This window comes from Chrysemys picta, chromosome 10 (assembly GCF_011386835.1).
Source record: "Chrysemys picta bellii isolate R12L10 chromosome 10, ASM1138683v2, whole genome shotgun sequence".
Taxonomy (NCBI): domain Eukaryota; kingdom Metazoa; phylum Chordata; order Testudines; family Emydidae; genus Chrysemys; species Chrysemys picta.
Window position 1 is genome coordinate 73752313 of NC_088800.1, and position 252830 is coordinate 74005142.

Genomic DNA, 252830 nt, shown 5'->3' on the forward strand with positions numbered 1-252830 from the left:
ATTGTATTTATTTGTTCCCTGTCTAATGACGCACCATAGACAAGGAGCTCATGGGCAGGAATGTGTACTGTGTGTACCATAGTCAAGGTAATGTCGTCAAAGTGACCCTTGAGTTTGTATTCCTCACGCTTTGTGTCCCATAAATATGTGAGCCTGACAGTTATGCAGATTTCTCCTTTTGTTTCAATTGCTTCAACAAATCAACAGAAATGAATAAACTTTATCAGGAAGGCACAGTAAAGAGAAAAGCCAGATGGAGCGAGATAAACTCTTTACCTCCTCTATATCAACTCCTCAATGTGAAGCATTGTCGTCTTCCATTAAAGCGCAGGCTGCCAGAGTGCCTTGTTGTTCCCAAACTCTGTTGCCAAGGATACAGAATCAGATCCTCTGGCTCTGAATGAAAGAGCATGATTTGCAGTTTTCTCATAATTTAGAATGGGTTTGGTTCTCATTCCAGACATCTCAGTGGAATCCTAATCTTATTGCTGTCTTCTCTGTATTTGGCCGATCCTTTCTTGCCCGAAATTGCCAACCTGCAGACACAGTAAACAGGCAGGTTTGTTCTTCATCTCCAGGTTCACTCGGGACTGGGCTGGGGTCAGTTTTTCTCAGTTGAGAGTCCTTGGCCAAGGAACTTCCTCCTAAGGGAGGTGTAATGGCATCTCTTGACAGTTATTATTGGTTATGCTGAAATTTTGATTTTCGGTTGGCCTGCTCTTGGCCATTCATAGGCTCCCTCTTACTCATTTGATTTTGTATCTGTTACAGAGTTCACTTTCTTGATTCTTCCAGCTAGTTGAATACTGATCCTTTTTGGTGAAGTGCTAGCCTACACACAGACATTTAACTCATTTTAATTCATACCTTTTGTTATTTCTGTATAAGTCCCTGTGTGGACACTTATGTTGGAAGTGAAGTGTCCTATATTAATTTAGCTTAAGTAATTTTTTGACCACCTTAAGCTAAGGCCAAGTCTAGACGACAAAGTTTTGCCAGCATAGCTGTGTCTGTCAAAGGTGTGAAAAATTCCATACCCCTGACTGATTTAGTTATGTCTTCAAGAAGTGCCCCCCTTTTTCCCCCCCCCCCCCCACCCGTGGATGCAACTATAACAGCAGGAGACTTCTTTTGCTGGTATAACTTCTGTCGTTTGGCGCAGTGGTTTAACTATACCAGTACAAGATTCCCTTTCCCTGTGTAAGTGTCATCTCCTTTCTAGCGTAGACTAGCCATAAACAATTTTTCTCTATTTTAAGCTAAACCAAAAAAGACACTTATTTCAAAATAAATGTCCACACACAAACTTGCGGTAAAATAATAAAAGGTGTGAATTAAACCAATGGAGTTATTTCAGCTAAAGTTGTGTGTAAGCCAGCTTTAACTGTGTTGTATCTGGCTGGTTATATTGTCTTTAAATTTTCAATATTACGTATTTGGGGACAGATCTTCAGCTGGTGTTAATTGTGAGAGTTCCATTGATCCATTTAGATTCAACTCTATGAGGCTCAATGAAAATTCTGTAATTGCAACACTTGTTGTGTCGTCTTTTCTGTCCAGGAAACCCTTCTTACATGAGGGGTCCATTTTGCAATTGCTGTTTGCGGGCGAAATAGAATCAACGAAACAGTCCAAGTGTACAGTGCCTGAGGTGTTGCTACCTAATGCAAATCAAAACTTGAAAAATGTAGGCAATGTATGTCTGCCGTTTGCATATGCTTCCATTTTAAACTTCTTAGACAAAGCCCTCAAGAACAGCAAGTCAGGTCACAGTTGCAATGTATACTGCTGAAGCCTATTATTGTCCCCCGATTGGGGTTCATGTGGGGTCCAGCTTTCTATGCCTTCATAGTCCTCACCATGCCGATATTTAAAAAAAAAAAACTTTTAATTTTACTTCTAAACTTCATAGGACTGTTCTCCAGATCGGACTCTAAACCAGGGTTCCTAAGTACCAGTTGCACAAGTATAGCTAGCAGCGATATCTCAGCTCAAATGTACCAACTGAATTTTGAAAGGAAGAATAAAGATGGCAGGGGGTGGTATAACATGATCATTCCTCCTCTTTCTCAGGTTACGTAATGAACTCTTATGTTCTGTTCCCAGCACTGCCACTGGCCAGCCTTGGGAAAGTCACTTAATCTCTCTGTCTCAGTTTCCTCTTCTATAAACTAGGACAATGAAGAAAAAGACACACATTTTAATATGTTCCTCAGACAGTGAGTATGTCAGCCCAGGGGCCTATAGTTACTAGTGGTGTAAGGCACTTTTAAATGAGAAACCCATAATCAGATGTTGAAACCGGTATTTCCCCTATTGGGCAAAGAGATGATTGGGTCAAATTAACTGAGGGATAAGAAGTTATCTGTACAAAAAGTTTCCTCAATAAAATATGTGAATGAGTTATGGTACAACTGAAATGAAAATACATTTTTGCAGCTCACGACTGAGAGACAGTCGTTTCTCTTGAGGTTTGGTAATTCTTTTGCTGTGGCTTGTTGGGGAGTGGATTTTTTATGGACGTATTATGAAGTTAATAAGTCTATTACTCTTCAAAGATTTAATTTGCCATGATGATCCCATCTATAATCATATTTCAGATTTGTGTGTATGTAATTACTTCTCAAAATAAACGAAGTTCCTAAGCAGCTTGAGTCTGAACAACTTGTGTCTCAACTGGCAGCTTTCAAGACATTGACTTGCTGATGTGAGGAAATGTTTACCTACAACAGAAGCACTTTTTTTTCCTCTCTCTTAATAATTTAAAATTTTGGGGGGTTATCAAGTGGGATTTCATGGGATCTATTCCTTGTAAGATAAGAATCGGATGTAGTGTCCCTTCCATGGAAACTTATTAGAAATTATCTATATAAATAAGAGAAACGCCAATTGTTTTTCAACATTTATTTGTTCTGAAGATAAAACTCTTTGCTCAAATTACCCTTTCAATGGATCTTATGTTATTACAGCTATCATTTTCTACATAGGGGAAACAGGCAGTTTTAGGTTCTGATACTGCAAACACTTACACGCATATGAGAAGCCTCATGACTTCTTATGTGCATAAAATTACTCAGCAATGTGTTGGCAGGACTGGGGTCTTAAGATACATTTGGTGTTTCTATTAGAAAGCTAACCCCAATATAACCATGCTAAGCCACTCCTTGATAACCCATTAACTCAATAAGAGATCCAATTGTTTTCCTTTCACCTCTGAGCCATGACTTCATAGCAGACACTCCCACAAAATCCTACCTCAGCATGAGTGTGGGGGTGAAGGGGTTTGACAGTGAAGTATGGCAGAGCGTGTGCTCTGGCAGGTCTGACCAAGCCGAGAAGGTGTCGAGCTAGCGTCCAGGGTAGTAGGGAGTCTGACTGTACCTCTATTACTCTAGGGCAACCTGGCCAAAGTGGAGGGGGTACCGCAGCTGCAGGGCACACGGGTCGGCACCTCGAATGCCCTGCTACAAAATTCTTCTGCCAAAAAAGCCACACAAAGCAGAATAAACTGGGAAACTGAGCATAGACTCTTGCGTCAGCCTGACCAATACTCACAACCCAGGGTAGCACAGGATGAAAAACCAAAAATGGCTAAAAGAACAGTTCAACTATTTGTTGCAAGTCACAACACAAGAACACTATCATCTGATCTGTACATTGATACTTACATTCAAGTCACAAAATCAATAAAAGCCGATGTCATCAGGATATGCAAAACAAGAAGAACAAAAGACCTCGCGGCACAATAGAAAAGTGGAGAGCAAGTATTCCTAGGAAGGCACTCTAGTGAAGTGTCCTATATTAAGATTTAATACAAAATATAATACGATATATATTGACTAGTATAATAGGAAGTATTATCATATTGTAAATAATTAAAGAAACCATAAACTGCAGTTGACAACTTAAACGAACAAAATGTTTTCTGATGGGGTTTTTTAATTGTGATTGTTTACTTATTAAACTTTGAATATTGGCAGGTAATTAGCAGTGGCTCTCCCAAGCATTAGGTGAGTTAGTGAGGATCTATTGTAATCAAGTTGTTTGTTTAAAATCAGTTACAAAGTAGTAAGTGGGAAGGAGCACAAGCCAGAATAGAGAATGAACAATTAAATAATATTTAGACAAGTTAGATGTATTGAAGTCAGCAGGGCCTCATGGAATTCATCCTAGGGTACTTAAGGCACTAACTGAAACAGTCTTGAAACCATTAGCAATTATCTTTGAGAGCTCATGAAGGATGGGTGAGGTCCCAGATGACTGGAGAAAGGCAAACATATTACCTGTCTTTTAAAAGGGGAACAATGAGGACCCAGGGAATTATAGATCAGTCAGCCTAACTTTGATACCTGGAAAGATACTGTAACAAATTATTAAACAATCAAATTGGAAGCACCTAGAGGATAATAGGGTGATTAATAGACAACATAGATTTGTCAAGAATAAATAGATAACATAGATTTGCCAAATCAACATAATTTCCTTCTTTGATAGTGGATAGGAGGAAGCAGTAGATGTGCTATATCTTGATTTTACTAAGGCTTTTGTCACAGTCCCACACAACAGTCTCATAAGCAAACAAGGGAAACGTGGCCTAGATGAAATTGCTGTAAGGTACATGTGTAACTGGATGAAAAACCATACTCAAAGAGTAGTTATCAATGGTTCGGTGTCAAACAGGGAAGGCCTATCTAGTGGAGTCCCCCCAGGGCTCTGTCCTGGATCCAATACTAGTCAATGTTTTCATTAAGATTTGGATAATGAAGTGGAGAGTATGCTTCTAAAATTTGTGGATGACTCCAAGCTGGGAGGCGTTGCAAGAACGTTGGCAGACAGGATTAGAATTAAAAATAATCTTGATAATTGGAGAATTTGGTCTAATATCAAGATGAAATTCAATAAAGACAAATGTAAAGTACTTCACTTAGGAAAGAAAAATCAAATGCACAACTACAAAATGGGGAAGAATTGGCTAGGCAGTAGTACTGCAGAAAAGGATCTGGGGATTACAAAGGCTCACAAATTGATACGAGCCAACAATGTGATGCAGTTGAGAAAAAGGCTAATATCATTGTGGGTGTATTAACAGGAATGTCATATGTAAGACACGGGAGGTAATTGTTCTTTTTTAATTGCATCTTCAACTGGAGTGTCCAGTTTTAGGTGCTACACTTCAAGAAAGATGTGGACAAATTGGAGAGAGTCCAGCAGAGAGCAACAAAAATGATAAAAAGTTTACAAAAGTTGACCAATGACGAAAAGTTAAGATAACTGGGTATGTTTAGACTTCAGAAAAGAAGACTGAGTGGGGAATCTGATAAGTCTTCAAATATGTTAAGGGCTGTTATAAAGAGGATAGTGATCAATTGTTCTCCATGTCCACTGAAGGTAGGACAACAGAAACTTCATCTGCAACAGGGGAGATTTAGGTTAGATATTAGGAAAAACTCTAAATTTTGGAATAGATTACAAGAGAGATTGTGGAATCCCCATCATTGGAAGTTTTTAAGAACAGGTTAGACAAGCACCTATCAGGGATGGTTTAGGTATACTTGGTCCTACTTGGTCAGAAGGATGGGCTAGATGACCTCTCAAGGTCCCTTCTAGCCCTATATGTCTAGGATTATACAGTTTACTTCTAATTATTCAGGAATAAAGCACACATTATTTTATTTCCACTATTTTATATATTTGATGCTTTCTTCTCGTAAACTAAAGGACTTGCACCAGGGTAAGAAAAAGATGTATTAGGAGAGCAAATGCACTTTTCCCAGTTATTTACACAGATTCCCATTGACTTTAGTGGTCTTTGGATCATGCCTTAAGTCATCTGACCAAGGTCTCACAGGAAGTCTATGGCAGAACCAGGAAATGAACTCTGATTTCTTGAGTCCCAGCTGTAGCTTTGGCCCTTCTGTAATGTCAACAGTGTGGTCATAAGAATGAAACAGTCTTTCCCCCCACTACTTTCTCACAGTGTTGAAAGGAAGAGAGATGTGATGTATGCATATTCATGGAGAACTACTGAATTGCTATAGGAGACCAGATGAACAACTTCGAAGAGATTCATATAATAGCTGTGGTGTTGACTTCTTGGCTAGGATAAGACTAACATGGACACTATGTCAGTCTGCACAGTAGATCTACAGTCATCAGTGCTGAGGGAGTATTTTATATCACTTTAAAAAGGTGGAGTCAGTTGTTTCCTTCTTTCATATTGCTATATACTGGAATGCTAAGTGATAATTAGAAATTCTTGACTCTGACGGTTTTGTGATACTTCATGTGAAGGACATGACCTAAGTGTGAGGTACATTATGTTGAAGCTTTATCAGTAGCATGCATCCATTCACATGGGAAAGCAAATGCCAGCTGATAGCTCCATTATTCATGTGCATAGATTCTCTGCAGGTTGCGAAGCTCTGGTGCATTGTAGCTCAAAGACTGTTTTTTCCCCCCCTTCTGAGTTGCAGAGATCCATAACGAGAGGAAATCCCAGTGACTTTATTTGTGGGGACAAGCTAAAGAAATGCTCGCCTCTAAATGATTTGTTTCCTGGCTGTATACGTTCCAATACTTCACAGTCAGGGAATGTATTTCTTCCTTTTCTGTTTTTCCATGTTTTACATTAGGCCTTTGCAAAATATGATACGATACCCATATGCAATTTAACTTAGTCCATGTCACCAGGTTTTTTGTGTGGCTTCCCTTCTTTGGTCTGTAGCTGCCTTCATTTAAGAACATAAGAACGGCCGTACAGGGTCAGACCAAAGGTCCATCTAGCCCAGTATCCTGTCTACCGACAGTGGCCAATGCCAGGTGCCCCAGAGGGAGTGAACCTAACAGGTAATGATCAAGTGATCTCTCTCCTGCTATCCATCTCCATCCTCTGACAAACAGAGGTTAGGGACACTATTCCTTACCCATCCTGGCTAATAGCCATTAATGGACTTAACCTCCATGAATTTATCCAGTTCTCTTTTAAACGCTGTTATAGTCCTAGTCTTCACAACCTCCTCAGGCAAGGAGTTCCACAGTTGACTGTGCGCTGTGTGAAGAAGAACTTCCTTTTATTTGTTTTAAAACTGCTGCCCATTAATTTCATTTGGTGGCCACTAGTTCTTGTATTATGGGAATAAGTAAATAAGGAAAAGCTATCTACTTTCTCCACATCACTCATGATTGTATAGACCTCTATCATATCCCCCTTTAGTCTCCTCTTTTCCAAGCTGAAAAGTCCTAGCCTCTTTAATCTCTCCTCATATGGGACCCGTTCCAAAACCCTAATCATTTTAGTTGCCCTTCTCTAAACCTTTTCTAGTGCCAGTATATCTTTTTTGAGATGAGGAGACCATCCTCATTTGGCTCCCTCCTCTAAGATGTCCTCTGAATTTTGTAAACAAATTGCTGGAAGAGAGCCTACCAGTGACTTACTATAATTCTGAACAGTTTAAACGAGAGATGGGCCTGTTTCATGAGCAAAGAATGAAACCGAATGCAGGTTAAGTTGAACAAGTGGAATTTTATTAAACCCTGTGCACTGCTCTCTCCCTGTGGCTGCTGCATTGCTTCCAGCTCAATTGCTCACATTCCCTGTTTTCCTAGTGTCCCTTCAATAACATTCCCTCCAGGGAACGTGGGCCCTCTCAGTCCAGTTGCACTGATCATGATACAGCTTCCTGATTTGTACAAATATTTTAATATAAAAATTAAAAATAAATAATTGATACCCAGATTCCCACCCTGCATCCCTTTGGCAGAGGTTGCCAGCACATAGCAGAGTATGCAGTCTTTTCTTTACCACAAACTCTGCTGGTTACATAGTCTTTGAGATAGTTTGATCTCCTCAATGGGTGACCACCCTGGTAGTGACCTATCTCTGTCTCCCAGTCACCTGCCTCTGATTCTAGCAAACTGTCTCTCTGTGGTGTCTTCTCCCCCACTTTAGGGGTTGGCTGCTGGATGGTTCTCTGCCCCTGTGTTCTTTGATGGTCTCTGTATCACTGTAGGCTTTCTCTGGTTGTTGTGCCTGCTGGCTTGTAAGTGTTTCCTGTTTCTTCAGATCACTTGTTCCTTTTGTGTTGTCACCTTGTATGATCTTGGTGTCACTGCACCCCCTCATGACTCGTTTAGTCCATTCTTTCTGGGGTCTCTCTTATGGCTGGTCCTCACAGGAGTGCCTGTCTCCATGGCTGGTGGATCCTTGGCTGATCTACTGTGCTCTAGTGCCTGCTTTCTCTGATTATTGGCCATCTCCTCTAGGCCAAGGGTTCTCAATCTTTTTCTTTCTGCCCCCCTCTGCCCCCCCAGCGTGCTATAAAAAGTCCACGGCCCACCTGTGCCACAACAACTGTTTTTCTCCATATAAAAGCCATGGCCGGTGTTAGGGGGTAGCAAGCAGGACAATTGCCTGGGGCCTCGTGCCACAGGGGTCCCCGTGAAGCTAAGTTGCTCAGACTTTGGCTTCAGCCCCAGGCAGCAAGGTTCGGGGCCCTGGGCTTCAGCCCTGCACAGTGGAGCTTCGGCTTTTTTCCCTGGGCCCCAACAAGACTACCACAGGCCCTGCTTGGTGGACCCCCTGAAACCTGCACGTGGCCCCCCCAGGACCCCTGGTTGAGAACCACTGCTCTAGGCCGTATCCTTCTGGCTGCAACAGGTCTCTCCTCGCTGGTAGCAGGATTTTGGTCCTTTATCCCATCAATGCCTGCACTGGACTATTTTGGCACCCCTGCGATGGGGTACGCTTGTGTGCCAAAAATGCTAAGAAGGGGTCTGAACCAGAAGAAACAGCCTTGTGTAGCAGTCTCTTAGCTTTTTTCACAGCTGATTCCACCCTACTATTACTCTGTGGATATTCCGGGGAGGAACTGTGGTGGCCAAACTCCCATTTGCGTGCAAATTTCTTATAGTCTTCTGAGGCAAATTGGGGTCCATTGTCGATTTAATACAGTGTCTGGAAAGCCATAGCTCACAAAGTAGGCCTTCAGTTTGCCACTCACTGACTTGCTCTTTGTATCAGGCAATGACCTCTCAAAAATTTGAATAATAGTCCACTGTAATCAAATATTGCTTTTCATTGAAGGTAAATAAATCGGCTCCCATTTTTTTCTTGGTCACTTGGGAGCTCATGTGGTCACAGAGTTTCTTTCTGCTGATGGTTATCACGTGACTGGCAGCTGTCACACCCTTCTATCAAGAAATGGAGTTATGTATTTATTGCTGGCCAACAAACACACACTCAAGCCTGGCTAAGACAGCTGTCCATGCCCAGGTGTGAGGTGTGGTGTTTTTTGCATGACATCCCTGTGTAATAAGGTGGGGTCAACCACTCTGTCTTTGAAATATAATTCCATTCTGCACACTCAGCTTGTTTTTAGTTTGAAAATATGGTTCTTCTCCTACCGCTGCTTGGCTTTTATCTTCTGGCCACCCTGCTACTATCCTTCTCTTGGCTGTCTGTAATCGGATGTCTTTTTCTGTATTGTCTCTGTTTTCTATCAGCTTCGCTGTTGAAACTGGGAGATGGTGCAGCATCTTAATGGATTCAATGTCATGATCCCCTGCCCGCAACTCTCTGGGTAGATATGCCCTGCTCTGCAAGACAGCTTGCACCAGTAACCATTCCCGACAATATCTGAGCTGTACCTGGTAGTGCTGGATTTGCATCAACCTGCCCTGCAATCTCTTTGGAGCACTGGGAAGGGGCTTTGCATGATTGTTTCTAGAGGGTTGTGGTCTGATTGCACTAAACAGCCAGCTCCATACGATTAGCCCTGCCTGCTGCCCCTGGGATGATGTGTGGGGTTTAATTATTAGAACTAGCTGGGGATGGAGGAGCTGATTATCCTGTAAAGAGCAGCAGAACAAGAGAAGACAGAGTACATAGTCTGCTGGGAAGGAGTACGCTCCAGCAAAGAACCCTGAGGTTTCAGGGAAAAGGGCTCCAGGCAGTGAAGGCCTGGGCAAGCCTCAACAGGAAGATTGGGAGCATGGACTCGATGGGGATTTGAGCACTTATTAACATAACAAAATATTCAAAATAAATCCAGCCTCAGTGCAGGTTGTTGCAAGGCACAGTTTAATAGACCTTGCACTCAGCTACACTCTTTGCAAATGAAACTAGGTGGCAGCATCTAAGCAGAGAGCTCTCTGAAGTTCTCTGAGTTGGCAGCATGGGCCATGGAACTTGGTCTGATGCTCCCCAGAGCTTTGGATTTTGCAGACACACCCCTAGCCCAGTGAAGGAGCAGGTGGAAGAAGGAATTCAAGCTGTACAGATCTGGCCCTGCAGGAGGATGACAACAGCAGGAAAGTAAAACTATTATTTTGCCTTATTGGTAAAGATCTGATTCTGTCATGGAGGTCAGGGATTTTGTGACTTTTACGGACCTCCATGACTTCTTCGGCTGACTCAGCCTGCTGCAGCAGCAAGGCTGGAGCAGCTGTCAGCCCCCGCCCAGGAGCAGTGGTGAGGCCGGAGTAGTTGCCCAGGGCGTGAGCAGTTGGAAGCGGTCAGCCCCCACTGCTGGAACAACTGCTGGGCCGGGTCAGCCCGTTGGGCAGAGCGGCAGCCGCTACCACAGGAACAGTGGCCCCAGGGGCCGGAGCATGAGCAACGGCCCCTGGTGCTGGTGGTCAGCCCCTGCCACAGGAGCAGCGACTGGGACTAAGTCAGCCTCCAAGGGCCGGAGTGGGGACCATTGGAGCAGGAGCTGTGGCCACCAGGACCAGAACAGCCCCCCCCCCAATAGGGATACCACCTAGCTGGTATCTGATTGGCCTGTCTGGTTTTTAAATGGATTTGGCCAGTTGCCAGAAAAAAATTAATCTGCCAGGTTTTTTTTTAATGTGGCATTTGCATTATCATCACAATACACTGGGATATCTAATGCTAAACCTTTTTGTGTCCCACTAAAGATTCTGCAGTTTTCCCACTTCTGCAGTTTAAGCGATAACAGATCAAAACAGTTGAAAATACAGCAGCTGTGAGCCCACCAACACGCAAGTGCACCGCACATGTGTGAGGGAGGGTTTGAGTCACGTGAGAGTGAGGAGACGTGCGAGGCATATTAAAGAATGGAAGATCAGGGCGGTGGTGTAAGTGATCCTACTACACCCCCCCTAAAAACTTGCATCACAAACTGCACATTCAATGATAACTGGCTAAAGGAAACAGATTACAAAGACTGGCTGGCAAAATGTGCTGATAAAACAAATGCTCATGTGTTATAAATGATGCTCTCAAACTTATCTGTATGCGTTATCTCTCTAGATACTGTAAGTGGCTGTTGAAGGGGAGGTTGCGGAGTTGTCTTGTGCTTGGGGGTTGAGGTTGCAGTGGGCTTGCCTCATGGGGGAGGGATGGGAGGCTTTTTTTTTTTTTTTTGCATTTCAGAGGTGGTAACCCTAGCTCCCGGGGCTGGAGCAGGAGCTGTGGCCACTGGGGCTGGTGGTCAGCCCCTGGGGCTTCTTGAGCAGTAGCTCTGGCCCCCAGGGCCGTAGATGGAGTCATGGCCTCCCCGGGGTTGGAGCAGCAGCTGGGCTGAGTCGGCCCTTGACAGGGCTCTGACTGTTAGCCCCCATCACACTCCTCCTCCCCCCGCCCCCCCCCGCTCCAGGGGATTTTTAGTAACAGTCAAGGACAGGTCATGAGCTTCTGTGAATTTTTGTTTATTGCCCGCAACGTGTCGGTGACTTTTATTAAAAATATCTGTGACAAAAACTTAACCGTACTCATTGGAGAACAAGGCCGAGATGTTACCTGCAAAAATCTAGGGCATCCCGCCTATACCCTACCAAGGACTCAAGGCATGACCCAATCAGTTTAGGCACCCCTTCCTTTCCTTTCCTTTCTGAGTCTCAGGGTGTAAGGCACCTACTTTTACCCATGGTTCAATGTTTTAAAAAATGTAAAATAAATTTGACAATTTCAAAATGAAAAGTTGATTTTGAATAAAAAAAAATTCAGAATTTTTTTTTACCCAAATTGGTAAACCAAGATGAGTTTGCTGTATGTGTCAATGCAGCCTACTCTGCAATTTTTTTGCCCAAACAAACACAACTAAAAACCAACTTTGGCCAAAATATTTCACCCAGCTGTACCCTGGGTTATACCTCCTTGGTTGCCAGCTATGTCAGTGAGCAGGTCCCAGGGGATTGGCTCCTGCAAATCTCTCTCTTTGGGAGCCAGTGAACATAATAGTTTGCAGTGATATAGAAGCAGCTTCTTCAAAAGAAAATATAGTTGATCTTTCTCGAAAGGTGCACAGCATTCGAGGAAATGGATTTAAAGTAACAGAAATCTATGTGTGTACTCTTACCTACACTTGACCCTCCCCTCCAATCCCTAGGTAGATATGACCTAGCCTTGGTGCCCCCTGTTTTCTTGGGGTCCAAGTTACAACCTGCTTGATGAAAAGTGCTGGTGGTGGTGGTGGTGGTGGTGGTATAGCAGTAACAATCTCACTATATTACCACAGTAGCAGCTCAATGCAATAGCCTTGCATGTACTGGGTGAGGAGTTGGGGTGGGACGACAGGGAGAGCAGAGTTTTCTTTACGCAGCTGGTCGAAGGACTTGTGAATAATATTGGTGGTGAATTATAGCATTCCCATAAGCATTTGTGAATAGAATGAATGTTTCCGTTAACTGGCCATCTCTATTCTTTTTCTTGCACCATATATCTGCCAAACAAATACAAGTGAAGAGTTAGCAGTCAAGTTAGCAAAAGAGCAACTACAAAGGAGATTATATTTGTTTTCACTCCTTTTTTCTGAAGGGAGAGCACCATAGCTTAGAAAGAACTATGTTCAAGTAGAACGATCCGTATTTAAAACATTTCTGTCCAAGTTCTGAGTTTGCTGAACTCTTAGGCCTTGGCTACACTTACCCGCTAGTTCGGCGGCTGGCAATCAAACTTCTGGGTTCAACTTATCGCGTCTAGTCTGGACGCGATAAGTCGAACCCGGAAGTGCTCGCCGTCGACTGCGGTACTCCAGCTCGGCGAGAGGAGTACCGTGGAGTCGACGGGGGAGCCTGCCTGCCGAGTGTGGACCAAGGTAAGTTCGAACTAAGGTACTTCGACTTCAGCTACGTTATTCACGTAGCTGAAGTTGCGTACCTTAGTTCGAATTAGGGGGGTAGTGTAGACCAAGCCTCTGTTTAATCAATGGGAGAAATATTGAAAGGGGTGGGGGAGTGCTTAAATTTTGATTCTGAGCTCACCATCTCTCATTCTGATTGCTGTGATTCTCAGAGAAAACAAAACACCCAATGGCTTAACTACAGCCAGGTTAAGCCTTTTGTGTCCAGGTACCAATAGATAAACTAAGAACTTTTGGTATTACTTTTTTTTTTTAATGGCTTGGATTGCAAGGTTGATCAGAGTTCCCATTTCTGGTCACTGGTTCACTGCAGGCCCCTTTAATGCTAAAGATATTACTGCAGAACGTACATTAAATTAATTCCTTATCTCTTTGTAAAGAGAAGAAATGTATTGACATAGTATGGACCAGATCCGAACTTTGACTAGAGACATCTGAGGGGAGAGGGGTTATTTTTGTAAGTGCCAGAATTCCCCAAATAGTGTAGTGCTTTTAACTGGAGACTTCCACGGTTTACCTCATGTTGTTAATACTGGCAATGTCTCCTTTTCCTTTTTGCCCAGCAGGATTCTCCATCAAAGATGAAAGCGTCTTTGTAGGTTGGCATGAAGTGTTTTCCTTAGCTCTGTAGATGCTAATATTTTAATTAGGCAATTCATCGTGGTGTTAACTAGCTTTCCAATCAGCCATTTTTATACGTTTGCTCACTTTTGCTAATTATATTACTTTAATTCCTTATCGAAGAAATAAATCTCAACAGACAAGAATCCTTAAAAAAAAAAAAAAAAAGTCATATGAGCTTTCGTGACATAATGGTGATTTCTTCCCCCTCAATTTTAGGCCTCTTACCACTCTACAGAGAATCTGACCAGAAAGACAGCAAGACACTGAGGTGAAACATTAAGGATCAAGTTGCCCCTGAGCAGGGAACAGGAAACTGCCTAGATTTTGACTTGAGAGTTTCTAGCTGATTATTCTATTAAGGGGAGTGGAACAGGAAAGACGGTGCAGCTGCACTGAGTTCAATCTACTTTTCATGACAGATCATCATAAAATAAAGAGAAGCACAGAACTGAGCCCAAACAGCCAAATTCATTCCTGATAATCGGAGTCAACATAAGGTAAAACTGGCCAAAAGGGTTCCCCTGAAGATTATTTTCAGTTACACTTTATATTAAGGTTCCATATAACCTTATGGAAGGTATAATACTGAATACATAATGATTACAACATGGGCAGTATGTGTTATTGATAGTTATAAGTACAGCAGTAGATGTAGGAGGATATAAGAAACCTGTTGGACACTCTAACCGATTTAACCATTTATTAAAATGTCTACTAATGTTGTACAAACAAAACTTATAGAAATCATATAATTTGTAACTTTTTCTTTTCCAGTTATGTCAAAGTAAACCTTTCTGGCTACATTGGTTCACTATAAATGTAAGAGTGTTAACTATATTTTTTATGAAGCTGAGGAACTTTTGTGTGGTTTCCTTTGATTCTGACCATTAAAGATATCCACGGAAATCTCAATGGAAATTCAATTAAAATCAGTTTTTTCCCTCCAGTTGTTGAATCTTTTAGTATTTAAGAAATTGCCCATCGATGAGAAAAATCTCGTCAAACAGACTGATGAATGATTGACTATATTTCAATCAGTGTTTCAGATAGATAGAAGTGTAGAGATAATTTGAATAATTTTAATTTTAGGACCAGATATATCCCTAGATCCATGGCTCTAACTCCCATTGATGGTAATTGAAGTCCAATTAATTCACTCCTCTCTCATTTTAATCTTGGGTTTCAAATACCTTTTTAAAATGATGGAAAAATATAGCTCATGCATTAGATTAGTCTTCATAGGAAGACTGAGTGGCCCAGGGAGTTGATAATTGGATACAGAGAACTAGAGCTTGTTGAAATTTTTTTTTTATTAAACTGTTTTCTATAAGAAAATGCAGTTTAATCAAAACCGAAACATTTTGCAGACATGTATTGATTTGGACAAATTTTTTGACACGAAAAAGTCAAAAGGAATAGTTATGACTTTCTTGGTTCAATTAATTTCATTTAAATTTTTGTTCTGTATATTTAATATAGCATACTTAGTATTTTATATTGTTTTGACATTGTGGAAACAGTTTGTTTCAATGCTTTGGATTTAAAAAATTTCAAATTTTTGTTCACTGAAAATTTGAAATTACCGCTTCTTTGTTCTGATTTCAGAACAAAAGGAAATTTTGAAATGTCATTGTGATAGATGTACAGACCACACGTTAGCATTCTCAAACTGGTTAATAGATGGAGTAATCACCTCTCAGCTGTGACTAAGTGGCTGGTTGGTGACAGCTGGGATAAAAGGCTTACAGCCCAGGCAGAGCGGGAGGCTTGGAGAAACTCGAGAGAGAGAGAGAGATAATAAATACAGCTTGTGAAAGATGCCTGCAAGCAGGCAAGAGGTAGGAAGCAGCCTGGGGAAATAGAAGGGATCTTAAGAAGCAATTTTTAGTATGCAGGGTGCCTGGATTGGAACCAGAGGAGATGGTAGACCTGCATTCCCCTATGAGCCAGCACAGCAGGGGAGGTACACACTCCTGAGTGCACAGTAGAAAGGACATTTGGTTCCATTTGAACTTCTTTGGTACCCTGGAGGGGGCAAGACTATGAGCAACCTGGCTAGCAGGATGAATCTTAAGAAGGGATAGATTGTTGTGTAGGGTTACCATTCGTCCGGATTTACCCGGACATGTCCTCCTTTTTGTGCTAAAAATAGCGTCCGGGGGGAATTTGTAAAGCACTCACAATGTCCGGGATTTCCCCCCTCCCCCGGCAGAGCAGAGCGAGCGGCTGGGAGGGCTGCAGGAAAGTCCCGGGCTGGACTCCGGAGCAGCTGTAGAGGAGCCGGAGCCGCCCTGCATTCTGAGCAAGTGTCTCAGCACAAAGTGCAGCCCTCCCCTTTTGCAACTGGGAGCGGTTTCTGCCATGCAGCGTAGCAAAACGGGAGCGAGAGCACTTTGTGCTGATACAAGGGCAGCTCTCCCCTGCAGCCCGGTCCGGCAGCACTGTGCAGGGCCAGGGACCGGGTTTTGTTGTGCTGGGGAGCTTAGCCACGTGTCCGGCTCGCACAGAGCCCAACACCCTGTTCTGAGCAGCAGGGTAAGGGGGCCAGGGGGCAGGAGAAGGGGCAGGGAGGTTCTGGAGGGGGCAGTCAAGAAACGGGGGGGGCTTTTTGGGGGGAGTGGAGAAAGTTTTGGGCAGTCAGGGTACAGGTAGGGGGTAGGGTCCTGGGGGGCAGTTGGGGGGGGTCTTAGGAGGGGGCAGTTAGGGGACAAGGAACAGGGAGTCTTAGGTAGGGGGTGGGGTTCTGGAGGGCAGTTAGGAGCAGGGGTCCCAGGAGGGGGCAGTCAGGGGACAAGGAACAGGGAGTCTTAGGTAGGGGGTGGGGTTCTGGAGGGCAGTTAGGAGCAGGGGTCCCAGGAGGGGGCAGTCAGGGGACAAGGAGCAGGGGGGTGGGGGGCTGGGAGTTCTGGGGGGGAGCTGTCAGGGGGCAGGAGTGGGGAGAGGGATCGGAGCAGTCAGGGGACAGGGAGCAGAGGGGTTTAGATGGGTTGGGAGTTCTGGGGGGGGCTGTCAGGGGGCAGGAGTGCGGAGAGGGATCGGAGCAGTCAGGGGACAGGGAGCAGAGGGGTTTAGATGGGTTGGGAGTTCTGGGGGGGCTGTCAGGGGGTGGGGAGTGGTTGGATGGGGCGTGGGAGTCCCAGGGGTCTGTCTGGGGGTGGGGGTGTGGATAAGGGTTGGGGCAGTCAGGGGACAAGAGGCAGGGAGGCTTAGATAGGGAGTGGAGTCCTGGGGGGCAGTTAGGGGCAGGGGTCCCAGGAGGGGGCAGTCAGGGGACAAGGAACGGGGGGAGGGTTGGGGGTTCTGGGGGGGCGGGAAGTGGGAGGGGCAGGGGCGGGGCTAGGGCAGGGCTCCTCCCGTCCTCTTTTTTGCTTGCTGAAATATGGTAACCCTATTGTTGTGGGGCCTGGAGTGAGTGTTGGCAGGAGGTGCCTGATGCAGAGGGAATGTCATGCTGTGCTCAGTCACAAGGGGGCACACTCACCAGTGAGTGGCTCTGCAAAAGGCAAAATTTCCTGTGGAGCAGAAATTCTAGCTCTACATGAAACTTTCCACTTCTCATTGTTCAAATTAAATAATGACTGATAAGGTGTATGACATATCAGTCACTATGTGATATGTATTAGCAGTGTTAGTATAGTCCCTAAGGGACAGGTCTCTATATCACAAAAAAATCTCTATTGCAATTGTCACTAAACGGGGGTGCGGGTGGAGAATCTCTGCATGAGATGGTCAAATGTATTTTATGTGAAACAATAAAGAGCAGGTAATATGATGCTAACTTACAGGATGGGGGATTCTCTCTCTCCCTCCAGTATATGTTTAATGGCCTCTCAGCGTTGGTAAGACAACTCCCACCTGTTCATGCTCTCTGTATGTGTGTGTGTATATATATCTCCTCAATATATGTTCCATTCTATGTATCTGAAGAAGTGGGCTGTAGCCCACGAAAGCTTATGCTCTAATAAATTTGTTAGTCTCTAAGGTGCCACAAGTACTCCTGTTCTTTTTGCGGATACAGACTAACACGGCTGCTACTCTGAAACCTGTCCTAAAGCAAGTCTATAACCACATCCCAATGTCGGAGACAGAATACAAACACTCCACCAAAGGAAACTCAGACTATGGCTGTAAAACTAGAAAAAGAGGGCTCTGCCGTATCACCTATTATGGACAAGCCCTTTAGCCTAGACGTGACTGGACCTCATTCTCTTTCCGGAAGGAAAGTCTTTTTCTAATGCTACAATAAAATCAAAGTTCTAGGCTAAAACAAATTCAGCCAACCAGCCATCATTTCAGAAATTCTCCGTAGATTTTCAAAGAAACAAGCTCACGTGCTCAGTGATGGAGAAAGCAATGTTGCATACCTTCCACTAGGTAATAGGCTGCCCAAAGGTAGGAGCAAATTTAGCATACAAGACACAAAGGCAAGAGGATATCTGAAATGGTGTCTGTGTACAGTACTTTCAGAACAGAAGACTTCCTCCTGATAACTCCTAGGCAGTGGGAGAATATACTTAAGAAGGTGACTAGATTAATGCCATGGATTTTTCAAGATCCATTAACTGCCCTTGGGGTGCATAAAAGCTGACCCAGGCTGGCAAGGTAAGCTGATGGGTTGACTCAGCAGAAACAAAATAGATCCTTACCAGAAATCAAGACCTGCTAATATTTGGAACTCACTACTCACAAAAAAGGAGTAATGGAAACTCCCCCATCCCAGTGCAAACACACAAGCATTCCCAATCCTTAAAAGCCTTCCAGAACAGGTTAGAAAAACACCTGTCAGGGATGGTCTAGGTATACTTAATCCTGCCTCAGCACAGGGGATAGACTAGATGACCTATTTAGGTCCCTTCCAGACCTATATTTCTATGATTCTCAGGGGCAATCCCTGCCCCAAAGAACTTACATTATAATTAGACAAGATGGAGAGGTGAAGTGACCAAGGTCACACAGCAGGTCAGAATCAGGAATAGAATCCATCTCCCTTTAATCCCAGTGTAGTGCGCTATCCACTAGACTGGGCTGCCATCTGGATCTGGAGCCTACCCTTCTTCAGGCAGTCTTTCCTTCCTTTATTTCAAACGACCAGTGTCTTTCCTTTGAGTGCTTGTACAAAGGGAAATTCTGATAAAATTAATCCCTGTCCCTTGTCCTGCATAGAATTATGTCTATAGCCCTTTATCATGTGATCACAGGGGCAAAGTGAAATGAGGCATCTAGATATCAGGAAACGTTTTTTCCACCTTGTGCACAGCACTGTTTTGGTCGAGCTGTGTTGTATCAGACTATAGCAGGTTGCCTCCTAGTGATGAGGGGATTTTACTCAAAAGTACTATGGTATATGAGAATTTCGGGGTTTGGATATAATGTTAAAATACATTTGAGGCCATCTGATAGCTGTGAAAAGAGAAGATGCACATCTGTGCAAAATACATGAAGGGTAAATATCTCTAAAGGATGGGTGCTTGTCCCCAAACTGGTTCTTCAGGCTTTTGTAATCAATTCTAGGCTTCTCCCTACTTTAATGATGATAGCTCATGGGATATTGACGGACCCAGTACAGCTGAGGTTTGTAGCAACAGGAACCCAGAACTCATGGCCAAAAGCAAGGTAACATACTCCCTGAGCCTTTTGCAAGTATGAAAATGGCCTCGCTGAACCATGGGCCGGACTCCGATCTTGCTGTATGTAACTCTGGAGTAACTGTACTAGATTCAGTACAATCTTCATACCTGATTCTTCTCTCAGTCAATGGAGTTGCCCTTGGGTAGAGATAGTGCTTATTAACATGGGGGAGTTGACTGGTGTGGCTAAAGAACAATAAACTATTCCTTTGTAGCTATTCCATAATAATATATGATGCTGTCTCTATGCCGGTCAATTCCCTGTGTAGACACATCAGATCACAGAATCAGCTCTTTAGTTTTTAAATTAACTTTCTTAGAAAAAGATTAGCTCTTCTGTGACCCAGAGCTGTGTTGTGGGCAGCATGGAGAGGTACCACAGGCATATGACCTCTCTGCACTGTAAGAATACACAAGCTGCTCAGCTCCTTTAAGTGATGCTGCATTCTCTACCTTGGGTGGCCAGCTATGGGGGTGAGATTGAGCCATGGTTAGGCTCCATCCCGCCTCCCATGGGGCACTGTGAGGTGGCAGCCCTGTATGCCTCTGAATGCCGTGCCTGGAGTTCTGCACAGCCCTTATTCCATCTGAAGAGAGGGTGGGGAAAAAGAGGAGAGAGGAAACTCTGTTTTCCCTCAGAAACCACTGTCATAAAGAGGTGGGTGCTCTATTGTATTTTAATCAGTCCTGTTGGTACCTGGTAGATTTCTGTAGCTCTGTTCTGACATGGAATTGGGGAGAGGAGAAGGACAGCAGCTTGGTGCATGCATAAAAATGTAACGGCTATAAGAGAGTTATCATATATCACCACCGTATATAACGGGCAGCATTGAAACATGGTGGTAGTGGTGATTTCCCTCTTATACAGTGATAACATTCCTATAATAGTTCTTTTTTATATACCGTAAATGAGAGGTTGATAGGAAAAGAGAGTCATGCACCAAGCTTTCCAAAGCAGAACTGACATACTGCAGTTTCCTCCAGGGGTATGTCTCCCGGCAGCAGGTTTCTATTGCATATGGAAGAGATGATGATCTGTCAGTGACTCACGGAATTCTTTTCACTTTATCATGGCAAATGATCAAAAAAATGTCTACAGCTTAATGTCATAGGAGCTTCTGATTAAAAAATAAGGAGCTTAATATGTGCAGGGTCAGTGCACAGCAGCGAGAGCAGTAGGTTAGATACTCTTTCTATTATTGAAAGGGAGCGCTGGGTGACCACACTTTAGGAGGGCTTTATTATAGTAAAAGAACATCACCATTCCCTTCTACACCTCTTCTTTTTTTCCAAAAAGACTGATTGGAAACAAAGATGACACAAAGCTCCAACATGAAAAGAAGCCTTAGACGTCAGTGCTGTGTACAAATGGATGATTCACCTGAATCCTTCTCTGTGGTTTTTAAGCTTGATTTCTGTTTGAACTATAAAGACGTCAGACTTTGTACGGATTCCAGGTTCGGGGTCTATGCTAATCACTGCTTTTATCAGGTAAAATGTCATGTGATGGCATGGAAAGGGCTGCTGGGATAAATGCTCCTGTCTGTGAGTAATAGAGAAATAACTGCTGAATTCTCTCTCTTGCCGCCCCCATAGATTACATTATCCAGATGGTTAAACTGGGCTCTCTAGCTGAATCCATCCAGGCATTTAACTGGGCACTCTGACCCAGAGCTGTGGTGGGGTGTGACCTATGTGCTCTGCTGATCCTGAACACACCCTGGGCTGATCTGGTCTTCTACCCTAGCCTAAAGCAGAGGTTCTCAAACTCGTCCATGGACTACCAGTGGTCCATGAGCTCCAGTCAGGTGGTCTGTGGATAGTTCCCTCTAAAGTGGCTGCACATGAGAGAATGAAGGGCCACCCATCTAATTAGTGGAGCCACGCCTGCGTGGCTCCACTAATTAGGTGCCTGGACCCTGGAGAAGACGCACATGCAAGGTGAGGTGGTGGCCTTGGGGGGAATAGGGTGTAGGTGGGGGGGGCAGTGGGGTGAAAAGAGAGGGTGGGGGGGATTTGGGATGTGCAGGGCTGTGGTGGCCAGAGAAAGAGGTGACTTTCCCCAGCTCCAGGTCTGCAACTGCCGGGGAGAGACAGCCCTCCTTCCTAGCTCCAGCTCTGTGGCTGCTGTGGCGGGGGAGAGATCCCCCCTCCATCCCAAACCCAGATCAGGGGCTGCTGCGGTGGAGGAGAGAGGGAGAAACCCCCTCCTTCCCACCCCCAGCTTGGAGACTGCCACGACAGGGGAGAGAGGGCACATCCATCGTATTAGAAAGGTAAGACTAGTGATATTAAAATGTGAGTTGTGTGCTTTTATTTGTAGAACAAAAAACGTTAATTATTATTGTTTTTTTATATAGCGCTTTTATCTAAAGCACTTTTCAATAGTTAGCTAACGGTACAAACAACATTTGGAAAGATCATTAAGTGGTCCACCGAGACCCTCACCAATTTTCAAGTAGTCTGTGGGGAAAAAAAAGTTTGAGAACCACTGGCCTAGAGCAGTAGTTCCCAAATTTGTTCCGCTGCTTGTGCAGGGAAAGCCCCTGGCGGGCCGGGCCAGTTTGTTTACCTGCCGTGTCTGCAGGTTCGGCCAATTGCGGCTCCCAGTGGCCAGGCCAATGGGAGCTGCTGGAAGTGGCGCAGGCCGAGGGACGTACTGGCCACCGCATCCAGCAGCTCCCATTGGCCTGGAGCAGCGAACCGCGGCCACTGGGAGCAGCGATTGGCCGAACCTGCGGACGCGGCAGGTAAACAAATTGGCCGAGCCCGCCAGGGTCTTTCCCTGCACAAGCGGCGGAGCAAGTTTGGGAACCACTGACCTAGAGCATCCTTTAGGTGGCTGTAGTATCTGTCCCTTGGCATTGCTGGCAGCTGCTCCCAACAATGCTAAGGGACTGATAACTCAGCAGGAAACATTGGGACATAAGGAAACCCCAGTCACCCCACCTTTCCCTTGGCTATGCCATCAGCATGGGAGAATAGAGTAGCAAGGAGCCTATATACAGGCCTTACACCAGAAGATCTCCCTACTATAGCTGTAGGTGGCTATGCCAGTGTTCGGGATGGAGCTTTCCTGATTATCTGGCCCTAGATGGGCACGCACTGAGTAAGCCACATTCAATCACTATGTATTATATGGGCCAAATTCATCCCTGGTGGATCTCCATTGATATTGCTGAAGTCACATCAGGGAAGAAATAGGGATGTACCCAGAGCTGGACACCAGCCTACAAACTGCGAATACAAATACAAGTTTTGGGACCTGTAAAGAGTGTGTGTTGCAAGTAAAACGGGAAGTCTTAAAAGCTGAGATAGAAGTGTTGCAAGTTCCCGCTACTAAGCAGTGTTATCTACAACATCAATACTGTGCATTTGCTGCCAAAGGGAAAATATTAATTAAGCCTCACAACAGAGGGCTAAACTCAGGCACAGAGGGTCTAATTCTCCGGTGGGGTTACATCACTAGTGTAAAACTGATGTGAGAATAGAGACAGGGCTACAGATGGAGAGTGTGTCGCTTGGCCCACTGAATAATGTACTGGCTCAGAGCTTGGGAGACCTGTTGTAGCCTTGGCTCTGCCTTTGAACCGGGTGACCATGGTCAAGTCACACCTTGCCTCAATTTCCTAAACCACCTTTTCCCCTGTCTTTTCTATTTTGACTGTAAGCTTTATGGGGCAGGAACCATCTCTCCCTATATGTATGTAGAGTGCCTAGCACAATGGGGACCCAGTCATAGTTGGGGCCTCCAGGTACTACTGTAATAAAAATAAATTGTCCATAAATCTGGAATAGCTTGATTCCTCTGCCATGGAGTTACTCTGGATTTCCCCCAGCGTGAGCGAGAGCAGAATCTGGCTCTTCATATGCATGGCTCCTCCTCTTGTTCCCATTTAGCCCTAACCTTGTGCTCATTTCAAAAGCATGACCTTGTATCTCTACTGAAGCAGCAACAAAGTCACGTAGGCTTGCTTTCTGCCAAGTTTGCTAAGCAGCATCAGTGGGAAGTGTGCAGTAGTGAAGTAGGAGGGTAAATGGAGAGTACCCACTTCTCATTTGGGGAATATGGAATTTTGGTTAGGTTAGTTTACTTTCTTCTCCTCCCCTCCCCCGAAAGCGTGCCCTGTGGCATTGAGTCTTCATTTCATTCACACGTTTCTGAGTTGTTTGCATGCTGTATATAGCCTGTCATTCTTTTGTACCGTGTTTCCCTTTCAGCACTTTGTTTTTGTGTTGTTTTTTTTATTACTGGCAAATAGAAAAAATGCTACCGGCTCCTCAGCTAAAATCCATTGCGGTCAGATGCCCTTGTACAAAGTTGCCCTATCCTGGTGACTGAATAGTCCAAGTCCTGCAGCATCTGTCTCCAACTTGCAAAGTGTTATGTCTGATGTTGTTTGGACTCTTTCATCTTTAACACCAAAAATGCAGCATGTCTTTGTTTAAAGGGATTGAGAGTAAAAAAGAAAAACACCAGGCACCAAAACCCCATACATAGTGCATGCTCTGCCTTGTGCCTTCTGAACTTAAAAACAAAAATAAAAAATAAAAACAAACAGCGACAAGGCAGGTGACGTAATATCTCTCATTGGAGCAACTTCTATTGGTGAAAGAGGCAAGCTTTTGAGCTTACACACAGCTACAACTACACTGCAAAAAACAAACAAGCAAGCAAGCAAACAAAAAACAGTGAGTCAGATTCTCATCCCTTGACATTGATTCCAAGAACAGGATCCGGCCCCTTACATTGATCTGCAGGGCAATGTATGCTTCAAAAATAACTAAATAAAATATAAATGACACATTCTAGGAAGCATACATCACCCAAAATCGCACAGCAGAATCTTGTCCTAGCATAAACACTTTCAGACTGACGGGATTTTAGCTCAACCAAAAATTGCCAGAAGCATTTTAATATTTTTCCCTTTCTGCCAAAGCAAAAATGGCCAACTATAGACACATTACGGTCTCCTTGGGACTCATTAGCATGGCACAGCTGTAGCTTCAGCAAGAGATAGAGTCAGCCACAGGGGAAAGTGTCACACGTGCAGTTAATGGTAACCTCCATGCAGGAACAAAGCTATGAAGCAAAACTGGGGAGGGAGGGAGAGGAGGAGAGAATCATGGTTAATAATATTCAAATCGATGTAGCAGTTCACAAAGATTTGATTTGGGTTTCGAGGCAGCTGCTAAAAATGTTGTTTTAACCCCTCTTGGGAGCATAAATGTATCCTGTAGACATGGAGTAGGTAGCGGGTTGATTACGTTTTTTAATAATGTTAATTTTACAAGGCAGAGCATTCCAAAGCGGTCATGTCTTTAATCCTTAGACACAATTTGCCAGGAAGATGTCTCTGTATAGGATACACGCATCAGTGTTAATATGATAGAACCATACCAGTCTGCCCCAAAAAATGGCACTCTCTTAGAAATACATGGCAGCAGTTTTATTTATTTAGTAATTACCCAGCTCTTATATAATGCTTTTTATCAATTGATCTTAATGCGCTTTACAATGGAGGTCAGTATCATTTAGTATTCCATGAAGTATTGCCGTGAATAATTAAACCTGAAATATAATCCACAGATGTGATGCCTTCTCTTTGCTTTTATTATCGTTTCAACACTGATGGTCCAATACTGTGTGTCGCTGAATGGGCTCAATGCCAGGAGTGTTGCATACTGCTTATTGCCTTGCTGGATCAAGCCCTTGCTCGCTAAACTGCAAAATTCAGTTACACAATGGCTCTCCCATTCCCTCGTGGAAACAACTAGCGAGGGGTTACTGCATCCGTTAATGAGATCCCACACTTTCAGACCTCAGGAATGGAAAGTCACTAGAGTTACATATGACAGAGGGCAGAATCTGGTTTAATGGAGTTGTTTCAGAGTGACACAGATATAAGAAAGAGCAATATTGTGGCCCAGTGCCTGTGGGGAGGAGAGAGCTGCTTTGTGACTAGCTGGGTGCTAGGCAGGGCTAAGGGAGATCTATGCTCAGAGACCTGAGCTCCAACTGCTGTGAAATTAATAAATGATCAGGGCTCTCCATCTGTAGGAGTAGTTAGGAAGGATGTCGTTTCTGTGGAGTCTCCTACTATGCTAAGTAATTGTTCAGAAACTAGAATGTTTGTTGGGCATTATCATGCCATGTTTATTTTGTTCTCTGGTATTCAAACAAACTGCTTATAGTCTCCTTCAGGAGATCACGTAGATAGCTGCACAAAGTTATAATTCCTGTTCATCGCCTTTTTAATGTTGTTGTTATTTATTATGTTATTTTCTTTGTATTGTGGCAGCGCCTAGAAGCCCCAGGAATGAACCAGGACCCCACAGTGCAAGGTCCTGCATAAACACAAAATAACCTTCCCCCCTCCCCCCGCAACAAGCCCACTTCAAATCTCTAGTTTGGTTGGAAGGACAGCTGTGGTCTCAACTAGAATGATGACACAAGAAGTAATTCTGCTCTACAACCATGCTGATTAGGCCTCAACTAGAGCATTGTGTCCAGTTCTGGCTACCACATTTCAGGAAAGATGTGGACAAATTGGAGAAAGTCCAGAGGAGAGCAACCAAAATGATTCAAGGTCTAGAAAACGTGACCTATGAGGGAAGATTGAAAAAAAAAAGGGTTTGTTTAGTTTGGAGAAGAGAAGTCTGAAAGGGGCTATGATAATAGTTTTCAAGTACATAAAAGGTTGTTTCAATGAGGAGGGAGAAAAATTGTTCTCATTAACTTCTGAGGATAGGACAAGAAGCAATGGGCTTAAACTGCAGCAAGGGAGGTTTAGTTTGGACATGAGGAAAAACTTCCCAACTGCCAGGGTGGTTAAGCACTGGAATAAATTGCCTAGGGAGGTTGTGGAATCTCTGTTATTGGAGGTTTTTAAGAGCAGGTTAGACAAGCACCTGTCAGGGATATACTTAGTTCTGCCATGAGTGCAGGGGACTGGACTCGAAGACCTCTCATGGTCCCTTCCAGTCCTACAATTCAATGATGTTGGGGGGACTTTATCACACCACGATAATCTCCTTGATGATAAACCTCTGACAGTGTGGGACTGGTCCCAGGCTTCAGCATAATTCAGGGACTCAGTTAACACACAGTGGATGTTAGGCAGGTCATGCAATGAAAATTCATAAAGTTAAGGCCAGACGGGACCATTAAATCATCTAGACTGACCTCATGTATATCACAGGCCTTTAAATTTCACCTATAAACCTCTGCATTCAGACCAACAGCTTGAGTTTGGTTAAAGTATGTGTTTCAGAAAGACATCCAGTCTTGATTTGAAGACACAATGAGACAAAGAATCTACTACTGCCCTTAGTAATTTATTCCAGTGGTTAATCAACCTCACTGGTAAATATGTGTGCCTTTTTTCTCATTTGAATTTGTTTGGCTTCAGCTTCCAGCCATTCTTGTTATGCCTTTCTCTGCTAGACTTAAGAGCCTTTTAGCACCAAGTATTTTCTCCCTGTGAAGGTACTAAGACACTGTAATCAAGTCACCTTCCAGTCTTTTTGGTAAAATACACAGATTGAGCTCTTTAAGTCTCTCACTGTAAGGGATTTTCTCTAGCCCTCAAATAATTTTTGAAGATCTTTTTTGCACCCTATCCAATTTTTCAATATACTTTTAAAATACAGGACACCAGAACTGGATGCAGTATTCCAGTCTCACCAATGCCATATACACAGGTAAAATCACCTCCCTGCTCCTCCTCATTCCTCCCCTGCCTATACATCCAAGGATCACATTAGCTCCTTTTTGCCACAGCATCACACTGGGAATTCTGTTGTTGCTTGTCCATTCTGACCCCTAAATCCTTTTCAGAGTCACTTCTTTCTAGGATACAGTCCCCAATTTGTAGGTATGGGCCCACATTTCTAGTTCCTAGATGTAGAACTTTGCATATGGCTGTATTAAACTCGATGAAAATGAATGAAAGAATTTCCATGGTATACCAAGATCTATTAAAAATTAACATCGACAGGCCTGTGACCCTCTTAGTTAGCTCTTTCAGGTGCAAGTTATGTGTACCTTCTAAATTAAAAATGTGTATCCTTATTAGATGATGTTTAATATCCTCCGTCATCTTCGTGATACAAGCACATCATCCTGTTTCTTTCTAAATACAGAACAAAAATATTAACTGAACGCTTCTGCCTGTTCCGCATCATTAATAATTGTATCATCTCCATTTAATAGTGGATCGCTAGGATTATTCTTGTTCCTAATATACTTAAATTCCTTCTCACTGTCCTGAGCCCTGCCAGACATGGATTTTTCCCTGATGTCATTAGCTTTTTTTCTGCACTTCATAACTTCTAATTGATAGAAGTTACTGTCTATTTCTCCCTTTTCCCATTTGTCACATATTGCTTTTTTTGCTTTCACTTCACCACAGAACCAGGATGGGCTTTTTGCCAAAGTTGTCCTCTTTCTTGTTTGTGGAATTGTGGTTTTTTGGGCATCAATAAACTCTTCTTAAAGAACTCCCAATTTTCATTCACATTTTTCTGTCTAAATTTTTCCTCCCAGTCCATTTTGCTCATTATTTTCCTCAGCTTTGGGAAATTAGCCATTTTGAAGCACCAAGTATATACTACTATAGGACTACTGCTTTATTTATATGTTCATCTTGCTTTCCCCTTGTTCTCCCCATTCTGTTCTTATTTGTGGGGGGGGAGGAGGGTTGTTCAACTTGTTGCATCTTATACTACTAGACTGTGAACTGTTGTGCAGGGTCAGTCTTATTTTTATGTGTGACAGTATGTAGAACAACAGGGCCCTCATCCTTCATTGTGGGCTTTAGGTGCTACTGTGATCCAAATAATCATTAACGTTCTGTCCCGGGGCACCCTCAGAAATTTTCCCCATGGTACATACAACTAAACCATTCCCACTTTAACTTAGGATAGCAGCCAGTCATGTCTGCCTCACCCCCTCCCCCTCCAGGGCTCCCCATTGTCCCTCTCCCAGACAGCTCCCCCATGCAGGTACTCACTGCATCTCACTGTACTTGTAGCAGGTCTTGAGGCTGTCACTGAGTGAGTTCTGTGGGCAGAGCAGAAGGGACATGGCTGTTGGAATTGGGGCAAGGCTGGGCAGGGCCCTGATGGAGGGGAGCTCTGGTACAGTAGTCAGCCCCATAGCAATGATGAGGAGCGGCTCTGGCCACCCTCACTGCCAGGGCCGGCTCCAGCTTTTTTGCTGCCCCAAGTGTGGGGGGGTGGAGATGGAAGGAAAAAAGATAAAGCCGCAATCGGTGGCCGTTCGGCGGCCGCTCTACTGCACCGCTTCATTCTTTGGCGGCAATTCGGCAGCGTTTCCTTCGCTCTGAGAGGGACTGAGGGACTTGCCGCCGAAGACCCGGATGTGCCACCCCTTTCCATTGGCCGCCCCAAGCACTTGCTTCCTTTGCTGCTGCCTGGAGCCGGCCCTGATCACTGCCCACTCAGGTTTGGCCCTGCAAGCCAAAATTGAGTGAGTGGCATTGCGACCTGGTTTTGCCCTATGGACCCTCCATCATAATGTCAGGTCACAACACCACTTACTCAATTTTAGCCCCATCCTCCTGTCATGGCAGAGGGCTTGTGTGGCCAAACCTGAGTGTTACTGTGATCCCCGTGTGCCAGGTCGCAATGCCATTCACTCAGTTTTGGCCCCACCACTTCTGTCATGATGCAGGGCTGCGGGGCCAAACCTGAATGGCTGGGTGGGGGAAGCCAGTGCTGCTGCGCCGTGCTACTGCTGTTGTGTCGGCACCTGTACCAGTACCTAAAGCAGACCAGCTGGAGCTCAGGTTGGGTCCTCCCACTAAATCGTCTCTAGACAAGTGCCTGGGCTACCTACCCCTTAATCCAGCCTGCCAATGTATATGGAACACACGCAGGCGCCGCTGTTGTAGCCCATCTACTCTGCATGACAGCACCCTGCTATAACCACCATGTCAGGAGGTGACAACGCTGAGCAGGGTCCTCCCACACCAGGAATATGTTCTTGCAACGTATCAGAGGGGTAGCGTGTTAGTCTGTATCCACAAAAACAATGAGGAGTCCGGTAGCACCTTAAAGACTAACAGATTTATTTGGGCATAAGCTTTCGTGGGTAAAAAACCCACTTCTGCATCTGAAGAAGTGGGTTTTTTACCAACAAAGCTTATGCTCAAATAAATTTGTTAATCTTTAAGGTGCGACCGGACTCCTCATTGTTCTTGCAGTGGTGACTCGGTAGGGTTAACAAGGACTCAAATAAATAGCTCCAAAACTGGAGGCTGCTGGTTTGGAATGGTGGCTTAAGAGACCCGCTGCTGTGAGAGGCTAATAGAGCTGACAGAAAAGCCGCACATGGTGCAATGCCCGTTTCCAGAGACACAGCTGTACCAATTGTTATGAAATAACCTCCTCCTGCTGTGACAGAAATTTTGGTTTGGATGTCTGAAGGTTGGTGCAATTATATTACTGTGTGTGTGTGTCCAGTGAGCTATGCAAGGCTAAAGATTCAGTGTTTCGCAGGAACAGAACTGTGGTGCACTTTGCCCTCCTCATCAATCATTCTTTGAACCACCTCTCTGGCATGTCTAGATGATGGCTCTGAATCCTTGACACTTAATTGATAATAGAAACATTGTTTTATACAAACGTGTCAGGCAGTGTTCAGAAGGTCTGCTGAGTGATACCTAACCCCAGGTGGCAGACAGAGAACAAGCCTAATTTCAAATGGTTCAAGAGACATACAAACCTACTTTATTAAGTCCCACTGAGCTGAAGATACTGTGTGGGAGCTAGGTTGAGACAAGCCAAGCGCATGTGTGCAAGTGGGAGAAAAGGATGCATCAGGGTTGAGCAAAATATGAATGGGCAGCACTGGCACTAGCCCCCTGAATGGGGCCCATGGCTCTGCCTACCCTTCAGGCCTGACAGCGGGCCAGCCTGGGCATTCAGGGGATTGCATACTGCACACACAAGTGGTTGTAGAGTTTCTGCTTCTTCGTGGCCTCGATTCGAGCCTCAAGAGGGATCCTGACTGCACAAGGGAACGTTCCTGCTGGGTTGTGCTATGCTAAGGCCACTCCTCTCCTCCCTTCCTACCCCAGATGATGATGGCCAGGGTTTAAAGGGCAGTATCTGGCCCTCAGTGTCTTGCTGGTGCTGTCTTCTAATTGGCACTTGTGCAATGCCTTCTCTCCCTTCCTCCCTCTCTGATGTGTGTCCCCAGATACCTAAACACATCCTACCGAGACTGTCTAGTGAGCACAGAGAACACTGACTGCGAGCTGCTGAATTCAGCTGACAATCAGCTCCTAATGCCAGCAGCTATTTCTGGTTTTTATACTCTTCTTCCTTCAATCTGATGTCAACAGGGCCAAGTCCAGAAACTTTTAACAAAAGTTATTTTCTGGTTAACAGGCAACAAGATGGGCAACAGCTCCTGTTTTTATGTTCACCAGTTACCGCTGTCAATACTTTTCTCCATTGTAAGCTTTGTCTTCGAATGGCCTGGTAGTTCTGGAATGGTGAACACTGTCGCTCCCTGCAAGTCTATCTGCAAATGTTTCTTATTTCTGTGTATTTGTCCTAGTTATGTTGCTATTTCAGTTGCACTCTGGGCCATATTCTATAATTAGATCCGGCTCCTCTGAGCTGCCTGAGGGCAGGGGGTGGAGGGAAATGGGCTCAAAGGGGTCTAGGTACCAACTGTAACTGGCCTGTGGAAAGCTCCCTTGTTGGAGTGGAATTCTCTGGTGGTGAAGGTGTGTTGGTTTCAGGCCCTGCATCTCAGACCCCATACCTAGGGTTGCCAATTTTGGTTGGACGTTTCTCTGGAGGTTTCATGACATGACATAATCTTTAATTAAAGATTAATCTTTAATTCCTGACAACTCCAGGGCAATCCTGGAGGGTTGGCAACAGACATGCCAAACCCACGGGGAAAAACGCAGAAATTGGGTTTGTTTTTTGGCTTAATTGGCTTGTGAGTTGCCTGTTGGTTCATTTTTAGCTTGTTTGGCTTGTAACTTGTTGCTTCTTTTTTTTTTTGATCAATTCCTGGCAAGCAGCGGCAAGGGGAGGCAAGGGGGGGAGAGAGTCAGGGATGCACAGCAGGCCCACCACAGTCCCAGACTGCACACTGGGGGGGGGATCTAGGCATCTAGGCATCTAGAGTGTTGGGGTTCTTAGGGATTGGCTTGTTTTGGCCTTGTTTTGAAATGGGATTAGTCGGGGTGCTTATTTACTGTGTGAAAGTTGGTAACTGTGGTTGGCAACCTTACCCATATCCCTTATTTAGGAGTGTTTTGGGGGAATCCTCCAGCAGTCCTGCACTGCCTCACGAGCCATTGAAGTCCATTAAGGACCCAAAGCCTGTTGCACATCTTAAAGATGTCTGCATTAGTAGCTGTACATTATGCAGGTGTATACTGAAAATGTGCACCATCCGGTACTTAAGATACGTGTGTATGAAATCCTAACCAGTACTAAGTATGATGCTTCATTACCATGCTGACTTTGTATGTTTTCATTTAATTAACACTATTGCCTCTAATTTTAATGATATGTGCCTCGGGGTAGGGAGGAGAGACAGAGAGTGTGTGTGTGTGTGTATGTGTGTGTGTGTGTGTGTGTAAATACTCTGATATATAGTAATGACAATTGTATCTTGTGTCTTGATGCATGTGGAATCTGACAACCTGATCCCAATCCCATCAAAGTCAACAGGAGTTTTTCCCCTGATCTCAGTGGGCTTTGGATCAGGCCCTCAATGAAGAGTGGGTCTGGCTACTGGGATCTATAATGTTCGTCTCTTTCTGTGAACTGTGCATGCCTGTAAAGAAGGCCTTGGTTGGCACCATCATTTCATGATTGTACTGAAAGATGAGGCATTCTAGTTTCTGCTGTCATTGATGTGATGAAACTGTTTGTTATGGATAGATAAGGAAGCAACCAAACTTGTGGTTCTTTCTGAGGCATTGCTAAGAGTGCAGAGTTAAGACTTCTTAATGGAAAACAATTCTAGTCTCATCCTTACTTTTAAAAAGTCTCTTCATTATAGCAGCATTTTGTATGCATTGGAATGAATAAGCACCATCAGCTGCAGCAGAATGTCCCATTAATACTGGCCGCTTATTATTACTTATGATATTTAGCTCTTAATATATAATTATTATCAGATACTGAACACAGTCTTACACTAGAAAATCTGTCCTTTCTGTTTCTGCTGATGGTACAGAATTATTGTGATTTATACTCTTCATATTAGAAGCAATATGATTATTCAGTTAATCTATTATTCATTTCACTCATGATCTATTCTTTTCACATCCTTGCTCTGAGTCAATTTTCCCCTCCCTGCTATTTTAATAGAGTAGCATTTTAAATTGTGAGAACGCCACATTAAACATGTATAAGATTTTATCTAATTTAAAATGCTTTCTTCTAGCAGGATATGCCTAATAAGCATAAAAACAATAATGCTCACAATGCTATGGCATATTAACATGACATATTGTGAAGGACGCATTTTTCAAATAAAGCTAAGCACTAATTAATGAATATGTTAAAACTTTCTTGTATTTCCCCGAAGCTGCAGCATGATTGACACAGAAAAATTCTTTTGACAGAGTAGGACTGCATATAAGCTGCTTTGAAGTTTACAAACACTGTTACTTGCTGTCTAATATGACAACTCTTAAAATAACTTGGATGTTCAGAGACGATCTGTCCCATTATTAATGTTATGTTGACGCTGATGTATTTGTCAACAATTAATTTTGTATTTCAGCTGGCACTGGGTGAGTATATGTAACCCACTGGTGAGGGTACGTTATAAGTCCCTCTCCACCTACACAGCCTGGCTTTTTATCTCAAGTTAATGGAGATTTCCATTACTTGCATCTGAAGAAGTGAGGTTCTTACCCACGAAAGCTTATGCTCCCAATACTTCTGTTAGTCTTAAAGGTGTCACAGGACCCTCTGTTGCTTTTTATAGATTCAGACTAACACGGCTACCCCTCTGATACTATCTCAAGTTGTAGCAGCTCTTGCCTCCAGTTCTGGAGATCCCCAGTTCAGTCCCTGATGCGTTGGCCAAGATGGTGCCATCACATATGCAATGAGGTAGTAAAAAGTTAAAGCCTGCAAAGACTTACATACATATTTAAAGTTAAGCCTGTGAGTTGTCTTACTGAGCTCAATGAGAGTACTCATGTGCTTAAAGTTAAATATTTAAATCTTTGCAGAACTTGGACCTAATTCTCCACCTTCTGTTAATTAGCACCATTGCTAATTAGCATACATCGCTGTCCACTTAGTTTTAAGATTTTCAGGAAATTCAGACCAGCAATGGGAGTTCAATTTGTATATGCAATTTCTTTGATTGCTCATATATCGCAGGCAATTCCATGCACAAATGGTCAAAATTAGCCATTCCCTGCCATACTTAGCTGGTTTTGTGTGCATAATCGCAATTACTGCACATCATTGTACATCCACACTGTCTGAAAATCTGGGCTGAAATGGTGTACAAAGAAATTCAGATGTCAGATAAAGAGCTCAGAAACTGCCACGTGTTTCCATTCTAGACCCTGTAGAAAAGTGACAGAGTACAGACGCGGCAGCAAGCCTCAGACCCTGGGTCAATTGACTTGCACTTGTGCTCCACAGCTATAAATAGCTTCCCCCCCTCACTGGGTTTCAGAGTCCAGGCACCACCCTGAGCAGGAACGTCTACACTGCTATTTTCAGCCCTGGAGTGTGAGTCCTGCAAGCCCGAGTCAGTTCACCCAGGCTCTGAAACTCATTGCCGCACCGTATTTTTAGCTGTGTAGACCTACCCAGAAGTTCCAAATTACAAAATAAAATCTCTCACGAGGTCAGAGCGTGTATTTTAAATGTGTCATTCCTTATGCAGGAATGACAAGGATTTGTGTCAGAGTAAGGAATTATGGTTAAGATTTGGCAAAGGACTTAAGTATATGCTTGGCCCCATAAAAGTCAATGCTTTTGGTTAGTAGTAATAGTGTTTTTATTCTCATTTTGGCAGTGCTTAGGAGCCCCAGTCTTGGACCAGGACGCCATTGTGCTAGGTGCTGTACAAACTCAGGGGAAAAGACTGTCCCTCCACCAAACAGCTTAATAAGGATGGAGTTAAGCATTTGTTTTGCTTCACTGGAGATCATATGAGGTAAACAGTAACAGGAAAACAGATGGGCTCTTGAACTTTTTTTTAAAAAAAGTTTGACTAGAGTAAACGTATGTACAAAGTATTTTTTTTCCCTGGGGGTCATCTCTCTTTGAAATTCTCTGTCCCAGAAGAAATTTGCAGAATCCATGTTGTAGGGATTCAAGAAACTCAGCACTCAGTTTCTGGAGTGCTGATGGTCTCTAAGGGTATCGAAAAGATGAAATTGGCACTGAGATGATTCTTGCTGACATGTAAAGACAGAGTTGAAATGATAACCAGATTCAGACGTGAGAAGGAATTTTCTCCCAGGGAATATTGTCAGGGACTGGGGCTTACTCTTCCTTCCCCGGTACTCCCATCATTGCTGCACATGGACAGTTTCCTGTGGATACAGGAGAGTGCCATGGCTGCAGGGCTGGCTTAGGGGCAGGCGATCAAGGTGGCTGCCCAAGGTGCCAAATCCCCATGGTTTCTTTGCTTGTGCCTTTTGGGTGAGAGGTGGCAACAAAAACATTTTCCACCCGGGCAACAAACACCTAAGGCTGGTCCTGCGTAGCTGGACCTCAGTCCTTCTGCTGCTATATTTCGATGCTATTTTGTGATTACATCCCAGCCTTTGTGATGATGTGGATTATGGCAAGGTGCTCTGCCTGGTACTACACCTGAAAACCATTCGAAGACTTCAGCTGGAGCAGCATGCCATTGCCTGGCTGCGCAGAGAAACTTGTTACACAGAACACATCACACCTGTGTAGCACTTACCTAAGATGCAACTCAAGGGGGTAGTTCTGGTCTAGAAATTTCTAACTGTTTTGGGTCCTCAGCCCCAGATGTCTCAAGTTGGACAACCAAAATCACTAGCTACTTTTTGCCCGCGGTCACACAAACAAGACATAACTTCCTGCGCCGATCCACATGGTGATATTGTTTTTGTGAAGTTATTTTGGTTTCAGCAAATAACAGAGGAAAAAATGTCTTTGACAAATTTTGGAAGCTTTACTGAAAAAAGTTCTACTTGGCTGCTACTTTTTCTGTGGGTATTTGGAAAAATTCTTGGAATGATTTTCAGTTGCCTGGTGAGATGAATATTACTATGGTAACAGATGCAGAAATGTAACATAAAAGTTTCTCAATAGTTTTTTTTTAATTCTGCCATAAAATCATATGGCCACGTTACTGAGAAACTGGGTCAGACATGTCAGAATTCTATCTTATGGGGTGGTTAGCAAAAAGGGAAACAAACATGTTGAAATCTTAGTGTTCTGGATCCCAGTGTAACAGCAGAAAGAAAAACTGAAGTAAGTTAAGAAATAGGAAAAAGAATCCCAGCAAATAAAACACAAGAATCTTTTTTTATTTCAGTCATTTTTTTATAACTGATGCTCCATCAATTGCTGTGTCTGAGAGCTCTAGAGAATGCAATCCACTATTTAATCACTGCTTAGTCACTATTTGATCAGTTTGGCTCTCTGAAATTCTAGTATTTCTCCATAAGCACTGGCTACTGCAGTACAAGCTTCCCTGCACTACCAGCATCCCTCAGCCCTGCTTGAGAAAGGACCACAGGCTCCCTCTGCTGCTGAGAACAAAACTGCATTGGGAGGATAGAGACCTAGAAAGTCTTCTAGTCCACTTTCTTTTCTACTATTATCAATGAGTAAAATCCTGCAGTCCTTAGTCAGACAATACTTCCATCACTGGGAGCCTTGCCAGAATAAAGACTTGTGGCTTGATTTCTTCCACATCTGAAATGGGGTGGTGAGGGGAACCCTCCTGAAGTTCATTTGAACTTGACAAGAACAAAACTATTCCAGAATATTGTCTAAAGGCACATTGGTCCATGCAAAATCCAGACCCACACAGGGATGGAGGCAGTACAAGTCATGGATGGAAGGTCTGGAGGAAATGCTGGGCGTAGATGGGAAGGCCTGGAGACTGTGAAGACCATGTTCAGGTTCTGCATTTTTATTTCCCTAAGTGGGTTAAGGAAAGATTCCACATGGACTCAGTTATCAGAACAGTTTAAGAAATATGTGGGTGGTTTTTCCACACAAGGTCTTTCTTACTGGCTTGGTGATAGCAGAAGAATTTGGCGGATAAAAGAGCATTACATTGCGTGTGTCACCAGGACTCTCTAGCTGTTTACATCTGTAATTACACAGAACTCTAAAGTAAAGGTCAAATCTAAATCAAGGCCAGGAGTTCTCTCCAGTGCTGCATTCATTGCTACAAATACTCATGACAAAACAGAGTCCTGTTCATATTCCCTCCCCCCTCCAGGTCGCTTGCAATAATTGTACATCAATGCTGTTGCTGGTACTTAGGCCCATACCTAAGCCCTTCATCTAAAAAGGTCTAGTGTGGGGATTCAGAAGCCAAATCTGGATGCAGATCCATGTGTTGCAGTTGCCCCTGTCTTTGTAATGGACCCATCCAACTCCCCAGATTCAAGCACCCCCAGAGTTTAAAGGGTCCAAAATCTGGATAGAAGTTTTGCAGTTCAAGCCTACCTCTAGGCTATATGTTGTTCCTACTAAGGCTGAATGTGCCTTGAAGGCAATTTGCCCTTCTGATGTTCTAGCATTTCTCCATAATAATTATATATAGTTCAGCAGTTTTTTCTTGCTTTATGTTTTTATGTTAATTATTTCCTTTTGTGCCTGAATGCCTGGAGGCAATATTGAATCCGAGAAATGAAAGGGTCAGAAGAGGGAGAGGAAGGTAATCAAAGGCCTAATAGTCTGAGAAAAGATGGAGTGCAGCTATTACTCCTGTGTTAACGTCGGCAGGATCCTAGCGATTACACAGGCGGCTGGGAGAGAGAATTCAGGAAAAATGGTGTGGTTGAGCAGTCCACACTTCAGGTCCGAAATACCTATTGCTCCCATTTTGGCAGGGTTGATGCAGCCCTTCATATTTCCAACATGGACGCAGTGAGTTCCTTGCAATATACCCTGGAGGTAAGGGCCTGATCCTGAAGGCATTGGAGAAGTTGTGTCATTTGACTGCCCTGTGGATCGGGGACCATCATTTTTATTCAACTTGTTGGGCCAAATTGTCCATTCAGTTTCACTGGTCCAATTCTATTGAAGTCATTTAAGGCTGCACTAGAGCAGTGGTTCTCAACCAGGGGTACATGTACCTCTGGGGGTACTCAGAGGGCTTCCAGGGGTACTCAACTCATCTAGATCAGTGATTCTCAACTTGGGGGTTGCAGCTCCCAGAGGGGTCACGAGATGGGGTGGGGGGTCGCAAATGCAGGGCCAGCATTAATGGGGGGCAAGCAGGGCAACTGCCCAGGGTTCCACGCCACAGAAGACCCGGTGAAGCTAAGTTATACGCTTCAGGCCCGCTGCTCGGGTCAGACAAGGCTCACAAGTGAAAAACAGACTCAAGTAAAATATTTTATATTCCAATTGATTTATTTTATCATTCTATGGTAAAAATGAGACAGTAAGCAATTTTTCAGTAGTAGTGTGCTGTGACACCTCTGTATTTTTGTCTGATTGTGTAAGCAAGTAGTTTTTGAGTGAGGTGAAACTTGAGGTACACAAGACAAATCAGACTCCTGAAAGTGGTACAGGAGTCTGGAAAGGTTGAGAACCACTGCAGAGGTGTAACTGGGAAGAGAATTTGGCCCAGTACTTTCACACATGAGTTCTCAATCTGGGGATTGGACCCCCCTCAGGCGGATTGTGGCAGGTCCAGGGGAGATCACTCCCACCCACCCTTCAGATTCCTGAAACTACGAGAGTGTGGACTGCTAAACCACGCCATTTTTGCTGAATTCTCTCTCCCAGCCTCCTGTGTAATCGCTAGGATCCTGTCGACATTAACACAGGAGTAATAGCTTCACTCCATCTTTTTCTGCTCTAACACAGTAAGGAAAAAGCTTAGAACAGCTGATAGTTCTACATGCAGGGTCAGAGCCTGATCCCCAGCAACCATTTGTATGTCTTTCCAAAGCTATAAAATCTCCTTAATATGCTTTTGGAAACTAGCCTCTAAGTGGAGAGCCCATCATAGGAGCTACATGACACTTAACTTTATTCCGAAATGTGTCATTTTTGATGTATTTTATTCAAAGGACCCAGCAAGCACATAGCAAACTATTTGATGCTGTAGTAGTAGTAATAATCATCATGATCATCATCATTAATAATATAATGGAATTATATATTGGGTTCCTGGTCTTCCTGCAGTAACAGGATGTTGGTATGGAGATGGTTGGTCGGGGAGCAGAAGAGACAGTGATTCTGGCCCCTGTTAATTTAGGGAAGGATTGAGGAGTTGTGCACATAGAAAATGAAAACCCGTGTAGAATGGTAAACACGTAGGCAAATGGGGACGGGAGCAGGGGTTGTAGTTGACTTAGGTGAGTTACGCATCATGTGGCTTGGGTGTCAACCTACTCCACAGCTACAACTCAGCAAGTGCAACTGAAGAGCATGTTGTGGCTATAACTGTGTTTCTAGATGGAGTTTTATGTTTGTTCTGCAGTTATTAGTAAGTAGGTGCTCAGCTCCTGCGGTGCTGAGCATGGTGTAAGAACCGACATAGGACAGAATAGAAGTAGATGTGCAAGCTTGGGAAATGGATAGGAGGACGATGAGCCTGGATTGAACAGTAAGGCTCCACTCCTGCATGGTGCTGAGTACGCTCCCACTGTTTCTGGTGGGAGATGAGTATGCTCGCTGGGGCAGAGTGACAGCTGTCGTAAATTGGCGTACATTCCACTGAAGCCAATGGAGCTCTGTTGATTTACACCAGCTGAGCATCTGGCCCACTTCCCAACAAGAACGAATGCTCGGCACCTTGCACAATAGACCCTTAAAAGAGCTTATTACAATTTCAGCTCTCCTGGAGCAGCAGAGACTGATCTAGATGCCAGGACACGTACTGACTATAAAGCGTTGTTTGAAGTGCTGCTTTTTCCCTTGTACCTGAGAGAGACCATCAAATCAACCCCAAAGAAGTGGCACTGGAGATCTAATTTTACATGTTGGGCCGGATTCTGGTCTCGCTTACACCACTGAATATCAGTATTAATTCCACTGACGTCAGTGCTGCTATCCCTTAGGTAAAACAGATGGGGAGGTCAGAAACAAGCACTGTACTTTATGTATTTATGTGACCAACCCGAGCAGGAAGCAACTCAAGAGGAAAAGCTGGAAAAGATCAGCTTTAACTGCATTTTTATACGTATTATTGTTATTATTTTACTATACTTCATACCAATCCTGGACCTTAAAACCAATGTAAAAGATCCCATGAAGGGCTTTCATACATAATTTACTTTACATCTGACACCAGTCAAGCAACCATAAAGCTCCAAGAGCGCCGTGTGCCTGTTCTGTTTCTAAAAGCACTGCAGGAGCTAAAGCTGAATTTAAAACAGAAATACTGCAGCACTTTTTTCTCTGAGGTTGGATGAGGCTCAGGAGTTCTGAAAGATCTGGCTCAGGCCCCAGCCCATCAAATACCATTGGTGGTGCCTGGAAATGTATTGTCTGTTCATCCTCACCCTCCCACAGGAATAGATAGGCTGAGGGAAAGAATGATCTTGTGGTTAAGGCATTGGAGTTTGACTCCTGAGATCTGGGTTTGATACCCTGCTTTAACAGAGACTTCCTGAGTGATCTTGGCAAGTCACTTACTCTCCCTGCGATAGATTTTTCAAGAGTTCATTTCCCAGTTAGGCACCTAAATAAAGGCCAGATTTTCAAAACTGCTCGGCATCCCGGAGCTCCCATTGTGACAATTCTGCCCACATTTTCCAAAGAGCACCCAATGTGCTCGCCTTTTTTTTTGAAAATGTGGCCCTTACTCAGGAGCCTAAATGTGTGCTGAGTGCTTCTGAAAACCTGGCCCCCATTATGGGTGGTGAAGGCTTTTTGAATATTTGGCCGTCTTTATTCATCTCCCCATATGAAAAATGCCCTTTGTCTTGTCTATTTAGGTTGTAAGCTTTCTGGTGGAGCTGGCCAAAATTTTCCACATGAAAAACTTTCCTTTTGAAAATGGGCTTTTATGGAAAAAAATTTATTCATGAGAAAGTGTCACTTTGGATAATTATTTTCTATGTAAAGAATAAGAAATTATTTAATTTTAAATTAATATTTTTGTTCTGGTTTATTTTTCCCAAGCAAGCAAATAAATACATTTTCCATTTTTCTCTTTTTGTGACTGAATGCAGCAGAATGAATGCCAAAGTATTTTTCTCTGACTTCCTCCCAATTTTTTTTTTGCCAACCGTAACTGTTTAAAGCTTATCCAACTTTTGAGAAAATAAGAGTAAGAAAAGGACAAATGAAACTCAGTAACTCTGCTGCTATGTTGCTTCTCCAGACTTTTAGAAGGCTTGAAAAGTTATATAGTAGCAGAAGGAAACATGGGGGAAACTGAAAAAGTGAGGGGGGAGGAAAGAAAGAAAGAAAAGCCTGCACATTAGCCATCTGTTTTATTGCACGTGGGGGTAAAAAAGAAAAAGGAGAAAGGGGAAAACTTAAATTCTGAACATTCAAAATTTAGAAATCTTGAGAATTTAAAATAAAAAGCATGAACAACTTGTATTTTTTTTTATTTCATACCATGGGAAAAGGAAACAACTTCACATTTTCTAAATTTCTCACAAAGCCATTTTTCCATTTTTTGCCGAGTTCTACTCTTCGAGGTAGGAACGGTCTCTTGGTATGTGTTTGCACAGCACTTTGCATAGTGGGTCTTGGTTGAGGCCTCTAGATGCTACTGTAGTACAAAGAATTAATAATAGGCAAAGCCTGAAAGTTTGATTCTAAAGTTATCAGGTTCATCTTCTACCTAAGTAGCGGAGGTTGGGAGCAAATGTTGCAGAGAAAGGATGGGGAGAGAGAGGAAAACGCCAAAGAAAACAAGGTGAAAAATGGAAGAGTGAGTAGGCAGAATGGAATAGAATTAAGAAGACACTGTGCAGAAGGAATTTAATGTTTAATGGAGAAAATTAAATGTCCTATACCGGAGGGGGCCAAATTTCAGCATTTGGATCTTGTGCTGAACTACCTCACTGACTTGGCAATGCTTTGTGCAGGCCAATCTAGAGAGTGAAGCTTCAAAGTCTGGGTCTGAACTTGCCCAAAGCTTGAGACTATTTGAGTCTAACTCTTAGGGCACCTTACAAACCTCTCATTTGGGGAGAGTCCGGCTCTTTGTAGGGTATAGCCAAGACTTTCCCTTCACTAGCCATACATGTGGCTGGGTGGTTTGGGTTTTGTTTATGGGTTGGTTTTTAATTGGCATGCCTTGTTTTAAAACATGGATTTGAAGACCAGGAACAAACATTCATACGTTTGAGTTAGTTATTTGAGTCCAAAAATTAATGCACAATGTTCTCCAAACCTTGGACTCCACAATGAGGAGAATGGTTAGGGCACAAGCCTGGCACTTGGGAGTTGTGGGTGCCCTCCGCTGTTCCTTCACAGACTTCCTGTGTGATCTTGGGCAAATCAGCCAGACGGGCAATCTGGACCTCAGTTCCCCATCTGTAAAACAGGCATAACAGCACTGCCCTGCCTCACACGGGTGCGGTGAGGCGCTGAGATACTATCGTACTGGGGCGGTGTACGTGCAATAGACAGAATGATAAGCATCCCCCAAAAGTTCAGAGCAAATATTTTGAATGAGTGTTTTGCAAGTGTTTTCAATCAGTAGACCCCGCTACTGCTCCATCTTGCACAAAGTTAGTTCTGGATCATACAGCAAATTTCTTAAAAATTCCCTTCACTTAAAAGAGAAAAAAATAGTTCTGCCTATGGCCTGGCATCCGTACGTGCTTAGCACGCAGCCCAAGCTCTTTATAATTCATCAAAAAGGCCACACAGATAATGAGAGAAGGTTTCTTGCTGTAGCTGGATGTTCTTTCTGATGCCTCTTAAACATTAAAAGCAATGAAAAGACTTGTTATGCTGGCAATTCACAATGAGTCACAGCAAGTTAGTAGTATGGAGAGGCATGCCTGTGCCTGTGGGCATTCATCATCCTACTTCAATGAGGTTCCAAACCAAACCATGAGCCTTCCCTTAGTGAATTTGCTGGCACTGAACATGGGTTGAAATGGCCAGCTTTATGCTAAACTAGCTTCAAAGGCTCTCAGATGTGCCTTTGTAGCTATAGAGGTTCCGCTGCTGCCCCCTGCTGTCATTTTGCTCTCATTCTACGCAGGGACACCTTGGAGTGTAGTCAGACTTTGCGCACTCAACCAGAGAACATGGCCGTAAGAGAGAGAACATTATGGCCTTGAGCTTTTTTTGTTTAGTTTAGATCACTCAGCAAACTGAGACTTCTTGAGGCCCTAGAGAAAGAAGGCCACCCCCAGGAAACCACTCCACCTTTCGGCACCAGCTCCAGGAGGAGTCAGTAAAGATTTCACCGAGCTTCCTTCCTGATGATATACAGTTTAGCCTTAAAAATGTAAAAAGGCTCTTTCCTCCAGAGCTCTGTGAAGCATGGCAGGAAGGGCCGCTCCTACAATGAGCTGTAACGAGCGCTATAAGGCTGCCCACAAGCACCAAACATACAAGACTGGCCAAGTACACAGAGGTGTTCACTGATCTATCTTTTTGCATATACAGTGGGTTCAATTCTGCTCTCAGATATGCAATTCCCTTTGACTTTAATGGGAATTCCACGGGTCTCTGTAAAGTTGGAGTTGTTTCGCCATATCTATGCAGTAAAATTCTCTGCATGCAGGCTAACTCCCTTTGCTCACTATTAGTTATCCCTTCATCTCCCTTGAAATTCAAACCACAAACGCTTTGATAAATGAACTGAAAAGGGAAGTAGGTTTACAGTACTCTATTGAAAAGCTGTTTGGTAACTTCCTAGTCCTACAGTAATCCTCTACAGTGAATCACAGCCAGTGATAATCATGGCATTGCAGAGAGAGGGGATTTTGCACGATGCTGCCTGAATGTGGGTGATGTTGTGAGCTGTGCTTCTATGCCAAGGGCCGGCTTGCTCCAGTGTGTATTTGGGCTCTGCTAAGGAGATGGGATTTTGTGTGCTCCTATTTGTATATTTACAAGTTTAAGGTTTACATGTTTATTTTATTTCCTTCCTAGTTCTAGAAGCAGCATGAAAAATATTTCAAAGGAAAAAATGATTTTGTTTCACTCTGAATCTGTCAGAAATAAGCAAGGGAAACTTGGAAAATGTGAAATCCTTGCTATCCTCGCAGGATGTGAATCCAAAACTAAGAGTACATGTAAAGCCAAAACACAACATACAAACATATCCAACCCCCATCTCTGTTACTAGTAGGTCCTGCATTTTGTATTGCAGATCAAGTATGAGAGGGGACATTAGGAATTTCCGTGGAAATGGGCCAGGAGGGTTCATTAATAAATATAGTCAGAGCTCTCACTTCCTCCTCCCCCGATATGAAGTTTGAGTCACGGCCTAGATAAACTGTGCATGATTGCCCTGACTACTCGACATAAATTTCTATGTCCTTTAAGATCAACAGATCATGGTAATTCAACCAGGATCAACAGAGGTGACTAGTCATGACCATACCTGCATGTGATTCCAAAATGAAGTAGACAACTAAGTTTAACTATCTATTCTCTAGGAATAGGAATTATTGTGGCAATAACCTGTTGAATTGCTGGATTTTACTGTACAATTATTTGCGTTCAGATCTGATGGTGAAATAAAGTACAATGCTGAAGCACTGCAGAAAAAGACATTTTAATGCACAGAATACAACTCCACTAAGCAGAAAATCCCTGCTGACTAAAATCTGTAGCTATTTCCCTACAGCTCTAGTTCAGACATTTCTAAAAATGATGGGCGAACCCCTATGGGTTCAGAGTTTGCCTTCAATTCAGAAGAGTTTCCCAAAAGTTCAGATACTTATCCAAAGCTTATGTCATCTATCAGAATGTCATGAGTCTGCAAAGCTGGGCTGGAAATCCTACGAGGATAGGCTTCTTTGTAATATTTCAGCATTTCTAGCTCCCACTGGAGCACAGAAGTGCAAAGGCATGCAAAACTGAACCAATTCTGAACCTAAAAAAAGAGTCAGTTGACTACTAGAAATAGGCAAAGGCTCAGGGCTGGAGGAGAGTCTGCCAGCATTGGCTTTAAACAATAGAAAATTCATGTACTTCTGAATGTGGAGGTGTCTGCTTAATTGGGCCAGTATCTTGCAACTTGTAAACACACAATACTGTGTCATATTGCCATGCCCTTATTAAACTAATATCCTGGGTAACATGCTAATATAGTGTGGCTCTTTGTCCCCCTCTAGTGGCTAGACTACATATAAAGGTTTAAACCTGCTCCTGCCTCAGAGCTGATGAATCCCATCCATTCGTTTAAGCAGTCCAGTTGATGCTTTTTGACCTACGAGCTCCAGATTCAGTCCCCCCAAAGGTCTTAGCCAGCAATATAATTACACTGAGAAGAGGCAGTAGACTTGAGCAGTGGATATAATTTCAGCTGAAACTTTCTGTTCTTTAAAAACAAAACAACAAAACATCCCCCAGACCAACCAAAACCCTTGTTTTTTCCCAGACAGTACAGCTAAGAAGACTATCCCCTATTCATCTTTGAGATATATTTTCTAGTGGTCGGCTCAATGGGAGTTTTACAAATGACATCCGTGGGAACGCTGTGTAGCTCTAAAGCTTGTCTCTCTCACCAAGAGAAGTTGGTCCAATAAAAGATATTGCCTCATCCACCTTATATCTCTAATATCCTGGGACCAACATGGCTACAGCAACACTGCATACATCAGTGGGGAGAGCTGTCCGGGGCTGCTGGGGGGGGGGGGGGGAGGGTTTAGCGGCCACAGCCTGACCCACTCTGCTCCGCCCCCTGGTTCCTGGCATCGCTCGGGGGAGGGGGCGGAAGCTGGAAAGAGGCGGGGCAGCCTGGGGGTTTGCGGGGGTCCTGGTGCTTGCAGCAACAAGCGACCTGGCCACAGCCTGACCCGCTCCGCTCCGCCCCGCCCCGCCCCCTGGTTCCCAGCGTCACTCAGGGGAGCGGGCAGAAGCTGGAAAGAGGTAGGACGGGAGATTGGGGGAAGGGGTGGAGTGGGGCGGGGCCTGGACCAGAGTGGGAGGCGTTGTCCCGGGCCCCGCACCCTCCTAGGCTTGGCCCTGTCAGTGGGACTCTTATTTGGCCTCAGATATACAGATCATTTATAGATAATGACCAGAATGGTCCTTGAGAGCAGAGTGCCTGTTCAGGGCCTAGAATCAATGTAAATTTTTTGGAGAAGGGTGAAAATTCTTGACTTGGGAGAAAGAAGGAAAAATGTTTTGTGTTTGGTGTTTTTAAAATGATGGTGATTGATTGAGGCTACTCAATGGTTTTGGGATGTTAGAATCCGACCTGGAGAAGGAGTAGAGCATGGTGGACAGAGGTGTGAGATAAATGCAGTTCATCACATGGTTCCACAATTTGTCATATAGGTATCACCACCAGGGATGTGTGTTTATAAAACCTATCAAACTAGTGGCTGTGGAGTTTATTCTGCTTGCCTCTGAGCTTGTGGTATACCCGGAGTACAATCAATATCTGAAAAGATTTGGTGTACTAGAGTACTCTAGTGACCCCATTGGGTAGGGCTAATTACAACAGAATTAATATTAAAGCCCCAACCAATCCCAGAGTTTATAAACTTCACAGGTGCTGACATAGCTGAGGGCCTGGGTTATGTTCTGTATAAAAGTCATATTGGTAAGGCCAGAAATCACAGGGGAGATTGTCAAAGGCAAAAACAGGGGTGAGGCACCCAACTTTGAGATTCAAACATATCAGTGCCCTTTTTGCCTTTGAAAACTCCCCTGTGTGGACTATTGGCACACATTAGTGAGTAAAGGATATGTGCTTTCCTGCAACGTGTAAGTGTACTTTCTTGCCGGCTCACTAAAATAAAACCACCTACTTATTTTCCAATCAAATCACTGGCATGATGGCCTTGTACAAGTGCTGCTGACAATGAAAGGCACGTGGCATTAAGCTCTGTACTGAGAAATTCAATCAAGGCAGAGATGGGAAAATTTAGCTCTGGAAGCTTTAGCTTTAGAGGATGTTTTTGTTATTTTGTTTTGAAGTCACATTGTGAAAATGTTTACAGGCAACTGTGCATTCGTTTAGCTGTTTAAACAGCAGGCTATTGATTTTCTCTCCCCCTCCCCCCCCTTTCTCTCCAGAGTCCAGGGAACAAAGTTCCTCCTTTTTGAACATAAAGCAAGAAAACCAAGTAGCTGCAAGTAAACCTGAGCAGCTCTTTAATGCTGAATCCTTGCTATACTTTTTGAAGGTTTTTGGATTGTAGTGTTTCCTCTCAGATGTAACCTGATCCACTCTGTGGCATACTAAAACCACTCAATAGTTTATTCTCTCTGTCTCTGAAAGTAGGAAGCAGTTTAGAAACAAACCCTATCATACCACATATATTTGGGGCATGTGTAGAGTAGGAAAATAAGTCATGGTTTAAAATGTTTTGGCTAATATGGCTCTCCCCACACACACTAAAATGTGGAATTTCATTCCCCAAAGTACTCAGGCCCAATGTCCATGACTTGCAAGATTCAGTCCTGGCCCAGTAAAATATCTCCTGTGGATAAAAATGTTGTAGCACTGAATGCTACTGGAGAAAAGATTCCTAGCTGCCCCCTCAGACTGAGCAACTCATTGTAGCCATGGAAAGGCCAGAGTTAGCAGACTTAAACTGTGGCATTTGTAGGCAAAGAAAAGATTGTTGGTCATTTGTAGAGGTTTTTATGTTTCCATCTGAGCCCTGCATAATTAGATGGGTGGTAACTATTTGGCTGTACTGGTGGAGGGATATGCAAAACAGTCCCAATTAAGAGAAAAAAAATAAAGGAAATCCTCTAAACATTCCTAGAACAGTTTCTCAAACCTATGTAGCATGTACAGAATAGGATAACCTGTATGACCTCCTTATGCTATCCACCCGCTCCATGTAATACAGCCATTCCAAACTTACCCTGATAAAAATGTGTGTTGCACCCCATCATATATTCCCCATTGATAGAAAGAGCGAGAGAGAGAGCGATCCAGCCGCTGTGAATTTCCGCTACCTTTAAGGCATAAATTAGGTGGAAGTTTTCCAGGTTTTTATTTTAAAAATTGAGGTGCTCAAGAGCGTTGGCACTAAACAGGCTCCATCTGTCTTAAAAATGTACCCAGTACTGGCAACAAGCCCCAAGGACTCACTGCAAGTTGGAAATCTTGGATAGGACACAGCAGTGCACCAGGTGACTTCTAATATAATGGGAGGATTTCCAAAAACAGTTCTTGTACCTCTCTTCTCAATGCAGCTGGGTGGATGCACTCAGCAGAACCAAGGGCTGCATGTCCGTGTGTAATGAACTAGCCCTGAATGTTATTTTTCTAATGGAACGGTTTCATTACAAACTTGAATCTGGCCCAAGTGAGCTGAAAGGTTCACAAACTCTTCCTCTTTACTAAAAAAAAAAAAGGGGGGGGGCACAATCTTGACCTAAATATAGCCCCAGTCCCCAATCTATTGAATAATACCCAGGTCTGGAACCAAGATGCTCCATCTTGAAGTACTAGTACATATGAGGAGGTTGTTGCTCAGTGCTGTGCAGATGAGTTTGGTGCTGTCCAAATTGGGTCCTTGGTATCTTCCATACTGTAAAGGGCAGAAGAAGGACACCTCTTCCTGTAGGGTGATAGTACTGCCTTGCATTTGCTGACTGGCTCTGAACTGGTCACTTGTCTTTTTCCTCCTCAAGTTTTCCTCCTGTCTCAGACCCTACATCATGATATTGTAAAAAAAATTACCAAACAATCAGGGCAGGAGGCCACACATCTCCAGGGTTTGCAGATGGCTGATGTATGCTCGGGCATGCACTGAAATGGTTCCATTTTGCCACACTGAGATCTGGATTTCTGCCAGTTTCAAGTTAGTGCTGCTCTAGGGAAAGAAGGAAGAATGGAGGGAACTTAACTTGTCTCAATGCAGTGATTAGTCTACTGCTTGTCACTGCCAATGAATTACTAAACCCTCTGTCTCCGATAGCTCCCTGTGATCTTGTGTATGTGCTTTGATTCCCATTGTCTTTTTCCTTGGCTCTCAAGAATGCATCTGAAGGAAGCAGCAGATGTTGCCCAGAGAATTCCAAAACCAAATGATCTCCCCCCTAATCATGCATTCATGCTTCATTTTTCGATTGTTCCCTGAAGAGAGAACTCTTTCCACTCTGTTTTTTGTACACAGTGCTTGTCTTTACAATATCCTTATATTGGTACTATTTGTTTATTTTCATGTTTATTGCTGAGTAGTTTCTCCTTCTGGTAGTCCCTCTTAAAATGGTCTTGTTTATTTTTAATGCTTTCCATGTATGTATTCTTTCTGTCGTGTAAAAATCAGCTGGACCACAACTGTTAACAATAACAATGCATTTCTGTAATCATCTCAACCTCTCAGAATATAGAGGAGATGAAGAATTCATGACCTCATGGGAAGTCATATTCTTAAGCGCATGATGGGCAAACTACTACTATTTTAATTTGATTGCTGTCACGAGGTTGATTTGGGCCTTTAAGAGGGAACTGCCCCAGCCTACCTCTGCATGTTAACAGCGTTGACGGGGCCTGATGGAGGTCAGGTGTTTCCCTATCAAGACCAGAGAGGAACAGGAAACAGGGAAAGATGCGTAGGAAACTGCAGGGCATGGGAGGGAACGGGCTGAGAGAGAGTTCTAAATACTGTGGTCTGTGACCTTCTCAAGGCGCTCTGAAGAGGTGATAACAGAAGCAGGGTGCTGCAGAATGACCTCTGTCCATGAGGGGCTCTCAAGAGATAGTCAACCCTGTTTAAGTCATTTATTGTGCCTTTAATAAGCATTTTACAGGCTGGCAAATTCTGGGCATTGAGGACAGTTTCTTGTCGCCTATCACTGAAGTGCAACCACCTCTGAGATGGAGCGTGGGAACTCTTAAATAACACACAATGGTTCTGAAAGAGGATCTTGAAAGTATGGCAGGGTTAGTTCCTGGACGCAATATGGAGGAGATTTACTTGTCCTTGAACAAAGAGGTTCATAATATGGGGATGGTCTTGGGCTGTGAACTATTGGTTAAATCACAGGTGATGTCAATGGCTCAGATCATTTTCTGGTGAGGGATTTGTAATCTTCCTTTTTGGATAAGGATCTCACTACTGCATTCCATACCATTTGTGACATCGGAGCTCGATTACGGCAATGCACTCTACAGGAGCTACAGTTAAATCCACCTTCCATTTTGAGAGAGATCACCAGTCCCAATGGCATTTCCTATTTTAAGCATAGGCAATATATCAGACATCTTTAAAAAAGGAAAGGAACCTTAGCGGGACAAGTGGGAACACTTCTAAAGACCAGTGGGAAGCTACAGCTGGTGTTGAATTGAGCTGTCTACTCTTAAAGTGATACTACAAACAAAGGGGGATATAATGCCATGAAACTGGATACATCAAACATCGGCGTTCTGCAGGTGGATCCAGGATAATATACCTAACTCTAGATGGAATCATTACCTTTCAAAGCACTCATTGTTTTGGAACTTGGGACTTGCCATACTGGATAGAAGAGCTGGTTGAAACTTAGCAAATTTTGAGATCTGAGAGAAAAAAATAAAATTTGTAATTTAATTTTAAAATAGGGAATATTTTCCACAAAATCTCTGTAGTTTTTCCTCTGTTTTTCAATCAGTCATAGAGCTGGTTGAAATTCTTGCAATGATTTTTCTTTTTTTACTTTGGACCTCTATCTGCCCATTACTTCATCTTCTGTAGTCTTGCCTCTCCTAGAGGCACATTTATTACAGCAATGAATCAGGTGGAAATTCTATCAGTATTTCAATGTAAACCCTGATTTTCATGGTTAAATTAAATCAGATCATATTGAGACTTGGGGAGTTGCAGTTATCAGCTCCAGACTTTTTATATAATTTTAAAAAGTTCAAAGCTATTTTAGAGTTCCCGAATGAATATCTTTCAGCTATTTTAGAGTTCCCGAATGAATATCTTTCTAGCTAATTCTTCACCAAAATAGTTTTAATTATATTTTTTTAGGAAACTAGAAGCTAATGCCGACTCATTCTCTGGTGAGTTGAAAACATTTTATATTGGCCATACATGATAGTTAATTTTTTTAAAATACAAACAAGCTTTTTACAATAAGAGCTGCAGAAACCTTGTGGTGAAATAGGACACATTTAGGGCCCCAATCATGAAAAACTTACACACTTAATAGTTCCATTAAGTCCAATGGGACTACTCACATGTGCAAAGTTACTTTTGTGCCTAAGAGTTTGCTGGATCAAGGTCTTAACAAGTAGTATTTTAATTATATTAAAAGTAATATAGCCACTAGTTTGTGGGAAAATTAAGGCAACCTCTATTGCAAAGATCACAAAACAGAATGTACAGAGCACAGATCTTTACGTATAGGCATCCTGCTGGTAACAATTGAGGTGTAGTAGCCTGTTGTTATCTCTCAGGTGTATGTGTCATTTGATCCCTAGGGCAACATGTAATGGATGAGTTTTCCTTCTGAGATTCCTGTCCTTTCCTTCTGTACTTTATTAGTAACAGCTGAGGGTCCTCCTGCTCATAAAAAATGTATGCACTACTCACCTGATTTTTCTCATATTTTTCTTATGAAAAAGGACATGGCTCCAGAAGAATTTAAATGAGGGCTCTCATGTTTCATTACAAGGGGCTCCTCTTGTGAATAGATTTCCCCCCTTGCTTCTCACCTGATTGCAACCCAAAGGAGTAGAGACCTAGCTGTAGAAAAGGGAATGCAAAGAGAAACTGTATGATCTAAGCCCCCTTCCCTTTAAATATCCCTCCCCATTTTTCATATGCCTGGTGTACTTTAAGAACATAAGAACAGCCATACTGGGTCAGACCAAAGGCCCATCCAGCCCAGCATCCTGTCCTCTGACAGTGGCCAATGCCAGGTGCCCCAGGGGAATGAACAGAACCGGCCACCATCAAGTGATCCATCCCCTGTTGCTCATTTCCAGCTTCTAGCAAACAGACGCTAGGGACACCAGCCCTGCCCATCATGGCTGATAGCCATTGATGAACCTATCCTCCATGAACTTATCTAGTTCTTTTTTGAACCCTGTTATAGTCTTGGCCTTCACAACATCCTCTGGCAAGGAGTTCCACAGGTTAACTGTGAGTTGTGTGAAAAAATACTTCCTTTTGTTTGTTTTAAACCTGCTGCCTATTAATTTCATTTGGTGACCCATAGTTCTTATGTTATGAGAAGGAGTAAATAACACTTCCTTATTTACTTTTCCCCCACACCAGTCATGATTTTACAGACCTCTATCAGATCCCCCCTTAGTTGTCTCTTTTCCAAGCTGAAAAGTTCCAGTTTTATCACTCTCTCTTCATATGGAAGCTGTTCCATAACCCTAATCATTTTGTTGCCCTTTTCTGAACCTTTTCCAGTTCCAATATATCTTTTTTGAGATGGGGCGACCGCATCTGCACGCAGTATTCAAGATGTGGGCATACCATGGATTTATATAGAGCAGGGGTGGGCAAACTTTTTGGCCCGAGGGCCACATTGGGGTTACAAAACTGTCTGGAGGGCTGGGTAGGGAAGGCTGTGCCTCCCCAAACAGCCTGGCCCTTGCCCCCCTATCTGCCCCCTCCCACTTCCCGCCCCCTGACTGCCCCCCTCAGAACTCTTGACCCATCCAACCCCCCCTTCTCCTTGTCCCCTAACCGCCCCCTCCCAGGACCCCCCACCCATAATCCAACAGCCCCGTTTCCTGTCCCCTGACTGTCCCCCTGACCCCTATCTACACACCTGCCCCCTGGCAGGCCCCCCCAGGATCCCAAGCCTATCCAACCCCCCCTGTTTCCCATCCCTTGACCCCTATCCACACCCCTGCCCCCTGACAACCCCCTGGGACTCCCACGCTTATCCAACCCCCCCCCCATTTCCTGTCCCCTGACCGCCCCCCCTCCAAACTTCCCCCCTTATCCAACCCCCTAACCCCTTACCATGCCGCGTGACTGGGGGGGGGGGAGGGACAAATAGCGGGGGAGGGGCCGGGGGCTAGTTTCCCTGGCCGGGAGCTCAGGGGCCAGGCAGGACGGTCCCGCGGGCTGGATGTGGCCTGCGGGCTGCAGTTTGACCACCTCTGTATAGAGGCAATATGATATTTTGTGTCTTATTATCTATCCCTTTCTTAATGATTCCCAACATTCTGTTTGCTTTTTTGACTGCTGCTGCACATTAGGTGAATGTTTTCAGAGAACTATCCACAGTGACTCCAAGATCTCTTTCTTGAGTGGTAACAGCTAATTTAGACCCCATCATTTTATAAGTATAGTTGGGATTATGTTTTCCAGTGTGCATTACTTTGCATTTATCAACATTGAATTTCATCTGCCATTTTGTTGCCCAGTCACCCAGTTTTAAGAGATCCTTTTGTAGCTCTTTGCAGTCTGCTTGGACTTAACTATTTTGAGTAGTTTTGTATCATCTGCAAATTTCGCCACATCACTGTTTACCCCTTTTCCCCAATAATTTATGAATATATTGAATAAGACTGGTCCCAGTACAGACCCCTGGGGGACACCACTATTTACCTCTCTCCATTCTGAAAACTGACCGTTTATTCCTACCCCTTTTTCCCTATCTTTTAACCAGTTACCAATCCATGAGAGGACCTTCCCTCTTCTCACATGACAGCATACTTTGCTTAAGAGCCTTTGGTGAGGGACCTTGTCAAAGGCTTTCTGAAAATCTAAGTACACTATATCCACTGGATCCCCCTTGTTCAAATGCTTGTTGACCCCCTCAAATAATTATAATAGATTGGTGAGGCATGATTTCTCTTTACAAAAACCATGTTGACTCTTCCCCAACAAATTATGTTCATCTATGTGTCTGACAATTTTGTCCTTTACTATAGTTTTAATCAGTTTCCCCGGTACTGAAGTCAGGCTTACCGGCCTGTAATTGCTGGGATCACCTCTGGAGCTCTTTTTAAAAATTGGTGTCATATTAGCTATACTCCAGTCATTTTGCACAGAAGCTGATTTAAATGATAGGTTACAGATGATAGTTGTTAGTCCTGCAATTTCACATTTAAGTTCCTTCAGAACTCTTGGGTGAACACCATCTGGTCCTGGTGACTTATTACTGTTTAGTTTATCCATTTGTTCCAAAAGCTCCTCTACCTCTGCCAAAACCTTCTTTGTTTCATTTTCAGTTCTAGATGCTCAGTCTTGGGAGCACGTACAACTCCCACTTAAGTCAATGGAGCAGATCTTCATTTAGGACAATTTACATGCAGTGAGGCTTGGCCTCAGTGGGACTACTCTTATGCTTATGCCCATGCTTAAGTGCTTTTCTGGATTAGGGCCAAAATGTCTAGTTTTAGTGCTAGACTATTTTTATTGAATTAAGTGTGTTGTTTTCGTGGCATAGATCCCCATTCCCTGGGCACTGGGGTAAATCCTTTAGATTCAATACAGTTAACGTAGTGCTGGAAAATTGTCATAAATCAGAAATGTATAGGTGATTGCTCAGGGACTGAAGTCAGGCATCTCATGTTATTTTGGAGACTATTTGTTATATAATTTAAGATTAAAGAGTGCAAAAAGTATATTACGCAGTTAGTAAGGTTGCCAATTTTGTTAAATTTTAGTAAAAGAAATATCTGTGCAATGTACATTTTATTGGCTTTCACAAAAAAAAAAAATTAAAAGGATTCACATGTAATGAAAGACAAATAGGTTAAGAAGAGTATACAGGAATAAGAATAATTTTTAAAACCCACAGCATAATTTTTACAGCACCACAAAATCTGTGCTATGGCTTTGCTATAGAGGACATTGTGAGTCATTCACATTCTGTACCTAACTTCTAGATTAAAAAAAAAAGAAAAGAAAATCCCTAGAAGACCAAATGTAATAGATTTATATAACCAGGAAAAACAGAGATGGTGCATCTGTGAAACTGTGATATGCAGTCAATAGTGCAGAAGTCAATAGTGGTTTTTCGGCTGAGTCCAGCCATTTTGTTCTTAGAGTGCTGCAGGATGTTAGAGGGGCCACATGATATGTGCTGTCTCATGAGACTTCACTTGGGTTCTTTCTTGTTTTCCTTATTTTAAATTAAGTCATTTTAGACTGAAAGTAGACAGTTGCTCTCGTGTATGGAAAAACATAACACCTTAATTCAAAATAACAGGCCTATCCATGCAAATTTTTCCTTGCATAGCTGTCTCACTGAAGTCAGGATTGTATGCATGAGTAAGGGATTACAGGCCTGAACCCCATGGTTGTGTTTAAATATATTGTGTAAACCTAGCACTCGAAAGCTTAGAGGGATGGAATTCTCTGGTCCCTCCAAAGGGAAAAGCCAACCCTGGCCACTCTCATTTACACAAATTGTAACGTTGATTACCTACGGTTCCCCATACTATGTTTTGTTTTATTTGGAATCTATGTTTTAATTGTACAAATGATAATAGATTGTTACTGTAACTGTACTTAAGAAAGGGAATAGGGATTGTGCAAGATATGCCCTGGAGTAAATGTGTAACCACTTGAGGTTACCGGTAGTGGACTCTGGTTTGGGAACTGATTCGAGGTCAATAAGAGAAGGTGGCGGGTTCTGCCCTAGAGCTCTTTTCAAAGGAACAAGAATTCTGTCTTGCTCTGGGTTTCCCACCTGGATATTCTGAACCAGGTGTGGAGTGATTCTATGGGACTAGACAGGAGCAGGCTGAACCAGTGGTGGTGCAGAGCTGACCTCGCAGCAAGGCCCAACTGGACTGGCTGTGTAGAGATGACTTAATAGGTAGGCCCAAGAGCAGGTGGCTTCAGCAGCCGCATAGAGCTGATGGCCCAGAACTGGACCAGGTAGCTTTACACTGCAGTGGGACCTCATGGTGTGCACATCTTGAGACTTGAGCAGACAGGTGGACCAGCTTATGTCCCCTCACTACAACTGAAGCTAACTGGACCTGTGGTGGGTATTGTTTTGTGACTAATTCTGGACCAGATCATTAATACCTGGAACCATAGTGTTGGCTATAATCCTGATACACTGACTGGGTTTTATGCATTGATTGTATTTAATTATGTAAGTGGCATTAGTGTTCCTTTTGTTTGCCTTCCTTGGGCCCACATACTCCTGTTCTGCTGCTGAGTAAGGAAGTCTAAAAAGATGCAGTTCACATGCCAAAGAGCTGGAACAAGGTGTAAATTAAAGTAGCCTCCATTCTATTTTAACGTGCACCTTCCGAAAACCTTTCTTTAGTGCCTCGGCATGTAGGTTACACCAACTTAAACTTCCGTACGCACCACTAGATTAATGGTAAGTAGTTCCACAGGGATCTAACTGGGTGTCAGAGTGTCGACATACATCACCTTATACATCAGCTCTGAATGTGGTCACCTCCCTCTGCCTGTCATGGAGTCACCCGGGGTGCTTCTGCTGAGAGCCCTTGGATGTGCAGGCTGGAGGTGGGGTGTTTCCTATGGAGCGTTTTTAGCTGTGAAGCTTGCTCTGCCTGCTCATTCCCCATAGTCTGGGTTTACTACCTTTCAGAATGACGCACAAGGCATGCCTCTTTTGAGTCAAGCACTTGTTTGGCTAGTGACTATCAGAGTTACTTATCATAATTGGTTGAGATGGTGCAGAAGCCAGGGTTGTTTGTACTGCGTATGGTGAGCATTTAAAATGGAATCTGGTGTTACATTTAGATGCCACAGTGATGCATGCATAAAAATAAATAGATCAGCCACTGGTCTGATAGCAACTCATGTCTTCTACCAGCTCAACCTGCTGGGGTAGATTCCGTGCAAACATTCTTGTGCGTAGGGAGACATCTGCTGTGCAAACTGCTAACTGCGAGCAGGATTTTCTTACAGCACACCGCCCACCCCCTCTAGGGACTGCTCACAAACTGGTGGATCCCCCAAAATCCATGTGGATCTTATGCTGCTGCCAGGGGTGCAGAAGCATCTCTATGGAACCCCTGTGTTGCTGCAGCATCTCTGGGTTCCCTGCAGCTCTGCCCCTATTCTCTGTCAGCACAGCTTCATGCAGACATATTCTAAGGAAAGTATAATATAGCAAGAAGCTGCATTAACCATTCCACTTCCACCAAGGTTATACACATCCCCCTTGGCTCTGCTGCCTAGTCCATGTGCTCTTTGTTGCTTATAAGCGGGTGCAAACAACTCTCTGTTGGTTCATGAGACTGTGATATTGGAAAGGTCTTGGCCAATTTCCAGCTAACATGGACTTCACTTCATTTTCATGCTGCAACCTTATTGACTCTGAAAGCTGCAGAAATTATTTGGGGTTTGTTTTTGCTCTCTTGGACTTCAAAAAAGTCTTATAAAATAGGCTTTAGATCAGGGCCGCCCAGAGGATTCAGGGGGCAGAAGGACCCCCCGCCGCCGAAGACCCGGAGCGGAAGAAGCTCTGGGGGCCTGGGCCCCGCGAGAGTTTTCCGGGGCCCCTAGAGCGAGTGAAGGACCCCCCTCCAAGGGCCCCAAAAAACTCTCGTGGGGGCCCCTGTGGGGCTCGGGGCCTGGGGCAAATTGCCCCACTTGCCCCCCCTCCCTCCCGGGTGGCCCTGCTTTAGATCACTTCCTGGCTAGCACTAATACCAGCTGGGTGGGTTTCCTTTTATAGTCACAGAGGTTAGGACTCAGCTGCCAATAGAAACTCCCTTAAATGGTTACACTTCTACATGGGGAAACGTGGTAGGGAAAGATGCTTAAGATGTTATCCCCACTGTATTTATTCACATGTCAAACACTATGGCCTAGATATCGTTCAGATTTGTATTCAAAGAAGGTTGGCCCAGTGGTTAGGACCCTGGCCTAGGACTTGGGAAACTCAGGTTCAGGCTCTATCATACATTTCCTTCTCTCTGTGCTCAGTTCATCATCTGTAAATTAGGGAGGATACCACTGCACTACCTCACTGGAGTATGGTGAGGCTAAATACATTAAAGGGAGGTGCTCAGAGACTATGGTAAGCTCCTTGGATGGAGCTGTGTGAGCATAATTTTCTCACCTGAAGAAGAGCTCTGTGTACTCTCAAAAGCTTGTCTCTTTCACCAACAGAAGTTGGTCCAGTAAAAGCTATTACCTCATCCACCTTGTCTCTGTAATATCCTGGGACCAACAGGGCTACAATAACACTACAAACATCATTTTCTTACACAGTTCTGTCAGTTGTTTGTATATGCAATTATCGTGGTTGCACATACACTCATTATGTGCATGATCTCAGTATTTCCGCTATCAGGTATCGTAATTATATGTACCCGCGATGTGCATATACCGTTATGAAAATGGGGCCCTAGAAGATTCTGAAGCCCATGGAATGGCCCAGTCTGTAGGTGCAGTTTAAAAATCGGACCTTGTAGCGCTCAGTTAGTTGTCGCAACTGAAATGTGCAGAATTTTAGCAATTCAGCTGAATGGTGGAGGGCCCACTTCAGTTTCCATGGAAACTGACATCAGCTCACCAAACTCAAGGCAAAGTGTTGGCTGATTATCTGATGATAATGCTGAGAATTTAAATACACAGTGATTATTCTGAAGCCCTTCACCTTCCTCTTGCTGAACCAATTTCCATTCCTAGCGCATTCAGCAGAGTAGATAGAACTCTGGAAGTTTTGAGTCGGGGTCGCAGTCCACTATGCAGTCATGTCGCCAGAGGTGAAAGACTGATTAGTGTCTTGGCCCTTACATTGTGCTAAGAAAATGGGGTAACTGTCCCAAAATCTAACAAGTAGTAACTGGGTTAATTGAATATGGTACAAACTAGAGGATAATGGTTTATTTGCTTTTTAAAATTCAAAAATTTTGCATCTGAACATCTTTGTTTGTAACCCATCCTTATAAATTCTAGGGCCAGATTCTGCTCTTGGTACATTGGTGTAGTTTTGGAGTAACTCCACTTTCACCTAGATTTATAGTGATGTAACTGAGAGAAAAGTTTGGTCCATAGAGTGCTCTGGGGAAAAAAAATCTAAAAAGTTAGGGAGGGAGGTTTAGAACATGGCTTTAACCCAGTTTGATATCAGAGGCTTGGTCAACACTGCAGAGTTGGGGGGCAGTAGCCAGTGTTGCAGTAGGACTGGTGCAGCTCCATGGGTGTCGGACCAGCTGATCAATGGATACTCACTGTCTCTGAAAATCCAGCTGTTATCTTTCAGTTAACATATAGGATGGAGAATTTAACCCCCCATTATTTAATTTGTATCGAAAGCAGCTTATTGACGTAAGCTGTGGATGTGGAAGAAAAATGCAAAAAATATTTAGTTTTAGCTGCTCCTTTTTCCTATCAGTTTTAACCAGCTTTGCCCCTGAATTTCATTTGAAGTGTGTTTAAACATAGCTCTCAAACTGAGATGAATGGCCAGTGGTTAGAGACATGTCTTGAGAATGGACTCTACTCTTTCCAAAGCAGGTACCGAGTGTTCCTTGATAACTGAATGAATACAGGTGACAATATTGAGTTGAATTGTGGGTGTTCTATACCAGCACTTAAACTCTAATAAAATGCATGAACCATCTCAATCCCTCCTGGATGCTGGGGTAGCGTGGGGAGGTGTATCGGAAATTAAAATGGCTACTACTGTATGAAGTACCAGGTATAACCAACATGACAATCCACTAGATCAGCGGTTCTCTAACTCTTCGATAATGTGAGCCCATGTTACAACAGAAAAAGCATGTTGAGACCCTCTCCCCTTTACCCATAAAGGAAGGGAAGTGGTTGTCACCCGCCTGGACCTGACCGTGGTCCCTAGGTTGAGAACTCATGCAGTAGACTAGAGGAAGTTACACACTAAGGAAATAAAAGAAGAAAATCTTAATGTATAACTGAAGCAGTTACATTTTTACACCTGGGTTTATTCAGTGTATTAGCTGTGTTCCAGTTTCTGATGCTGTTTGCTTGATATCCAGGATGCTGTGGCATGCAATTTGATATAATGTCCTATCAATGTGTTTCTTCCCTTACTCTTGTTTTATTAAAAAAAATTAAATTAAAAAAATAACCACCCAGAACACCTTCCCTCAGTTGCATAAACTCCTTATCTGCGTATACTCTTGCTTATCTGACCTTAATTGCTCTCCTGCTTTCCACGCTCTGCTCTCGGTTTTGGATCAGTGAATTTCGTCGTTTTGCTGAACGCTTTTTTTTTCCAGGTCACTGATTTATAAGGTTAACAAAATGAGCCCTGCTGATTCTTGCTATGTTGCACCACTCGCCTCACTCTGTCCTGAACTGCTCAATTGCCCTTTGTCTTCAATTTCCAGGGCATTTACTGAACCCATAGATTAGCTTTTCTGTGCAGGAAGCAGTCTTGTACTGTCCAAAAATGTATTCATGGGTGTATTCTTTTTACTTATAGCCCATTTTGTTAGGGTTATTCAAACATTCTATTACTGATTTGCCTTTTGACAAGCCCTTTTCGATTTCTGCAAACAATCATCCTGGTGCTACAAAAGCACACTCAGTATATTTCCTGCCACCAACTTACTCCCTTAATTATCTGTACTTTCAAGTAATAATGATAGTTCCCTACCCAAACTTCCTGCAAGAGCTATCTCTGTTACTCCCAAACCTTCTATTCTCTTCAATTTGTCCTGAGCGATTAGCATTTCCCAATATTTTTCAGCATTGACTTTCACTTTCCTACCCTTTGTGTTTAAGCTTTGAAATTATTTGACTTCTTTGTCACCCTTCTTGCATTGTTTTAAAGAAGATAACAGATTATTTCCTGGGGTTTGCCTTCTTTTTTGCAATTCTTTTTTCTTGATACCATTTTTTATTTTTCTCAGTAATTGATCTCTTTCATGCATAGGCCAGTCCTTCACCCTATCCATTTACTTATTCCTTTTCAACTCAGATTAGCCCAGTTCCCACTTTCCTTTACATGATGGATTCCACACCCCAACCAGTGCTTGGTCTGATCACTTTTGTGTGGGCTCAGTCATACCACTGTAGAGGCTGTGGTGTACTGGGGAGAGTGAGGAGGTGCACAGCTGAAGCAGTGGTGCTACCAGGCATATATCCCCACAGTTGTTTGGGGGTGAATGGAGGCTGGAGTATATCACAGGTGTAAGTACTTCTACCTTAGCAAAGTCCTGCCTGTACCTTCACCCTACCCCCATGTCCCTTTCTCTGGGGCATCTAGTGCTGCCAGTCCTTGCTCCCCTATTACCTGCAGGCAAATTCTGGCCAACTCCAGTGGAAGTGTGATGGAGTATGGGGGGAGAGAGAGGCTCCCTATATCCACTCCCCTCACTCACTGCACCTGGGTTAGCATGTTCCACAATGTATTATGTACAAAAGGGACACAAATGAATATCAAACATCATCAGCTATCTTCATGATCTGAACTTCCCTCTTCACATAGCAATTGCAGAGGGCAGCACAGTTCTCTGACGCCACCATGGGGCAGAGACCTGTCTTGTAGCTCAGTGATGCAAATCAAATGCCTCCTTTCCAAGGAACTGTGCAACCTTTTGTGGGGTATGTTAACAGCCAGGAACTAGTCCTGTACCTTCTGGCAATTTTTCAAATTGATATTATCTCAGGAATAAGCAGTAAAACTGCAGTACTTGAGAACAATAGCTGCCTCACAAACTAAGTAGAGCCACCTTGTTAAGACTGACTGAAGATAAGATTTTGGCATTAGCACACTTAGCAGGAACACAAAGGACACCTTTTCTAATTCAAAGGTTCCACAGTTCACTTGTAAATACACCATCAAAGCCTTTCTTTAAAAAAAAACGGGGGAGGGCACTACCTGGGAAGGTACTTGCTAATAGAACTTGGATTGACTAGATCACTTTTAAGGGTCCTTGTCCTCACCTTAGAGGATCCCAACTCCTTTTATAAATATTAATTCAGTTAGCATCACAGCCCACCTGCTCTGAGTTAGATATGAGCCCATGTACCGGTGGAGACACTGAAGATCAGAGAGGTGAGCTGACTTGCCTAAGGCAACGCGGCAAATTGGTGTCAGAAACAAGAAGAGAACCCAGGCATCCTAATTCTGGATCCCCTCCCCTTTAGCCATTACACAAGTATTTCCCATACTCAGGGTATAACGAAGTGCTTATAAAAACAGTGAGCAAATCCGCAGGTGAGAAGATGGAGAACAGAGGGAAAGAAATGGAACAGAATTTGATTTTATGTAAACTCTTTCAAAATACTTCAGGGCTCTAGTATAGTAGTAAGTTAAATGCTAGTAGTGCAGTGAATCGGAAGGTGGGAAAGGTAGTAGCCAGTATGCACTAAGCAGTGAGTTCACACAGCTTTGAATGGCAGAACCTGCTCTGAGGGGCACTGACAGCCAGCGGTAGTTTTAGCCTATTGTTTGCGTTGTCGCTGAAGAATGCCAGTGGGAACTTCGGTGACTATCTAGGTAGAGATTAAAAATGGGCAAAAAGGACCTTATTTTAATGCCTTGTCTGAAAGATGGCACCTCTCCTGAGCTAGAAGACCTTAGTACTGCACTGCGCCATCAACAATGTATTGGGAACATAGCACCTTTTAAGTCATGTAATGTCCTCCCTCACACAGTACCTTGTATCTGTTGTTAGTATCTGCAGGTTTCCACCAGTGCAACATCAGCTATTATGTTCCTGGTGAATACTGTTTGCTAAAATTGACGTCCTTTTAATAGTAGTAATAATTATGGAGTCTGGTTCATTGAGAAGGGTATTGGAGTAAGAATGTTTCCAATCTGGAGAACAAATAGGTTTCCTTTTAAGTACTAATATGCATTAGAGCAGGGGTCTCAAACTCAAATGACCATGAGGGCCACATGAGGACTAGTACATTGGCCGAGGGCCATATTACTGACACCTCCCCCCGCCACCCTTGGCCCCGCCCCCACTCCACCCCTTCCATGAGGCCCTGCCCCCATTCCACCCCCTTCCCTGAAATCCCCACCCCAACTCTGCCCCCTTCCTGCCCCCAGGGAGGGCAGGAGGGGTGTGGGGTGTGGTGCTCAGAGCAGGGAGTTGGGGTGTGGGGTGCAGGAGGGGGTTGGGCTGCAGGAGGGGTGCAGGGGACAGCAGGGGGTTGGGCTGCAGGAGGGGCTCGGGGGGTGGGCTCCGGCCTGACATGCACCGGGGGCAGGGCAGGCCACCTGCCTGCCTGTCCCCACACCGCTCCGGGAAGTGTCTGGAACCTGGGGGAGGAGGGGCACAGGGGTCTGTGTCTTGCTGTTGCTTCAGGCACTGCCCCCAGCAGCTCCCATTGGCCAGGAACGGGGAACTGTGGCCAATGGGAGCTGCTGGGGGCGCTGTCTGAAGCAAGAACAACACACAGAGCCCAGTGCCCCCGCTTCCCCACGTTCCGGCCGCTTCCTGGAGCGCGTCGGGCTGGAGCCGCTCTAGGTAAACGCTGGGGGGGGGGGCCACGAGGAGCTCGCGGGCCACAGAAAACAACCCCCCGGGCCGCGTGTTTGAGACCCTGGCATTACAGTAACAGCATTTCACTTGGTTCAGTCTCCTGGTAAACTGAATGCTGTATGGCTGTGAAAAAAGAGAAAAGCACTTTTTTGTCTTGAGCATTTCCATCTTTGAAACAAACAGCATTGAGATGGGAGTGATGGGGGAAGGTCAGACAGATTACAAAGGGGAGTGGATTTGGCAAACATCTGCACATAAAATAATCCTTCATAAGAATAACATACTGCATTTAAATGATTCGGCAATGCTCTCTACTGTAAGATATACACTTGTGTAATTCAAATATGCGAAGCCACTTTTATTGTAATTCAGGCTCTTTCCTTTTAAATTACACGATGAAGTACTCTTTAGTATTGGGCCTAATAAGTAGTTAATCTCTCAATGTACCAGCAAAAATAAACCATCCATGCAGCACTTGGCTTTTAACTCATCATAAGAGAAAAGTTAAGGCCAGCAGTTAACGTAACCAAATGAAGCTGTGTTCTTCACACTGTGTACATTTTGACTGGCTTGTACAAAGGATGGAGGAGTCCGTGGCTCTCCCTGACAGTCTCCCAATATTCTTGAGGTGGCTGAAGGAAACAGGACCTGCAGCATATTCGACCACAGCTTGACTCGGAATCGGAAGGAGAGGGATTTTTGTCAGACAGAGGAGAAAAATCAAAGTCAGCTACCTGAAAAGCAACATCAAAGAGGAGGAGGTCACTTCCAAATTTAGGGCTACTCTAGCAAGTGAAAAATCAGAAATGGAACCAGAGTCAGTTTCTCTCTTAACAGGCCTATTATTTGTATTGTGGTACTGTCCAAAATGTTAGTTGCTTTCTAAATATCTAGGAAGATCTGGTCTCTGACCCTAGTAGCGTGCATATTAATTATAGACATGACACAAGGGAAAACTCCACTAGGTGAAGAAAATAGGAGGGTGGGTGGATGAAGGTTACAAAATACGCTCATATGATTACTTAGTACCATTCTACCTAATACCCTGTCCTATCTCACTATCCAACCTCCTTTCCCACTACCACACCTTCCTTCTTTCCATACACACATGGTTACCCAGGATATGTCCTTCTGTGAACACTCCCCTCGCACCTCCCCCGGGCAATCAGTCCCCTCCGCCAGAACAAGAAAATATTGGAGAATATTAATGGAAATTCAATTTTAAATTGATTTCCCACTAGAATTTGCACTACAGCCTGAATCAATGAGTTACCTTCATCCAATAAGGACACAGAGCCATGCCACATGATTTAAATGACCGCTTACACAGCTCAAATTTCTAATAGTGAATTCATGCAACAAACTGCTGTGGAATGAACTACAGACCGAGAATAATTTGGTGAAACTATTCAGTGAATAATTTCAAATATTTCTGAGAAAATCACCCTCTGTTTGTGGGCAATCTGCAAACAGGAAAAAAAGAAACACAACAAAAAAAGGGGTTGGGGTAGAAATTCATCCAGTGACTTATTCTGAATTATTTGCCCCGTGCAAAGCAACGCTACCCCTGTACCTCCACAAGATCCTTCTGCTGTGAGCTGCTTCGGAAGGTCGTGTATATAACAAATCCCAGCATCACTGAAATCAGAGCAATACATGGCAAGGCAAAGAAAGCCGGGTGAATACCTGGGGAAAGAAGGAATGTGTCCAGTATAATATAATGCACTGAGATCGGGCCATTCTAGGTGAAGAAACTTTAAGACTGGGTAGAATGAAAGAGTAACATGCACTTGGGACACAGGTTATTCTCCCCAAAACACTATTTTAAAAGAAAGCAAATTGCCCAGCTGTATTTGAATAATTGTGGTGTATGCTAGATTGTTTTCAATTCTTTTAAACCAGCCTTCACTTTGCCAAATATACTTCCTCTTCCTCGCTCCTCAATCATGTAGCATTTTAAGCATACTTTGTGACTACACCGGGGATACAAAGGATCCTTGAAGCTGCTCTAAAGTAGGTACCTGAGGATTTCCCAGGCTACTCCCTGAACCTGCCCTAAGTTATGCCAAGAGTTGAATCAGTCCTCTGCCGACCCTAAGAGTGCAGAAGCAGGAGACAGAAAAGTTGAAATAAAGTCCCCTGGGTCTCTCCTCACCTCCAGGTGTGCAAAGCATTGGGCCCAGAGAAATGGAGGAAAAGAGAATACACAGGATAATCAGAAAAGCCAAATGCTAAGGCAGGGAGAGATTCCACCCAGCAAGCCTGCTTTGTAAATCTATTCTACCTATTCTGTCTCCTAGTGAAGTAAAGCAGATGACATCAGAACAAACTTCACACATGGCAGGTAAATCTTAACGCAGTTGCCTGGATTCTGAACTGGCCATGGCATTCAACACCTTTAACCTCTAGGCCACTGGTTCAAATCCAGCCTAAATTTTGTAGCAACCAAAAGTAATTCCCATCTGCTGGCTGTCCAGCAGGTTCAGTGAAATGAGGTATCGGTCTCAGTCACAGGTCTATTCGACAGGTGCTCGCATCGTTACAGCTGGCACTTTTGCTGGCTAGCTCAGGCCAATGACTGAGGACCAGAATGGGGCCAGCCCTTATGAGAGAACAGGGTGGTGGTGTGGGAGGTTGTAAAGGTCCTTTCCTTTTCCCCTAGTATGGACTGCACAAAGGCCAGGTGCATAGACAGCTCCTGAGTGTTTGTGTGCATGCTCTTGAAGTGGGCAGGAAAGGGGTGTGGCCAGGGCCCCCTTCATAAGCTTGGGGGCTGGGGGGGATGGGTTGGCGTTGCAGCCCCCAGTGTAAGCCAGTGTCTTAAAGGCCATGGAAATTGAACTGCCCTCTTACCCCTTCTCCTGAGAATTTTTAGGCATTCTCTCACCATTGCTCCAGCAAGCTGCCCTGGCCATGTTCTCTTCCCCACCTGGCACTGACCATTTGCTCAGTGCTGGCCCCTTACAGATCTCTGAAAACTGGTTTCAGTTCTGGTTGCCTTGTCTCAAAAAGTGTATACCAGAGATTGATGGGATGGGGGGTTGGAGGGGCAGAAATTGGCAACTAGAATAATTACAGACCTGGAAAGACTTCCCTATAAAGAGAGAGACTGAAAAGACTGGGACTGCTTATTTTAAGGAAGAGGTTAATACGAGGGGACGTGAGAATTTGTATGTCCTGTTTAGCCTCTCACAATGCATGAGCTGGAGGCCACTTGTGAAATTTAAAGGCAGCAAATTTAAAACTGATAAAAATACATTTTGTACACAAGTCAGTCATCCTATGGAACTCTCCAGGTACCACTGAGACTTAGTAGGATTTTAAAAAGGAGTAGAACATCAGTTATATGAGAGAGGAAATTTAAACAAAACAAAACAAAAAAGAGAGCATATAACCTTCATGCTTCAGGACATAAGCCAACTTCTAGCTGATCAGGGTTAGGAAGAAACCATCTCTGGGCTGGTTATTCCATAACTGTCCACTAAAAAACTTTTTGCACTGTCCTCTGAAGCTTTTTGTAGTGGCTACTGTCAAAGGCACATCTAGTCATCTGAGCCAACATGGCAGTTCCTCTGTATCTCGAGTCTCACCTGTTGGCCACACTTTAATCTCATGGTACGTCTGCAACATGTTCACACCATTCTCCACTCTCACGCTGAGACAGTATTGTCCTGCATTACGAAAGGTATGGCTCAAATTGTAGGAGGAGCCATTAATCACCACTAGATGGCACATTTCCCCTTCCAGTGGAATACATTCAGCCTTTATGAGCCAGCATAAGGTGAGTGGAGGGCTGAAATGAAAAGGAAAAAATTCAGCAGAGGCTTGTAAAAAATTATTTGAAATAGGAATGCATGAATCACATAGATTAAATAGCACAGGAACTTTGAAAACATTGACGGTTGGTGTAAGTATATACATATTTATATAAATATAAACAAGGTGAACAAATATAAATATAATATAAAATATAATATAAATATAAGTAGTAATACTGCACCGAACTAATGCTAGAACTATAACTGTACACACATTTATCTATTGAACACTTCTTCATAACACTTACATAGCCATGGATATTTGATATAGACCTGACAGCCAAATGCCTGAGAGGCTAGTGGAGCAGACAGCTTTGTGTACAGAATGTGAATGACAGTTTCTGATTGCCTAGGCAAGAACAGCAGTACACAGATGGATTGTGTCACAATTTAGGACTTACAATTATAATGGCTCAGCCTACCTTTTGTTGGGAATAGTGGACCAAAGTCTCAGCGGGCATAAATCAGTGTTGTTCCCTTGGCTTCAGTGGAACTATACTGATTTACATCATTTGAAAATGTCCTAATACTTGCTATGATTTTTCCCCAGTTCTGTTAGTACATTGACGACTCCTCATTTCTGCAATAGCATGGATTATTTCTTATGCCAAAACATTGCTGCAGCAGGGGGTGGGGGTGGTCAGGGGTTGATGGAATAATTTTCAGTGTATGGGTTTTTGGCAAACATTGACTGTTTGTCTTTTGTGTTGTGGCACTGATCACCTAAATCATGTGGGATTGTTTTTGTGATGCTGGTAGACCAGGTGCCAGCTTTTGCCAAGTCTGTAGGCGTCAGCTGAGCACTGACAGATTCAGAGCTGCAGACCAGATGTAGCTCACCTGGATGTTAGTGTTGTTTAAGTTAGGTGTTAGACTTGTAAGGATGGGTTTAGTGTTTAAACGCTATAAAATGCTTGTAAATTGCTGCATGCATTAATGCTACTTGTAGTGTCTGCATCCCGTGCTATAAAGGTAAATTATAAGTTTTGCTTTATAATTGTAAAAATGCCTACTCTGAACTTGTAAACTCAGGCAGGAGGAGCGATTACCCCCGCTCATGAAGGAGAACTATCAAGACTAAGGCTGTGTCTACACTGCCACTTTCAGCGCTAAAACTTTAGTCGTTCAGGGCTGTGAAAAAACACCCCCTTGAGCGACAAAAGTTTTAGCGCTGAAAAGCGCCAGTGTAGATAGCGCTTTATTGCTGGGAGTTGCACTCCTGGCGACTAAACTTAACCACTGATTGTTTTGAGTGGTAAAAAGCAGAGATCGCCAAGGTCAACCTGGTTTAGCCCTAAAAGACATTCAATGGACAGATTACTACATCTCTGTCACCTTTGGAAACCACAGACTGTAACTCATTTGTGCCTATATGTTGCCTGCTTTAACCTGTAAATAACTCTCTCATTTCTTTTCCTTACTTAATAAATCCTTAGTTAGTTTACTATAGGATTGGCTACAAATGTTGTCTTTGGTGTGAGATCTGAGGTAGAAATTGACCTGCGGTAAGTGGTCTCTTGCGACTGGAAGCAACCTGAATATTTTGTGATCTTTGGTGTAAGTGATCATTTATCACTAAGTCCAGCTTGCCTGGGTGGCAAGATAGACTGAAGTGTCCCAGGGGCCTGCCTGTGTCTTCATGGTAAGACTGGTATGGTGCTTCAGGAGTTCACATTTGTTACTAGATTGGTGAAATCTAATTATAGAACATACCACAAGTTTGGGGTGTCTGCCCTGCTTTTTGACAGTCTGCCCTGGGGTTGGCACTCATGATTGTGAATCATTCCACAGAGTGACAGTTTTTGCTTGGTTGACTGTAAATTTTGAGACAGGATAATAAGTAAACTTCTGTTACTATTTTTTTGGATGAATAATTATTTGGGCTAAAATTTGTGAATTCACAAATGTTTCCCTGAATACCGGGCAGCTGTCTGAATGGACATGAATAATATGATACCATTATTAATAGAAAACTAAACTTTGATTCCTTTATTTCTTTATGAAAATTTGTTATAATCAGGTTGCTTTGTTTGTTTGTGTTTGTTTGTAAGTCAGTTCCATTTACCATTATGAAATGCTGTAAACATCTAAGAAATATATTTAAAAAATTGAAAACCACCAGGACTCCTAAAGTATTTGGTGTTGGCCACATTCAGAGATGGGATACTGGACTAGAGTGACCTTGGGTGTGATCCCATCTGGAAATTCCTATGTTCCTAACTTTTAGTCATAATTCAACCCTAGCACTGACGTCAGAGAATGGAATTCATATGTAAACATTCTGCACACAAACAGAAGTGGATGTCTATTATCATTTTCATCAGTTTCACGGTATGCTACATTACCAGCCTTTCCTTGATCATCTTCATCATCACATTCCACAGCCAAGACTGAAAAGGAATCCCCTCTAGATACTGGAGGGGAAAAACTTGTTCCACAGCCTGAAGATATACCTCAGGGTTCAATCCTGCATTCCTTCTTATCCAAAACACCCATTCATTTTGGAAGCTTTGGGTCTTTTGGCCTGTATGGTTTTATCAGAGTTTACAAACTAAGCAGGACCCAGGAAGCACTCTGATAGGAAACCTTCAAAGGAAACCCAAGATGCTGCAAGAAGTGGTGTTGGCAATGCATAATAGGTACATGTCTCCTTGAACAATCTCCAGGGGTACTGCCTTTTGAATTAAATGTGAAACTCAGGTCCTAACCGCCTGTGGTGATTAACAATCTCATGTGGTTTTTAACAAAAGTAGGGGTATTAATCGTAGAGCCCTGGCCAAATTGCATCTTGCTGGATTACATTCTGCATACCTAGATGCTCCTGAAGTTTTATCTAGACAGAAACTGTCTTCATGTTATATAGGAAGTGAAAACTGTTACTGTCTCCAGATAAAACTACAGGAGCAGCTAGGAATATAGAATGTAATCAGGTTCCAATCCTTTGTGCGCCAGTCCTTTGAGGTGCTGAGTGCCCTCAACCACCACTGACTTGCACGGGATGCTTAGCATCTCATGGGATTAGGTCCTTAAATACCTGCTTTATTCCACCCCACATGTAGCTGGATTTCAGTGGCAAGTGAAAGAATCCTCACAAGGGTCTATATGGTTTATAAAGTGCTTTAGGAACAGTTGGCATGAAAGGTGCTGAAAAGGTAAAATGATATTATAAAAACGTGTCTCTCTATTTTTCATCCCTTCCTCAACTAGGGCGAGCAGAAATGGACTTCATTCCCAGAGGTCAGAAAATGTTATTTTTCTTGTTCCTTTGACAATGAGAGAGGTCAATGTCTGTGATTCTGTGACACACCCAGGATTTTCATGTATGTTCTCTGCTCATAAAAAGCCTATAAAAGAGCATCAGATGAGCTTAACACAACTGTTTGGATTAAAGACTTGGCAAAAGGTAAATAAAGCGTGTAAATCACAGCATCATCTTAAAGCAATGTCAGAAAGCTCTTTATTTGCTAGAAATACATCAAGGTACACCACCATTTCCACAATGTTTTGGCCATATAGCTTTTTGCTGTTTTGCTTGTGCTCTGTATTTACATTTTTCAGACCTTTGCTCTACATGTTTCTGCAGAGGCTCATCTGCTGCTCTCTGGACTTTGATTCTGGTGATAAACTTATCCTTTCTTGATCCTTTTATCAGCATCCCATTCCTCCAACCCTGCAGCACATTCATTGCTGAGCGAAGAAGTCAGTTTGTGCTTGGGTCACTTTGAGTTCTGCTTCTGTCATAAAAATCCCATCCCTCAGGCCAGATTTTAATTAGACCAGTTTATTTATCATTCAGTGCTGCTTTGTATCACCAATATTCTTTTTAATATGTTGGTGCTATTTCTTCCGCTAGAGTTTAGGGTGTGGTTGGGTTGTTCATTCTAAAACTGAACTGTTTCAGGGGTCTAAAATTCACCTGCCAAACATTTTTTACAATTTATGTTAATTTGCATGCAATCTAGGCCCTGCGCCTGCAAATGTGTAAGCTCATGAGAAGTCTTGCTTGGTTCAACAGAGGATGACTTCTGTGCAGGCAAATTACTAGCAATGTCCTGGTATCACAAAGTTTGGGCACCTGGCAGGAGCCTTATGTACACCTGTACAGATATTATTGTCCTCCAGGGATAGCTTAGTGGTTTGAGCATTGGCCTGCTAAACTTAGGGTTGTGAGTTCAATCCTTCAGGGGATGATTTAGGGCAAAAATCTGTCTGGGGATTGATCCTGCTTTCAGTAAGGGGGCTGGACTAGATGACCTCCTGAGGTCCCTTCCAACCCTGATATTCTATGATTTGCAATGCACACAGCAAGACTGTATCAACCCAGCCAGCTCTCACAGGCAGGCCTGGCAAGCCTCACTCACTTGGAGGAAGACTCATTGCTGTGGGATAAATTTTAAGCCAGAGTTTGTTCAGTCTCTCTCTCTGCTGATGAAGGATTCTGTTAAGTTTTCCAACAAGACATTGCAAAACTCCTTCCCTATCTGAAAAGATTTCCTTCACTCAGACTGTCACACAGCTTGACAGAGCGTCTGCAAAGCTAAACTTGGGTGTGCCGCTCTCATGTTCTTACATTTGAACCTTTAGTTCCAATGCACCACTAAATGCACCAAAGTGGTGCATTGGGAAGAGGGCCGAGACCAACCTCTGCACTGTAAGCTTTCTCTCCTCCCCAGAACCAGCTGTCTTTGGCTAAATTCTTCACTATTATCCAGTTCTTTCACTTCATTCCTCCCTTTCTGGGTCTACTGCCGCTCAGACTCTTCTTGCCTGGTTCACCTTTGTGGCTGCTGTTACCTGGCTGAAACAGCACCCTAAACTTACTACTCCCTAGTGTCAGCCCTGGTGTGCCTACTGGTTAGTGTGCCCTACATGCGGCGTGCAGGTTTCTTTAGTGATAGGGATCAACGAGGAAGAAAAGTTCAGAGCACAGTTTAAAAAGCCCCTTATTTTCCTTCCTTTTTACTGCTCTCTGTTTCTCTTCTCACTGTCCTCTTTGATTTTCATTAACATTTGTGTTGTGTTTAAAGTACTTGGGGATCCTTGGAGAGAAGTGCAGTTTATTAATAGTCTACATTTCTGCAACCTATTGCAGTACAAGAGATTTTTAGAGTCATGAACAAGTAATGTGCAGTAATATCTTGTTCACAGAAAATAAATCTTTCTAGGGATCAGTTCTGTAGCATGCAATGGGTTACACACTGGGGAAATCAGGAGAAAAAACCAATTTCTTTATAGCAAAGGATATTTGTGTGTTACTTACCTGCCATTGATATGTAGAGATAAACTTAAGTTTTCCATTACACGAGTCTCTCTGGAGCCTATGACATTTATACTTTTAACAGCATCTGGAAAGAACAGTGTGACACAGTCATAAAACTGTGGCTTTAAAAACAAAAACAATTTCTTGTTTTACAGTGAAAGTTTAATTTTTATGCACTTTTCTATCCTGGCTTATTTTAGTCACATCAGTGATATTTATTTATTATTATTTGTTTTTGCTAATAAATAGAATAGCTTCAGATCAACTAGTATGTTTTGTCAGTTATCTTTAAACATTACAACTGATTATTTTTAGGCTTGGAAAGATTAGATTTTTATCGGTAAATGTTGATTTCACCATATACACACAAACCGACAAAAGAAAATTTCCATCAATGATAATTAAAATTCACAGATAGGCAAAGTAAGAAAAGTGCTGCCTGAGAAATTATTAGAGTTTGATTTAGGATATTTACTTAGTATATTTTGACAACGTGATGTTGACAATTTGTGTTTTAACCATTACAAGCATTAGCTTTTTGAATCTCAACATCTACTGTCATTAAATAATTATGGTCTGACCCCACCATTGTCTGTACCTCCTCCCAGTAACTTCCTGCATCTGTAAAAATGTAAATCTTTGAAAATCTAAAAAAATGCTTAACAATAAACGTTAATATTATCTGCTGAAATTATCAAAAAATAAAAATTGAATTCTGCCAAGCCTAATTTCATGCATTTAGGAATTGCCCTTTGCTATGGCCTCTGGGTGCCAAAGCAAACATGAATTAGCCTTATGCAGAGCTAAACAATATAATTAATGTAAATAGAGCCATTACACAATTTTTAAAATAATGATTGTAGGGTTTAAATTTTGCATTTTGATTTTTTTTTTTAAACAAAGAATGCATTTGACAATTTTCATTTACTAAAAACAAGGTTTTTGATACATGGAAATATTAGGTTTTTGATACATGGAAAGTTTTTTTTACTGAATGTTTGTTTTTGAAAACAAATTTTGATGATAATAAAACTGGAAAAGCTCTGTTGTTAAACCATAGGTCTGATACAATACTTTATTAAAGATCTCCCTATTCTGTTTAATTATCATGCTCAACTTATGGTCTAGAAATTACATTATACTACAGCTTGTGCAACAATGCAGGAAGTTCTGTTTTGTGCATCCAACGCCATTTATAATTACCCAGCAACTCCAATTCGGTGGTGAAATCTCCTGTTTTCTGCACAATCTTTCTTTCATGGGTGGCACTCTCAATTTGCTCCCATTCAGCTACAACTTTGAGATGTACCTTGCAATTCCCCACCGTAGAATAATTATAGTAGACGAAGGGTTCTTCAGTTACCAGCTGAGTTCTATGGGTAGCATGAAAAGATTTAGAATCAGTATCACCTCTGGTCGGAAACTGCTTGCACTGAATGTTTTAGATACATGAAGGTCTGAGTCTTCTTTGTTACACCAATGTAAATCAGGACTAATTCCCCAGAAGTTCATGGTGTTATACTGATGTCAAACTGGTGAAAGTGAGATCAGAATTAGGCCCACCAGGATGCTTTTCTTACTTTGTTTAAGTTTTTCAAGGAAAACAATGACACAATCATCCCTAAATATCATTCATGGGTCAGAATTAGAACGGGTGGTAATGATCTAATATTTCTTTTATTACAGTCAGTAAAGCAGGGGTGCCACAGGCAAACTAAATTCTTTAGTAAAATAATATGGACCACTATTTAAAAAAATCAAACCTGAAATGTACACACACAAACATTCATGCCAGAAGTGCTTATGCACTCATCCAATCAGAGAATAGAAACAGTACTCTGTGACTATCTAAGGTATTTATAGATGGCCACTCATTGTAATATCTAGACACTGTTCAATAAAAACCAAGGAAAAGAATACAATCAATTCTTCAAATTTATTTAAAAATACACTTGAGAAAATTGCAATCTGCTCATGGAGATTCTGTAAGCAGAAAAACATGCTCATAATCATTAAATATATTATTTACTATGAATTATTTGTTCAGCTCTATGTATTTGCATTAGCAAACCTTCTCTAATTAAACATGGACTTTAACCTAAAAACCTGGATCTCAACACCCCTGCATTTTTGGGAAGCTCAGCACACATCAGCATCTAAGTAGCATAATGAAACTTGGAGACAGACCCTAGGCCAAAGCTTACATTTTTAACTGTTTGTGAGCTCCTAGACTATCTGAACATTGTGAGTGTAGGAGTGTGTTACACATCCTTACCAGAAGCATCCGGAGCCTTTCCATAAATAAACAAACAACTGGACATACCCATCTCCAAAATCCCAGTTGTAGATGAATGATGCCGACTTGAAATAATTACTCGGATCATGACGAAAGAAAGAAATCAGGGTCAGAGAGTCGGTGGCAGAACTAGAACCTTGTTCGACAAATGTTCTGTTGTCTTCTATTTGTGCAATGGTAAGATTCCCTACTATAAACTCTGCAGAAGAAGATGATAAAGGAAGAATAATGAGACTATATTTCACTTTCATAGCATTACCTACAAATCTCAAAGCCCCATTTAAACATTAATTCTTTTAATCTCTCAACATCCCTGTGAGGGTGGGTAAGCATTTTTATATCTATTTCACAGATTGGTAAATTTAGGTAGAGAGATTAAATAATTTACGCAAGGTCACACAGCCTGCAATAGAATCCAAGGGGGGAAATCTTGGCCCTATATAAGTCCAGAAAAGTTTTGCCATTGACTTCAATGGGGTAATGATTCCACTCCAGGAGTCCTGACTCCCTGTCCCTTGATCTAACCAATACACACTCTCTCTAAAACAAAGTACACCTCTACTTTGATATAACATTGTCCTCTGGAGCCAAAAAAATCTTACCGCATTATAAGTGAAACCGCGTTATATCGAACTTGCTTTGATCTGCTGGAGTGCGCAGCCCAGCCCCCTCCGGAGCATTGCTTTACCGCGTTATATCAGAATTCGTGTTATATCGGGTCGCGTTATATCGGGGTAGAGGTGTATAGGACAAGAATTTTTTTACTATTGTGAATGACTGACATGCTATACACAATCCTATAATGATTTAAAATACAGTTATACAATGTAAAGCGATTCCATGCAAACAGCATAGTGAAGTTCGAAATTTCATGTCTTTCAGTGATGATATCCTCATATTTGCTTGGTTTATAGCAGGGGTTGGCAACCTGCGGCACGCGTGCCAAAGGCAGCACACGGGCTGATTTTTAGTGGCACGCTGCTGCCAGCCGGGGTCCTGGCCACCGGCCCCGCTCAGCCCGCTGCCGGCCAGGGTTCCGTCCATCCAGGCCAGCAGCGGGCTGAGCGGGGTCGGCGTCCGGGACCCCAGACCGGCAGCAGGATGACCCGCTCAGCCTGCTGCCAGTCTGGTGTCTTGGCCGCCGGCCCCTGGCCAGCCGGGGTCCCGGCCGCCGGCCCCGTTCAGCCTGCTGCCGGCCTGGCACGCAAAACCTTTTATTGGCATGCAAAACCTTAAATTAATGAAGACTTGGCATACCACTTCTCAAAGGTTGCCGACCCCTGGTTTATAGGCTGAAAGATAGTCTAGGGATGTGTATATTGCATTAAAAAACCTGCAGCTGGCTTGTGCAAGCTGACTCAGGCTGATGGGTCTCGGGTTTGCGAAGCTGTTTAATTTCAGTGTAGACATTTGGGCTTGGACTGCAGCCCGAGCTCTGGGACCCTCCTAGGGTTGCCAATTTTGGTTGGATGTATTCCTGGAGATTTCATCACATGGCATAATCTTTAATTAAAGATTAATCTTTAATACCTGGAGACTCCAGGCCAATCCTGGAGGGTTGGCAACCATACTCCCACCTCATAGGGTCCTAGAGTTTGGGCTCCAGCCCGAGCCCACATGTCTACACTGCCATTAAGCAGCCCTGTGACCCTGAGTCAGGTGGCACGGGCCAGCCCTGGGTTTTTAACTGCAGTGTAGACGTATCCATAATGGCCAGCATTGTGAGTGCAACCTGTGATATAAGAAATTGGGCTGGGATCTCTCTAGATCGTCCATGATCATGATGATCAGATTCCAAGGGATAAGCTCATTATAGATAACTAGACAGGTTAGACAGATCACCTGTAACATAGATTCTGCTATCCAGTGGCAGATTAGCCATTGGGCCAATTGGGTCGTGTCCAGGGGCCCTGGCCAATTGGGGCGCTCCTAGGCTCCACATGCCTGGTGCTCTGAGTGGGGTTGGGGTGTGGGGGCTTGCCCCACTCACTCCACCCAGCCAGCACTCCTGCCGGGGAACAGGGTTGGGGCCCCCACTTGCTCTGACCCAGGGCCCCACAACCCCTAATCCGCCTCTGCTGCTATCTTGTTAACAAATCTCTCGCTCGGCAAACAAAGCTAGAATGAAACTCGCGCTTTCAGACTGGGACTGACTCTGCAGAACTAACTGGAGACAAAACTAAACAGACTTATTTTTTATATTGAAGCTTTTCCTTGGGCCCTGCAAAGCCAGTGCTTGGGGGCCTGCTTGCTTGGGGAAACTAGGAAGGTAAAGGCGAATCTTAGCTTTCATAGGTTAAAAAGTTTCTCTTCCTTTTCCTTGTGAAGATAGCCTTGAAAACATAAGCCAATGGAAACTGAGCACCGAGATTGAAAGGAATAGAATAAGCAGATAGGCTCTGCTTTGGCAGTAAGAGGCAGGAGAGGATTGAAAGATCCTGTGCGCACACTCAAACTCATTGGGTAAGATGGCTTGGTTAAGTTTGAGGTGTTTCTCAAAGAATGATCTCACTAACCCTCCCCCAAATTTGCAGCTGTTCCCCGTGGCTAGTACTCTGATCCTGATGGACAAGAATCGGTTAAGTTTAGGGATGATGGAGAAAATCCTTTCACAGGCCCACCCAACAATCCTGAGGATGGGTCCACTGGACAGTAAAATCAGATCATGTGACTCTAAATAGCCACATGATCAGATCTGTTGAATGTGTAAGCTCTTTGGGGCAGGGACTGTCGTCTGTTCTCTGTACAATGCCTCGCATAATGGTCCATGACTGGCTCTTAGATGCTACGATAATACAAATAATAATAACAGAGGTGCTATTTTACATAGTCCCACTTGTGACAGTAGCCACGCCTTGAACTGTGCTCCAGCTACAGTTATTCAAAATACTTTTACACAAAGTATAATAGCTCTACCATGCCGATGGCCTCATGGTATTCCTACTTCAGTCATGTCTTGTGCACAATTCGGATGTGACTGATATAAGGGGAAACTTGTAGATTGCGGCTGCTGGAGGTCAACTCAAGTTTGGAACTAGATATGCTGAGCTAGTGTGACAGCAACAATCTGCATCTTCAGGAATCTAGATTTCACAGAACAAAAAGGGCCTGATCCATACCAGGCTCGCTCTAGCTTTTGTGAGGTACAACTAGCAGAAACATGAAGTAAAACTGCTCAAACATCAGGTTTCTAGCATGGTTTCCTTGAGCAGTGGGCACAGGGATATTTTTTGCAAGTGAGCATGTTATTGATTTTCTGTCTTAGGTAGTCTACAGCATGGTCTGGTGACCACTGTTCATGGCAAAAAATATCTCTGTCCACCTGTCAAAGAAACTGTTCTAGAACCCTGCTAGTAGAAGCCATGTTAAACATGGTTGTAGCTAGCACCGTTCTGAATCCCAGAATACGCAGCGCCTATCTCAGTGGAGTGTGTGAAGACTTGAACGAGCTGTTCAAAGATATTTTACCTGTAACATGAAGCATTGTGAAGCTTTTGGCGATGGGCTGACATAACCAACAGTGTGTCTCAGTTGCCCAGACAGAAATGGGAAAGTCTCCAGAAAATTCACCAGTCACGGTAATCATAGAGTTAAATCGCTGCTCTGATTTCTCAATCAAAGTCAGAGGGGTGAAAATCCAGTTAAAATTATAGGACTTTAGGTCACTAATGAATGCAACATCATCATTCTTCATACTCAAGCTGGCATGAATTGTAGCTTGAGCTCCCGTTGTGATGGGACCATTGTTGTTGATTTGCAGAACATATTGCACTGTAAAATCAGAAAACAAAAATCATTGTGTTTATATATATTCTCCCTGTGATCAAACATGTGAAAAAAGTATTAACATGCTGTAATTATGTGGGTTTAGCGCCCGATGGCGCTAAACGCAGTCAAGCCTCTGAACAGGCACTGCACCTTGGTATTTAAAAATATATGTATAAACATTACTCTCCTCTCTAGCTCCATGACTAGTTATATGTTATTTAGAATTAAAATAATTCACAATGAAAAACACACATTTCCATAGGAATGGGTCCTGGAAATGTTAAAAAATAGAGAGGGGCCCAAACCAAATTGCTAGATCAGAATACTCACAAAACTTTGGGGAAGTTTAGATCCAGATTTGGACCTTGCAGTTGCTTAAATAAAAGTGTATATGCAGAGAAGGAGCAAAACATATCTGTGAAGTAATAAACCCTCCCCAGCTTTGTTTGACTTCTGAAATGTTACAAGCTAAAACAAATCCTTCCTGATAAGGGTCTGTTCCAAGATGTGCAAACTCCTTCCATTTTAGCATTATTTTTCTCTTTCTATGTCACCATGTACAAGCCTGAACACACTTTTTTCACCAACTTTGTATGGTGGGGGGGGAAAAAAACCTTTGTGTAGTTAAGAGAAAGATTCTGTGCAGAGGAAAATGCAGGCTTCAGAGATCACCTGGGCCAAGCTCCCTTAAAGTAGTTTATAATTTTAAAGTATAGGGGCAAATTCAGTGCTGGTGGAAGCAGGCACAAACTTGGGCCAGATTTTTAAAGGTACTTGGGCACCTAAAAATGCAGTTAGGTGCCTAGCAGGAGTAAGTGCCTAGTGGCTGACTCCCATTGAAATCAATTGGAATTAGGCATCTAGGTGATTAGGAAAATTCCACTAGTTCCACAAGTACCTCTGTACGTGCATTAAAATTGTTGGTGTTTCAGCCTCTTATCGCCAGGGCAGAATTTGTCTTATGAAAATAGGTGTGATGATTTGGTCTTGGGAAGACATTACAGAGCCAGTCTCTGCATTTGAAACAAGACCAGTTTTACTTTAAGCCTACAAAAATAACAGGCATTATTCCATTGTGGCTTTTTCAATGCAAGCCAGAAACAGAAGCACGCACGTTATATGGACATGCCAACTCTTGCGAGTTTATTGTGAGAGATGCGATCGCTAAGTAAAATGAAGCCTCGCTCATGATCTTGTGATAGAACTCTCAAATCTCAGGATTGTTTTTCTACCCTGGCTGGGTGGGGCTCCCGCTGTCAGCCCTGGGCGGCTGGGGTGCCCGTTGACAGCCCTGGGCAGCTGTTCCCCTGGCAGCCTGGAAAGTGGGAGAGGGGACCCTACTGCAGCCCCCCGAGGCCTGGGACGGGTGAAGAGGAGCAGAGGTGAGACTAGGAAGGCTGAACTATGGCCAGAGGGCAGCAGGAGGGCTGACATGAGGAGGTGAGGGCTGATAGGGTGGAGGTCTGTATTGACGGTGGGTTCTGAGCAGATGGGGTGAGTGCTGGGAGGCTGAACTGAGGGTGTTGGGAGTCAATGGGGCAGGGGGGCTGAACTGATGGGGTGGTGATAATGGGGACTGGGGAAGTGAACTGAGGGGGACTGAAATTGGTGGGGTTGGGTGGGGAGAGAACTGATGGAGGACTGGGGGGCAGGATTAAGTGCTGGGCAGGTGATGGGGGTGAGAGCTCTTGCAATTGGGGCCAAAATCAACTTATCTGGCACAGGTGGGAGAGTGGGAAATTGTCAAATGCACATGCCCTGGGGATGGGCAGGGGGAGTTCAAAAATCAAGAGACTGACCAAAACAACACAATAAAATCTTCTTTAAAATGTCACAATTTTGGGGGCCAATCTCATCATTTTTGAGGGTCCAACTCATGATTTTTGATCTCTTGATGTTGGCAATACTGTACAAGTTAAAATCATAGAACTTCACCCAGGGAATCCCTTTCCCCAACTGTATTCACTCTTCCTGCTAGTGTTGGATCAGGCTTTTGTAGCCACAACTCCATTTCCTCCACTCACCTGCTTCATTAAAAAAAAAATAATAATGAAATAAAAAGACCACAACTTCAATGCAAAGAATAAATTTTGTGTGAGCAGATCTGATGCTGTTCTGCAGAACTCATCTTTATAAATAGAGTCATTGCTAGCTACACCCTTCACTTAATCAATGTTCCACAAGCACGGTTTTGGCCTGAAGAGGTGTCCCCAAAACCAGGTACGTGTTACAGGTTTAATCCCCTTATTTCCTTATTAAACCCAAGAAAAATATAGGTTTTTCCTTTAGCCTCCATTACAAACCTTTCCTTTCTCTACTTCTCTCAGCCTGGGAAAGAACCAGTCTAGGGCCCTAATTTAAAGGAAACATCCACAGCCTAAATTGCATATGCTAGTGAAGGTTGGCCCTGTATTCAAGGGCAATGAGAAAGGGGGGCAAAAAACTCCAAGCCCTTGTGAAATGGCTGGGAGTAGAAAGAAACATGGTGGTGCAAAACTGGAAAAACTCAACTCCTTCCTGATGCAGGTGACCTTTTAAAAACCTAGACGGAGAGAGATGTCTCCTATTTCTCTATGCAAATTAGACTTAGCTCACTGTCCATTTTGCTGAAGCACAGCTGGAGGAAAATAGCAGAAATCAGTGGAGGATATCAAAAAGAAACTGGGGAGGGGTCTTATTGAAGTATGATAACTGAGAGAGGGGGGGTCAAGTGACTAGCTCAAGGTCACACAATGCCTAAGTGGCAGAGTGGAGTATTTAACCCAGCTCTCCTGACTCACTTCTCCTCATACCATTTGATGTAAGATGCAACACAGCTATGCTATGAAGGAGCAAAGGGAGAGGCGGGCTGTCTTAGTCATTTGTGACTCACTGGGTGCAACAGCAGTGAGGGAGCAGAGATGTTTTACTGCATCCCAATTAGGAAGGAAATCTAGAAGGGGGCTGATAGACTCATTCTTGTCCTCCCAGATTTGCCAAGCCTCACCATGAAGAGCTGAATGAGGTGTATGGACTAAAAAAGGGGCAGAAGTAGCTGCCCCTCCATTTTATTCTGTAAGAGAACTTGCTCATTATTGCCAGCTCCCTACTGGGAAGGTGTCCCTTGGGGGTGCAACTCCCTTCACACCTGCTCCAGCTATTCAAGCAGGATGAATGAATACACAATCCACTGCAGAACAGGAAAACAAAAAGTCATCCTTATAAATAACCAGTGTTTAACCACATCTCCTTCAGTTTCAGAGTAGGGTTTTATCACTCTTCAGGGAAACAGAAACCTAGCACTGCAGAAATTAGCAATGGGAAAAAGATCTCTCATCTAATCTGTTCCCCTGCAAATGCAGGACTGTTTCCATATGTAGGATAAATATGATACTGCAAACCTTGCTGCAAATGCAGAATAGAGCATTTATTTTCATGCAAACGCTAGAAATGCTCAGTCGCTTCTGAGCTTGCCTGGAAATAAATGCTCATTCTGTGTTTACAGCAGCATAAGATTGCTTTTCAGGACTGCTTCTAATGACCCCTGGCTCATTAGCCCTGTATTGAGAAAGGAGCAGATCTACCTTACCTGCTGCTGACTTGAAATGGAAAAGGAACAGCACCATGCAAGGCACTTGGAGGATGCTCGGGGTGAAAAATACCAGGGCCATTTGTAGTCGGTGTGCCAAGAGAAAGCTGCTGCTGTCTGTTCAGCTCCGATAGCCAGACTTCATCTTCCAAATGGGCTCGAATTTGTCTTTATGCTGGGGAGGAGATGGGGAGCAAGCAGCCACTGCTGCTGTCACCTAGAGGCAATGTGGGGTACTGCGCTGTCTGGTTTTTTGTTTTGTTTTTTATTTTCTCTGTACACTGTTTAGCCGGCAAATCCTGGCTACCTAACCAATTTAGAAAAGTTATTAGGTTTTGTTACAGGCATATTAGACACCTGTATAAACCAATGGATTAGAAAAATGAGGCAGAGAAAATCCCTATCTGGGGTGCTAATGAAAAGCTCCTAGAATGGTAAGAATTTTGAAAATAAAAATCAGTTTTCTGGTAATAGAATAAATGTATTTTGGTATATTTGGCGATGTGCATCTTGCAGAATTTTGCATAAAACACTATAAAAATCTACAATAGACTGACCTGTGCAGAGCTTAAAATCCCATTAGAAAACAGGTGAAGTACTCTGCCTATCTCCTGTATCATATTCCTGATGGTAGAGGAAAAAAATGCCACCTTAAAAAAATCTTCCCAAAACAGATGAGTGATGAATTTTTATGTGTCATACAGCTAATAATACAATACAAAGCAATAACATTTTAGGCCCCAATCCTGCAAGCCCATAACTCCTTGCGTGTAAGTAGATTCATTGAATTGACTGGGACTACTCCCATGCATAGTTACAAACACATAAGTAACAGGTTTCAGAGTAGCAGCCGTGTTAGTCTGTATCCGCTAAAAGAACAGGAGTACTTCTGGCGCCTTAGAGACTAAGAAGTGGGCAGTAGCCCACGAAAGCTTATGCTCTAATAAATTTGTTAGTCTCTAAGGTGCCACAAGTACTCCTGTTCTTTTTGCAAACACATAAGTGTTTGCAGGATAGGACCTTATTTTGTATTAGCTCTTTCATACAAACTGGATGACACTAGGGTTTTGGAGAATCGTGGCAGCCTGGGTAAGATGAGTTACTTTTAATAAAAAATATTTTATTGTAAAATAGTCCAAAGCATAGAATGAGAGAGATGAGCTCAGTACAAAATATATCCCGTTTATTATTAACTGATTGTTTCTTGCAGTACAGCTTGGTAACTTTGGATGACACTTCTATAGTTTGTCATGCAAATAAAGTTTCTGAATGTGACTACTATCTGGGGAATCGTCTCCCGCAACCCACTTTCCAACATTTATACTCTATTCCCTTCTATTTTCTATTCTATACTTTGCTCATCACCATTGTAATCAAGTGCCACTGAATCAGTATAGCTGACTTTTCAAAAGAAACCATTGAGCAGAAACAAGTTTTGCCTCCTTAGCTAGGGTAGTTGCTGAAGTTTTTGCTTTCATTCAAATCCAGTTATTTGGTCCAGCCCAGTTCTATGGAAGAATATATACCTCAGCACTTCACACAAAGAGTGGGGTGGGATAAAAATCATTATACCCATTATAGACCAACAGGGTTTCACAGTAGTTGAGTTTCTGCACGCCCTGTGTCCATGCTTAATTCAGCAGCGGGCTGTCAGCTTATCTTCCCTCTCCTTTCGGCTCACGTTTTTAGTGGGGAAAGCATATTGGTTTCCGATCCTTTGAAGCATCTTTCTTCTACATCTAGGTATTTAGAGCAGGGGCGAACAAAGCGCCTTTCGTTTTTAACCTCGCCTCTGTCTCGTTTCTGTCCCGCAGTCTTGAGTGCCTGTGTTTTCCAGCTGAAGCTGTCGCTTTAACAGCAGGGCGGATCCTCTGCGGGAGGGGCGGCTCTGGCCAGGAGGTCATGGTGGGCCTGCTGCTGGGAACTGACAAGCGCCGCAGCTTCCGAGGGTAAATACCGGGGCATGCTGACTAGACAAGCCCAGGGGGGAGTTGGGGGGTGCCGCTGATGCTTTAACCCGCAGCGTGCCTGGGGCCTGGTGGGCACCGCGCCTGCATGGGGGGCAAGCGGCTGCTCCGCGCCACCGCCAGCGGGTGGCCGGAGGGATTTGGCTGGGCTGGAAGCCCTGCGCCTGGTTCTCGCCTGTCGCGCGGGGGTTAGGAGGCCGGTGTAGCGGCTCTATGTGCCTGGCCGGGGGCACCGACGCTGCGGGGATGGGGAGCCCCGCGCCCCCCAGTGTCGGCCGGACCAGGGCCCGGGGGGGCTGGAGAGATGCGGGGCAGCGATGCGCAGGAGGAGGCGGGGAGCGAAGCCGTTTGCAAGCGGCGGCGGCCGGAACTGAACTTCGGCAGCTTCCGTCGTGCGCTGGGTGCCCATGCGCCGCGCCCGGCTGCGGGCTCAGGCTGGAGGCGACAAAGGAGGGACTCGCGCGAGCTGGGGGCCGGGGCGGGCCGCGGCGGCAGCCCGGGGACAGAGCAGACGCGGGGGAGGTATTGCCCGGCCGGGGACTAGGCCCGGGGGGAGCCTGGGGCCGGGGTAGAGCCTGGGGCCGAGCAGTCGCGTCCCGCAGAGGCCCTGTCGTGGGGGTGCGGGGGGAGAGGCCCGGCAGTGTGTGAGGGGGAAGGGATCTGGCGCTTGGGGGAGGGGGAGAAGAGACCCTGCTCTAATGAGGGGGGCAGGGATCTGGCGCGGGGGGGGGGAGTGCCTGCCTTGCTGGGGGGCAGGCATCTGTCAGTGGGGGGTTTGAAGGCCCTACCGGGATGGGGGGCAGGGATCTGAGGAGTGGGGGGGGGCAGTCCTAGCTCTGGTGGGGCTGAGGGATCTGAGGATGGAGGGAGGGTCAGGAACTCTGGCCTGAAGGGTTGGTAAGATGGCACAGATGTCAAGGTCTTTGACCTGAGAGGAAATGCGGGCTGGTAGAAGGAGCTGGATGCAATATCGCTTTTGTGCATGTTTTTAAAATCCATAACTGGATTCACACAATTACAGGGTCAGAACATTGGCTGGAATGGGGTCAGCATAGATGGAGTCCAATCAAAGAGAAGGTGCCCCCCTCAGTCAGGAGAGAGCCACCGAGACAGAGAAGGTAAGGGTAGAGAGGAGCTGAGACTTCTAGGTTGTATTTCCAGTGCTGTCATGAGCTGCCTTCCCCTTTGGGCAAATCACAGAACCTCTCTGTTCCTGGGGGCTTCCTTAACTTTAAAATGGGTAGACCAATTCTCAAAACTTTACAGGTGTTTTGTGACATTTAAACAATATTTGCAAAGAGATTAAGATGAAAGGCGATGTAAAAGTGCAGTGTGTTTTTATTGAAACATAGATTGATCTAAAAGCTAAACCAAATTAAGAGGTCAGATGTGACAGAAAGTTAGCATGGATTGTGAAATGAGGTCAGCAGTAAAACTCTGTGACAGACAATGAAAACTAAAACCAACTGAAACTCTACTGCTTTCAAGTTTTATTACATATTGGAAACTCAGATCTTGTTTGTGGAAAAGCTTGATTCAGGTACCCTGAAACTTTGTTGAGAGGTACTTAAAAGGACATTATCAACTTGAAATCCAGTCAAGTTAAAGAATGCTGTTAAAAGAAGTTTATGTTGTGCTCCCACCTATGTTCCACTGTATTTTCCTAATCTTTTAAAACCTTTCTCTCCCCTATTGCCATTTGATAGACCCACAGAAACAAGAGAGAAAACTGACTATATGCAATTCTGTAAAAGACCCAGTAACAATTTTCTCTGATTTTTTTTCCAGTTAAATGTTATGAGTTGCAGTTGTAGGCTTAAATACATATAACAAATATGATTTTTAAATTGATGGTGCCCCTTTAAAATAATATCATAGGAATAAATCTAGATGATGGTGTATCCACCAGTAAGTTGTCCTACTTACAATGTTGTTTTTTGTAGGTGGACTGATTTTTTTTTCTTTTCTTTTCTTTCCAGTTTTTTAATAAACTCTAATCTAGTCCAAAAGAAAAATGGCCTTTGTTTCGACACAAGGGCCCACTGTGGTTGACCAAACCACTTTGATGAAGAAATACCTCCAGTTTGTGGCTGCTCTAACAGATGTTAATACACGTAAGTTTATTTTCTATTTATTAGAAATAAATTTTTCGTTACTCATTTGCTTCAAGGAGTTCTGTAATATTGTCTATTGAGTTGGTTGGTAAACTTACATGGGGTTCGATTTGCATTTCCTTTGATCCTTGATGTTTGAAGAAGCAAAATGATGAACATTATTTACTTGAGCCTTAGAGAAGTGTGTGAGTATGAAGTGTGAGTATGAAGTTGTGTGATTGTGAGAAATGTGTCCCTTTCAACTGGGCAGTGATGGCTAAACTGATAAGATCTGATTGCTTCTTTCACCTGTGAATGTTTGATGGTATTTGTCAGGCTTTTTTCACATATTTAATTATTCACTTGACTTTGCGATTTTTTTTTTTTTCCAGCCGATGAAACAAAATTGAAAATGATGCAAGAAGTCAGTGAGAATTTTGAGGTAATTACAAAATAAACATACTTCTTGAATGATTTAAATGCAATATTTCTTGTTCTTGGTGTGTATGCAATCTGGATTTCTGCTCTTGTTTTGTTTGTTGTTAAATTCAAACATATACTAATTATTAAGAAAACAGCCATTGGTTCTGTTTTTAAGTAAGAAAAGACTTACTTCATTTTTAGAATGCATTACATGTCTCACTTCAGAGTTATTGGAGAACTGTAGGCTGTGTCCTTACAGGATTTCTCTTTCTCAAATAATTGTTTTAAGAGAAAATCTTTGTTCAGTAAGTAAGTTTTGAATAAAGAAACTAATCAAAATATATTTGAATTTTACCTCTCCAGTATTTACTGCATAACCTGGTAAATTTGTCTGGGGAATTGTTTCTCTAACTGAGTTCAGGTGTACATTTAGCTCTCTTGAAGTAGCGGGCTGCGTTTTTTTGTATTGAGATATGCAGCAGTTTTAGAGGTGAGGGTGAGTTGTCAAGTGGGGATTCCTTCCTTGAGGACTGCAATGAAGTGGAGGTGACAGCACTGACCCTTTTCAATTCTCGGGGCCGGTTCAGCTGAGCAGGAGAAAATAATTTATATATAGTATGTTCATCTGGGATGCATAAGAGGTACCATGTAGAAATATTAGCTGCTAGGTTTGCATTTCTTGCTCAAGAAATGACAGCATGGTATTATATTACACTAAAATCTGAATTATTTAGAAGTACTGAATTCTAGGTACATTAGCCAAATATAATTTAATCTGGGACATTTGGGCAAGAATATCCACATTAATGAAAAATGCCACATGATGTTTAATGACCAGTGCTGAGGACCTCTGTTCTATGTCTTGCCCAAAGGTACATCCTGCAGGATGTACATCTCTGACCTTGCTATTGAATGAATTGCTGCTCCACTTCCTCTTGCCCCTGGGTTATCCATGGAAATTTCTCATCCAAGTACTGATGTGACCTAACGCTGCTTAACCTAGGGGCATGCAACTCAAGCTAATATAGCTCCACCATAGAGAAGCTAGTTTAATTACAAAAAAGCCAAATATTGAAAGCATTTAGGCCAGGGGTCGTCAACCTTTCAGAAGTGGTGTGCCAAATCTTCTTTTATTCACTCTAATTTCAAAAACCTGAAAAGCTCTGTTAATAAACCATAGGACTGATACAATACTTTATTAAAGATCTCCATATTCTGTTTAATTATCATGCTCAACTTATGGTCTAGAACAGGGGTCGGCAACCTTTCAGAAGTGGTGTGCCGCGTCTTCATTTAGTCACTCTGATTTAAGGTTTCGCGTGCCAGTAATAAATTTTAATGTTTTTAGGAGGTCTCTTTCTATAAGTCTATAATATATAACTAAACTATTGTTGTATGTAAAGTAAATAAGGTTTTTAAAATGTTTAAGAAGCTTCATTTAAAATTAAATTAAAATGCAGAGCTCCCCGGATCAGTGGCCATGACCCGGGTAGTGTGAGTGTCATTGAAAATCAGTTTGTGTGCTGCCTTTGGCACATGTGCCATAGGTTGCCTACCCCTGATTTAGGGAATACTTCTTTACCTGAATACATGTATTTGTTGCCTATGCAACTCTGACATCCGTGGCAATCTTTCCTCTCGGTCTCTTGCAAGTATGTGTCGGATGAATTTGGAGTGTCGTTCTTCAAAAATTGCTACAGGAAGGGAGAATGTTTGTTTTTCTCTTCTCCCTGTTCCAGAACTTCCTGGCTGCTGCAAAGTTGGGAGAGAGCTAAGAGATCTTGAGTATATTCCCATCCTGTTTTTGAGCCTCTCTCTCCTGAGTTGCTCCAGTGTCTGCTTCTGCTGCTGCTCATATCTTTTGTGAATTAGTGGGAGTCTGACAATGACTAGATTCTTGAGAGTTTTGCCCTAAAAGGCCCTGAAGAGCAATTCTGAAATTGACCAGAGTCCTGTTAATTTCACTTTTATGCTTCTTAGCGAAGATACATGGGAAGAAGTCTTCATAAAGCAGGAGTGAGACCTGTGGATGTGTGGTAGCTTTTGCTTCTTGCACTGGTTGGTGAGGTCAGTGAGCATCATGGATTTCATGCCTTTTCAGAAGTGTTGAAGGGTGTCTTCTCTTCTCTGATCCCCTCAGCATGTGGGGGGAGCAGGGTTAGCCTGCACTCTCCCAGTTCTTCTATAGGGCTGGGGAGTCAGAAACATCACCAGAAGGAGAGTTTGGTCAAAAAGGGAGAGACCATAGGACTGAGAAGAAGAGGCGGCACCGGATGGGCAGCTTCTTTCTTGGTTTTGGAAGGTAGCAGGGACAGGCCTGCAGTTCCTGCTTTTGCTGCTGAGTCTTAGCTGATAAGCGCCCTTTTAATTTTAACAAGTTTTAAACTGTTTCTCTGTGGTCCTCCTATTGTATCTACCTGCTGTCTTACTTGCATTGTAAGCAGTTTGGGGCAGAGACTGTCTTTACACAATGCCTAGTATATTGGGATCTTCCTGGTTTATGACTAGGGTCTCTAAACTGTACCGCAGATCAAATAATAAAATTGGCTGTATAACTTGTGTATGTAAAGGAGGAATGTGAATAAACAGCTGAAATATTTAACTATAATTCATAAAATACTGCATTCTTATTTATGTCTAACCTAAATATTTGTGTTAGACATTCTGGTGTACTTTTGAAGTTTACCTAATATTATTTTGTTGAATATAGCTGAGAGTTTCTAAGGAAGGATTAGGATGGCTAAACTAGGCTTCTGAATTAAGTGCAGAACTTACAAATGGAGGAAGCTTGCTCCTCGGATATTGTCCCCAACTTCATAGAAAACAAAACAGCAGCATGAGATCAGTCTTCACAATAAAAAGAAGTAGAAATGTATGTACCACAAAATTTAGAATTAAACATCTGCAGAAATAACTAATCTGCACTTAGTTGTGGATGAGAAGGCTTGCATGTCATTGAACAAGTGAGTTCACTGCATCCAGGAATTTCCATTAGCCCTTTCATTTGAAATGGTAACATTTACAGTATTTGAGCAGTTTTTCTAAATGTGAGCAAGGTGTTAGCCTTCCCCTTCTGGGGTATTTTTTCCTATGTTCAATTTTATTCATTTGAATGTCAGTTTTAATGTCCTTCCTATCAGAAGGTGGTTGATCGCTAGTACTTTAAAGATTTATTTAAAAAAAAAAAAAAAAAACATTTTTCAGTGGTTAGCGGCATATAACTTCTATATTTTGATGACCGCCTGTGTAGCATGTATATTACAAGTAACTTGGTTAAATCACACTTGAAATGAAAATATTCCTCCTCTGCTCAAAGAAAGTATTTTTTTTCTTTTAATAACTAGAATGTAACATCATCCCCTCAGTATTCTACATTCCTGGAACACATCATCCCTCGATTTCTCACCTTTCTGCAGGATGGAGAGGTGCAGTTTCTGCAGGAGAAACCAGCACAGGTACTCTACAAAGCAAGAGTTATCTTTTTTTGTGCAGTTTGAATTTACTAATTCAGAAATGTGAGAGATTAGAGAGTGCTGAGTGAGCAAATCTATTTTTGAATATCGGTTTTATATATACACAGAGGCAGAATTGAAAAAGTCTGTGCTGCTCTCAGTAAGATATTTTGTTAAATAAAGTTGGCCATTCTGTTTTGCAAATATATACTTTAATACCTATCTTCTATCACTTAAAGTAGTGTACATGTTACAGTTGGCTCTATTACTGAGATGATCACAACTGACTAAGTTTGCATTTCAGAGTTAAAGGCAAAAGTTGAAGCTTTACTGTCAAGTAGTTATCCGAATATTTTATCATTCTTTTAATTTAAATTGCAACTTAAGAATGCAAATTAAACTTGTGCCGTGCTTTATAGCCAAATATTTGAACATTAGAAGAAACTATTATGTTTAATTATATAGGCATTTAATCTATTTGAAGAAAAAGGTTTAAAAAAAAAAACATGTAGTTTGTCATTTTAGTGAATTAACATATTAAGGCAATATTGAATTGAACAAGAATTTTTTTTTTTTAGTGATTAAGGATTGTCCTTACAAAGCTTTGATTATTTAAGTTCTAATAGATGTCTTTGTTCGTTTTGTTTTCCAGCAATTGCGAAAGCTAGTTCTTGAAATAATTCACAGAATACCAACAAATGAACATCTTCGTCCCCATACCAAAAATGTCTTGTCTGTGATGTTTAGATTTCTAGAGGTATTTTTATTTATTTCACTTTGTTAAAACTATGCTTCAGATTTTGAGAAAGATTCCTCTTTCTTCTTCTCCCGAAAAATATTAGGGTAGAATTCTGACCACACTGATGCTTGGGGTTAGATAATCTTTAGAGTCACTTTGGAATGGATTTGTTCCATTTGTTAATAATTGCACTGTTTGAGCTTCTGGGGACAGGAGGGGAGGGGGTAGTTGATTAGTCTTCACTGTATGATGATGTTTTGATATATAACATCTCTGGGTTCTATTTTACCCTTATGTAGACTCTTGAAATGTTTACTAGGATTTTACTGAGACACAGAACTGTTCTTGTTAGCTTACTCTAGGTAAGATGTCAAGAAAGAACATTTTTTTCTAGACTAGTTTATTACATAAGTAAAGAGGAGAGGATCAGTGGCCCATTTTAATTCCTTCCTTCAGATTCTTGGTTGCATAGAATTTAAATGATTGATTACTGAGGCCCAGTGTAACCTGCTCTGTGTGAAAGGATCGCCCTCCCTGTGAGGAGCCCTATTGACTTTGGTTAATCAATGCGGCTTCGCAAAGGGGTCTGCTGAAGTAGAGCAGGTTGCAGGTTTGAGGCCTAATCCTGCCAAGGATACAGACTCCATATTTCCATTGACATTTTAATGGGATAACCGTACACACAGATTGCAAGACTGGGCTCTGATAAGAAACATGTCAAAAATGAGATGTTTTCCTTGTGGCAGTTTATATTGGGCAGAAACTTTCTAGGTTGCTGAGATTAAATTAGAGCTATATAAAATATATTTTTAATGAAGTTGTTTAAGAATACAACAATGGGCTAATTAAACACATGTTTTCCAGACAGAGAATGAAGAAAATGTACTTATTTGTTTGAGAATAATTATTGAACTACACAAACAGTTCCGGCCACCAATCACCCAAGAAGTGAGTTGTATTTTATTATGTGATGTAGAAGAGTTACTCTACATTCTCTCTATCTGAATTTATATATTTCTGGCATATTTAATTGACGAATATGCCAGAAATATTCGTGCATGGCACTCAGTGTTTTATAGGAGTTAATATGCTGTGAGTATTCTGCATTTAAAAAATTCTCCTGAGAGTTAATGCTGTAGACAAAGATTGTGCCAGGGTTTACACTCTCAATGGTTTTACTCTGGAGCAGCATCGGTTTTGCTCTCAATCCTTATGAGCCATCTGACTAGATTTATTGCAGTGAAGTAACAATCTGCTGTTCTAACCAAATGTGCAACTGACTAGCTTTCAGTCAGTTTCACTCTGATGATATTATTTCTGCCAGATTCTGTGTGCAGAAACTGTGGTACCAGCATGACCTTGGGGGAAAAGCCAGAAGGGGAATAAATACTTATAAGGGAGGTGGCAGCCCAAAACATCCCAAATGAAAGATAAAGATTGAAAGGCAGAACAACATGGGATGGGGGACCAGAATATTCTGGATGAGTTGGGGAAGGTGGAAGACCAAAATCTCAGGGTATGGAGGTGGACCACCAAAGAGAGAGAATCCATGAGAGGAGAAGAAAAATTGGGGGTATTTTGTTCTGAGAGAAGGGAAGAAAACCAGAATAGGAACAAGAAGGAAGTCAGCAATCTATGTAAGTTCTTATACTGTACTCATAACCCTAGTAACAGAGTATCTTACAAGAACACGAAAACCAAAACTGTAGTATCTCTTCTTCCCCTATCCCACCATTGAGAGGATTTAATGGTTTTGGAATAATGTAATGATTGTGTATCTGTGTTTGAATTATTATTGTGAGGGTCTTTCTACTGCTATTCAAGTTTAATGTTGACAGTAAACTGGCTTAGTAGTCAAAAGAAACTCTCTCCAAAAGTATCTCCCCATTCCATTTTAAATTTGAGGATTCACCCCCATACTTAAGTGAAATTAATCTGCTGACAGTAATTTAACAAAAGATTCTTAGAGTACATTTTTTCCCAGTATTGATACAAGGATCCTAAAGTAATGAAATTGATTCCCTGTTCTTCCCCCTCACCCTCCAGTAAGTTTAATATTCTTTTCTTCCTAGATTCATCATTTTTTGGACTTTGTGAAACAGATTTACAAGGAACTTCCAAAAGTAGTGGTAAGTCTTATTCCCTGTGATCACACTGTCTGTGTCCGAAAGTGGTACTACTTACTTTATAATTAGCACAAATTAAAATGACTTTTTTGAAGTTAGTGACATGTAACTAATGCTGTTTGAAGAAAATAAAAAGGTAACTATATAACAAATGTTACATTTTAAAAAGGGAGAAACTAGCAGACTTCTGTTCATACATTTCGATAACCTCCATTTTAGAACACAATCTAACTAGTGTTAGCAAGTGAAGTCATTATTAGTTTTTAGTCAGGGGTTCTTAATTTTTTTTGACTTGGAGCCTAATTCTAGAATCAAACACGCACAGTATATGATTTTTTTTAAAATCATCTGCTATGCCTCAGATAACATCTAGTGTTTGGAGGCATGTGTCTGTAAGTGTGCTCTGACTCAAAGATCTGATTTGAGCCTTTTCTTAACTGCTTAATAACTAGAGTTGAACTTGAAGAGAGACTACTATTTCAATCAATAGTGATTAAAATGAGAGTATTAGTTTAGTACTCTGTAGTTTAGTCTTATGTTCAAGATTTAGTGTGATAAACACTTCGCTAGTAATAGGAAGTGTGAAACTTGTTTTTGCCATGTTCAATCACACAGTATTTTGATATTTGCTATCATGAAATAGAGATTTTTTTTTTTTGTCGTTTTCACTGCGTTGTAAGTCAGCCTTTACTCTATTCTAACATAGGAAGAGAGCAGCATCCATGATGTGAGGTCTTAGAGACATTGCAGCTCAGTCATTGGCTCTGTAGTTGCAGTATTGCTAGGCCCTATAACCTCATTAGTGGCCCAGTATTTTAATAATATTGTTTTTTAATCTATAGAATTTCAGCTTCAAGTCTATGTCCGCAAAGATCCCACTGTAGGTGTGAGTGCTTCGAGTGTGTGAGACTGGAATCGTCTAGCCATCTGTTTCCTTCGGAGCTGTCCTTTACGCTCTCATGCCATGTACAATGAGGGTATAAAAATGGAGCAGCCCCAACCATCACTTACTTTCTTCTTACTGCCCGAGGCACTGAGTTGATGCACAATGTCTTTCTGCTTCCTTATAGCTCTAGGGGATAGGGTTAGGGTTTTATAGTTAGTCTCCTCCTCTCTCTCCCCGGTAACTTTTTTTTCTTGTTTCATTTAAGCTGGTTGACTTTAACTCTTCTACCTCTTCCGAAAGACTCCTTGTTTTCATTCCGAGTCTCAGGTCTAATGGCGGAGATCTGCCCTGCCTGTGAGACAGCTATGCCTATGAATGATACACATATAAAGTGCCTTTTTTTGTTTAGGGGAATCTCCTATCTCAAACAACTATATTATATAAAACTCTCTTTTTGAACACACACAAGGCATGTGATGACCACTTGATGTTTTTGCTGGAAAAGATAAGATTTTTGACTGTGAGATTCCTGCTCCTGCTTATGAACTTGTAGCCAAAGCACAAGCTGAAACAAGAGATGCAACTTAGGGGGCTAAGAGGTCTTTTGATTCTGTGAGTCCCTGAAACATTAAGCCTTCTGTTTTCTCTTAGGAAAAAGAGAACTGATGTGAACAGGATTTGTCTTTTTGAAGAATCACAGTACCAATGTGACTTTGAAAAAGCAGAGCTCTCTGGATGCAGCTTTGCACCAATCTGCATCACTGGTAGTGGCTAAGAGGAAGGGTGAAAGTCATTATGCGTCTGAGTTGCCTAAGGCTCTTCCTTCAAACTCACATTGGGGTTTCACAGAATCATGGCACCATTCTTTTGATGCAGGGGTGCAGCTTCTGTCTTTATTGATCAATACTGTTTCTTAAGTACAGTTGGCATTGGTGTACTGTATGCCACCAAATCATTGTATTGTGATAAGATTTCTGCCAAGGCCGCTGCATTGGAACCATTGTCATCTGTACCACCTCCTTTTTCTGCACAGGCTATTTTTCCATCTTCTGCAGATCTAGCTATCACCCTGGAACTGGAATCCCCTTTTACTGAATCTCTCTCCTTTATCTGTGGTATTCAAACCTCTGCTTGGAGTCCAGAGTACCAAAGATGAACCTGTCTGCGTTGATCCTCTATGGTAGCAGTGTCTACCTTTCATACCAAGGGGTTCTGAGTTTCTGTGTTTCTACACTTCAAGGATGTGCATCTCCTTTAGAAGAATTCCGCTCATCTTCATGTGGCAGCAGATGTTGTTCTCCTAGGAGATCTTCTCATTTGCCTAGAGTGGTTCCTGAGAGAAACCTTAAAAGGAGTCACGGATCTCATGCTTCAGTCATGTTCCTTGGTTCCCATCTCTTTGGCACCATATGCCTTTATCTTCTGGGACACGGTGGCCTTAATGTTCTGTGTGGAGTCCTCAGCCATTCCCTGCTCTGTGCCATATACAGCGGCATCAAGATCTAGAATAAGGTTGTCGTCTTCCTTAAAAAAAACACCCACAAAACAAAACCAAACAAACCCACACCCCATCTCAGGAGGTTCAGTCATTGCTCCAAGAGCTCCTTCATGGTTCTAAACAGAAACTGTATAGTGATGAGGAAGACCTCCTCAAGGAATATGAGGACCAACCTGGTCATATTGGCTTTGCCTGATGAAGGTATGACACCATCTACTGCGTCAAAATAAGCAACAGAGGGTCCTGTGGCACCTTTAAGACTAACAGAAGTATTGGGAACATAAGCCCACAGGACCCTCTGTTGCTTTTTACAGATTCAGACTAACACGGCTACCCCTCTGATACTTGTGTCAAAATAGACTATTTTAAGGCCACGAAAGATAGAGATGTAAATATCTGTTTAAAAAGTTAACTGTTTAAATGATTAAAATTGTTTAATCAGTTAACTGATTAAAGGGAGAGAAACCTGGGGCTGAGGGTCAGCTGGCTGGCCTGGGGCTGGGGGTTAATGATTAAGGTTGACTAACTGGTAAGACTAATGCTTACTGGCTAACTCGCTCCGGGCGGGGAACGGGGAGCAGCAGGGGAGGCAGCCAGCCAGGAGGCCGGGATCCTATGGGCCCAGTTCCCCACACTACCCCTCCTAGATCGGTGCAAGCATTCCTAGTGAGGGTGCGCACTATCGACCCAAAGAGCCTAGTATGGATATGCACTGCAATGGCTGTAAGTCGATCTAATATAGGTCAACTTAGTTTCTAGTGTAGACATACCCTTAGATAGTCTTAGGGCTATGCCCCTTTATCTTTCCAGAACAAAGCCATTTCTGAAATCATCCAGACTTTTTGTGGCTTTTGGTGATAAGTCTACAGTGCCGGTTGTTTTCTCTGAAAGACTCTTTAAGTGGGTTACAGACTGTATTTAGATTTCCTATACATTAAACAAACAACCTCTTCTCAAGGTAGAAATGCTCTACTAGTTCTCAGTCAACTTCTGTTTCTTGTTTCAGGGGAGACTATTTCTGAGATTTATAAGATTGCTAAATGTATGCACAGAACTCCAATTAGCTATCATTGCTCCATTGTGCCAGCTTCGAGATCAGATGCCCAGTTTGGTAGGGCTCTCCTAGAGTCACTTTTAGGTAGGACTCCTGTCACCTTTCAAGGAGGTTGGTAACTGCTACTTAATCACCTGCAGTGGGATCTGTATGGACAAATGCATGAAGAAGAAAGAGAGGTGGCTACTTGCCTCACAGTAACTGGAGTCCTTGAAGATGGTTTTTGTCCACATGGATCTCATGATCTGCTCTCCTTCCCACTCATGTGGAGGCTTTACCTGCTTATTCTGTATTCATGAAAGAACTTAGTGGAGCTGCTCCATTAGTTATATTCTTTGGGGAATGCAAAGGTGTATCCAGCAAATATTCAGTCCCAGTGGACACTGGTGGTTCAAAGTTTGTGGGCTCACAGCTACAATGGGATCCATATGCACAAAAGCACCCTGAAGAACTCTAGAAAGGAAAGTAAGCCCTTTCCGAAGAATTTAGTAGCAGTAAAAAATACTTTCCTCATGGATTGTATTTTCTAAATGGACAATCTACCCAATTCTCAATAACTGAGGGACAATCTCCACTCATTGTTATATTTTGCTTTCCACAACCACATCACTGTACAACTTTGCATGAGTGATGTACCCGAGTATTCGGTTTCTAATATCTAAACTGTATTGTTAAATCTATTCACCTAAATTTGGCTTATTGCTGATTATGTACTCTATGTATCATATGACTTTAGAAACAAACTTTGTATTTCTGGATAATCTAAGCACTATACCCAGATGTACAGATACTTTTCTCAACCTATGTATTATATAATTTTTTTTTTAACATTAGGTTTAATAAAATTTAAATCTGTTTCTCCTCTTTAAAACTTCTGTTTTGTGTGTCTGTAGAATCGATACTTTGAGAATCCTCAGGTGATCCCAGAGAATACTGTTCCTTCCCCAGAAATGGTTGGTATGATTACAACAATTGTGGTGAAAGTAAATCCTGAACGGGATGACAGTGAAACAAGAACAGTGAGTATTTTGACTAGGTGACCTCAAATACTGAGTACCTGTAAAATTGGCTGTATGTTAAAGATAAAATCTTATGGAAAATAACTAAAATGGCATGTCCACCCTTTCAAACTTATTAGCCATAGAGATAGGAACAGAAGATACTCCTTTTGCAATGGGCACATTGCATACAGGTTTGTTGCATCTTAGGCGCATTTAACATGTGCAATTTCAGCTTTATGTAGTTGGCAAAAACAAACAAAAAAGAAAAATAACAACTTTAATACTGTACCTGTAGTGCGGGCGATTCTGCCCGCCATTACACTTAATGTAATTTTGACTATACGCGATTTTCGCTTTATGCGCCGACTGCGGAATGTAACCCCAGCGTAAGATGCGACAGACCTGTAATTTAGACTGCAGCCAACTCCCAATGAAATTAACAGAAAAACTCCATTGACTTGATGTGGATTTGGATCAGGCCCTGAGTAAGTTGTGACCTCACATGATGGAGGGGTGTTTTTTCTAAAAAAAAAAAAAAAAAAAGCCTATTAGCTCATAGTCTCTCTGTGGTAGGGTTTACGTGGTCTGGCTTTGGACCCTGCTGCTACCCTCACTTTCCCTTTCCTCCCTAGTCAATCATACTTCACACTGTTAGTGTTTTCTCAAAAATTCTCCCCTTGTGGGAGTGTGATTTATTACTACAAAGTTCAAAACAGCCCACACCGTTCACCCAGCCTACCTAGCCGGCTCTTGCTCCTAGCAGGCTTTTTTCCGGGGCCTTGTATCTAGGAGTTCTGGAGAGTTACTCAGCCTTGGACACCTCACTGACCCTTTCCAGGTAGTGCTCCTTGTTTTTTTTTGATGGAGTGGTTCCTCCAGAGTCTGTTCTCCCTGAATGATCACAGGCTGCTCTTATCTTTCTCAGCAGGCCTGATTCTTAGGGCATGGCTACACTTGCAGATGTAGAGTGCTTAGAGTTAAACCAGCCTTCGTAGAGCACAGTAGGGAAAGCGCTGCAATCTGTCCACACTGACAGCTGCAAGTGCACGGGCATGGCCACGTTAGCAACTCTTGCAATGGCCACAGAGAGCAGTGCATTGTGGTAGCTATTCCAGCATGCAAGTGGCTGCAATGGGCTTTTCAAATGTGGGGGGAGAGGTGGAGTGTGACAGGGAGTGTGTTGTAGTATGTGAGGGGGGAGAGAGTGGGTTTTTGGGGGGCTGAGAGCATGTCAGCATGCTGTCTTGTAAGTTCAGACAGCAGCAGGACCCCCTCTACCCTGCGCGCCTCTCTCTCTCACACAGCATTCCACAGTAATGGTTGCTTTGTCTCAGAGCAGATAAGCATGCTGGCTGTCAGAAACAGAGCTTTCAAAGGGCTTTCAGAGGCTGTTCAGAGCACACTAATGCAACACCTTGTTCACACTGATGTCCGGGCGTTTCAGCCAATGTGCACCAAGCGTTAATCTTTTCGCCGAGGTGGAGTACCAGGAGCGCTCTAGCCTTGGAGTCAGAGCACTCTACGTGCCTTGCCAGTGTGGACGGGTAGTGAGCTTCGGCGCCCAGGGCTGCTTTAATGCATTCTAACTCACAAGTGTAGCCAAGCCCTTAGTCACATGCTCTCTGTCACATGACTATTGTATTCATTCCCTCCACCCCGGAGATTGGAGCAGTTGAGCCCCAACCCCCTTAAAGGGATAGTTCACAGGTGGCACCATCTCTAATGTCTGAGTCTGTATTGAATTACCCAAAAGTAGTAGGTATATTGAAAAATATTCTGTTAAAAATGTGTGTGACTCACTCCTCTTGCTGTTGGAGTTGCACTTATCAAAGCTGCATTTGAAATGTAAATATAGTTACAGATCAAGAAATGTCTGCATAGAATTTTTATTTAGCCAAAGAATAAAACTTCCATATCATATCATGTGCTCTATTGTTTACCCTGAATGTTTAATTATTAAAAGGAATGATAAATGTACATATTTTTATGAAGGGATTAATTATCAGGTTTTTTTAGTACTTTTCTTTTGAAAAAGAATGAAAATTTTAAAATACTTTTACCTTTTCAGCATTCTATAATTCCCAGAGGGTCTCTCTCCTTGAAAGTGTTGGCTGAGCTTCCCATTATTGTTGTTTTAATGTATCAGGTTAGTACAGTATCTCGCATGTGAATATTTTATTATTGCCTATTCAGATAGTCTGTGTACTGTGCCTAGGCCGTTAGTTAAAAGGGATGTAAAATCTTGTGGCAAAATCCACCATGATGATGCATTCAGAATAGTTTTTTTCCTGATGAGCTCTCTAATAATTTTCTGAGCACAAATGTGAAATGTGGGTATTGGATTTTGTTTTCAAGTTGTTATTTCTTTTTAGCTCTACAAACTGAACATTCATAATGTGGTGGCTGAATTTGTGCCCTTGATCATGAACACGATAATAATACAGGTATCCTCGCAAGCCAGGTAAGACTATCTTAACAAAACATTTCAGTTGAATCTGTGTCATATTGGTAATAGATCTAAGTATGACTCCTGCTCTGTAGGTCCCTCCATCCCCCCCCCCGAAATAATACAAGAACTGGGGCAACCCAATGAAATAAATAAGTAGCAGGTTTAAAGCAAACATAAGAGAGTACTTTTTTCGCACCATGCACAATCAACCTGTGGAATTCATTGCCAGAGGTTGCTGAGAAGGCCAAAAGTTTAACTGGGTTGAAAAAAGAATTAGAAAAGTTCTGAAGGATAGGTCCATCAGTGGCTATTGGCCATGATGGTCAGGGATGTAACCCCTATCCTCTGCTTTCCTAAGCCTGACTGCCAGAAACTGGGACTAAACGATAGGGGATGGATCACTTGATAAATTGCCCTGTGCTGTTCATTCTCTCTGAAGCATCTGGACGAGCCACTGTCAGAAGACAGGATACTGGGCTAGCTGGACCATTGGTCTGACCCACTATGGCTGTTCTTATGTTTGTAGTTAACTAATAACTAAATTTGCCATTTAAAAATGATCCAAAATCTTAAAAGATAAATTTATCTTAAAGCACATCTGTTTGCCTTTGGTTGCTTGCAACTACAATAAAACTTGGCTACTTTTGACTTAAAACTGTTCTATAATAAAATTATCCTAACAGCATCACAATTGCTATTGTAGTGGGCAGTGTTTGCCAGGCCCCATATTTACTAGGATACTACACTCATGGAATCTCCGTCCTGCCACAAAAGTAGTGTTCTTGCTCTTCTTGGACCCGTGAGAGCCTCCTGTCTAGGCAGAGCATTGATATTCTGCCTATTGGTTACTATTCTGTCTGCTTCAGAGAGACCGAGTGCCTGATAAGCAGCCAATGGTTCTGGAAGGGGAAGCAGGAAGAGGCAGTCTTCCCAATTCCTTGAAGTGAGCGATTGCTTGAAGGGCAGAAAGGTAGGGAGAGTGTTCTTGACCTGAGGGAAAGTGGAGGTGACCCCTGGAGGAGGAGGTACAGAGTCATGTATCCTCTGTCAGCGTACCATCTTGGAATTCTGTAGAAAGCCAGAAACTGCATGGTGGTCTGAAACGCAGTAGAAAGCGCTCACATTCTGAGGCTTTCAAGATCAATTGCTCATTTTAATAAGTTAAAACCTTCAAATGCTTATCAAGCTATTACAGAATTTCCAGTGTGCCACAGCGTATGTAGGGCCCTGATTATGTAACACCTTTCTGCCTGAGAGGGTAAGCATCGAATGGGCAAGGAACCGGAAATGTTAATGGTGGGTCCTTCCCTACTAGGTTTAGGCCCCTTCAGGGCAAAGGAGGGAAGGTTTGAGAGCCCAAGTATGCTCTACTTTGGGTAAATTACTATCCTGCAAACTGAAGCCCTTTCTGACACTATTCATGAGCTCTAAACTCATTTCAAAAAGAGAGAGGAGGAACAAAATAAGCATAACACTTGTTCAATTTAATTTCAGGCAACACAAACTTTATAATAAGGAGCTGTACGCTGACTTTATTGCTGCCCAGATTAAAACATTATCATTTTTGGCCTACATTATAAGAATATACCAGGTAGGTTATGCTAAAGATTGTCGCTGTTGTAAGTATTGTGAGTTCTGTTGCAGGGAAGCAGCATGCATCAGGGATTAGGGAGGGAGGAGACTTGTGTAGCAAATTTAGAGTTACAGGTTTGTTCTATTAGTGAAAGGTTGTGTTTTTAAAATAAATCAAGTTCAAGTCTGCAGACAAACCTTCCAGCTAAGGAAAAGGTGTATAGAACAGTTGTCTACTGAACTTCATTTTTTTTACAGGCAGAATTTTTAAAGAGAAAAAGTCTGAATTTCTGCCAGATGGGACTATAGATAACTACGAATACAGAAAACTGAAAACAAAACAATTGTTTAAAAATAATCTGCATTGCAAATATGACTTGAGCATATTTACTTTACAGGATTTGGTGGCTAAGTATTCTCAGCAAATGGTAAAAGGAATGTTGCAGTTACTGTCCAATTGTCCAGCGGAAACTGCACATCTCCGAAAGGAGCTTCTAATAGCTGCTAAGCACATTCTTACCACAGACTTGAGGAGCCGTATGTATTATTTTTTTTAACATGGGTAGAAACTGTAAATGTCTCAAATCCACTCTGTTTGCTTGATGCTTTTTATTATTTTTTTATTATACCCTTGGTAGTGATTATAAAATTGCTTAAATTGGGCTGTATTGGATTTTTTAGTTCTTTGGGTCAGGGGTTATTGGGGAAATTGTCAACCAAGTTGTTCCTTAACATCTTTCTTTGCTCCCAAGCAAGGGAGCTTGTCATATGTCCTAGAGTGGGATGGAGAACTGAGCAAGGTGCCCTGACAACTCGTTTGCTTTTTTTTTTAAAAAACCTGTGCATTGCCAAGTTGCTACTATACACTGATACACACCAGACCCTAATCCTACAACCACTAACGCGCATGCTTGAAATAAAGCACGTGAGTAATCCATTGACATCAGTGGGAATAGTCACCCAGCTAAAAAGTGATCTTGCTTGGCTAATTGGGCTCAGTTCTTGTCTCCAGACAGAAGACCTCTTTCAGTCTGAACTAATGTAGGTTCTTCGGTAGATTTGTTCTTCATTCTTTTCTTTTGGCAGGATTGTCAAGTTTTAGAGTAGCCTGGTTCTCAGGTTTCAACTTTTATTTTTCCATCTCCTTCCCCCCCATCCCCCAACAGTCTGTGGGGATGGGTGGAGTAACTCACTATGTGTGCTAACAAAGGTCCACTGCTTCAGGTGCTAGAGCTGGGCTAGGGAGGTATAGAGAAATTAGTACACAATGTTTTCCTTAGGTTTTCCAAGCTTTTGAGTTTAGTATTGTAGTCACACTTTAGACTTTTTATTTTGGATGCCACATGTTTGCGAGGGATTCCTTATGTTTAAAATGGGACCTAACGTGGGAACCAGTAATATATCTGAGTGAGTGGAAGAAATTTTCAAAGTACAACCCCCATGCTGATTGACAGATCATATACACCTCTACCTCGATATAACGCTGTCCTCGGGAGCCAAAAAAATCTTACCGCATTATAGGTGAAACCGTGTTATATCGAACTTGCTTTGATCCACCGGAGTGCGCAGCCCCGCCCCCCCAGAGCACTGCTTTACCGCGTTCTATCCAAATTTGTGTTATATCGGGTCGCGTTATATCGAGGTAGAGGTGTAGTACTTGCCATTATGATTTCCCCTCCACCCCCCCCCCCCCTTTTTTTTTTTTTTTTGGAGCTTAATCTTCTGAGGGGTGGGTAGGGAGAGAAAAGAGGTCCTTTTTCTTCACTGCTGCCACAGTAAATGCAATATTCATCAATTTAAAAGAAAAGGGCAAAACTTTTGTGTGCATGCAAATCCCAGGCAAAGGTTTTAAAACTGACTTCAAAATGTAATGTTATTAATGTTGCTTAAAATTAAAACGCAAATTAGAGTCCATGTACATTTTAAAGGTTTACATCCCTGTTGATGCTACTTGTTTTGAATTGCAAGTGGCATTTTTCTTTCAAAAGACTAAAATGATATAAATTAGATTGAAAATTCAAAGTTCCTGGAACTTCATATCATTTGGTACTTGTTGAATCTTTGACATGTCATATTAACTAGCCATTAGCAGAATCCCCTTAATGATATGTTGTGCGTAATCTAATTTACCTAATTGTTTTTATGCAAATTAAAAGAAATTTTAATTTGGGTAGTGACACAACCAAAGATTTACGTTAAGAATGGGGCTTCCCTACTGGATATTTTAATTGCGGATGATCAAAATTTCTTTGCTTGTGTTGACTAATAAGACTTGTCGTTTCCTCTCTTTGTTCAGCTAAATGTCTTGACAAATTGATCTCTTGAGCAAGAGGGCCATCATCAAGCACAATTCCTTCTCCATCTCCTTCCTTGACTCAGATCTTCAGTTTTCTCCACTATTACGCTGCGAGCAGTCTTGAACTTAATTCTTTTTTTCCCCACATGTGTCTTCTACTGCCTCTGTGGTATTCCCTGTGTATACTAATTTCAGCTCCACATTTGAAATTCTTATTCATGGCTTCATCTCTTCTCAGAATAGTAGATAATTGATTGTAAAGACCTGGTATGGTGGAAAAAACTCTAAATTTGCTAATATTGTTTTCTTCCTTTTCTGGCCCCCTCCTAAATCTGAGTTCTCCAGCAACAGTGCTGATGCTTGCCTTTCCTCCTAGTCATCCTCCATGCACTTGCAAGCACATCACCAAACAAACTCTACTGGCTCCCTGTTCATTTTGAGAATCCGTGTAAAATTGCCCTTAGTTTTAAATATGTTTCATGCATTCCAACCTAATGGAGATTGCATCTCTTTCTATTTCACTCTCTAGTCCCTCTTCTTGTCTAGCAGTCGACTCCTCTGTCTCGTCGCATAATGTAGATGCTGTGCATGAGCAAGTCTTCTCCACAATTCCCACTATCAGCAGTATCCAGATAGTGCTCCTGGGAGAATTCTGCACATGCGCAGAATTTATGTCCCTCGAGATTTTTGCTTCCCCGCAGAAAAGTGACCTTCTGACAGGGAAGCCACGGGCGGTCATGTGACCCTCCCCAGCAGTATGTTTCGGGTGCCTGGGGCAGCCGGCAGAGAGGTAAATCACTGTGGGGCAGGAGGCAGGACTGGGGAAGACCCGACTGGTGGCTCCTACCCTGCGCTTGGCTCATCTGCTAGTCTCTGCTAGGATGGGGAGGACAGAACTTTTCCTTCCCCTGCATGGCATCTGGGGCTGGGTCAGACTCACCCCTAGTTTTCTCCCCCAGCTGCAGGAATCTCTGCAAACTCCCCTCCCCCCCACTTCCTGTACCCATCACCCTTCAGCTGCAGAGGGAGCGATCCCTGTACAGGGAGCTGCTCCCTTGTCTTCCCAAGCCCTGTGCATCCAGACCCCCTCATACCCAGTCTCTCTCACCAAGCCTGACCCTTCCTGGCACCCAGTCTTTGGCAGCGTTTCCGGGGCTGGTTCAGTTCTGCCTCCAGGGAGCTCTCCATGGTCCTGCTGCTCAGCCAGCCTGGCACCTGGTCCTTCTTCTTCAAGCTCCTGACAGGAACTGAACTTCTCTGCTCTGCTGCTTGTCTTATATAGGTCCCTTTTGGCCCCAGATTGGCTGCTCCATCAGCTTCCCGATTGGCTGCTCCTCTGCAGCCACTCTAGGGTGCTTGGAGGACCTCGTTCTGCTCTATTCTGAGGCAGGGTGATTCAGAGCCATGAGGCCTCCTGCAGGGGGCCTCCAGACCTAGTCCACCCTGCCACAAATAGATTTTAGGAAAACTTACTAAGAGCTTTTGGCCTTAATATAAATTGATAACATCTCGTATATATTATGAAATTACTTTTTGGGGATTCACCCCTCACCCTTAATGTTACTTTTATTTTTTTGTTATGTAGAACTGGAATTGTTTTTTATTATACCAATTTTGTGGCTTTGAGTACATGCTAAAGTATACCATTTAGGGAGAAAATTAGTGCAAAGTTCCTAAAGTTAAGTAAACATACTTTCTATCATTATGATATTGCTTTTTGTGTGCTTGAAAAATGACTTGCATAATAAATTCACTGTAGTCTGGCTGTGGTTAAGTACATTAGTTACTTGATGCAATGCTTAATTACTTTTTGTTTTGTTCTTTTCTTGGTGATATATATGTAGTGGTTTTTTGTATTATAGAATTTATTCCATGCATGGACAAGCTATTTGACGAATCTATACTAATTGGCTCTGGATACACAGCTCGAGAGACACTGAGGTAGGAGATTAAATTTGTGGTGTCTGTCTGATTGCTTGTCAGTGGTGCATTTTAATGGTATTTGTATATTCAGTAAACACTAAATATAAAGTTCTAAATCATTCACTTAGTTATACTTAGGTATTGCGTGTGCTTAAGAAAAGACTTGTAATTTGTATTTAACGCTGTGCAGTATTTAAACATAATTCTAATTAATAAAGAGCAACAAACTGCATAAACTCCACATCGTGGCCTTGGTACAAAGTTTAAGATTTTAAATCACTAGCTGAACGTGTGAGCTTAAAATTCTCAATAAATAATTGTAAAAATAAATGGGATATGTGTATCTACTAGGATCTCAATTGAGAGATGCGTGGTTTTTTTAGGACTTCTTACTGGACAATCACAGAAACCTGGATTTTAGGTCCTGTTAAGTAAGCAAGAGGAATTAATTTTAAAATACTGTTTTAAATTCAGTTAAGATGGACATATGTTTCCTCAATGACTTAAGCTCATAAACAGTTTTTAAATTACTTAAAAAGCATTTCATTTTTCTAAAATTTATCAGATTTTTAGTCATCCAAGCTTTTAATTTTTTATAAGTTTAGATTAAAGTACTAATACCAATGCACTGAGTAAATATTTCTGCATATACACAGCAGGATACACATACAGTCCAATTGCCAGATGACAAGCACAATTTCAAATAAGGCTGCAACCCCTGCTTTTATTAAAATATAAGCTTACATTTGCATACTTAATGGCATTTTGCATGTAGAAATGGAGATTTTATTGCCACAACAGATATGTGGTAAATTTTTCCTAGCATGGTCATTGTGTGCTGCCTTAAATGTGTCCCCACATGCTAATGGCATATGGAATAAAAATTTGCATTTTCTTAAAATTTTTGAGCCCAGGAATTACAAAAGTTTCTGAAACAGCTAACCAGTAACACTTTAAAAGTTAGCTTGTTTTAAGAAAACAGAATATAACATTAAACCAAGTTATTTGTTGTGGAAGAGAGCATGTGCTGGGGACATACTGGGAGGGGAGGAAGAAAAACTGGGGAGGGAATATTAGGGAAAAAACTGGGGAGGGAATATTTAAACAAGTTTTGTTGGACGATTAGTGCTCCTATAGTAAAGTACAAAGGAAATGTATAATTTGTATACAGGAAAGAATCAAATACATTATCGAGAGTTAAATGTGAATGTACAAATAAATCTATTACAATTTGAATTTTAATATTTAAAAATAGTTTTTAATGTAGTAACAATTAACGATAGCTGAGTAGCAGCATACTATAACTGTATAATCAATGTGATGTCTTTTAATTCCTTTTTTATCCATAGGCCACTTGCATATAGTACACTGGCAGATCTGGTACATCACGTCCGTCAGCATTTACCACTCAATGATCTCTCCCTTGCTGTCCAGTTATTTGCCAAAAACATTGATGATGAGTCATTACCTAGTAGTATCCAGACTATGTCTTGCAAGCTTCTTCTAAACTTGGTAGACTGTATCCGTTCCAAAAGTGAACAAGAAAATGGAAATGGCAGAGATATTCTTATGAGGATGTTAGAGGTATTGATTTGGTTGAGAAATTTTAATATTGGAATGATCTATAAATTTATCATCCACTCTCTTAATCTTTATTAATATATTGCCAAATGCTTCTTAATACTTTCTCCCATCCACCCCCATGGGAAGGAGAACATATAGGAGTAGTTGGACTGAAATACACCATCTAGTCTTGTCTGTTGCCTTGAGCAGTGTCCATGTCCAGATAATTCAAAGGGAGGATTTTAAAACTTTTGCAGTATCTTAACCTGAAGGGAAGTTCCTCTCCGTCCTCAGCTGGTGTTCAGCTTATGTTCGACAGCTGGAAAATTTGAATTGCAATTTAGTTGGAGTTCCTCAGCATCCCTTTTTAGAGTATTGGGTGTCCCCATTCCTTTCTGTTTAATAAACTCCGTCTTTAGGTTCCCTTGTTATAACGCCCCTCTTTCCAGCTGAATATTGGATGGGAGTTCCTAAAGAACCTGTCATCACAAGTCCTTTACATTCTGGGAGTTTTGCTGTGCTAAATTGAGCACCCATTACCTTTCAAGTGTGAAGCATACTTCCTCTAGGACCTTGTTTACACTGAGGTTTGTGTGACTATCTGCCACTGCTGTGCTAGTGTCAGTGAAGCTCTAACTACTTTAACACTCTGACTGCAACTAGCAGACAGGCCTCCAGTGCTTTTACCACCATGGGATCTGGATGTTCTCTGAGCAGTATTTATACAACATGGTTAGTTTAACAGCTTGGGACTTTCACAAAGACCTCAGGGTGAACATGGCCTTGGTAGTGCAGTCTTGAGGTATGAGAGCCGCCCTGAGAATCAAAGCCAGGTCAGTCTCATAGCAGTTCAAGGCTGTGGCATCATATTCTTTGTCTCCTGGGCGGGCAGGCCCAAAGATTTCAGATCCCTGAAGATTTTGGTTTTTCTCCCTTCCCCATCTTCTCTCTAAACTGTTTATAATGACAGTTTATATCATGGCGCTAGCTGCCTGGGGAGGGGGCTGGGTTGGATATGGCTGCTTTGAAATTTTGTCATCACTACTCCTGAACTGTATCCTAGCAGAGTAACATGAATTACTGCTTAGGCTAGGTTTTTAGTCTAAAGTTGGCAGTTTTTCATGGATAGTAAGGCGTGTTTTTGCTCAAAACACAAAGTAGATCTGACCCTATATATGAAGATTCTTTAATATCAGATGGTATTGTGGTGCAGTGTAATGGACTGGCAGTGTCTGTGTTCCAGGTATCCTATGATTTTGCCCATTTATCAAACTGGAAGTTAAAATTTAGAAAAATAATCAGTAAAATTAAATGAAAGAAGGTGAGAAATATGAAGCAAGGGAGAAAAGCATAGAATTGTATGTATTCATGGAAGCAGTTAAACCGTGGAAACTAGGAGATCTGCAAGTATTACTCTAGGATTGCTTATGACTGTTCTAATTTTTGTTTGAAAAATCTAGTTCTCTGATGTCAGACAGATCAGGAATGTAATCATAATGAGATGAGATCTCAGTTGGGGGGTTTAATTAGTCTTCATCAAGTATTTTTTTACTTTTTGGAATGTGTTAAGGTAAATCAAATATTGTCAGTCCATTTAGGAGAGAATTTTAACAGGGATTACTTGAATTATTTTGGGGCTATTTGGTATTTCTGAGATCTTGAGTATAATTTTTATTAACCCAGCTGTCTTGGTCTGAAGCAGTTTGTTTCTAGTATATTAACTTTAGGGTCAATCTTCAAAATTAATTCAATCTCCCTTTTTGTTTTTTCTCTCCTGCCTCAGGTTTTTGTTTTGAAATTTCATACCATAGCACGGTACCAGCTTTCTGTCATTTTTAAAAAGTGTAAGCCACAGTCTGAACTTGGCGCAGCTGAAGCGGCTTTACCTGGAGTACCGACAGGAGCAAATGCAGCTCCTGTTCCATCCCTTGCCCCTGCCACTCCTGTGACCCCAGCACCAGCACCTGTGTTTGAAAAACAAGGGGAAAAAGAGAAAGAAGACAAGCAGACGTTCCAGGTCACAGATTGCCGAAGCTTGGTAAAAACTTTGGTCTGTGGTGTCAAGACAATTACATGGGGCATAACATCGTGCAAAGCACCTGGTGGTAATACTACACAATATTTAATTACATCCACTTTTAATTTTGCACTTTATAACATAAAATCAAATGATATTTGTAATAGAGACAAACTTTGCTTATTCTTTCCTTCTTCCAGAAGCACAGTTCATTCCTAACAAACAGTTGCAGCCAAAGGAGACACAGATCTATATAAAGTTGGTGAAATATGCAATGCAAGCTTTGGATATTTATCAGGTATGTAGTCTGGCCGGGGCATAATTCTGTGTCACTTTTATACACAAAAGCTCTGTATACTATGTGTTTTTAATACAGAATATTTTTGATCCATGTATGAAAATGAAGTCCATGGGGCTATATTTATATACCTAGGTTTTGGGTGTTTTTGTTTTTATATGTGTGGAATTTATGATGTTGGAAATGCTTCTCTATAGAATTTCATTAATTTAAAGACTGACAAAGTGCTTGGTGGTCTGTGAGTAAAAATGTGTATTTTGTAAACAAATAGTCTATGGTCCGTGTTATGTTGGAGGTCAGACTCTAGAATCTATTAAATAAATACAATCCTGCCTTCAAAAATTCACGAAGGGATTCACTTACCCTATGTCTAACTGAAATCTGTAGTTTAACGGGAGACTTGGTCTGAAATTATATAATTGCCCAAATATAATGTGATGTTATCTTTGTCTCCTCCCCCTCCCACTCTTGACTTGGCAACTTTTAATTTTGTAATTGTGCTTAAAATGTCGAATTTTGATGTATTTTCTGAAAACTTCCCAGGGCTGGGGCATTGTTGTCTTGCATGTAAGGCACTGTGTACCAACTGGCATTCTATACAGATATTTTGAGAATAGGGAAATTGTTCATGTTGTGACAGCATTACTTAACTGTATATGAACTTTGCTGCATTAGGTCCAAATAGCAGGGAATGGCCAGACATATATTCGAGTTGCGAACTGTCAGACAGTCAGGATGAAAGAGGAAAAGGAGGTCCTGGAGCATTTTGCTGGTGTCTTCACAATGATGAATCCTTTGACTTTTAAAGAAATCTTTCAAACTACTGTTCCTTATTTGGTGGAAAGAATCTCAAAAAACTATGCCCTTCAGGTAAATGGCTTTACTTTATACAGCAGTGAGGCATAGCTGTTTTTTGCTCTAAATCAGACTTCATATTTGTTTTTAATTCAGAACATGGAAATTAACTTTTAAGGTATTTCTACAGCCAGTCTAGATTGAAACAATATAAATATTCTGCAAAGATGGATTTTATTTTCTACAGTTATTGCTGTGTAGATAAAATTTAAACCATGTAACTTAAATGTAAACATTTCAAGTTAACAGTGAAGGTATTGGTGGACTGTATTGTTCACGTGCTGAATGGAGGGGGTTTTTGAGTTGTGCAGAAAGTAGTAACCTAGAGCAGTGGTTCTCAACCAGGGGTCCGGGAGTAGGTTTCAGGGGTCCGCTAAGCAGGGCCAGCATTAGACTCACTTGGGCCCAGGGCAGAAAGCCGAAGCCCCACCGTATGGGTCTGAAGCCCAGGGCCCTGAGCCCTGCCACCTGAGGCTGAAGCTGAAGCCTGAGCAAGGGAGCTTTCCAGGGGGTCCTGTGGCATGTGGCCCCCAAGAATTGTCCTGTTTGCTACTTCCTAATGCTGGCCCTGGCTTTTATATGCAGAAAAGCAGTTGTGGCATAGGTAGACCGTGGAGTTTTTATAGCATGGGGCGGGCCTCAGAAAGAACAAGGTCGAGAACCCCTAACCTAGAGGTCTCATCTACTGTCCTTCAGTATTAATACCCTTAGACTGCAATGTGATTTTAATACTTGTGCAATAACTATAGGAGTTGGGCCAGTTAAGTGAAAAGTTTGATATGTTGCACAGGGAACACGATAATTTATCCTTTGCGGATAATTTAAACCGAGTCACTGATGGTGGAACAGCAACAGCAGTGACTACTTTACTTCCATTAAAAAAAAAAAAATGACTTTTCCGGTGTTCCTTTCATAATGGAATTAGTATTGCCCTATCTGCTTCTTTTGACAGATTGTTGCTAATTCCTTTTTGGCAAACCTGACCACCTCTGCCCTTTTTGCTACAATTCTGGTGGAGTATCTTCTAGATCGGCTGCCAGAAATGGGCTCGAATGTGGAGCTGTCCAATCTGTATCTCAAGCTGTTCAAACTAGTCTTTGGTTCTGTTTCACTATTTGCAGCTGAAAATGAGCAAATGCTGAAGGTAAAGTTCATTTTGACCAAGGGAAGGAAAATATTCCAATTTGTGTTTGCATTTTTCTTCACTGTTTTTAGCAATAAAATGCCTTTCCTGAAATGACCACTTTAACATTTGAATAATGTTCTCTATGTTTTCAAACAAACACCCCACCAAAAAACCCAACAACAACAAAAAACCTTCCATTAATGATAGGGATCCAGCATGCAGAGAGCAGAAGATAGACTACTTATAAGAAATATTTTTCATGAATGACTGTCTCATATTGGGAACTGTGAAGTGATGTGGAAAATTCTAAGTCTTTATGATTGAGTATATGAGTTGTCTGCTTGGGAGTTCCATAAAGTTTTCCCTGCTTGAATAACTTTCTTGCCAGGCTATGTATCTTACTGTATTTTTATCCTTTATTGCTGTAGCCACAATAAAAAGTTCAAATCACTTTTCTCTTTAATAATCCTTCTACAGTATATTAATGCTTAATTGTAGCCTTTATTATGACACAGCTTCAATGAGAGGAGTATGTTTGTGCAAGTAATGCCATTGAAGTCTGGATTGGAAAACAAAATGGTTTTTAAAATTGATCCTGTGACAAGTATTGTCTAAGCTGCCTCATTAAAATGAGCTTAGAAATGTGATGGTTTCTGTACTTAAAAGCACAAAAGTAAAGAGTTTCCTTAGAACCACTTACTGTGTATATAGGCAAAAAAGGTATAAAATCTTAAGTAACCCTGTTTGTCTGCTCCTCCTCCCATTCCCTCTCCCCCAAAAAGAGTGAAGTATCCAACATAAACAACTTTATATTGGTAGATATTTAGTTTGGGGGTTCACTATAAAAGGACTGGTTGAGTGCTGTCTAGATAGAGCAGTTTAGTCTTACTTATCGATTACTAATGTAACTTGCTTCTTTGTAAGGCAACAGTAATCTGAAACTACACCTCTACCCCTATATAACGCTGTCCTCAGGAGCCAAAAAATCTTACCACATTATAGGTGAAATCGCATTATATCAAACTTGGTTTGATCCGCTGGAGTGCGCAGGCCCACCCCCTGGAGCATTGCTTTATCGCGTTATATCCGAATTCGTGTTATATCGGGTCACGTTATATCTGGGTAGAGGTGTATATGCATGTAATGTAGTTTCCCCTCACCTGTCATCAAAATCAAGGTCACTTACATTTTATAAACTGCAAATCCAATTTAAATGGTATGATTTACTGCCTTCACAGTTCCATGCTTGTGTTATATTTTTGTTTCAACAAAATTGATGATGTGGCCTTGAGTAGACAATTTAATTGAATGATGAAAGCTATTCACAGCAGTTGTGTAGCAGAGTACATGGCTTTCAGATGTTAATAAAAGCTAGAATTATTTCACGATTCATACCTGGGATGAGACAGTCCTGATATCTCCTTGCAATTTTTAATAGTTTCCACAAGCTGTTAATGCCCTACATTCTAAGACGACCTTAACCAGAATTGTAAATTTCTAATTGCAGAGAGATTTAAAAAAAAAAAAAATGGAGTGCTTTTAAAAAATTTGTGAATTTAGTGCTAATGAAAATGAAGGCATTAATGATAGACCTAGAGCAAGAGAGTGCTGTACAAATTCTCTGCTCGTTTACCTCTGATATTTCTACTAGTCCATCCTTAAGGTTCTTTGGAGCACGGGTTGCCAATTATGTCGGATTCAGTGTTTTTTGTTTTGTACTTAGTACTTTGCTCACTTATCCTGCAGTACAAAACAAACTCTTTCATTTGTGACTAATGTAAACCCATGGCTCCAGTGGTTGAGAATGATACATTTCTTAGCTCTAATTCAGATAATCTTTTTCTATATTTTTAATGTTTAACCTTTAGCAGCCTCTTTGTTAAGCTTGTGTTTCTGCTGCTCACCTATATCAAGGAAGGTTATTTCATTTAGAACAGTGGTTCTCAAACTTTTGTACTGGTGACCCCTTTCATACAGCAAGCCTCTGAGCATGACCCCTTTTATAAATTAAAAACACCTTTTTTATTTTTAACACTGCTATAAATGCAGGAGGCAAAGCAGGGTTTGGAGTGGAGGTTGACACCTTGCGACCCCTCTCCTCCCCCTCCCCCCCCCCCCCGTAATAACCTCATGACCCCCTGGGGGTCACGAACCCCTGATCTAGAAGATTGACAGCAAATAACTTTGTATCCTGTTGAACTTTTAAACAGTGATGATGAAATGGATGCTTTAATCTTGAAGCTTTTCTTTTTATAGCCACATTTGCACAAGATAGTGAACAGCTCTATGGAACTTGCACAGACTGCCAAGGAGCCATACAACTATTTCCTTCTACTTCGAGCACTGTTCAGATCTATTGGAGGAGGCAGTCATGATCTCCTGTATCAAGAGTTCTTGCCACTGTTACCAAACTTACTGCAAGGTCAGAACAAATATCTTTCCCTATTTCCGATTAAGTGTTGAAAATGCAGTTCTATTACTGGGTAAAAGTGTTTTATAGATATCACACATGGTGACTCTTGGCAATTGACATGTATTTTAAATATCTGACTCTAGGCTATTTCCTCTTGCTATTCACTGCCTCCGTGTCCAGGGTTCTGGCTATCTCAGCTGCTGCTGTTCACTCTTTTTGCCTCTGGTTGTGAGTTCTGCTCTGCTTGTTCTTGTTAGCATGGAGTACTGAGGAGTAAGAGTGGGATAGGAGAAGCAATGTGGCCAGAACCATGGCAATTTGGGGAGACTGCTACAAAGAAAAACTCCCTCTTCTCAGATTTAAAAAAATAATGGTGACGGTGTCTAAAGACAAACTAATTTAACAAAATTAGATTGGCTATAAGGGTATGCATGACTGAAAAGATAGCAGCCAGAAGTATTAATGCTGAGCAGGGGAGCAAGCCAAACCATTGAGATTTGGAGAGAGGTAATCAATATCAGGAAAGTGAAATCCTGAGGGCCACATCTGGGTATGGAAATTATATGGCGAGCCATGAATGCTCACAAAATTGGGGATTGGGGTGCAGGAGGGGGTGAGGGCTCCAGCTGGGGTGTGGGCTCTGGGGTGGGGCTGGGGATGAGGGTTTGGGGGTGCAGGAGGGTGCTCTGGGCTGGGACTGAAGGGTTCGGAGGGTGAGAGGGGGATCAGGTCTGGGGCAGGGGGTTGGGGCATGAGAGGGGGTTAGGGGTGTGCAGGGTCTGGGTGGTGCTTGCCTCAAGCAGCTCCCAGAAGCAGCGGCATGTCCCCATGCAGGCTCCTATGCAGGTGCGGCCAGGCAGCTCTGCGTGCTGCCCTGTCAGCAGGCGCTGCCCCTGCAACTCCCATTGGCTGCGGTTCCCAACCAATGGGAGCTGCCGGGGCAGCATGTAGAGCCCCTAGCTGCCCCTATGCGTAGGAGCCAGAGGGGGGACATGCTGCTGCTTCCAGGAGCCGCGCAGAGTGGGCCAAGCTCCTGACCCTATTCCCCGGCTGGAGCGCCAGAGCAGGACAAGCTCCGGACCCCACTTCCTGGCGGGAGCTTGAGAACCAGATTAAAACTTCTGGAAGGCCAGATGCGTCCCCGGGCCATAGTTTGCCCACTCCTGTTTTAGACCATATTATTATAGTGTCTGTTTTTAAAAATATGTAACCGCCTACTATTTTTCAGGACTTAATATGTTGCAAAGTGGCCTGCACAAGCAGCATATGAAGGATCTGTTTGTAGAACTTTGTCTCACTGTACCAGTTCGATTGAGCTCCCTCCTTCCTTATCTGCCAATGTTGATGGATCCTTTGGTGTCAGCTCTAAATGGATCTCAGACCCTGGTTAGCCAAGGTTTGAGAACTCTTGAATTGTGTGTGGATAATTTACAGCCAGATTTCCTGTATGATCATATTCAGCCAGTTCGAGCGGAGCTTATGCAGGTAAATATGTAGTTTTTACTAAAACCACTAGGGGTCATTGATCACTTAAATATCCCTAAACCTTTGCTTTGAAATTTAGGATTGCTGAATCTCAGGGTGGTCTGTGTTCTGAGAACCATTCCCATTAGGTCTGTACAAAGTAGACACAGAACTTTCAAGCTGGATGATGCACATATGAAGAGCTTTAAATTAAACTTGCCCATTTCCTCTAAAATGGGATGTTCTTCATCACATGCAGAAAAAGCTGAATATACCTTGCACTCCAAACATAGCATTTACTTTTCAAGCCCTATGTATATGGAGCTTCCTTATTAAGTAGCACACTAACCTAAATTTACTTCAGCCTCAGTGAGTCCTTGTGTTTTGTATATAATGCTTCCCTTCCAGTGTTAGCCATGAAATCTAAATTGTAATTGAGAACTGTGCTGTTTCTCTGTTATATTGAGAAAAGCTAATACTACTTTTTAGAACCAGAAGTAAAAGACCAGTTGCTTAAATACAACATAATGGAAACATTTGATTTTCAAAAAGAGGAAATTCTTGTAATGTCTGGTAAGCTATTGGAGAGAGAGATTTTATTCACTGAGAGAGAAATAAATTTCTCTTGTATAGAAATGTGCAGGTTTAGTTAATAATAATATTTTGAAGCAACACTTTTCTCTAAATATAGCACGCTTAAACATTTAAATTATCTGTAGGCTTTATGGCGTACATTACGCAATCCTGCTGACAGCATTTCTCATGTGGCTTATCGTGTCCTTGGTAAATTTGGTGGAAGTAACAGGAAGATGTTAAAGGAATCCCAGAAACTACAATACATAGTTACGGAAATTCAAGGACCCAGTATTACAGTAGAGTTTTCAGACTGTAAAGCCTCTATTCAGCTTCCAATGGAAAAGGTAAGCTTACCCTTTTTTTCCCTAGTCAGTTTCCTTCACTGTTTCTGCACTGTTAAAATTTGCTTATGGAATATCCTCATTAAAACTCCTAGTACATATGCCATCAGCTTCAGTGATGAATTGCTGATGTCCTTAAACACATTTTTATTGAATTGATTATATAAGTGGCATAATGGATTCTTGATGCATTTAGCAGGGTTGATATTTTTTTTTTCAAACACATGGAAAACAATGAAAGGATTATTTTATTTTATACCATTGTATCTGGCTAAAGAGTTCATACTTAGCTTATTATTTCTTGGTCCATAAATCAGCTCTTCATTAGCAAATAAAATCAATTCATGTGCAAGTCTGTATTAGATTTTGTGGACAGGAAAATGCCCAAAGCTTGGTTGGCACAAATGGCATGCCCTCTCTATGTGTATTTTGTGTGTGTGTGTTTTTTATTATTATTTATTTCTCTCCCAATTCTCACAGTTTCATATGGTCAGCTCAGGAGCGGAGTACTGAAACTTTCTAGTTTCTTTTCCTGCTGTTTTTTTTAAATAGTAGAACCACACTAATATTAATGTAATTGTTTAAGATTTGAATGTGTACCAACCTCACTAATGCTGACTTCTGTCTAGCCTTCTAGAAAGCTGAATTTGCATGGTATCTAAAGGCTTTTATGTTTCACAGCTGTCTCTTCAATTACATGGAGCACTGGTCAACTTCTTAGAGTTGCCCAGGAAACAAAACTATTTACAGTACGCTTAACCGGTGCTGAAAGTAAATGCTGAATTTTAGAAAATTTGGAATGAGCTGAAAACGTAAGAAATCCATCTTTCCTTTTAGTGCTCTGATGAGAAAAGTTCCACTTCAGTGGTCTGTGAGAACTCATTGTTCTTTTCATTGAGACCTTGATAAGATTGCTTAAAAGATGATAGAGCAGCTAGTTAATTCAGTAGATGAAAAGATGATTTTTCCTTACGGCTTGTCTTCACTACCCGCCTGGATCGGTGGGTAGAAATCGATCTCTCGGGGATCGAATTATTGTGTCTCGTCGGGACGCGACAATCGATCCCCTAATCGACGCGCGTACTCCACCAGTGCAGGTAGGAGTAAGCGCCGTCGAAGGGGGAGCCGCGGCGGTCGATTTGCCGCCGTCCTCACAGTGGGGTAAGTCTGCTCGGATACGTCGAATTCAGCTACGCTATTTGCATAGCTGAATTTGCGTATCTTAAATCGATCCCTCCCCCTAGTGTAGACCTAGCTTTAGAAAGAAACAAAATATCCCTTTGTCTGTAGCAAAAGGGTCTTCAAAGGTCATTTTTTTTATCTACCTAATCTCATATTAACTGTTTAAGCATGGATGATTGGATTTCATTTTACAATCAGTTAAGCAATGACATTTCTTATTTCATGCCCCCCAAATGAATTTTCTACATGGGTCACATTTGATGCATGTCTGTCTTCTATTTGGGTGTGCTTTTCCATTTCAGGGAAGGATGTAATATAAAGTATGTGCACTTATAAAGATTTAAGTATAAAATATATAAGACCTGCTCTTAAGAGACAACTTCAAGTATCCTCAAATGTCTTGAGTACAGTTCTTCTTAGGAGTTGCTTAACACAGGTTTTAGAATGTATGATGTAAAAACTTTTTGTATTGTGTGGAAAAAGGAACAAATCATCTACGAAGAGAGAATCTGCGCGCGCAAACACTCGCAGCGCAGTGTTCCCCCTAATTTTGCCCACTCATATGCAGAATGAATTTTGTGTGTCACATCACCTCCATCACCTTCGTATTAGTGTACATAACAAAATTCATGTGGTGGGGTTGGGGCCAAGGGGTTTGGAGTGTGGGAGGGGGCTCAGGGCCGGGGCAGAGGGTTGGGGTGTGTGGGCTCTGGGGTGGGGATAAGGGGTTTGGGGTGCAGGAGGGTGCTCTGGGGCTATGGCGGGAAGAGAGGACTCCCCCCAGCCCTCTCTCCCTGCAGCAGCACCTGGGCTCGGGGGGAGAGGCACCTCTCTCTGCTGTGGGAGTTCTGGGGCTGCAGGCTAGCTGCCTCTGCCCCAGCAGGTGGGGAGATCTGCCCTGGCTGATTTGGCTGTGCCTGGGACTGGGTCAGAGTTGGGTCGGGCTGTGCCGCCCCGGTGGGATCCAGACTGATCCGGCTGCAGCTGGGTCCAGGTCGCTTGGGCTGTGCTACCCCGGCAGGTCTGGGACACAGGCTGAGTTGGGGCTGGGGGAAGGGTACCCGGACTGCGGCAGGTTGGGGGTCTGGGGAGGGGCTCCACGGCAGGTCCCTGGGCGGGTTCCCTGAGAGCCTGTGCGGCGCTAAATAGGCTGGTTCCCAGCCATGCAGCTTACAGGGAATTTTTACTTACACACACCCACACCATTTTATAGCCAGCATAGGTGGGAATTATGTGCAGTAAGTACTGCTGGAGGGAAGAGACAAAGTGTTTACATGGCGAGTGGGGGAAGGAAGGAATAAATTTTCCATGATTTTGGCCATGATGTAGAGCCCTGAAAATCTGTGCATATCTGCATCTGTGGATGTGGTTGTATTAATAGAATCATAGAAGATTAGGGTTGAAAGAGACCTCAGGAGGTCATCTAGTCCAACCCCCTGCTCAAAGCAGGACTAACCCCAACTAAATCATCCTAGCCAGGGCTTTTCCACCACCTCCCTAGGTAACCATCTTTTTACCATCTTTGCGTATCTGATGCAGATCCAAATTTTTACGTCTGCACAGCGCTGTAACAGTAAGGCTGTTGGTGCGGGCGCACATGCGGATATATACAATGGGTGGAATGCAGATCGCAGGAAATTGTTGTGGATGCGGATGAAATTTTTGTATCCATGATGTATTCAGAGCTTTCCATTCACATGAAACCAGAATAAACGTAACAATTTCAAGTTCGCTCAAGTCTATGTATATTATGCAGAAATTTGACATTTTTAACTTGAGAGGTTTGAAGAGTAGCAGAAGTAGTATTTAAGTGACTTAGGTACCCTTACAAGCCTATTTATTATAAGGCAACATGATTAACCAGTGCTCAGTTGATGATGAGGTCTTATTTTTCATTTCAGGCAATTGAGACTGCTCTGGACTGCTTGAAGAGTGCTAACACAGAGCCATATTATCGGAGGCAGGCTTGGGAAGTGATCAAGTGTTTCTTGGTAGCCATGATGAGCCTGGATGATAATAAACATGCTTTATATCAGCTCCTTGCACATCCCAAGTATGATAATCCTTGAAAGCATTTATATTTATGTAAAATGTGAACTGTCCATAGAATACTATAATTTTGAGGCAGAAATTAATCATTGAGTCTATACAATGCGCATCCATTGTGGGATTGTTATCTGCAGTTTGCTTTCTGGTACTTAATCCTGTTTTTGTTTTAAATGTCCAAAGCCTGGGGCCTCCCTTCTCTTGAGGGACGTTCTAGAATTTTGTTTTATTTACCATAGATGATGGATGGTAGTTTCTTGACACTTCTTCCTTACCCCTAGCCAAAAAAAAAAAGTGTGGGGAGAGACTGGGGGGGTCAGTTTGGTAAGTTAGGAGATGATTTAAGACAATTGTGTGTCCTATTGGTGAATTGTTGGTTGGAATATTCCAGAATTTTGAGGTTCAGAATTCCAGATAATGGTCAAAGCACTATAGTAGGATATCAGAAGGAACAGATAGAATTTATCTTAGTGATTAAGTATTTTAAAGTGATTTTGGCACAATAATATCATTTTAAACTGTCAACACTTTGGCACATGGAACAGTTATTTTTTTCAGAAAGCTGGGTAAATTTTTGCTATGTAAATTCTTTAATATAGAAACAGATTTTTGTTCTGGTTTCAATATAACAGGTCTTCCTGGCAGACCAGTAACCTCTCTTCTTGCATTGTGCCTAATCTCTGCCTCCATGTGGGAGCTTGCATGCTTATACCCTTCTCCCTTCCCTCTCTTCCTTCCCCGGCCCCCCTTTCCTCCCCCACCCAATTTTTGTCAAAGAAAGCCATGTACTTGGGATGGCTGAATCTGGGTTCATGTTTAAGGTAGAGGAGGATACTAGAGGCTGACATAGACCTGTCTACACTTGTAGTAGTAGGTAGAATATCTGTAACTACACACTGCTGTGAAGGGCAGGCTACATCCACACTAACTGTGGTGTGTAGATACACATGGCAGTAAAAGTCTGTGGCAGGTGGGAGAGGCTGGGGGGAAAGGCTCCGGCAGCAGGGAGCTGCCAAAGCCTTTCCCTGCTGCCTCCCTTCTCCCAGAGACTTTCACTATGGCGAGGAAAGGCTCTGCTGGTGGGGAGCTGCAGGAGCCTTTTCTCTGTGAAGTAAAAAGCTCCAACAGCTCCCCTCTAGCAAAGCCTTTGCTCACCTAGTGAAAGGCTCTAGGAGGAGGGAGGCAGCAGGACGCTACGCTGCTATTTTTAGCAGTGTAGGCATGGGAGTTACCTTACACTGCTTGGGCATGTAGAGGGCTGTATGTTCTCTAACATTCCGGTGTGAAGGTCACTCTGCTTTACTCTGCGTCCCTAAGTTGTGCCTCAGCATCTACACTGCTGTTTATACCTGTACTAGCTGGTGTGCTGTATCTGTACTCCACATGTCGCTGCAAGTGTAGACATACCAACAGGGGTAGATGATGGAAGGTGAATCAGATGATGGATAGGAATGGGGCCAGAGTCATCAAACAATCTCCTACCTAGTAATCTGTATACTAACACAATCCCTTCCCCATTATGCATACCCACTTTCTGCACCTCCTGGGAAAAGTCTCCTCCTTCCAGCTGTGTGTCAATTGCCCTTCTTACTTCTCCACAGTTGCCAAACAAAACCCTTATGTTTGCTTTCTTTTCTCCTCCCTTAACAGCCCTAATGGAAGGCTTCTTATTAGGGGCTGATTAACTCTTAATATTTTTCTATGCAATTTAAAAATAAAATGAAGTGTTTTGTTCTGGACAAAAGCATGAGTGGAAAAAGCAGTGTAGTTAGACATTCAATCAGTGTGTTCTGTGGAAATATAAAACCTTTTTAATAAAGTTGATCTTGGAAAATACCAGGTATTTTCCTGAGCTGGGGTTTGTTAAATTAAGCAGTTGCTTTTCTAGGTAGTTTGGTTAAAGTAGTTTAAGTTTAAATCACTGATAATAAAATCATTGCATTTAAGTTACTTTTGCCATCTGTATGCATAATCTATATGTTACATTGATTCCCTCAGTGGAAATAATATGTAGCTAAAAAGCACGATTGTTTTTATAATGATGTAATGTATTTTAGATTTGACATAAATGTAACTTTTAAAAAGTCTATCTGGACTTTGAAGCAAATAGGTTTTATTGGGCAGTGAATTAATAGATAAATAACATTTCAGACCTGAAAGATCAAAATCAAATGTCATCTAACTTAATAAAATAAAAGTGTGGAAATATCAAAAATGCCATTCTATAATTGAATTCCACTGTGATGCCTGTATACATATTATTTGGAATATGTGTGGCCTCTTCTGAACCACTGGCTTTAAATGTTTGTGATGAAATTGAGCCATCCATCATGTTGCCAGTGGTTGCCAAAATTAAAATGGATTAAATGAACTGATCTAGCTTTATCAGAATGAGGGGGTGGGGGTTAGAAGTCAGGAACAAACTGTAAATTAAGTCCTTGATGGTCATGGTTGAACTGTTGGCATGGTAGTTTAGGATTATAATATAGATATAATTTTTGTCTTTTCAGCTTTACTGAGAAGTCCATACCCAGTGTAATTATTTCACATCGGTACAAAGCACAGGATACTCCTGCCCGTAAAACATTTGAACAGGCATTGACAGGTGCCTTCATGTCAGCAGTCATCAAAGATCTGCGACCTAGTGCTCTGCCTTTTGTAGCCAGCCTAATCCGCCATTACACAATGGTGGCAGTAGCTCAGCAATGTGGTGAGTAAATGCAGAATAGAAATGTCATGAACTGTTGGGGGATCGGAGAAGAAAGTTTTAGTCTTTTGCAATAAATTATTGCCTAAAAAAGGGCAAAAAATTGAAGTTGGTTACATTAAGTTCTTAGTTATGTTTCTTAATTATATTATTGTTACAACACCTATTTGAATATGCTTACTCTTTCTCTTCTGTTACTTAACTGTTTCGACTTTTAAAAAATAGTTTTGTAAGCGATACTTACAAAACTATTTTTTAAAGTTGAAACAAAGTTATAACTTAATGATATTTTTAAAATAGACAATTAAACACAATGAAATGTGCACAAGTTATAACTAAACAGACCATTTTTGAAAACTCTGAGCTATGTATATTTTTGATATCAACCGATGTAGAAAGCATTTGTAACCTTAAATGCAAAATTTTTGTTATAGACTTTCCACCCACTCCCTCCCCACATGTTGGGATTTGGGTACATTTTCTTTTGTTTTCTTTTAATTTTTGAAGGACCAGAAAAGGAATTGTGTAAATAATGAAGAGTAATGCAGTATCTTTCACTTATAAAACGTAACTTAATAAACCGTGGTTTGTACCTTTTTATATAGTTCAAGTGATGGGGAAAAAAAGAGATGCTGTAAGCTAATGCTTCAAGATACTTAAATGTAATTTTACTTTAATATTCTTAGTTTTAATTTCATAGTGACGTACATAGTCACCGAATTAAAGGCAAGAAAATATTTCAAATAAGTTTTCATTTAAAAACTAAAAAAATTATGACAATTCATTTACATGCAAATAGTCATAATTTTCATTAGTTTTGCAATGGGTTGATCAGAGAAGATTGTTAATGCTGAAGTATCCATTATCTGTTCTTTTTTCCCCCCTCCAATACAAATGGTAGGCCCTTTTTTGCTGCAGTGCTATCAGGTTGGAAGCCAGTCCAGCACAGCCATGTTTCACAGTGAAGAAAATGGATCAAAAGGAATGGATCCTTTGGTACTTATTGATGCCATAGCCATCTGTATGGCATATGAGGAGAAGGAGCTCTGCAAGATAGGGGAAGTGGCTCTCGCTGTGATATTCGATGTTGCAAGCATTATTCTGGGTTCGAAGGAAAGGGTAATATAATCTTTAATTGTTTAGTTTTAGCCTGTTCAATAGTGCACTTGAATGCTTTAAAACTGGGAATGGGATGTGCTGATTGAATTAAATAATTAACAGTTTTTTATTTTTTATTTTATTTTTAGGCTTGTCAGCTTCCTTTGTTTTCATACATTGTGGAGCGTTTATGTGCTTGCTGTTATGAACAAGCTTGGTATGCTAAACTAGGAGGTGTGGTGTCCATTAAATTCCTCATGGAACGACTGCCTTTAATTTGGGTCCTCCAGAACCAGCAGACTTTCCTCAAGGCACTGCTATTTGTCATGATGGACCTAACTGGAGAGGTATTTAATGTATGGATGATTTCAGTGAGTGTTTGGGAAATTATGGAACTTCATATGTTAAATTTATACAAACTAAACTCTTGCTAATCTGACTTTTATTACTTAAAAGTAAAGTTTAGTATACCCGTAACAGTTGTTGTGAATGTGTTCGTCTTTTTATTTGAACCTAGTGAAGATCTCAAGCACATTGGGTCAAATTTTAGCTCTGGTTTTATTGGTTACAACTCCACTGAAGTTGTTGGAATTGCTTACCTCTGAGTTAAATTTGACCTACAGACTTTTAATCAACAAAATAAATTAAATATGCTGTGATTTGAGTGGACAAACATTATTTTTCTTCATTTTAAACTCTACTTCTGGAAAAATGTGTATCTTGCTACCGATCAGCTTTAATGTAGTTCTTGTTTAGTAGTAGATGCTTAGAGAATAGAGTTCTTGACCTTTTCTGAAACCTGAATTGTTCACTGGCCAAGCAATCAGGGTGTTCTCGCTTTAGGATTTCATTTATGAAATTGCATAGCACTCTACTTTGCTATCTTTGGATGAAAGGTGGAAAAGGTTAAAAAGGTGTGTTAACTTTAAATTTCTGGCAGAACAGTCATTCATAACTGAACATAGTGTTTGTAAAGGTCGCTAATCTGCATAACAGCAGCACTAACAAATCCGTGTCTTCTTAGGTTTCCAATGGAGCTGTTGCTATGGCAAAGACCACACTAGAACAGCTTTTGATTAGATGTGCCACTCCTTTAAAAGATGAAGAAAAAACAGAAGAAATCCTAGCAGCACAGGAAAAGTCTTTCCATCATGTGACACATGACCTGGTTCGAGAAGTAACCTCTCCAAACTCCACTGTAAGAAAGCAAGCCATGCATTCATTGCAAGTGCTTGCACAGGTCACTGGGAAAAGTGTTACTGTGATTATGGAGCCACATAAAGAGGTGAGGTTATCACAAAGGGGATTCATTGAGACACTGAAGTATGTTAAAATAGCTTAAGGTTTTTGTTTTGTAAAATGCTTTTTGAAAGGGTTTTCACACTATTGAAACAAGCTCTAAAGTGCTATTAATTTGGGATATTTTTCATATGGCTTTCATGATAGCAGTCCAGGATAATAGCTTTCCCTATACTAATGTTCCGCTGGTGCAATAAGTCACTGCAGCTAACTTTCTCTGAAGCCTACTTTTCAGGCTTTTTTTTTTTCCAACTTCTCCTCGGACATCTTATGCAAGGAGGTGAGTTTGTAAGGGGTTGTCACTCCCCATAGGAAGGTGATAGTTGGTTTGCACAGTCTTTTGTGGTCTAGTTTACAGTTCTAAAACTTCATTGTTAAACTGAATATTTTAGTACATTTTAAAAGCCTTTAATGTGGTAAAGAGGCAACCAAGCTGTGTAGGCTCACCACTTGCACCTACTTGGGGGCTTGGCATGGCGTGGCAGCTCACTCTCTGCGGGGGTTACTGCTGCTGGCTGTCCCACCTCTGTTGCAGTCTGCCTCTTTCTGTGACTTGGTTTGTCGGCCAGGGTCACTTCAAAGTCTCTCCCCTTTCAGGGTAGTCCACAAACAAAAAGCAAGGGGAATTAACACAAATAAACGGAGTTAGCAAGAGAGGGGGGGAATGACTCCATCTTAGAGTGTATCGGGATCAGGCAGTCCCTTCCCTCAGGAGCTGAGGGTTGATCTGTTTTCTTTCCTGCTCTGCTGGTCTGCCCACAAGTGAGCTGTTTTGCTTCTCTTTTAACTTCTCCTCCAGCCTGTGCATGTCTTGCAGGTGTGGCACGATGGAACTGGCTGAGCCCAGAGCAGCTCCTTAACCCCTTGTTGTCCAGTGTGGTTTGTATAGTCCATCGCACAAGCCAATCTAGCTTTGTTAGGTTTTATTGGTCTAAGCACATTTCAAAGTTGGACTGTTATTTGATTTGTATATATACATATATAGTGTCTGGCTGTTAGGTCAGAATCAGTTAAATATATATTTTACTCCGGTTAATTTAGTTCCTGAAATTGTAGAGTAGGCCTTGTCCCATTCTTTGGGTAGAAGCTGAAGACTGGATCTCATGTTACCCTCCACACAGGGTCCATACAGACTTTGCTGTGCCTCTCCCCACCCACCCCCTCAATGTTAAATTCCCCAAAGTTTGCATGCAGGCACAAATCACCTTTTTTGTCCACTTAGAAGATAATGACATGGGATCCCTCAAAAACCTTGTCAAGTGGGCTTTCAATAGGCCAAAAGGATCTGCACAGGATCTCCTCTTACAACAAGAGACCTTCGTATTGTAATTCAGACATGTAACAGGGATGACATCTAATAATGGCAATTAGTCAGAATCTCACAGGTAGATAAGGGGTAGATAAGTGAGACTAAGAGGCTGATGTAATAACCCACCAGTAAATGAGTATTTCCATACATTCTGACATTTTAGGATCTGACCGTATTCTAATTGCGTGACCTAAAACATGTTTTATCCTTAAATCTCTGAATTTTCTGTGACTTTAGACATCTTTTTTTTTTTTTTAGATCTACAGGGTTCTAATAATGTTTTAAAAGAATATAGATCCATTTACTATCTTGACAAAGTTCTTTTGTCTAGGGGTGCGTTTTTAATGTTTTCAGTTTTGTGCAGATCTTCATCTTTTCATATGAAACATGTAACTGTTACTCAGTTGGTCAGAAATAGTCATGATGACAAAAAGCTAATCATTCCATAAAAAATAAGAAAATATTAGTTAAAAATAGGAATATGTAATGGCCTGTTAAGCAAATTAATGTGAATGACATTGGCTCAAGGAAATCTTTTTCAGCTCAGTGATTTCTAAACAGATATTGTGAGAGAGCCATAATGAGAGGGATAGAAACATGAGCAAAGCTGATATCCTCTTAATAGACTATTTATATAATCATGTAGGCCCTGTAATCAAGACGCTATTCTAAATGATATTTTGTAGGTTCTCCAAGACATGGTTCCTCCAAAAAAGCACTTACTTAGGCATCAGCCTGCAAATGCCCAGATTGGGCTCATGGAGGGGAACACATTTTGCACAACTCTGCAGCCCCGACTATTTACAATGGATCTAAATGTTGTGGAACACAAGGTTTTCTACACCGAGGTACTTTCCTTTTTGTACATTCTGACATTTCAAACTGAAGGTATTTATATTATATCCTATAGCAATGGTCTAAGCACTGACAATATTAATAGGGACAATGGAAATGAACATGCAGCATTTCTGTGCATGCTGTATGTTGAGGCTCACCCTGCCATTTGTGGGTATCAATATTTTCTGCTGAATTTAAGCTTTCATTTAAAAAAAAACAAAAAACTTTTTGGTTCTCAATGAGAATATAATCTTTGAAATGTGAACTGATGAAGGGCTGTCTGCCTGCATCTGCAAATTAAAACAATAGCTTTGAGAAGTGTGGAGTGTTCTTAATGTCAGTGAGGTAGGTGTTAAACTGATACTGAAAGTTCACAGTTTTAACTGTTGCAGGCCTTGTTTATACACAATGTTCACATTGATTAACAAAATTGGTGCAACCCCCTAGCATATATGCAGTTATACTAATTTTAAAGTGTTTATTGGTTTAATTTATATTGGTGACTGCTTTAACTGAATTTGGTTATAAATTTGTGTGTAGATCAGCCGTCGGTACTGATTTCTGCTTTAGAAACATCCAGCTAATTTTCTTAGAGTGTAGTTGCATATTTTTTAAAAGTAAGTTCCACTGAAATAAATCTGCAAGTTTAAAAATAAAGATAACTGAATATTCTCTCGGAACTGTGAGACAGTCCCCAGTTTTCTGGACTTTCTCAATGTATCAGGACTGACCTTAGTTTCAATATAATTGTCTAGCTGCTTGGTGGTCCATTCCTTACTCTGCAATGCCCCAACACACTTCTTGCTTGTGAAGGGTCCCCAACACCAAACTTGCACAATAGAGAGGCACATTGGTGGCGCATCTAGACAGATGCGGCCCATATTTCCTCTTTACGATAGGGAGAAGGGTGCAGGGTGTCTGCAGTGGAAGAGAAGAGGCTAAAAAGCCAAGTATAGTAAGTGGCATTCTTTTCCTCCTCTAGGTATTAAGTACTATCCTCTCACCTCCTTAGACCCTCCTGCACTCAAGGACAAAATCCCTCCGCCACCAAAAAAATATTTTCTGTTTCCTGTGTTTAACCTCCTTCCTCGGTCTTCAAAAACTCACTTGCATCCCCATAGTGGATTTTTTGGGGGGGGCTCGAAGGACTTTTTGGAGACCATTAGCCTACTTTGCTCTCTAGAGGATGCTTCAGGTCATTGTCTACAGGTCCTGGTTATGAAGGTAGATAATCACAAACTCAGCAGTATCTCTACATCCTCCTGGCCTTGAGCATGAGACTCAGTCTAGGGAATGGAACATGATCTATTGATAAAGGTAGTCTCCTGGGAAAGAGCTAGCTAATGACCTAGTTCTTGTTCCTAGTTGAAAAAAATGATGCAGAGAGCAGATCATATAAACCAGGTAGAGGAGTCCTAATAATAATACCTAGCTCTTGTATAGTGTTTTTCATCAGTAGATCTCAAAACATTTATAAAGGTTGTTAGTATCATTTATCGCCATTTTACAGATAGGAAAACTGAGGCACAGAGAGACGAAGCAACTTGCTCACGATCACTTCAACAGGCTAGTGGCAGAGCCAGGAATAAAGCCCAGGTCTTCTGAATCTGAGTCCAGTAAACTAGTAAATTAAAGCACTGAACCTAACTAGGGTTCTTAGAAATTGTGCAGGCTGACACTTTCAAGTATGGAATTGTGTACATCTTGTATTTTCAGCCTCTTGAATGAAACTAATTGTTTGTTTGAAAATAACTTAAGGCAGCTAATTGCAAGAGCAGAGCTGTGTAGAGAGAATTATTGCCATGCTGAAAACGTGACTGGAAAGATTATTTCGCAATAATCACTGGGCTAACCTCCTTTTTTTTTTTTTTTTTTAAACTTTCAGCTGTTGAATTTGTGTGAGGCTGAAGATGCTGCTTTAATGAAATTACCATGTTACAAAAGTCTTCCATCACTAGTACCTCTTCGAATTGCAGCCTTAAGTAAGTTAAAGCATGCAAATATAGCTTGTGGTAGACAGACACTCTCCTTATAATAGCAGCAGACTGTGCTTTTGTAGATAATCTCAGCAGACTGAAGTCCTTGGAAGTTGTTCTTTTCAGATCATAGTTTGGGAGATAATGATGGGGACAGCACATGGGAGCCTGCACTTCCATTGCCAATGCTGTACCTGCTCTGTGGATGAACAGGGTTTAGTTTTCAAAGCTGTGAATCAGATAATTGGCAACCCTACTTGTGACAATTATTTAATCACACAAACGCAAAGACCCTTCCGTGCCCCTTCCCCAAGGTTCCGCCCCTTCTCCAAGGCCCTGCCCCACCCACTCTCTCCCCACTCCCCCATCTCCATTGCCTGCTCTCTCCAACCCTCACTCAGTTTCACCAAACTGGGGAAGAGGTTTGGAGTATGGGAGGGGATGTGGGCTCTGGGGGTGCAGGTGCAAGCTCTTGGAGGGAGTTAGGGTGCAGGAGAGGGCTTAGAGCTGGGGATTGGGGGGATTGAGGGATGCAGACTCTGGGAGGGAGTTTTGGTGCAGGAGGGGGCGCAGGGGGTGGGGGCACGGGAGGGGGTTTGGGATGCTGACCCTAGCCGGGCGGTGCTTATCTCAGGCGGCTCCCAGTCGGCGGGGCTAAGGCAGGCTCCCTACCTGCCCTGGCTCTGTGCTGCTCTTGAAAGTGGCTGGTACGTCCCTGTGGCCTCGGGTGGGGGTGGGGGGGGGCGAGGGCAGGGGGCTCCATGTGCAACCCCTGCCTGCAGGCAACGACCCCACGGGTCCCATTGGCTGCAGTTCCTGGCCAATGGGAGCTTCAAAGTTGGTGCTCAGAGCGGAGGCAGTGTGCGGAAACCCTCCCCCCACCCCAGGGGCTACAGGGATGTCCTGGCCGCTTTTGAGAACGGCATGGAGCCAAGGCAGGTAGGGAGCCTGCTTTAGCTCAGTTGCACCGCCGGATTTTTAGTGGCTTAAAGTCTCCTGTTTTGGCTTCAGTAGCCTCCTGGAGATGGAGCCCGATTCCAGGAGACTCCCGGCTAAACCAGGAGGGTTGGTAATCCTAGTCACACGCAATAAATGCACATAAGTTCCAGTTATAGAGAGAACATGAAAATGTGAAGCAAGCCAGGAGCTTCTATAGGCAGTAATGATCTTGAAACTTCTTGAATTCAAGTGTGGCTTTATTGCCAGATTTAAAAGAGAGTGAGAGAAAATATACAAATGATCTGAAAATGAGGAACTTCATAAATATTTACTCTGGGAAAAGTAACTACCGGTAATTATGTTATATCCAGCAATGTTAATATATTCTCACTGGATTAAAAATAAATTATTAACAAGGAAGGAAAATACTGCTCTCTGTTAGCATACTTCTAACCTTATTGAAGTCAGTGTGATTGCATGTGTTGGAGAGCAAAAGTTGGCTGACCGTTTATTCCAGTGACAATATTCCTCAGTTCAGTTATTTACAGTAATGCTTTTAGTTCCTAAGGATTAGAACTCTAAATATTTTTGGAATGACTTCCTTGAATAACACTCAGAAAATTTAAAATACTATTAATATTAATAGTAACACCAGTCTTTCATTTTTCTTGTGATATCTGTTGCTTGTGGCAAAAATGTTAAAGCTGTTGCTGTCAGTAATTTCAGAAGAAATAAAACAAACATAAAGAGAATTTTTTAAAAAATGGCCTTTCCCTTCTGTATTTCAAGTTAACAAGGAACACACAAATATTTTGATTTTTGCAGATGCTTTAGCTGCCTGTAATTACTTACCTCAGTCTAGAGAGAAAATCATTGCTGCACTTTTCAAGGCACTTAACTCAACAAATAATGAACTGCAGGAGGCGGGCGAGGCATGTATGAGAAAGGTTAGTGATATTAAAATAATGCTGCTTTGTGTTGGTCTTTCTTTATGCTTTTCCCAAGAAGCAGTGTAACAAGGAAGTAGAATTTCTACTGGGATTAATGGCTGCTCTGTTTGTGTTAGGGTGGCACCAGTATAATTAAGTTGCTTTCATTGTTTCTATGAAGTGTTTTGAGGGAGGATTTGATCTTGCCCATAAAAATTTCCTCTGGTGGAAACCAGGCATAGAGGCTCTTAGCCAGGAAGCATATTTTTCTTTTGGACTAAATATATTCAGCTTTGTTTCAAAGTTTTATGGATGTGTCAACTGCTCCCAATCAAAAAAATTAGCATTATGCTTACCTTGTGCTGATCGATCTCTAACATAGCTTTAATTAATACTAAATATTAATAATTACACTAAATATCTTTTTAAGTGTTTACTATTCATAGTCAGTATCTACTTTATTATGAGGGGCAGGTATTCATAGCATATTACACAGGATAAGTTTCACACCAATAATGTCAATGATCCACAGATTTGTAGGTCATGTGTATACTATGGATCAGATTCCTTTCTGTGGTGATGCCAGAGCTGGTTATAGCTCCCTGATTATGAGGACTGGCCCTGGCAAGAGTTAGAGCAGCTAAGAGGCTTAAATAACTTTTGCCACTGGTAGAGGATCATCTCCTGACCTCTTCTAAAGCCCCTTCTCTCTTCTCCTCTGGCAGGAGTGTGGGAGTAGTTGGTGCAGGAGCTGCCTTCACCAGCTTCATGCTAGCAAGGGGTTCAGTTACACCAGAGGAAATCCCTACTATCCAACTGTGGCCAGATTCCAACCCCTTTGCTCTACTGGGGCAGTGCAAAATGACCTCGGGATTTCAGCAGAGAATCTGGCCCTACAGCTTTAACTGAGTTTGTAACCAGTTACTGATATGGCTGGCCCTAAATATAGATTCTCCACAGTCCTTTCTTCAGTGGAGTATGGCAGCTTGCAGTATTTTGCCCTTGTCTGTGGCATAAGATAGCACATAGCTGTCCTCCTGTAAACTGTTGTGCATACTGTTTTTTTTTTTTTTTTTAATATAGGCAAAACCTCCAACTGTGCTTGTGGATCTGATTTGGGTGATTTTTATCCATTCTCAAGTTCCCTTTGCAGTAGGATATCCTAAAGAGTACTTCTGGTGCCCCTCTGTAACTTTCCTCTTGTTGCTGTCACCTGCTAAGGCCTTATAGATTGCAGCCCAGATTCTCCTGTAATGCTCCTTTGAAATGTAGTTAGGCAACATGGATAGGTGGAGACACACACTGATGTTTGGTTTGTTGTGAAAAAAGCTAATATGTGAACAAAACTTAGCTGTGTTTATTATGACCAGGGTCCCAAACATGTGGTTTTGCTTGTAACATAAAGCCTGAGTGTCTTTTACCTCTCAGTTAAGATCTTTTTCTGTTGCATTTTTAAAACTGCTGGTTAAATGAGAAGGAAATTAAATAATTATATACTTCTTCCCCAGTCAGAATTTTATAACTCCACAGTTAACAATATTATAGGAATAAAATCCTGTTAACTGAATCTCTTGTTTGCAGCACATTCTGTAAACTGAGCAATGTATCAGGATTAAACATGTTCTTCATAAGCCTCCATCCTACCACCAAAAGCATTTTTTAAAACCAAACATTTGTTGAACCATTTTTTTATTGTATAGCCATTTTATTGTGAACTTTAAAAATATGAAACCAGTTCTGCAGAGTTACTTTTTGTAAGTGTGTGTTTGTACAGAAGTAACTGAATTTTCTTTTATTTCTGTTGTGATTCCATGCTTTACTTCCTTGCAGTTTTTGGAAGGAGCTACAATAGAAGTAGATCAAATTCACACACACATGAGACCATTGCTCATGATGTTGGGAGATTATCGAAGCTTGACACTGAATGTTGTGAACCGTCTGACTTCTGTCACTAGACTTTTTCCAAACTCCTTTAATGACAAGTTCTGTGATCAGATGATGGTAAGTCCAATCCCCCTTTTTTTTTAATGTTCCTAGAAGAACTCTCCTTTTTAACTGACATCCACAAAATTGAAGATTAAAAGAGCAGTTTATTAGTGATTTAATTAATAGATTGTACAAAAGGTGTCCATGCTTTACAATTCATGTATATTAATTTGTGTTTGGAAATGTTTGCATGATTAGAATTTGATGAAAACCATCATTTCTAAGGAGGCTTAGTTAAGTGAAAAGGAAAACAACAAACAATCCTTTTTCTTCTTCTAATGAAGTCAAACTTAATTATACTGAAATCTCTTTGGACAGATTTCTCTCTAAACGTGGTGTTGCCAGGATACTGTGGTAAACATTATCTTGGAAACTTGCTTTTCCCTTTTCAGCAGGATAACATTTCGTGGGCAGGCTGGCATCTCTTTGAATGCTAAAATGATGGTGGTCTTGCCTTTATCTTTTGTATTTGGATTCCTAAAACATTTGCCTGTATCTTTTTGTCAGGGGCTCTAATACCTAGGAGATGAATGATCATACGTGGTCGTTGATTTATGAGAGTTGTACATTAAACCATGTACAAAACAATTACCAAATATGAACACCCATTCCCTTTTGCCTATCAGACTAAATAAATATCTTCCCGTTCAACCCACATGCGCACTTTCGTATCCATCCCTTTTTTTGAAAATTGGGGAACACATACCTTGCAGCAGGTCTTAAAGGTCAGTGGATTTGGGCTCCGTTGGATGAAGTGGTGAAGGTAGTTCTAGAGTTGAGGGCTTTTAACACCCTCAGGTGACCTCAGCTGCTGTGATACCACATGAGGAATGAATTGGCAGCCATTAGATTTTGCTATGCCTGTGTAATCCACTCCCTGTGGAAAGAACCTCTAAGAAAGGAGACCTGCTGCATTTTTCACTAGCTAAAGTTCCCTAATGGACTTCAGATGTAGCCCCAGGTAGGAGTATTAGTACTCCAATCTAGAAGTGACAAAGGTATGGATAATTGTAGTAAGGTCAAACGAAAAGCTTGCAACCTTCCAATCAAGCACAGGTTTAAAAGCTCTTTTGGCCTCTGCAGGTACCTGGTCAGTTTAGAAGCAGTTGAATGTCTTACAAGACCTGTAGGTTGCAAACCGGTGCGTCGCAAACAGCAAGCTAACCTCTCCAATCAAGGGAGCTGAACTAACTACTGACAGCTGTTTAGTTTGCTTCCCTCAAAAATCAGGCTGTACATCCACTTTATCTAGTATAAAATCTTGCTGTGGCTTTCATAACTGGAACTGTAAAATTAGAGTAATCATACTGATGTTGGATTTCCCCACAGCAACACCTGCGTAAATGGATGGAAGTGGTAGTAATTACACACAAAGGAGGACAGAGGAGTGATGGAAATGTAAGTTAATGGTTCCTTTTATGGGGGAGGGAGAAGCAGAAGTAAGCAATATAAACTTTTATCAAATACAGAAATCCTACAACCGTAAATGTTACCATAACTGGGTATCCACTGAGGTTTTTGTTACAAGGCTGCATAAAATTACTTTTTTGAAATATTTGTGACAGATCCTAATACAGGAAGCTTTTGACTCGCATTTTAAATTGGTATTTACAGTGACTAAAATTCACCTGGCAAAGATAGTGCATGTACAAGTGTCTCAGCACTTTTGCTCTGAAGTTGAAATGGTGTGGAGAATCTTTGGTGGGATCCTGTATAGTGGGGTGAATTTCATCCAGTGTGCGCAGTTTCGTAGGCCCTAATCCTGCAGTGAGGGCTGGATGGACAGACACCCATTGACTTCTGAGGGATCTGCCTATATGGACCAGATTACATGATCAGTGCCAAAATTTCTCAATAGTCCATTTTTTTTAATAGTTCAGCTTCGTTTTATAGTTTCGTTTTCAGTTAATATGCTGGATGTTCATGTCATATTTTGTCAGCAAATTTATACTACATATAACATTCCCCCTTCCATCTTAAATATGATTTTTGAAATCTACATTTTAAAATTTTGTTTAATTAAGGTCAGTTTGTTGTGGGAAGTGATAGTTTGAAATGTGGGAATTAAGTTTCCTTCAAACTGAAAATTGCATAGTTTAAAGGCAAAGTGTGTTCTATAATACTATACTTGTAGAAATAATTATCACATTCAGTGCTATAGTTTGTATTGTGTCTGCAGTTCTATTAGGAACTATACCAGTAATTTCTACTAGGGGTAAAGATTTATCACTTTCTCTAAACTTCCAAACTAGGAAGGAATCTGTTTTGTTTTGTTTCAGATTAGAACTAAATTGGGCTGGCTGTTTGCGTTTCAAGAAATCAGTAGATTGAAATGATTTTTTTTAACTACTTTTTCTCTGTCCCATCAAAAAGCTAACTTCAAATCTAAATTGGTCATCACTTCTGAAGTGAAGTTAGATATTTTGTAATCAGATTGGGTTAATTTCTTGTTTGCATTAAGACTTAAAAGTAGGCTACTGTGCATGCATGTTTGCCAAAATACTAATATTTATTTATTCCAGTGCACTGCTATGGGTTTCTATAGACTTCTATTGGGATCCATTTTTTCCCACTCCCGATGATTATAGATATAGTTGAGTCTTTTATAGTAGTTGTCTTTCAGTCCACAGTGGGGCACCACTGGAACAGTTCTTTGTCTAATTCTCTCTACATATTAGACCAGGGGTAGGCAACCTGCGGCACGTGAGCTGATTTTCAGTGGCACTCACACTGCCCGGGTCCTGGCCATCGGGCCGGGGGGCTCTGCATTTTAATTTAATTTTAAATGAAGCTTCTTAAATGTTTTAAAAACCTTATTTACTTTACATAAAACAATAGTTTAGTTATATATTATAGACTTATAGAAAGAGACCTTCTAAAAACATTAAAATGTATTACTGGCACGTGAAACCTTAAATCAGAGTGAATAAATGAAGACTCGGCACACCACTTCTGAAAGGTTGCCGATCTCTGTATTAGACATATTTCACTCAGCTGTGAATTCTTTTGCTTTTAATGTTTTCTGTCACAATCTTTTGTCTCTATGTATTTTTTGTGTTTTAAACAACCCCCTCCCCCCAAGAACAAAAAAATTGTGGTGGAGAAAAAGCTATTTCAAACAAAGTTGTGAATGTTTGACACATGTTCAACATTTTCAAATAGCGTTTTTCTGACGACACTTAAGTTAAAAAAGATTTGATTGATTAAAAAAAGATAATTGTCTTAAATTTTACTTTTTTATTAGATGTTCATCTCAAAAGAGTCCTTAATACTACAAATATTAGTAAATTGAAGAAAATACACTTTGACACTGATCTTCACACAGTTTACACAGCAGATGTTCTTCATGCATCCATATATGAGATGTTTTTGTAACTTCATCTCCTAAGAGAGAAACGGGGTGAGGTTAATTAGTCAAGAGGATCAATTGTAGCATTAATACTTGTTTCTTCTTGGGGTTAGTGGACTCCAAAATTTCACCGGTTCACATTAAAAGCAAATTTCTATTAGTGTGAAGTGGTTCTTGAAGGGCCTTGTATTATACAAACTGATTGTGAATGCTAGCTTCAGGAGGCAATGATAACTTCAGTGGAGATTTACAGGCTGAGAAAAAGAAGCACATCAGCTTGCTAGGTGAGAGGATTCAAGGGTGGTTTGCGGCACTATTCCTTTAAAAAAAATTTTTTTTTAAATGACCTTAAGCAATTTTTATCCTTTTCTCTTCATCTATAAATTGGGATGAGGTGGTAAATAGGACTCCATGCTCTTTTTGAGCACTCTTGTTTTGATATCTCGGTTGTCATGCAGTTCTCAGAATTCTGAACACTTTGATTAGCTGACAAGATATTAATCATTTTGCCTTCTAGTAAAATACTTTACTGCAAAATTCCACAAGGCCTGCATTTTTCAAGGAAAAGAAATGGCACTTGTATACTTAAAAAGGCTAAAAATATCAGTTAAAAACTGATTTATAATGATGTAAATTCTGCCAAGGTAAACCTCAGGTATAAAGTAAGGGAGCCAGAATTATTTAGCTTTTTTGATCCTTCATCCTTGCCACTTAAAACAGCCCATTTGTAGCCTAATGTAGCCCTGATTATGTGTGACTAGCAGTAAAAAAAAATAAAAAAAAATAAAATTGCCTTCCAAGTGGAAATGAATTTTTAATTAATGGATCTGCTGCTTAAAAGCTTCATTTAAAAAAGCTAGTCTTTCCTTACTGCATATGAAATAGATAAAGTAACTTTTTTGATTAAGCAGGTTGCAACAATTCCCCCGCCCACCAATCAACAATGCTGCTTAAGTGAAAATATGAATTTTTGTTTTGGGGGAGGGCTGAAGTCCATTAAAAGAACTTGTGTAGTCTGATATTTTAAGCATTGAAGGTTTTTGTTGTCTGCGTGGGCAATACTTGTCTCTGAAGATATCTGAATATTGTTTCCACTGTCTTGTTCATCCCTAATATTTTAATTGTGCACGAGTATATGGGAAATTATATGTAAACAATGTACAAATAGAAAAAAAAAAAAGATGCTTTTCCTCCCCATCCTCAGGAGAGCATTTCAGAGTGCGGGAGATGTTCGTTGTCTCCATTCTGTCAGTTTGAGGTGAGAACATAACCCTATTAAAGTCAGTTTCTGACTGCAATCTGAAGAATAGCATAAACTTTTTTTACATTTTTGTGTTTTTTTTTCTTCTTTTTTTTTTTTTTTTTTTTTCATGCTGTAATTTTTGTTTTGGTTCAGCCTGCCGTGGAAGGGGTAGAGGTGAGAAATTCAGTGGAGGCCCCAGGAGGTTCTTTGTTGTTGTGTTTGGTTTTTGCTGTGATATGTTAGCTGTATTGTTATGTAATGGGCAGAGTGCATTGTGCCTTTGAGTGCAGTGCTGTGACTTGTCCTATGTTTGTCTGTGGCAGAGTTGTTTTAGTAACATTGCTGTGAAGGATGTTCAGCATGTTTTGTACTAGGAAGTTTGGAGCAGAACTTTTAAGTGCTTTCCAAGGGATCTAATAATTTGAATGGATTTTATAAATTTAAGCCCCAGTCCGGCAGTGTGCCCTGTGTAGGCGGCCCCAAGGACCTGCTTGTGCAGATCAGATTACAAGTTTGGGGGCCTTAATGCTTTGTATTTAAATTTAGTTTAAAAAACACCAATAATATCCCACTACAAACATGGTGCATAGTGTCTGTTAGAAATGGATTTTTTTTTTTCCCTCTTCGTTTGGTTCCTTGAATACTATTCGTTAAGTAATACTCCCACTCTGAATAGAAAATACAGTTCATTGCCCTAGGAAAATATAAAACACATTTAAACTACACAATTTTAAAAAGAAATCCTGAAATTTGCTCAGACATTTAGGAGAATAAATATTTGATGGGAGAGCAAAGCTGTTTTTAAAAATAGCCAGCCATATGCAACGTGCATTGAACAGTGATGGGAGAGTTCTTTTCCTTCATTCCTATTCTGCTGTTGTGGAATGCGTATGGGAAATTGTTTTGAGCTGCTAGTTTGGATTTTTGAAGTGTGAAGCATTCAATATAGTCCCGCAATGAGTCCTCATAACTCCCCTCATCACCATTCTCATTACACACAGTCTAGCTTTAATATTAAAATATCACTAAAGAAACAAAGTAAATAAATAAAATATGCCTACAAAAACATGATACCAAAATGGGGGGGGAAATATATTTCCTCAGGACAGATTCCTTCCATGTACTGGGGTAAGTAGTTGCTGCTTATATGTTAACTCCTTGCTTTTGTTTGCCAGCTGTGCTAATATATAGATAGAAAAATGTAGTCATGGTAAGATCTGTGGTAATATGTTTGTACGTTTAGTTAGGAATTGTTAGTTTATTTTGATAATGTTTATTTTTATCTGTAGGAAATGAAGATTTGTTCAGCAATCATAAACCTATTTCATCTGATCCCAGCTGCTCCTCAGACTCTGGTTAAACCTTTGCTGGAAGTTGTGATGAAAACAGAACGGGCTATGTTGATAGAGGTAAAAGTGGAGTTTAATTTCGCTAATTGCTCCTTTTATTGCTTTTATAATACTCCCATTTTAAGTGGGGTTTTTTAATTGTTCCAGCCACCTGTGTAGGATTATTTGGTATAAAAATTGATTTGTGACAAATTCTCATCTTTTAAGACTGATAATACTTGGTTGTTTTAAGACTTTGGGGTGGTTGTGGTTGCTAACAAATTCATTTTACACCTGTACACATGCTAACTTCAGTGCTCTATTCTTTGCCAGATAATATGAGAGGAATGGATAAATTGAATAAAGGGAAATAATTTTAATTAAAACATTATGAATGTTTCAGGCGGGCAGTCCATTCAGAGAACCACTGATAAAGTTTCTGACGCGTCATCCATCCCAGACTGTTGAGCTGTTCATGATGGAAGCGACTTTAAACGATCCACAGTGGAGCAGAATGTTCATGGTAATATCTGCGAACAATAGTCCAATTTTGATAAATTAGAAGTTATTCATGTACCTTTTTACCATTATTCTGACTGTCAGACAAAATACTGGACTTCAGTCTTGAGGACAGTTGATTTGGCACCTTTTTATGACTATTAAATTGAGGCACAAAATTAAAATGCATTAAGTCTAAGTGGTATAAGTAAACTGAACATGTATATACAACTGTGTATGATGATACAACCTTTGGTATGTTTTTTCTTTAAAATTTATTCCTATAATGGTTGGTTGCCCTTCTCCAGAGTTTTTTAAAACACAAAGATGCGAAGCCTTTACGAGATGTCCTGGCAGCTAATCCAAATCGATTTATCACTTTACTGTTACCTGGTGGCACCCAAGCTGCTGTTAGGCCTGGATCACCAAGCACCAGCACACTGCGTCTTGATCTTCAGTTTCAGGCTATCAAGGTATTTAATTGCTGTTTTCACAAATGTTGTCATGGATAGTTCAAATCTGTTTAAAGGGATGCTGACAATAGATACACTGAGTAATGTCACATATGTATTAGTAGATTTGTAAAACAGTTTAAAAAAATCGAATTTCCCTTTCACCTGCCAGTTTACTTGTTGCATTTTACTTGGCTTAAAGAAAATAGACAGTCAGTTTGACTCTTCTGTTTCTCATTTACTAGCATAATGCTGCCAATGCTGAATAGGGATGTTTAAACTTTTTAAAAATTATATCTTTCATTGGAGCTAAAAAGAAAATGAATTCATGGCAGTGTTTCTATGGACAATTTTTGTAGAACCATATTTAGCCCTAAATCAATCTGAAATGTGTCCCTGTATCTCAAGATTGCTGTTATGGAGTGTTCTTGTAGCTGTGTTGGTCCCAGGATATTAGAGAGACAATATGGGTGAGGTTATATCTTTTATTCGATTAACTTCTGTTGGTGAGAGAGACAAACTTTTGAGCTTCTTCAGGTCTGGGAAGCATACTCAGTGTCACAGCTAAATGCAAAGTGGAACAGATTGTTTAGCATAAGTAGTTAACACATTTCATATTTTTAGTGTCTAGCAAAGTTTTATAAATTTAAGCTTCAAGGCACCTTCAAGCCTGGGAGCTTAAATGCATAACTTTGCTAAACACTAAAAAGCATGGACTTAATAGAGGCACTGGATTTATGGCTTATTACAACAATCTGTAACCCACTAAACCTCCCCACAGCTTTCCCCCACCCCACTCCCTTTTCCCCACCCCACCCCTGGTGATTGGAGAGATGTTAATGAGCCTCTTCACCTTGAGTGGTTCCTTAAAGTATATGTGGACAACTTGTATTTGAGAGACAAGGTGAGTGAGGTAATATCTTTTATTGGACCAACTTCTGTTGGTGAGATAGACAAGCTTTCAAGTTGCACAGAGCTCTTCCCCTGGTCTGGGAAAGGTACGAAGAGTGTCAGTTAAATACAAGGTCAAACAAATAGCATATGTGCTAACTACTTATGCTAAGCTAAGGCAGAGGTTCTCAAACTGGGGGGGCTGGAGGCACAGAATGTATTCTGGAGGGGGCATGAGAAGTCGGTCTGCCTTTAGAGCTGGGCGCCTGGCCAGCAGCCACTGTTCTCCGTGCTGCCTTCAGAGCTGGGTGGTGGTATATGTACTTGTGTGGAAGGAGCGGAAGGGAAGAGGGCGCAAAGGACTACAGACACTGAGAAAAGGTGTGTGGGGGGGGCACAATCAAATAAATTTGACAACCACTGTTCTAAGGGACCATTCAAGGTGAAGTGGCCCGTTAACAGCTTGTTTCCCAGACCAGAAAAAGTGCTCTGCATAAGCTCGAAAGAGTGTCTCTTTTACCAACAGAAGTTGGTCTAATAAAAGATATTAACTAACCCACCTTGTCTCTCTGATTGCTATTATTAGATATATGTCTAATAGATTTATTTGTCTTGTTTGTTTTTGACAGATCATAAGTATTATAGTTAAGAATGATGAATGTTGGTTGGCAAATCAGCATTCCTTAGTGAGTCAGTTAAGACGTGTGTGGGTAAGCGAAGCTTTTCAAGAAAGACATCGTAAGGAGAATATGGCTGCAACAAACTGGAAAGAACCGAAGCTACTGGCATACTGCTTATTGAATTACTGCAAGTATGTAGAACTATTTATTGATCAAATCCATTTTTTTTCTGTTTGTGTATATCTTTTCTGTACTTTCAAAATAAAACTGCTGCATAATGCTGTGTGGAAGAACAAACTGAAAGTTGCTCCTTCATGCTGCCATTAGAACCAAGACTACTTTTAGCAACTCCTGGGTTTTTTTAACTGTGCATGTTTAAAAGCAATGATGACTCCTCCACCAAGTTATCAAACAGAATAGTCTGATACCAGTTTCTCACAAGAGATTTTAATTGTTTCCTTTTCCAGAAGGAATTATGGTGATATAGAATTGCTCTTCCAGCTGCTTCGAGCTTTTACAGGCCGTTTTCTCTGCAATATGACTTTCTTAAAGGAATACATGGAAGAAGAAATCCCAAAAAACTATAGTATTTCCCAAAAACGGGCTCTGTTCTTCCGGTTTGTAGACTTCAATGACCCAAACTTTGGAGATGAGCTGAAAGCCAAGGTAAGTAAAGCAATTACATCAAAATAGGCTGATATTTAGGTTTAATTCTCATCTTGGGAACTAGGGCAACAAACCTTGCTTGCTTAAATGTCAAAAAGAGTTCAGTAATTGGCAGAGCCAATTATGTGAAAATACCATATACGTGGAAGACCAATAACAGATGGAGTCAGCAATTCCTCTAACTTTCAAAGTTGAGCATTTCTTAGGTTATGCCTAGGTGGCCCTGCAGTTTGGACTAAATTGCAGAGTGCACTAGCGTGCTGTGCTCTAACTCCCACATGTGGTCAACAACGGGCGTGAACTAAAAGGTCGTTACAGAACAGCGTGCTAGTGCATTCTGTAGTCCATACCAAAAATCCAGACTGCAGGCTGTGTAGACAAACCCTTAATCTGCCCTTTCTAGGAAGCCAATTTTTGTGTCGTCGTCCCCCAGCCTCGCCCCCCCAATAAAAAAAATAATCTGTCCAGGCTTTTTTACATGCAGTCTCTAAGTTTGAAAGAGAGAACTTCAAGAGGCTCTGAAGCTGCAGTGCATTGGTTTTGTCCGTAATCAGAAATAATCCAGATAGCTTTATTAAGTAATTGTTTTATTTAGAGAACTTAATAGCATAGTATTAACTTCTTCCATTTCTGGTTTGTAGGTTCTGCAGCATATCTTGAATCCTGCATTCTTGTATAGTTTTGAAAAGGCAGAAGGAGAACAACTTCTGGGACCACCCAACCCAGAAGGAGATAATCCAGAAAGTATCACCAGTGTTTTTATAACAAAGGTATCCATCCCTGCTAGCTTTAAAGAATTGAAAGGCAAAAAATAAAATAAATGTACCGAAGTTGATTGACATTTCAATCCTGATCTGAATTATTCTTGCTACTTCTGGCCAGGGCTTTCTCTAAATATAAGTGGTCAATTACACTGACTCATATGATTTTGAATTGTGGAGAAATATACACCAGGAGCTAGAATGAGATTACAAATACTCAAGTTACTTGTGGCTTCACTAGGATTTCAACATATTTATTTATGAATGAAGGCTTGCTGCAGGAACCCCCTGTATCACCTACCTCTTGATAAGAGTCTTTACAGACTCTTGAAGTTGTCATAGAACTGACTTGTGCCTCATTATTATACCTGACAGCAAATATAAGATAGTCACTGTTGAAGATATTTTGAAGGCCAGATCTTCAGAAGTGCTCAGCTCCCCTTATTATAAAAATGTGCTCACTTCAGTTAGTTGCCAAAGTGGGAGCTGAACTCTTATGAAAAATCTGGCCTCCGTTATGTGTGCTGAAGACTTTTGAAAACGTGGCCCTAAATGTAGATGTATGCGCATATAGTGTAATCAAAGATCATTTGGGCAATAGATGAGAAATGGACAGTTGCCCATTCCTTTGGAGAGTGCTGATAGCTGGTGATAAAAGTACATTGTTCTAAAAGTCATCTTATCTGTTGCTGTGGATACCAACCTGTAAAAGTATGTGTTTTTTATAGACTTTACCAACTACAAGAACAAATATAGTTCACAATGTGTGTAGAGCTTATGAAGATATTTATTTATTTATTTTCCCTCTCTCTCTTCTCCCTTCCCATCTTGCTACCCCTCCACTCTTGGGAATAGGTACTTGACCCAGAAAAGCAGGCAGATATGCTGGATTCACTCAGAATTTATCTCTTGCAATTTGCAACGCTTCTTGTAGAACATGCCCCACATCATATTCATGACAATAACAAGAATCGGAACAGCAAACTACGACGCCTGATGACCTTTGCCTGGCCCTGTCTCTTGTCTAAGGCGTGTGTGGACCCAGCGTGCAAGTACAGTGGACATTTGCTTTTAGCACACATCATTGCAAAATTTGCCATACATAAGAAGATAGTGTTGCAGGTATTGTGTACAAATTTGCTCTAATATGCTAAAGGGATGCTGATAAGTACTATTTCTGGTGTATGCTTTCTTTAATCTGTTATTTTGTACTGTAATGGAGGGCCTGTCATGGAGGATGGAGATGTAGTTTTGAATAATTATTATACATGTGATAACTAAAACCATAAGAGCAGATAAGATCACCCAGGGAGCAAGTATAGAAGGAGCGGGCCAAAGACGAGCACCTTGTGGGATATCTACAAGAAGGGAACCAGTGAAGGCAGTAGGTGAGAGAGGAGAGCCACCTGAGAATCTCAGCGGGAGGAGGGGCTTGTTGCTGGAGGGATAGCTCAGTGGTTTGAGCATTGGCCTGCTAAACCCAGGGTTGTGAGTTCAATCCTTCACGGGGCCATTTAGGGAGCTGGGGCAAAAATCTGTCCGGGAATTGGTCCTGTTTTGAGCAGGGGTTTGGACTAGATGACCTCCTGAGGTCCCTTCCAGCCCTGATATTCTATGATTGAAGGCAGCAAAAAGAACATGGAAAAATTTGAATTGGACTTAACATGGAGAAGATCATTGGTAACTTTCAGGGCAGTTTTAGAATATGAAGAGGGTAGAAGGTAACTGACAGGTGTAAAGGAGAGAGATGCAGGCAATTCAAGATAGTGAGCATAGATGACACTTTCAAAGAGTGTAGAGATGGGTGAATAAGGGAGATGAGACAGTGAAGAAGCAGGTAATATTTAGAGGTCTCTTAGAATCAGGGCATTAGAAGTATCATTTGAAAGAATGGTGTTTGAGAAAGAGATGAAGAGATTCGTGGGAGAGAGACTATAAGAAAACTTAACATCAGACACTGGGGAAAAACAGGATATCAGGTAGGACAAGGGAGTGAAACTGCCGTTTATTCAAGGGAAAAGGTCTTGAAAAGCTGTATTCTTTAGAAGAAGAGGTTTGTACCATGTTTAAGAGGATCACTCCTTTTTTAGGTTTTTCACAGTCTTCTAAAAGCTCATGCAATGGAGGCTCGAGCAATTGTCAGGCAAGCAATGGCTATTCTAACTCCAGCTGTGCCTGCTCGAATGGAGGATGGACATCAGATGCTGACTCATTGGACACGAAAAATCATTGTAGAAGAGGGCCATACAGTTCCACAACTGGTCCATATTTTGCATTTAATAGTACAGCATTTCAAGGTATGTATACAGTGACCAACCGAACAATTGGATAAATTATCCTAGATGCCTATGAGATATAATACAGACTAAATAAAAATTAGTGAGATCCAAATTATACAGCAGAGAACAAATATTTAAAGGAGATGGTTCTCTATGCACATGTGCACACTACAAACGTTTAAAGCTGAAAATGTCTGCTGTTAATGTAACAATATATCTGGCCAATTCTGAAATGCCTCTGTCTCTTCTAACTGCTTTTACATTTTCATCTTTCCCTTTTCTACTCACATGCCCTTTGCATTGCTTTTTGTTTGTTAAAGCCTCCTCCACCCATACATGGTGGTTCAAAGAGTCGTGTTCCCAAAAGCACACAAATGCCTGAAATACCAATTTAACGTAAGCAAAGGGTCAGCTTGGTCTTGGTCCAAAAGCACTTTTAAAATTAGCTTGCACACGGTATGAAATAGCGTAAATAGGAAGCCAACTGAAGTGCTAGTAAAACATTTGAAAGCAACACTGAAAGTGAAGTTTGGAGTGGTTTGTTTCCAAAATGAAACACTGGATAGGTATGATTCTTAGGCTATGTCTGTATTACACCTTATGTCGGCATAATTTGTCAGTCAGGGGGGTGAATAAATTACAGCCCGAGTGACATAAATTACACTGACATAAGCACCCGTGTGGACAGCGCTATGTCAGTAGGAGAGCTTCTTCCACTGACATAGCTACCGCCCCCTTGTGGGAGGGGAGTAGTTAAGCCGACGGGAGAGCTCTCTTCTGTTGGCTTAGAGCAGCTACATTAGAGAGCTTGCAGCGGCGCAGCTGCATTGGTGTACTGCTGTACACTCTCTAGTGTAGCTGTAGCCTTAGTCTGGATTACCTGTGGGTCAGGGAAAATCTTGTCAGGAATGTTTGGTAAAACAAAGTACCAGCTTCTTGTCTTAATTCTAGAGGAATGAGCATGGTATAGATACAACCAACTCTTGGCTTAAAGGCAATTAATTTACCATTCTATTTTCTGTGTGTTAGGGAATATGTAGAATATAATTAGTTTACATGTAACACATTTATGAATCCATTTCTACAGGTTTATTACCCCGTAAGACACCATTTGGTGCAGCATATGGTTAGTGCCATGCAGAGGTTGGGTTTCACTCCCAGTGTTACCATTGAACAAAGAAAACTGGCTGTGGACCTTGCTGAAGTAGTCATCAAATGGGAATTGCAGAGAATTAAAGATCAACAGGTAGGAATAGTAACTGTCTAGGTGAACCTCAAAATGTTGTCATCATTTTTTTTTAAATGTGTGTATCACTGATATTTCAGCCAGATTCAGATATGGATCCAAGTGCAAGTGGAGAAGGAGCAAGTTCTGCCTCATCTTCTGTTAAAAGAGGATTGTCTGTTGATTCTGGTCAAGAGGTGAAACGATTCAGGACAGCTACTGGGGCAATAAGTGCAGTAAGAAATATTCAGTTTCCTTTTGTTCTTATAACAAGCAATTTTAAGCTTAAGTAACCTTAATGTTAATTTTCCTTCATAATTTTGTAGCCTGCTCACTGTTAAACTAAGATTCATTCATAGTTGTGCTTTATATTATTATTTAAGCACAATTTATTATATACCATTACCCCTCTTTTATTGAGCAAATATTGTGTGCACAGGTATTTGGACGTACTCAGTCGTTGCCAGGAGCTGATGCACTTCTTTCTAAGCCAATTGACAAGCAGCATACAGATACTGTGGTCAACTTCCTCATTAGAATTGCTTGCCAGGTACGGTCTGATTCTGAAATGCATGTACCAGTGCTTCATTAGTGTTAAAAAATGCAAATAACCTTTTATTAGCAAAAAGAACAGGAGTACTTGTGGCACCTTAGAGACTAACAAATTTATTAGAGCATAAGCTTTAAATTTGTTAGTCTCTAAGGTGCCACAAGTACTACTGTTCTTTTTGCGGATACAGACTAACACGGCTGCTACTCTGAAACCTTTTATTATACAGTATTATTTTCACTCTGGGATAAATGTATAAACTTTAACAATGGCTGTCGTCTTCTGAAAAGTTTGGAAATTGATATGAAAAGTTCATATGAAAAACATAGGGCTATGCTGATTTTTATGTAAATTTTTATTAAAAATATTCATGATCCAGATCTTTGTAGCTCTACTTTGAGATGTCTGTATAGCTGACAAGAGACATTTAGATGTAAAGAACTTTAATAAATTGACTTGGTTTTGAGATATAAAAATATATTTTGGAACAAAACTAGAGCAGTTATTACTTAGGTTTCTACATGCCTAAATCTCATGATCAATGGGTGAGAAAACAAAGTCCTACTGACTTTCACCGAGATGTAGTCTCTTAAGTGCGACTTTGAAAATGTGACTTAGACTCCTAAGCCACTGAGATGCTTTTGAAAATGTTACCCACACAAAAATTTTAAACGTGAATAAACTAAAGAACTTTAAACTGCTCATTGACAAATTGTGAACATGACAATTTAAATTAGTCAAAATAGTTCCTGTGAATTGTCTGCTCAGCTGTATTCTTAGCAAAATACATTATAAAATATTGTTGCAACCTGACATCCCTTTGAGAATTTTTTCAGACTAGGTAAATTGGTTAACATCTTAAAATCAGTTTGTATGTAAATACAATACTAGCCTTTTGAGTAATACAGTACTGTGACTGTATTGGTATAGTTACTTTAGCTAAGCCTTTCCAGAACTAGACAATGATATGCTTACATAGGATGTGTAAAAAAATTAATGAGTTCTAAAGATCATGGTTATAAATGGTTGTCATTCTGCAATAATTTTGATTAATTGCTAGGTAAATGACAACTCAAACACTGCTGGATCTCCTGGAGAATTGCTGTCTCGACGCTGCGTTAACCTTTTGAAGACAGCTTTACGACCAGATATGTGGCCAAAATCAGAACTCAAACTGCAGTGGTTTGATAAATTGCTAATGACTGTGGTAAGTTACATTCCAGCCTTGTAGAGCTTTAAGATTCAGTAACACAGGACATAATTGAGTACTGGCTTAATAAGATATTGAAGGTCTTTAACAATTTACCTATTTCTTGATTAGCCAGTATCCAAGAGATCTATTTTACTTATAATATGCAGCTCTTAGGTTTAGACTATATATTGAAGATAGTAGCACAATGTTGTTGTAGAGAATTTTAAATTAAATGTTGGTCCATTTAATTACTAGTTTAATCACGTCATTACTAGAACTAATGAAATTGATTTATAGGTTTTTTTGAGTAATTATTCTTGTCACTTTTCTTGACAAGAGGATTTAGGTAAAAGTGAACATTTGAGAACGGAAGTGCACGTTAATAAATGTTAGATTCTTTCTGTCAAGCATTTGTAGCAATGCTAGTATTGTTAAATAATTTAGTTTCTTTGTAGAGTCATTAAAACTGATTTTTGTTCTAACGTGCAATGTAAATACTACATATGAAATGGATAGAAACAAAATAAAGGAAACAAATAAGCTTATGGATCTGTTTGCACATGCTCAATAGAGACTTATAAACGTTTGGCAACTAAAGTCGCTGAAGATTCTGTCTGTGCTGGACATGCTCCAGCCTAGGGCTGCAGGACTGTCTCTACAACTGCCCCTCCGGGCAGCTGCGGGCCGCTGAGACACCCCGCATCAGAATTAAGAGCATGGAAATTGTTCTCAGTGCTTCCTTTGCTGGCGCCCAAGCAGGATGAAGGAGAAGGGAGGAGGCAGTCTGACTGGAATGCAGAGTGTTGAGGAATCCGGTCTGGGGATGGCGAGTAGGGAAACTGGGACAAAGGTGGTGGGGAAACGACTGGTGCAAGGAGTTGTTGGTGGTACAGGCCTGAAGAAGACTCTTTGTAGCCCAAAAGCTTGTCTTTCTCACTGACAGAAGTTGGTCTAATAAAAGATAACACCCACCTTGTCTTAGTGAACGGTTGGCATTCTATACTTAACAGTGAAGTTTTTAATTAGGGCTGTCAATCACACAGTTCATGCATGCGATTAAGGTAAAACAAATTAACTAGATTTTAAAAAAGTCGTGATTAATTGCAGTTTTAATTGAACTATTAAACAATAATAGAATACCAATTTAAATGTATTAATAATTAGAATACTTACATGTATTTAATTTTTTTAATATAACTGCACTCAAACAAAACAATGTAAAACTTTAGCGCCTACAAATCCACTCAGTCCTACTTCTTGGTGAGCCAATCGCTAAGACAAATGAGTTTGTTTACATTTACCTGCCCGCTTCTTATTTACAATATCACCTGAAAATGAGAACAGGCATTCGAATGGCACTGTTGTAGTCAGCGCAACAAGGTATTTACATGCCAGACATGCTAAACATTCGTATGTCATCTGGCATGTAAATACCTTGCAGCGCTGGCTACAACAGTGCCATTCAAACGCTTGTTCTCATTTTCAGGTGATTTTGTAAATAAGTTGGCAGGTAAATGTAAACAGACTTATTTGTCTTAGCGATTGGCTCAACAAGAAGTAGGACTTTGTGGATTTGTAGGCGCTAAAGTTTTACATTGTTTTGTTTTTTGAGTGCAGTTATGTTAAAATCTGCATTTGTAAGTTGCACTTTCACGATAAAGAGATTGCACTACAGCACTTGTATGAGGTGAATTGAAAAAAACTCTGTTTGTAATTAAAATTTTTTATATATATAATATTAGTGTGAGCACTCTACACTTTTCAATTGCAACACAGAATACAATCAATATATTTGAAAATGTAGAAAAATCGCCAAAATATTTATAATCAATTTAAATTGGTATTGTATTATTGTTTAACAGTGCAATTAAAACAGCAATTAATCGCGACTATTTTTTTAATCTCGTGATTAATTGTGATTATATTTTTAGTAATTTGATATTCCTATTTTTAATAATTACATGGCAGTATGCCATATAATCTTACAATACTATAAACGAAGTTTTTTGTACCATACTACTGAAGTAAGTAGTATGAACTTTCTTATTGTGGTAAATATATTAGGATCACTTTTTGGTTTCCTACTGTGGAATAAAGCAGTGGCAAATCCTACTTCTCTGCAGTAGTAAATGAATTTAAGATTTTTAAAGAATACTTTTACCATAATTCTTTTTTCTAAATATTGTTTGACAGATGTTTAGATACTGTACATTACTGGTATGAAGATAGTTGCTTGGGTAATCTTATTTTTAAAAGGTAGCCACTTGAATAATTTTCTCCTCCTACCATTGGGACTGGTTTAGTTTAAAGGTGGTTAATGCTGTTATTTCTATATACCCGTGTACATTTGGCTTTAAACCTCTGTAGTTGATGATGCTTCATCATTATTCATTACTCAAAACTCTACTTATGCTTTTCAAAAATACTGTACTACTTAACTAATGAGAACTCCCATTAAAATCCAGCACTTCAATAGCAAATATTATCCACACTGAATAGAACAACCACAATTACTTAACCGCTATTCAGCACATCATTTTCTCTTCAGTCCTACAAATGAAACACCATAACGTATTCAGCCTTGTGTCAGAATTGTCTCCCACCCACCTTTCTTGGTCTCAGTAATTCCAATGGAAATATATTTGTGAGTGCAGGCTTTGAGGTATTGGTGGCTGAGCAGAAATAACAACAGGACTTGGGTAAAAGAAGACCGCACTTGAATATTTCTGTGAATAGAAGATGCAGAGGCTTGTACTGAGGACTAAAGCTGGGTCAAGTTTTATAGCGGTAACTTTTTTCACTGAAAAATGCAGTTTAGGGACAATTTTAGTGAATTGTTTGTTGAAACAAATGAGAGATCTTGGAACAAAGTTTTTCAACATGAATGAAGCATCTTGTTTCAATTTTTCAGACTATATTCACAAGGGGGATTTAAGCACCAAAACTGGAGGCGGAGCAAGAGAAATAGGTGGTGGTAGTAGTAGTGGTGCCCCCTTATAACATTTAGCCCAGTGATTAGGCCACTCACCTGGGATGTGGGAGTTCCAGATTTGAATTGATGTTCCAGAGCAGGGACCTTGAACCACTATTCCTCCCCTCTTCCCCACGTGAGTGCCTAACCTCCAGGGTATTCTGGGGATGGGTGTTTCTCAATTTCTCCTGTTAAAGCTGTTCCACTTTTTATAAAATACTTAAATATTCAGTGAAGTAGACCTAGGAACCAAATAAGTCCTCCTCCCAGATGAGGCAAGTCCTCTGACCACTGGACTATAGAGTCATTCTCTGTTTCTGGCCCAATGATTACTCAAGTATTTTATACAAAGATTCAACGGGAAAGGTGAGACCCCCCCATCTCAGAATACCCTATAGCCTGGCAGTTAGGGTACTCACTGGCAGCGGGGAGACCTGGATTCAAGTCCTTGCTCAGGAGTGGAGTCCTGGAGATTGTTACCCCTTTCCAGATAAATATAAGAATGTAGAGTAATGGTTAGGATGGCAAATTTTACTTGCATGAGCAATTGAGAGAACCAGGCCATCTGGGACTTCCAGTTGTTGAACTGCAGTCTGTCGTAACTCCCTCCAGTGCTCTGAAGAAGTCTTCCAGTTTGTCATCTCTTGCAAATCTTCTACTTGCTTATTTGTGATGCCTACAGGATAATGAGTTGGAAAAGGCAAAGCTCGCTCCATCCGGCAGCTAGTAGGCCAAAAAACAAACAGGCAGGAAGGTGGGTGGCCCTATTGCTTATATAACATTTAGATGGTAAGCTCTTTGGTACAGGGACTGTTCTTTTGTTCTGTGTTTTGCACAGCACCTAGCATTAGGGTTCCTAGGCACTACAGTAATCCAAATAATGAATAATATTCTTCTGCTTTCTATTAGGTGAAGTCATACAGCCTAATTCACTGTAACAGTGGTTATGTTTTAGGATGGGAGACAGACAGGGCTAGCAAAATCTTGTATTTTCCATTCATTAGATTAGTTTAGTTTCAGACATCCTGTTTCTGGGCTTGAAGCACCCATTTCTCATAAGCACTTCTTTTAAAAGTCCATCAAAATAAGCTGTTTTATACCTTCTCTTCAATATCTTTCTCTTTAAGGTATTTCCACAGGCAAATATAATGTAGCCCATTGTTCCAAGCAGTTTCTAGCCAGGCAAGGGTGAGAGCCACTTTCTTCTCTGCTTTCACCACTCCTGTAATGTTAAAAGTATGCAAATAGGTAGGTAGTGGCTTCCAGTGTCTCATATTTTGCAGATCTGGAAAACATGGCTGGTGTAAGAAAACAGAATTGAAACTCTTGTAATATGGAAGCCTGGAATCATGTTGTTGTTGAGTTCACACAGGTTTAATGTGAGCTAACAAGTCTAATGCTCTTTTGTTTGTTGTTTTTTCCACTATACGTGTTCTTCTAGGAACAGCCCAATCAGGCCAACTTTGCCAACATTTGCACTGGGTTAGAGGTCCTAAGTTTCCTATTAACTGTACTGCAGTCTCCAGCTATCCTTAGCAGCTTCAAACCTCTGCAACGAGGAGTAGCTGCTTGTATGACATGTGGAAACACCAAGGTTTTGAGGGCTGTCCACAGTCTACTCTCTCGCTTAATGAGTATATTCCCTACAGAACCAAGTATGTGGTATTTTCCTCCTCCTTTTTCTTTTATCACTGCATAACTTAAGTGGTTGTGGGGGGAGGAGGGGAGCAGGGAGACATTTCTGAATATGCTAATCTTCTGTTTTATGTGTTCTACATTTTATGGTCCATTTTAGCTTGCACTTTCAACCTCCGCTTAAAAAAAAAAAAAAAAAAAAAAAAGTTGAAATAAGTAATCATGTGGAATACTTCATTAGCCATTGACATAAAAACTTAATAACCTGTGGCAGTCATTACTTTGACTCAAGAAATGCCTGCTATAAATTTAATGTCTTTTGCAATTACCATTTTTCTGCTTTGAAAAATGCTGTTTTTCAGTAGTTGAACATCACTGTTTTACTAAGACAAGAAAGGGAAATCGGGTGTAAAGAGAGGCTTTAGGTAATATGGAACACTTGACAAGGATAAGTCCTGTCATAGCACTACTAAATTTAATCAAGACCATCGTATTACTAGGAAAATTTTAGTGAGCATACTGGGGAAGTGATACCCAACACAGAGGCCACAGTGGTTGTATAATAGATAAAGGTTTTTTTACATGCAAGTACAGAAGGTTCAGAGAGAGCCCCTTGTGCTGTTTTAATAATTATAATATTCTAAAACTTATTTGGTTTTTATGTTGTCAACTCTGTCTCAGGTACTTCAAGTGTAGCGTCAAAATATGAAGAACTGGAATGCCTATATGCTGCAGTCGGGAAGGTTATTTATGAAGGACTTACTAATTATGAAAAAGCCACTAATGCTAATCCTTCCCAACTCTTTGGTGAGTTTCTCGTTCCTTTCATACATGTCTATAGATTGGCTCTCTAATTAGCGTGTTCTTTGTCATTAGGTTTTATTTTATTTTCTGTAAGGGGGTTGATAGTCGTGTAGATAGTGCTGTGTGCTGCCTTGGGAAATCTGGATGTAGACATGACCTTGGGATGAAGGCTGACAGCCTTGAGGAATAAGACTACAGGGCTCATTGCATTCTGTCATTTCCAAGCAGCTGGCTTGAAGATAAGTATTGAAAATGGATACTGGTGGCTGGATAGGTGTCTTAGTTACTAAGGGCACGTAGGAACGAGAAAAGGCATTTAAAGTAACAATGATGTAAAGTAAAAGCTATTGGAAATTTCAATTGGAGCAGCAAAAATCCTGCAGTTACTATTTTTGGGGCATAAGATCATGGGGTTTTTTAAAAAGTGAAATAAATACACTTAAACGTTTTTTGTCCAGTATTTTTCTTTTGAATACAAGCACCAGTTTGTTGAAAGCATCGTAATGTTAGCTGATTTAAATCATATAAGAATCTTATTTAGAACTTGGATTCTGAATAAGTGAAGAATCTCAGATACAGTACACTCTTTTCAAAAGGTAACATTTCTGAATGTATTTTTATTAAGCACAGTTTTGAAAAGCCCAAACGCATTCCTAGTTCACTATTTATTTACATTGATTAAACTACCATGGAACTAATCTCCCTTTTGGTTCTTGTCTGAACGCTTGACTACAACTGAGATATGTGGAATGATTAGACAGTTTGACTAGTCATACCAAGTTTGGCTCAGAATTGGTTCTGTCAATAATGCAGACTTGAAATTACACAAGTTAGAAAAGCTTGCTGCTTTAAATGGCAAATGTCCTTCACTATCCTAGTTTGTGATCTGTGCAGACAGGTGTAATTTCACTTAGGGAATTGCCTATTTGTCAGGTGTCAGGATGTGCTGTACAACACGCTAACCAAGAAAGAGACTTTTTATCATTTGTCCAGAGCACACTCCAAGGTTAGATTCTACTGTTTTCCCTGAGTCAGTCTATATCTTATCGATGCTTTATTAAAAAAAAAAAAAAAAAAAAAAAAGAGACTCTTAAAAGATACCAAAGTTCAGGCAAATTTGTGAGGGGCAGAAAAGGAGGGACAAAATAAGGTAAAGCTTTCAAAGCAGTCATTCTGTCTGTTAATAAAACACTGAAACTCTAAATATTGCTGTGGGTTATTTGATGAATTATAAAGATGCAGAAAAGTGGGAAATGGTTGGTTGTTACTGCCAGAATAGGGTTTCTAATCTATATGTATACTGTGTGAGGAGAGGTGTTGCTATATATCTTGTAAAATCAACTGCCGTACATGAACACCAACATACTTCAGAGGAGCATCAATCGCTACATTTATATCCAATATATGTGCACAGGCATTGTTAACAAATATTACAGTCTGAGGAGAAAAATACGTATTTGTTCTAATACAGATACTTAGGAAGTGTCTTTAATACTAAATGACAGCTCCTGCATAGCTCAAGTATGTACCCTTTTAATTTCTTATCTACTTAGTAACTGATATATGAAACTAATGACATTCTGGGAGGATTAATCTATATGTCCAACAAGTATGATGCTTTATTTTCATATTATGGGATTTAAGAACTGACACTGTTCCAAGGCATGAAAAAAGCCATTTAACAAGGCAAAAGTCAACTATTAGATATATTTAGGGTATTTCTATTGCAAAACTGAGCTTCTGACTGAGTAGCAAGGAATGCTTTGAGAGAGCTAAATAGAAAAATATTGCAATTCATCTTGGTTTGCTAGCCTTTTCCATCATGTATCTACATAGATTTCCTGTCTTTGTAACCGGGATAGCTGAATATCCAAGGTAGGACACAACTTTCCAAAAGTAGAGCACTCTGACTATCCTTTCATAGGACAAGTACAGAATTTAGTTTGCTCAAAATAGGGCATGTTGTCCCTAGCCTCTGTTTGCCAGAAGCTGGGAATGGGCAACAGGGGATGGATCACTTGATGATTACCTGTTCTGTTAATTCCCTCTGGGGCACCTGGCATTGGCCACTGTCAGAGGATAGGATACTGGGATAGATGGACCTTTGGTCTGACCCAGTATGGCTGTTCTTATGTTCATCTGGTTACCCAAAGTATGAATGATAATTTTAGTTGCCTTTAAAGAGTTTTTATTTATATCTTAGGTACTTTAATGATTCTGAAGTCTGCATGCAGTAACAATCCAAGCTACATAGACAGACTGATTTCAGTCTTCATGCGATCCCTACAGAAGATGGTCAGGGAACATTTAAATCCACAGGCTGCATCAGGAACAGCAGAAGCAACCACAGGTAGTAATGCGGGTCAATAAAGGTTTTAAGTAATGTAATCCTATCATAATGCAGAGATTGAGTGGTTTTAGCTGCTTGTGTATTTGTTAAGGTTTTGAATTCCATCGTGCATTGAATAATTTGAAAATAATCCAATAAAAAGTGAGAAATCTTGTTGAAAGTATCGACTGGAAAAAAAATAACATTTTTTGTGTTCTTAATACCTGCTGAACAACTTAATATTGAGTCAAACATCAATTGGTTAGTAAATGTTTGAAATGCATTATATTTAAAAATTGAATTCTTCAGGAGTATAGGTTGACAGTTCTCTGCTTTCAGTGACTCTTAATTTAATAGGTACAAGCTAATAGTAGTGAAGCAGTTGTTTGTGAAATCAATTGGTGCCCTTGTTATCTTCTTACAGTGGTGACTTTATCAGTAGATGGAGTTTTGCCTGTCATCAAATGATCCAAATCATGAGTCAATACAAAATGCAAAAATGCTGCTAAAGAAATACAGTGCTATTAAAGAACAAAATATTTCAATTAATGATGAAGCTGCTGAGGAAAATTGTTTGGAAGAAGCACTTCCAATATTAGATTTCTATCTTGCATTCTAATTACACAGAACAGGACCTTGTGAATTGAGACTAATCCCTGAGTAACTCATTGCAAATTATTAAATTTGGCAGATAAGCAAGTCAGGAAATTAACAGAATAAGAATACTGCATCACAAAATATTGTTTTCATTTTGACAAGTTTAGCTTCAATTATTTATACCTCATGATTTATTGGCATACTGTAATATTTGTCAAAGTATTATTAAAATGAGGCCTCACCACCTCCTTTCCAACTGAATTCTTTTCACATGGGCGTGACCAAAGGGGAAGGCTGTCCTGAAGAGCACTGTGGGCCATTGTTTTGGGTATGATACACAGACTGTTTTTCAAAGTGATTATAGGGGTTTATATCCATGGTAACATTTTCTGTTGTTATTTTAATAGTTCCCTAGAATTTTCCATAAAGTTGCACCCATAAAGAGGCTTTAACCATGTTATCCTTTAATTGCAGGATGAATTGATTTAAATCAAGGCCATTTAAATCACCACATGGAAAGCCTCCATTTAAATAATTGATTTAATCAACTTTTCCACTTGTATTTCAGTTACTTTCTGAAGAATTCTCATTGGTTGATATAACTATTAAAACATGTTGATTTACAACTAAATAGAACCTTTATGCTAGATTTGGTAATCTTTTTGCTACCTAGCGAACTATATACATTTATTTAAACAATTATATAGCTTAATATTTTCAGATGATTATTAATTGTACATTTTCAGTAGGTTAGAAAACAGTGAATGATATATTATTTACTTGGTAATTAACTTTTTTGTTCATGATTTATCATGCTGCATTAGGATGGTAACTGGAATTAAATGTTATATGCAGTTTTGTGTTTAATTAATTTTTTATTAAACAAAACCTGAAATGTTTTGGATATATAAACTTTTCTTATCAAAACATGTTTCACATTTACAACAAAATTATAATTAGGCCTTAACATATTTTGTGTTGTATTTAGCTTTCATTTTAAAAGGTTTTTTTAAAAAATAAACATATTATAGTTTAATAAAATAAAACACTTTTTTTTTTACATTTTTTTGTAATTATTTAAAAAAAATCATTAATTACCCATCCTGCTTGGGATGTGGGTATGTGGTAGTACTGCTGAAAAGGATCTGGGAGTTATAGAGGATCACAAATTGAATATAATTCAACAATGTGATGAAGTTGCAAAAAAAGCTAATATTCTGGGTGTGTTAATTTGAGCATTGTATGCAAGACACTGGAGGCAATTGTCCTGCTCTCCTTGGCACTGATGAGGGCTCAGCTGGGTACTGTGGCACCCAGAATTGGACACACTTTTGGAAAGATGTGGACAAATTGGGGAGAGTCCAGAGGAGATCAACAAAAGGATAAAAGGTTTCGAGAACCTGACCTATGAGGAAAGGTTAAAAAAACTAGACATGTTTAGTCTGGAGAAAATTAAACTGAGGGGGAGCCTGATGAGTCTTCAAATATGTTAAGAGCTGTTACAAAGAGGACTGTGATCAATTGTTCTCCATGTCCACTGGAAGTAGGACAAAAAGTAATCCATTAAAGCTGCAGCAAGGGAGGTCTAGGTTACATATTAAGAAAATCTTTCTACCTATAAGGATAGTTAAGTACTGGAGCAGGCTTCCAAGGGAGGTTCTGAAAACCCTGTCATTGGAGGTTTTTAAAGAACAGGTTGGACAAATACCTGTGAGCGATGGTCTAGGTTCACTTAGGGTTACCATATTTGAACTTTCAAAAAAGAGGACACTCGCCCCGCCCCACCCCACCCCCTAGCCACTCCCTCCCACTTCCTGCCCCCCTACTTGAACCCCCAACACATCCAACCCCCCCCCCCACTCCTTGTCCCCTGATCGCCACCTCCCGGGACCCCTGCCCGTAACCACCCCTGGGACTCCACCCCCTAGCTAAGCCTCCCTTGTCCTTGTCCCCCCCCCCCCCCAACTGCCCCCCTAGGACTCCACTCCCTACCTGTCCCCTGACTGTTCTGACTCCTATCCACGCCCCCGACCCTGCCAGATCCCCAGGACTCCCACGCCTATTCAACCACTGCCTGTCCCCTGACAGCCCCAATCCCTCTCCACACCCCTGCCCCCTGACAGCCCCGCCACAGAACCCCGACCCATCCAACCCCCCTGTCCCCTGACTGCTCTGATCCCTCTCCACACTTCCGCCCCCTGAAAGCCCCCCCCCATAACTCCCGACTCATCGAAACCTCTCCCTGCTCCCTGGCTGCCCCCCGGGACTCCCCTTACCACCATGCCGCTCGAGCCACTGACGCCTCGTAGAGCAGGCTGCCGCGCTGCCGTGTGCATAGCCCCTCCCCCACAGAGTGCTGAGGCAGGAGAAGGGGGGAGCGGGGGAGGGGCTCTGGCTGCTCGAGGCCAATGGGAGCGGCTCAATCGGGCCCAGCCACCCTATCAGCCATGCCGCACTCTGCATGGAAAGGATGGGGGGAAATCCCGGACCTTTCTACCTTATTACAATTCTTTCCGGACAGCTATTTAAAGACAAAAAAGCCGCACATGTCCGGGGAAATATGGACGGATGGTAACCCTAGGTTTACTTGGTCCTACCTCAACTCAGGGGACTGGACTAGATTACCTTTTGAGAGCCTTTCCAGTCCTCCATTTCTGTGATTAGATGTTTCTTGCGTAACATGTTCATTGGCTTGCCTATCTGTTGCCTGAGAGAAGGGGTGATATTTAGCTGTTATCAGCTTCACAGATTGTTAGCAAAGTTAGAACTTGAAGCTTCTACTGTGCAGATCACACTGAAACCATTTTTTCTGGCATATGAAATGACCGATGAATAAAATTTATGCACTTCTATCCATAGCAGGTACAAGTGAACTGGTAATGCTGAGCTTGGATCTTGTGAAAACTCGTCTTGCAGTGATGAGCATGGAGATGAGGAAAAATTTTATCCAAGCTATTCTAACATCTCTCATTGAAAAATCTACTGATGCTAAAATTCTTCGTGCAGTGGTAAAAATAGTGGAAGAGTGGGTGAAAAACAATTCTCCAATGGCAGCCAATCAGGTAAATTGAAAAGTTAAATCAGGTGAAAATCTTTATTCCAATCAAAAAATAATGAAAACCTGTAACTTGCATTTTCTGTTCAGTGTTTGACAAAGGGTTCTGTAAGGACCTAAGTCTGCATATTTTTAAGAGCCGTCTATAAGTTGTGAACACTCTGGGTTCCCAAGGAAGAAATAAAGTTAAGAATGCTCAGCACATTATGGGCTACATTTTCCCTTTCATGTGAAATAGTGCTTTGCTAAGAAAACTATGTATGTTTTTTTTAAAGCCAAAGGTTCAAGTGTCCAAAAGCCAGTATTCTAGGGCCATGTAAAGTTGCTTCAGTTAAAGTAAGATGATGGAATATTTGTAGGTGAAGCTATATCTTACCAATTATATCACTTTCCATAACATCATGCAGTGTACTTACCTACATCTTATTTCTGAAATAATTTGGCAGTGAATAATGTCCAAAATGTTGTGAGTTCAAGCTAAGATCCTGATTCAAATTTTTAAGTTTACAGGCTGAAAATTTTAGACCGTTGAAAATCTTCTTTCTGTGGTGTGATGAGTACATATTTTTATGCCTATTGTTGTGTGGGTACTGTGGGGCTTTTCTCATGCAGTGACCCAAAACCTTTTATTCTTATGTACTTCACAAGGCATAATTGCTATTGTCTTAAGTGTAGGGGGTTTTCCCGCATTGTTCTTGCCTCAGTTTTTTGTGATAGGCATGGATAGGCTCTTGAAAAGAGTGTCGTAGGGGGTGTTGATCATTGTAGCAGAGATATGTCTGTAGGTTTTGTATCTGATGTTCTGGCAGGGTCTGATGTTGCTTTGAGTTGGTGTGCCCTGGTGTGTAGGGAGCTTGCTTCTGGTGATGAGCTTGGAGAGGTTGCAGTGTTGTTTGAAGGCCAGAAGTGGGAGTTTAGGAAAGATTTGTTTCAGGATGGGGTCCCCCATCGAGTATGGGTTCTAGTTGTTTGATATCCCATATGGGTTCCAGTGTCGGGTAGTAGGTGACAACTAGGGCTGTGTGCGTTATTTCTGTATTGAGGCAGGTTCTCTCTGGGTATTTGGGTGGCCCTATACTTAGGCTAAACAGTCTCTTCCACATTGCACGTTGCTGTGATGCTGGGAGTTCTTTTCCCAGACCTGAAGAAGAGTTCTGTGTGGCTCAAAAGCTTGTCTCTCCCACCAACAGAAGTTGGTCCAATAAAAGATATTGCCTCACCCACCTCGTCTCTCTAGTATGGTTCAATGGGAGCGTAACCTAAAAAAAATGTTTTACACCTTTCTGGACCACTGGCTGGTCACAGTATTTATAGTCCTAAGAATGTCCATACTAGGTCAGACCAGTGGTCCATATAGCCTGGTATCCTGTTGTCCAACAGTGGCTGGTCTCAGATGCTTCAGAAAAAATTAGCAGAACAGGGCAATTTATTGAATGTTCCATCCCCTGTCATCCAGTCGCAGCTTCTGGCAGTCAGAGATTTAGGGATACCTAGTGTATACGGTTGCATCCCTGACCATCTTGGCTAATGGCCATTGATGGATCTTTCCTCCATGAACATATAATTCTTTTTTAAACCCAGTTTCCACAGGTTGACTGGGTGGTGTGTTAATAAGTACTTCCTTATGTTTGATGTAAACCGGCTACCTATTAATGTCATTGGGTGACCCCTAGTTCTTGTGTAAGATGAAGGGTTAGATACGCTTATTCACTTTCTCTACACCATCAATGATCTAGACTTCCCCCATTAGTCATCTCTTTTTTAATATGAACTGCCCCAATCTTTTTAATATCTCCTCATGTGGGAGCTGTTCCATACCCCTAATAATTTTTGTTGCCCTTTTCTGTACTACTTCCAGTTCTAATATCTTTTTGAGATGGGGTGATCAGAACTGTATGCAGTATTCAAGGTGCGGGTGTACCATGGATTTATATAGTGGCATTAGCTATTACACAATTAAACTTTTTAATCTTTTAATGATTTTAGGCATCCATAGCTTTATTTATCCATAGCATTAATTTATATTTCCAGTGTAGTATCTATGCTAGAACTATAAATACTTTAGCGTTTTGGGGGTTTTTTACTTTTAGAAAGCATGACCTTGTGTCAAGCCATTTTTCAGTAGCGTAGGAGTGAAAAAAATGGTGTAGAAGATGGCTGAAATGTACTTTTGAACATGCCATTTCTCCTTGTGTTTCAAGATGAATTGAGAAAATTAATCATGTCTCTTTTTAACAGACACCTACTCTCCGGGAGAAGTCCATTTTGCTAGTGAAAATGATGACCTACATTGAAAAGCGTTTTCCAGAAGACCTTGAATTAAATGCCCAGTTCTTAGACCTTGTTAACTATGTCTATAGGTAATTATAGCAATTAATCAAGTATTGCAGCTTATTGGTTCATAATTTGTACCATACATGACCTTTATAACATGCCATCCATCTTTTAGGGCTATACTAGATTTGTTGTAAAATGCACAATCAGTTCATTTCACTGAGACTGGAGTGAACATATTTACATATTCACATTAGATCTTCAGATACAAAATCTTTTTACAGCCCTTGCTCCAAGCAAAAAAAAAAAAGGGGGCTGTGGCATCTTCATAGTTAATCGTGATGTAGAGATAGTATTGACTGCTATTGCAGTGTCCCTCCTTTCCCCTTTGTATGAAGCTTTTCTCCTGGAAGCTTATTGTAATGAATATTTTTCTAGTTACTTAGATAGCCACACTTGAGTCTTCTAGCCCTGTATAGAAAAACATGGACAATAATTGCCTCACCACAAGATAGGTGTGCACTTCTAGTAAGTTATAATGGCCACTAAGGAATTTTGTACTTTAAACATATGCCTTGTTTTCAGCCATTCAGAGCCAGCTCGCAGAGTAGCAGCAATTGTGCAAACCCTTAGTTGTAGACAAGGCAAACTTCAGTTTGCGTCAGTGCAGCTTACCTGGGTATTTCAAGCAGAAATAACCTCCACCAGTGCAAATCAGAGGTTGCCTTGTCCACAATAGAAGTGTGCACTTAGGCCCCTGCATATATGGCACCTGGCTAACAATATTGTCTACAGTGATTAGCATTGTATACACATGAACTTCTAGTTTGAGTGTAAGATGTTCTAAAAGCAGTTTGCATAACCTTCGTGGCGCAGGAGTGATTCCACCACCCAAAATTCCACTTTGCTCAATCTGGACAATGGACTCATAGAGAAACCATTGAAACGTTGCATTACTCATTTGAGCCCTATGGCATTAAGCTTGTAGAAAGGTTTGCTGCAGAGCTAATCCAGAGAGATAAACAGTGACCTCCATTGGACATGGTGGGTCTCTTGGCCATTGTGGTATTTGTTCTTGTGATTTGACTCCATGTGAGATGTTCTCAAGGGACTTTTGATATGTCACAGAAACTTATGCTTTTTTTGGTAGTAGACAAAGCCACACTTCACTCTAGATATTAACATCTTCCAGAAATTGGTATAACAAAAGAAAATATTCTCTGGCTAAATAAATAGGTGACACTCTCAAACGCCTGTGTATTATCAATTGCTTATGTGTTCTTCCTAGGGATGAGAATCTTTCTGGAAGCGAGCTCACTGCTAAACTTGAACCTGCATTCCTTTCGGGGCTGCGTTGTGCTCAGCCGCTCATCCGAGCCAAATTTTTTGAGGTCTTTGACAATTCCATGAAGCGTCGTGTCTACGAACGCCTACTTTATGTAACTTGTTCTCAAAACTGGGAAGCTATGGGAAACCACTTTTGGATCAAGCAGTGCATTGAGGTAGGAAAACCATTTTTTATGAGAACCGTGAATGTAATTTTAGAAATGATATTTGCTCCTCTTTTCCCTTATGAATGTGTAGATGTATTGTGTGTATCTTGAAAAGTGATATAGCCCTGTAAAACTCCCCATATCGAGGGTACCATTTTAGATGCTCAGAACATTTTAAAACAAGTACTAAGCTTTTAAATATTGAAAAGCTGATGCCTGGGAAATCTCTGCATCCATGTGCTTGAATCCAGTTGACAGTGACTCCAGTGGCTGTATTTTAAAGCTTTAAGGCTTCAGTTTATCTGAGAAAAGCCTAGTCAGTGCTCAGAATTTCTTTAAGCAAAAAATGACTTACAAGCAAAAAATGACTGGAGGAGGAATCTTTTTGACAGATTGAATCCTAAAAGACAGATCAGAATGGAGTGTCAGAACTGTTGCTGAGAGAGATTTTAAAGGGGGATTGCTGTGGTGTGAAACCTGGTTTCTGATCTTTTTCTCTAAAACAAAACATAAGTAAATCACCAATTTCTTTGAAATGACCTGTATATCAAAATCTGAGTATAAAATATCCAAGCACAAAGCAGTCATTTTATTAACTTCATATGAGAAAGATCAGAGCAGCTTTCAGGATGACAAGGAACAGCGGGAATCTCCTACATCTCTTTTTAGGTAAGCCATGTATTTTAGTGGAAAATTGTATATATTATGTAGATTGAGACACTAAATAAAAAAAAATTCCATAAAAATATGATGCTTAGATGTAGAAAACTCCTGTTCCCTATGTGTCCTTATGGGGTCTCTAATCTTACTGTCCTAACGTATGGCAATACATTTCCTGTTAGCTATAATCAAATGGCAACCTCAAAGGCACAATAACCCACCACATATCAGTGACAGAAGATGATGAGCTGAAGATGGAAGTCCACTTTGTTCTCTGAATATGTGTGGCACCTCAGCTCTGACCTAGAAGGGTCACATCTAGCAAAGATAAGATACTCCATGCCCATTCAATCTTTGGCCCTTCTGATACTGCCAGTAGAGGTGCAGATTAATGACCAAATGTCCATGTCCCAGACTCTCACTATCCAGTTTTCTCCAACTGCTAGGCAGTTGCTATCTTAATTTCCTTATTGACCCTTTTGTACTTGAACATATAAGCAGAGAATGTAATTGCGTTTCCTGTTGGTCTGTTCAGTCTAAATCTTTGTTCTTTTAAGATTTGTTTGAATTTGTTCCTGTTTCAGAAACACAGGGAGGGTGGGGGATATCTCAAACACAACAACAACTGCTCATGAACCAGTTGGTAGAAATAATTGCTCTGATGAGAAGTAGATAAAATTCTGACTCATTCAGGCCAGCCTGACATCCAAACTCAATTTGTAAAGGGAAATTCAAGCTGTTAAACATAGTGTGTGTCCCCCCCCCCCTCCTCTTCCCCCCCGTTCACTGTTGATTTGAGAAGGACTGAGTCCTCTACTGACAAGGAAAAAAGGTGCAATACAAAATAAATCAAGGACATGTGTTCTTAAATACATCACACACAATGGGTCAAAATCTTTGCCTTGTTTTTTAATTTCTTAGCTCCTGTTGGCAGTGTGTGAAAGAAATACTACAATTGGCACAAGCTGTCAGGGAGCCATGCTTCCATCTATCACTAATGTAATCAACCTTGCAGACAGTCACGATCGGGCAGCATTTGCTATGGTAACCCATGTCAAACAAGAGCCCCGAGAAAGAGAAAACAGCGAATCCAAAGAAGAGGTAACATTTTATTTTTATTTTACAGCAGATGATGATGTCTCACCAAGCACAGTTTATGGGACACATCTTAATGCTAGTCGGAATTGCTATACATGTGTGTAAAGTGAAGTGCAGTGACTATAGCAGCACACCTGGTGTAAACGAATAATGAAGTTAAATAGATGTACACCTCTACCCCGATATAACGTGGTCCTCAGGAGCCAAAAAAAATCTCGCCGCCTTATAGGTGAGACTGCGTTATATCGGGTTCGGTCCGGTACGGCGTGCTGGACTGGACCAGCTTCCCTGGGGGTGATTTAAAGGGCCCAGTGCTCCAGCTGCTGTGGGGAGCCCCGGTCCCTTTAAATCACTGCCGGAGCTCTGGCAGTGGGGCTCGGGGCTCCCCACTGCTTTACCGCATTATATCCGAATTCGTGTTCTATCGGGTTGCGTTCTTTCGGGATAGAGGTGTAATTGTAATTACATTTTAGACAATGGTTTACTACCATTTGACTTACTAGCTCTGTGAAGCCGTGTTAATTCATCTTTTTTTAATCTTCCGTCTATTCTAGGTGACTGCTTTGGCCCTTTCTTTCTCCCTTAACAGTGGGAATTAAATTTTCAAATCCTAAAAAAAAATTACAAAAATAGGTAACAAGGGCTGAAATAATGAGTACCATATTTGTTTTGTATGTGTACAGAAATGAAGTGGTGATAATTATTGAAAGTATCAGCATTCTAATTGGCCTTACTTTTGTGTAGGATGTGGAGATTGACATTGAATTGGCTCCAGGAGATCAGACGAGTACACCTAAAACCAAAGAACTTTCTGAGAAAGACATAGGCAACCAGCTACACATGTTGACCAACAGACATGACAAGTTTCTTGACTCTCTTCGAGAAGTGAAGGTTGGTACAGGTTATTGGTCGCATAGCATGAAAACCTTTGCTGAAATCTCAAAACTGGCGCACACGAATTCTTTTTTGTTTCTTTGGTTCCACTGTTCATTTTATTTTATGCTAATACTGTATATTTCATAAGCCTTTTGAAAACTAGAGCCTACCGACTTTTACATTTGGCTTTCTCCTGGTCCTCTCCCCCAGCATCTAACTCCATCCTACACCTATTCCATCATATTTCTCTCCTCCATTTGGGGGAAAAAAAAAAAGCATCATCTTCACTTTGCACAAGTTCTGAAAACAATAGGGCTCAGAGATTCAAGAGGGGTAATCTTTGCAGCCTGTTTTACCTGTTCCTAGCGCATTGCTAATATATTTGATGTCACTTTCATGGCTGCCACTGCTGCTCCTGTGGTACTTGTGGTGCTGATTGCTCTCACCACCTCAACAGTCTTGAACTTTTGCAAGCACTAGTAAGGTCCCGATTAACCTCCAAAATCCTGAGGTTAACCAAGCTGAGTGAGTGTCTTCATTAAGGAATACAGTGAGAACTGCTTAGTTATACTGACAATTTGAAAAGTAGCTAATTGTTTTTCCAGTTACTTTTGTCACTGGAAATTATATACTATCATGCTGGTACTAAGTCTTAAGGGCCAAATGTGGGTAAACACAGAGCATCTGGAAAACCCTGCCTTTGAGTGGGTGAAATCAGGTGATTGGGATCCTAACTTCAGTACACATAAATTAAGGTTTTGCCAGATACACCTATTGCATTTAGAATTGAACTAAATATCTGTTGCATTTAGATAAGAAAACTGCTGCCCCGAAAACACAAGACAGGATTAAATCAATTAGTAAAGCGTGGTAACAGATTATAAACAGCATGGTTTTTTAATAATTCATAAGAAGCTAATTGTTAGATGAGCGCTATTTTGTGATCCTCTGAAAACATCAGTAGATCTAGCCAATTAACCTGCTTGTTTTGTCTTACCACCAAATGTCAGCAACCCCATTAGTCACCTTTTCCCTTCTCTTCCTTGAGAGCGTCTTACTTTTTTTATTTGTAGCTATTATAGTCATGAGTTGTTGTCTTAATAAACATGGAAATATGATAACATTTATTTCACAGTAGTTTTCTCTTTCCACCTAAGGGAAATTTTGAAAAATTGTATTAGTTATGGAACACTTGGGAAAACAAATAATGTAACTGCTTGCACACATCCTGGGGAAGCTTAGCTGCTGGACTGTATCATACAGTAATTCTTCCATGGTGCAAATTGATTGAAAGGTCTTTTTTTTTTTTTTCCCTTTACATCCCTAATTGTTTCTCTTTATTTCTAGACTGGAGCGTTATTAAGTGCCTTTGTTCAGTTGTGTCATATCTCTACACCGTTAGCAGAGAAAACTTGGATCCAACTTTTCTCCCGATTGTGGAAAATCTTATCTGATAGACAGCAGCATGTGAGAATCCTTTTTGTGTCTTTTTGGTAGTAGCTGGTGTTTCAGTAGATTGTAATTTTCTGCCATAATTACTTGTTCCCTCACTTTAAAAATAATCCATTTCTAGTGTTTCCTCCAGCTATATGTCTTAATACTGGTTGCTTTTGAAAGAAATTGGCCCCTTCAGATTTCAAAGGGAATTAATCTTTTCATGTTTTAACTACTCTATGAAAATTCCCTCATCTATATGGTATTAGTAAGACTTTAAATATGACCTAAGTGTTGGAATAGTCTGAATGATATCACTGTTTCTGTTGTTTTAATTCCAGGCTCTTGCAGGTGAAATAAGCCCTTTCTTATGCAGTGGTAGCCACCAAGTGCAGCGAGACTGCCAGCCGAGTGCACTAAACTGTTTTGTGGAAGCAATGTCACAGTGTGTTCCTCCCATTCCCATCAGGCCCTGTGTGCTTAAGTACTTGGGTAAAACTCACAACCTGTGGTTCCGTTCCACATTGATGCTGGAACATCAAGCCTTTGAAAAAGGATTGAGTCTTCAGATTAAACCTAAACAGACAACCGAATTTTATGAGCAGGAAAGCATAACCCCTCCTCAACAGGTAAGGAATAACATTAATTAAATTATGATAGCCTACTAAAGGCAGGGACGACCTAGGGTGACCATAACCAGTTACACAAAGTTAAACATGAAAGTATCTGTCCACACTGGCTGCTAAAGTGTGTGGATATCATGATAATTACCATAAAAAGACCTAATATGCTAGTGGAGACAAACCAGGTCAACACATGAGCAAGTTTTGAAAGAAGCTGAATTGTAATATGGTGCATTGTTAATTTTTTATATATCCAGTGATAATGGACCACTTACTTCCTGGGTTTTCAAAGAGTGATCATACAGTGGAGGTCTAGACATAAAATTTAAAAATGTCATATTTAGAACTTAATTGTTACTTTTATGTCTTTCTTACCGTATGTTGTGTGGTTTTTATCATATGCTTTACTTTAAAATACGCCAACTAACATGCTTTCATGTGTAAGGCATTTACTTAATAAAAAAATTGATCACAAAAAAAATTATAGCAACATTTTGACCTTAGAAGAATGTGCTTGGTTATTTGCTATGTTTTTTTAGGAAATACTGGATTCCCTAGCTGAGCTTTACTCTCTGTTACAAGAGGAGGATATGTGGGCTGGACTATGGCAAAAACGCTGTAAATTTCCAGAGACAGCAACTGCTATTGCTTATGAACAACATGGCTTTTTTGAACAGGTAATATTTGCACAATATATGCTGTCACAGACCCAGACCAGTGGGGTACAGGAGTCTGGTAGAGGGCAAATATACTGGTCACTGGATGAGTAGTTTTCTGTTCCCTGAGTGACCAGAGCAGGGGCTGCACTAGAGTAATCAGGAACCTGCTAGAACCAGTTAAGGCAGGCAGGCTAATTAGGACACCTGGGGCCAATTAAGAAGCTTCTAGAATCAATTAAGGCAGGCTATTCAGGGCACCTTTAAAAAGGTCACTTCAGTTTGTGGTGCGAGTGTGAGGAGCTGGGAGCAAGAGGCGCAAGGAGCTGAGAGTGAGAGGGTGTGCTGCTGGAGGACTGAGGAGCACAAGCGTTATCAGACACCAGGAGGAAGGTCCTGTGGTGAGAATAAGGAAGGTGTTTGGAGGAGGCCATGGGGAAGTAGCCCAGGGAGTTGTAGCTGTCATGCAGCTGTTACAGGAGGCACTATAGACAGCTGCAGGCCACAGGGCCTTGCGCTGGAACCCGGAGTAGAGGGCGGGCCCGGGTTCCCCCCAAACCTCCCAATTGACCTGGACTGTCGGTTCTTCCAGAGGGGAAGGTCTCTGGGCTGTTCCCCAACCCATATGGTGAATCTCTGAAGCAAGAAAATCCATCAATAAGCGCAGGATCCAACATGATGGAGGAGGAACTTTGTCACAGTGCACATTATTAAACTTTGCTTTATATAGATTAACTATCAGTATAAGCATACTAAAAGCCCACAAAATGTGTACTTTGTTATTAATAAGAACAAAAAGAAAAATTCATTTGAGTTGAGGATAATGTCTCAAATAAAACTTCTTCTGTATGAAATATTAATTTAAGACTCCATGGTACATTGATAAGATATGTTTGAATATAGCCAAAACTAGTTTCCTGCAGTACATCATTAATTTGACTAAGAAGCATAAAATTGTAAATAAGAAAATAAGTTAACCGTCCTAATTTATTATAGGGTCTGATAATAGAGGTATTTAAAGAGTTTTTAAATCATGTATGTGTCTTCAAAAAAAAATCTTAATGAAATGCAATCAGATATATGTTTAGAGCAGATATAAATCTAAAATGAAGTGCTTTCTTTCTTTATTTTAAAGGCACAAGAAACATACGAAAAAGCAATGGAAAAAGCCAAAAAGGAACATGAACGAAATAATGCCTCCCCTGCTATCTTCCCTGAGTATCAACTCTGGGAAGACCATTGGATTCGGTAAGATTTTAAAATTGGAGCAGAACGATGTTGTTATAAAGCAAGATAAAAGTATTCTAGTAATTTAAAACATTGATTACTAAAATAAACTAAGCCCAGCACATTTAAGAAACAGAGCAACTTAGGGGAATAAAATATTATATTGCTACTCCTTTAACAGACTTCGAAACGGCTATACATAAATCATTGCAAAAGTATAATTTGCGGTTTGTGGAAACAGATTTCACATGGAATTTGTTTTCCCATTTAATATTGGGATCTGGGTCACATGAAAGTGCAGTTCCCCCTCTTCATACACTTTTATATTATTGTTTTTGTTTATTTTCAATCCTGCAGTCTATTTACAACCATTGCAATGCCTTCTAAGCATTTTTTAAACATTCATGAATGCAGATGCTCTCCTGATATGAAATGCTTAAAGTAACTTTTAAATAACTCCTGCTAACACCGTGTTTTCATTTTCATAGCTGCTCAAAAGAGTTGAACCAGTGGGAACCTTTGACAGAGTATGGCCAGTCAAAGGGCCATATAAATCCCTATCTGGTACTTGAATGTGCATGGAGAGTCTCAAACTGGACTGCTATGAAGGAGGCACTGGTGCAGGTGAATATTTTTGAGAATTTGCAGAGATAACTTTTTGTTTCATTGTTCATTGTGCTGATTGTGTTTCTTCAAAGTCAGCATTACAACTCATTTCACAGAAGCAGTAAACTCCTCTTTGGGGATTTTCTTCTATGTAGTGTACAGCTGGGTATTTTGGCAACCAGAGCATATTGTTTCAACAGGCTAACTTGGGTCTTTCCTTCTTATTTCCCCCTCGTCTTTCTGTCTCTATACAAAGCTTCCTTATAATTCAGAATTGATATTTCATAACAGGGTAGCAATCACCAGGGTGGGTGAAGGTTGAGACATGGTGTCAAATTATTAAAAAGCACCAAGTGGCTGATTGGTGAACATGCTGGTGCCAGTAGTGATTTATTGGGAAGCTTGCAGAAGCATTTACAGTGCTGCATAAAAAACATATCGGGGGGGGGGACCCTAAACATCAAATCAAAACTTGTGGGTTTGTGTGATGTAAGATGGTAAGAGTAAGATAGGGATGGGGGAAATAGATTTTTGTCTATCCCTTTACGGTTTGTTCCGGGAAACGTGGGATGGTGATATGAAAATCAAACTGTTGTACCTTCTGTGGATGGATAGATTGTAACTAAAGTCCCAGTTTTTAAATGGAAAAGCCCTCTGTCTGCAGTGTTAATGTAAGTTTAGATGCTTTGATTTTAAGTGATAGAGCATGACAACACCAGGCCCTTTCCTTCAGTGTCTTATAATTAACATTACTGCTTCCACAACCATTTACTATGTATAGTTTTGCAAGGCTGTTAGGGTGTGCAAAGGCCCAGATTGACACCTACATAGGAAAACCTGCATACACCAGGAAACTGTCTGGATAAATTTTGGTTTCCCTTAATCAACCCTTTGTAGGCAGTGGGATGCTTACTTCCATGTGTTCTGATATTCCAAGATTGTCAGGGACATAGTTAAATTCTAGGATATCCAGGGAGGGCTTGAGGTTTTTATATTGCCAGTCTTCATTCTGCTAAAATATGAGATTGTGGAGGGGAAAATGAGATCATGGAAAGTAAGCATCCCCTAGTTTTACCTGGACTTGCCTCCTTCCCACAACCGTGGAGCTCCAGCCCTGTGGAGTTATGGTGCAAGGTTTTTGGGGAAATAGGGAGTATGCCACAGAACTGCAGTATTCTTTCCCCCACCCAGATCCACCCTGTTAAACTTGCAGCAGTAGAATTCAAAAGCAACCTCAGGGCATAATGCTGAAAACCTAAAACGTTGATATATTGTAGTGTAGACCACATTGTTTCAAATAAAACTGCAATAATTATTATTAATGCACAAGCTACTTCAACAAAAGTAACATGTCTCTCCCTCTGCCTCCATTTGTCATTAATATGCTGGTAGGTAGGTTTGGCAGACTCGTACTAGGTCTTTGAAAGAGAGAACTGAGTAAGACAGACATGAAATTTTATTTGCTAGGTTTAAATACTGAATGCCTGAGATTTGGAGTGTACTTGTTGTCATCACAGGCTGTTGATAATGCCAGCAGATATTATTTTAGTGAAACAAGCATTGCAAACTGAGGCTGCAGGCTGTTTATATGCTGTGATTGCAATATGTCAATTATATGCTTGGCAAATACATGTTCTAATTTTTCTTAAATTTTATTTCTCTGCAATGGCTTTCGGAAGAGATATTTATACAGTGTGACCTATTGGAGGAGGACTGCTTCCCGTGTTAATATTCTTCCACTTTCTGGTCAAATTATAAAAGACCTCTGAAGTAACTGTTGGGTTTCTTCTTTTATTTGGCTTTTTTTTTAGTCTACTTAATTTTATTTCAGAATGAGTCTCAAATATTGCTTTTTACAGCAAATCCACTAAACTTTAAAACTGCATTTTAAATAACCATATTATAGGCAGGGCCGCTAGCACCACCTATTATTAAGGTTGCCTGACACTTCCCATTATAAGACCCTGTTTTCAGTTGTTTATAACTTTGCTAGTCTTTAACCATTTAGGGTATAATTTTCCATGCTGGATGTCTGTCACAGGGTGATTTTTAATTTCCTCCTAAAAAGGTTCAGCTGTTTCTGAGACCGGGGCTAGGGGAAAAAATACATTGTTTTGCCCGTGTTAAATGTTTGAGACATCTTCTTTGAAATGGTCTACTATCCCCATACTTTGGAACAGGGACTTCAAATTTGACAGGGAGTGCCCTTTGTGTCAGGGATGTGCCTTTTGCCATCCTTGTAAAAATCCATCCAAATGTGGCCAAGTTATATTGCAGTTTGCATGTGCTTCGTAGAGAATTGCTAGTGCATTACAGCTAAAATATCTGAAGAGTCTCACTGAGTATGCCTGAACCTCTCCCAGATCCTAGAACTGGCCCGACTGCACATGTGCCATCCCCTGATGGTGACTGAGCTACTTCAGCCCAGGGCTACAGGAATGAAGATGATTGTCCCTCTAATGCAGTGTTACTCAGACTGAGGCTCGCAAGTTGCGAGTGGCTCTTTAATGTGTCTCCTGCAGCTCTTTGCAGCACATATTAAGAGTATGTGATTTAATTATTAACCAATCAGGAAGGGTTTACTATATTGTTAACTAATTGCAGTTGATAAAATAATAATAATTGGCCAGTCATTTTGCTGTGAGAATTTTATTTTATATATATTAAAAAATTAAATTAAATACAAAATAAAATAAAAATCTCACAGCAAAATGACTAAGTATTATGTATGTATGTATTTATTTTTATATAAGGCTTTTTTGGGTAATGCTGATCACTAATTTGGCTCCTGAACCAGTGAGGTCTGAGTATTGCTGCTCCCATCTACTCTGGGCTGGAGTGGGGTTGGGCACAGTAACTGAGAGCAGGGAGCCTATCCTGTGCTCTCAGTGAACCCCCTGCTGGCACCCAGACAGCATGAAGGAGAAAGCCATCTGATTCAAATGCAGAGGGGACAAAAGCCAGACTGGGGGTGGGGGGGGGGTGTCAAAGAAGTATATATTAGCACAAGGAGTCTGGTAAGACTGGGACTGGATGGGCACGGAGGACAGGACTCTGAGTCATGGGTAGATGAGGAAGATGGGGAAATGTCACAGGGGGAGAGTGGGAGCCAGTTGGCTGGGGAGGATAATGAGATTTGAATGAGGAGCTGTGGGGATAGGGGGAAGACCTGGGACTGGCTGGACAAGAAGACTGTGACTACGAACCAGTGTGGTGGGGAATGGGTGTATCGGCAACTGATCTGACAAGGAGCTAGGATATTGGGGGAGAACTTGGACTGTCTGAGCAAAGAGACTCAGATAAGGAGCTAGGGGCCAGGGGAGAGACTGAGTTTTGAGGAGAGGTCTGGGGAGCCAGTGGGAGGTGAGAGGAAAGAAAGAATGGATGAGGAGCTTGGAAGGGTGAACTGGACTGGCTGAGCAAGGAGACCAGGCAGGGAGTTGAGGTGGGAAGGGCGTAATAGTTGGGTGGGGAAAGAAGCAGAATGCCTGAACAATTTTTTTCAGATTATTTAAATCATCCCTATCCTGAGACTTGTAATTTTTGTCCTGGAAGTAATTATCACCAATTGACAAACTTCTGGTAATAGTAACCTGGGGTAGAAAGCATGGTATGACTTCGTCGAGTTAGTATTACTGGTATGAGCTACTGTAATGAGCTCATCTTATACCTTTCAGATGTCACTGCAGATAAGCTTCAAAATGTCTGATGTGCCAAGATTTTTAAATCAAACAAGTCTTCAGATTGTAGGTTCAAAATGTGTTTAATGCATTGGAGATAACAGGTTTTGAATCAGCTCTTGTAGTTTAATGTGAGGCTTATTTTAAACATGTGACCTTTAGAAGCCTACAGTACATATATACTACCTCCTCCCCTCAGATATTCTAAATTCATTAAGTGGCACAGATACTGTTTCTTTGTTTGGAGACAAGGAACCGGGTATGTAAGGAGAGTGCAGTAGTCTTATTTTTCACTTAGTAATTTGTAAAATGTTTGGTTTGCAGCTGCCTGCTATTGACCTTCCTGATTCATTAGAGTTCATTGTGTTCTGGTTATAATCCATTTTGCTGAACAACATGCACTTGAAGACCACTTAACCTTCCTCTAGTCCTTTTCTAGGTTCCACTCAAGAGATTGTGGTCTTTGCGATCCATATGCTTGATTAATGAATATTTTGTAAAGTTTTGACTGTTGTAGAGCAGTCAAAAGGCAGGAGGCGTGTTGTATATAGCAAACATATTTAAAGAAGTGTTGTTTTTTCAAGGCATTCAGAAGTTGGCAATATAGATTTTGACCGATTTTTATACAGCTAAATGGCTGCTAGACATTATTTTTTTTAAAAGTTGCTCCTCTGTGAAGAAATAGTGCAAAAGTAGGTAGATACTTTCACTTGAGAGAAAACTTTGAGGAATTTTTAAATACTCTTTGTGTCCTAATATAAAAAGTGAAGTACATTGAAGCATGTACAAGAAATCACCCTTATTAGGCAACCTCTGGTTTTAAAGCTACATCCCTAAGGCTCCTAGTATATGCTAAATGTCACCTTTATTAAGAGTCCATCTGTGTTATGCAACAGATGGGTGTAGTTCCTTGTAAGGTTACTTAAAAACTTCAGCATATACAGACTTAGACCACTTGGAAAGAATTACAGAATTGATGTGGCTACAAGTACATTTTTCTGGTATATTTGCACAAATGCATTTCTGTAATAATTATTGAATCCTTTTTACTTTGAATTTGAAATACTGTTCATATATTTTATAAAAGTAAGTTGAAAGCCTTTTTCATTTTGAGAAAAAGACAATTCTTTAATGCCAAGCAGATTTGTTTCGCTTAGGACTTTGTTGGTGTGGGACATTAAGCCAGATATTGAACCGAGATCATCAAGGTGAGAGGCTAGTGCATTAAGTCATGAATTGAAAGGAGTTTGCTGGTCTGCATCACACAGTCACAATATAATGTGACTTGATTGTTTCTCTTTGCATAAAAGACAGGACCGGAATAGCAAACCTTACTGCATTTCAAGATTCAGTGGCGTTGGGAGAGCCCCATAGAAGCTTGCACAGCACCTTCTTATCCCATATATGGATTTAGAAAAGCAATTAGTCCCTCACTTACCTCACCTAGCTTGTCTCTATTTATGTAATATCTTTTATTGAACTAACTTCTGATAGTGAGAGACAAGCTTTCAAGCTTGGACAAGACCTGTGTGTAAGCTCGAAAGCTTGTCTCTCTCACCAACAGAAGTTAGTTCAATAAAAGATATTACCTCACTGGCCTTGTCTCTGTTATCTTGGGACTAACACCACTACAGCAATACTTAAATAAATACTAATTTTGAAAAATCTGTTCAGTTTCTGAAACCAGCACACACTAACCAGAAACTATTTACTATCTGCAAATAGTTCATGCACCTAGTGACTTTATTTCTCTAAATGTCCAAATAGTTGCAAAAAATGAGCCTGTTTCTTCAAGTTGCTGAATATCCTTAACTCCAGTTGACTTCAGTAACTTGCAGGAGCAATTTCCTGTATCCCAAAACCCTCCTTCATGGTGATTGTTTGTTTATTCTTGCACGATAAATACACTGCATTATATGTTTCTTAATATATACAAAATGTATCTGAATTCTACATCAATTTTTGGGAAAAATACAGTTTCTCAAGGGTTTTTTTTTAGTGTAGAACATCTGTTAATTCTTCTATAATTCTTTTTCCTCACTCAGACATAGAAGAGGGAGATGCAATAAGTATGTATTACTTCAGGGGCTAAGCGTGAAAATTGTAAAGATTACTTTATGAATGAAGTACTGTGTTTGTCCTTTGATAGGACCCAAAATTGAGCTGGTCAGGCTGTATCATTGTTAGAAATTGAAATTTCTGATAACACTACTGATGACTAGAATTGAATATTTGGCTTAACTAGCAGTTTTGTCACTTAGTGATTAAACAGTTATCTGTCCAAAAAGAGCAAATTATAGGTTTTCAATATATAATTTTAATTTATATTAGTTTTTTTGTTTCAATTTTTAAATCAATAATGTATTCTGTCCTATTCAAGTATGCGTAAGTTCTTGAATAATTACACAGAACTTTTAAGAACATTTTTGTGGTAAGCTTTCTACAGCTGTAAAAGTAAAGAAAATGTTGTACAGTAGATTTTAAGCCTTGAGTTGTAGCTGAGTGAATTGATCATGTCTGACAGGTTCTACTTCTGATGGCTTTCAGTTTAAGTAGAAGTGACAACCACCAGCAACTGCAGATATGTTTTAGCTGGAGTTGTGTGAATGAGATATTTTCAGTAATGGGGTATTTACTAATGGACTAAAGAGAACATACTGAAGCTATAAATTGAGCTTCTGTGGCTTTAGACAGATCCATGTAATGGTGTCAGGAAACATGTATTCATAAATAGCTGGATGTGAAAGAATAATTACTTATCTGCTGATAGACTTACTGGTTTCATTTTATTGATACTCTTTTATGCTGATGTTACTGAATCTGACTTTGAACAGCTTATATTAAATGTATTAGTTTATGCAATTTAACTCTTGATCCATAGGGAGCGATCAGAAAAGATGGCAGCTATATATCAGTTTTCCTAAATCTTTGTGAAACCGTTTTAATAATCTACCTATTAAAGTTGAGGTATTAAAATAACAAGTGGCCCTTGATATAGGACCCAAGACTCATTTCCATTTGCTCACATTGCCATTGTGTTTAATGATCCAGTGTATCATGTAATAAAAAAAAATGATGATTTTCATTCTATAAGTGTAGGGTTGCTACCTGACGGTTCCTCTTTACAAGCTCAGGCTTAAAAGCTAGTTGCGGATAAACTGAAGCAAGATTTAAAGTAATTGATACATTACTTTAACAAATGAAAGTGATTCCTTTGATATTTTTAAGCTAATGAAAATAGAACAAAGCCAACGTAGCTGGAATTCCTATGCAGCACATGAATACAAAGGGGGGCTGCACTGGGAGAATTGAGTGCTCAAGGTATACAGAATCAGGCCTTTACTCTCTGCTCTGAATGCTAATGAGTGTTTGCAAATATTTGTGAGCTAATTTAAATTTACACTCTTTATTTAGTCAGATCTTCTCAAATGTATGCAATAATCAACCTTTCAGTACATTTGTTGCAAAACATTTACATACTATGGCTAAATTGTGCTTTGATTCTTCTAGTTGTCATATTTTTGCCACTCCTGTGTTTCAGGAAGTCTCTGAAAATAGCTTAAAATTTATTCCTCGATCATTTTAAGTAACAGTCACTTTTTGACCGAGTCCCTGTATGCAGATACTGTTTTGACATAAACATATAATTAGTGCTAGATCGTTTTAAAAAAAATTGTCATTTACTTATTCTCCTAAAAACTTAATGATGTACAGGACAGCTAGGCAGTCTAGTATCTGTGCAATATGTTCACATGTAAAGTCAATTTATGTTGCTGAGAAGACATGAATATCAACAGGCGAACAGAAAATCCCACAGATTAGAGATTTTAGTTTCAGGAAATACTATTTAAAGCATTCTCTTTCAGAAACTGGAATTTCTAGAAATTAGTCCATTTAAAAAAAAATCAAGTTTAAAAATCAAGTTGTATGTCCATTTAAGGTTTCTTTTTGCTTTCAGATTTTCTTGTGGTGTTTCGTACCTAATTTTCTGTTTTACCATTAGGTGGAGCTGAGTTGTCCAAAAGAGATGGCATGGAAAGTCAACATGTACAGAGGATATCTAGCAATCTGCCATCCTGAAGAACAGCAGCTTAACTTCATTGAGCGCTTGGTAGAAATGGCCAGCAGTTTAGCCATTCGCGAATGGCGAAGGCTTCCTCATGTAGTGTCACATGTTCACACTCCCCTTCTGCAGGTGAGATCAAGAACAGCCGTACTGGGTCAGACCAATGGTTCATCTAGTCCAGTATCCTGTCTTCTGACAGTGGCCAATGCCAGGTGCTTCAGAGGGAATGAATAGAACATGCAATCATTGAGTGATCCATCCCCTGTCCTCCACTCCCAGCTTCTGGCAGTCAGAGGCCAGGGACATGAGGAGCCAGGGGTTGCATCCCTGACCATATTGGCTAATATCCATTGATGGACCTGTTATCCATGAACATATCTTATATTTTTTTGAACCTCAGTGAGGTTTTTGCCATCACATCATCTCCCTGGCAACAAGTTCCATTGGTTGACTGTGCATTGTGTGAAGAAGTACTTTTGTTTGTTTTATCATTGGGTGACCCTGGTTCTTGTGTTATGTGAAGGAGTAAATACATTCTTAGTTCACTTTCTCCACACCGTTCATGATTTTATAGACCTGAATTATATCTCTTCCCCTCCCACCCCCCCTTTGTAACCTCTTTTCCAAGCTGATTGGTCCCAGGCTTTTTAGTCTCTCTTCTTATGGAAACTGTTCCTCCTTCGAGTAGTGTCCCCATGTGTGCTTCGCTGTAGGTGTTTGCGTCCCTGCACTGCTGATTGGAGAACTTTGGTAGTAGTGTCTGTTAGGCCCGCACACACGTTGTCTCTCCTTGTGCTTTGCCACAAGGAGGCTAGCCAGGGCATCCTCCGTTCCTTCTGAACCCCCCCTGGTTAGAGTTGGAGCCCTTAGCTGTCCATTAGCGGATCATTAACTCTACTTTTCACTTGTTAATCTTTAGCTTTTAGAAACCCGTAGCCTTTTTTTGACTTTTATTTGGCTGTCTTAAAAAACAAAACAAAAACACAACAAAATGAAGAAAGAAAACACTTTGTTCTTGTGTCAACCTCGGGTGGGGGAGAGATACCTGGACAAAGGTATGCCCAGCTCTCCAGGTTTCAAGAAATGTCGCACTTGCAGCGCGGTGATTCTGGTCGTGGACAAGCACTCCCAGTGCATTCACTGCCTCAGCAATGTCCATATCCAACAAAAGTGTCCCCTCTGCCAGCAGCTGCGACTGAGATCCGGTAAGGAATCTCCGCCAGAAAATCCTCTTCACGGATGTGACTTCCCGACCCCATTCGTCCAGCGGGCGTGAGTCTTCCCCTCAGCCTTCGACTTTGAAGAAACGGTCTGGGACTTCTCTCGCAAGTCAAAAAAGAGAGTGGGGGTTCCCTCAGCTAGCCCAGGGATAGCTGAAAGCGATCACCATCTCGCTCGATATCCTCGGCATTCCCGGCACCGAGATTGTCCTGCACCTATGCCTTACAGTTTCAAATCGCCAATTACGAGGCGCTCACGGTGAAATATGACTACACAAATTACAATAAATTACAAGATTTTATTGATAAACTGACGGAGAGCTCCCGGAATTCCTTCAAGGCCATCATTCAAGAAGGGCAACTGGTTGCGAAAAACCTCTCAGGTTTTCCGAAGGAGGTGAAGACTACAGTGGAGGAGCTCTCCTTTGAAGGGGTGAAGCTCTTTGCTGAGAAGACCAATGCCTCTCTCCACTTCTTGAAGGATTCCAGGGCTGCTCTCAGGTCACTGGGAATTTACGCACTTGGGTAAAAGTCACTAGCTCTCAATAACAAGAGAGGCCTGGTTCATCCCAGTTCCCATCACAACGGAACTATGAGCCCCAGAAGAAAAAAGGTAAGTTCTTGAAACGAAAGCCTTCAGATTCCCAGCCATTGACCCAACCACCTGCCCCTAAGCATCACGTTTGATGGGCAGATCGAGGTGCCACGAGACCACTCTCCATTACTACCTGTGACCATGCACCCATTTGGCCACCGTTTGGCAGTGTTCCACAGTGCGTGGGAGCACATAACATCAGACAAATGGGTCCTAAAGATCGTCAGATCTGGATATTCCATCCATTTCACCTCCCTATCCCCTCCAAAACACCCTTCTCCGTCCCTCTTCAGGGTCCCTTCTCATGTGTCTACTGTAGCAGGAGATAGATTGCTGCAGTTAGGAGCCATAGAACCAGTACCTCAACATCTACGAGGAAAGAGGTTCTACTCTTGTTACTTCCTAATATCCAAAAGGAAGGGTGGTTGGAGACCCATCCTTGACCTCAGAACTCTCAACAAGTTCATCAAAGCTCAGAAGTTCAAGATGGTCACCCTAGTGACAATCATTCCATCACTGGAACAGGCAGACTGGTTTTCGGCCCTTGACCTAAAAATGCCTACTTTCACATCTCAATACTACTGGCTCACAGACATTTTGTCAGGTTCACTCTGGGGCACGAGCACTACCAATACAGGGTCCTCCCTTTTGGACTTTCATTGGCCCTGAGAGTATTTTCAAAATTCTCTCAGTGATGGCTGCCCATCTACAATCTAAGGGATAATGATCTACCCTTATCTGGACAATTGTCTCCTCAGAGCCTGGTTGCTTCAGTAGGCTCATCGAGCCACCCAAAACATTATTAGCTTGTTCACAGAGCTGAGTTCACAGAGGTGCAGATCAGTTCCCAGAAGTCGACCCTCACACCAGTGCAACGTCTAAAATTCATAGCTGCGCTACAGGCCAAAGCCTTCCTACCTCAGGACAGGTTTCTATCCCTGGTAGACAAGGGCCAGCCAGAATCTGCCTCCAGCTCCTGGAGCATATGGTAGCTGGCACGGTTGCGATTCCACACGGCAGACTTCACATGCGATGCTTACAGCTATGGTTCAGCTCAGTTTACAGTCCAAACAGGGACAGTCTGGACAAACCCCTTTCACTCTCCATCAGGATCAAGAACTCTCTGGACTGGTGGAAGAACACGGCCAGTGCATGCAAAAGGGGTCCCCTTCTTTCAGGCGCCACCTTCATCACTCCTTTCCATAGATGCATCCCTCATAGGATAGGGCGCGCATCTAAACGGTCGCCCATGGAGATCTCCCTGCACATCAATCTCCTCGAGTTGCGAGTGGTCAGGAATGCCTGTGTCAATTTCCTCCTGGTGATAAGAGGATCACATACAAAGGTCCCGACGGACAACATAGCCTGCATGTATTTTATCAACCACCAGGGATGAGCACAGAGGCAATAAAACTGTGGAACTGGTGCATCTCTCACAACATCACCTTATCCATTGCTTATCTCCCGGGTACTCAGAATGAGGTAGCAGACAATCCCAGTCACACCTTCCCACACAAACACAAGTGGGAGATGCACCCGTGATTACTTCTCAACTTGTTTGCACAGTGGGGAGCACCGTCCACAGATATGTTCCCCTGAGGCAGCGCGTGATGTACCCACCAATCTCCCTTCCAGCCACTCTGCACCTTCTCTCTCAGGACAAAGGGTCTATTTACCTGCAGAAATGATCCAGGTTCCAGATTTGGTGCACGTCCCAATAAATCTCTCCAGTGTCAGCAACTCTTCCTCATATTCTGGAATATGCCCTGACCCTTAACCTCAATTTTTATCCCCTAGCTCTCTCAGGGTCCACCTAGCAGGTATTACATCATTTCATAAACCTGTAGAGGGATACTCAGTACTTCTGCACCCGGCCACTAAAAGGTTCCTTAAGGGAATAACAAACCCTTAACCGTGACTTCCTACCCCGCCATGGGATCTAAACCTAGTGTTGAATGGGATGACTAGGCCTCCCTTCGAACCTATGGCCACCTGTTCACTAGCATATCTATCGATAAAAATTATCTTTCTGGTTGCAATTTCCCCTATTCTTCTAATCAAGGTAATAGCAGCTCTCATAGCTCATCCCCCATACACAGTGTTCTTCCCTGACAAGGTTACACTTAGGCTGCATCCAAGGTTCAGCCCTAAAGTGACCTGCTTGTTTCACATGAATTCAGTCTAATTCACTTTCACGTCTTCTACCCAAAGCCTCCCCGAGACAATAGGGAGGATGTACTGCATACCCTAGACCAATGCTTCTAAACCTGTTTACCACTGTGAGCCACATATGCAGCTCTCTGTGTTATGTGGGCATCCACACACTATATATACTACCTGTATGGCCCTCAGGGCTGCAACTATGTGCTGATTCGGCTGCAAGCAGCCTACGGGCCGCAAGTTGAGAACCACTGCCCTAGGTGTTAGGAGAGCTCTTGCATTCTACCTCAATAGGACAAAGGCCTTCAGGAAGTCCCCTAGACTGTTTCTCTCTCTATGGTGGAAAGGTCTAAGGGCTCAGCGATATCAGCCCAAAGACTATCCAAATGGGTCTCAAATTGCATCAGACAGTGTTACCAAATTCATAACATGAGCCCTCCGAACTCGATCCATACACATTCCATGAGATCAATCTCATTTGTCTCCTTCCTCAAGGATGTCCCCATTTCAGAGATCTGCAGAGCAGTGACGTGGGTGTCAGTCCACACCTTTGCAGATCATTATGCAATCACTAGGGACTCTGCCTATGATACCAACTGAAAACTGACCATTTATTCTTACCCTTTGTTTCTGATCCATGAGAGGACCTTCCCTCTTATCCCATGCCTGCTTAAAATCCCTTCATTACAAAATGATTTTTCCAGTAACAAGTTTCAGGATTTTAGTAATCATAAGAAAAAGGTTTTGATGAAACATAGTTGATATTTCTGGGAGGTCAGGGAGGGCCAGGGGAAGATTCTCAAGTAATTTTATTTCAAGAAGCAACAAAGAATCCTGTGGCACCTTAAAGACTAACTGTTAGTCTTTAAGGTGCCACAGGACTCTTAGTCTGGATCTGTAAAAAGCAACAAACATGGCTACCCCTCTGATACTTTATAGCAAGAAAGAGTTCTTTTGTTACACAATACTCATAACTAAAAGGTTATTTGGTGATATTTTTACATTAAAATTGCAACATTCATATTTTGGTTGGAATTCCTTTATAAAGGTTTGAGTGTTACCACTGCAGGTAAACTAAGCTTTGAGAAAGTTGGCCTTGTGGCTCAACCTTTTCTTTTAAGGGACTTTGGACCAGCTTATAAGTCACCGGAAGGGGCTCCCATTCATTTCAGTGGCCTTTGGAATCAGGCCCATTGTGAGGCTGTTATGCTGTTGCTTTATGATAACACCTGTGGAAATGTAGAATGAATCTGTAAAATGGTTTTCTTTTCAGTTCCACACATTGTAAATACAGTACAGATTTCAGAAGCCTAAAATCTATAGGTTACTTTTAGTCTTAGCTAGACTTATTCAGCCGAGCCAACTGTTTGAAGTCAGTGCCATTAAAAGAAAAATGTGTGTTCAGGAATGCTGGCATTGCTATCGTCAGAGTAGAGTTCTGAACACTAAAGTTATGTCTACACATCAGTAAAATACCCACAGCTGGCCCTTCTCAGGTGACTTTGGCTCACTGTGCTTGGAAATTGCAGTTTAGATGTCTGGACTTGGGCTGGAGCCCAGGCTCTGGGACCCTCTCCTCTTAAGGGGTGCCAGAGCCTGGGCTCCAGCCTGAGCCCAGATGTCTACTCTGCAGTTTTATAGCCTTGCAGCCTGAGCCCTGCAAGCCCGAGTCAGCTGACCCAGGCCAGCCATAGCTGTGCCACAACTTTTATTGCAGTGTAGTCATCCCCTTGGCTCAAGGCTTGGTGTCAAAGAAGAACTTGTCTAAAACTCTGGCATTAGTGAAAGACTCTTTTCCAAAGGGTAATAGTGCTTAGCTGAAAACTACTGCAGACTCTGGGACCTAAAGCTTGAGCATGTGTAGTCTGTTGAAATGAAAAAGGAAAAGACTTTAAATACAACATTTTATTTTAGTTCTAAATTGTAACACTTTAACCAGCACTAGGGACTCCCCTCTGTGCAGAAACCAAAAGCAAGACTTGCCTCGGAGGCTGTTTTTTCATGCCACTTTGTACATCTCCTGAAGATTCCCTTTTGTACAGCAACTCCCTGTCCACCCAGACATATCATACAGTTAGGAGACTAGGTGTCTTCTCACTCCATTGCAGCCCTCCTTCCTCTTCCCCTCCTCTCCTGCAGAATCTGACCATGAAAATCAGGATCAGAACACTGAGGAAGGACTCTTTCCACCAGACTTTTTGGAGAAGACTATGTAGGAAAATAATTGCCAAATACACATTCCACCTACAGAAGAAGTAGTTTTCTTCTCACCACTATGGCTGATTCAGATCCACTAGATGCACAAGGTGATCAACAAGAATAGTGCTGCCTACTTACTTCATGCTTCCTACTTGAAACTCCTCTTTGGTGAACTGCATGAAAGGGAGCAGGAGGCACCAGCTCACATCCTAGTTTACTAGCTCTGTGATGTGCCTGGATGAATGGGGACTCCCCGTTCAAAGATGGAATCCTTCAGAGAATTTCCCCTAGTGCTGCAGAGGAGGCGAAGGAAGGGCAGATGGAAGACCTCTGTATTTGAGTGTATGTTTACATCAGTGGCCTCCAAAGTGGGGTGTGCCAGAGGATCCTTGGGGGTAGAGCCGCCGCGGCAGGGGGTGTGTGAGCAAAATTTTTTACTGATAGGGGTGCGTGATAAAGTTTGGAGACCACTGGTCTACACTACAATCGCTAGAATGCAACAACTCTAGGTGTATAGCGTAGATGCGCTGACAATGGCTACATCAAATTATCCCTTGTGCTGATGTAAGGGGGGAAGTTCATGTAGGTGCCATTCCATCATGTATTCTGGAGACTAAGGTGCATGCTTGTATCCTTCACAAAGGTGATCTCAGTTGTTCCCCAGATACAGTATACAGTGGATAATACCAGCAGCATGAAAAGCAGAACAATCCCACCTCAGACTGGGGATCACAATATACCGTGTCTTGAGAGTAAGCTGCCTTTACTGCAGAAAAAAAGTCTGCTACACCCTGCTGGATAAAAGGAAGGATGGAGCTGGAGGCAGGCTGCCCTTGAAATGGGGTGTTTCTGGACCTAAAATTTCAGCAGTGGAGCATTTCCACTCACTTGTGCAAGAGAGACGTGAGGAGCAGTTCATTAATTCCAGACTGCAGAACCTCCAGCAGGAAAATAAACAACTAATTCAATACCACCAACATCAACTGACATAACTCTTCTGGCAAATGTCAAGATGTCATTTAAAAGTAGGAAGGAAATGTTTATAGCATAAGACTTTCCTACTTTTTCGTGGAACTGCAGTACGCTGTACATAGTCTTAAGAAATTATGCGCATGCTATCTCATGTATGCGTGCCAATCCTTGACTTCTGTACAGAAACAAGTGCTGTTTCAACTGGAAAACTAAGCATATAGCACACAGAGACTCAGCCAAACTGTCATTTCTGTGCTGTTTTGCTACATACTATCTTTTATCTCTTCTATTTCTTATTTCTAGATTAGACCTGAACTCACTGCCAACTCTTGAATCGTTTTTAACAGAAGTTATTTTGACTTCAGAAGCATGCATGCTATTATCTGCATTTCTGCAAAGAGTACTGTCTTTGGAATAATAGAAGTAAAAAGCTGTAGTTTTTCCCCTCCCTAGTTCAACAGGACCTCAGGCTTGGGTGTTTATTTAAAGGCTCAGTGTTTAAAATTCGTTTAAGTCCTTTTTCTTGTCATCTTTAATGACCTTCTCCAGAACCTGCTGCAGGGTTTGACAGCATTTAGGACTAGAGTTTCTGGGGTGTGTGTGATGTGGTGTGTGGAGCTTTTCTGTTTTGTTTTGTTTCCTTATGTAAACCTAGTTTTATTGGTATTTCAGATTATGAAGAACTACAGGCATTGTTCAAAACCAGTATTTTTAATCTTTCTCCTTGGCATACACCTTACTCAAAAATAAGATCCACGTGAAAAATTAGGGGAAAGAGTTTCTTCCTTGTCATATCCTGAAAGGGTTGTGAAAACCTTTTGAGAACATTTCTTTTAAGCACTCAGAAATGTCTTTGAGACATTTTGCACAAATTTAAAAAGTCTCTCTCCTGAAGAGTGGGCAATTTAAGTTCAACATGACACAGCAAGTATGAGTCATAATAGCCTGAGGAGGGGGAAAGAGAGGGGAATGACAGGTGCTGGTGATATTATACCTAACTCCGTAAGGAATGCCACATCTTGAAGGTTAAAGAGCTAAGCTTCTAGTTAGACAGAAGGCTACTGGGTGTGGTGGCTGACTCTCCCATAATTTGCATAGATGCTGCACTACAGCCAAAAAGGATTCCCACCTCACATCTTGCAGTATAAAATATTAAAACCTGATATGTTTTTTGGATGGTTTTAGCTGCCTGTATAAACATTTTAGAACTTCAACAGATTTTTTTTTTTTTTTTTTTGATGAATCGGTTCCATTGCCAAGGGGGGATGACGACAACTTTTTAGCTGTCCAAAATGTTTTTTTGAGTTATTGATCTGTTTTTCCTGACCCTTATGGAAAAACCACAAAGAGAAATAATGACATTGAACTTGCCACATGCCAAATAATTACCTTTTTAAGGAAAAAGGAAAAAAGCTGCAAAGGACAGAACTTAGATATTCTGATACCAATAGAACTCTTTCTTTCACTTTATGTTGTTAAAAATTGAATGCCTTTCAACTGCCATTGAAAATATTTATGCCCCATCTATACCAGCCAGCATGAGCAACAAAATTGTGTTTTCCGGCTTAATCACACTCTTGAGTACATGGCACTTTTCCAAACCCTAAAGCGTAAAAGATTTGAATGCCTTCGGGTCACAGGTAAACCTGGGAAGCTAAGATTCTGGGAAGTTTTAAGAAGTGGGACTCGAAAGAGGCTGTCAGAACTTTTGGGTTTGCCATTATTGAAAAGGATAGCCTTAGGAAGGATGTTAATTTAGGGAAGACCTGTGAAAATTTGATTTGGGTTTTCTTGTAGTTCTCACTTTTCCATTTAATATCTCAAGTTCTAAGCTGCCTCAAAAGTGAGTGTATGAACTATAGATAATTATTGTCTGTGGGTAAAAATTCAAAAGTGCCTAAGTGACTTAGGCCCTTAGGTCTCTGTCTCATTAAGAATTTCGGATCCTAAAAGCCAAAGTCACTTAGTAAAATTTGATGTAGGCTCCTGACACTTTTGAGAATTTTACCTTGTGCCCTTAATTTTGTGTTGTACAGAGTCTACTAGTTACTAAAAATTGGCTCGTGTTACTATTTAGAAAGTTTAACTTTTCACATCTAGACTACTGTTTCAACCACAGCCCTGTGCAATAGTGTTGGAAAGATAGCACCAACTGTTCATTTCTTAATGGACAAATCCTCATGTCATTAAAACCCACCGTTACCTTGGTTGGCAATTTTAGTAGAAAATCCTAAATTGATTGGGCTTGGGAGTAGGGTGACCAGATGTCCCAATTTTATAGGGACAGTCCCTTTTTGGGTCTTTTTCTTATATAGGCTTCTATTACTCCCCACCCCCTGTCCCGATTTTTCACATTTGCTGTCTGGTCACCCTACTTGGGAGCTACCTTCACATATAGACATGGTGCATCCCAAAGAGGGTAAGACGTTGCCAGGACAATGCCAGGAAGCTTGCAGGGTCGCTACCTGTGGTGCACCTGTTTTACACATAAATTGGACTTCGTTTTTATGATAAGAATCTGACACCTTACACAAGCAATATATTCATGTATAAAGGCCTCTCTTCAGCGTTTTTAATGGACGGTCGTGCTTTATGAAGTTTCCCTTACCCTCTGTGGCTTTTGCAAGAGTTAAGATAGGTCTCTTTTCCTTATTCTTCATACTCAATATGATACATAAATAGCAAAACCTTAAATCTGAAAGATCTATAATACATAACCGAAATCATTATGCTTGTGTGGACATGTCCTACACAGTAGCCTGTTTCCCTGAAATTTCCTAATCATTTATACTGCATCAGATGAGTAGTGAATGAATACATAAGGTTTCTACATCTTAAAATGTGAGTGTCAGAGTAGAGTTTTGATAAATAATAGCAGAACACTTCATTTCTTTGAGATGTTACATCTGGAGGATGGCTTGATTGAATTAACTCCTTGCTACCAAGAGTTGGGAATTTATTTAGCTTTTTTTTCCAGGGCTGGCAGTGCCTAGACCCTCCAGCATGAAAGGATTAATGTTGCTAAATAAAATATTTAAAAGGTTCCATATGTGACATCAGTTAAAGTTAGTATTTTTAAATAATCTTTATATATATCCCCAGTGTAGAAATGATAAAATAGGCAGTGAATGATGAAGGTACAAACCAAACAATGAATTTGCACTGCAGTAATTACTTTTTTATATCAGATAGTGTGTGATTAAATACCTGCAAGAAAATTAAATTTACATGATGAATGGAAGTAAGATGAAGGTTAAGCTATTGTGTGAGCTGATACTGAGATGATTGTGGGAAAATATTACTTTCCTTAATTTATTTTGTTTCAAGAGATTTAACTTTGTAAATGTGGACTGATTTTTGAACAGTTATTTTATTGAGTTGATTAACAGTGAATGCAAATGTTATCTATTGAGAAGTAGCTTAGAGAATAGTATATTGGTTTAATTGTACTATAGATGATTAAATTCCAGTAAAGAGTATGGGTCTTTTCTGTAGATTGTTGAAGTTCAACAAAATGTCTGCTGTTTCTTGTAGGTGTGAGAATGCTGCCATCTTCTGTTTGTTCGTTTCCTTGATTTGAGCATGTTGGATAGCTGTAAAAGTCACTTTTAAACTGGTTATATACTACAAACGTTAACATTTTCGAAATGTCTTCTTAGTTTTAAGCAAGCATAGACCATATTTTATGCAGTTATGCTTTCATTGTGGAGTTCAGGAAGGACCAGTAACTATTTTTACAGGTTCTATGAAAAGTTTGCATTCCATTCAGTACTTTTATTCCAGCCTGCTACTTTATCATAAACTAGGTGCTATCTACTATTTTCTGGTGGTCTAAAGTTGATATAAATTCAGATTATATTTGAGAAGGCTTCCAGTCAGAATTACTTTGTTTTCAAGCAGTAATAATAATTGAATCATATGAAAATCTAAATACATTTTGAACGTTTTCTTTCTGGTGATTGAGTGGCAACTAGCCAGCCAGCCATTGTTGTCATTTGGATTAGGGATGTATGGAAAAAATACTGTCGCAAAATAAAATTTGGAGAAGATGCAAAAAATTGCAGGTTCACCACCTCTACTACTTCTGATTTTCATGAAAAATGAGTATTTACAGGCACAGATTTTATATGCAAGACTTGTTGAAAGGGTTTTAGACCAAATAAAATATAAGTTCTATTGTTAGTTCCACCCTATGTGAGAAAGCCATGCTAATTGGTTACCTGAACTTTTAGCTGAGTCCCAATATTGGCACAAACACATACTATTATAGAGGAAATAGCTACAATCAGTAACGTCCACTCAGAACATTCATGGTGTTAATTTTTTTTTCATAGAATATCAGGATTGGAAGGGACCTCAGGAGGTCATCTAGTCCAACCCCCTGCTCAAAGCAGGACCAAATCCCTAAATGGCCTCTTGAAGGATTGAACTCACATCCCTGGGTTTAGCAGGTCAATGCTCAAACCACTGAGTTATCCCTCCCCCCATAAATTAATGGAGATATCCTATCTCCTAGAACTGGAAGGGACCTTGAAAGGTCATTGAGTCCAGCCCCCTCCCTTCACTAGCAGGACCAAGTACTGATTTTGCCCCAGATCCCTAAGTGGCCCCCTCAAGGACTGAACTCACAATCCTGGGTTTAGCGGGCCAATGTGCAAACCACTGAGCTATCCCCTCCACCCTCCGGTTAGGTCTCCTTAGAAAGACAGGAATGCACAGAATGAGGTGCTTGGTACTTGATTTGCCTTTCTGGAAAAGATGAACGTCTGAACCATGCTACTGGAATTTTAAACCCAAGAGTCTAGGGAAGCACTATAAAAAACAAACAAAAAACAGGTTTAAAGACATCACCTCTGGCATGAACTGAGTCTCCAGGCTGGTGATTCAGGATGTCAGTGATCTTACTTTTATTGAAATTCTCATGTCAAAATGCTGATTCTACCTTTTGATTTTTTTTGGCTTAATTAAATTGGTTATTGACTGTCTCTCTTCACGAGAGGTTATGAAATCCTCTGATATCTCATCGATAACCAGTTTGGCAAAATAAGAATATAAATAGCTCAGCTGTGTACTAAGTGACTTAACAATCAAATTATTGGTGGATATCTTCATCTGATAAAATAGTGTGGACTATTTATACTTCTGTAGTGCTGCAGTCTTAAGATAGACTTCCTTGTTTAGTGACCAAAAGTGTATGTCTTGTAATTTATATTCCTTAATCCTTCTAGGCAGCACAGCAAATTATCGAACTTCAAGAGGCAGCACAAATAAATGCAGGGTTGCAACCAACTAATCTAGGGAGGAATAACAGCCTGCATGATATGAAGACTGTTGTAAAGACTTGGAGGAACAGGTTACCTATTGTGTCAGATGACTTATCCCATTGGAGCAGCATTTTCATGTGGAGACAGCATCATTACCAGGGTAAAACTGCCTGGTCCAGCATGCATTCATCATGTAATTTTCCAGACCACCCACTGTTTTAAAAATATTATTTTTGTAAATGTATGTCCATTCTCTCGTTTCAAACACTCAAGAATATAATTGATTTTGATACTTAAATGATCAATTTGAAATAGAACTTCGTTTTAAAATGTTGCATATTTTGCATCTAAAACATACATTTTCAAAGCTAAAAAAGTTTGAGTATCTTAAATTTCCATTTTCATAAGTCATTTGTTCATGTGTATTTTCTCTGTATAATGTTTGTTTTATAATTATTAACTTTTTATTTTCTGTCTCTGTAGCCATTGTAACTGCCTATGAAAATAGTTCTCAGCATGATCCCAGTTCCAATAATGCTATGCTGGGAGTTCATGCTTCAGCTTCAGCAATTATCCAGTATGGAAAGATAGCTCGGAAACAAGGACTGGTCAATGTAGCGCTGGACATATTGAGTCGTATTCATACTATCCCTACTGTGCCCATTGTGGATTGTTTTCAGAAGATTCGGCAGCAAGTCAAATGCTACCTTCAGCTGGCAGGAGTCATGGGCAAAAATGAGTGTATGCAGGTATGTTAGTAGTATCTGTGTCAAGACATGTTGCTGGGAACTTTGAGGGTTTGATCTGCCATCAAGTGTGTAGAGAGGGGGAAAAAAGACTGTCACAAGACTAAGTGAAGATTTAAACTAAGTTTTGAGTGACTTACGGTATGTGTGATGAATGTCAGGATATTAAAGTGAAACTGAGTGAGTTAAATTGACAAGAAAAATGGAATGTGACGGTAAGCAAAAGAAGCTGAGATACAGTATTGGGTTTAGTGAAATTTAAAAGTGGAAAAGGCAGTGCATCGCCTACCAAGTGCAAGAATTTTGAATAAAGGCCAAGAAAAGTTGAAGAAAATTCTGCATCTGGTTAGATTTTTAGAAAGTGTTTTTTTATTTATTTAAAAATTCTAACAGATTGTTGTTCATTAAACATGAAGATAATTTCTAATTTGGCAGCTTTTTAGGAAGCGTTTTCCTTTTATTGATACAGAATTCATTGTACAAGGCTTTTTCATAAAAATTTGTTTAATAGGGCCTTGAGGTTATTGAATCAACTAATTTGAAATATTTCACCAAGGAGATGACAGCTGAGTTCTATGCACTGAAGGGAATGTTCTTGGCTCAGATTAACAAGTAAGTATGTTGTTTGGATGAGATACCAGCACGCATCTGGGAGAAGTGCAACATAAATGTTTAAGCAGCAAATGTTAAACCAGTATAAAATCAGGATAAAAATGAATATACATACGGATACTTAGCTTCTATGTGGTTTTTAGTAGTAATACATGTCACTTTACCTCTTCAAAAAATTGTGGAAAACTAGGTCACGTAATCCTCGCACTCCTTCTATTAGAGAAGTTTTACATATTGAGAAAAGGTAAAGTTAACTGATTTGTACAAGGTACCACAGTGAGTCAGTGACCGATCTGAGGTTAGGAGTCGGAAGTTCTCTGCCTAGTTCTTTGCATAGTCCATTCTGATTGTCTTGTATGACAAATATAATATAATAAGATGGGATCTGCCAAAAAGGAGACATCAATATGAGTAAATAAGTTTTTGGGTAGAGAGTTACTTTGAGAAAGCAGTTCACTTATGAAAAAATCCTGCTCAACCCATAAACTCAGAGCTGTCTGCTGAGAAAAAGTGGTATTGCTTTTTGTGTAGCTCTTGTTCATTGTACATCCCTTTCTTAAACAATAGCTATTAAAGGAATAAGAAACAAAATGGTGATGAAATGTAGCACATTGTCTAAGTAGTCTGAATCACACAATATGGCAGTGCCATATACAAACTCTTTTCAAATAATATATTGAAAGCTTGATACAGAGGTGAAAGTAAGCCAGTATGGTCCGGTATGGCATACCGGCAAGAGCCGGTACACAGCCAACCGTACCGGCAGGGGGCAGGTTCCCCAGGCCGGCAATTTAAAAGGGCCCTGGGCTTCCGGCAGTGGCTGGAGCCCCTGGCCCTTTAAATCGCTGCCAGAGCCCTGCTGCTGGAGCCTTGGAAGTGGCGGCGGCTGGGAGCACCGGGGCCTTTAAATTGCCGCCAGAACCCTGGGGCTCCCGGCCGCCACTACCGCTACCATGGGGCTCTTCACCCTCCCACCCCCGCAGGGTTGGGGTCCTTTCCTCCCCCCGCTCAGGACCCCAACCCTGCGTACCGGTAAGTCCCATAAGTTAATTTCACCCCTGGCTTGATACACACTGCAAAGGGCTCGCCTGATTAAAAACATTCAATTCTAAGGCTTCCTTTCAAACAGATACTTGCCACCTGTTTTTTTCCTCCATGTTAAATAAGTGTTTTTTATGACTGTTGGGAAGGATATGGCACCTTTAATCCAGAAGGCAAACTAATTTACAAGCTATAGGTCAAATTTTGTCCCGTGGTAACTATACAGTTTCAGTAGAATTCGTCAGGAATTTGCATACACGTTTATAAAGGCATTATTTTTGCATGCTTTATGTAAGGGAATCACTTCACTCACCAGTACAGTGTAGCCACTCCTTGAGTGAAATTCATCAGCTTTTAAACTGTACACTGAAACACTACACAACAGATCAGGGCAGGAAATGATGACTATCTTCTTCAATGGAAACTACAGGGAATTTTAAACAGGTAGAATGTAATTACTTTGATGGGAAGTGCAAGAGGATCGTTAATGGCCACAAATGGGCCTTAGTTTTACACTTCATCTGAAAGACGGGCAGTTTAAATTTTTAATGGGGGCAAATGGAATAAATAATTAATGCTGTCTATCTATAATCCAAGTAGATTTATGGGGTAGAATAGTAAGTTTTTAAATGCAATTATAAGATATTTACTCTTCTCTCTCTTTTTTGCAAAAATATACCAAATTAAGTGTAGAATTTCTGTAATGTATTTTGTCTCATACAATTAGTAAAACCTGAAAGTAGCAGTTTTGCATTGAACGCCCCAGTGAATGAGTGAATTCTTTGCTGCCTATAAACTGAACTGGAAGTTAAAGGTCACCTGTGGGTGTACCATCCCCTTTGCCGCCCACTCTGTGAACAAGGTGATAGAGGTAGTATAAAGAGTCAGCAGAGGTGTCAGAGTGATAGATAATACAGGAAAGAGGAGAGAAAGAGAAGACTAGGGACAAAGCTGGTTGGTAGAAATGGAAAGTAGTGATAAAGAGAGTCATTTATCAGACTGCTCTCATAGTAATCTGTTTCAAGACTACACCACCTAGGACATGGAGAGCTATTGGAGGAAAATAAAGTGGCTGTGTAATATTGAGGGTAATTAGTTTTTTAATAAGCTATTTGACAGGGAAGGTTATTTTCATTTACGTCATGATTTTTTTCTAATGCTGGTCACTTCAGTTTTTGTATTGCTACAGATAATTACAAGTTGGGTGGTCTTCTGAATTAAATATTCATATTTTTGTATTAAAATGAGATTAAGGTTCACTGCTAATAGAGAAACACGAGCAATACTTAACTATAGCAGTGTTCATTCCAATATTTATCTGGTAAGAGGAATGTATTTATCTTCAAGCACTTCTATATCAAAGGAGCCAAAATGCTTTGAAAGATTCCTCATTTCAGTGTTGCTGTACATACGTGAGAGGGATAAAAATTGATGCTGAAGTGAGGTCTTTCATCTCTTATTTATTAAAATTGTTTTGCTTGAAACGTACTTAGAGTGTGCACCATATTATACAGATTCAAGGGTTTAATTTATATTGGGGTAGTTGGCACCGTATGCACAACCTTCTGTATTTGAGAAAAAATCAGAATCGGAAATGTTTAAGGTCTTAAGGTTATCAATTGTAGGGGGAGTTCTGTGACCTGTGTTACGCTACACAGGGAGTCTGTTACACTACACGGGGTTTTCAGACATCACAGTGGTCCCTTCAGGTCTTGGAATCTATGACTCTGTGAATTCAATACACTTTTAGTTGCCAAAACCTTCATTTTTCTCTCTCCTGAAATTAAAGTATATGTCAGAGATCTGTGATCCTCCTCAATCCCCCTTCACCTTTTGTCCAGAAAGCCACATGTTCTGGCTGTGAAGAAATGGAAGGAGTCACTTTCAGATCATGTTGATTTTGTTGCTTTATTAATTTCAGTATGGGAATTCCACACTCTTCCCCTAACTTTTTTGCAAAAATCTCTCGTATTTTTTTATGTGAGTTTCATCTTCAAGTCCTGAATGTGTTGGACAAGGAATTTGGATGTCGTATCAATACATTTCCAATCTGATTTCTCCCCTTCACATCCTCCCAATTTTTCCTCCCTTCCCTTCCTTCACCCTTCCTGTGTCATTTCCCCATCTTTTCTTTCCACCAGTATTGCAAACAAGTGTTGCTTGTTTGCCTTGCAACAGCAGTGAAAGTGATTTGCTCCTAATCAGTTTCCCCTGCTGCTTCTGAGACACAGCAGAATCACTCTGTGCTGGTGCAGCACGGGAGCAAGTCTCAATTGTGACTGAAGCGCTTTTTGGGGAAAATGTTAATGTGGGAAACTAGCTTTTGCTTCTCATTACCCCCAACTAAAGATCATGCCTGGACAAAATGCTTTCCCTGTGGCCTAGTCAAATGAAATCAACTAGGACGGGGTCAGTTTTATACCACTCCTGCCGCTAGGTAAACAAGCGTGAGAGAGAATTTCGTAGAAAAATGAGGAGAGGCATGTGGAATTCCCACAATGAAATTAAACAAAAGAGACATATTGTATACATGTGATAAACAGAGTGAATTGTAATTATTTTTCCCTTTGTAATAGGAGACTAATTCAAACATTGTTTGAAGATCATTAGGAGATAGATGATCATGACTTCAAGGGATGAGATAAGTGGCAGGATCAGATGAATTCTAAAGAAAGGCTGTTGTATTTAATTCCCTATTCATTATTTGCTAGGAGAGTTTGCTTGAAAATACAGGCTGTTTTTTTTTTTTTTTTTTTTTTTAAATATATATAATAGAAAGATTTTTTTCTCAGTTTTCCAATCGGTGGTAAATGTAGACCTTTTAACAGTATCTCAGGGTTTCTATTATGAAACATGTATTTTAATAAACATTCAACTATGCATAAGAAAGCTCATGGAAAGTAACTATGTAGGGGGAAAAAACCTCATTACTAGAGAACTGAATAATAAAAATGCAGTTCAGTATTAAGAAAATAACCAGGTTGAGTGCTATGTTTGTTATTACTGTGTTACTTATTATTACACAGCTTAGTTTTTATTAAGGTAAAATAAATATTCAAATTAGTCACTTTCTATAATCCTGCAGGTCTGAAGAAGCAAACAAAGCCTTTTCTGCAGCTGTGCAGATGCACGATGTGTTAGTGAAGGCTTGGGCAATGTGGGGTGACTACTTGGAGAATATATTTGTGAAAGAACGTCAGCTGCACCTAGGAGTATCTGCCATTACTTGCTACCTGCATGCATGTCGCCATCAGAATGAGAGCAAATCAAGAAAATACTTAGCAAAGGTAAGACCTAGAAAATGTATTTTTTTAAAAAATGGATATTGTACAGCTGCATAGTAAGAGCCAAGTTGTTCCTTGGTACATCAGGGTACATTGATGAGGACAGCACAGATGAATAAGATGCAACACACGTTTGGTCTGGTTTACACATATGCTACAACTTTAACTGCTTAATAAGCCTCAGAAAGTAAGTAATACTACCTGGCAATATTTCAGTCTAATTCAGTATGCATCAGTGACTTTATCAGTCCCAGCCCTCCCAGCATAAAGGAGGAGACTATTTTTAGCCCCTCTTCTAATCAGACCAATGAGAGTCCAGATGAAGGGTACTTCCTGTTGGATAAGATCTTAAAATCCACCTCCCCAATCTGCATAGTTCTTGCTACTACTGCTATTGAGGCACAGGGCAACTACATCAATAATCTCTGACTCCAGCTCTCCAAAATCCATCTTGTACTGTCGGAGTTTAGTCGGAGGGACTACACTTAGCTCCTCCAGCTGCATTTCCAGTCCACTATGCAAAGAGAAATCTGCATAGGAGATGTCTTGCCCTTGAAAATCATCTTGAATTTGCATTTGTCCATATTATATTGTTTAGTAATACCAATTATAAGGGGTTGGCTGTTTTTTTTTAACCACAGTTATTGAATTAAAACTAGTCAATCTTTCTTTCTTTCTGTTTATAACATGGCAACCAGCTCTCGTGCATGTACGTCTTCACTGTTAAGTGTTTACTTTTTAACAACCCTCATGGAAAAATCTGAAACTAGTGACATTCTCTGCTGGGAAATATTCTCCCTTCGTATGCAAAAGTGCAGAAAATATCCTGTAAGAATAATGATGACACATCCAGTGCTTTGGAGAATGTTACTGTTCTCCCAATCCAGTTCTACAATATAAGACAAAAATTATTAGCAAGAACTTTGAGTTCTGCTTTTTAATTTAGCTGAATATTTAACAAATGAAAACCTAGAATTAACAATACTGAAGATTTTCTCTTTTGAATTTCAACTTATACACCAACACCTCTTTCTTTTACTTAATTGTAGGGGAATGGCCCTTCTGACTCCACCAGAGGTGGTAACAATATCACTGCTGCCATAATCTAAGCTGTGGATGAACTTTATTTGTATCACCAAAAAGATTTTAAAACACAATTAACACATCCTTTTCTGCAATATCTTGGGCTTTGTTTTTTATTTTTAGTCCATCAGACAAATACAATTACTATCTTTGTGCCCTTCTGTTAACTAGTAGTGTTATGTTGGCAAATCACCAAATTTTACTTCAGATGTCTTTTTTCTAATGAAATAACTGGCACTTGGGGTGTTTTTTAAAAAAATTCAAATACAAACAGCAATGTAGCATTAAGGTTACGGAGTTAAAATCAGAAAAACTCAGAAAATACAAACATTCAGATTCCAGCATTAAAGTTAGCTTAGATGTATAGCTCATTGCCTACACTATGAAAGGACAGGGATAGTCAGAAAAAAAAACCCAGAAAATGTGTGCAATACAGCCAAAGTAAAATTGCTATTGTAGTCTTAACTTTTGCGTTTCCTGGCTTGCAATTTTAACTGCACAAACTTAGTATTACATTTACTTGTATGTTTTGCATTTAATTTCCTTTTAAGAAAAAGATGAATTTGCCATCCCCAATAATATTTACTTTTTAAGTTCCAAATTAGGCTTGAGACTTCCATCGTAAGTAGATGAATGGAATAAGATACTATCTCTGCTGAGACTCTTTGACTGGAGACCATTTTCTATGGACTTATGTTGTTAAAGCTGTATTTTTGCAATGGTAAAAGCTGAATGTTTTCAAAGAGAGCTGAGAATGTACACAGTCTGATAGAAGGCAGCAAAACGGGGATGTTGCTTCCTTTTCTCACCCACCCTTCCACACCCCCACCCCCGCACCCAACTTCTACTGTACTTGATGTTATGGTAGTTCATTTCCTTTATTCAGAGTGTCTCTTGTTTCATTGAGTTACTTCTGGTTTCTCTCATGTAAATTCTCTCAGCACAATTCCAGCACAAGCCTCCTGGTGAAACTAAGCTGAGGTAATATCTAGTGATGTCAAAGGCTTCTTCGCAGGAGTTGTATTCCTCATAAAGGACTGAGGAACAAGCTTTTCCTTGTTCTCAAAGCTACAGGGTACATTAGCGCACCTTGTTACGTGAGCTTTGGGCTTTCCTCCAAAATTAAACAAAGGAGAGGCATGGCACTGATCATCTAGAATTAGTTGTACAAACTGAATGGTTCCCAGTTTAAAGTATTATGATATTACAGTGAAACAAATATAAAACAAAATTCTCATGTGAAGACTTGCTGATGGCTGAGAGACTTATTTCTAAATGCTGGAAATGTGAACTACCAAAGTTTGGTTGGCTGACACCTACAAGGATATTTTCCTTCTGAAAAAGCTACATATAAAATCAAATGAAAAACTGAGCATTTTGATTCAATTTAAATCTTTTACTCGCAAAGATTTAGCTGGAGGTTAGATTCTCCAACCATGATATAAAAAGTGAAATAAATTGAAAGATTAAAATAACTATATTATTTATCACAAATAATGTAAAATATATTAAATATTTTACTTTTCCTTATAAATGGAGTCTGTAGTTGCTTCAGAAGACAAATGGAAGAGGAGTTGTTTTCATGCAGTTGTGGAGGGGAGGTAGTTTGCAAGTTGATCTCTTGAAGATACAGTTGCCACTATGGATGATTTAACATATCCATAAGCAAAAATGCTTCTATTCAATTAATGCTCTTGGTATGTATTTGCATAAATAAAATCAGCTAATTGATGATTTTGCAGTATGTACCTCCATCGCCTGTCTTTATTCATACAGTTGAAGGATTTTTCTGAGGATGTATCATTTTGAAGTTCTTTCTTTTTTTGGAAGTTCTTTGTTCTTTGTTCTCTAATATAAAATACAATAGACGTATTTCTTTAATGATTTGTGTGGATTCCACAGACTGCAGATTCACTTTTGTAAATGACAGTTTGATAGGGTTTTTTTTTTTTTTTTTCATTTACTGTAGTTTGCCTTGTGTAACATGGTTGGCTATGCAGGGCTTTCTTCTGTAACTTTTTTTGGTTAATATTTAGAAACCTATACAGTTATTTATGGGTGAAATATGTAAATTACTAGTGATCAGATTCCATACATCACCTTTTGAAAATACTTAATGTCGGAAAGGTACAAGTTCGGCTTGAAGCTTCTTTTTTTTTTTTTTTTTTTTTACTTTTAGGTTCTCTGGCTTCTGAGTTTTGATGATGATAAGAACACACTAGCAGATGCAGTAGACAAGTACTGTATTGGCGTCCCACCTATCCAATGGCTGGCTTGGATTCCACAGTTGTTAACATGCTTGGTTGGCTCAGAGGGCAAACTTCTTCTGAACCTCATTAGTCAGGTAGGGTGGATGTATGGTACAGATAATTTCTACTTCTTTGTTGTTCATATTGTGTTTTTGTAAGATTAGGTACTGTAAGTATTTTTAAAGCAAAATGAAGGATTTGTTAAGATTTCAAAATTTTATGGAGTGTACAATTATGAATATGTTTCTCCATTTTTTCCATGTAAGCAGGATATGTTAATTTCAAAGTGAATTTTTGATAAAACAAGGTTAAATAAACTACTTTTGTATACCAGGTCTGCAACAAAACATTGCAACTTTCCCTCTGGATTTGTACTCCATATTACATTGTTGTGAATATAATTGCCCATGTTTGAAAGTGCGCAGTTAAATTATGCATAGAATGCAGGATTAGGAATTGGAGAATTGTTCTGGTTTTGCTTTAAAGCGATTTAAAAAATGATATTGTTTTGGTGGGGTTTGTTTTGGTTTTGGTTTTTTTGTGGGGGGAGTCGAGGTGGTTTGAAATGCTGGTTAAAAATTAAAAAAATACCTAGAATAATAAGCAAAGCCTATGTGGAGTTTTATTCAGAGATGGCATTGCCAAATGATTAGCGAAGTGACAGTTAGGTTTGAGGGGTTTAAGCTAATAATCTAAACTGGTGGGTTCAGCTCTTTCAGTGATTTGCTGTATAATTTTGGATAAAGCACTTAAATCCCTCAGTTTGCCAATCTGTAAAATGGGTGTCAAGGGATCTTTTTTCTTTTTCTTTTTTTTCTTTTTTAATTCTTGTAGCTGTCCAGCGATCTTCACAAGAGGGTTGCGTCCATTCTTGTGGCCCTGGATGCAGAACTGAGCTATTGTAGTGCCACTTCACCCTTAATTCCCACCTTAGAAAATGAGCGAAAGCTGTTACTGACACTAGGCTCCTGTTTAGACTAGGAAAAAAAGTGGTTGGGGGAAGGAATGGTTTTTGGGTTTGTTTTGTTTTTGTTTTTGGTAAATGTATTAACATGTTTTAGAATGTGATGGTTCAGTGTTTGAAAATGAGTTAGCACTTATATAGACCAGTTTAAAATATGTTAGCTGATCATAGTCAAGCATAGGCTTCTTAACCACCTAGGCCCTGTCCTGATGTGTTACAATTGTGCTAGCTCAATCAAGTTATCCTGATATCATTGAAAACCCCTTTTAAGATGCAGGCTAATATATGAAGTTATGATAGCTAGCTGTGTTGTAGCCTGGCGCAGGGGAAAAATCATCCTTTTCTCATGACTCCCTTTCCATTTTTGCAGTGATCCCACTCCCTGTATGTTTGCCCTTGCCCCAGCCTTTTTTAGAGTACTAAGAGAGAAGTACTGTGTTTTAAAAAGAAATGTAAGATGCAGAATTACTATAAAATGGAGATACTCCCCTGCAGCCTTGAGGAAGCAGAATATTTGGGGGCATGCTTCCTGATTTCATTGTACCTTGGTGGTGTGTCTTTCAAAACACGAGTTCAGCTGTGTACTGAGGATTGATGCATGCACTTCTTGCCTTAGAATAAAACCTGTTGAGGCTCAGTATTTATAAAGCTCTTTTTAGTAAATTTTTCAAACGTGCTAGGTGATTTAAGACCTCAAGTCCCATTGAAAGTCATTGGGCTTAGGTCCATAAGTCACTTAAATGCTTTTGAAATTTTTTCTTTTTCTGATTATAGGGTGAAAGGTGTTATAAAAGTTTTATGTATTATTGATTTGTGGACTTAAGGCTGCAGAAGAAATTTAAAAAATGAACTTAATTGGAAATGAGATTTTACCACAGATAAACTTCTCATAAAATCATTTATTCCTGGATTGACTCCATGGAAAGTATATACATCATGTCCGTAATCTCTGTTCAGTTACATATGGACACTTTAAGATTATTTGTACATATCTTGCTTGTTTAAATGTAAGGACAGTATATTTTTAAGAAAAAATATGGCGAGAAAAACTTTTTTGCCTTATCTTATGCTTGGCTACATCATATGGCCAAATTAGGTACATTGTTCTGCCCATTTAATGGATACAGAGATTTAAAGGCAAAAGCTGCATGTTAATGTGTACTCAGTTTTTTTCTGTAGGAGCCATAAAACCTTTGTTTGGTGAAAGTGGTATCCCTTTACATTAAGTGGCTATTTTTCACATTCAGTGCTGCAATTATGTGGAGTAAGGTTACTCTCTAATGGGCCCAGCTACCACGTGGCATTGGGTTCATTGGGAATTGTGGCCTAATTTAAAGACTAACTGGTGGTGTTATGTCTGTTTTTCTTCTTTTATGTGCATGAGTAAGATCTTTGAGCTGGTCAGGTACTCTTGCATTATGCTGTTTCCAGATTTATTAGGCAATACAATAGTGGGAATCCTAATTCGATATCGCTTACTACAGTGTGCAGAGATGCACTGTGTCATTTCTGTGACTCTACCCTCTTTTTGTTTGGATTTTGTTGTTGCTGAAATGAGCTTTAACGATAAATTCTAAATAAATCAGGGAATTATTGAAATGCACTTGTTTAGCTATATATTTGAGCTCTTGTATATTCTTTATAGATTCTCTTTGTAAACCAGCAAAATACCGAATATTATTTCCTATGTGTTTATATTGAAATAGGTGGGAAGAGTCTATCCCCAGGCTGTCTACTTTCCTATCAGGACCCTCTATTTGACACTGAAGATAGAACAACGAGAGCGTTACAAAAGCGGTGAGTTGTTAGTACTAAAATTTACTGTGCTCAACTGGCAGCTGCAACTTTGTCTCTCCACTGGGGATTCCCTGACTTCCTGGTAAATCAAGTTCACTAGGAAGGATAGCTATTTATCAAAGCTTAGAGCTAAGGGAATAATTAATGGTAAACTTGTTTGGGTTTAGCATATGTCTGTGTGCAAATATCTATGAATACCTTACAAATTTGTTGAATATATTCATAATATTCAGTCCTTTATACTTCTGTGCCCTCATTAGTTTAATATTGGAGAGCTGCACAATCATTCATGGGTTTTTATCCTCCTAAAACCCTTGTGAGTTACAGAAGTGCTGTTATCCTGAGTTTGCAAATGGGGAACTGAGGCATAGAGATTGAGTCACCTAAAGTCAGGCAGGATGTCTGTCAGAGTAATAGCTAGTCCCAGTCCACAATATTAACCAGGAAGCTGTCCTTCCTTTTGGTTAGTTTTGATTGGACGCATAGGTCACATGGCATTCTATTCCCTGTTGGATGAACGTAGCTCTTTAGAATCCACTTTCAGTGCACATGCTGGTGTTTAAGATAAACTTCTTGCCATATACGCTCTCTACATTTTTACTTTGAATTTAACTTCCTCTGTAAATACTCTCTCAAATTTGCTGTCACACTGTATTTTCAAGGACAAATCCCTGTGAAGTATTACCATATCAAGCAATTCCACAGCACTGAGTTATTCTTTTGGCCCATGTAGTCTCTCAAGAATAGCTCCCAAGAAAACTATTTGAACAACTTAAATATTTCCTTTTGTTCTAGTTGTTGTTTTTGGTTACAAGTGCATTGTTTAGATAATCACCTGTTTCACTTGTGAATCAGTGTATTTAATTTCTGCATACATGTTAAAGGGCAGTATTTAAGTAACATCTTATTTTCCTGGGTGTATAGCTCTACAGGGGGGAAAATGTTCACATACAATAATACTAAAATTACATTTTATTTCTTGATATTAGTTGTATACTGCCTTTTTGTTGGTTTCATTACATTAATTTCCAACAATGGATGCTCTGCATGCAAAATTCTGCCTTAATGATATCACTGCATGTAAAATGGATAGCTGATCATTTTTCTCTTGACTCTATCTCATACTTTTTAACTCCTAAACATTGCTCATAAACAGTGCTCTTAAGTCATATGGTATCATTTGAAACAGTGTCTCATCATTTAGTAAGTTGCAAGCTCATACCCTGAAATTCACTGATTAATTATAATATCATTCAGTGGTCTTTGTATAAGAAATTAGTTTTAGTAAGAGATGTTCCTTAGGATAAATTTCATATCTGTTGATATTAGATCACCTATTGTTCCAGTTATGTTATGAGGTTTCATGAAAGCAGAAAGGAATTGAATATCTTAACTTTTGCCTTTTACTTTAAGAGGAAATGGATTGCACAAACCAATGCAAAAAGCTTAAAGGTACAAGTCTTCGCTCATTTTTTAAAAAATGTATGTTTTGCTCTTATCTTTATGAAACAACAAAATACCATTTGCAGCAAAATTATTTTTTTAAACAATTTTGATTTAATCTTTTATTTTCCACTGAATTATAGAAAACTAGCTTCAGTTTCCTTTGGAAGCAAATCCAGGACAGTATATATATTTTTTGAATACCATGCAATCATCTGTTTCATAGTTCTCTGAAAGTTAACTATGCTGTTTGGGTTTTGTCCCAGATTCTGGACAACAGCAGCCAAGTTCGGTAGGAAATCAATCTCATTCTGCATCAGATCCTGGGCCAATAAGAGCCACTGCACCTATGTGGCGCTGCAGCCGAATTATGCATATGCAGCGAGAACTGCATCCGACGCTTTTGTCCTCTCTGGAAGGCATTGTAGATCAAATGGTTTGGTTCAGAGAGAATTGGCATGAAGAGGTATTTGGACTTAATATAACTATTCAGAATTACTTTCCATGCATACAAACCAAATCAAATTTAGATGTATAATATGTTTCTATTTATTTTTCATATCCGACAGTATTTTCTATAGCGTTCGTTTAGTAAACTGCTGCACAATAAACTGGTCTGTTTAAAAAATAACTCTAACAATTCTTCCTTCAGATGTAAGAACTTGTAATTATTTCTATATTTTTAGAAGTGATGTAGATGCTGTGGAAAAAATCTCTCCGAAATAATTAGTGATATAAATATTTCTTCTAATTGTAGGATTCCAGCTGAATCTTGTATTGCAAGAGACACTTCAAATTCTTGCATTATGTTTCTTTGTGTTTCCCTCTAGTTGTGGTGGTTTGTGGAGTAGAATTGGGAGCTACTGCACAAAGTCTAAATTAAATTTGATCTGTGTATTTTGAAAAGTAAATACAGCACATGTAATACACTGGAATCTTGCTTGACCAGATTATCCACTTTAGCATTTGCCTCCCAAAATGATTGTTTCTTACCCCTACTCAGAAAAGATTTAATGACATAGGCTTTAATAAGGTTTCATATTACTAACACTTTATTAAACATGAGGGTTTTTTCATAAAATAAATAATGTATTCCAGAATACTGAGAATTTAAATTACAGTTGTCAAATGAACAAAGTACATTTTGTGATGCACTTTATTTGCTACATCTGTATAATTTGCTCATTTCAGAGGTAAGACTCGATGTTTTAACTCTCAATAGTAGGTCCATATTGAATATCTAATGATTCTTTGCTAAACAGCATCTCAGGCACTACTACAAATAAAGTTCTTCCGTATTTTGACTTAAGGGCCAGCTCTTGCTTCCAGTGACTGAAATGGAAGCAGAAAGATTCATAATCTAGATTTAAGTAAAGGATAATTTTACTATTAGAAAATGTATTCTGGGTTTGCTGTATTCTAGTACTTCATTGCATTGTAGTAGTAGTGTATATTTGTTGTCAAATCAAAAGACTTAACAACATATACTTCTTTTTTCTTTTATTAGGTTCTTAGACAGCTGCAGCAAGGCCTGGCAAAGTGCTATTCAGTTGCCTTTGAGAAAAGTGGAGCGGTTTCAGATGCCAAAATCACTCCCCATACACTAAATTTTGTCAAGAAGTTGGTCAGTACCTTTGGAGTGGGACTGGAGAATGTGTCAAATGTCTCCACTATGTTTTCCAGTGCAGCTTCAGAATCGTTGGCTAGAAGAGCTCAGGCTACAGCTCAAGACCCTGTATTTCAGAAATTAAAAGGGCAGTTTACAACAGGTGAGATCTCACAACATATGTTCAAGTTTATTTTAATAATCTGCAATTAAAATATTGTTTGTCCAGTGTTCAGATCCAAAAATGGTCTTTACTCTCCCTTTCTGAGGAAGAAAAGTGACTATAGAACAAACCAAATTTTTATCATTTGAAAAATTTACAATAGTCTACTGTCTGTCCATTTCTATACTCTTTGGAGTAGTAAAAAATGCATGCAAGAAAACTAGATCACAACACCGCGGAAAGAATGTTTATAGAATAGTATGTAGTTTTTCCATTCTTTCCGTAACTGTAGTCCAATTACTCCTATTTACAAAAATAAGTACATTACAGCACTTCAACAAAGGACTAGCACATTTTGACTGCTTGTATGGTGAATGACAAAACTATCTGGCAGATGAAAACCATTAATAGCTAGATAGTCCTTATTTATACTAAAAGCACACAATGTAAGTCACTTAAAATGTAATCGCAATTTTCCTCACAAAAGTCCAACAAACAGTATTATGTACAGTTTTCCAAAATTATCAACATCTGGTGAGTAATATTAATTTTGTATAGCTAGATAATAAAATTCTCTACTCATTCACATAATTGTGTTAAATAAATTGAATCCATAACAATAGTCAGCTCTAATAAAAAAGGATCCTTTTGGGAAGTAGCTTATTAAGTATTTCATATTTTATTTGCCCGCAGAATTATTATATTTTATGTATCTCTGGTGTTTGAACTGAAATTGAGTCACTTACCTAAGAAAAGCCTACAAAGTAGTTTTAATGTAACAAACACTCAAAAGTATCAAGGCCACTCAAATGTTGTCTGTGTATGTGGCACAGAAGCTTGACATTTCATGAGGGGGGCATTTCATGGCTTCCCTGGTCATGGAAATTGGCTTCTGTTGCAGCGATACTTCCTTGGCTTATCCTGAAAGAAGACTAAAAATCAGATAAAGTGGAATATCAACTCTTTCAAACAGAAAAATATTAAACCTCTGAATCGGAAAGACATATTTTAATGTAGAGCTAAGTTTTCAACTGTTTTTCTAAATCCTATTTTGATAAATTCGTTTTAAAATTTTAGATGTTAATGTTCATAAGTAATTATGGAGCTTGCTGTATTCAGTATTCAAGGTCAGCACTGTTACTGAGTGCTTTATTGAGTTCAGCAGGTAGAGTTAGAGTTATAGTGGTTTTTCAAACATCTTACTGACTATGATGTGAAAATAAGTGATATGTTGAGATTCTTGTGAAAGTAGCTCCCAGTCACAGATATGACCTACATATCTTGTGCACATTATGTATTGCATGATGTACTCTTTGAAGCACAGCAGTTGCATGACAGTAGATAATGGAAGTCCTGAACCATATGATTAAATTTAATGGATAAAGGCTACAAGGAAAGGAAACAGTAGTTGAAGCATTTCACATATCCCCAATTGTCTGAAAATTACAGAGAAGCAAAATACAGTTAATGTAGACGAGGATCTCTTATTTTTGAAAACCTTTATTATTTACATATTGCAACAGCCCTTAGGAAACATTTAGTCACTGAAGATATTGGTTTTTATAGTATTTTTTATATTCTCTTTAGTTTTTATTAATTTCTCTTGATGCTTTGTTTCCTTCCAGATACAACTTCTGGGAGATCTTAATTTTTTTAGGCTTTAAAGGAGAAGAATTATGAAGTTAGACTTGGAATTCTAAGAGAAACATAGAAGGGAGTAGTTACTTTAAAAAACCAAACAAACATAACCCCCCAACCTCCTAGAAAAAGGATTGTAAGACCAATTATTTTGTAGTGTCCATCTTTGGTATGAAAATACCTTATACTGATAACACTTTTTCATTTTATTCTCTGTGTATTTTCTTTGCATAATTTCAAGGTTTATAAATGGCATATTTAAAGTTTCTAGCTTTGTTATCCTGTCAGACTTTTACAAAAATTATATGCATCAGCGTTTAAACAAACCTAAAGGGAGAATTTTTTTCTGGAGCTATTTAATAAAATAAAGAAACAAAATGTTTCTCTTAAATTTCAGTTTAAGAATAAGCAATTTGCCTGATTTTTTTTTTCCTTGCAGACTTCAAAATTTATTTTTCAATTATGATTAAGCGTGAGTGATTACAGGATTAAAATAGTTATTTTAGTTAGTGCTAGATTAGATTATGCTTTAATCTATTAAATGTGGGGTTTCATTCAAAATTGAAGTGTGAAAAAATAGATGAAATTAAATTGGTGAATATGCTTGCTCTGTGGAGTCTTCTATAATTTAGTTTATTATGCAGAAAATGAATTTAGGTTTGTGATTAATTTGCAGTAGTGGTAGAAATGCCATTATCAAATTAATAGAAATGGAATTACTTTACTGGACATAGTAAATGTATTAACATTTTTGGACAACAATTAGTAGATCATGCCTACATTTCCTTATGTGCTTTGGGCCTGTTCATTCTGAGTCAATGGTGTCCGCCTTCTGTCTCACTTAGAAGTGACCATGTTTGTATTTATAATTCTTAACATCTATTGTATTTACTTGATGTGTAGATATTTACAGCTGTTTTCCAAGTCTTCTGTGATATGTGTATATTAGTTAAGAATCTATCTAAAGGTAAACTGTGTTCCCTCCAGTTATTCCTAGGTTAATGGTGATAGATAGAAATAGTTTCAAAAGACATATGCAAATCATGTATTGTGGTTCCATAACCTCTTCTTCCAACAGTTGAGATGCATCTTTCTTCCTGCAAATACAAAAAGGAGCTCAGGAGGCTCCAGGGATTGGCCATACCCTTTCCACACTCATTCTAAAATCTCTATCTACAGCCAAGCAAATGGAGTTCAGCTTATTTTCCTTCTTATCTGTTACCATCCCTGGTTTTAAAGCCAAATTTAAGTTCCAATAGTTCCCTGCTCTATAATTTTGCCAGAATTTTTGATGGGATGGTTTTGTAAACAGGATCACTTGCCCAACATAGTACAGTTGGCTAAACAGAGCCAAGGCAAAGAGGTAGCCCATCTTTCAAGAAATCTCTCAGAGGTCATAGAAAGAGTATTGTTGCAATTATCCTTAGCTTGGGCGGGTGGATGTTGAGTCTGGAACAATCCTATTAAATACAAGCTGATGGTGAACGAAATCTCTCATCTTCTGGTTAATAGGAGCAGTAGAACTGGTTCACCCCGAAAAAAGCTGTTTCTTCTAGTATCTATTGCTGTGGGTGCTCCATTGTAGGATGTGTGTGTACCTGAATGCAGTCAGTTGGAGATTTGACTCAACCGTGTCTGTGGGTCTATGCCTGCACACTATACAACCTTGTGCTCCAAAGCAAGAAGAAGATCTGCTGTTGCTCCAGTTTCTTCTCAATGCCTGTGGCTCAAGACAGAGCAACTGTGTCCGCTGCTTCCTAGAAGACTTTCCCATTTGTTTGTTTATTTTCTTTTCTCAATATTTAGTTTTCTTTTTCCTTTTTCCTTCCACAAGTCTGTGCGCTAGGGGGATTCCTACCCAGGACTGATTCCTCGAACTTCTTCTTCTACCAAACTTCTGGGGTATGCCCAGGGTCCCTGGATTCAAATCGGTGCTAGACCTGCAACAGATTTTTCTCCTGAAGTGATGGGCATTCTTGTTGTCTCGAGTGTCTCAGACTCTCATTCCATCCAAGTGCAAAATTTGCATGGGGTTTAAGAGAAAGTCTCATCCTCCATTCAGACCCAGACCATCTCCATCTGACAGTATGGCTATTGAGAGGGTGATGTTAATTGCACTTGGTTTGTCCTTCAAAGAGATTGTGGCTCTACAGACTTCCAGAAGGATTTCATGTCTGCTCTACATCTCATCTTGTCACAGTTAAACTCCATGGAGTCAAGAAAACAACAGAAACCCCAGAGTTTTCTTCAATATGGACAAGGGACTTCACTTCAGAACCATAGCATGACAGGTGTCCCACATGCTGGGTCCTTCGGCCCTTTTGTTGAAAATCCTCAAGTCTTAAGATCTCTCAGAGGAATCAGGCTGGCTAGACCCTGTGATCAGACCAATCTTTCCTAAGTGGGGTCTGGTGTTGGCGCCCTCACTGCAAATATCTATTGTTCTGTTCCATTTCCCCTTTTTTTTATTACCCTGACCTACTGCTGTGGCACCTGAGCACCTTCTATCTCAGTTATTTCTGCAAGCCATATTCACATCCAGGGAACTCAGGCTCCATGCTTCGGTTATCATGAATCTTTCATCTCTGCTAAAAGATGGTCAAAATAGATCAGAGTGATTGTCATGTACTGTTAGGTGTCAGCCATTTGGGAATGACAGACCAGGCTCAACTAGGTCTAAGACACCTTCCAGAGCATGCATTCTTGCTGTCTCCCATATTTAATTATGCAAAGATATTACTTGGAATTCTGCATTCTTCATACCATTACTCCTTTGATTTGGCATCTAGATTTGATGCCCAGATTGGGAGAGTAGTGTTGCAGTCGCTTTAATATTTCTCAAATCTTTCTCACCTGGTGGGTCACTGCTGTTTGTCAGAGGAGGGGATGCATATAGGTAATTCTCAAAAGAGAAAGTTAGTTATTGTAGTAATTGGTTTATTGAGATAATTGTCTGTATATGTCCATACGCTGCATCCACCTTCCCCACTTCTTCAGATTGGTTGGGTAAGGATTTTTGAATTACTGGAAAGAACCAAAGTGTGTTCAAGATTACACCCTGATGTATATCTTCAGACTCGGTTATGAATAACGATAAGATTTTTGTCACAGAGGTCACAGATTGTGTCTTTCAGAGACCTATGTGTCATCATTCCCACCCCCATTATTTTTAATAAAAGTCAAAGACAGGTGGTTGCGGGCGTCCGTTAATTTTAGTTTATTGCCCATGATCTGTGTGTGACTTTTTACTAAAAATAATTGTGACAAAATCTTACCCACACAGCCTCTTTTCTCATTACTAAGATTAAGTCCTTCTTATGGCTGCATGCTGGGGGATTCTTACCTTGCCAGTCTGGACAAACTTCTCCTATTGTGTCATTGTGATAACTTGTTATTTTTATCCTAGTAATTGTAAAAACAGCGTTTGCTGTGATCCAGAAGTATTGATTCAGATAGGCAAATGTGTTCAATAAAATGTTGGTGTTATCTATGGGTAATTCCACATTTTTCAGTATTTTCCTGATACTCTTTACATTTGACTGTTTTCTTCATTGAATTGGTAAATCTTGAACTAATTCTAGGAGCAAGACTTAGCTTTTAGTAGTGGTTGAAATAGATAAATAAAACAACATCTGTCTAAATTAAGCTGTCTGCAAAGCAAAGTATAAAAGTCTTTCACCATAGTGAAGCCAGTGATATTTCTCCTCCCCTTACAGCTGAAGTTACTTATTTTCTTCTCAAATAGGCTGTGTGTGGAGCCTATGTGACATGGATGAAAAACGTTAATTAACTGAGCTCACTCTCTGTCAATCCCATCTGCAATTGAGAATCAAAACAAAAAAATCCAAAATAGACATTTTCACCAAACTAGAGTGTATTCCTATAGTGAAACAAATAACTTGGTGTAAAAATAAATTAACACTGTAGCATATTTTTACCATGTTGGTTATTTGCATGTCATTAGAATACTGTAGTTGTAATTTGGGGACATTTTGCTGCACTTCATGGAGTTACAGAAAGAAATAATGCAGTCCTATTGTCATTTCTTCATAAAGTGATTTACTCATATTGCTCACTAGAGGGTAGACTTGGAATTATAATCAGATCTTTTTATAATAATATTTGTAGTTATCAGAGTTGTGCTGCATATAATATTAAAAACAGAAAAAGGACTGTCAGTTAACTACAGTAATAGTTTTTAGAGCAGGGGTAGGCAATCTATGGCATGTGTGCCAAAGGCGGCACACAAACTGATTTTCAGTGGCATTCACGCTGCCCGGGGCCTGGCCACCGGTCTTGGGGACTCTGCATTTCAACTTAATTTTAAATGAAGCTTCTTAAACATTTTAAAAACCTTATTTACTTTATATACAACAATAGTTTAGTTATATATTATAGACTTATAGAAAGAGACCTTCTTAAAATGTTAAAATGTATTACTGGCATGCAAAACCTTAAATCAGAGTGAATAAATGAAGACTCGGCACACCACTTCTGAAAGGTTGCCGACCCCTGTTTTAGAGTCTAGCAGAATTATTCTTAATGTCTCTAACCTGGAAACTGTATGTGTCCTTTATGAGTTTTTCCTATGTTTTGAAAGAAACTGAAATTAATATGCAAGTCTTGTTTTAATATAGGACATTCTCACGCCAGAATATTTAGTGTATCAGCATTGTTGTGGATACCAATGCTGCTCTGAAAATAATTTTGGAGCAGGTGCTGCTATAAAGCCAGCAGAGTGTAAAACACCATTATATGTTGATACAAAGAAAATAAACTTCTTTTAAATTAATTTGATGTAAAAAAAAAATCAGAATAGAAAAAGATAAATCCTGTCATGATTTAAAAAAAATCTCAAAATTAGCAGTATCATAAGGAAGATATTAAATTTATAGTGTGTGTGTGTGTGTGTGTGTGTGTGTGTGTGTGTGAGAGAGAGAGAGAGAGAGAGGAAAAAAAAGTATGCTGTGTATATATAATGTGTGGGTATATAGTGGTTACCCTTTAAAAAGCCAAGAGATTTATGGCAACTGTCAGGTTTTTAGGAGGTGATTATTGTGCATGCATGTATGCATTTCCTACACTCTTTATCTGTGTGTGTGTGTGTCTCCCTCCCCCCCCCCCACACACACACTGAATTGTGGCTAAAAGTGAATAGGACCAGTTTGTTTTATTGTGCATACAAAAGATACACCCACAAAAACGTGGTGTATTTAGGTTCTGTAAAATTTGTTTGTAGAGGAAGTTACCAGATTTGTGAACAAAATGCAGCTTTTTGTGACCCCCTCTTTTTGTGGTTGTGGTTGAAAATTTTACCCCTAGTGTGTTTGTAATTACCGTAGGGCACATGTAAGTATTTAATTGTTAGTGCACTATAGATGGGTGTTCACAGCAGATTTTTGTGATCCAATTTCTCTTTCCTCTCAGCTTTTACACTCACAATTACTTTAACTTATTTCTCTCAAATGCTTAATAGTTATATTGGAGACCTAGAAAAATATTTTATATATGTAACAGACTGCATAGTAGTTTCTGTGTTCTGGATGTACTGTGTCATCTCTGAGATGAACAGATAATTTTCCCTAGCATTCTACTTGTATTGAGCCATATTGGAGATTTCACATGCAGAAATTGTTCTACTATAACTGTGAATCTTATACCGGCTGTGAGGAAATGTGCAGTGCATTTCTAACACAGTAAAGCTAAGGAAGACATTGCTTGCTTTGACAAATGGATCAATGGTAAATATTACGCAATTTTCAGAGTTTAATATGCAGTAACTGGGTTTTACACTATTGTCAGCTTTTATCTTGTAAATTCTGTTCTCTGCGCTCTCATCCCATGTTCACCACTGTGATACCTGAACACCTACCAATAGTTTGCAATAGCCATTTTGGTCCCAGGATATGAGAGACAAGATAGCAGATACCAGATGTTGGTAGAAGGCACAAGCTTTTGAGGTACACAGAACTCTTCTTCTTCAGTTCTGGGGAAGGAAAAAGACGGAGGTAAATACAAGCTGGGACAGATTGTTAAGCATAAAACAGAGGTGTTAACAGACCTCTCTTCCTTGAATGGTCCCTATGTGCTAACTACTTATGCTAAACAATCTCCATCTTGCATTTAGCTTTGATGCTCGGAGTACTTTTCCCAGACCTGAAGAAGAACAACTCTGTGTGGCTTGAAATTTTGTGTCTGTCACCAACAGAAGTTGGTCCAATAAAAGATAGTAAGTCACCCAGCTTGTCTCTCTAATATCCTGGGATTGACATGGCTACAATTTCAGTTACACAGGCCAGATAAGGAGTGATCTCTTTGTGAAAGTTGTTTGCACGTGGGTGATAGGGTGTTTTTGTCTTTTATCATTTGTGTGTGTGAGTTCATTAAAGAGTGTAGTACTGGTTTCACTCACATACTTGTTGTTGGGGCAGTGGATGAAGTACATTCACCACATGTTGTGATAAGCACATGTAGGACCCATGGATCTTGAAAGGTGTGTTGTGTGTGATATTGATCATACGAACAGTGGAGATACGTCTGCAGGTTCTGCTTCTGTTGTTCTGGCAGAGTCTAGTGCCCCTTTGACTTGATGTATCCTGGTCTGTGGGGAGGTTGTTTCTGATGATGCGGTTAGGTGGTTGTTTGAAGGTTGGTTGTGACACACCAGATTTACCTGCTACTCTTAATTTCATATTTTCAAACCCCTTATGCATAACAACTGACCCTCAATTGCCCACTTCATTTCTAGTGCCTGCTTATAACATGTGTTATCCCTTATGCTTAACAATCTGTTCTGACTTGTATTTAGCTCAGACAAGGTTGATGAGGCAATATCTTTTATTGGACCAGAAACAAGCTTTTGAGCTTTTTTGTATTTAGCTCAGACATTCTGATTTCCTTCCCCAGACCTGAAGAAGAGCTCTGTTTAGCACAAAAGCTTGTACCTTCCACTAACAGAAGTTGGTCGAATAGAAAATGTTACCTCACCTACCTTGTGTCTCACCTACCAGTAATGCATTTGGCATGTGGTTCTGTCTTTCTTCCTCTCTGCAGGGGGAAAATTCTGTGTGGATTTAAACTATTTTTATTTTCACTTTAATTTTTAAAATATATTTTTATTTAAGCTGTGCTGTGTGCTCTTATTAGTGAGAGCAAGGTCAAGATGAGTGTGTTGCACTCAGAACAGGAAGTGCTGGGATTTATGGTGGTTCTGAGATCCTGCAGGATTTTGTTCTACAGTCTCAGATCAACCCTCGAGAAAGCACTATCTCCTGCACAACCACACTTTACCCTTGTAGTAGATGCTTCCAGTTATGGACCCCAGTTCTCATGTAGGCAACTGTTCAGCTGTCCCAGCCCAGATTATTAAGTATCTTGAAGATAAGGATGGAGATCTTGAATTTGACATGATATTCTATGGAGTGCCACTATAGCAAGCAGAGAACAAGTTTGATATTCTTCAACCTGAGTTGTAAAGAAGAGCTGCTCCGTTCTGTCCTAACTGAAGTTTCCTGAGCGTTGATCGTGCCCAGGTAGACTGTATTGTGGTAATCCAATCAAGACGTAACAAAGGCATGTACTATTGAGGCCAGGTCACCACTTAGGATGGAACACTTACCTAGCCAGCCATAGATAGCAGAATGCATTGTTTGCATATGTGAGAGTATAGCATCAGTGAGAATCCAGAACCATTCCTAAATTTCACTCGTTTGACTAATTATGGGTTATGTATCTTCAACTAGAGCAGACGGCACGTAGCTGCAAATTCTCTTTAAACTGGAGTAATCTCTCTGTTGCTTGGATTCAACTTCAACCAGCTGTTCATCCTTGAGCTGATCTTGGACAAGCACTAGGCTAGCTTGGAAACGCTGGAGTTGTGAAGGATGAACAGAGCTGTTTGTTTGCATGTTGTTGGCATTTCTGTTCAGGATGTCTTGTCCATTCTCCTAGGTGTTTCATACAAATATTGAACACCGAAAAGAGTAAAAAGAAATGTATTTTTTCTATTCTGAGCTGTAAGAAATAAAAATAATTGTTTTGAATAGCAGACAGCAATTTTACTACTTTGTTTTGGAATTACTTCTGACTTTCAAGATTACTCCCCAGTTGGTGCTCTTTCATCTCATTTTAAAAAAAACAGTATGTATACTCAGATACAGAATAAAATAGAGCTAAGATCTCTCTTGTCCTATCTAATATCACTTAATTTCATTTTAAGTCAAAAGGAAGCTCACATTACTAAATTGGAAAATAAGCTTCAGCTCTTCTTCCTCTATCTATGTGATTTGATCTAATCCATACCACATGCATTCCATTGTATCTGAATTGGTGAACTATATAAAACCAAATAAAGACTGTTAATCAGTAACAGTATTCAGAGCTTTCACAGTATTATTTCTAATGTCCCCATGACCATGAAGCAGTAAGGTATTAGGATAATCTATATAGGCAAAAGAGCTAGGAAAACAAATGGATTTGGGTAGAGCTTTGTGCAGGAGAAGGAAGCAACCTAGCCTGGTGGATTAAGTCATTTAGTGTACAGTTTATTCCATATTGGTTGTAATTATCAGATTCCAAAATCAAACTTCATACAGAGATGAAATACCCGACAGAACCTGTGCAACTAAATGTAGCATACCTGTCTGCACTATGGAATTATGTGTGTTTGTACTGCTGTAGCACTTAAATCCCTAATCCAGTTGTGCTCTGCATTCTACACAGATGTAACAAAGATGGTCTGATCCCTTTCACGAGTAGTTTCATCTCCCATTCTGACTCCTCAAAATTAATCTGAACATACTAGCTTTTTTCTTTGTGTTTGGTATTCATCATTTGCTTTTAGTAACCACTCACGTGTTTTATACACTGACTTGCTTGGTAAGGTAATGTTTTTTGTGTTACTTTTCCAGTGTATGTAAATAACCATTTTCCTCCATGTTACCACTGTAGATCTATTTTAATGCATAATGGTGTGCTATACATGGTGCACCTAAAAATGTTTTGCTTGAGGGCACAAAGATGAAAGAACAACTTTTAAAATGCCAACTTCAAATATCTGATAGTTAAATACAGCATTCAGAATGATAAATTTTTTTAAAAAATTTTCTTTTAGATTTTGACTTCAGTGTACCAGGCTCCATGAAACTTCACAATCTTATTTCTAAACTGAAGAAGTGGATCAAAATCCTAGAGGCAAAAACTAAGCAGCTTCCAAAGTTCTTCCTCATAGAGGAAAAGTGTCGTTTTCTAAGTAATTTCTCAGCTCAAACAGCAGAAGTGGAGATTCCTGGAGAGTTCCTTATGCCAAAGCCAACACATTATTACATCAAAATTGCAAGGTAAACTACCATTGGGTAAAAGGTAAAAAAATAAAGGTTTAAAAAAAAAAATCCCCTTCTCCCCCCCCCCCCCCCCTTGTGATGCAGTATCAATCCCAGTTACAGAAATGCACTTTATTTGTCTGTCTCTGTATTGAAATGACTTAATGAAATATCTAATGGCATGTTTCATTCTTATGTTGTAACATAATTCAGTTCTAATTTTAGATTCATGTGGTAGTTTTACAGGTCTTACTGGGAAATTAGGGAGGAGGAGACTATTTTAAGGTCATTGTAATCTACTTTACTTTAGTGTAAATCCAGAATATTTCTGCTAACTACTAGAGTCAGTAGAGGTATTCTGGTTTTTCATCAGCGTTGTGGTTATCAGAATCTGGCCAAGAAAACAGAAAAAAAAATAGAAAAAAGCTTTATTCTTAAATGTAGAAAAGACAAAGATAAAAACTTTCTTCATAACCATGTATTTTTTTTAACAGCATGCAAATCTTTGCTGAGCTACATTAGAAATTTAGCTTATAATAAGGTTGCATCTTGTTTTAAAGAAGTCATAGTTGAGCGTTGGTTTTGCTCAGGAGCTAACAAGGTGTCTCTTTGTACCTCTAAATACGGCATTTCTATTTTTTTTGCTTTCATCTCAGAGGACAGAAATAAAGCTTTAGACTTTGAAAGCTCAGGTGCTTTTATCTGTTCCTTTTCTTGATAGATTTATGCCCAGAGTGGAGATAGTACAGAAGCACAACACTGCAGCCAGAAGACTCTATATCCGAGGCCATAATGGAAAGATTTACCCATACCTAGTAATGAATGATGCGTGCCTGACAGAGTCTCGCAGAGAAGAACGAGTATTACAGCTCCTTCGCCTTTTGAACCCCTGCTTAGAGAAAAGAAAAGAAACCACAAAGAGGCATTTATTTTTCACAGGTACAGTAAGAGCAGGTTTTAGATAATTCTTTGTGTCTATGAAAATCATGTTCCTTAAAGTGACTTAAGAAGATCTAATTATTTAAACTAAAATTGTAAATATGTGCGACGTCAAATTAAATTGATGTAAATCCTGCCCCTATCCTGGTGATCACAGAGGCTTCCCAGTCACCGTGACTCCACTGTACGAGGGGAAAGGGGAATGTACAGTATTTCGGGACATTTTTAGAAGAGGTTACAAATACTGTGTGGAGCAAAGTCATCTGTGAATGACTGGGCAGACCTCTGCATTATTTCCCAAAGGATCCACTGCTATGGCAATCTGCAGACCCACCCGATGACATTTACCAGAAAGCTTTATTTTAAATTAGTGATGTGTGAATACCAGACTGCCTCCACCCACTTCTAGATAATCCAAAAGCAAGGGGAAGAGGTTAAGCATCTGGAAGACAACTGCTCTTGTAAAACTTTGAATTTGGTATAATTTCCAAATTCTACCTATGAGGCCATTACTCATTAATTCTTTGGTTTAAAATAAAAGGCTTCATCAGCTCTGCATAACATTGTTTACTGCTAAACAGTTGCTAAATAATGTGAGTTCAGTAATTCAGATTTCTTCTTCGAGTGCTTGCTCATATCCATTCCATTAGGTGTGTGCGCGCCGCGTGCACGATCGTCGGAAGATTTTTACCCTAGCAACACCGGCGGGTCGGCTGTGGAGCCCCCTAGAGTGGCGCCTTCATGGCGCTGAATATATACCCCAGCCGACCCGGCGCCCCCTCAGTTCCTTCTTACCGCCCCTGACGGTCGTTGGAACTGTGGAGCGCTGCTTAGCTGTTCTCCACTCTCCCTAGCTTAGTTAGTCATTCGCAGTTATAGTTATAGTTGTAGTTCTAGTGTTTGTAGTTAAATAGTTAAATAGTTTTAAAGTTGTTCTAGTTGTTATTGTAGTTCAGGGGATTAAGGGGGTCGTCTCCCCCTTTCTCCCCCGGCCGCGGGGCCGGGCTCATGCCCAACGCTCCCGGCTTCAAGCAGTGCGCCTCCTGCGCTAAGCCTATGCCCACGAGCGACCCGCACGACTCCTGTTTGAAGTGCCTGGGAGAGTCCCACCAAACAGATAAATGCAAGATCTGTAAGGCCTTCAAACCAAGGACCAAGAAGGAGCGGGACTTTCGGCTCAGGCAACTCCTGATGGAGGCGGCACTTAGCCCGGACACTCCTTCTACGGGCCAGGCTCCGGCGCCTAGCACCTCGGTGCGCAGTGCCCCGGCGGCACCGGCTATGACGACCACGCGAGTGGCGTCAGACAAGCCTCCCCGGCACCGGACCTCGTCGGCACCGCAAGCACAGCAAGTGCCTCGGCGCCGGTCATTATCCCCAGGGCATAAAAAAGCCCATAAGACGGGGACATCCGTGCCGAAGACGCCGGCTCCCCCAGTGCCGGGGGTAGAGCCGCGTCCGCCGGTGGAGCAACGAAAACAGGTGCCTCCAGCACCGTCGACTCCGGCGCCGAGGCCGTTGAGTCCGGTGCAAATAGCGTCTCCACCGAGGCCGGCGGTGATACAGTGTCTCCCGTCGACTCCAGAGACCTTCGCGGCGGCGAGAGACTTAATAGCTCTCACGGAGCCGGCACCGCCCCAACCACCGGCACCGACTGCACCGTTGACTCGCCCGGTCCAGTCGAGAGGGAAACCTGCCTTGATGCGCCCTCCATCACAAGGGCTGGAACCTCGGCACCGATCCAGGTCCCGAAGCAGGTCCCCACGCCGCTCGCAGTCCCGGCACCGAATATCGTCTCGGCACCGGTCGTACTCGCGGCCAAGATCTTCTTCGCGGCACCGCTCTACGTCTCGGCACCGATATGATCGTCGGCACCGATCAACGTCGAGACGTAGTTCTCGGCACCGCTACGGTCGACGCTCGACGTCGAGGGGCCGCTCCCGGCACCGGGCATACTCCAGGTCCTCGTCGAGGTCCAGATCCGACTCCCGGCACCGACGAGGTCATCGGCACCGGTCGCGGTCCCGGCACCGATCGCCGGCACCGCGCAGAGATAGATCATCTCCGGACCGGCACCGTGCGGCACCGCAGCCCATGGGGATCGTTTCATCTCTCTCGGCACCGCCATGGCCGTCAAGATCGGTGTCTCGCTCCTCGGAGGACCTGTCGAGATCGGCATACCCCCCTCAAGGGCAAGCCGAGGAACGAAACTTGGGCCATTGGCAGGAGATGGCAGAGGACCACTCTCATGGACCATCTCACTGGTCGTTTTGGACCCCGTGGGCGTACCACCAGGAGCAAGGGGCTCCAATACCATCGACCTCTCGCTCGGGCCACTCGGTCAGAAGGGCCCCAGAATCCACCATCTCTCGGCCTCCGCCAGGAGGCATGGAGGCTTCCGTGTCCACGCCACCCGACACCATGGACCCAAGTGCAGGTGATGCTCCGGCCCAAGAGCAGGGGGATCAGGACCCCCCCTTGGATCCAGTACCACCGGAGGCATCCTCCTCCTCCTCTCCGGATGAGGCAGTGGCGGGCACTTCATGTACGGGTCCCCCTCCGATAGATCTTCGGGCTCACCAGGATCTCCTGCGTAGGATGGCCCGTAATATGGACCTGCAGGCGGAGGAGATAGTGGAGGTGCACGACCCGATCGTGAATATCCTTGGAGCGGATGCCCCATCGAGGGTGGCGTTACCCCTGATCCGCACGATCCAAACGAATGCGGATACGATATGGCAAACTCCTGCCTCTATTCCACCCACAGCGAGAGGGGTGGAAAGGAAATACTTTGTCCCGTCTAAGGACTATGGGTACTTGTATACCCACCCCCAACCGTGTTCACTGGTGGTGGAATCAGTGAATGCACGAGAGCGCCACGGCCAGCAGGCTGCAGCGCCTAAATCAAAAGAGGCTAAGAGGCTTGATCTGTTTGGCCGTAAGGTTTACTCAGCCGGAGGGCTACAACTTAGAGCGGCGAACCAACAGGCGCTACTGAGCCGCTACAATTTCAACTCCTGGAACTCTATGGGGAAGTTTAAGGAGTTGATTCCCCAAGAGTCCAGGGAAGAGTTTGGAGCCATGGTAGAGGAGGGCAAGAAGGTGGCTCGGACCTCCTTGCAGGCCTCCTTGGACATTGCAGACTCCGCTGCGAGGACCCTGGCTTCGGGTATCGCTATGCGCAGGATCTCCTGGCTTCAGGTTTCGGGTTTGCCTCCGGAGCTGCAGCAAACCCTACAAGATCTCCCCTTTGAGGGTCATGGATTGTTCTCAGATAAGATGGACTCTCGCCTGCAGAGCCTCAAGGACTCGAGAACAATCATGCGCTCCCTGGGGATGCATGTTGTGGGCCCTCAGCGCAGGCCATTTAGGCCGCAGCCTCAGCGCTTCTACCCCCCCCCCCCCGCCTCGTCAGAGACAGGACTCGGCCCGGAGGCGAGGGCGAGGTGGTAGAAGAAGGTGGACCGGCCCTCAACCCGGCCAGAACCAAGGGCCACCTAGACCACCTTCAGGCCCCAGGCAGAACTTTTGAAGGTGCGGTCGAGGACGGCGCCCCAGTCATCCCCCAGGATCCAGCCCCCTCCTTTCGGGATCGCCTCTCCCACTTCCACCATGCTTGGTCCCTTATAACTTCGGACCGTTGGGTCCTCCGCACGGTGGAGAGGGGATACGCTATCCAGTTTTCTTCAATCCCCCCCTCCTCCCCCCCTTCCCCGTCCCTCTTCAGGGACCCTTCTCACGAGCAACTTCTTATTCAGGAGGTTTCTACGCTCCTGGCCATGGGGGCCATAGAGGAGGTTCCGATAGAGTTAAGGGGCAGGGGATTTTATTCCCGTTACTTCCTGATCCCCAAGTCCAAAGGAGGTCTGCGACCCATCTTGGACTTGCGCGGACTCAACAGATTCGTAGTAAAGTTGAAGTTCCGCATGGTCTCTTTGGGGGCCATTATCCCTTCCCTCGATCCTGGAGACTGGTTCGCCGCCCTCGACATGAAAGATGCATACTTTCACATCTCAATTTACCCACCTCACAGACGCTTCCTGCGATTCGTGGTAAACGCGGTGCACTACCAATTTGCAGTCCTTCCCTTCGGCCTATCCTCGGCCCCACGGGTGTTCACGAAATGTATGGCTGTCGTGGCAGCGTACCTTCGTCGACAAGGGATACAGGTGTTCCCGTACCTAGACGACTGGCTGGTACGCGGTCGCACCAAAGAGCAAGTTCAAGCTCACGTCCACATAATAGTGCACACATTCAACGAGTTGGGCATCCTGCTCAACAAGGACAAATCCACTCTGGAACCTACCCAGAGAATAGAATTCATCGGCGCAGTCCTAGACTCCAGACGTGCACAAGCCATCCTGCCAGACAACCGCTTTTGTACCATCACGAGCCTCATTCAAGGGCTCAGGGCCTTCCCAACTACCACGGTGAGGTCGTGCCTCACCCTGCTGGGCCACATGGCTTCCTGCACGTACGTAACCAGGCATGCCAGACTTCGGCTTCGCCCACTCCAGACCTGGGTGTCATCGGTATACCGCCCACATCGGGACAGCCTGAACATGGTGGTCACGGTCCCGAACTCGGTCCTGACCTCCCTCACCTGGTGGCTAGATCACAGTGTGGTTTGCGAGGGGATGCCGTTTCACGCCCCACAACCCTCTCTGCACCTGGTCACAGACGCTTCATCTCTGGGTTGGGGCGCCCATCTCAACGAGCACCATACCCAGGGCCTGTGGACTGCACCCCAACTAGCCCTGCACATCAATGTTCGGGAACTGATGGCGGTGCGCCTGGCGTGCCAGGCATTTCTCAACCTCCTACGTGGCCGCTGTGTGTTAGTTCTCATCGACAACACCACGGCCATGTTTTACATCAACAAGCAAGGAGGAGCACGTTCGTCAATTCTATGCCAAGAGGCCATTCGCCTGTGGGACTTCTGCATCGCCCACTCAATCCACCTCACGGCATCGTTCCTCCCTGGAGTCCAGAACACTCTAGCGGATCGACTCAGCAGGTCCTTCCAGACGCACGAGTGGTCTATCCGTCCGGACATTATACATTCCATCTTCCAGAGGTGGGGGTTTCCCCAGATAGACCTGTTTGCATCCCGAGACAACAGGAAGTGCCACGTGTTCTGCTCCCTGCAAGGTCGAGCTCCGGGCTCCCTCTCGGATGCGTTTCTCCTTCCCTGGAAAGACCACCTGTTTTACGCCTTCCCTCCGTTTCCTCTGGTCCACAAGGTACTGCTCAAATTGCGCAGAGACCAGGCACAGGTAATTCTGGTCGCTCCAGCGTGGCCGAGACAACATTGGTACACCACGCTGTTGGAACTCTCGGTTCAGACACCGATCCCGCTTCCATTGTATCCGGATCTCATCACGCAGGACCACGGCCGGCTGCGTCACCCCGACCTGCAATCACTCCACCTCACGGCGTGGCTGCTCCATGGTTCACCCAGGCAGAGCAGCAATGCTCGCACTCTGTTCAACAGATTCTGCTGAGCAGTAGGAAGCCCTCAACACGCACCACATACCTGGCCAAGTGGAAGCGGTTCTCCTGTTGGTGCGAACAACGAGCCACGTCCCCGTTGCAGGCACCTATTCCTCTCATTTTGGAATATCTCCTCTCCCTAAAGCAGCAGGGGTTGGCGATATCTTCAATTAGAGTTCACCTGGCCGCTATATCGGCCTTTCACCCAGGAGAACTCGCGTCCTCGGTATTCTCTAACCCGATGGTCGTTAGATTCCTCAAGGGCTTAGACCGGATGTACCCACAACAACGTCAGCCCGTTCCGACGTGGGACCTCAACCTGGTTCTCTCCAAGCTCACAGGTCCTCCATTCGAGCCACTGGCCACCTGTTCACTTCTGTACCTATCCTGGAAGACAGCCTTCCTCGTAGCCATCACCTCAGCAAGGCGCGTTTCTGAACTCAGGGCGCTTACGTCCGAGCCCCCTTACACAGTTTTCCATAAGGATAAAGTGCAGCTTCGTCCACACCCTGCCTTTCTCCCTAAGGTGGTTTCTCCATTTCATATCAACCAGGATATATTTCTCCCGGTCTTTCACCCTAAACCACATGCTACTCGCCAGGATCAACGTTTGCATTCCCTGGACGTGCAAAGGGCCCTGGCCTTCTATATTGACCGCACAAAGCACTTTAGAAAGACGACGCAACTCTTCGTCGCAGTGGCCGACCGAATGAAAGGCTCACCGGTCTCCTCACAACGCCTATCCTCCTGGATTACGTCTTGCATCCGGACTTGCTATGACCTGGCAGGTGTCTCAGCACCGCACCTCACCGCTCACTCCACGAGGGCCCAAGCCTCCTCGACTGCTTTCCTGGCACATGTTCCGATCCAGGACATTTGTAGAGCGGCGGTTTGGTCATCAGTCCACACGTTTACAGCTCACTATGCACTAGTGCAGCAGTCCAGGGACGATGCTGCCTTCGGATCAGCGGTTTTGCACACAGCGATGTCTCACTCCGACCCCACCACCTAAGTTGGGCTTGGGAGTCACCTAATGGAATGGATATGAGCAAGCACTCGAAGAAGAAAAGACGGTTACTCACCGTTGTAACTGTTGTTCTTCGAGATGTGTTGCTCATATCCATTCCAAACCCGCCCCCCGTCCCCACTGTCGGAGTAGCCGGCAAGAAGGAACTGAGGGGGCGCCGGGTCGGCTGGGGTATATATTCAGCGCCACTCTAGGGGGCTCCACAGCCGACCCGCCGGTGTTGTTAGGGTAAAAATCTTCCGACGATCGTGCACGCGGTGCGCACACATCTAATGGAATGGATATGAGCAACACATCTCGAAGAACAACAGTTACAACGGTGAGTAACCGTCTTATCTTTACTATAGGCCTCTTTGTGTGCATATTTTTATGTATGATTTTGGTCTTGAAAGAGCTAACTTGGAGGCTGTCTCCATGCTCATACTACAGCCTGGCAATGTTTGGTCACAATAGTGAACAAAACAGTAGCTGTCTTGCCTCTGTTTCCTCAGTTAGACTTCTCCCTCACTGTAATTTTTTTATGTTAATTGCAAAAATCTTCATTCATGCAATATCTTTATGCATGCAATATTAAAGTTCAGAGACAAGGTGGGTGAGGTAATATCTTTTATTGGACAACAACTACAACAACACTGCATATAGTAAGGTTGAAAGTTAAGCATTTAAGACAAGAACTAAGAGTTAAAGTGGAAGGTACTGTGTATGTGCATTTTGATTATTTTGTGTCTTGATAATTAATAATACATGATGAAGTTGTGAAACACTCCTTATTGAGAGTATTTGACTCTTCAAGTCATACGCAGACCTAGTGTACTGTGAACACTAATGCAAATGTCTTTGATCAATTAAATTGTTGGCAAGTTCCAGCTACCAGCCAACTAATACATTATATATTAATATAAATACCCATCATCTTGGAAGATTGTGAGGCACTTGACAGTTCTGTATAAACAGCAGTTCTGTATACAACACCACTGTAATGCAATCAAAGGTGGAGGGCAAAAACCAACTGTCTCACAATTGAGGGTAAAGGAGATTTTTAGTCAAGGACAGTGGGGCAGACTCCTGCTGTTTCAGCATGGGTCCTGGAGTTTTTTGAGCCAGATTTTTTTACCAATCTCTCTTTTTGTACCCACAGTTGCTTTTAGTTAATTGTATATGTACTTGGTACAGATGCAATCGTGAACTTAGGTGACTAAGTGACATAAATTACAACTGCAAATAATTACAACTGCAAAAAAGACCTAGCTTCAAAAATGTGACCCTTAATGTCCACATAGAGAAAAATCCCACTCAAAATTCCTAGCCAAAGGAATTCTTATCAAAAAGGCATACTGTGTTTATAAGTATAGATCACTGTATGGACATATGTAGGAAGTATGCATTCTCCAAACCATTGCTATAACCTATCACAGAACAGGCAAATTAACTTGTGCAGTGTCTTGTCTTCCCACATATATTAACTAAATAATCCCCCTAAGAAGTTAACTGTATGTCATGCTCAGTACTAATGACCATTAAAAAGACAGGATAAACCCCTTGAAAGATATTCTTAACGGATACGGAAGTTGACTCTTAAATGTAGCATATATAATAACATAAATGTAGTACTATAGTGGATTTGCAAAGGACCTAATTTTAAACTACAATCTCTTTTAAAAAAAATCGGTACATCCTCCTGTTGTGGTGTTACACATTTCGTCAAAGCCTACAAGTGAAGAAGGCTAAGTTTCTCCCCCCCAAGGTTTAAATGGAAGCAAAACAGGAGAACCAGCTCATTAATGACAATTCTGCCTGTAACACAAATTATATATAATTTTTTTTTCTTCAAGTTAGTGAAGAAACCAGATTGAACTGTTGAAATAAGGATTTGCGGGGAGGGGGAAACTCGTTGTTACAAGTAAGCTGAGATCAATTATTTCAACACTTCCATTGCTGGCAATGGAACAATCTACCTGGTGACCAAAAGATCAAGACTGCCAAACGAACTATATATCATCATCCATGTAAAACTAGCTACAAAAGAGCTCTAGTCTGTTTCTTTCTTAAAATAAGTGCAGAATGCAAATAGCAGACATGAGTGTTGTGTGTGTGTGTGTGTGTGTGTGTGTGTGTGTGTGTGTGTGTTTTAGAAAAAACTAGTTAGGCTTAGTTCTGCAAAGTATCCAACTGGAGTGTAGGCAAAATTTCAAAAGTATCTAAGTCTCTAGTCTCCTAAATCACTTCGCTGCTTTTGAAAATGTTAACTGTGTATCTCTTCAGCTAAGTATAAATAATCTTACCATGTGAAGGTCTGTTCTTCACAGATTTTTGCCGTGTTCTTTCTCTCCAGTTGTGGGTTCACCTCAGTGTTCTAATTTTTGTTGTTGTTGATATATCTATATCTATATCTATATCTATATCTATATCTATATCTATATCTATATCTATATCTATATCTATATCTATATCTATATATATATATATATATATATATATATATATATATATATATATATATATATATATATAGGAGTGAGACCAGAGTGATTTAATTGGATACTGAAAACATGTGCTTGCAGTAGGTAGGTTAGTATCTGAAACAAAAATTCTCCTCTTTTCTGCAAATAAGTGACTCAGGATGAACTCTGAATCCCCAGATTTTTACTAAGATGGTGTAGCTGTAGGGAATTCAACCATCCCTGTCAGTGTGATACAGAAATGTTTTTCCCACTCAGAAATTCCTTTGCATGGTATGACATCGAGTGAAAAAGAAAATGCCTCTCTTTTATTAAGCTTTTTTTTTTTTTTTAACCAAGTTCTTGAATATGCTATGAGGAATAAAAAATCTCCACTTGACATACTTCAGTTGATTATCACAGCAATGTTTAAGTGCTGATATCTGCATGCTAATTCTCCTGTTTCTTAGTGTTTTGATTATGTATTAACTATTTTCTTCCTGTCTTTTTCCTTTTCCAAAATTTATTTCTAGTCCCCCGTGTTGTAGCAGTCTCTCCACAGATGCGCCTGGTTGAAGACAATCCCTCTTCTCTCTCCCTGGTGGAGATCTATAAGCAACGGTGTGCCAAGAAAGGCATTGAGCATGACAACCCTATTTCTCGTTACTATGACAGATTGGCAACAGTCCAAGCACGAGGGACCCAAGCCAGCCATCAGGTATTGAATCTTTGTTTACTATTATTCAAACTCACTTCTTAGGGGCTTTGTGATATTTCTTTCCTTTCTCTTGTTTGCTACAGACATTACATATGTGTGTTGTTTTGTTTTTTACCTGATATCTCATTAGCCCCATTATCTCATCAGTATTCTGAAGAATCTCAGGAAACTTGCGTCCTCAAAAAAGCCTCACTGCCTAGTCTACTTTATTAACTACATATGTGTGATTCTAACTACTGTAGATAAAAACATGGTGTTTATATTATTTTCTAGTCCGATGTCTAGTACTTCCGAAAGGTGTCAGTTGAGAGCATCGGAAGCAGAACTCCTGGCTTCACGAAAACAGATACAGTATTGGTAGATGTGGTGTAAGCTTCCCCATGTTGCTCTGCTATGGTATCCAAGTCTCTGAGTAAGGTTTATCTTTTTGCATGAGGGTGCAAATGTGTCATTCCTGAGGCCAGGTTTTGGAAAGTGGACGCCTCTTCACTAGAAGCTGAACTGAGACCATGGATTAATTTCACCAAAGTCAGATGCAAAGTATATTCAGTCACCACTAACTTGAACCTAATTCATATTTTGCCCAGCTGAGTATACGGCTCCATATCCTATTGTAACTCCCAGGAGTCATCCAGTGCTGATTTAAAAACTTTAATCAGCTTATTTTATTTTTGATATAAATATATATGTCTTGCACCATGCCAGTCCAGTTTCAGATTAGTTGTGGAAATACACAATATGTTTCTTGCAACAACACATTCAGCAGATAGTCTTTCAGCCTTTCTGTGTTACAAAATGATGTGTTACGTAACATCTGTTTCTGTTTTGAGGATGATTCCTTCAGGTTATCAAACTTCATCGTTAACAGTCATTTAATTGAAGCCAGTATGATGATTATTCTCTTTTGAATGTAATGGAACAGATTCCAACTTTCTTTTTCTAATTAATTAGGCTAGTATATGCTACAGTAATTAAATATGGTGGTAGTTTGCAGATGTTTACATCCAGGAGAGAACTCTACTGCACAGTGTGAAATTACAGAAATAGTTGCAAGCCTTTCTTTAGTTTTGCTATTGAGAGGAGTGCACCCAGATTGTGCTAAGCACTGTACAAACGTACATCTCTGCTCCAAAGATCTTGTATTCTGTGATTTTTCTCCCAGTTCCACTCACTTGGGGAAATGTCCAAACCCCTAACCAAAAAGATAAGTTTTTGTAGTTTCTGTGCCTGTATATGTCCCAGATGTAATTTCGTACCTTTTTCCTTGTAGCCCTTTGTGTGGAATGCTGTTCTGCAAAAATCTGTCCTCTTCATAGCCTTCATGTCTTGGTCTGCAGTAGCCTACAGACCACTGGCGGCTAATAATGGCTAATGAGCTGAGACTGTTGGGGTTGATCTGTTCAAAGCTAGTCTATGACAAAAATGCTCATACCACTGTTACCCTGTCCATCCTCCTTCCTTGATGATTTGTTAGTCTCAGCAACCTGTTAACCTTTGTCTTAAGTCAAGGGCCTAATTTAAAACCCATTGAAGTCAATGGGAGTCTTTCTGTTGATTTCAGTGAATTTAGGATATTGCTCCAAGAGTAAAGTTTTTGGGTCGGGGACTGTTTGATTACATCTGTACAATGCTTAGTATGATGGGGCCCCACCTGGCTCCAGAGCCTCTGGAAATAACTAATACAAGTAACAAATAATATAAATATCAAGCCCCGAAGGGAGGATTTGAGTTCACTGCAAAGTGCTTCTTCAACTTGGAGTGAAACTGTTCATCCCAATTAGTTTTCTTAGTGTTTCTTTCCACTCTATGAAAGAGGCAATCTGGGTATTTCCTGATTGCGGGGTATGGGATATTTGGTAGGAGTGAATTGATACTGGTTATATTAATGAAGCGACAGCAAGAAAATTTGCTGATGAAGAGTTAAGTACTTCTCTATCAGTCTGTTTTATGCAAGTGCAGCAGGATGGTGTATTGAATGTCCTTAGGATCGCTCCTGATTTTTCTTGAGATGTTGAGTAGAAGGTATAGTAACTGTTTGGTCTTTTGGCTTCTGTTAGATCTGTAAGCACCTTTCTTGTGTCCTTATGGTAATCATTTATCTGACGTTCTCAAGGGAAAGAAACATCTCTCGACATAACTTTGAAATGACATTGAAACCATTCAGGATATACACTTTCAAAATTTCTCATCATATGTTTATAAAAGAGTTAGTTAGAAAAAATACTGGAATGAATGCATCTGTTTTAGAATCATGATTCCACCTTAAAAATGGAACCGTTGAGGGAAGAAGAGGGTGGTAGTTTAGTAAAGTTAGTACTGTTATTTCATTAGTATATTTTTAAATTGACCAATCAATAGATAATAGTCGTTTAAAAACCATTTGTCTTAACTAAATTTGCTTTGCTTTTAGGTTCTTCGAGATATACTTAAAGAAGTACAGAGTAACATGGTGCCACGCAGTATGCTTAAGGAATGGGCTTTACATACATTCCCAAATGCCACAGATTACTGGACGTTTCGAAAGATGTTCACAATTCAGTTGGCATTAATTGGCTTTGCAGAATTTGTCTTTCATTTAAATAGACTCAATCCTGAGATGTTACAGATTGCCCAGGTATATTGCATTCATTGAAGATGCACATCTTTGATAAACTGAAATTTTGTAATTTACTTTTGAAAGGACTATATATTTACAATACACTGTACACTGATTTTGATTTTTTTTTTTTTTTGGCATGCGTTTATGCACCCTGTGTGTAATCAACAGAGCATTTCAGCAGGCCTCTGCATTTCACTACATGATTATACAAAATATATGCAATAATAAAAAATGACATCAGTGGGCGCACACATTACCCTCTAAATTCTCAGCTTTTGGAAGGACAACTCCTGTTCATCAAAAAGGGTCTCAAAAAAAATCATAAAAACTCTCAAATGTTCATGTAGATGTGTGTACAGTCTCAGATTCCCTTTTCCCATTCTTCGCAAGCACTATCTTGGCTATTTCCCTGTGTCAAATATCAAGTGATTTTAGAGCATCATATTTTTATAGGAAATATTCATTTTCCAACTCCATTCTCTCTCTCTTCCCCCCACTCCCTGCTTTAACATAAACATCTAACATGAGACTTGCCAATTTAGTAGAGCAAAGATGTATATCTTAATGTAATTTTAATGCTCGGAGAGGTATACTCTATACAACAATTAAAAAACTAAGAATCCCCACCACTCAGCCATGGCTTTCAGATGCATACCCAGAGTGAACAATGCAATGCTTTCCTGAGATGCAAGCAGAATGAAGATTTATCTTTCTGCCCCTACTCGCTCACCTCCCACAACCACAAAAGAACATGTTCTTTATGGCTCATATTCTGAACCATATATTTAATATGGTTCTTACTTTTCTTCTTTCTACACAAGGTTTGTAAGAGAATAGTATATGTCTGAAATTCTAGATACCCATTGTTGTTCAAGTATTGCTCGATCAAGAGAGCAAGGCAGTATTTGAACAAAGGAAATTAGTGTTTTTTTTAATTCTTCCATATTTAACTTCCATCTTTGTTACAAGACTTTATGCTAGGGAAATGGAAATATTTCACTGATGTATATGGATTAAACTTAAAGTATTACTCTGCTCTGAGTATTAACAGTAAAAATAAAAAAAGGTCTATTAGTGATTTGTATATGTTGATTTTTCTTTTCTTATATAAAGATTCATACCTGTGTCTCATTTTAAAATCTAGGATACTGGCAAGCTCAACGTGGCATACTTCCGATTTGATATTAATGATGCTACTGGTGATTTGGATGCCAATCGTCCTGTCCCATTCCGTCTTACACCAAACATTTCTGAATTCCTTACAACTATTGGCGTGTCTGGTCCATTGACTGCATCAATGATTGCAGTAGCTCGCTGTTTTGCACAACCAAACTTTAAGGTATGTACAGTATTTACCTTTTAAATAGTGTTTTACAGGCATATCACACTTGCACTATAATGTGTCCATAGTCAGTATGCTTGGTATGCAGGAGTTCTGACTCTACTCAGTCTTGGAATGCACCACCAGACTTGGTGGCATCCTCGCATTGGAGGAAACCGGAGAGAAGACACCATTCTCCATCTCCAGTACCACCCAAGCAGCAGAAGAATTCAAACACTTTTGCATCTTCTAGCCAGAAAGAAGGCCCCCTTCATTTGGTCTCTGACAGAATCAGCCAGAAGTTAGAGCTAAGCCAGCTCTGACTAGATGCTCCCTGGTACCACATTTATCATCTAGCATTGTAAAGTTGTGGACTCCAGCATCACTTCCTCCTCATCCCTGGATGAGGCCACTGTCTCTGAATTTTCCTCCATAGTTCCTGACAATAATAAGATGTACCAGGAACTTAACGAAAAGAATAGCCATCTCCTCTGTGCATAGCTGGAACCGGTCCAAGACCATCCATGTAAGTTAGATGTTTTGCAGGGCCTGCTAACTTGGCTTTACCTGTAATTGAGGCCATTTTAGGGCCTACCAGAATCCTTCAGCAAATTTCCTCCCCCTTGACACCCACTGCCAAAAGGATGGGGAAGAGTTATGAAGTTCCTTCTCAGGGTCATTAGTATTTTTATTCACCCCCAACCCCAAGATCTTTGGTAGTAACAGCTGTGAATGAAAAGGCAAGACAAATCTAGCCCCAAAGACACACAGAAATTGAATTTGTTTGGGAGAAAAGTTTATTCATCATCAGGATTGCTCACTATAACCACTTTTATTGGGATTAAGTGTTGAAATTTGTGGACAAGTTACCAGATGATGCCAAAGAGGAATACAGAGCCCTTGTGACTGAGGGCCACCTGGTGGCAAGATGGTCCTTGTAGACTGCCTTAGATGAGGCAGATTTAGCAGCTTGAATAATGGCAATAGTGGTCACTCTGCATTGTGCTTATTGGCTGCAAACAGCTGGCATTCCAACCAAAGTCCAACAGACAATTGAGGATTTGCCTTTCAAGGGCTTAAATTTATTTTTCAGAGAAGACAAAGTTCTGCATTGTCTTGAAGATTCTGGGGAAACCCTAAAGTTTTGGGGCATTTGCATCCAGGCCCTAAGAGAAAGCAGTTCTGTCTCCAGGTCAAGTAAAGGTACCTGTTCTATCCTACAAATCAGCTGGACCAAATCTAGGAGGTGCCATAAGACTCAAAGAAGACTACTATCTCCTCCACCACCATCTGCTACCTCTAAACAATCTTCTAGCATTTAAGCAGTCTGACTTAGTTGAGGTCAGCATACCACTCACTCTGATTTCCCCTCTCTTTGGCAGCATGTTGTTCCACTCATCAATGGGTACTAAGCATATTGGAACTGGGATAAACCCTGCACTTTTCCTCTATTCCCCGTTCCCATTCCCCTCCACCCCACCCCTTGTCAGGAACTATTTTCACGAGACTTTTAATTCAAGAAGTCCAACCTCTATTACAATTCGGGGCCACAGAAGAAGGGATTCTATTCCCATTATTTTCTCATTCCAGAGTCCAAGAGAGGCCTCAGACCTGTCCTAGACCTGCAAAACTCAACAAATACACTTTTTAAAAAAAATGTTTTGTATGGTTACCCTAGCATCTATTATCTCATCCCTAGATCCCAGTGACTGATTTGCTGCCCTTGACTTAAAGGATCCCTACTTCCATGTGGCCATTCACCAGAGTCATAGGAGATTTTTAAGGTTTATTGTAGTAGATTGTTATCAGTTAACAGACCTTGCCTTTGGCCTGTCTTCAGCCCCTCAAATCTCCACAAAGTGCATGGCAGTCATTGTAGCACATCTCAAGAAAGTGGGTGTCCAGGTATGCCCATGTTTGGTTGGTTTGAGGTCAGTCAAGGGAGCAGGTGGAGGTAGCCATCAAAAAGATTCAATCCTCTACAGTGTGTGGTGCTTGTTCGTTGGGCCTGTTGATCAGCAAGGGCACATCAGTTGTTCTGTCTCTGCAGAGAATCAAATTCATAGTAGTGGTTCTTGATTCTATGACTACAAGAGCATATTTACTTCAGGCCAGGCTTCCAGCAATATTGAACCTTTGCAGGGACTTCAGTGTGTATCCTCGTACAGCAGTGAGGAATTTTCTGAGACTTCTAGGTCACATAGTGGCTTGTACATATGTGACTCAGCATGCCAGACTTCACTTAAGAGTTATTCAGAGCTGGTCTGTCATGCCTTTTGTTAGCTGGATGTACTAAATCACATATCTGCAAGTGTCATCTTGTCCCTGGATTAGTGGATGGGACCCCGTCAGAGTTTGCAAGGTGGGGTTTTGTTCTCCCACAACTCTGCCCTCCATGCCCCTGGTCATAGATGTTTTGTTTCTCGGATGGGGAGCTCATGTAGGGGACCTCCAGACTCAGGGACTCTGGTCAAATGAAGATCTGTCTCAGAACATCAATGCTGAAGAACTTTGAGATATCCTCCTGGTCTGTCAGGTTTTTCTCCCTCTCATCAGAGATGATACAGTGCAGGTAGTCATGGATAACACCGCAGTTCCATTTGAACAAGCAGGGAGGTTCCAGATTAGACCCCCTTTGCCAAGAGAAAATGAACCTATGGACTGTTTACATTCACACAATTACACTCAAAACATCTCATCTCTCAGCGGGTACAAAACTGTTTTACAGACCATTTCAGCAGAACATTCAGCAGAGATCGTAAATAGTTCCTCAGATCTGACATAGCAAAGTCCATTTTCAGCCTTGGGGAATGCAAAAATAGATCTCTGTCACCTGACAACAGGAAGTGTCACCTGTTCTTTTCATGGGCAAGTCACAGTGCAAGGTCTTTGTCAGACATCTTCCTATTGTCCTGGATGGGGGTAAATTCTATATGCTTTTCCTTCCAGTCCCAATGGTACTCTGAGTTTTGTGCGAACTCAGACAGAATCACACCATTCTAATTTTAATAGCACCAGCCCAGCTTTGACATCGTTGGTTCTTAGACTGGTTGAGTCTTTCAATTCGCGATCCCATAACTCTCCCTCAGGTCTTGGATATAGTTTCACAGAACCACAGCCAGTCACTGCATCTCAACTCTCTCCGCATACATCTGACTATATTGGATATTTGGTGGCTAACTACCCCGGAAGCTGACTGTTCCCTGGGGGTTCAAAACACTTCCTTAAATAGTGGGAGGAGGTTCTCCATGTGGTTCCAGCAGAAAGGTACTTCTCCTTTTCAGGCTCACATACATTTTAATCTGGATTTCTTGCTTCACCTAAAGGTAAAAGGACTGTCTATTTAATACCCTGAGTTTTTATTTGGCAGCTATCTCCTCATTCCATCCTATAGATGGAAGATTTTTTTCCAACCCAATGACTATTAGGTTCTTGAAAAGATTGTACTCTTCCCTCCTGTAAATGATCCCGCACTGTCATGTCATTTAAATTTGGTTCTATCAATTTTAATAGGACCCCCTTTTGATCCTGTATGTGTTCCCTTTCTCCTCTCAATAGAGAGAGCATTCCTATTACTTCTCCCAGGAGGGTAGGAGAACTACAGACTTTGGTTGCTGATCCTCCTTATTTGGTGCCTTTTATAAAGATAAAGTTAGTTTACGTCTGCACCCTAAACGTCTCACTAAAGTTGTGTTGGATTTCATCTGAATCAGCCTACGTATTTAATAACTTTTTTTCCGAAACCTCATTCTCTCATAAAGATAAGGAAATACTCTATAGTTTGGATGTCCGTAGGCTGTTAGACTTTTACCTGGAGTGGACAAAACAATGTAATGTTTCTTCAATTATTTAATTCCTTTGATGACCAGGTGAAGGGTCAGTGGGTCTCTTTGCAGAAGATCTCCTCCTGTATTATCTTTGCTATGATATCGATAAGGTCCAACCGCCTCAAAGAGTTTTAGCACACACTGGAAGAGCTCAGGAAGCACTGATTGCTTTCTTAGGTCACATAAACATCAGACACATTTACAGGGCTGTGACTTGGTCATCTGTTCATACCTTCCACCACTCATTATGCTCTCTCCCAGGCCTCTAGAGATGGTGCTAGATTTGGGAGACTGGCGTTGTGTAGTCCTTGTTCAGGTAGACTCTGATACCTTCCTCCTGGAACTGCTTGAGAGTCACCTGAGGTGGAATGGACATGTGCAAGCACTCCAAGAAAAAATGGTTACGTACCTGTTTCATAACTGTTGCTCTTCAAGATGTGTTGCACATGTCCATTCCACAGCCTATCCTCCTTCCCCTCTACATTCGAGTACAAGAAAATATAGGCTTCCATGGTGAAAGAACTGTGGGGGGTGGTTGGCTCTGTCCATTTACACCCTCAACTGTCAGCACGAATGTGTGGTGGGCGCAAGTACCACCCCATCAGGTATCACTGTGGGGAAAAATATCTCATGGTTTGGTGAAGTGACATGCAAACACCTGAAATGGAATGGACATGGGCAACACATCCAAAACCCCCCCCCAAAAAACAACCAGTTACTGAACAGGTATGTAACAGTTTTTTACAGATGCTGAGAACTCCACAATAACTTTTGTAAATATTACATCGGGACCAATACAAACGCCAATTGAAATCTCTGTAGTTTGTCGTTTTAGTCAGAATACATAAGGTTGGAATAATTTCACTCTAAATTCATTGTTTGCTCAATCAAATTAATATGAACCAGTTGTTTTACCATCCTAGCTTTGTAAGTCCTTGAAAATCTAAAAATGACAAATGCAGCATCATTTAGATCCTTAGGACTATACTGTGAATAGAAAAACACCGTGGCACCTCATTAGCAGAGTAGGATGTTGAAAATACATTGTTGCTTTGATGGACTTTGGCTCTTGACAGTGTAGTTAACTAAAGAAATTGGCTTAATTCCTTTTAAATTCTAATGCTTTACAAAAATGAGGCATCTTGCAGTTAGGCAGCAATTTGCACCAAACAACATTGCACAAAACATTGTAGTTACTTTTTTTGTAGCAATTAGGCATTCTCATGCCATGTTTACACATTCAGACAAATTTTCAGATGTGGCCTTTAGAGTGTGTGTGTGTGTGTGTGTCCCAATTTTGGGGTGTACAACTGGAAACACCACCAGCCTGACTTTCATAGGTGCTGAGCACCTACAACTCCCCTTGACTTTATTTGAAGGTCTGGAAGCACAGTATTTCTCACACTCAAATTGAGCACCTAGTAACATTGGTTACTTTTGAAAATTTGGCTTGGCTTTTAACCTTAGTAACCTGAATTCCTTTAATTCTTTTTCTTCAAAATACTGTTTTGGTTTTGCCTAGAAAGACTTGGTTTTATAAACTATAACTTTTAGCATCAAAACCTCAGACTGCGTTTATACCTTACTATCAAGAAATGAGCTGCTAAGAGATGAGAGAAAATAGAAAACTGTTTTTTGTGTATTTCCTCTCGATAACAATAGGGTGTCCTTAGGATGCCAGTTAGCTGAAATTTCAAAAATTCAGTTCAGAAATCCACCAAGAAATTACAACTTTGGGGCAATAACTACTAATTACGTTCAGCTGAAATATGCTGCATTTACGTAGGTAGGTAGGATGTGGGACCAGAATTTCCTTTCCAGACTTTAGTGGTAAGAGTCATAGCTGTCTATCATTCAGCTAGTTATTTCTATTCTAGAACAATATTTTTCCCGAAATAAACCTTTATGTTCTTGTTTGGCAAAAATGTGTGTGCGATGCATAGAAAATAGTGTGTGTGTAAAAAATGTATTTGGTTTTGTAGTTCAGCTATGAAAAATAATTTGTAGGGGAAACTTCATAGCTTTTTATACGTTCTTTTTGGGGAAAAAAAATCTCTTAGAACAAAATAATTTGTTAAACGATACTTATAAAGCTTACTGCAAGTCTTAGTCCTCTGAAGCAACCAGCAACTAAAGGGTTAAGATTACAAAGAGACCAAAATGTCAAGATGTAATTTATTACAATTTAGTTAAAAATCTATAGCCCCTTGACACTTCTTCTAGTTAAACATAATTATCTAATTTTCTCCTTCATGTAGGTTGATGGCATCCTGAAAACTGTGCTACGGGATGAAATAATTGCTTGGCACAAGAAAACACAAGAGGATACTTCCTCTCCACTCTCAGCAGCCGGGCAACCTGAAAACATGGACAGTCAGCAGCTGGTTTCACTAGTTCAAAAAGCTGTTACTGCTATCATGACTCGACTACATAATCTTGCTCAGTTTGAAGGAGGAGAAAGCAAAGTCAACACTCTAGTGGCAGCTGCAAATAGCTTGGATAATCTCTGTCGTATGGATCCCGCCTGGCACCCTTGGCTGTAACTTGAAAGTTAGATTTCTTTTTTGCTGCTCTTGTGTTGTGAGCCATGTATTATGGTAAGAAGAAAATGTGAAGAATTCATTTCAAACCTGTCACTGCCTTTTTCGTCAGTCTTCATTTTAATCATGTTTACAGAAGTACTACAGTTTTACTGTTTTAAGTTAATTTCATGACAGCGGTATTTCATGTACAAAGAAATGTGCTGATTTATTATTCAAAGACAACTTCCACAAATAGCTTAAAATGAGGGGGCGAGACTTAAAATGTGTACAGAAGAATTTGATGATAAGTGCTGTAATACTGGCACTGTTAGATTTTTAGGAATGGCATAGCCTAAAACTACAGCATGTGAACTTTTTATACAGTATTCCCAGATCTTCAATTTTACTTGGTGAAATTTTACTGAATTTTCCTTCATTATACTACTATGAAGGAACACGTGGACTGTTTAAATACTATCCGTTTTAATCCTTTCAGAAATTTACATGAGCTAAGTTGGTTTGTACAGAGATTTTTGTAACAAAAATGTATAGCAATGACTTTTTTTGGTTAGGCACTCAGAAAAATGATGAAACATTTGCTGGCTTTTCTTGGAGCCCAAGTTATGTACAGTGAAAGTGTAAGCAATTTTGGATATTTAGTTAAATGTTTGACAATGTATAAAAGGGAGTTTATAAAGAGGAGGGGAAAGTCATCCATTGATACATGTATGTGATGTAAATGGTATAAAGAAAAGCAAAAGGAGCTATAAAATGAACCAGTCTGATACTTTTGATTAGACTTCTATAGTTACAGTAGCTTCCTCAGAAAGAACCTGTTTCAATTTCTTTGTAATTTCAAAAACATCAGTTTAATGTTTTATTTGAGTCTTTCTGTTCTGTTAGCATTTTTATAAACCTGCAGTGTTGAGAATGTTATGCTTAAATTTGTACAGGGTGATTTTTCAAAATAAATATTTTGTAAAATGTTCTATGGTACTTATGTCAATGTAGTGTATTTTTGGGTACAGGAAAATGAAATAAGTGAAAAGGACCCAGCCACATCATGGGTAATACTATAAATGAAGCAAAAATTGCCTACGTTCTGAACATAGGTAATTGCATTAATGGGAGTTGTATATAATTAGTTCTTCTTTGAGTGATTGTATTGTATTCCACTGAGGGTTATGCGCCAAGAGCCCGAGCTATTCAAAGTAGCATTGTTCAGCAGTCCACACGTGTCGTTGTACAGTAGAACCTCAGAGTTACAAACTGACCAGTCAACCACACACCTCATTTGGAACCGGAAGTACACAATCAGGCAGCAGCAGCGATCCCTTCCCCCTTTCCCCCCCCCTCCCCCCCCCCCAATAAAATAAAATAAAAAGTAAGTACAGTATTGTGTGAAATGTAGACTGCTAAAAAAAAGTAAAGGGAAAGCAACATTTTTCTTCTGCATAGGAAAGTTTAAAAGCTGTATTAAGTCAATGTTCAGCTGTAAACTTTTGAAAGAACCACCATAACATTTTGTTCAGAATTACAAATATTTCAGAGTTACGAACAACCTCCGTTCCTTAGGTGTTTGTAACTCTGAGGTTCATCTGTATCGCTTCGTGGTTTTGCATGAGACGATGAAAGGGTGGGGCGGCCTGACCACATCTCCAGTTCCTTCTCACTGCCACATGGTCCGAGTCGGAGCTTCTGCTGACCTCTCGTTCTTAGTGACGCATTTTCTAAACAATTTTTTTTTTTAATTTTGTTCATAGTTAGGATTTTCTTGTTTTTTGATGTACTTTGGTAATTCCCAGCAGTTTTTAGAATTAAGGACTTGGGATGCTGCTTTGGCCTTTTGTTGTGCCAAACAATCCTTCCCTCTCAGCTCCCGGGTCTGGGTACTAGATTATTCCAAAGATGTTGGGATTCAAAGTCTGTGCTTCCTGCCTCAGTCGTTTTCCATCAGTGTTGAATACCAATGCTGTTTGTACTATTCGGGGAAAGCCCACATCACTTTCAGGTGCAGTATCTGCCTCATCTTCCCTACCGGTACACAGGAAGGCTGAGCTCTCCATCTCAAGAAGCACCTCATGGAGGTAGCTGTGGGCCGAAGTCAGATCCTGGCCGGGGAAAACCCCTGTCCATTGGCCTGATTAATCCAAGAGCACTCCCCCTGCTGCAGAGCCTCCTTCTGGATCCGCTGATACGTGTGCTACGTACCCCATGTTGTGGCTTAGCCATGAGCCACGGAAGCATGTGCATAAGCATGGCAGTAAGTCTTCCTTTAAATCCAAGAAGGAACCTGCAATCGTCCATGGGTTCTGGCCGGGAAGGACCTACACGCTCCAGGGTGCACAAGAGTGATAAGAGGCCGCATTGCTTGCCGGATCCATGTATTCACCCCGCTTCGGCTGTGCCAGCATCCTATGAGTCGTTGGTCCCAAGACTGGTGCCTTTACCGGTTCCGGTCCCGTCAATAGACCAGATACCATTGGCTCTAGGTAGACTTGGAAGCACTCCCTGCCCTCATGAACTGTTTGCCCTGGAGGGAGCGAGGTCTCCGCATGTTCTCGTGCACTCACCTCTGCAGAGGCTCCATCTCCTGTGTTAGATCTACCTCCTGCTGGCCATGTCTCTCTAATGCATCCCATTCCATCAGCACCACCATTCACGCAAAACTCTGAATCCTTTTGAATCCGAAGACCCAGATGTTCAGCACAGTCCGCCGATTCCGTTCTGGAAACATGACTACCAGAGAGTTTTGATGGCTCCGTGGCAGTTTCCTCCTTTGCCTTATCCAAGAAACTGGTATCCGGCTGCTTGAGCCCAAGTACAACAACAGCAGGATCAACCAGTTTGGCCATATTGGAGCTCATGGCTCTAATATTCACCTTTGGAACAGTCGTGTTCAGCTTGGGAGAACTCCCCTGTTTCACCACCCCACCTTCATTCAGTAGACATTTGGAAATAAGGTTAGATGATCCAGCTTCAGTGGTACCAGTGAATCTGGAGAGATTCCCTTTGTTCTCTCCAGACGCAGCTGTGTCATCAACACCTTCCTCCCTGCCAGAAAGCTATCGTCAGTTTCAAGAACTCCTATGGAGAATAGCCAATGCTCTTGAGATCCCACTGGAAGAGGTGTAGGACAGTCAGCACCAGTTACTAGACATTTTGCATGCATCGGCACCAGCAAGGGTGGCCTTACCAATCAATGCCATTCTTCAACCAGCATGCGCTGTGTGGCATACCCCGGCCACATGTGCATCAATCCCGAAGGGGGCCAAGAAAAGGTACTATGTTCCCCTCCCCCACCTCCCTGCCAAAGGGTCAGAATTTTTATTTTCACACCCTCCACCTAACTCCTTGGTAATACAGGTGTGTCAGAGCAGACCAAACAACACCACACGTGCTCCACCCTGGGAGGCAGGGAGGGTAAGAGACTGGACCTCAAGGATCAATAGATCTTTTCCTCAGCTGAACTACAATTTCAGATTTCTTACTGGTTGGCCCTGATGGCCAAGTATGACTTTATAAACTATGGCCAGATAGAGAAATTCGCAGCTAAGCGACCTCAGCAAGATCGTACTCTATTCCAAGCAATTTTACAGGAAGGCAGGTTGGTCACCAGGTCCATACTTCAATCTGCTGTTGATTCAGAGGATATGTCCTTACACGTATTGGCGACTGGAATTGTCATGAGGAGGGAATCCTGGTTACACTCCTCAGGTTTTCCCTAGAGAGGTGCAGAACACAATCAAGGACCTTCCCTTTGAATCATATCTCTTCAGCCAGAAAACTGATGATTCCTTACACTCACTAAAAGATACTAGAGCCACCTTATGATCCATGGGCCTATATACTTATGGACCAAAGAGAAAATTTTGTCTCCCACCACCAGCCCAATGCTATAGAAATCAACACTTCTGAGGAGGTTTGTAGGCCCAGTGGTGGTTAGAAGTGCCCTAAACTATACAGAGCCCGTCCACCAGTTCCAGCAACTCAGGGTACTCCCCACCAGATGGGATATGAACCCATTAAATGAGAGTACAAGCATCAACCACAGCCACGCTCAACAACATGCCCATTGCAGACATATGTAATGCAGCCATGTGGAGTTTGGTACACACCTTTTCCTCTCACTATGCTCTAGTACATGACTCTGCGATGGGCACCTCATTCGGTGCAGCGATATTTCGTTCTATGGTTCCACCATCATCTTCACACCCTCTTTCTATCTAGGTACTGCTTGTCAATCACCCTCAGTGGAATACAATAGGGACCATCATTCAAAGAAGAAGAAGAGGTTGCTTACCTGTAACTGGAGGTTCTTTGAGATGTGTGGTCCCTATCTATATTCCAATCTCACCTTCCTTCCCCTCTGCTGATGGCTCTGTAAGTTTGCGGTAGAGAAGAAACTGCAGACACAGTCGGTCTGCGCCACCCTTTATTGCCTCCGGACAAATCATGAGGGAGTACAAGGGTACATGCGCAGACCGTCAAGTGATGCTACTTTGAAAAGCTCCAGCTCTGGGTGCATGCGTATAACCCTCAGTGGAATACAGATAGCAACCACACATCTCGAAGAACCTCCAGTTACAGGTAAGTAACTTCCTCTTATTTACACCTGAAATGGTTGAGCTGTGTGTGTGGGAGTTGCAAATAGTAAATGTATACATGCGGGGGGGGGAACCACCTTGTAAGTAGGTAGATAGTCCTTGCCAGCTTGGGGATCAACTAATTTGTTAGCCATCTGTCTCCCAAAATAGGGTTTTAAATGAGACTTGAACCATTTCATGTCAATTATAAAATTAACTTTTGAGTGATTGTTTCAGAGGTCAAGATTATAGCTGAAGATGACTCATGGCAGGGGATTTACAGTTCTCCGACTAATTCCTAGTCAGTTTTCCTCAAAAGGAATAATGATTCCATCCTGGCACTCTGCAGTACTCATTCCGATGCTGCATACTTGGAGAACTTTACATATTTGTGTTCAGATGTAACCCCTGGCTTTGATGTTTGTGCACTCCTTCCTCATCTGTCGCAATCCTGGCTCTTACAATTGATTTTAGGGGCAGTAGCAAGCAAAATAATCTTTCCCCACTCTTCCTTTTGCTGAAGGGCTCCAAATTTCAGAGACTCCATTCCATTAATGGAAGCACCCATTGAAATCCTCTTTTTTTTTGTTTTTTTGTTTTTTTTTTGTTCCTCCCCTCCCTGATTGGTCATGGCAAAGTGTGTCAAATGGAGCAAGCTGAAGCAAAAGAGCTTTTTCATCTATGTGTGGAGACACTTTCAGCAGCAACAGAAGGTGTCAGTTACTCTCAGGTACTCTGAGCCCACAAATCCTAACTCAGCCAAGGGAAGGGTGTTAGAATTCAGATGCCTTGTTGGGGCCTCTGCATCTCCAGATGCTTCTGCGGGGGGAAGTCTGCCCTCTTCAGCTGTTGGTCTGGCTTGCTGAATCTTAGCCTCACCAAAGATTTCAGACTTAAGTCCAGAATACTCCCATGAATCTTCTTGTCCAATTCACCTCAAAGGAAAAAATCTCCAAGTCCTTAATTGAGTAAATGTGCAAGGAATCCAGCATCTGTTGGACTGTTTTTCCCAAGAGGAAGATCCCAGATCTCTTAGGCTATGTCTACACTGGTGAACGTACTCAGGTTCTGGACCGTGTATTTGCTTATGTATGCTCTCCATACCCACACCAAGTGTCCACGTATCCTGTGTTGGACACAAGTATAGGGAGTCCTCAGACTTACGATACCCTACTTATGTCGGAAGCCACTTGCGACGCTTTTCAATTGACTGCGTGTTTCGCCCCTACAATGCTTGTTTCGCCCTTATGATGCTCGATTTTCATAAAGTTCGCTTGAAATCACTTCCTGGTTGTATTATACTGGTATGGAGCTGGAAGGGGTCGCTTCTGATTGGCTTCAAGGCAGCAGGGTAGCTTGTTGCCGAGTAGGGTTGCGACTTGCTTTTGATCGGCTGAGCCTGGGGACAGGAGCCAATCAGAAAGCTTGAACAGTGATTGGTTGAGGCTCAGCATGTGTGTCATTCTCCCTGGCTTTCTGAGCCTGTGTTGCCAGCGTTCAGAGCAGCATATGTGAGTTTATATGTTTATTTGAATGCTGTTTACAAAATACAGTGTACAGTAAATACATTGTTGCAACATTAGTCATCTATAATTCATTTAGTAGAAAAATCTGGGTTATTGTGGTGAAAGTAGTGTTATCAAGCCTTGGTTCAGGAACCAATCCCCCCTTCATACCATTGATTCCTAGGGTTTCGACTTACGTTTCGACTAACAATTCGTTCCTCAGAATTACATTGTGTCGTAAGTCCGAGGACTCCCTGTATAGCTCTGTGTAAATGTGTATACCTGCATCCATGCTGCTGCTGTTACTCAACGACAGCGCTACCATTTTAGGGGCAGTATCTGAGTTCTGTGCAGAGAGGAAGATGCTCTAGGAACAGCTTTACTATGTGTTGGTACTGTCCCACCACTTTCATGTATTTGGCTATGCAGTCCCTGTTCACATCTCTCCTCACTTATTCCCTGCCAAACTGGGTGGAAGACATAGAAGCAATGGGATGATGATATGGTTCTGCTCCAGCTGGGTATTGTGGGACAAATGGGAGTAGGTGATTGGTGTGATGCTGGATGGAATTTGAGCAGAACTTTCTGACACATTGAAGATGGCTGACCTTGAGGGTGAATGACCATTCAGCTCACATGGTATGCCACTGGATGGACTGTCGCTTCTGGTGTAGGAGAACCAGCATGGTATGGTGGGAATGCATCATTTTGGAAATCTGGGATGATCAACAGTGGCTACAGAACTGCTGAATGAGGAAATAGACCTTCATGGAGCTGTGTGAAGAGCTTGCTCCAAACCTCCAGTGCCAGAACGCTCAATTCAGGCAAGCCATATTGGTGCAGAAGTGGGTAACTATTGCCGTTTGGAAGCTGGCACCCCAGATAGTTATAGGTTCATAGCAAGCCACTTTGGGGTTGGAAAGTCCACTGTCAAGGTGCTGGTTGTGCAGGTGTGCAAGGCAGTTAACACTGTGATCTATCTATGGGTGGTTGCCATAAGAAAAGTTCCTGAAGTAATACCTGGATTTGAGAGGATGGAGTTTCCAAGCTGTGCAGGGGCCATCATATCCCAATACTTTGTCCACTACAAGGGGCGAGTGAGTGTATGAACCAAAAGGTTACTTACTGTTCACTTGTTCTGCTAGCCTCCGTGGAGGCAGATTCATGAATACAGATGTGGGAAACATTGGAAAGGTTCATAATGCCAGGGTGGTGAGGAAATCAGGATTGTAGTTGAAGAGGAAAGTAAGGACTTCATTCCCTAGAAATGATAACGTTTTGTACAGTCTGTCTGTGACATCAGTTATTTTGAGGGACCCCACATACTCACTCCCAACTTGGTTCATGAAACTATACCCCAATGTCAATGACTCTGGGGAAAAAAGGAATTTTAGTTACAAGCTCACTAGCTGCAGAATGATCGTGGAGTGCATGTTTCGTAGACTGAAACCTCATTGGCACTCCCTGGGCATCCATCTAGATGCCAGATCGTTTGTATCATCGTTGCCTGTTATGAGCTCCATCATGTTTGTGAGGGTAAAGGGGAGTGCTTCTGTCCCAAGTGGGCTCAGGACACATCTGGTTTACAAATTTTGCACAATCAGCCAGCTCCCACCGGGTTCACAATTCCTGGTTTACAGCAAGTGTGGAAAATCAGGGATGCCATTTATCTGCCTGTGCTGGGGGACACCTTCACAGTCTGTACAGCTGCTGGAAAATCACATACTCATGGTTTTGTTTCTCTGTAGACAAAGATCATTAGCATTCATTCCAGTGAAAATTCTCACATTATAGACGGTTATAACAAGACTCCTCCACTGGGTTAAAACCTTAGAGATCGTTTTTTGCAGTGGGGTGGTAGTTGAGTTGTAATGCAATCATTGTGCAATGCTTTTGTCTTAACTATTCACAATTGTTTACAAACCTGTATTATTGGGAGCACTCATCTATCTTAATGCTCTTATAACATTTGCTTGGGGGAAAGAGGGTGCGCAGATTCTTTTTTCAAACTATTCCTTGCCTTCAGAGCTAACTGCACTTAGCAGGTGTTATGGAGCACTAATCACTACTAAGATTAAAACCGGTCAGGGTTTGGGGGCATGGGTGGGAGAGAGACCATTGAATTACTGGCCAATGCCTCTTTCATTACTTGAATTACTTACTTACTGGAGTTGTGTTCCGATTTTCTGCATGTGAACTAAGCTGTAACAACATTTATCTATCTATTTTCTGTGCAGTAGACTTCTGCTACATTAAGAACTAGTACTGCTTTCTGTATGCACAAAGTACTAACTTTCCTCATTCCTCCTATGTATCCTTGGGACTTCAGATATTTCTGAGGCTGGCGAAAGGAGGGGTGTGGGACAGACAGAAATGAGGGCACCACACTGTTACAACATTCCATTTCTTGTGCTATGAATCACCCAGTCCCAAACCTGAAAACCGTCTTGCATCCATCGAGCTTAGCAAGGAAGGTTCATGCACAAGGCAAGGAAGCTATAACATTTATTAAAAGTACTATATGGAACATGTAATCAAAAAAATTTAAAAAGAAATTTAAAACATAACAGGTCTGAATCTGAATAATTGCCAAATGTTAATATCTCTGTACCCATATCCTTGCCCTTTCCGTGCCAATGAGGGAACAGCAGGGGAAAATTGTTCTTGGGGAGATCTCCTGCGTGGGGTTTTGGGAAGCAAGCACTTGGTGGGGTTCAGGGACTCCTGCAGGCTGATCATTCTCCTGGATGCTCAGGCGGGGTCCCCGTATTAGGGGTTTCAAATGCTAGTGGAGGATGTGGTCCTGGGAGTCTTGCAGATTCCCGGTCACTTGATTGAGTTCAGTTCTCTGGTTTAGCAACACCCTGGATGGCACCTGGAGGAGGATGGCGGTTCATAGACAGGTGCAGCAGCCACCTAGGTACACCTATTACTATCCAGTCAAAATAAGGGGACGGCTGCTATTCACTAGGGAAGCCGAACAAAGATCATAAGGAACAGTTGCTTTTGGATCAGAAATGGCTAAATCGGCTTCTCTGTGTTTTTATCCTCTGCTACTAGGACAAATGCATCAGCAGATTTTTAAAGGGGGACTCTGTCACCCTAAATTAGCCAAGAACGCCATGGTGTTCAGACCTAGCAGAACTGTTGCTCATGTCTCTACTCCATCTTCTGAACAGGCAGGAGAGTTTGTCTCAATGTCTATTTCTTCATCCCAATCTAAACTGCTTGCACCTAGCATCTTGAATATTGAGCAGCAAGTTCAAAACAAGATGGAGACTGTTCTAGTCTTGCGTAAGTCTTCTGCATGCTCAGCCTATGTAAGAGTTTCTTACTGGGGTGGGTTTAAGATAGAAATATCAACTCTAGGAAACCAGGCATTCAGTTCTAATTTCCTTCCAAAGTGGCCTGGGTCTGGTTCTCCTACCATTACATCCTGGTTTACTAAGACCATCTTATCTATCCAAATCAACTGGCCTAGCTGCCCATAGTGTTTAGACTCTTGTGACCTATCCAATTGAACTGATGACACCCAATTCCCTATGGATCCCCTCACTTGTGGAGTTCCACAAGAATCCATTCTCTTTCTGGTCCTCCTCAATATGTACATGTACATGTACATCTACTAGATAAACTGGTCAGGCAACATGGACTCAAGTGCCAGCAATATGCAGATGTTAAACAACTCTCTAGCTATTCTTCACTACAGACAACAACACCACTACCACCAAGATGGCCCAGTGCTTGGAAGAGATACTCTGATGGATGAAGAACAGCTGGCTAACAGCAAACTTGAGCAAGATAAATGTAATGCTGGTGGGCAGAGGGAAGCATTTTGAAGAGGTCACAGCCACGATGCAGTCTTCGTTTAGTTGAAGGTACACACCCAGAATTGGACAGCTAGAGTCCAGGAGTACTCTTGCATTCCTCACTATTGCTAAGTCCCGCTTATCAGTATCCATGAGTAACACCTCTTATCTTTGGTATCTTCCTATCCTGGAAGCCTGGCTTTAGTTATTCGTGGCTTTGTCATCTCTCAGCTGGACCACAGCAATGTAATATGCATGGGCATGAACGCTTCACCTCTTAGTAAACTCCAGCTAGTACACACTGCTGCAGTACATCTCTTCAGCAACCCACATTTCTGTGTGCATGTCACATGCGTCTTCCACTCTGTACATTGACTTCGCAAAGAATATCAAACCAAGTTCAAGGTCTCAGTCCGTATTGTCAAGGTGCTCCAGGGCCTGGGCCCAGGATATCTAAAAGACCACCTGAAGACCATGATAAAGACCCTGGTTAAGAACTTTGCTCCCCTGGCACAATGGAACTCTCTACAATAAGAGCGGGTTGCTACAATCTGTGCAGGAGACAGAACTTTCTCATGGCGTTGGCCCAAGGTTGGGGAATGAAATAAAGAGCATCACAAATCTCATCACCTTCTGCTCCAAGTGCCAGGCTCATTTCTTTGCCTTCTTTAACATAAACACATAGCAACATGTATATTTAAAAAAAATATATATCCCTGTCAGAACAAGACACTGCATATGCTTCTTGTCCTGGGGAGATGAGAGAAGAAACATGTGACAGATGTTAGTCATGTTGCTTAATGCACTAGTGGAAGGTGTTCAGGTACTTCTGAGATGAGCCTGGTATAAGAACCTCTATAGAACAGAATGTATCATTTTGATGAAGATGCTTCTTTGTCAAAATCATGCTGGCAAGAAGAGTCTGAAATTTCTGTTCTTGTAAAACAAGCCTTCCTGTATTTTCTCTGATTTCCTTCATAAGATTAGCACTTCCACACCTCACAGGAAATTGCCTCCTTTTACCCTGGACCTCAGCATCTGAAAGAGAATATGGTATATGCTACATATGAGCAGAGCAATAAAAATGTATCTTAATAGATCTGACCAGTTCAGGAAAACATCTTTTTCTTACTCATTTGTATGTCTCAATGTATCCACCTCAGGGGGAGATCATTCCTAGAAAGGAAATAAGTAACCTATATGCCATTCAGACTAGAACAGATGAATGATAGGAAAGTGGAGGTAAAACATTTGTACAGGCACATACCAGCAAACTTGTGATAAAAGAGGGAAGCGGTCTGGCCTGATTCTGACTCTCCCAAGGGCCATGACTAAACTTCCATACAGGCATCTTACTACAGGAACCTTTAGAAGGACATTCCAGGAGAGGACCCAGGTGCCTTTGTAGATTTTCATAAAGCCTGTGACACAGCTATGGTATGTTGTGATGCTGTCTAAAGGGGAAGGTGACTGTCTACACTAATATGGTCACCACTGTTACTTTGTACAACGTTTTATCAGATTTTGTATGCCTTGTGAGGTATCATTTGAAAAGTTGCAATCTGCTGAGTATTATTTATCTTGCTATAATGAGTGTATCGATGTTGTGTGTGGGGTTATGAAATTTTGCTATATGTTTGTAACTACAACATGTTGTGAGACTGAGAAACGCCCACAGGTTAGCTTCTCAGAAATAAAGGAGCTGTAAACAAGGGCCTCTGTATGTCATCCCCAAAGACACCGCAAAGGACAGGTGCGCAAAAGGTGCGAACTAGAATTTTTAATTTATATGAAGAACTGATGGCGAAGGATGTATGCCATGGAACTGCTTGACCCCATGACACAGCAAGAATTTTTCCCGCAAAAAGGGTCAAGATATAAAAAGGGAAACCAAAGGCCCTTGACCATCTCTTTCCTACCCCATCTCTGGACTGGTGAATTCTAAGGGGAAATTTTGAACAAAAGGACTGAGGTCCCCAAAACTATTTGGGCATAAGCTTTCGTGGGTAAAAAAACCTCACTTCTTCAGATGCATGGAGTGAAAATTACAGATGCAGGCATAAATATACTGACACAGGAAGAGAAGGGAGTTCCTCTGTCAGTATATTTATGCCCCCACGAAAGCTTATGCCCAAATAAATCTGTTAGTCTTTAAGGTGCCATCGGACTCCTTGTTTTTGTGGATACAGACTAACATGGCTAACCCCTGATACTTAAAACTATTTGGGCAACCCAGAGAGACTCATAGAAAACTAGCAGAGTGGACATCTTTGTGATCATTTGGGACTACATACTCTAATTCACCTGTAATGTATTTTGTCTGCTTTTAACCTTGCTGTAACTTCCTTTACTTTTTCTTAATTGATACATCTTTAGTTTTAGTTTACTAAATGGTTGGCTACAGCATTGTAGTTGGTGAAATCTGGAATATATTTTGACCTGGTGTGAGTGACAGGCCCTTTGGGACTGGAAGCAACCTAATGTGTGGTGAATTTTGGTTTTAATAACCTTCCATCAAAAAGCCCAGTTTGTCCGGATGACTGAGCCTAAGGGTGAATGTGATTCCATGGTAAGGCTAATGCAGAAATTCAGGAATGCACTTTTGTTACTGGTTTGATGAAATCTAATTATAGAACATACCACCAGGTTGGGATGTCTGCCCTTTTTCTGACAGTCTGACTTGAGTTGGGCACTCTTAGCTGTGAGCTACTCCATGCACCATGACATATGTATACAGATTATTTATGCTCCTGAAAGGAAACATCTTTGGGGATGTGGAAAAGGGAGAGGTATTTCAGAGAGATTCCTGGGAGTCAAAATGTGAGGAAATTAAGTTCTTAGATTTTTTTTTCATGCTTTTGTAACATGAGTTTCCACCATTGTGAGTGGTGTAGACCATTTTCACCAGTGCTGGCCACAAAGCAGTAAATTGAAAAATTCTGTCACAATTAATGTTCATTTTATAAATGACTGTTCCTGAGGGAGAGATTCTTAAACTGGAAGGCTTTTTCTATCTTGTGTGATCAGTAATTGTCTTAGCAGGTAACTTTATGTATGGCATTGTACAATGAATGAAGTTCCTGATTATCATTAAGAACAAGTTACATGATTGTCTATTATCAGTGCATCTCATTTTCCATGATTGTCGTTAGAGGTTATCTGTGCAGCTATGCCTGAGATATCTATAAGCAACCCTCATGCTGCTGAGCAGATACTTAGAAGTCAAATACATGAACTGTAGATTCTCTGAAGGTATGTTACTGCCTTTAAGGTTTCTTCTCCGATAACTCACGCCTGCATCATGATATCTATATAGATATCAATAAAATAAAATGATGCACGTGATATATATGTGTGTGTGTGTGTGTGTGTGTGTTGCACATGTGCAACAGTAATAATGTTCTTTTAAAAGTCAAACATTCAGAAGTTAGCGAATGCTAGAATTGAGGTTGCCTCTCCAGTGTTAATATTAGGGATGTAAAATATTAAATGGTTAACTAATAGGTATTAGTCTTACAGGGAATATATTCCAGTTAACGTTTAAAACTGATTAGTAAAATAATTTTGTGACATTGTAATACCTCATGTGCACATCAAAAACACCGCAGCAATCCCCTGAGGACGCTGGAACTTGCAGCGCTCTCGCAGCTTGGGGCATCGCTGGATCAGCCTGTGCCCCACAGCTCTGCTTCTCTTGCAGCTGGCTGCAGCGGTGGGTCTGCCCAGGAACCACTGGATCTGCTGGAACACTTGGTTGGTTTGGTTTGGTTTGGTTTGTTGCCCAGCATCACACAGGAACTCTGCAGCAGAATCAAGGATGGAATCCCAGTCTCCAGGGCAGCATTCAACTGCCTTAATCATGTGACCCCCTTTTTTCTTCCTGTAATCCCCTGTCTCATTCACTACACAGCTTCCAACTTCTGCAACAAATTAGGCAGGGGTCTGACAGACAAGTCTCCTTCACTACTCAGGCTTGATTGATCCACAGAGCAGGTCCATTCTGTGCACTGACCGAGGCAGGGGAAAAAAATTGTATGTGACCATGTCAATAAAAACGGTTTATCATAATGCTGCATATGCAGAGGGAGGCTGAATTTGGCATTTCCTAACTTTTAAATGCTTGACTTTGCAACCTTAATGTTTTAACACAAGTTTTTTGTATGTAATTCCTGTGGGTTTATAGGAGGTCACTCTAGTGAAAATTTGCCATGAAATATGGTAAATGAAAGTATGGGCTGGGGAACTTGCATGGGCAATAAATAGTTGTTAGGCTGTTGAAGTGGACAATATTTTTCAAGTCTTTTGGGGGGGGGGGGGTTCTAACAATGTTTTGGTTGTGTCTTTCTTTGAGACTGCAATCCAGCCATTTATTACTCTAGCCTACTTTGAAAGTAGATTATCAGAGTTAATTTGCTTAAGTAAATTATACTCCAAGATGAAATCATTTACCATTGCTTGGTTGTTTCTATCTATCCTCCGAAACTGTTATGTTGCTTTGCTCCCCTGTAATTGGGCTGTCCGTGAATTGTCAGATACAAAGAGAAAAAGATTAGTTATTATTGGAAGAAGATGACTCAAAGCATTTCAGCAGCGGACAATAAAAGCTCTGTTTTTGTAATGGCAGTAGAATAAGGTTTCTTTTAGAACTGAGCTCAGTTTCAAATGTGATGCTTAAAATGTTCTTTTTGTGGTGTAGGAACCTATTCAGAAAGCAAAATCCCAATATGAAAAATGTTACCTACACGTTCACAAATGAATATTTAAATGAGATCCATGAGGGTGCATTTTACATTCTGAAAGGTTTGAAAGAGCACTTGTAAAGCCATGCTACGTGTGCTTTATTATTATTCACTCAGTGTGCTAGATACATATACATGTGCAAGATTTTCCGCAAACAGCCTGGGTAAAATGGCAGCTGGCCCTGTGAGAATACTTTGAAAATAAGGTGAAATCCAAAAAATTAGCCATTTCATTCACTGTAAATCAGTGTAGCATTTATCTGGAGATTTTAAGAAATGATGGGGGGGTGTGCGCGTGTGTAAATCTTATCAGCATACCAACTGCATTGCATTCTTCCTTCACTTCTGTATCTTTGTTCCAAACATGATCAACCAGAGTGGACTAAAGAAATCTTTAATATATGTCTACTTCCAGTTAGAGCTACCTTGGGGAGCAACATCTACATATACATTCTAACATATTTCTTCAGCCACAAGACCTCGGGTTCTGATCAGAGCAGTTCTCATAAACTATGCACTTTTAAGATGTCGACTTGGAAGTTCACCAAGGGAAATTTGGGTGCTGCAGAGAGTAACATTGGTTATTCAGTAGGTGTCACTCTTCCCTCTGAGGGTACGTCTGCACTGCAGTTGGGAGGTGTGAGTGGGGACGTCTACACATACTGCAATCTAGTTTTGATTGAACTAGCTTCCTAAAAATAGGCAGCGAAGCCAGGGCAGCGTGGGCTACCCTCCTGAATACATACTCAGGCTCTTGTACACAGGCCGTGGCTTCACCACTACTTTTAGCTGGATCAAAGCTAGCTGGGATATGTCTACATGCACTGTAACTGAGAGATGTAATTGCAGTAAAGTGTGCTGCTGGAAATTCCATTTTTTGAATTGGATGTAAACTTTCTCCTGACCTTGTATAGATCGCATCATACCATTCGCAAGAGTAGTGGTCATGGTTAAATTCCAGTTGCATCATTACATTCTGCCATGCTAAATTCTACTGTTTCATTTGGTATCGTCTTCAATTCTTGTTCTTAAGAGCTGTGCAGTGTTGCCAGACCCTGTTAAACAACTGCTCTGCTGCTGCATATCCAAGTTCGAAGTGATCACTAATGTATGTGTCCCGTCCTGTATTCCTGCAATGTAGTCGTTTGGCTTTATAAGCGCCTCTGGCCTGAGACTCTATTTCTTGTCGTGTTCAACGATGTGAACATCTTTAGTTCTTTGTGCAAATACATAACTTGCTTCTTAATCAGTGTCAGCGGGATATCTCTATTAAATCCAGCAATAGGAAATCAGATGTCATAGCAAACTGCTAATAAAAAGAGCCTCTTTTTTCCAACCGTCTGATTTCTGTGTTGTTGTGGACATACCTCTCTATATATAATATAATTTTTTTTTTAGGTGACATTAGCTATGGTTTTTAGAATTCATGAGTTCTAATGGCCAGGCCTCCCTCACTGGCTGCTGTTTTTTTAAAAATGTTTTTAGAGAGGAGTTTTATCCAGAGTCACTCAGGTGTTGTCAGAATTCCGCCTTGATCAATCAATCCTGGCTAACCCTCATTCCAGCCACAATGAGCCATTACGTCACACGTTATATTAAGGACGGTCTCCCAGTCTGTTATCTGGAAAGGACAGAGCCCTTTGCAGGCTCTT

General features: G+C 41.2%; 2 protein-coding genes across 12 annotated transcripts; one reads left to right on the plus strand and one right to left on the minus strand.

Annotated features, from left to right (window-relative positions):
• Positions 1-63354: 63354 nt before the first annotated feature.
• TMEM130 (transmembrane protein 130) lies at positions 63355-83425 on the minus strand. Of its 3 annotated transcripts, none has more exons than XM_005304677.5 (8): positions 83294-83425; positions 77854-78156; positions 74413-74584; positions 73293-73462; positions 72090-72174; positions 66602-66804; positions 64585-64697; positions 63355-63745 (listed from the first exon to the last, which is right to left on the minus strand). In XM_005304677.5, exons 1-8 carry the CDS (start codon positions 83295-83297, stop codon positions 63557-63559), a joined length of 1239 nt encoding a protein of 412 aa, XP_005304734.2. In that variant the 5' UTR covers positions 83298-83425; the 3' UTR covers positions 63355-63556. The 3 variants fall into 3 exon arrangements, with proteins under 3 accessions (XP_005304734.2, XP_042709116.2, XP_005304733.2); XM_042853182.2 differs by having other exon boundaries at positions 83248-83384; XM_005304676.3 differs by having other exon boundaries at positions 81722-83350.
• A 113-nt stretch (positions 83426-83538) lies between these two features.
• On the plus strand, positions 83539-237535 carry TRRAP (transformation/transcription domain associated protein). Of its 9 annotated transcripts, none has more exons than XM_008164651.4 (74): positions 83539-83670; positions 84710-84806; positions 85668-85802; positions 86174-86223; positions 89549-89659; positions 90309-90413; positions 91260-91343; positions 92468-92524; positions 96853-96978; positions 99029-99106; positions 99333-99421; positions 100904-101000; positions 101380-101518; positions 105140-105218; positions 106550-106784; positions 108547-108868; positions 108981-109078; positions 109754-109948; positions 110886-111077; positions 113316-113481; positions 114701-114957; positions 115656-115856; positions 118937-119088; positions 121592-121791; positions 122690-122907; positions 123036-123233; positions 123911-124171; positions 126181-126342; positions 128217-128313; positions 130072-130193; positions 132006-132176; positions 133491-133559; positions 136715-136768; positions 136907-136927; positions 138043-138162; positions 138485-138604; positions 138888-139052; positions 140552-140733; positions 141010-141208; positions 141850-141978; positions 142825-143091; positions 144060-144266; positions 145336-145494; positions 145575-145709; positions 145913-146023; positions 147084-147230; positions 151628-151841; positions 152503-152628; positions 154829-154975; positions 158411-158613; positions 160845-160966; positions 162169-162382; positions 163955-164134; positions 164876-165022; positions 166355-166474; positions 166783-167070; positions 167604-167741; positions 168856-168968; positions 169436-169571; positions 177237-177428; positions 189674-189902; positions 190193-190458; positions 190967-191067; positions 195194-195395; positions 198655-198819; positions 201395-201485; positions 203195-203394; positions 204436-204697; positions 215448-215673; positions 216377-216594; positions 226086-226270; positions 228681-228884; positions 230014-230208; positions 236276-237535. In XM_008164651.4, exons 3-74 carry the CDS (start codon positions 85703-85705, stop codon positions 236558-236560), a joined length of 11616 nt encoding a protein of 3871 aa, XP_008162873.1. In that variant the 5' UTR covers positions 83539-83670; positions 84710-84806; positions 85668-85702; the 3' UTR covers positions 236561-237535. The 9 variants fall into 9 exon arrangements, with proteins under 9 accessions (XP_008162873.1, XP_023958121.1, XP_023958120.1 ...); XM_024102353.3 differs by having other exon boundaries at positions 189674-189869; XM_024102352.3 differs by having other exon boundaries at positions 89570-89659.
• Positions 237536-252830: the final 15295 nt, after the last annotated feature.

Coding starts and splice junctions, on each gene's coding strand:
- TRRAP (XM_008164651.4), top strand. CDS start 85,703: ATGGCCTTTGTTTCGACACAAGGGCCCACTGTGGTTGACCAAACCACT. Junction 140,734..141,009: donor TGCTTATTGAATTACTGCAA/GTATGTAGAACT, acceptor TTCCTTTTCCAG/AAGGAATTATGGTGATATAG. Junction 164,135..164,875: donor ACAGCGAATCCAAAGAAGAG/GTAACATTTTAT, acceptor ACTTTTGTGTAG/GATGTGGAGATTGACATTGA.
- TMEM130 (XM_005304676.3), bottom strand. CDS start 81,803: ATGGCCCTGGTATTTTTCACCCCGAGCATCCTCCAAGTGCCTTGCATG. Junction 74,585..77,853: donor CACAATGCTTCATGTTACAG/GTAAAATATCTT, acceptor CTTCTTCTGCAG/AGTTTATAGTAGGGAATCTT. Junction 64,698..66,601: donor GATTAAAGTGTGGCCAACAG/GTGAGACTCGAG, acceptor TTCTTTCCCCAG/GTATTCACCCGGCTTTCTTT.